Below are 245,818 nucleotides of genomic sequence, written 5' to 3' on the forward strand. Positions count from 1 at the left end.
GCATTCCTATGGAGCTGCTCATTAACCTAAGTACACAACAATAGAGGTGGGTTACACAAGGATCCACCATACCGCTATTGGCACTCGCCATAATGCATATATCTATTGTATACTGAGTGGGGATATTCTGGTTTCTTACTAAAAACCTTACTACAGATATTTTTGACGCTTATTAATAATTTAGTGACTTCAAATACTGTCTACAAATATTGAAGCAATTCTTTGTTCATGTGTTCACACCTGCATATTTAGTTTTATGCTTGTATGTATGTTACAGTGATTTGCACTTTTTAACCTTATGGCGCATTTTGCAGGTTGGTTGGTACAGTATACTTTAAGTTTTATAATCGATAGTTGTAATTAATTAAATTGGTATTAACTGTTTCATATTTCAAACCTTTTACCTAATTTATATGTACAGTTATATAACATTTACATTCAAAATTCATAATATGTACGCGATTTAACCTGAATGAATAAACTCCCAAATTAATCTGATGCAAGTAACGATTACACGCATAACAGTTGCCATAGCAACCGACCAGGATAGGCGTCGTAAAGGTCATAAGTGCAAGTAATGTTGATCTTATAAATGCCAGCAAACACGTGAATAATTATACACACAGCTGAAGTGACACATTGTTTAACTTCATAAACCAGTGATCGTTTGAGTTATTAGAACAAATCCCTATAAGTTATACTATTAATTAACTCAAAGAGGATTTTTAAATACAATTTGTATAATAGAATAATTAAATTTTGAATTATTAAAATACCATTTTGTACGCTAATAAAATTTGTAAGTTAATAAATATGAAAGATAGAGCCACTCCTAATGGCTACAAATCATAACCAAATATTTGGTTTATTGTTCCACATAGGTTTCAGAATAATACGCGATCTTAAAGCTTACGTATTGAGATGAGTTCTTGTTGGTATTTTTCAAGATGTTATAATGGAACTTTTGTTCTTAAGTCCTATAAAAATAAAAAACAAACATTTTATCAGTAGCTTATTTAACTGTATCTCAGGGGCAATTTGTTAATTTCAGGTAACCTTTCCAAAGTAACAGCGGCTGATTTAGAGCCTATCTTACCTCGGCGATCGTTTAAGAGATCAGAATAGTGTAAACCTGAGTGTCACAGTTTAGAATATAATGTTATATGGGGTATTAAAAAAAACATAGATTTCCCAAATTTAAACCTTGAAGCACTCCTAAGACTCCAACGAAGTTCTCGGAACCCGTTCCTCCATATAAATATGTTATGTTGATAATTGACATAGGCGGGCGGGTTTCTATGTACCAATTAACATTGAAAAGAAGAAAACTTCTTAAAAATTAAACCCGCAAGAATACATCACCAAAGAAAAGTAATGCCTATCACAATTTGTGAAAGACTAACATTTGCAACAATGACCTATAGTTTTCTTGAGAATAATTTCTATCACCAAATTTCAGACGGTTTACTTCCCTCTTGTATACTGTGGTTATGTTTCAAAAAGGAATCCTGAGATCTAGGTAGCGTTATAGCAAATTCTGTGGATATTGTAAAGTAAATATTATAAACGTTATATTCAGTTTTTTGTACAGAAAATTTGGCCATGAGCTGTTTTTTTGCTACACATTTAGGCACATTTAATGTCTGCTCCTGGGGATTTGGCTGAAAACATCAAGTTAATAATATATCTTTTGATCAGGTTTGCATTCAGAAGGTGATTGGCAAGTTAATTTTTAGTTATCATATTTTGAATAGTTACTGATTTTCATACACGGTTATGCAACTTATTACTTACTTATTTTCACTTTTTGAAACCTTATTGTCATTTTTACATTCACGATGAAAACCAATATAATTATTTTATTCCAATACACTTATAATATTTTTGTTCTGTCAATTTGTTACGATGTGACATATTTTTCCTCTAATGATCATATGTTTAGATTGTGACAAATTACAAAAGTATATGTTTATATTCAGAAAATATTATTTAAATTTAAATACACTTATTGAATATAGTGAGTGATAGCAAAATTATTTAAAATTCTGAAAATTCGTAGTTTTTGTTCTATCGTTAAAATTTTGAGTTTGCCATTAATCTAATTCAAGTGCATCCATCTACATGACTGGAAGATTTGACAAGGCTCACTCTAGAACCTATCGTTGTGCGAGTTTGTCATTTGTTTTGTTTCTATAAAGAAATAGAGCTTTTATTCAAGAAAATATTATTTATTTCTATGAAGAATAAATTATTTCTTTTACAGAAATTATTACAGAAACATTTTAAGTAACTCGAATGCTAAGGAACAGTGGAAAAATAATTAATAACATAACAGGTAACAGTAAAAAAAACAAACTTTTGATAACATTATTTTAGAAAATGGGGAAACTATAGAAGATCCAGAGATAGTTTGTGATGAATTTTTAAAATAATATTTTATTAATGCACATGCACGCTTATGTGAAGACACTACAAAGGATATCGACTTGTCTTTACATACCCAATATAGCTAATTCTTTTTTTGTATTACCTACTTCTGAAGACGAAATAATTAGTACTATAAATGGTTTAAAAAATAAAAATTCATGTGGAATCGACAATATATCAGTGAACCTCTTAAAGGTTATAGCACCCAGTGTAATACAGGCTCTGAATTATATATTCAATTTAAGTTTTGTTATTGGTAGGTTTCCAACTGTATTTAAAAATATGTTTAGTTGTAGCTATTCAAAAAGAAACCCAATGACGTAAATGTCGATAGCCTAAGACCAATTAGCTTGCTACCAGTATTGTCTAAAGTTCTAGAAAAACTTATGAAAAAAAAGGCTTGTACATTTTTTAAAATTCATATAACTTTTTTAGCCTAAATCAATATGGTTTTACGGAGGGGAAATCAACCGAAATCGCGCTAAACAAATTTTGTTGAAGTACTTTATAACAGTATTAATTCTAAAAAGAAAACTTTCTGCGGTTTTTATTGATTTAAAAAAAAAGCCTTCGACATGGTTGACCATGAATTATTGATTGCAAAAATGGAAAGGATTGGCGTCAGGGGGGAGTACATTGGCATGGTTTTAAAAGCTATTTAGTGGGTAGGTAGTGAACAGAAATGTAAGTTTAAAAATAATTATAAGTGCTAAAAGAACCATTTTGAAGGGTGTTCTCCTCAGGGCTCAGTATTGTCAGCGACGCTTTTCCTGATATTCATTAACGACCTCCTAGAAAAGAAAAGCGTTTTACAGGAAACATAACAGCTTTTGCCGACGACATTGCATTTTCTTACTCGCATAGCGATAAAATGTTTTATATTTGAATCAATTAAAAAGGATTTTAAAATGTTAAGTGAATGGTGTTATTGTAATAATAGTAAAATGTCTCAAAAACTAAGTATGTCAATTTTGATACTAATCCATTTGATTTTGATAGACTAATAATATATCATGACGTTTCTTGTCAAATTAATTTATGCAAATGTAATAAAATAATAGAAAAAGTAAAAATACTTCAAGTATTTGGGAATTTATTTTGGATGAAAATTTGTCATGGAAGAAACAAACATCAGAATTGAATATGAGTTTAAGGAAAGGTGTAAGAACTTTCTATATTTACGGAATCTTTGTGAAAGTGATTTATTAAAAGCATTATATTACGCACTTATACATTCACGATTACAATATGCAATTCACTGTTGGGGAGGGGCTTTTCAAAATTTAATGGGAAAATTAGCACAAACTCAAAAACACACGTCATTCGTATAATATTATTTAAAAAGAGAAGAGAACCGTCACTGCCTTTGTTTAGAGAGCTTAAAGTATTGCCACTCAAACATCTATTTGTATTTAAGGTTTTAAAAATATTTTTTCAAAGGAGTGGGCAATTCGGAAATGAACAACGTTATGATCATCATTATGGAACTAGAAACAACAGACCACATGGGATCTTTTTCGCACACCCAGAGTAAACAGAGCATGTTTTGAAAAATCTTTCGTATTTTTGGGTCCAAAGTGTTATAAACCGGTTACCTCTCGCCATTAAAAGTAATAATAGTACAAAAAAATTTTTCATTGGAAATAAAATTATGGTTGTTAGCATTATATAATATATATGACTTTTTGAAGGTGCAAAGGTAGATGAGCTATTGTTTTGTTAATTATAAGAATGTACTAAAGTAGGATTGTTAACGTAAGTTGAAGGAAATGTTTAGTTTTTGCGTTATCATAGTATCCATAGATAAGAGAAACGAAGTGCAGTGATAAGGTTTTTTGTTTATTCTTGTATTTATTGAGAGTGTTTGAATACCCGTCACAGGAGCCACACACACTGTCATGACATTGACAAGCAACTGTATTTATAGTAAATTTTTGTTTTGCAGCTGCTATCATAACTTGTAAGATGGCAGCATTTCCTTATAAGTTTTTTGTTTGTTATTTGTGAAAATTGTTGGAAATAAACTATTCTATTCTATTCTTTTATTTTTATAAAAAAATTATAGTACATGGAACCTTTCTTTCAAGCACTAATTTAAAATGAAATAATGGGAAATTAGTTTTGTTTATACATAATACACTCTTATGTATATGTTTTATCTCAATTAAACGTGAGCAATAATTCATGTTTACTTAATAATCCGAAATAAATAGTATGAAGTTATAAACACTCTAATAGTGCTTGAAAGTTTTACAAGTGTTGAAGATAAACTGTCGAAGTAGTCATGCTTTATTGACTCGAGCTGTCTTAGGCAGCTTAGATGTTTGTGGCTTCGGAGCAACTTCAGGAGCAAGTTGGAGTGGAGTTCTGCTCGTGTACAAAGCCATTAGTTAGTTTGCTTTGTCAATATTTAATCCAATCTTAGACGTGTATATTAAAATAAAATTCAAAAATTCTGCAAAATATTTTAAAACTATCAATTTGAAATTTTAACCAGAATTTATACAGATATTATGTTACTTTGAGTGAAAATGTCAATGGTAGATAGACAAGAAACCAGGACTTATGATTTATGAGTAATAAATTATTATTAATCAAATAAAATTTATACTGAAATATATAAATTATCGGCACTTTGAAACAAGGATCATTTGTAAATAATATAAGAGCAAACAAACTGAATGACCCAATGGTTGCTCAGTCTCATACTTTCAAATAGAGTAAGGTTTAAGTAATTAAGAATTTGATTTTACAAAGTTATCTAATCAACATTGTGTCTTTTTTATTCGAATGAAAAGATTCTCGCCCAAGTCTTAGTTTAAAGATGAGAGAATAATAATAAAAATAGGGATCAGTTTCTCCCTTGAATAACGGAACTATTAGAAACTCAAAGTTCATAGTTTAGTGAAATTACCATTACCTTTTTGGCGTATTAGCCATAAGATAAAGGTCAATTTTGTGGGAGTTAATTTGAGACACCAGATGCCTTTACCCTATAAAATAGCGTTTTCTTTCATGAAGTTGTTTCCTTGATTTTTGAATGTTCCAACACTCACAAAAAATAGTATAGTTCTGTAGTTTTGGTCTATGGCAAATTTTGGCCTTTCGAACTCCTAGAATCTTGGGACTTGGAACTCTTGCTCTTTTAAACTCTGGATCCTCTACATCTGTTTGAACAACCGAGAGTCTTCTGTTTTTATAAGCTTCCAGCCTCCACGTTTTTTCGTTATTTGTCTGAAAGCTCCCAAGAGGCTTCGGTAATCTCGGAAATTTGCAGTTTAATAAGATCACTGAGTCAAGCAACGACGAGCATGGCTGCTCGCGAAATATATGACTTGTCACGATCCTATTTTCTCCTAATCTCCAATATGATAACTTCTGAAAAACTAAAAAATCAGGCAATGCTGATCACATGAACATGAAAACATTCTTCCCGCTTCTAGATAGCTTAGCGTATCTGGCATTCTCAGAGATGATTTAATACTCCATAGTACTAGTTACTCCATAGTTTTAATTACTGTTTTTTCCGTCTTCTAAAAGTTTTTATTTTCTAATCCCTTCAATAGGTCCCACTGTTATATTAAATCTAATAGTCTTATTTACCTTTTTGTACCATAGTGAATTATTATGATTATATTAAAAAATTATTTATTAGGTTACATTATGAGGTATTTGATTTTATGCTGTAGTAGGTTTAGTATATTTATTTTAAGGTAAAATAATAGTAAAAGTGTAATTTATAATTGTCTATTTAAATATTATATATATATATATATATATATATATATATATATATATATATCTTTGTACCTCACTAAAATTTAATATATTTTTAATTAATTCTGGTTTTACTGGTAAAAATTTCCAAAAATTGCTTATAATGCTATTACACCTACTGTAAAACACATTTTATTGCGTGCTCTCTTTTTGATTACGTTACATTATACAACTAAAAATTTGGTTTCAGTTTTTATTATTGATTTTAGCAACTATAAGTATTATCCATTTTAATTAGAAACAAGCTTATCGTTAAATAATGGCATCACTCCTTAAAAATATTTTATTTGCAATTTTATTTTGAACGTCATATATTAGATAGGAACAAAGAAACACATTTTACTAACAGTATACAAAACATCAGTAAAGTAAGAGGAATCACGATAGTAAGATAATGTCAGGATAGTGAAGCATGAAGCTGCTATAAGAGCTGTTACAGCTGCTATTGTTACAGTTTCTAGCTCCCGGCGCGATCGTGTCCAGGGTTTTTGTTATATACACACTCAACTACAATAATGTCAAGCCGATACCTACTAGCCGATATGGTTTTCCCTCATAAAATACTATAAATACGAAACTATGCAATATAACGTTATTTCAACTCCTATTTCAGATTAGATTAAGAGTATTTAACCCTTGAAACCACTAAACACATGCGACAATGTGATAATTATGTGAATCGTATCGACAAAATTGGTATACGAGTAATTATTGAAATACAATGCTACTATTCTATTTCAGTTACATTTACTAATAACGCTCACACATTATTGGACCTGCTAATTATTAACCTCTTTATTTTATTATTAAATTTCAGTAAGTTCAATGGTGTTTTACTTAATCAATTACTTAACATGTATCCAATTTGATATATTACCCTAACTGTGTCTACTACCATTAGTGTGTCTCACTCACTATATAATGTAAAGAAAAGATTTAAACAAAAGAATGAAAGTGTTGTAATACATGACATATTTTTCAGTAAAATAAAGTTATTTAATATAAAACATATGTGATTACTTTTACTGTTTTAATTGTTTTCAAATCGGTTAAGAAATTTACTGCTTTATTTTTTTGTATTTAATTTAATACGGAAAATCTATTTAGCAAGAAGATTAAGTCCATAAAATATGATGATTTCGGTGTGACAGAATATTAAACCATAAATAATTTTATTATTTGTAAGATAGAAAATTACTAGTAAATGTTTCCTTCAGTAACGTGTATTCACTTACCTTGCTTTTTCGTGGGAACAGAAATTCCCATTGAAGAGATTGAGTAAATACCCATAAATAAAAAAAAACGAAACTATGTTATATTGCGCAAATAATAAAAACATGATGTAACAGTGTCATATTCATAAAATATGGCAATAAAAATACAACTTTAAAAACCAAAAGCACAATTCCAATCTAACTAAATAAAATAAAATGTATTAAAAATATTAATATGAAACATTTTTTTTTATTTTAGTGATGTTTCAGCTTGAGTAGTCTTTGCTACTAAGTATTTTATTGACAGCGGCCTTTGCATAGTATGACGTCATGGACAGAACATAAAACATAGCAGTGTACATACTCGCATTGGTACATCCGTGATATTTTTATGACCTGAGACAGGTGTTTTCCTACACTGGAATGTTTTAACGAATTTTGAATGTCTGTTTGTTTATTAGGGTTGTTTCTTTGGGGTGCTGCTAGGGAGTGCTCTAAGTTTTCAGGTTAGTAAATACCTAACTATTTTACTAGAGTTAAAGTGTTAATAAACTAAACAGATCTGTACGTCACGTGACCTATACATAATGAAATTGAACTCTTGAAACACTGCTTTCTAGACTTTCGAACACTACTACAATTCACCATCTATGGCGCTGACTAGAGTGAATTAGCCTTTTACCTTGATCAATTTGTGGTGTCACAAATAATATTTCATTCCGTATTCAGTACAGTTTGTTGATTTTTTGGCTGAGCGTAAGCGAAGCCTATCACTCTTGGGGCTGAAAATATTTCATTTCTATTTGTCTGTCATGAAATCTGAACGAAATAACCTACAAACTTAAAATTTTGCATAAAGCTTGATTGATATATAAACAACATTGAGTCGATGATGTTGCATGACAATAACATGCCACGATTTTGTTACTACGATTACAACACAGAATACATGAATTTGTAAACAATCTGAGTACAATCATATTACATTTCAACATGAGATAGTAACACATGTAGCTACAGACATGAAATATGCATGAATGCTACCTCAGCGAAGCCTGTTACTTGACACGTGGTGCGGCGTACTCCTACCTTGTAGGACTACTGCATAACATTTGTTACTACGATCACAACACAGAATACATGAATTTGTAAACAATCTGAGTACAATCATATTACATTTCAACATGAGATAGTAACACATGTAGCTACAGACATGAAATATGCATGAATGCTACCTCAGCGAAGCCTGTTACTTGACACGTGGTGCGGCGTACTCCTACCTTGTAGGACTACTGCATAACATTTGTTACTACGATCACAACACAGAATACATCAATTTGTAAACAATCTGAGTACAATCATATTACATTTCAACATGAGATAGTAACACATGTAGCTACAGACATGAAATATGCATGAATGCTACCTCAGCGAAGCCTGTTACTTGACACGTGGTGCGGCGTACCCCTACCTTGTAGGACTACTGCATAACATTTGTTACTACGATCACAACACAGAATACATGAATTTGTAAACAATCTGAGTACAATCATATTACATTTCAACATGAGATAGTAACACATGTAGCTACAGACATGAAATATGCATGAATGCTACCTCAGCGAAGCCTGTTACTTGACACGTGGTGCGGCGTACTCCTACCTTGTAGGACTACTGCATAACATTTGTTACTACGATCACAACACAGAATACATGAATTTGTAAACAATCTGAGTACAATCATATTACATTTCAACATGAGATAGTAACACATGTAGCTACAGACATGAAATATGCATGAATGCTACCTCAGCGAAGCCTGTTACTTGACACGTGGTGCGGCGTACTCCTGCCTTGTAGGACTACTGCATAACATTTGTTACTACGATCACAACACAGAATACATGAATTTGTAAACAATCTGAGTACAATCATATTACATTTCAACATGAGATAGTAACACATGTAGCTACAGACATGAAATATGCATGAATGCTACCTCAGCGAAGCCTGTTACTTGACACGTGGTGCGGCGTACTCCTACCTTGTAGGACTACTGCATAACATTTGTTACTACGATCACAACACAGAATACATGAATTTGTAAACAATCTGAGTACAATCATATTACATTTCAACATGAGATAGTAACACATGTAGCTACAGACATGAAATATGCATGAATGCTACCTCAGCGAAGCCTGTTACTTGACACGTGGTGCGGCGTACTCCTACCTTGTAGGACTACTGCATAACATTTGTTACTACGATCACAACACAGAATACATGAATTTGTAAACAATCTGAGTACAATCATATTACATTTCAACATGAGATAGTAACACATGTAGCTACAGACATGAAATATGCATGAATGCTACCTCAGCGAAGCCTGTTACTTGACACGTGGTGCGGCGTACTCCTACCTTGTAGGACTACTGCATAACATTTGTTACTACGATCACAACACAGAATACATGAATTTGTAAACAATCTGAGTACAATCATATTACATTTCAACATGAGATAGTAACACATGTAGCTACAGACATGAAATATGCATGAATGCTACCTCAGCGAAGCCTGTTACTTGACACGTGGTGCGGCGTACCCCTACCTTGTAGGACTACTGAATAATAACATTTGGAATCTAACTTTCCGACATCTTTTATGGAGATTTCCATCATCCTCTTATATGTCTTTAAGCGCGTCTCCTAGTTATATTCGTGGTATTAATAGTGTTACTTTGCACTGTTCAACATTTAAAAGTATGTAACTTTTGACTATAGAGAAAGAATCTAGATGCCATGATGGGAATTCCATTACAGAAAAATGACCATACGAATTTGTATTCAACAAAAATAATATATCGTATATCAATTCAGATATAAATTATTAATACGTAATGGTTTCTAATACATTCTATGATTATACATATGACATATACACATAATTGTATTGCTATATACTTATGCAACTTGAGTTTTAGGAACAGTCTTAGTATTATTACGTACTATAATATTTAATATTGTTTGTTTAAATATTTTGGCTACACTATGGTACTTTCATAAATCATTGTATGTTCAGCCTGTGGCTGATTGTCTCTAATTGTTTTTATTGATACCGGTTTAGCCTGTAGATTAGTTTTGACACTGTAAATGTGTTGTATTTTATAATTAAACTAAATGTACAGACACATTCAATTGTGTATTTGTGATACGTACTTATATGAAGAAACATTGTTTGTACCATTAATATCCCACCCTAGCAATGTTAAGCGGAGAAAGCATAAATTGGTAGGCAGGAAAAGTAAACTTTATCTAGTATAATATATAATATCCTTTAAACTGATGATATTTGTATTAGCAAGAAAGTTCCAGTCCCAACAATGAAAGTTCTTACATCGTCAGTTCACAGTCCTGTACTTGACAGAAGTCATTTATCAGTTTGTATCAAATATCAACTTAGCCACATTTTGTTGTATTTAAAGAATACACGTGTTTTTTAAAGTATTTTTCACTCATCGCGTCTTGTTTTAGTTTTGATTTAGATTTGAACTTTTAATGAAAACTTTCTAATAAAATATGAAAAAGGAACTTATAACGACTGAATGGTTCACAACTACAGTTTTGGTCGCAGGGAGTTTGTAAGCTCGCTGAAGATCCTAAAGGTTTTTACGGAGTACTTTGTACCATGTATAGTATTAATATGCAGATAAGAATATTAAAGGTTTTCGTAAATATACTTTTAACTCCACATGTTAACAAATATTAATTATGCAGTGTATGATCAGTATTGTAATAAAATTTAAGAAAATTGCTTATCTAAAATTAAGGATTTTTACACATCCAATCTTAGTTGACTTTTGACAGAAGTAGATTACTCAGAACTATGTATGCGAATATATGTGTGAGTTAAAAGTATGGATACATTCTGTTTAGTTTTTTATAGATAAATATGGAGAGATCGAAGTTAGGACACCTTTCTAGGAAAGAAAGTGAAATTTTAGTCACTATTACAACTTTGCTCATTTCCTCAAAAGGGATATTGGGGGCCGCTCAAAATGTTTAGTTTCTAGTGGGAGAATAGAAAAATGGTGGCTATTAAAAATCTTTTCGATTGCTTTGGGACAGACATCTAGGAAAAAAAGAAAAAAACAGAAGAAATGCAATAGGTAATGTGTGACCACAGAAACTTTCGCCTGAAAAAGTCACTCGATTTGATTAATATACTATGAGATAAGTAGAGTAAGAAGTTAATACACAGTTGTACTGTTACGTTAGGCAAGTTTAGAGAGATTTAGAAGCAGAATAAGAATTATGAAACGAATGAGAGGATGTCATAAAACGTGCAGCTACGTCATTGTATTAAATATACTTAATTATTATGTGATCTGATGCTTTTACAATAAAACATCTTGTATAAATTTATAATAAAAACAGGTTTTAATGTTTTTAACAGTCATACAAATAAAATATGCCTGTCAGTTTAAAACATGTTTAACTGTATAGACGTTATAATGCTATTGAAAAAGAAAAAGATAACTCGTTTATACATAATATTATTGTTACTTGTTCTACTTCTGAATTAAAAACAAACACATATGTCCAACCGTGCGTTAAACAAAGCGAGATATTTACATAGATAGAGAACATTGTTATTTGCATTGAAGCCTTTAGTGCAACAAGTATTACTGGGACATTTATATGTTCAACAGTGTATTTATTCGTTATAAAACTGATCCTCCTTTACTTTTAATTGTTTTTTACACAATCAACAATACTAGTGAAAGTTATTAATTGTGTATTTAATTTATTAATCATCTGAGTTGTTCTTCACAACATGAGTTAAGAGGAAATTTAAAATGAACAGTTAATATGGATTGATGTATGAAGGAATTACAATAACCAGATTATAAATTGATCAGGAGTAGGAAGGTCATAGAACTGCAAGTTTTAGCTTTAAATATGTACGTTAGTTAATGTCAAAGTAATGACAAACTGGGATGTCCAGGACGTGGCCATGAGGAAGAAAGCGCTGAGGATGGAGGCTGCCGTATTTGTAGTATATGGACGGGATAACATATACACACAACAAACACCCCTTACACTTGTACAGTTTGTAAGAAACGAATGAAAACTAAAAATTGTCCTCCGTTTAGTACAGAATAAATTGATTTATTGAACTGCAATTTCTTCAATAGAAACATTGTTATGGAGATTATGAGCTCGTGGAAATTATTAAGGTAAACATATAATGATCACTTTATTTAATAATAAAAATATTGTTTAAATAAATTCTTTGGAGCTTTAAGCATTTGTGTAATAGTTTTAAATAATTTAGCAAACAAAACCTAACCTAACCTAACAAAATCTGTAGTTCTCTCCATGCTGAACGAAAGCATTTGCGGGAGAAGCGATTAATATCCATTGTTATTAAAATCAAAATTTAATATAGACATAACACCCTATTTGTGAAAATAATTTTTATAGAACCATCTATGTTATATTTTAATTTGTTTATCATCAGAGACTTGTAACAAATATATTTAAATAGTTTTATATACTTTACGCACATAATACATATTGATATTTTATTTTAAAGTATCCTACGCGACATAAATTAATATATCCTGAACAGATGTCCTCTAACAGAAAGGTTGTTTTCTATGGCTCACTTGCTTCTTTGTACAGGTTCTTTATAAAAGAAGTCTGGACAAAGCAAGCAGTTGGTGTAAAGATGAACGCAACATTTCTGCTACGTTACGTTTGAGGCTTTGAAGTGTAATTTACGATCATTTTACTCTCCAATATTTGTTTGGCACCTTTGGGAGGATTATTGGCTCCTGGAATGTATTTTAACTTTTGAACAACAGTTTTTTCTTTGAAAGTATTCTTACTCAAATAGAAGTTTGACATATAATGCTTGTATACGGTACTATTAGTAGAAACATATGTATTGTGTTCAAGACTATGTCAAGTAGCGTGTTAGTTATAAATAAATTAAATATTATGTTTGAATAGTGATTTTAACGATAGCCACCAATACATGTATTTATTTTAAATCGCAATACAAATATTTAACTTTGACTTTATATTTAAAGCTGCGGGCAAAATCCACAATTTATTAACGTTGAAATAAATAATTAAACGATAAATTAAAATTAGTAATAAAAAATGTTATATTTTTATATTTGTGTTAAACGAATTAATCACTTGTAAACTTAATTTTCAAACGATCAGCATTAATGTTATTGAATACAAATGATTTCAAGCAGTTGGTTGAGACACATCATAGTAACATTGGTGCTACATTGTAAGGTACAATGATAACGGATCCATTGATTTTATCTTATTATAACAAAGGATTTTACAATATATCACAAGTTTTCTGCAGTACCGTTTATGATTAATAGAAGGGAACGCTAACCTTATTTTCGATCAGTTCAAGCTGGAACCACAACATTATCCATCAGAAACTCCTGAAGGCAGTCATAGTGCCAACTACATAATACCTACGCTCATGCATTATTCGACTTTACTTTATCTAATAGTTTAAAAATATTTTAATTTAGAGGCAATATACTGTTAAAGTATAGATTTTCCTATAACGTTTTTATACTATAATATATAAGAAGATAAATTCATTCATCAATTATCATTATTTATTTTCAGGATATCATTAAAGCTGAAAAAATATTATGTATTATTATCATAGTATGATAATAATACAAACCGTTAAAAAATCCTTCTTAAAGTAGTGTTTCTTGTAAGCGTGTTGTTATGTATCACTCATTGTAAGCATTTTAATGGCACTTCGTGTTCTTGTAATTGTTGTCCAAGCGTATTTTACTTTGATTTACGAGTACGCGTAACTTGCGTGTCCTCATCTGCGTTATTTGAAAGCGTCTCCTCGCGTTTTGTACATCTTAAAAGAATGGTAAAATAGTTGTTTTAACTATAGTCTCCTCGAGACCATGAAAGACCTCTTCAAATTCATCGCCATTGATAGATCATATCAAACGTTTGTTGGTATACCAAGCATTTTAATAAATCGACAATTTTGCTGCAATTCGCTGAAAATATCTACATTTTCTTTAAATTTATTAGTTTTCTTCTAATTTATTAAGATGTAATGAATGATTAACAGCTATTCTATTAAGAATTTTACCAATTTTTTTAACAGTTTCACAAGCATCTTTAAATGTATTTAAATCTTGCTTAATTTTTGTAAATTTTTCATTAAAATTTGACCAAAATTGTTTACAGTACCACAAGCATCATCTTTAAATGCAATAAAATCTTAATTTAATTTTGTAACTTTTCTTTAATTTCACCAACATTTTTGACTGTATCACAAGCATAATCTTTAAACGTATTGAAATCTTGATTTTATTTGTTTCAGTGGTTTTTAATCTGATAATTTTGTTACAAATATTAGTGAAAATTCTGCCTACTGTATAGGATTTAGTGAAAAAACATAACAAAATATTATGATTTTAATGAAGGATTTTATACTCTCGATCAAATTAAAAGCTATCTTAAAAATTACGTGAAAACATTTAAATAATCAGATAAATAGAGACTTAAGAGTAAGTTTAATGAAAATGACCTCCAAATGCAAACAGTCTTTATTTAGAGTCTTTTAAATTATTTTGTCCAGGGCAGCTTGTGGTCTAGTCTGTCAGTCAATTAGTTAATCTCTATATGATTCAGTTAGCGTAAAATATGTATAGAAAAGGCTTACTGATTTTTAGCTATTTGTGTATTTAATTATCACCATGATCATTCTGTCACTGATCGATTTAACAATCACATAACCTATTTGACATGTCTATAAACAGATATTAACTGCAAGGTTTACCACAATTTCAATAAATGTAATTTCTATTCATACCAAGAGAACCGAAAGTAATATATGGCATTGGTGTCGAGCCAAGGAGCTATTTCACCCATGTGAGAAAAACTGTTTATCAGTTTTAGTGTGGTAGAAATTAACGAAGGTAAGATCTCTCCTAATGTCCATTACTGAACTCTGGGATAAGGGGTGTCATGTTACCATTCAGATATTGATCTGTAATCACTCCCCAGCTTGAGGCTAAGAACGTCCTGGCTCAGTGCAAATGGACAAGACACCCTGGTTATTGAGATATATTCCTATCATCATAGTTTATCACAGGTGTGTTTGGTCAAATACTACAGTAACACATTAGGACAGACAATATGACTTTCAAAACGTATGACAACTTGCAATTATTTAGCAAGTATTATTTGATAATCCGGTCTTTTCAAAATTTATAGCCATTATTTATTCATTTAATTGCTAGGAAATCACTCTCCTTCAATGTTTAATCTTCAAAATCCCTCAACTAGACCATTTTTTTGCTTTTCTTTTTATCTGTTTCTTTCCGTTTATAGTACAAAAATAGAGGCAATGCTAGTATGTAATATACATAAAAATTTGATATAAATCATAATGTATATTATTATAAACTATAATCAAGATATTATTTTCTGTAAGGCATGATGACAGTGGTAATGTCATGGTAGAAGCTGTAATGTGGTAGCTACATCGTACCATCATTATAATTTCACATTATCATCAGAAACCCTGTGTACAATAGCAAACCGGGCATATATTTAAATAAATCGTTTAACATCAGCTCCTTCAACAGCTTAGATGGTAGCTACATCGCATCATCATTATAATTACATATCCTCCTCAGAAATACTGTGTACAATAGCAAACCAGGTATATATTTCAATAAATCGTTTAACATCAGCTCCTTCAACAGCTTAGATGGTAGCTACATCGCATCATCATTATAATTACATATCCTCCTCAGAAATACTGTGTACAATAGCAAACCAGGTATATATATTTCAATAAATCGTTTAACATCAGCTCCTTCGACAGATCAGTTGGTATATCGGTGTAGTGTGGAGTGAAAGATGCGGTGGACAATCCATCGCAAGTTCGATTACGGCTCGATGGATTTACTTTTTACAAATTGTACAGTTATAACTATGTAGCTCCGCTACAGTGACAGATTTCAGGGATATTTGTTATCCATTTAAACAGACTTACTTATGATACCCATGTTATACAGTGACGTAATATGTGTGTATTTACGGCTAATAACCACATCAAATACTTGTGTAATATCAGACCAAACATTTAGCCAGCTCACAGGGCTTAGTTTACAATTAGAAAGTTAGCTGGTACTGCCAAACTTATGACCAGACAACCTTGTGTTTGGTGTGGGGAACCAGGGCAGCGTTGATGTTCTACTGATTACAACATTTGTGTTATCTACCCTAATATAATTTTCCAACCAAATTTGTACCAAATGCATCAAACAGGTAACGAATTACAAGGAGCATACTTGTACTGAATACCACATAAAATGCAGATGTGCCATTTATATTCGATTAAAAAATAAGAATAAATTAGTTGGTGCGGAAGTTTTGTAGGACTATTTAATTTAATATTATAATAACAATCCTTTAAAATTACTTCTCTTGTGACGTAAAAAGATTTGTCTAGCCTAATCCATATTTCTAGTATTAAAGGCTGTAGTATACAAAGTTAAATCAGATATTATGCATGTATAATATACCAGGTATGAATATTTGTATTAATATACGCCAAAAAATTTTTTAACCACACGCTTACATTTGTAGGCCTGATGATCTGTACCTTATTATTTATTAATACCTTCATAATTAATTAATTATGAAAATTATAAACTGTTTGATAGTTATCAGGAAAAGTATAATGTATTGTTTATATAATTTTATAAAATTTTATATAAATTGTAGTTTTAAATAATCTCATTCACATTTTATATAGTTTTCAACATTATAAAGTAATTTTAGATGTATGTTTATAATTTTTACAAAGTAAAAAGGGACTCAGTAACAATTTCAAAATTAGGATTTATATTAAAAGATTTCTTTAGTATATTAAAGTGTATTTATACAATAGGAATGAGGGGAAATAAACTAGCAGGCTGTCCTACGAACGAAGCAAAACCCATCCTGAGTTTAGGGAGGGATAATTGAACCACAAAACATAAACTTAAGCAGTCTAACACAGGCACCCGATATTGAATATTTACGACAGCAGATCACTTAGCTTATAAGAGAGTTTCTTTATAATTACATCAGATAATATGTTACACTTTCATGTCTTCTATATTGGAAATTGTTTGTACATTTTGAAAATCAGAAATTCACATACACACACACATTTATTTATAATAACATATATTAAATAATAATATATATTTTGATTAATAATATATATTTATTATATGTTTATATTATTACTGGATGACTCTATGTGACTTAAGTGTTAGTTATACATTTTAGACTTGTTTGTTTCGGAAAGATATTTCTCCTCACGTAGGCTACTGCCATCCCAAAATGTTCATTATGCGGTGAGACCTGTTTATAGAAACTAAAACAAGGAGAACAGATGAACTTTTGGCGAAAAGTTTAACAACAAATTCAGATCTCAGAAACAGTCTTTATTTACACTTGTGCTAGATGCGTCTACCTGTTGTATACTTTTAGAAGTATACAACATTCAGATCACTGTATACTTCGAATAAGATGTACTGTATACCAAACACTTTCTTAATACTTATAACGCAATTCTCTCCCATGACTAATTTACAGTAGCCAGAGCTATTATTACTAACATAAAATTAAAATAGTTCTCTCAATCCTGATCGTGAGCGCTCTCCTTACCCCGTTATCGTTGTTAATAGAGTTGGTTTTTTTCTGAGAAATCCATTCGCTGTTCATAATATATATCGAAGTTCGCTATCATATCGCTGTTTGCTGCTCCCATCCAACAACAAGCCAAGCTGGCGGCGAACAAAAAAACGTCTCTCCAGATATTACTTATCAGTAAAATATCAAAATTCTAGAGTCTGAATTTTCTTTTTTTTTAAACAAGAAGTAACGTGAATGCGGTTAACATCCTGGAAAAGGTCCATAATCTTTGATATGATGTGAACGGTCTGTGCTATCATGTTGCTTTTGACCCCTCACAACACGATAAGCGTGATCGCTTTTATTATACATCTTATATGTGTATGTCAATCTGAAATAAACAACTAACAAGTTTTAAGTTAAGATGTATTGATATTTTTTTTTCAAAATTACGTGGATATTCTGCAAAGGATCCAAATTATACAAATTATTATTATTGTATTAAATACGAGTAAATATTGAAAGTATCTTAAACTATATAATCAAGATTCAATACATGTATCCATACTAGACTAGTATAAAATCAATGTTTAGCATATATTGGCGTTCATTAGTGAGGGAGGAGCAAAACGGACTGATATAAACCTGCCGGGTACACACTGCAACCTGTGTTTCTCTCGTGCTATATTTATTAGGTAAAATATCTTAAATAAAATACTCATATAGATATTGTGTGTCATAATAATATTATATTATATGTAGTCTATGTCTCAATTTAATAATAAAGTAATTACGTATCGAGTTATTTGAACAAGTAAATAATCAAATGTGTACGAGTAAGTGATATTTCATTGAATTAATTAGCATTAAATTCCATATAATAAGATTTAAATTGAGTGTTTGCAGGATTTATACACAGTAAAATTAATAGTATATTTTCTTTAAAAAAACAATAAATGTTAATAGTGAGTGAGAGGTGTGGGTTATAACAAAGGGAACTCAATAGAACTTTAATTTAAATGTTAATTATATTGCTTGTTAACTAGGCTGACCCTAGTTTGGTTTACTTTAGAGACGTGACGGAGGAAACAACAACAAGGTATAACGTTCAAAATTACCAATCAATCATGTGTTACTGTGTACAAAATTATCGTGTTTTTTTTTTCATAAAACACTACCACCATTATAGAGTAAGACTGTAGTTCGAGTCTCACGTTAATATTGTCTGACATATGTGTTCTCCGAGGCTACATACATTGTTTGTAGGTGCTCACTACCCTATGTTTTATGGGTTATAATAGATAGATGTTATCAATACCAGCACCTTCCCCATTCTACCTTTACTCTCGTATTTGTTTCTGTTTTTACTACCGGCAATTTACTAAAACACCTAACTTTACGTCAATAATACAGTTTACTTGTAATTAGATTTTTTTTTTTTTTATTTTAATATGTGTGATAACAAAAAAATAATTTAAAAATTTTATGATAATAACAATGCTTTAGCGTATTAATTGCATTATTTTAAAGTAAGAAAAAATGTCAAAACAAATATATAATTCAGTAACACAGATAAATAAGAAATCCATTAATCAAACATGATAACGGAGTAAACAGTTGGTAAGTAAACGGTAGCCAAAAGTAAGGTGGGTCAGCCAGTATCAATATCAGTTGTCAGATCCTGGTATGGACCAGCTCTTCAGTTGTATACCAACAGTAGAAGTAATTTGCACTGTATACAATTGATGGCTCTCTCAGATGGGACATGATTGCGGGCCCGCATTAGCGCACGTACAACTAACAATCCTATATGTTGTTTGCCACTGTTAGTGATACTGTGACATTATTAAAACATGTTATCATAGTATGAGTATAATTAATGTACGCAGTAATTCTTTCAAATTGGTTACGATACTTGAAGTTATTAAAATCCAAAACTATTTGAAGGCTACATATTTATGTAACGTAATTGGCAGGTGGTAACCAATTACATTATGTGTAACCTACCCATTACAATATAGAAAATCCAAAAAGTTTTGGAACTGTAGCAGTCATATATTTAAAATCCAGATATCTACCACGATTCTATACAAATTAAAATAAGGCCATAAACGTCTTTAAAGATTTAGCGATGTTCCTTATAGCTTAAAATTAAAATGACCACCAGTGTAACATTTCGAATACTTTAGAGAGTCCAAAACTGATAGGGACAACTCAGAAGAGAATAGAATTATATTACATTTTTTGTTACATAAAATAGAGCTTATGATATTGGATAATTTACTTGAAATAATATAATTTAATTTAAAAATTTATTTAATGAGTTCAAATCATTTGCATTATCACGAAAATCCTGAAACAAACAAATAAGTTTATGAGGTTATATGTTTATTTCGAATTTGGTAAGCACAATTGGTAGATAATTTCATGCGATATAAGATTCTCATGGCCAGTGGATAAACTGATTACCGCCGTAAAAGGAATGTTTGCAAACTGTGATTATTTTAAACCGTTATTTTCTTTTTTTCCTTTTAGCTAGCTATGGGGTTTTCTAAAAATTAAATTAGTAAACGATATTTTGTACATGAAATGGTCTGTAATCTATAACTCAATAATAGCACACATGCCAGTAACGCTAGGGGCTCTGCTACAAGTACATTGTTTTGTTCACTGCCTTATCCAACAAAGTTAGGCCAGACCATTGTATTCACGCACATATATTCCCAAGCTGCCGTCCTGCAGAAGTCAGTACATTTCTGTTTCTCTTTGTTTCACTCACTAAAGTTAGGCAGACCATTGTATTTGTATCACACTCATAAATTCCCAAGCCCCAAAGTTCTGCTCAAGTCAGTGAATTTTTGTTTGCTCTTTGAAACTGACAAGAGAAAGGACTACTTCATTCTCGTCTGTGTTATAAAATTAAACACTGTGTGTGCCAATTAGACGTCATCTTATTTAATACTTTTATTAAATTCGAACAAGAAAACAAAATGCACAATATCAGATAAATGTCAAATAAAATAGATAATAACATTGACAACGTATACGAATGTACTAAATAACTCAATTTTGACAGCAATACCTAGAGCAGACGTTGAGTTGTTTTAAATGAGAGCAAAATTTATGTGTGATTCTGACGAAAGATGTATTTTTTATTTAACATAGTAATTTTAGCATTTGCTACAGAGGCAATTTAAAAATTTATTTATTAAATAGTGATGGGAGAAATTATATGCAAAAATATTTAAAATTAAATCAGTGATGTCAAAATGTAGGTAAATTAAATTATGTAAATTCTGGGATCTGTGGATGTAGGATGATACACTAATACAGCAGGTGTTACAGGTAGTCTACTTTGTAAACGGGTTTATAATGAGAGTTGACTGTTGTTCTTTCTGAGTTTTTTCATTGGATAATTGGAGGCCAATCAAAGGCGTTAGTTTTAATTCACTGGTTTAGTGGAAGGGGGTGGTATAAAAAAACTACTTAGGCGTGCTTCTAGCGTCTTTTGAGTTTCTTTTGTGGTTATTTGTTATTTACTGTTTTCGGATTTAATTTTCCTGAACCAGTCTGTGCGGGATATTATGTAATCGAATTATGTAATCTTTTTTGTATCGAATAACGACTTTCAAATGGGGGATTTGTTGTCGGCTGATGATAGCTATCTTTTATAGGGATATTATATCAATTTTAATATTTAAGGAATATAAAGTAAAAACGTTTAAATTTAACTAATAATTAAAGCACATTTTCTAGAGCGTACATGTCGTTGCAAGTATAGTTTACAGTAAAGTCTTCCATTTCAATATTAATTAAAGTCATTGGTAATAACCGTTTAGTATTCAACAATCAGTAGTCGAATTACGACTTTCAAATGGGGGATTTGTTGTCGGCTAATGATAGCTATCTTTTATAGGGATATTACATCAATTTTAATATTTAAGGGAATATAAAGTAAAAACGTTTAAATTTAACTAATAATTAAAGCACATTTTTCTAGAGCGTACATGTCGTTGCAAGTATAGTTTACAGTAAAGTCTTCCATTTCAATATTAATTAAAAGTCATTGGTAATAACCGTTTAGTATTCAACAGTCAGAATAATTTTGTATTCATCAAGATATTCTGACTGATATAGATATATACAATATAAGATATACAATAAGATATACAATAAATATATAATATTTAATATAATTTATATTTAGTAAATAAATACTTTTGGTAAAACATAGTTAAATTACAGTTTGAACTTTGAATCTGCACCAACAGTAACAGTAATATCAGTGGTACAAAGAATATTTCAGGAAGTATTTAGTTCAGTTTTATTTAGCGTCGTTTATAACAAAGAAAAATAAATTATTTTGAATTAAATTATAAATTTTTCTGTTCAGAGTTTTACAGTTCAATTTTACTTTTGAAACAAGTAGTTAACTTTAATTTTATTTATGTTATTTGAAAAGAGAAAACCTTTTCTTGAGAAAATTCGTACCAGAATTTATAATTTTTTAATAGAATTTACTGAACTGCTAATTAATAAATAACTTTTAAAATCACTCTAGAACGTATTCTCCCGTCTATCTACTTTAACATATGATTAATTAACTTTTAAACACGATCATTAAGTGCAGTTAAACCAATCAAAAAATATGTAAAGGAATTCTGTGATACTTGCAGATTCCTCCACAGTAACGTAACATTCAACTTGGAAATTAAAATTGCAACCGAGAAGATTGAAACTAAGATTTCGTACTCAAACATTAATACTGCCAAGATCACGTCATTTATAATTTTATTAAAGTTTTGGACCTGTTTAATAAAGTAGAATACTACTTTAAATAATTATACTTATAACTCTGTGTAATAAAATCGGTGGACAATAACATTTATATGTTACATATACATTTCACAAGTATCAATGTAGTCTATAATCAATATAGTCTCCCCCTAGAGGCTCAACAATAGTGAACACTATTATCTACTAGTCTAGATGTTTAAAGTAAACAAACTGTAACACGGTAGTGTTTTTGAAACATTTTACCCCTCCTTCGCTATTAATATTATTAAAAACATCTAATGGCACATATAGATAATTTATTTATTGTTGTATTATTTACCATCTACAAATTGCACTAATTGTACATTCTTTGTAATCTATTTGTGTGTCAGATTTATTTTTCATATTGTCCTACAATATAAAATTTTAATGTTTTGAATACTTTGTACGATTCTTTCATGAATCAAATACTATAAGAACTGGCACATGTTTTTCACCGTTCTTTACATATTCTTCTCTTTGTATATTATTGACACGAACACAACATACACATTGAAATATGTAAATGTAATTTTTTCCTATACAATTAATACGAATAACAAACAAAAGGTGCAGGCAGTAGAGTAGTAATTGATAAATTAAAGAGGCCGGTACTAGAACAAGCAGTGAACCCTGTTCAAAGAGTTAAGAATGCTTTGGCAGGAATTCTAGAGCTCGATGAGTAACTGAGGAGTACACCTCATAACTTTGGATGCTTAATGGATTACAAAAGTTAAACTTTACTTTAAGTAAACGGTGTTAATAACTCTGTCGTTCTCTATTCTTATAAACTCAGATTAACGAAATGTACAGTGATTTTAAGTGGCTAAACTCAGGGAGCTAAAATTTCAAATTATAAACTCAAATTCTATTAATAGTAAATTGCAATATAACAATAAAGTACAACAGACGCTGCAAGACTTTTTTCAGCACAAACAGAGAAATTTGATTAGTCATTCTTATAACTTTTCACCTTTATTACAATCATTCTTCAATTATGTTTTCTGTTTATTAAATATAAAACACCTATAACACTTTTATTGTTTATTCCTTATACTATTTATACTTCAAGTTTAGAGATTTCATCTTCAGGTACTCGATTAAGGTAAGTAAAATAAAAATGAAATAAATTATTGAACTAAATTAATATGTGTTATGATTACCTTGTTGGCTAATTTGTTTGTACTTATTTATGTGTGATTAGTATATTTACTGCTTAAAAGTCTTCACATAAATCAGGATTGATTTTGGTGGCATTACATGACTTTTCTTGCATATGTGTAAAATTTCAAGATTTTCTTAGATATTTTTGTGTGTATGGCCAGCATAATTTTAATTTGATGGTGTTTTCAATGCGTTTATATGTTTATTAAATCTAATTGTGAACGATCAGCCGGATTGACCAATATAGTGGGTTTGACATTCGTTGCATTTAAATTAGTATACTCCACTATTGTTACATTTTGAATTTTTATTTTGGTTTCTCCAATTACGTTTTGTGTTATAAGGGCGATGTTATTAGAAGTTACGAATATTAATTTATATCCTTGTTTCAATAATTATTTTCTAATTTGCAGCAATGTTTACCGAGATGGTCTGATTGAATGCATGTTATATATATTTCTACTTATTGCCTGCTTTTTGTAGGTTTTCAATAATATATCGTTTGCCAATAAAAATAAATTAAGCTGTATAGTAATCTTCTGTACACAACAAAACACAAACGCATAACATGAGGTTTATAACCAATAAACTTTATGGCTGCAATTAACAACATTGCGATCCCAATCTGATGGCGCAATACTGGGGTCAGGCATTGAATTCGATGGTATGGCGGAGCGTTTGATTGTACCTCTTGTATAGAGAAGGTAATGGTACTTTTATGGACAAATAATCGTGTATCTAAAATGAATCTCGCAATTAACCTTATCCTTTGTGATAGTAAACTAACAACCACTAAATATTACTTTCTTCTGGAACTTCACTATATTGTATGAAGGGTTTGGCTATGAACAATTTCCATTGAAGAGTTTAGATGACATTTCTGTGTAGGCAATTATAAAGCAGAGTGTGTGCAAAAGACAGCTGGGACAGAATTAGTGAACACAATTAATTTTTGTACCAATCTTATTTGTGTGTAGGGTTTATCAACCCTTACACCCCAAGGTCTGGTGGTAGATATACGCTGGCTGGACCCTAGGAGAGCAAGAGTTAAAACGATATTCATCATAAACAATGCAGAAGTATGCCACACTACGTGTCACGTAACAGGCTTCGCTGAGGTTACATACAACATTTCAAGTTTGTATAGCCACATGTGTTATTATGTCACAGGTTAAAAAGTCAGATTTACTGATTTTAATTTTATAAATATTTTTTAAGTCTCAGATCTTGGCTATGCTCGCTTGTCACTTTGGCTGTTATTACTATCTGATAGGACTTCGCCGGGATTTGAACCCGTGATCTCTCAATTAGTAAGCCGTGACTATATCCACTATTCTTCGGAGGAGAACAACAAATATTCTTTACAACTTTATATATTGGCAAAATTTTTTCTTTACCCTCATGTTTAACCATAAGACCAATTTAAACATATTAACGCTCAGCCAAATCTCAAAGAGTAGCATGTATTACCATCGAACTCGCCTTCGCTTATAAAGAAATGAAGCTTCATACAAAATTTAAAGTCTAATGTTAAGTTCATTCTCGAGATATAGTGCGGATAGACAGACAAACATTTATTTTTAAAGTCCCTGGAGTTATAGGCTTCACTAACACTCGCAACAAAAGTCTAATTTAGCCTTTTTGTTTAAAAACATACATTTTTATACTTTCTTATTTGAAAAATCATGATGCTTGATTGTACAGGGTAACCAATAAGATTTAACTTCTTACTTTCTGTTTAACTCTCAATCAAGTGACGTATTTTTTAGTATATACTTTAACAGACACTTTACCAGTAAAAGAAAATACATCAGGTTGATTATAGTTCCCTGACATCACCATTAGGTTAGACCTAATTGACAAAACGGGTTTTGCTGTAACTATTGTAGGTTCAACTGAGAGTTAACCAGTCAAACGTAAACCATTCTGGAGAAAGGCTGAGCTTAGATGATATGTTTATTTGACAGAAATTATTTATGATCATGTTTTTTTCTTCATTAACATTAATATGTTATGAAAATTTAATTATTTTTGTATATCTACCTCATTTGTATGTGTAGCAAAAATTAAACGTAAATCGTTATGTTAAGCAAACAGTAATATCGTGCCAATAGAAGTTTTTCATATCAATTAATGCATTAGTGCATTAGGATAACTAAATACTTGAAAGTGTTATGTTTTGCAGATATATTATTTAAAACTATAAAATATTGTTTGTTCTTTTAAAAGAAGTCTGCGTCAGAAACATCCTACCCATTATCGTGGCTGTCAGAGAGGCTGACATTTCATGTGCCGCAGTGACTGTGTGCAGTTTTGTTGTGACTTCCATATATTTTTAAATAACAACTTAGTTACTACGTAGTTACCTTTGAATTCTAATCACACAAAACAGATATATTTTCAAAGTTTTCTATCAACTGTGTTCAATTGAAGGCAACATTAAAAATTATTAATGCGTTTCAAATCAGGAAATTCCATATGGCAATAACACATTAAATATACCTTACTTTGACTAACCTGCAAGGTATATTTTATCTTATACTATCTGGAAAATATTAGATATTGGAATCAACCACATCGAAAAATTTACCATAAAGAACAATACATTTCAATAGTAATTTTTGTGATCATTATCACAAACTTCATTACCTCCAAATATTCATGTGGGTCTAAAATCAAATCAGCTTTATAAAATGCTTTAGCACTTGTGATTATGTAACATGCCTATATATTTCTGTCTCCACAGGTAGATGACGTTTCTATCGACATGAAGTTTTTGGTTTGTGAGAACTTTCGGCCTCTGGGAATCTGTCCTTTGAAAAGCTCACAATACGTAGAAATTTGTGGATTCTGGGATTTTTGTCCTATAGAGTTCTTTATAATTTTTCGTCATCTGACAATTTCTGACCTCTAATAATAGCTTGTGGCTTATAATAACTTCTAGCCCCGGATTCTCTGATCTCTGAAAGGTCTTGGTCTGCAGCAACTTCCTACCTCTATGAGCCTTACGTCACACTAGAAGCATCTTTCCAACCTGTGGAAAGTATTACACTATGAATGATGTTCTTTCTATGGAGATTATTGGCTTTTGTCAACTCTGACCGTATGAAAGTCGCCGACCTTTGAAGATCAGTACGGAAGTCTTTGCCTTCAATAATTTTCTGGAGTCTGGAATAATAACTCCAATCTTGTAGAGGCATCCGTCTCCTAGGTGTTCCAGCTTCTTCAGGCTGCCGGAGATTATGATAGTTTACCAATAAACTGCAAGAAATACAATGAGGATCCATGCAAATATTTTTTAAATTTATATGCAAATAAAAAAGTAGGCAAGTTGAATTATATTGGCCGCTAAAAGGTTTGTTAATGTGATTATCAGTTCATACAAAGAAGAGAAACTCGTACTTTTATTGGAGACAAAAGGGTAAATACAAATCTCTTGGATAATGTTACACTAAACTAGTAAAACTTGATATGTAGTTAGAAATAATCTTTAGCAGTAGTATTAATATATACATATATAATCACATTACCAAGCGCTTATTAGTTTTTATGGCAAGGGGTGTAATTTACCTTTACTAATTAATTAAATATAAAAATTCATTGATCTCTTCGTCCTGTACATACCAAAAAAGAACAGTTAAACAAGCTAGAGAAATAAATAGATAACTCTTGTCGCACCATCTATAAAGTTTTCGACTTTATTTCATTTCATTACTTTATGAATAGTCCATTTTCTTTTAATTCGAATGTTAAAAACCAATATTGTGTGTTTTTATCTTGTTTTTATTTCTTGTTTTCACTATTATAAGCACTGTAATATATATATATGGTAAGAGATTTGTACTTGAAAATTTACAGAGGATTACTAGTTTATGTAAAGAGTTGTAAACTATGACACTTTCCTTCAATTACTGTTGGAACTAAAATATGCCTTTGATCGGAATCTCGTCTTTCCTAAGCGCTGAATTCTTTAATAAGTTTGATGTTAAAACGGGAACGGATCAGTTGATTTGAAGAATCATGAGTAAACTTCTGCTAGAGAACTTTGTGAATTAAACATAAATGACAAGAACTAATAGTAAATTTCTTGGGTTAAGATGAAATAATCTGGGAGACTCAGTTGTTTAGGTCTGTTCCGTTTTAAAGTCATCGAAACCCGGTTACCTGGAAAAATCATGAACCATTGGATTAGTCATATTGACATTGGCAAAACTGAATTCTCATTTCTCTTAAAACTCAACTATGCGGTACAGAAATCTAATTGGAAACATAATTTCTAATCGATTGCAAACAAAACAATTCTTCGTTTTTAGGCCCACCTACTATTATTTTGATTTTTTATGAATATTTTAGAACTGTAAAGTTTTTAAATTTCTAGTGTTTAAAATACATAATCATGCCATTAAAGATCACACAAATCTACCTTCCTTCCAACAAAATTCCAAGAGAAAAAATAAATAGTTGAACCAACAGTTTGAACTATGAACATAGACAAACTGAGAAGAATTAAATGAACTTATTGGAAAGACAGCGCACGAGAACGAATACTCTTACAGGGGCAATAATGTTCAATGTCAGTAGACGGACTGGAACCAATAAAGGGGATATAACAACAAAACACTCGATGTAAGAGCCATCCACTTTTAGTGCCGCTATCAAACTGGAGACTTAATTGTTCGGCCATTTACTACAAGATACGTTGTGACTTGTGACGTACGGCACGTCCAGGCATAATAACTTTATATTTAGTGATTATAGTTGTTTTAATACTGTTCGTATTAGAATTGGTAACTTAGGTCGTAATGTACTCATTATGTAGTGTTACATGTAATTGTGTAACATTCACCTGGCGTAATATACTTCCATGAGAGCTGTCATCCATCTTTATCGAAATAAAATTTTTAAACAACAGAACACAAATGTCGCCTATAACTTATTAATAAGAATACTTGAAGGAAAGGAATAGTTTGTTCTAATTCCTATCTATTCGGAAGTGACATTAAGATATCTTCAAAACTTGTACTAAATGTAATAGATTTAATTCCTTTTATACTGAAACATTTTGGTATTTCTAATGTCAAATCAGAGTTGAGTCAAAATGCATTACGACACTATCCGACCAGATTCTGTAAGCGAAGTTCGTTGTTTGAGATGAAACCGTTTGAACTTTGATTTGATTATATTGTTTATTATTGGTGTTCATGATGTTCCATATAGTTTTGGAAACATTTTTTGGGGAAATAATTGAATAGAAATAACGTATTCCTTCGTAGCTCGCATCATTCTTCTCTAAACTTTCAATAAATTTCAACTTTTCTCTGGAAATCGAATTTCCTTTAGTCATCCGCTTATTTTTTACCTTACTTGGTTGACAAACCTTAAATGTTTAGCTAGGGCTGCACATGTTAACATAATTGTTTACAGTTTCCTTGCATATTTTAGTATTGTTCTATTATTTTCAATGGTTCAGGGAAGATACGCTTTTCTTTGGAGAGTAAATCATAAAGGAGATAATTATATTTCTGGCCTTACTTTTCTTTTTTTTTTGCTCTCTTTCAATTTTTATTCTCTTATTGACATCCTATTGGCCATAATGGTCAGAGATGGCTGTATTGATCTCAGACACTGCCATGTTTACAAGGTAGGAGATTATGTAGCCATTTACCGACAGTATTGTTGGTGTTACACGTGTTGGTGTTTTCACGAAAAACTCAAGGTCAAATGACCTCAGCAAATGGACTACTCTTTAAGTTGAAGAATTATTATTATTTAATGCATCGGTGTTACTATATACATACAATATCACCATTTTTAACTGAATAATTTTCACGACATCTTTTATTGGTGTATAATACAGTCTTTGCCATTTTTGAAACTTGTAAAATGAATTACATTATGGTATTACACAACTCAGAATGTTCATATTTTGTTCAAACTTATAAACACACGCACAATATAAAAAGGAATAAATGCAGTAATAAATTAATTAATGTATACAAACTTCTAAAATAAAATATAATTTTGTATTTAAGAACTAAGTTCGAATTATGTAAACTTATAAACACTATTTACATTACAAATAGTAATAAATTAATTAATGTATGATACTAATATTTAAATGAATGCTATAGATTTTTCATTAATAAACTAACATGTTAGGTATAATTTCAATTACTTACGTAAAATAAATAAATAAGATATACCTTTTTGAAGAGTTTGATGATTATAATTAATTATGCAGTACTCTATTTAGATTGTAACCAAATGTTTAAAAGCCGTTCCAAGAGATAAAACTCTAGATTGCATCAAAAGTCGAGTTTAACAGTGTGTCCAGGCCCGCCAACCAAATATAAAAGTAAATATTTTGTACAGAGGACTTATTTGAAGAAGCAGTTCCACTGAAACAAAAAAGATTTAATGGTACAATACAAACATCAGAATGAGAAAATTGTAACTACATACTAATAATAATTTGCATTTTCATGGGAAGACTATTTTATATTAAAACGAAAAAAACTTCTATAACTCTCTTGTAGGAATATTTCAAGAATCGTATTTAAAAAATTTTAAAATAACCATTAAATTAAATTATTAAGACGATATAGTGAAGGAAAGACAAGTATATAAAACCGATTTAGTAAGAAAGAAAGGAAGTATAACATTAAATATGCATATTATTTAAAACAGAGATTAAAAAGGCATATAAGTAAATATTCAATTTTCGAACATAAATGAATATAAAATAGATCTGTTTGTTTTTTAACTTCAATATGTATAACTTTTAATTTTCCCCAACATTTATAAAATAACCTTAATAACCCTGCTTTACCAGGAATTCTTAACTAAGAGATAAGAAACTCATTTACTTGCGTCACTTTTGTATGTTTTTTTATTGTGAAAGAAATGGTTTGGGTTGGTCTAACGATAAAACAATGGCCTGTAACTCGCACACAAAGCCCGTAGAAGTCGAGTCTTAATTAGATCCGAGACAGGTCGTTTAACACTATACAAACGTTAAATCAGTTTTAATTTATTAAAAAACAGTAATTATATTTTTCTCCTAGGGGTCGCTATGCAATTTTCCAACACAACTATTATGAAATCCCCGGGTTAACTTCATCCAATTGTAATCCTAACCATTGTTCTTTCAGGTATTTCTGAATGAGTTCTCTTTATTAAATATGTTTCTTCAGGCATGGCCTTGTTATAATAAAAACAGAGTTTATAGGTAGAAATATAATAACATGCAAACTATCAACTTCCAAGCTACACCAAACGTTGCCGAAATGCGCTAATTCATTTCAGGCATGTTTCTCGTTTTATAGGAGCTCTCATCTAATTGATCCGGTGCTTTCTCCAGTCTTTACCTGAAGACCCTAGAGTCAAATTCAATCATAGGTGTCCCCAAGTAACCAGACCAAAGTACAGGGAGATGGGTCTAACAGTCTCTGCAAATGGCTCGACTCGAATTGAGGGCATTTCCAGTCAACAAAACACGAGATACTGTTACTGAAGATCTCTCATGTTTAACTTGTTCTAGCGGACCATTTTGTGGGAAACGTCATGTAGGCACTTTCTGCTAACAAAAACCAGGCTCCTTGCTTGGCAAAGAAGCAAACATTTAAATAAAGGAAAGAATTCTACCGGGTGTTGGCTTCCCAAGAGCAATCTGATTGATGAGAAGTAGCTCCCAGAGACTAAAATCAACTTATGAAAATGAAGAGGATTTGTCCGTTCTTCGTTATTCAATTTCTTTAAATTTTGGAAGAATTGTTTGTGAAATCTCCATAAAAGGTCAAATAGCTTGAAAAAGTACCAAATAGATGAAATACGTCTTGTCGCAGATAAAATCCCAAAAAAGACCATATGGACCTTTTAAGGCTATAGCTTCTATGCCACGCAGGAGATACGTAGAGAATATTCTAGACGCGCCTATGTCACCCAGTCCCACACAGAAGTAAGAGAGAAGGAGAAGAGTAGTTTTGATGTGTTCCTTTTTTTCATCATATTAAAGGTTTTTTTGATGCTATTAACAAAAATAACTTTAATAGATTCATCTCCAGGTATAAAATTCAATCTTTCAAGATTAATACATGATTATTTATACGATACATTTCTCAGAAATGCTGCATTATGCATTCAAACTTTCTCAATGTACGATATATATAAAATGATCCAAAGTTTTTAACAAAATACCACCCAGGATTTTATAAAATTAACAACATATTTCGAGTAGCATACAGTTTATTGGACAGATCTGCTTCAACTAAAAACATTTTCAAATACATTCCAAAAATAAGATTTAGAAAACCACCAGTTTTGAAAGATATTTTATTCCATCCAAAATTGCCTAAGCACAAAGACCAAGAAAACGTGACAGTTGGGTCACATCCTTGCAATAAACCCAGGTGTTTAGTTTGCAACATGTGCTCTACTTCAAAATCATTTACAAGTATTTCTAAACAAAAATCATACAGTATATTTGAAGACTTAACATGTAAATCAAAAAATATTGTTTACCAAATTCATTGCAAGTTATGCCTAAAGATTATATTGGCTCAACAATAAATTCTCTTAGAACAAGGATGACAGGGCACAGATATGCATATAAACATAAAAAGACAGAGCAACCTGTAGTGGCACATGGATTAATACATAATTTAAATTTTGACGAAACATATTCAGTGAAACCAACTAGAAAAATATCATAAAATTTAAGTACAAACAGTCTTAGAAACCATGGAACAAGCCCATCAACTCGTCACTAAATCAAAATTTCCAAGTGGATTAAATTTAAGGTGACTTATTCAACAAAGTGAATTTATAAAACTAAATCATATGTTTATACCATTCTACATAATTCATTCTTAATTTTCATTTTCTGTGTTGATGTTTTATGTTTATTCTGTTCTTATAGTCCTACTTATATTTTTGTGATTTCCTGAAGACGGCTTAAGCCGAAATATAGAAACTGTTTAATACATTTGAAGATTTCTTATTGAAGATTTATATATATATATATATATACATACACACACACACACACACACACACACACACACACACACACACACACACACACACACTCACACTCACTCACACACACACACACACACACACACACACACACACACACACTCACTCACACACACACACACACACACACACACACACACACACACACACACACACACACACACACACACACACACACACACACACACACACACACACACATATATATATATATATATATATATATATATCAGTGGGTTCTACATATACAAATGTGCTATGAATAAAACAAAGCGGGACGTACTGGAATAAATGATGTTACTTGAACAAGCTTGTACTCGTATAAAAACCGTTGTAATTTAAACAGTACAAACTTTCTAAGAACATTACGCTAAGAATTATATCATGGCTTCTTACAGTCTTGAAGTAATAAATCTGGTAATAGGATGACTTCTACCGATGCAAGAATCAGCTAGGAAGTGTTTCTTTACTCTTTGGGTTGTTACCATAGATATTTATGATCAGCAGTATAAAGTAATAAACTATTTTCATTGTTAGATAACGAGTACAACCATTTATATTTCGAAGATGTTTTTGGTAATTAGTTTTTAAAATAAAACGTATTTACAGTTGTTCTTTGTAAACCGTATTATTATGATTTGGGTTCATATGTACTTAACCGATTGTTTCAAACAGTCTATATGTAATTTAAATTAATCAGATAGTTTATGTAATTGGTTTAAATTAGTGATTTTAAAATGGTTTTGTAAATATGAAGGGGTAATTTGTAATAATTTACAGTAGTAAAGTAATTTGAAAAATTACAACAATATTGTAATCTCGGCGTTTTACTACAATATATATCTTGAAGGTTTTATACCAAAATTATATTACAGATTTATTTATTGGCTGTATAAACAGACAGAAAATACTAAGCGTCCTGAGGTTTATAAATTAAATGAACCAATAGATTTCTATATAACCTATAATACAGGGGCTTATTTTGAAACATTCTAATATGGAGCAGCTTGCATGATCTAACTAGGCAATGCGCCGCTCCATAGCTTAGTGTTGACATAAAGCTATATAGAACTTTTGACATAGTTACAATTCACTACTGCAGCTTAATCGCAATATCTGTAGTGTTTTGAACCCAGAACTAGCGACAGGAAACAGGTTAACCACACAGCTGAAATGGTTGTATTTCGGCCACCTCACTCACACAATCAATGATACTGTGGTACAGCGGTTCCCAACCGCTTACTCAACATTGTCCAACGTCCAACTGGTAATTAGTAGCGGAGTGCAATATTTTGTAACTGTTTTTGTTACAAATAATTTACTAGAAAAATTGGTTTATCTCATACTAATTATTTATTTAAAATTATAATTATTACCTGTTAAATTTATCCGAGGTAAATATTACTATTCCAATTTACTGTAGATATGACAAACAGCTGCTTATCGTTTGCTTCGGTCGAATTCTGCAATTCAATACAGTGTGTGGAACAATAAAAACTTGAAAATATAATATTTTTGTAGACGAGCAAGAACAATAATCTACTCAGTTTAATAATAACATTCACATTACTTTGCAACTTATTTTTCAAATTTGTCAGTACTGTTAAAAACATAGATGACATTTTCAACCGTACGTTTGACGTCTAGAAAATTTTGAATATATCAGTCGATAACTTTAATAATCACTTAGTGACTTAGTGACAAACATTAATTGATTTAATTTATTGTAACAAAAGATATTTTCCATTATTATACTATATAGTGAATAAAAAACAAACTTTTGTAACACTTTTGTAATGTTTAGTGAGTAATATTTTTTTATCTAATCTATTTAGAAAAATGTATTATAGTGAAATAATTTATCTTCGAATAATGTATAAAAGTAATTTATATGACTATTAGAAGTGTAAATTATATTTATAAAGGTTTTTAATTCTTTTCAAAAGAATGACCTTAATTTGGTAGTATAAATTATATTTATAAAGGTTTTTAATTCTTTTCAAAAGAATGACCTTAATTTGGTAGTAACAATATAAATGTGTAAGAAGTCATTTCTAACCAATCCTGTAAGAGCAGAGCCTAATTAATTAGTGTTAAAGCACCGGAGAAACTGTGAGTAAAACCGGAAATTACGAAAGTTAATGAGATAATTAAATCATCCTCGACATCATTTCATATTGTATTCAGATCTAATATTGTCTAATATAAATTGAACTTTTAATTTCAAAATTTGTAGATTCTAATTTCGTGTCTTTCAGGGTAACTTTATTTTATTAAAACAGGTATACTTGCACCAAATAGCAGAGATAACAATATTACAAGGCAGGAATATGCCACACCACGTGTCCCGTTATTGCGACTTGCGTTAAATTTTATGCAAAATTTCAAGTCCACAACTCATTTAATTCTTGAGATATCATCCAAAGTTATAAACTATGTTAACGCTCAGCCAAATCGCCAAGCCACACCAGCATCATGATCAAACTCGATTTTGTTATGTATAAATGAAACTACATGCAAAGGTTACAGTTCATATCTTAGTTAATTTTCGTGATATCCTGCGAGAAGGAGGATTCAATAACTATCAACCATATACCACGAGAAAGAGATGTTACCAGAAAATAAAGACAGAGAAGCGTAAAAAATTTGAGATTTTCGAATACTGGTCTGCACGACCCTCTCTTTTGACGTTTTGTAATTATTCTAACTGCTTTTTTCTGCAGGATCAACATTCTATGAAAATTTATGTTTGTACAACCTTCCCACAAGATCACTCCGTACGAGAGATTAGGGTAGAGTATTCTATAATACGCAGTCATCGGTAACTGAATTGGGCAGTATTTGGAAAGCTGTCTCAAAACATAAATGCTTGCAGACAGTTTTGAACAGACATTGTGGACGTGAGAATTCCATTTCAACCCTCTATTAAGGCTATATCCCAAGGAATTTAGCCGAATGGATATGCTCGACTTCAGTTTGATCCAACATGACTGTTGGATTACGATTTGAGTCTGTATTTCGTAAACAACATTTGATGAAAGTTGACTTTGATGCTTTTGTTTTGAGATTGAGCTCTTTGAAGTGCTGGAATGCATTTTTGAGCTCTGTGAATGTCACAATTTCCAGTTCTGTGATTGATTTTGAGAGGAAACAGGGAGACGTATACACGCGTATTGGACAATATTTCCTTAATTAAGCGATGAGCCAGCGTCATTGACATACAACAAGAAGAGAAGCGGACCGAGTATGGAACCTTAAGGGACTCCACATCTCAGGGACTCCTCCCCCGATTGCATGTTTGGAAATTTTGACGAATTTTTCTATTACTAGGCACTCCCTGTATCCCGTAATATTCCAGATTTTGAGTCAAGGTATAATAATTAACGCAGTCAACAGCTTTCGATAAGTCTAGAAACACACTTGGTGTGTCTCTTTGATCTTCAAGTTCATCTTCTATGAAGTCAACTAGACGCACGACTACGTCTAATGTTGACTTCCTACTTCGGAATACTAACTGGTTTATTGATAGCAGATGGATGTAGAATGTATGTAATAATGGGTGGATGTATTATACACTTATACAAGGATACTCTGATGCCGTCACCAGACCACCAGACCGCAAAAATTTTCAACTAAGACCATACACTTGTTTTTGCGTATATTTAAACTACTTATACTTTACATCCTTCAATTAAATATATATCAAATTATTATTCATTTCTTAGTAAACTAAGATTAAAATATCCATTATATGTATTTTCAACTTTCACATTATCTCTATTTTGGTAGCAGTTTTATAAAACATACAGTGAAATGTTTGTCCATTGTGTACAAATTATACATATTCATCAAAAGTCCATTGCCCTGAAACTGAATCTCATCATCCGATGGTTATACACAGACGCAGAATTACAAGTTGCTCGAGCATTAATCTTCGTTACTCAATGACGGGAGGGTTGGTTTATACAATGACTGTATTATATCGAACTATCCAGCAGTCCACACATACTTTTCAGTTTAGTGATCGATAGTTTCAATATTTGTAGTAAGGGTCAGTAATAAACTGCCAGTGTGGTAAAATTTATAAATATAAATCAAGCACAAATATACATGTTATATTACGCACTATTTTTAAGCGTGTTGAACAAGTTATCTTGTGGCAGGGCCATCAATTTAAAAAACATTCGTGGTACGTAATACATACATACTACAAATATTCAATGAGAAAGAATTTTTAAAACCGGCCATTACACATTGTTGCTTTTGTACTTACTGTATCTCTAGACTGTATTGTATGAATGTGATAATTTTTCAAAATTGGCTAACAGACACCACTCTAGTACTGGGTCAACGAAAAGAATAGAACCGATTTTAATTTCTAATTTTAAAAGTATTAATGAAGCTATTTCAGCGAAACTAACGTCATAATACAGAAAACCTGTGTCAGTTTTCTAGAAAGACATGGGTAAATACTGGCCATATAAGACGACAGGGGTGGACGGACGACACGAAAGAAAATGTACCATATGGTAAGTAAAAGCATATTTTTATTCACCATATGAACCCGTCTTGAAATGGTAAAATGTGTTTTAAATTACAGGGTTAAACTTTTATATTAGTATTCCCTTTATTCTAACTCTCTTTTATGAAAGGTACTGTGCTGCATTTAGATTTTAACGCTATGTCTAAATCGAAACCACCAAAACTATTTAAAAACCCTTGTACAGTCCTGAGTTCCGGACATATTTTGAATGGTAACATTATAACTAACACATAACTGTGACAATAGAGAGTTTGATGTGAATATTATATTGTAAGATAGCAGTTATAAAAAGTGCGGATGTCTAATTTTACCAATAAGCTATTGTCGCCGATAAGCCGGTGGTGCGGTGACCAGTCTCTTGAGGCTGTCACAGCGTTCGTTTAAACTGACAACACCGCCTCCCCACCGCGCCCAGTCCTATTCTGCTGTAAATCAGACTATACAGGAGATATTTTCCTTTGCTGCCGAACCAACCCTGCAGTGTTTACAAATATAATCTGTATTGATAAATATAACTTTCATGAAAAGTGTGTTTTCAATTTTAAATAGTATTTACTTAACGTATTAGCTACCATTAAATTAATTCTGCTTTATGCCATGTGCTCTAGCGAACATTCGGTTTATTATTTTTTTACTCTTGTTGAGTGCAAGTAACCCCTTTAGCAGTTACTACATATCAATAGAATATAGATAGCGACAATAGTTTTTGTTTTAATCAAAAATATTTTATTGATATAAGTGAGCGGTCACACATTAAAAAATAAAACAGACCACAGAACTCTAAGTACAAAACTGTTACAGTAAAGAACCCTTGAGAAACTTGAATTTATATACAATTAATATAGAAAATCAATAACCAAAAGAAACCTGTTATAACAGCATTACCAAGAAAAAATAATGTAAACAAACTTACCTCTCGGGATGTCCGTCCTAGAAGTATAACTTGCAGCATTACTTTTCAAACTTGCCACTTCCAGGTTTCTCACCAAGATTGAAATCGAACTTTAGATTACATCGTGCAGGCGACAAATCTGGCGGTCAGAATTAATCTAACTTTCTCAGTTTGTGATCACGTGACCTACACGCCAGTTTTATATAATGTTACTTGTTCTCCTTCAGTTTCATTCCAGTGGAGTTGCGTTACAGTTTGTATTCGTACTCCCGAAGCGACTGTCGTCGACAGTTTTGATTACTTCTCTATTAAACTAAAAGATCATAAAAAATTGTAATAATTTTAAAAATTCACTGTGTTGAACGAGCTATATTTCTGTTATGAAAATCTCTTACATTTGTTTACTTCATTATATATACTAACCATAAAATATAATATTATAATTTTTATTAATAAATTTGATTTTAAAGCACAATATATAATTATGAGAAAAGCATATATTTTTTCAGGACAATATTATTTCCTTTATAGCAGGTCGTATATATACAGCTAATAAAAATAAAAATGGAAACCAGACACTGCGCATAACTCAACACGTACCTTGGAATAAAAAACCCTAATTTTGAACTGAAATGAAAAATGTTGATTAGGGGTTTTTTCAAAGTTACCGAAAATACTGTATATAAATAGTAAAACATAATTTCCATTCTTATGATTTCATTGAAGTACATTATAATCTCAAAACTTATTAGAGTAGTTGTTTGTAATAAATAAATTGAGCTCGTAATACCATTGAACTAACATAAATTATTTAGTAAAATATATGTTTATATAAAATTTAACGGGAACACTTTACCTATTCATAGTAAACGCACGATCTCAGTTACTCTACCTGTTGGTGAAAATATGGTGTGAACACTTTAATTAAAACCGGATTCACATTCGTTATTACAGAATGTCAATTTCAATTCACATTCGATGGAAGAGTTCTTTGTTTTGTTTACGAGATCAAAGGCTTTTAATCCGTCAGTAGTCTCTGAATTAGATTAAAATTATTAATTTTACTGAATTAGATAGATATTTCACCACAGATTATTAATTGTTATTTCATTTAAATACATCATTAGCATCTAAGCTTAGTTATGCAATCTCAAAAACCGAATGTGTAGTATCTGTTTTATTTGGCTAATAAACATAAATTCTAGATAAAACGAATATAATTCAGGTTGTGTAAAATGTAAAAATGAAGTAAGTGTGTATGTTTTTGAATCTACACAATAGCACAGGAAATCACGTTCGAACCCAATACGCGCTTATTTACGTATTTACCATGAGAAGACTGATTTATGCACCCCACTTGATCGTTCTTCCAAAATTAAATTTGAATTTTAATGTAGTCCTAGGCTTGGGACTATCAATCCGCAAACCAAGGTGGTACAAACTACTTAAATATTAATAAATATTTTTGAATAAGCTTTCTAAAAATAACAGGATTGTCGAATACAACTTTTTGGTTTATGTAATAATTCTATGATTGGAGAACCCTCACTTCAAAAAACGTATGTATTAATACGCAACATATAATTGCTTCAAACACTTAATGAAATAAAAACACTGACCCAGTATAGTTTATTGATTTCTGTACTTACTGTATTACTGGAGATGTGTTGTATAGTATGTATAGTTTTTCACAAGTAATCAACAGACACTTGCCTAGTAAGCCAATAATCCGGTGCCTCAGAGATAAAAGGCCACAGTTATTGCGACTGACAAGAGCTTTGTGCACTGTAGAAATGGGTTAAAACCTCGTAAAAGGGAGTCAAATAAATGTGACTATAAAACATTTATGCATTACGCAACGATGCTGCTAACTCTCTATAGCGTCACTAAGGGATATTATTTCCCTTCACTGCAAAATCAACCCTGCATTGTTTTTTTTTCTTTTTTGGAAAGAAATGTTAAAGATTATTAACTTAATAACTATGTTTCACTAGGTGTCTCAAGATTCCCTGACAGGTGTCTCTGACATTGGCGGGAGGGGGACAAAAAATTAATACCGTTACATCACAATAAAAAAGAACTTTAGTAGGTATATTTCCGGCACAAATAAACAAGAGATAGAGATGCCCCTACACGGATTCACGTTTTCGAAATACGCCAGGAGTGTCAGAGACTCCGCCGCACAGTGGTTCGTTGAGTGAAAAAACCCCCTAATCAACATTTTTCATTTCAGTTCAAAATTATGTTTTTTTTTATTCCAAGATACGTGTTGAGTTATGCGCAGTGTCTGGTTTCCATTTTTATTTTTATTAGCTGTATATATGACCTGCTATAAAGGAAATAATATTGTCCTGAAAAATATATGCTTTTCTCATAATTATATATTGTGCTTTAAAATCAAATTTATTAATAAAAATTATAATATTATATTTTATGGTTAGTATATATAATGAAGTAAACAAATTTAAGAAATGTTCATAACAGAAATATAGCTCGTTCAACACAGTGAATTTTTAAAATTATTACAATTTTTTATGATTTTTTAGTTTAATAGAGAAGGAATCAAAACTGTCGACGACAGTCGCTTCGGGACTACAATTTTCATAAATTATACATATTGAAAATACTAGCCTATAAATTTTAGCGCCATATCCCGCCATATGCGTCCAAAGTTCGCTCGAGAAACGGGCCCCCCATAAAAGAGTTAGTATGATAACAATACAACTTAATGGTCTGGCTTCATTGTTTTGCTATTAATCTTATCTTAACTAATCTTATCTTAACTTCCACGCATGATTTAGACCTTCTGGACAGTCCGTGCGAGATATTCAGGTAGAACGTATCATATTTTGTTATTCGACATAATAAGTTTATATTGAAGATTAAAAATATCAGTGTTTGTTATTACATAAGCAGATTTATACGAGCTTTTTACTTAATAAGTGAGTACACGTTAGAACAAAGTTTAAAGTGAGAGATGTCCTGAGCTAAATACAGTTCAGATATGTGATGAAATAAAAAATAGATTTCATTCTAATTTTGTAAGAAAAAGAAGGAAGTTCATCATAAGAAAGAGCATTTTTGGAGAAGCTATAGTGCCTTTGTTAAAGATACATTTGTGGTACATTTCGAAACAGGGTCGGCACGTGAATCTTGTGAGCCTAAATATGGTGGCAGGCCTACTAAACACTTTGTTGATTGTGGAAAAAGAGCCAATCCAACAAATTAATATAATAATTGCTTATAGTGCAGTGTGCGAAAAATCTGTTTGTATGTATTACATTTCTTACTTATTCTCAATGCATTACTTAGTAGTTACCTGTATAACCTAAAATAGTTAACATATTGGTTTATTTAAAGCATTATAGAGTTATAATAATTAAAGCACTTATTGTTATTGTGTGGTTTCTTTGTTACTAAATAAGTTTAGAGCAATTTAGATATAATTATTTGTTTTAATAACTGTCTGTTGTTTTCATTTTTTACCATTTTAAGATAGTTTGTAAATATATTGAATTTATATTATATACGTGTAATTATAGATATATATATATATATATATATATATATATATTTACCTCCGGATATATATATATATATATATATATATACATAATTATCTCCGGAGTGTTAGAAAGTAGAATGTGATAGAAACAAACGTGAATATAGTGTACTGTTTTTCAACACAGTATATATTCACACACAGTACACTACATTCACGTTTTTTTCTATCACATTCTACTTTCTAACACTCCGGAGATAATTGATAGTTATTCCTTCGTGAGCCTCTTGGGCGCATTATGAAGGTATGTACCATATTTCCTGCCTCTATCTTTCGTGGGTTACGCTAGGTGTTGATGAGTTATTCACTACAATTAATTTATATGGATGGATCTCGATAAACTAATTAGGTTATAAAGAATCAAATTCAGCCCGTTAAAATTAATTTTCTGTCTAAGATATTTCCAGTATTAATGTGGAGTTTGCCTTGTGTTCCGATCAAGAAAATGTATCAACGAAAACCAATTTAGATCATTGGATAGGACCGATAGGATTATTAATTGGTCCAATCTAAATTTAAAATTAGTAGGTAATAACTTCGTCTATGCAATCTGCATTACACTACTTATCAAGCACTTTACAATAATAACTTTCTAAAATAAATTTTTTATCCCCAACCATCAGTTTGGTTTCCGCCAGAAGCACTTTACCATTGAGCAGATTCATCGTGTGGTCAATGTAGTGAAGGAAGATCTGGAAGCAAAAAGATACTGCTCGGCTGTTTTTCTTGATATCAGTCAGGCTTTTGATAAAGTTTGGCATAAGGGTCTCCTCTATAAATTAAAACTAATTGTTCCTCATTCTTTCTTTAATGTCATCAAATCCTATTTGTCAAACAGGTTTTTTCTAGACAAATTTCAAGACGAATACTCCGACCTCCACAAAATTGAGGCGGGCGTTCTACAAGGCAGTGTATTGGGTCCCATCTTCTACACCCTCTTCACATCTGACATACCTGTACGAGCCTATGTCACCATGGCCACCTTTGCTGATAATACCGCTATACTAGCCTCTCATGAAGTCCCAGGAACTGCATCCCAACGACTACAATCTGAGCTGGATGACTTGTCGGAGTGGCTTGTGAGATGGAGGGTTAATGAAGGTTAATGAAACCAAGTCCACTCATGTAACTTTCACCACAAGGCCTGCTAACTGCCCACCTGTATCTCTTAATAATGTCCTCCTCCCCCAATCTGAAGAAGTGAAATATCTGGGTATGCATCTAGACCGAAGACTAACTTGGCGTTCTCATATCTGGCACAAAAGATTATTTTTAAACTCAAAATTCAAAAAGATATCCTGGCTTTTAAACAAGAGGTCGAAATTATCATTAAGAAATAAGTTGTTAGTATACAAGGTGATTTTGAAACCTGTTTGGACTTATGGTATACAGCTTTGGGGTACAGCCAGTAACTCCAACATCGAAATTCTCCAACGTTTTCAGTCTAAAGTCCTTCAGAACATCCTGGAAGCTCCGTGGTATATAACTAATCAATTAATACATCAAGACACCAAAATTTCCATAGTAAAAGAGGAAATAACTCGCTACAGCAAGAAGTACCAAGACAAGCTGTATTCTCATCCGAACTAGCTTGCGATGAACCTGTTGGATAATAGTGCGTCAGTTACACGTCTGAAGAGACACTCAATCCTGGACTTACCTCTTAGGTTCTAATTTCAAACTTTCTTGTTTATTTGTGTTAGCTCTATCGCTGGATAGAGTCTAACTCGTGTTAATTTATTATTTTATCTAATTTACTTATTGTCCTAAGAATGTCTGAACAGATTGTAAATAAAATTGTCAAAAAAAAAGATGTAAACAAAATTAATGTTTCTGTCTCTTTGATGAATTTCAGCTGAAAGTATTAACAGCTGTTAAGTATCAGTTCACTTTGTATTACGTGTCGTAACGCAGTCTGCCGGATGTAATGTGAAACATTCCAAAATCAACAACTACTTAGAAATAAAAAATTAACTACCAAAAAAACACATTTTCCAGTGGATCAAATTATTAATCTAAACCATTCTCGAATCCCCTTCAACACTCACACACAATTTCATCAACATCGGTCCAGTCGTTTAGGAGGAGTTCAGTCACATACACACGAACACAAGAAATATATACAGGGTGTCCCAAAATTGCAGGACCAAACTTACCACAAGATTAAAAAAAAATATTTTTTTACAACTTATGTTCATGTTTATAATATTTATGCCAAGTTTCAACAAAATCGGTAAACCCGTATTAAAAATAAAATTAATTGCATGTAAAAAACCAAAATGGCCGATCTAAGGTAAACAAAGCAAGATAGGACTATACATTATATAACAATTTTCGTTCAGTTTGACCTCCTGAACAATTTGGTGAAGTTTGGTCCTGTAATTTTGGGGCACCCTGTATATAAAGATTATAATGCCAACGCTTTGTGTGGTTAATATAGTATAAAGATAACCTGTACAATGGTGACAGATTTTGGCTAGTTGATTCGTTTACAGTGTGATATTTTTACTTGTTAAAATAAATGAGTATGTATAAAAAATGAAAGAAAAATATGGTTTTACTTATAAATTGTAATTAATAAAGTAAATAACTTATGTACTAATAATTTGCGTTGTGTGCAACTGAGATGATATTGATTGTGAAACAATTAATATACACAATGGCATTAATGTATGATATCACATATCATATCATATATCAAAACTTGTACACTACATAACACAGGGTCCGTGTTAATTCATACACGAGATATTCCCTTGTCTGATACGCTTTGCTAACGATCATCCATATCCCACAGATGGATATAAACTATAATCGAACTAGATCTTGTCAGTGTAGAAAAGAAGACTCATACAAAAGTTAAAGACCACAAGTCATCGTTGTTATCGTGATCGTGAAAGAGAGAAAGACATACAGTCAGACAGACAGACAAAGGACAATTTTGCTGTCACACTGAGTGGTGGCCAAATGTGCCACATTTAAAATCTATAGCTCAAAGGTCTCGAAATAACTTGCGGAAGATTAGGATTGCTAACGCTCAACCAACTTCCTTGAATGCACTATGATATAAAATTGATGTTTCATACATAACAATTAAGATCCATGCAAAATATAAAGCCTATACATTAATTAGCTTTCCGTATGCTGAGAAAACAGATGAACAAACTGAAGACAAATTTTCTCACCCACCAGAATAGTAGGTTTCGCTAAAGCTCAGGTAATTAAATTATCTCATATAACATGCAGATAGAACGATTGTTTCTCTTCATTTAGATCCCTTCTTATCCTAACTTGCAACAATGTAAATACACACTTCTACAGCTTATAATAATTTGTAGGAAAAAACAGAGTATAGTAAAGTTTATAAAGACTACAATTTTGAAAACCTTCAAATAAGGAACTACAAGTTATAAAATATAACCACGTCCGTAATCAAAAGAGGAGTGGTGAAACCGTTAAAGTAATCAGTCTACGGGTATGTGTATTGCTCTTTCTGCGAATCTTTATCAATATAAAACAGCAGTAACATGTGATTGAGGTGAGCGCAGTCAGCTCGTTTACAAATGATTTTTCCAGGAATGTATTCCATCAGATTCAGAAAACAGTTCCAGAGAAGAGATTTTTCAAATTATTGGTTTGATTCCATAGCGTATTGTTTACACGTACTTGTACACACTCATTGTAACCCCGTTTTAAACAGTTTTTCGAAGAGTAAATTATCAAATTTGTAATGTAAAACCTATGCACCATTATATTCTATCATTGCACTGTAATGGTCCAGGCATCACTCTGGATTTTAAAGTACCTCAGGACCCCATCCCCATCACAGGTAGTGAAAGATAAGATAGTCGCCAGGCTGCAGGTCACCTTCCACATCGTCAAAATGTTTAATTTAGGGATTTGTGCAAATGGTTTCCTGAGTTGTATGCCACCAAAGTTCTGAAATATTTATAACATTATACAACATTTAATTTGAAGTGGTTATTAAAAAGATATGCGCTATAAATTATTTTAATAGGCCATTCATAGCATACAAATCGAAATCAGCCTACATAATACAAAACTAAGTCGCATATTCACTGCCCAAAGCGGCTGGAATTCACCCGCAATTACTTGCACAAGATTTACAAAACCAATGAATTTCTGCCTATAGTATGAATAGGTTTATTTGCCTGTAAAAACTAAATTGTTACTACAAAGATAGACAACAACAAAGATAATATAACATTTTCAGGTCTTCATGTCTCATTCAGTACCATTGTTTTGTTGGTTTATTTTAAAATTTTCTAGGTTAGCTTTATAGTAGTAAACAATTTCAAGAATATAGATAGATTGGAGGGTGAGACTCTGTTTTGAATAATATTAGGTCTACACTACTATCTAGGGCCCAGTTGAGACATACCACTAACTATTCGTTTTTTTAATTTTAAAAACTTTATATTAGTCAACCGTATCACTCCAAAGCACCACAACATATCTCAGATGCGAATATACATAAGCATAAAATATAGCTTTTAATGTAACTTGACGTATAGAAATGACAAGAACTTTCAGCGTAAAGCATGAAGAACCCTGCTACATGCTCCTTCCAGTTAAAGCTATTGCCTACTAAGAGTCACAAAAAATTTGAGAAAGGAGGAACAATAGTGATTTCGTCAAGTTGAAGGTCTAGCTGCGAACTTTACCTGTTAAAGACTTTATTTTTATTTAATATCATTTGAGTGAAACCACAGGCTAACGTCATTTAAAGATGTTTCCAGCGTATCACTTAAACTTGCAAAATCATTGGTTGATGCAGTAATTGTTGTGTCATCGGCGTAAAGATGAGGATTTAACCCAACATAGTGTGTAGAGTGAAAATAAAGGATGACATCTAAAGGTCGCTAGTTCAAATCTATCTGGAAGGAATTACTTTTTAAAATTTTAGTAATGTAACTCATTACTTTTCCTAATTAATTAGAAATATCAAACCAGAACATATTCAAAACACGTTGCTTTGTCTAGAAAAATACTAATTCGAAAAATAAATTAAAATAATTTTAATCATTAAAGGAAAGATAATATACGGTTTTTCATGTATTATACATTTCTAATTCATTTATAAAACACGCTAAAGTAATTAAACATTGATAACCTCAACACTACAACGTTTTTGTCATACGAACAAGATATTGTTTGCTGAGCGGTAGTGAAGCCTATCACTCGAAGAACTGAGCACATTATTTTAATTCTGCCTGTCTGCACTATATCTCGAGGACCAACTTACCTATAGACTTAAAAATGTGCATAAATCTTCATTTCTATATAAGCAAAATCGTGTTCGATGGTAGTGCATGTCCTTTCATGGATTTGGATGAACGTTAGCGAACATTCTTTACATTGGCCTTATGGATAGACAGGATGCAACGAGATACAATAAATACATTGAGGTACAAAGAATACATTTCTAAAAAAAAACTTAGTGCAACAACATTAAGTTTAAGTAATGCAGTTGTTTGTCTTCAGTGTTTATTTAATCTCTAATCTTTTCTATATCAACACATACAGTATATGCTATTAGTGTATATTAGTTCTTTAGTAACGACAGAAATTTTATTTTACTCAAACTAGTTACAAAATGATAAAAACAAATGTTTGCCAGACAATAAAATAACGCTAAACCAACACTCATAAGAAAGCTGTTGGTAGTGTAATCTTCTGCTTTATTCATTGCATTTAGTTCTTGTTCTGTTATGGCAAATGAAGAAATCTCTTAACAAAGAAACTCCACTTTGTGTCTCAAACCTTGATGTTTTACAATGCACATTCTGTGTGATTGTTTTCCTTCAATTTGCTTCCACCTATATAGTGAAGAATAAAGTATTTATGGGTGTATTTAAATTTGAAGTTTGATATATGAAAAGGATAAAACAGAATACATTATTGTATTCTTCATTGGCATATTACAATATTTCAAACATACCCATAATTTATAAAAAAAAAAGTTATTTTTAGATTGCTATCAAGGTCGTACAACTATGTAAATTATAAGAGACTGTGAACAGCAGTTAAAATTTCTGAGAAATTATATAGTTTAGAAGAAAGAATCCCAACATTGATTTAAAAGGACGATTGCAAGGATAGTTTTTTTAAACAGGTAAGAAATTACACTTTTTGGTCACAAATAGAGTAATGGTTTTTCGTAGAGCTTTAATTTATGTTTAGGTATCATGCAGCTGTTTATGTTTCTACAAATAAGTTATAATCGTGAAAAGAGAAAAGGTATTTCCATTAATAACATAAAAATAAACGTAACAATAATATAACAATAACAAAAAAAGAAATCAACGTGCAATTTAACAAATTTGATAACAAATAATATTCATCTATTTAAATGGTTGAAAAATAATAAAATCACAATTACGAGTAATTATATAATACACATTAAAACAAAAATTATAAAAAGCTAAAATGTGTAACAAAAATTAAATCGTGTAATTATTTATTTACTGTTTGTCCTTTAATAAACAATTAGTAGCACTGCTGTTGCAACTTTGAGTTTGGGTTCTGTAAAACATTTCCTGCGGCAGACCCGTTAGTGCGCTACTACAGTAACGTGTACTCAAGATCACACAGTGTGTATAGAGATGTGCAGTGTGGTAGGTGTGTGTGTGTGTGTGTGTGTGTGTGTGTGTGTGTGTGTGTGTGTGTGTGTGTGTGTGTGTGTGTGTTTTAAGATAATTACTTGAAATTTGATAAAAATATGAGTTTGAACGTTGTAATTTTTTAATACTTGTTTTTTTATATACGAGTAAATATTTTCGACCACCGGAATTTTTTAATATTTAACCTAATCACACCATTGTTTTTAATATTCCTTTTATTCATCACAACCTATGTGTAGAGATTGATATCTACAGCTTTACTATTTGTGGAGATAATAAATTTTGTATACAAAATTAAAATGGTGGCTAGCAGCTAACCGATTAGGTGTAATTAGGTGTACTATCAGCCACATAACTTTGTGGCACCCTTGAATACCCTGTGCATATAACTCACTTAATTTCCTTGGGCTCTCTTTGGCTAAAGGATATTACTTTTTTATACAAATACTTTTGAGTGAAAATTAGTTTGAAGTCGCAATATAATGAAGAAAACGAAAACTAAGAGATCTGATATAATATCATCTAAACCTGTTATTTTGGCGTTACCCATATTCAAAAAATCATTCAAATACGCTTTATCCTTAGTGCGTCCATCCTAGAACTTTTAGCATTACTTTTCCAAACTTTCCACTTCCAGGTTTCTTGCCAAGATTGAAATCGAACTTTAGATTACATCGTGCAGGCGACAAATCTGGCGGTGAGGATTAATCTAACTTTCTTACTTTGTGATCACGTGACTTACACGCCAGTTTTATACCTTGTTGATAGTTTACTCTGAGTTTGGCGTATGTATGTAGAACTATTCCATTGGAATTACATTATAGTTTATAAAATCATGCTTTTAGTAATTATCAAACAAAAATAAAATATGTTTTGTATCCAAACAAACATTTTTTAAGATAAACATTTCAAAGTGGGGAAAATAAATAGATTTCCTATGAAACGCCTCTTAATCAGTAAAAAAATTATTCAGTCTCGTATATACAACTTATCAGACTTTTTAATCTATTCAGAATAATAGAAATGATCTCATTAAATCTACCGGGAGGTAACAATATCAGGTAAATATTTCAATTAAATCAGAATCCATATTTCTTATTACCAAATAACAATTTCAATACAAATTCGGTGATGGCGTTTGTGTTCGAGTTCAAAAGCAATTAGTCCTGCACTAGTCTATAAATTAGGTTATTAATATTAATAAGTATTTAGTCATATAAATTTTCCGAATATTTTATTTAGTGTTGGTAAACATAACCATAAAGAGATATACATAAGTATAAAACGCCTAAGAATATTTTTAATAGGTTTAGTTATATCGATAAAATTAGTATTTGTTATATATTTAAACTTAAACTATCCATCAGATTTTTGTCTTGTAGAATATTATTTAAGATTTTTTGTATTTAATTCCTTTATTATACATATAAATATAAAATTTGATGCTACATTTAAGAAGATATTAAGGGATAATTATGTTTACGTTTTGCAGTAACCTTTCTCCACTCTGTTACAGTATACTTAAATAATTGATTAGCTCATTTGATATAATTTGTAAAAATTGGTATCTTGCCTTTCCTAAATTGTACCATCTGCAGGTAGAATTTGGAAGTGACGGTGGGGACTCCGCACCTTTAAAATATTTTTATTTATTACTTTTCTTATATGTTTTTTATGTAATCTAGTAAACAGGACCAGTTATATATATTTTTTTACTTTTTCATTGCCATCAAACGTGTTTTTTCAATTAAATGTAAATTTAAAACAATGTTATTCTGTAAAAACTAATCCATCAATTTTGATAGTTTTGGTCTCATATGAAAGGTTTTTAGGTACTTAAGATGCGTATTTTCACTTGTGTTGCTATAAAGAACGTAGTCAAGTTATTAATTTTGTTTAACAAAACATTTATTTTAACCATAAACACAATCTAAACCAAACAGACAACACTGCAGAAAAAAATGACAGTTATGCTATTGACATTTTTTTATACAGGCGGCTCATAGATTTCTAATCACAAAACAAAATTTATAAACTAAATAGAATTTAGATTTGGATAACAGACTGGAAACAAGTAGCATAGCTGTTGAGAATAGAATGAACGTATAACTATCTCGTCCGCACGATATGAAGTATGGAACGGTTTAGAAAAAATCAAATAACACACCTACAAAATTACGTACGTACGATACTTGATTTTTCTCTCGCTCCAAGGCTATCTCGAATTCATTGCAACGGTTCCGCGCCTAGAACGGTTTGACGACATGTCATCTAGGACTATATTTATTGAACAATATTCCAACTCTTCTTATCTAGCAGCTCTTGTATAACCTCGTTCGGCTCTGTAGGGTTGTATCTGTCGGTTAATATGAATATATTTATTGAACAATTAATAGTCCATTTCTGTTCATCTAGCAGCATCTTCTAATATAATTTCAATGGTCTTTAGATCTCCTCCTACGTTGAGATGAACAAATGGACTTGGAGTTGCACAAAATTACTTTATTTTATTAATATTTATTGTTTAGTATAATGTTATTTATATATAGGTATAAAAGCCTGAATTTTAAGAATGTTTTATTGATTGGAGATTCAATCATACGACATGCAGGTAAAAGTACTCAACAAAAAGGGGGTCATGTCGAGTGTTGTCCTGGGGCTAAAATTAATGATATCAAGCAGAACTTGTTGAAGCTAGTTAACAGGCAGTTCTCTGTTATTTATTTACATGTAGGCACAAACAATCTTATACGAGGCTACAAGGGGGGGCCTGGCTACAATGGCGGCCATGGTAAACGTCAAGCACTTCACAGCATGGCGGATTTGCTGTACACTGTAAGGACTCAGTTTCCAAATTCCAAAGTTTTTGTAAACAGTGTACTGACTAGAACTGACATTTCATACAAGGCCCTTTTTCACTTTAATGAACAAATTGAGCTGATGTGTGGTAACTTTGGAGTCACTTATGTGGAGGCTAACTGCTCTGTAGGGAGGCGTGACCTGGCCCGAGACGGACGACACCTCAATAGGAGAGGTATAACTCATCTAGCTACGCTTTTTGAGTCTGTTTTCATTGCGGCATTGCAGCGGTCTGAGGGTTTTGAAAAGGTGTTGACCCCTTGCACAGATTTTTTATGAGTGGTCCCCCCGGGGACTCTGCAGTGGCAAATCTTGGACACCTGGATAGCCCACCTGATACTGTAAAGATTCTTCATCAAAATGTTCAGGGTATAAATAACAAGATTGATAATTTTCAACTTTTTATTGACGCCGAAAATGTAGATATAATTTGTTTATCTGAACACCACCTGAGAGATTTTGAGTTTGAGGTTTTGTCACTGCATGGTTACACTGGTGTTACAGCTTTCTGTAAGAAAATTTATCAAAAGGGAGGTGTTTGCATTTTTAGTAAAACCTCAATAAAACACAATGTTTTAGATGTCTCCCGATTTTGTCAGGAGGGTAGGTGTGAGCTTGCGGCAGCGATTTTTCAATTTAGACAGTTTCCTCTTCTTGTTGTTACCGCTTATAAGCCGAAACCTTTTTCAGCGTCAGTGCAAGAACATGAGATGTTTTATGAATGTTTATCCGATTGCCTCCAAAAAATTATAAATCCAGAAGTTAGAACTGTTGTTGTGGGTGATTTCAATGTTAATCTCTCTGTTGCTGACATGAGAGTAGATAGTCTTCTATCCATGATGGCATCTCACGATTTAAGCAATAAAGTAAATTCATTTACGAGGGAATTTAAAAACTCCCGGTCCCTAATTGATCACGTATATACTGATCTTTCTGAAGACATTTTCAGTTGCTCTGTCGTGATAAATGCACTGTCCGATCACCATGCACAAATCTCACATGTCAGGTATTTATCTAGTCCTGATTGCCCTAAGTTTATGCTTAAGCGATCATTTGTAGAAGATAATGTTCGTATTTTTAGACATCTTCTGGGTGGGGAAACATGGTATGATGTTTACGCAGCTAGAACAATGGATGATAAGATGAGCTTGTTTATGTCCTCTATAGAGTTTTATTTCATTCAGGCTTTTCCTGAGAAAAGGGTTCGGATTCGTGGGCGTTCTCCAAATGCCAAAGTGTCTTTAACCCAGGAGCAAATTGAGCTACGTGATTTGGTTGCGCATTGGTATTATAAAACTAAAGACCTGAGTTCTTCTGATGAGAGAAGAAAACAATACCTTTCTTTGAAGAGGCAATATAGGGCTAGTGTGAGGGAAGCTAAGTCATCTAAAGTTAAACATTTACTGCAGACTTCCTCAAATAAAGTTAAGACTGTGTGGGACATAGTGAACGAGCATAGAGGTAAGGCAAGAGTTTTGGCAGATATCCCTCGAACCATCAAGGATAGTAAAGGAGTCATTATTAGGGATCCGAAGGACGTTTCTAACTTGTTCAATGATTTCTTCATTAATGTGTCGAATGCAAGTTCATCTTCCATATCGTTGTCTCTTCTTCAACAACAATCATGTGCAGGGGTGTCTTCATTTTTCTTTTCACCTGTTTCTGAAGTGGAAGTATCTGACATCATCAGATCTATAAAAGCAAAGGCTTCTTCTGGCTTCGACAATATATCATCGAAGCTTCTTAAATCATGTACGGAGTATTTTGTTAGGCCACTTGCTCATTTGATAAATTTTTCGTTTGAAAATGGCCTGTTTCCTGACATTTTAAAGTTGTCTATAGTGAAGCCGTTACATAAAAGGGGACTTGATAATTTCAGGCCTATTTCGATTGGATCGACATTTTCTAAGGTGTTTGAGAAGGCAGTTTTGATAAGGTTAACGGCTTTCCTGGAGAGTAATAAAGTTATGTTTGACAAACAGTTTGGCTTTGTCAAGGGAGGCTCAACTGTGAAGGCAATGTTTGCTCTCTTGGATAAAGTTGTTAAAGCTCTTGATGAAGGACAGTTTTCTACTGGTATCTTTTTTGATTTGAGAAAAGCATTTGACATGGTTTCGCATGAACTTCTTTTGCAAAAGCTTGACAGAGTGGGTGTGCGTGGCTTGGCAAATCAATGGCTGTCATCTTTCTTGAGTCAGCGTAGACAAGTTGTGGAAATTCCATACGTTGACGTAAATACTAGGAAAAGATGCTTTTCTGACGAGCAGATTGTCAAGACGGGTGTGCCACAGGGCTCCATACTTGGACCCTTCCTCTTTATTTTGTATGTGAATGACCTCAGCAGTTGTGTTTCGAGGGGCTTGTTGTGTTTGTTTGCTGACGACACATCACTTGTAATTGATGAGTCTTGTCGTTTCAATATGGAGATAAATACGTTTGTTCAGTGTAATTCAATAGTCCAGTGGTTTCAGAGTAATGGTTTGGCCGTGAATACTGATAAAACTACATTGCTAGATTTTTCAATTTCATCAAGACGCAATGACTCTTTGAGTGTTTGGGTTGGCGATACAGAGGTTTGTTCTGAGCAAATTGTCAAGTTTTTAGGCCTAATTGTCGATAGGAATCTTAGCTTCTCCTTTCATGTAAATCATGTCGCACGTAAAGTCTGTGCTGGTATTTTTGTTCTTCGTAGACTTTCATCTTTCACGGGCACCGATGTGCTTCTAACTTCATATTTTGCATTAGTTTATCCCTACCTTTCATACGCTGTTGAAATTTGGGGTTTTGAAAATTGCAGAACAAACCATGTCTTTCTTTTGCAGAAGAAAGCGGTGAGAGCTATTGCTGGCATCCGTCAATCAGAATCCTGCAAATCACACTTTAAGAACTTCAATCTGCTTACTTTTCCAAGTATATATATATTTACCACACATTGGTCTTTTTTAAGCAAAACCAGGGCATTTTCGAGTCACTAATTCCGCAGTCCGGACACTGTCTCAGGAATAGCAACAAATTAAATATTCCCCCCCATGCAACCTCTTTTTTCAAACATCACTGTTTTTATAATGCCGTAATTTTTTATAATTCTCTTCCTGTGGACCTAAAGAATGTAAATGATATAATGGTCTTTAAGAGAACACTGAAGGCTTTTTTAATAGAAAAATGTTTCTACACCCTCAGTGAATTTATTGGAAATAAATAGTCTGTATGATGTAAAATTAATTAGTTTTAATAATTTATTAATTATAATATATAAATATTAATAATTGATTAATAATAATTTTATAGATACAAAACTGTACATGTGTTTTTTTTTTTTTTTAATATTTATGACGCAATCCAATGCATGTTACATGTCTGATGGAAATAAAGGATATTTGATTTGATTTGATTTGATTTGATAGATATGATATATATATATATATATATATATATATATATATATATATATATATATATATATATATCCAGTTTTAGTCATAACATAATGTAAGTCACAGCGAGAAATGCATAGTTCTTCTGTGCTTATTATCTAATTATAAACACGTTTCACTAATATTTGGAGTTTTACAATCAGTTTGGGTTATGAATAATATTGTAGAGAGTCCTACAAGTAATAAACGTACGTTTTATTTCTCTTTTATTTCAGTTTCAATTTTTTATTCTTAGATTCAATTTTTTATTCAATAATTTTATATTATTGGAACAGAAAATGAGTATTGCGTTAGTAAAAAGTAAAGTATTTTTTGAACACAGTGGAGTGATCTTCGACCAAAAAGAGACAAAAATGCGATGAGCTGATCTTTGCAATCAGCTGTATGTGCATAGCCAGCTAGTGGTTCTCATTGGAGCTATACATAAAACTACTTATTTAACACAAATTTCGGTTGTAACAAAAAGTAAACCGGTTAATTTAAAACTATATTCGGAATAAGGTATCAAAAATTATACATTTACCGCATATTTTAATTGTTTTAATTTTGTTTGATAAGTCTTGTAATTTTGTACTTTGCATTTTATTTACTTAATGCATAATTCCACGATTTATCCTCACTGTTGGATGTATTAATCCAAAAAAACTTATACTGCTATGAAGCAAAAATACTTGATTTATTACTTTTTCAAAAGCTCTACTTTTTGTTTTCTGCTTTTATTTATGATAGCCACTTTATATAAAACTTCTTTCAGATTGTGAACTACCTTCTCCTCATGAATAACTAAATTACACAGTTCCAAAACAATGAGTTGCCAAGTACCATTGACTCTGTAGTTATTGGGTCATACATTGATATGTACTTCACCTCACTCTAGTTCATGTCATCATCAGCCTAGTCTGTACTGTACATTGTGGGAACTATGAATGTAAACTCACTGTTATTTTGATTACACACATATCTTTGTAGCAACGTACGCGTGAGTGTTTGTGTTGGAAAGTATATATCCTTATTAATACGCATACATATTGATATATTGTACGGAATCTCGTGTACCATAAATGTAGATGAGGCATGTAAAAACTGTTGTTTACTCTTTTCACAAAATATGTTTACTTCTTTACTCACTCAATGCTTACATTCCGTTCTAATAATATAATATGTGGATGTTGTGTAACCGGTAAAAATATGAAGTAATTGAAAATAAATAAAGCTTTATTTTTAACTAAACCTTTAATGTACACAGCAAATATTAATTAAACTATGTAAGTAATAATCACAAATTAAATAAATAAAAATAAGTAACGACTATTGTAACAAAATAACGTTGAATATCACTCCTATTTCTAAGAATATAATCATTTTTGGAGGTTTAAATAACAGAGTAATACAAAGCTTTGGTCGAAGATCACGTAATTTTTTGAACGCAACAGCCCCCTCGGACAACTTTGGGCGGGAAACGTCGCGCGGCCCCTCGGCAGATCACAGTGTCATTGTCTCTGGAGCTTCTCTCTCGCGCGTAATCTCTAACCCCTAGACTGGGCTCTTCTGGAGGTGTGAGGCCTGTGTTCCCTCGGCCGAGCACAGTGTCATATTAATTAACCTCAATATGATTCAGTGAGTGTAAAATAGGTGTAGAAGAGGACTAATGATTCTAGCTATTTGTGTATTTAAAATGATCCTCAGAATTATCCTTTCACTGTTCTATTTAACAATCACATCATCTATTTAATAATTTGTAGATAATTTTATATATCTATAAACAGATCTTAACTGCTAGGTTTACCAAAATTTCATTAAATTTAATTTATATTCATACCAAGAAAATCGAAAGTACTGTATGACTTGGTGTCGAGCTAAAGAGCTATGTAACTGCTGGTAAAAACATCTATCGGACTTAGTGCGGTGAAAATGAACGAAATAAGGGTGAAGCAAGATTTCTCCTAATGTCCATTACTGAACTCAGGGATAATGGGGGTCATATTACCATTCAGATATTGATCTATAATCACTCCCCAGCTTGAGGCTAAGAACATTCTGGCTCAGTGCAAAGGGACAAGACACACCTTTATTGAGATATATATTGCTATCATCATAGCTGATTATACATGTGTTCGGGATAAATACACATTTATTGTTTGGACTTTGTAAACGTACGATAACTTACAATCATTTAGTCTAGTATTATTTGATGATCCAATCTTCTCTACATTTGTAGCCGTTCTATTTATTCGTTTCATTACTAGGAAACCACGCTCCTTCAGCTTTTAATCTTCACAAACCCTCAGCTCCACCTTTTCCTTCACGTTTTTAATACAAAAATAGAGGCAAATTATATTAAACGTAATACACTCCAGTGCTTAAAACTATTGTGGATTCACTAAACAGACATAGTATAAATATGTAACTAATTATAGTTTAAATTTTTAGATCAAAAGCGCAGACATGCAAAAGCGCAGACATGCAGAACATTTCAAATCGTCTAAGGTCACAATGCTTTTATTAATAGTGCAAAAGAGGTAAATACTTAGTTATTAAGTTTTACATTAAATCAAGGAAGTATTCTGAACATTTCTTAAAAAAGAGAAAAGTATAATAATAAAAAGTGTATCCCTAAGGATTTTGGTATTGTTACTATTTATTTAGATATAATTTTGTTCTGAAGTCTCTGCAGTATGATATTTAGTCTGAACCATATTTACCTAGTAATCTAAACAATTGATAGTTATATGTATATGATAATCTAATCATATAACCAATAGTTATATGATGTAAACTTTGTAGTAACAATATCAAAATAGTGAACACAATATCTTTAAAATTTTAGTAGTTAAGTCACAATCACTTATATGGTACATATTACTTGATCACAGTTAACATGAACGTTCTACAAGTGAATTGCAATATAAAGTTAGTTTTTAGGGCCTATCTGACCTAATGAGGTGGAGTCCAGGGGCCGAAACCGTTTCTTACACAACTACTCAGGACGCCTTATGTATTTATTGTGTATGTATTTTAATTGGTATGACTGCATACACATATTCTGAAAAAAGCTACATTATGTTCGATAATATAACACAACAAAAATAATAGTCTGAACCTCTGTCTTCAGGTATGCTGGTTCACGCCGAGTGAAGGAACACGGCAGCAAGTTTGACATATTTGCACTGTTTAAACTACGTTTCAGTTATCCTGAGTTTCAGTTAAACATCCATCGATTGAAGATGGATCCCCACACTTTCTATATGCAAATACTACGTAGGTCTAAGAGCCATAATTTATATATCAACTGTGAAAAATATACTTTCGGTTGAATTTAAGAAACAATGTGAGTAATTTAAATACTATGCAATATAATTGCTTGGCTTGCTTACTATTTACAAGCTGTATGTCATCAACCCTACAAAGGACATCAATATGGTACATATTTATACCATCAACCAATCACGTTATTGCATCACACAACATCAGTCGATATTGGATCAATCTCATATGACATTACATCTCTACAAGATGATGATGGCCGAGATTGCTGGAGCTAGCAGTTATAAATGAACCGAGACGTTTACCTCAATCACTTGATACTGCTGACTGTTTTGACATATCCAGGGTAAGGCATCACACAACAGTAGTCGATAGAGAAGCAATCTCATATGACATTACATCTCTACAAGATGCTGATGGCCGAGATTGCTGGAGCTAGCAGTTATAAATGAACCGAGACGTTTACCTCAATCACTTGATACTGCTGACTGTTTTGACATATCCAGAGTAAGGCATCACACAACAGTAGTCGATAGAGAAGCAGTCTTATATGACATTACATCTCTACAAGATGCTGATGGCCGAGATTGCTGGAGCTAGCAGTTATAAATGAACCGAGACGTTTACCTCAATCACTTGATACTGCTGACTGTTTTGACATATCCAGAGTAAGGCATCACACAACAGTAGTCGATAGAGAAGCAGTCTTATATGACATTACATCTCTACAAGATGCTGATGGCCGAGATTGCTGGAGCTAGCAGTTATAAATGAACCGAGACGTTTACCTCAATCACTTGATACTGCTGACTGTTTTGACATATCCAGAGTAAGGCATCACACAACAGTAGTCGATAGAGAAGCAGTCTTATATGACATTACATCTCTACAAGATGCTGATGGCCGAGATTGCTGGAGCTAGCAGTTATAAATGAACCGAGACGTTTACCTCAATCACTTGATACTGCTGACTGTTTTGACATATCCAGGGTAAGGCATCACACAACAGTAGTCGATAGAGAAGCAGTCTTATATGACATTACATCTCTACAAGATGCTGATGGCCGAGATTGCTGGAGCTAGCAGTTATAAATGAACCGAGACGTTTACCTCAATCACTTGATACTGCTGACTGTTTTTGACATATCCAGGGTAAGGCATCACACAACAGTAGTCGATAGAGAAGCAATCTTATATGACATTACATCTCTACAAGATGCTGATGGCCGAGATTGCTGGAGCTAGCAGTTATAAATGAACCGAGACGTTTACCTCAATCACTTGATACTGCTGACTGTTTTGACATATCCAGGGTAAGGCATCACACAACAGTAGTCGATAGAGAAGCAGTCTTATATGACATTACATCTCTACAAGATGCTGATGGCCGAGATTGCTGGAGCAAGCAGTTATAAATGAACCGAGACGTTTACCTCAATCACTTGATACTGCTGACTGTTTTGACATATCCAGGGTAAGGCATCACACAACAGTAGTCGATAGAGAAGCAGTCTTATATGACATTACATCTCTACAAGATGCTGATGGCCGAGATTGCTGGAGCTAGCAGTTATAAATGAACCGAGACGTTTACCTCAATCACTTGATACTGCTGACTGTTTTGACATATCCAGGGTAAGGCATCACACAACAGTAGTCGATATTGGATCAGTCTTATATGACATTACATCTCTACAAGATGCTGATGGCCGATATTGTTGGAGCAAGCAGTTATAAATGAACCGAGACGTTTACCTCAATCACTTGATACTGCTGACTGTTTTGACATATCCAGAGTAAGGCATCACACAACAGTAGTCGATAGAGAAGCAGTCTTATATGACATTACATCTCTACAAGATGCTGAGGGCAGATATCGTTGGAGCAAGCAGTTATAAATGAACCGAGACGTTTACCTCAATCACTTGATACTGCTGACTGTTTTGACATACCCAGAGTAAGGCATTATATCAGATGCTCACATGTTCTTTTCTTTATCTTATACGCTGATTTTCCATCATATTCAAACATTTTTGAAAGACTACAAATTATAATTATTCATTCTGTTTATTTATTTGATTTCCATCTCAGGTCATATTAATGGAATATATGACATTTCAATTAGCCACTGTTAGTTCTAGGCTACATTCTCGGATCTCTATATTCTAATCTCATAAAATCTAATCTCATAAAAGCAGGAAAGCTTTTGTACTTAAAAACTATTTGTGACTTTAAAAATTATAAATTCGTATTATTATAAATTAAAATCAAGAATTGTGTACAAAATACATAACTGTAGATACAGAACTAAATATTTTTATATTAAAGAATAAAATAAGCAATTTGGATATTGAATGATATTATAATAATTCTGAATAGTTAACGTAAAATAAATTAATACCTACTCACAGAAAGAGACTTTTATTACACAATAGAAATAAATCCATACATCGCAATTATTAAGAGATATCATTTAATACATTTGAAATAAAACCGTATTTATCGTTACAATTAATTTTCTTCCTAATTTCGGTGTAATTAAAAAAGAGGAGAAAGAGCCTACGTGGGCTATAACGGCGTAGACTCGAGTTAAAAATATTAGGTTTAGGATTTTGATCTTTAACAACACACAGTGTTAGTATGTGGATTAATTTTATAACTTTTAATTTAAAGCGGTAATCTGAAGTAGAATAAATTCTGAATAAAATTTTAACAATTAGTAATATTATAGTGAACATAAACAAAGCAAATAAAATGCATAAGTAAAAGATTTGCAAAAACGGGATGATTACTTAGTGAAAGTGATTTTCTATCTTTAGAAAATACAAAAGACACTAAGCAAAAGTAGTAATTTTACTATGGCGTAACAAACAGTAGTAAACACATGTTTTGCTTAGTGTATTATTTATTATTCCCCCAGTTTTATTGTATGGTTTCATGTGTTTATCTCCACAGAAATGTTTACAAACTTATATCAAATATAACCAACTTTCGTGGTTGGATAGTCTACAAGAATATTGAATCTTCCTTCATTAACGACTCTCTTCATTAATTGTCATTCCCGTTAATATTATTACGTATTATGATGTAATTATAATATACAATTTTATACGTGAATAACAATATTAAAGAAACGAATATGGCGAGTTATATCGAAGTTTGAACTACTGTACAATAACTTTCTATTTATAATACACGTAGCTAACGGCTCTGCTGCGGTTCTATACTCAGTAGTGAGTAGTGTAATATATGGCAGAAGCGCTCTACGACAGCAGCCGCAATCAACATGTTAAAGCGACACAAAACACTTAACTATTCGAGCTGATATCTAGGTATAATTATAATAAAACAATTACGGTACAAAGACCGACACTATTATTTGTATTAATATTAATTGTACAAACACTTTAATAAAATAACAAAAATGTATTTATTTATATTTACACTGGTAAAACGCCTTAAGTATAATAAGTAATCTCAAATAAAGTCAATTAACCATTTAACCATTAGTATTTTAAAGTTGCAGATAAGGTATGATTATAGTGGTAATGTCACGGTGAAAGTCAAAGCAGCGCAATGGTAGCAGCAAACGCTACCTGACAAAGCCGTGAAAACAAGTTTCGTATTTTAAACAGAATCAGGACTTCCAGTTCCTTCGATAGCTCAGTTGGTAGAGCGGTGGACTGTAGAGTGAAAGTCAAGGTTGACATCCATAGGTCGCTGGTTCAAATCCGGCTCGAAGGATTTACTTTTTGCCAAATTTAAATTAAGCATAGCCTATTTTTCTTCGACTAAAATATTTGTATAGCTTCAATAATTTCAACCGGTTCCTAACATTTTTAAAGTTCAACATTTAACAAGATGGTGGCTGTAACAGTCATTTTGTGTCAGGAGATGACTACCATGTGGTTGGTACTTATTAACACACATTATCTATAATTTAGGTTATTTCAATAAAGCACTGATCGACAGAATTGCTAGTTGTGATGGAATTGAAAATTAAACTGTAACAAAAGACAAAAATCAACATGAATAATTTTTTGCATAGTCTATACATTTCTGGGCTCATTTTTGAAATTTAAAAATGTCAAACCAACTGTAAATCAACAGTCGCAACTATAAGAAATATCGTTATGTAGCAAAATTGAAAGAACAATAAACTTCATGTGTGGCTATCATTTTTGTGAATATCATCATTATTTCAGATAAGTTGGAAGTTTTAATTTTTAAAAACAGTTTTTTTTTTGTCAGTTTTAAGGCTGCCACTATAATGAACATCCCAAGCTCTCTAAATAGTTATAAGTACGTACACTAGTAATATGTAACTATATACTCGTATCATGTTATCGATGCATGTTGGAATGTGTTTTTTTCTCTGTAAGAGGTTATCAAATTTATAAATGCAAAAAACACATATTTTTAGATTAGGCCTATATAAACAATTTATTTTAATTATATGAAGAAACACAATACTCAAATCAAATCAAATTTATTTATTTCAAAATTTTACAAACAAGCATGGTACACGTAATATGAATGAAATTAGTCCCACATGGGCCACTGAGGCTTGTGCGTGGTGACGAGTCTGTTACTAGATGCTGTGCACAGCGTTATGATAGTTATTGTGTTAGTTAGTGTATTATGATAGTTATCATTAATAATAATAATAATAAAAAAGTATTTTATATATATTTTTTTTTTATTACTAAAATACAAAACACAACACAAATACACAAACACAAAACAAACAAACAAATACTAAAATTGTATTCAATATATATCGCTTATTATCTTGTTTGTACCTGGTATGTTTTTTTCAATCAATTACAATCACTTAATCAATCAATTAATGATAATTAGTCATCATATTTACTTCTATCGCTGCTATGTTATCCTTATACTTTACAAGCCCTTTTAAGGCCGCCATCTTAATAACACCTTTCCACATACAGAAACACAACAATGTACAAATGGGGTTTGTAAATTATCTGAGAAATATAAACATCTGTTCTGTTTTATTTTACCATTATTTTAATATATACATTTATGGCATTTAAATATCATTTTTTTCATGTCAGGAGTAATTTCATAATTTTCCAAGCATTGACTGACTGAGCGTGGTGAAACGTATAGAAGGACAAACCAAGAGTCTGAAGAGTAATTTAAATAATTTAATTTAAATTAAATACTTTTTTAGGTGGAGTTAGGGCTGTTTAGTCTTGTCTTCCACTCAACCTCAAAATAAAAAATAAAGTAATAATGGTTGCTGCTCTGTGCTAATTATACAATACTATTTATCAGTTTGATATAAAATCAACATAATACTGAAAATATAGTTTCCTGTCCAAGGAACCTAAAATACGTTTTCTATATATTCAACAACTGTTTCAGAAATCCCCAAACCTGATAGCATCCATTCCCGGTCGTAACTGATGGTTTATGTCAGCAACAAAAATCGCGATAATCCTTGATGTCAGCGATGTAAAACGTAAGATCTTAGAAAATAATCGACTATAATTACAAATGAAAATAATATCCCATCAAAGATAACATTGATTCTGCAGATCTAATATTGCATCTTCCAGAAAAATTTTAAGAAATAAACTGGCGTTGATATTGAAAAAACTGTAACTTCTCCAAGAATGAGGATTAAGAACTATCGTCACTATATGTCATCATTATTTTTAAAATCATTTTGCATTCAAACATAAACAATAATTTGAATAAAGTGTTTGCTGGCATTTAAAAGTTATGAGAGAGCTAGGAAATTATTAAAATATAATTTTATAATCTATAAAGTTTAAAAACGTTTACCGCAGATTATTCACAATATATAATAATAAACTATTTAATAGTCTCGTATATTATATTACTATCTAATCGAGACCAGTAATATTGACAAAGTTAACCTTAGACTTGTGGTTGATGCCACTGTGTTAATACTGTAAAACAATTGTTGTCCGAAAGATAATCACATTGTACAATTACGGCCAACGGATTAACCGAAATTATTCAATTGCAGCGGTCAGCAGTGTAATTGTAATTATTTATAATTACTGTATCCTTTCCAATAACTCTGTGTTCAACTTTTTAATAAACTGCTATTATTTTCATTTAAGAATTTATTCTTAAAATCAGGTTGTGATAGTTTACACTCGTCTATAGAATTTCTTGGTTTAAAAAAATGTTTGAAACACTATTGAAAATTTACATTTTTTGTTTGCGTATAAGTCGTATAACAAAAATAGTAGAGTACATTAAGTACTAAAAAGGTAAGTGACCAATTTCATATTTTTGTTGTTGATTATCGGAAAGAAAACTTGAAATCACAGCGCTTCATCAAGGATGTAAAAGGCCTTCTCAAAGAGATAGAGTCTTAATCTCCTCTTGAAAATTGACGGGCTTTGGGAATTTTTTTATTAGTGATAAATTGTTAAATAAAATAAGTGATTTTCTAGAAGTAACAAAGTAAGAGTTTTAAGGAATTATAAGATCTTTATTTCTGGTTGAATAAGAGGGATTGAGAGTATTAATTTTCTTTTTAATATGTAATTTAACGAATGATAAATTATTTAAGATGGGAATGTCAAGACTATGTGTTCGAAAGTGCTCCCTACAAACCATCTCTAGGCTCTAGTCTCCAGACAATTCTGAGAGCCCTCTTCTGAAGAACAAACACTCTCGCCATATTAGACTGGATGGTGAAACCCAAAAAAATAATTCCATACGTCATGAAGGACTGAAAAATACCGTCATACGCAAGTTTGAGAGCCTCTCTGGAACCAATAGAAATTGGACACCTCAGTGCATAAATTTAGAACTTAAGTTTTTACATAGAATATCTATTTGAAGATCCCATTTGAGATTACTTTGAATATTAGGGCCAAGAAATTGAACAATAGAGGACTTTTCAAGGCTATTGTTCGCAATTTCGCTATGTGAATCATAACCTGACTTTACAGACGTACAGAATTTAACCGTTTGTGTTTTGAAAATATTACGAAATAATTTTGTTTGACCCATTCGAACAATAAAGAAAAATATCAATATATGGCTTGAGTTATTGCAGAAAAATGATGAAAAAAAAATGAAATGAAAATTCCTTTATTTAAACAGGCAAAGTTAGGGCCTCATGGCCCTATCTTACACTTAACCTGTCTGATCAATAATTATTAACAAATATTAACCAAATTAATATTAACACTAATCTACCTTACTAAATACATTAAATTAAACATTAATCTAAACACAAAAAAAATTATAAATATGATACTTCTAAATAAAAATATAATTATACAATCATAACACAATCAGAAGAGGTTTTGCTGAAAAAAGTAGGCTTGTGTCATCGGCAAACAATATGATGGAAGGATCACTGGAGAAATCCGACATCCGTATGAAAACTGGTAAATCATGTACGAAGAGAAGAAACAATATTGACCCAGTATTGAACCCTGAGGAATACCTGTTTTCACACGGAGAAAGTCAGATTTGAATACTGCAATATTTTGGGAAATTTTGACATAGGTACTGTAATCGATTAGAAAGTATAAAGAAAACCATTCAAATGCTACATCTCTGATGACTTACCGGTGTAACTTATTCAGAAGCATTTAGTGTTCAACGACATCAAAATCGTGGCTAATGTCACAGAAGAGACCGAGTGAGTGCGCAACACTTTTAAAAGAACAGTGGATTTGCTTCAGCAGTTTTGAAATGGCTGAGTATGTACTTAGGCCAGGCCTGAAGCCGAACTGAGAGGGAAAGAATATATGGTATTTTGAGAGAAATGTTTGTAGTCTTTGGAGTACAATACTCTCAAAGGTCTTCGAAAGAATAGGTGTTATCAAAATGGGTCTAAACAGGAACTTCCATCCTCTCGACTTTTCCCTTTGAACACATGAATAGTTTTTGGTACCTTAAAGTCTTGAGGGAAAACGCAAAATACTAAAGTACATTAAATACATAGGAGAGAATATATGACAATTCAACATGAAATTCCTTAACAAATGAGGATTCCTTAAGAAATGCCATGAATTTTTAGCAAAACTATTTTTTTGGTCCTGTTTGTTTTATTGACCTCTTCAGAGCTGATGGGGAAAAAAGAATGATGTTTCGTTAATATGAACATTGCAATGTTGGGGTTACTTGAAGTAACGGTTTATAGAGAGTTACCAGTGAGTGTCTCAACAATGTTGACAAACTGTTCATTAAACTGAGTAGCCACTCTGCCAGGAGTAACGAGCTGACCACCCCTGTGTTTGAGAGACTATTCGGGCTGCACACGAGGAACACCCGACTGCCTGCAGCCAACAACCAGGTCCCAAGTCGCTCTCATGGGGTTAGAGCTATCATGTATTCTGTCCTCCGCCTGCTTTACTTTGGTTGATTTTACAAGTTCAGCGTAATCAGATGTTAACTTTTTGTAGTATTCTTTGAAATTAAATCTTTGTAAAACAAATGCGTTATTTATTACAAAAATCTTTGACTTCCTGTGTTAACTATTTTGGTTTTTTCATAGTAGGCATTGATTAAGTAACAAACTTAAAAGAGTTTGGAAAATGAAAGACGAATCTATTTTACGAATTGTTCAAAAGCTGTGTTAAGCGTTGATGCTTTATAGACGCTGTCCCAGCTCTCTTCACTCAAAAAATGTCTAAATTCTAATTTGCTTCGTTTCGAAAAACTGTGTCTAGTAATTTTACGTTTAATTGTTTTTTTATTATATGAATTATTGCCTAGTTTTACCGTCAAAAGCCGGCCTTTGTGATCTGATAAATACGTGTCAAGACAGCAGTTTGGTACAGTAAGGAAGATAAGTTAGTAAATACGTTGTCAACGCAATATCCACTGCCACATCTTCTCCGTGTAAATTCGTGAATTGTGAAATTAAAACTGGAAATTAAGTTAAGTGATGTTTTCAGCACATTCACATTAAATTCTCCAACAACAACTACATTGCAGCACGGAAAAACTGCTGAGATCACGGTAAAATCTGTCCTGCAATGTCAAGAAAATTGTCAATATCGCAATCTGGGGATCGGTACAAACATAAAATCGTCAATTAAATCCGTCGTTATCCGGGCAAGGATATTGCAGATATCTCTAATGTCCATCCAGACTGCGCTGTACATAAAATTATTATTTTATCAATATTTAAATTATTTATTTTCTAGTCATTTTAGTTAACACTGTTTCAATCTTATCTTAGGTGTTAACATATAACACGTCAATGTATGTTAGATACATTACGCTAACCTACATTTAGAATCAGTCGAAAGCAGTTAAAATCTAGATGTGCATTTTGTGGATTTTAAATGCGTCCGACTATAGGGCATAGAGTAAACTAGTAAAAGTTAAGAAATCCCTCTGGCTTAAAAACTTGTAATGTCAATCTTTTTCTGTTTTGCTAAATCGCTGCCTTTGGATACTATCCATAAAACTTCAAAGTACGATTTTCTAAATATGTTTGTGAAGCTTGCTAAAGCACATACATAGCACATACACATATTACCAAAATACACATATATATGAGCGCGCGCGCGCGCGCGCGCGCGCGTGTGTGTGTGTGTGGTGTTGTGTGTGTGTGTGTGTGTGTGTGTGTGTGTGTGTGTGTGTGTGTGTGTGTGTGTGTTCCGTAACTAACTGAATCAATCCCTAGGGAATTGCTTGAGCTGTTAAGAAAAAAAGATAGTTTTACAAGATTCATTTTACAGCTTTAGTGCCAAAGATGGTGAGAAAAATATCAGATATGACAAAAATTACCTGAGCTCTGCCCCACTGGCCTTTAAAGTTGAAGAAATCTTCATAAGAAAAGCATTGGTGAATAAACATTCTGAATTTTAGTCATGTGTTCAAAGTAAACTTTGCATCACTACGGATGATTTTATTAATAATCTGTTTTAAATATACTATTTGATGTAAATATTTGATATATTAAAATTCATTAATGCTAGTGTTCTGTTTTAATTGGAAAGTATAGACCGCGAGTTTGTGTGAGAGTATTCAATAACAATGTTCAGTACATGAAACTGTGATAAAGGACAATTTACAAATGTTTCGTATATTATTGTTTATTGATTTGAGTGTTCTTTTTAACTGAAAGCGTTGAAATTTATCGTGATAGTGGAAGACCGTAAGTTCGTGGAAGAGTATTTCGGAACAGTGCACAGCAGAGATCATGAAATAATTTACAACAGAAGTGAACAGGATGATGAACACCACCGCAGTTTTAGGCGTTCTTTTTGATCAATGCAAACTGTGTCATTCAAAAAGGCCTAGAGCCTCGATCGAAGCTGCATGTATTGTAGTGCGTGCACTTCATTTTCCTGGTGAGTCATTGAGAGGGCACTTTAACTCATGTTGCACAGTGAACTGGTAAAGCTATTTCAGCCCAAAACAAACAGTCAATTGACAATAATTAAAATTGAACGGCAGATATTTTATTGAGAACATCCGAAAATAAAAGTGGTGTGATGTGTTCTTCATTTTCAGAAACGGAAAGGTTAAGCATACCACTGCAATATTTCAACGTAATAACACCATCTGGAATGCCACCACTCAATCTGAAAATAAAACTTGAAGCTACAGAAATGTTAATCAAAAATATGAATTACTGTACTGCAACTGTTAAATGGTTACTACATTTATATAAGATTGACTGTGAAACGCTATGTTTTAAAAATGCATTACACTTGTAAATAATTATTGGAAAAAAACAAAGGCCAAGCAGTATTTTTTCCAAAGAATAAAATTAATAACAACTGACAAAAACATGCCCTTTTCCTTCGTAAAAACACAATTTCGATTAAGACTAACCTTTGCAATGACGAAATAAATCTCAAGGTCTATCCTTTGAAAAATTTGCATCTCGAAAATCCAGTATTCAGTCATAGACAATTATATGAAGCTTTTAGTAGAGCAAGATCCCCTCAAAACGTAAAGATACAAATAGAAAACCAAATCACATGACAGAAAAAAAAGAATGGCGACAAAAATCACTGTTTACCAAGAAGTACTATTTTGATACTAACAAGTATTAATATTAAATTAACAAAAATAATATATTTAAAATTGTGTTTATATTCAAATCATTTTACGACAGTAAAAATCAGCAACTGCTGCTTCGAGGCACTAGTTCGTTTTTAATTCGTCGCCAATTTTTTTTTCATATTTTGTTTACTATTCAAGCCGTTAAGGTACTCTATTTGGAAAATGTCTGATCTTTATAGATTTTTAATCAGTCTCAAACAACAGAAACGTGCTTCTTTCTCACTGCTGACTAGTCAGAACGTCCTGTTAGTCATCTAGCGTACCGTCGAGTTGCGTGCACGTCGGTCGCGTCGTTTCCATTCAGCCTACACAGAGCTCAATGCAACTCTGACAACGTCACGTAGTGAGACGTGCGTCATCGGTTTTCGGTACTGATTTGAAGGCGAAAGCAGTATAAATCCAGGAATTGCCACTATTTTAAAATGAATATAAATTAATTACATATACTAAATAGAAACCTATATTTAAATTTAATTAAGATTTACCTGTATATAATATGACCTTGAGTGTTGTCCATTAAAATCAATATTAAAATAGTTTTAGCTCTCACTTCTGATAGCAGAACAAATGGATATCTTCACTTAGCCACCCGAAGATAGTGAATGTTTTACTATGAAAGACAAGCGCCTGCTACATCCCATTGACTGCTTCCATCGTCGTTCAGTCGGAACTTTTTTTTGTAGACCAAACTTGATGTGAGTCTCAACATCAAAGTCCATATGTTGTGGAATACGAGTCCACGTGGCATCTAAAATTGACTATAAAGTGCTGCTCATACGATAAACTCGTTTATAATCAACTATTTAATACCACAACCATCTTGTTGTTCCAAACTAAAAAGTAAAATAAATTGTATTTCGCACAAGTGCTTGAGTTAATCTGTTTCTCCGAAGTGTACAGACGCGAACATCGAGTAAAACAATGTTATTTGCCTTGCAAAACATTTCATCAGGCTTGAGAAATGGAGTGGAGGAGTCTTTGTTGAGGGATTTTCTCTTTCGACATACCAACAGCTTAATTTGGTGAACAAAGCTAAAGATTACATCGTATTATTGTTAGCTTAGCGTAAATTGCGCTTTTGTATAAGAATTGTTTTTGTCACTTCGCTGCAAGTTGTTAAGCTGCAAGTCATTGGAGATATAAATACCGGTACATTGTTTACTGTTAATTTAATGTTTCTCATTTTGTTATGTATAGACAAACTCAAGGACCTTTTTTTATTATTTTTTTAATTGTGTACATTTATTTCTATGTTTCAGACTTATATTCAAGTTTTAGAGTTCACTCACCTAAAACATATATTTTTGAACTTAGTTCCTTCCACGTCTGAGCTAGTTGTTAGGCAAAGCTATAAACAAAAAATTTCGTTTTTCTATTAGTAAGTACTGCTCTTGTATAGAAAGGACAGAGTATTACAGACATATTTTCATCAAATACAAAGTTTAACGATTGGTAGCAAATTTATGTACAGTATCTGAGATGCTGCTATTGCTACAATTACAGATTTTTTATATTTGTACAAAACAAACAGGTTCACACGTTTACAATTATTTTAAACAAGGAATGAAACTTACGTAAAAATATACTACACAAATTTCAGGCATTCAATTACAACGTTCTTAGTTCACATATTATTGTTTTTATAATTTACATCCGATCCAAAAATATTCTATTAATAATAATAACTAATAAGCCTACAGTATGATAACCAGACCTAAAATATTATGTTACCATAATGGGATTTCATTCAATAAAAATCAAAACTCACTTATTTACTTCCTTCCACACAATGCTTACCATTCCACATCAACTAAGCAACACAAAATAGTCGACAATTCTGTAAATATTTCGTATAAATAATACTCAAAATCACGGGTTCTGCTTGTTTCAATATTTTTTTAAATGAATACAGTTAAGTGGGTCATTGCAAACATAACTGTTATCACATTTCGTAAGTAACAAATTAACTAGCCACAAAAAACTACAAGAACAGTTTGACTCTTCAAACTATATAAATCAGTAATTTTTATGTTTTTAAAAAATTTTTTAAGAAGGATATTGTAAACCGGAGACTTCTACAAGTTATATACTATTTTAGTAACATCGAATCATACCAATAAAAGCAACATGTATAAATAACTCTCAGCGAACAATGAACAAGCCTTTTAAACACCTCTATTCTCAGCTCCTTCGATAGCTCAGTTGGTAGAGCGGTGGACTGTAGAGTGAAAGCTAAGGTAGACATCCATAGGTCGCTGGTTCAAATCCGGCTCGAAGGAATTACTTTTTGTTACTCTTGGCATCTTTTAAAAATATGTAAGTGCATACTTCCATCCAAAAATATTTTATAGTTGGTATTTTGTAACAATTTAATTTGACACTGTTCAGGCCCAATATTTTTATTTTAATTAAACAGCACCATGGAACATTACTGCGTTTATTTTTTATTTAACATATAATGCTAACTAAATTAAAATTACACTTGCATATAAAATATATGCAGATCAAGTAACACTAATAGAATTACAGAACCTGATTGTTGCGGTGTTTCATACAGTTAATTAAGTTTTAATAATGCCGAAAGTAACGTAGTGAAAAACTTGTAGTTTCAAAATTATTTGTGTACAGGATAAAGATAAAACAAAAAAGAATAATAATAACTAATAATGATAATAGCTATAATTTTAAAACTCGTGGCTAATCGAGCTACTCGGAAGTCACTCATTGGAAGATCTGGGAAGTTTGGATATGATTTCAGAGTACTTTATACTGTGTTTAAAATACAATACTGGATATATGTCTGTGTTTTGGACATTTTGATATAAATGCAATAAAATGCACTATTCTGACTTCTGCCCCCTTTGAAACATGCCTACTACATATGTGCTAGTCATTATAAGGGTGTTCATAAAAACACCGAAGTTTACTTTATTATATTTTAATTTCACCTAAAAGGTCTATACTTTTAAAACTAAAAAATACACTACTATTAAAATATTTGTATAAAAATAAAAGTTAACAGTAAATAACAAATAAAGTAACGTATCAATGTTTTCTACTTTAGGAAGTTTTTATTAAGTTTCCTTACATTGATTTCCTCTTACTTTTAACCATTACAACCGCACTATTAAGTCTTTTGCTTTTACTTTTTTGGACAAAAATGAACGTTCTACTGAACAGTATTCGGCCCTTTCTTCATACACATGAAAAATGCCTCTAAGAGAGTCAACTAAAATTACTAAAGAGTCATAAAATATAACTACTTTCTCTAGGGATGTGTCCACATTTGCGAAGTTTGACTAACAAGAACGTAGAAATGGAATTTATGGGAATACACAAATGCCAGACATACATGCGACCACAGACTAGAATTCTCAAGATCGTGTCATAATGTCAGTAGACTTGAGAACATTTTCGATTGGCAGAATTGATAAATTCTGGTTAAGAAACAACGCTCCAACTTTGAACAAAAATTAATGAGATATTAAATTAAATATTTCCTCATAACACGGGTTGGAAACTGCTGTCACTTATGTTTTAAACACAACGAACGTTTTAATCTCATCTTTACTCATTGCTGAAATCACATTCAAATAATAATATATGGCATAAACCGTTGTTTCGTTATGAAGGAGACAGAGCTAACCGATTACACTTTAAATAACAAAAAGTCATTTTCATACAATAACATAATTATCTAAAGCTAACAACAATGTCTACTTTCTTGGTAAAGTCTTTGTGATAATATAATCCGTCGCTTTGTTCGTTTATTTAGCCATTGTTGATGTTGAAGAGAAATCTGCCAACAAAGACTCTTCGCCTGTTCCAATTATGGGGTGGTTGTGCTATGCCTTGAATTACAGATTCTACCATCACCTTTTTGATATTCTAAGTTCCACACTGAATTATTTCATAAGCTTTAATATCAATGACACATTACCGTTTCTATATTTATACCTATTGTGTAAGTTGCGTGGTAAGAAGGTTGAGTAATTGTGTTCTTTTATAATATAATTGTAATTTGCATATACTTCTGTTCTTACAGATGAACTATGTGTTATTCAGTAAATGAATATAGAAATGGGTGTGAAGGGAGCAGAGGCCTTATTTTACCCTAATATCTATATTGTATTACTAGCTGGTACCCGCGACTTCGCACGCAATTTTCAAAATCGAGGTCCTTTTACTACTTAATAAAAGCGCTAATAATGTGATATGATGGAAACCTATGGAATTTTTCAAACGTAAGTAGTCATACATCAGGTACATATTATTTAGTAATTATGGCTAAGAGTATCAGAGGACCTGACTTTTATATCATGTTTTGCACGTGTAAGAACGTCGCCATAGCGTAGTCTGTCTTGTTGTTGTCCCGATCAAGAACATACAAATAGACAGGTCTCGGAAACTTGCTCGGTCAAAAAGCGTTTACTTCGTCAATGGCGCAATCTGGAGTACAAGCTAGATATTAAATGTATTTTATATCTTCATTACATTACTGATCAAGCACTGCATAATTGATAATTTGTAACATTTGAATGTAAACATATGTTCAGCCAATATATCGAACTTTGGCTGAAAATGTTAAATTTGGTGTATTGGAATATAAATACTAATTTGTTTTCGGCATTCCAATTTTTTTTTCAATCTTTCTCTTCATATAAACGTTTCTAAGATTTTAATGAAGATTTTACAAAAAAAAATAGCGGAATCGGTTCATCCATTCAAGATATGATCTTTTAACAACACATTTTGCGATTTTTTTTAAGATAATATCTTGTCCAACAAATAGAGACCAACATTTGTATGTGTTTTGACATAAATAATGAAGTTATATAATAATTCAGAAGCTATTTTGCAAACCAGAATAAAGATTTGTTCAGCATTAGGTTCACATGTATACGAAAATAACGACCTACTTATTCCAGTGCTTGTTTCCCTCGAGGGGCTGGTAAATTGTATTTATGTCTGTCTGTCTGTCTGGTCGCACGATGTCTCGAGAACGGACTAACCTGTAGACTTTAAATTTGCATGAATCTTCATTTCTGTATAGGCGACATCGAGTTCGATTGTGGTGCATGTTATTGGGATTTGGTTGAGCGATAGCGAAAGTTTTCAAATGTGTCTTATAGATAACCATGATGCTTCGATAAAATCTCAGAATAAATTACTTGGAAGAAATTGAGGGCAATTTATTACATGACCTTTAACACATGACACAGTAACATCTGTAGACTAACTATATGCAAGATATCTCGAGAATATATCATCTGAAATCTGAAGATTCAAAATTTTAGATAAAACATCATTTTTACATAGACCAGTAAAAATTCTATGATGGTGCATACCACGGGATTTGGCTGAACGTTATTGAAACCTACCACTCAGTAGGCTGACACAGGTTCTCTTTTGTCTGTCGGGGAATGTAAAACGATTCCAGACGTGTCTTTCCAGATTAAAACAAATACATGACCATGTCGGCATCCATTAATGCATCTTCAATCTGATATTTCAATGGCACAGCCTCACATTAAATCTACTATTGTCATAAAATATGATTCATTTCAACAATTTTATACTTATATCGTAAATTACGGCGAAACCATTAGCGATACAACCATGTCAATCATATAAAACTATAGGTTATTTTTAATTTCCTCAAATAACATTTCAACAAATGTAATAAATACCGTAGCGATTTCAATAAATTCTCTTTGAACTTTGAAGTGTTTCCTTTTGCAAAATTAATTAAATAATGTTTAGTTACACAGTTTTTAGAAGACTAAGTGGTTGTTCTCTTGAGGGCTGCTTTCAAATTAGGGAGTAGTTATGAAGGTGCCGAGGTAATTAACTCGACATTAGTGCAGGCGGCTCGGTGGTTATAATTAATTGGCTGCCTGCAAACCGTGACAAGTTTGCTAACCTCACAGGACATCTGGTTAACAGCCTGACAGTAAAAATCAAACTCCATTACATTTATATTTTATTGTAAATCAGCATAATATTGTTACTTATTACTTATTTTAAATTTCCGTAATGTTCATATTCAACACTATCAAAAACATAAATATAGTTGTACAAATTCTACTTCATACTTACAATTGAACATAAATTAGCTATTAATTGAATAATGACTATTAAATGTTTTACCTTGTGAACTATAAGCTACGTTTCGTAAGTTTGCTCCCATTATCATATTATGAATGTTTCTCTTTTTAAAGTTAAGTCATCACAAAACAGAAGCCCGGACATTCGAACAATCCCTCTGAGGAAGCTGCGATCGGGAGAGAGTAGCTTGGAAGATTATAAACAGTTGCAGACAATCTATGAACCCTCATAACAAAGAGGTGTGTAGTCTAAATTTCGGAGGTAAGGTGGTGCATGACGCTATAATTATGCTTCTATCCTGAATAAGACGACTCAAACCCTCCGTGGTAAAACTGCTTCTCCAATTATATCGTCAATTTTAAAGTTTTGTCAATATAAGTTTTATTTAAGACCTGTTTGAAGATTATAATCCCAAGGATCATCAAATCTCTGAACAACAGATGTTATGAAAGAGCTATAGTTCATTGTCTCGTGATCTGTAGTCAATGAACTCTATATGGAACTGACCTCTATACTAACATTACTTAGTAATGTATCAATGCGTTAATGCCCAGGATATTTTTTTCTGGCTACAAATTAGTAAAACAACCACTTTACCAAAAATGCCTCCAAGAAAAACTATTCCGAAACGTGTATTCCCACCACCTAGATCATCGAAGTATTTTCTGAAAATCACTCGTATTTAGGCACTCTAAAACGTCTTAATAACAATTTACCTCTTCCTTAATTCAGATCCAAACGCAATGCTTCAACTGCAGAGGCTTTAACTCTGAGAAAACTTCTGCCCTCACCAAATTCCAGTGAAAACAATAGACTCGATATGTGATTTTGTAATTGAAATTGTTGATGTACAAGATCATATTTGATTAAAATATTCTGCTCAATAAACTTAACAAATATAGAATTCACCGTATAACACTCAACAAAATTTCATTCTTCACAGATAACACTTAGTCGCAGCAATTATGATATTCTTACATAGAACTTGTTACAACTTCTACCCGATTTTATGAACCTTTCACAGTAAATGAACACCCTAATACAAAAGCTCAACGCATAGAATTTCTGCACAGTTTTCGTGAGTCCAAATAGATGTCTGTATAAAGTAGGATTTTTGAAAAAAGTGTCTATAAACTTGATTAATTCAGCCATAATTGTACTGAGAGGTCTCTACTTATTTGCCTCCTCATTTGTATGAGCTTAGAATTAGATTCGTTATTGTTTTGGGGAGCTTCTACAACGCCATGTTCTTCCAAATAAATTATTTCTTCTCCAAATGAGAACGACATTTTCTGGAGATATGATCGGCAAGAGCTCTAGAGAGTTCTTCCAATCAAGTGATACGTTCTACACATAACGTAGCTTTAGTGGGATTGGTTGATTCAATACGAATGTTGAGTTCAGCTTCATTTCACCTTCCGCTCAGTCCAGCGTCTGAAATCTGACGGTGTCACGGACTTGACTCCTGGAATCTGGAATCAATGTCGGTCTGAAGTTTTTAAGAGCATACATTATAACTTTAGTGTTATACAGTAGTACGTAACTAATTCATTATACATCACTGTAAAATAGTTTTGTCAATCTAATGTTCAAACGTTTATGCTTTATTCGTATTCCGAAATAGAAACTTTACTGGTATAAGTTAGTATTGTTACGAGAATGAGGAAGAATGTTCCAGATAGACAGGTCAACCTGCAATACAAGGAAATGGCCGAACCATCAAGAACCCTGACGATAACCAAAGGGATACTACGTTGCAAAGATACCAAGGGAGCACCGTTGGAAAGAGAGACGGGTTGAGTCAATGTCTTTCGTCCGGCCGGCGCCAGGTGGGTGAGCACTTTGATCCTTCTCCACTCGTCTAGTAGGTCCAGGAAATTTTCATGTTCTGGAAGCGACAATTACTTTATAAGTAGCTGTAGTGATGCAAAGCTAGCGGAGTTTTAGAACTAAATTTGTGAAGTGGCAGCATTAGTGGTACCATCGTGATCTTTACCGATGGATTTGTGTCAATAACTATTGACTGTATCTGTGTTTAATCGTATCGTGTGTAATTAGATAGTCAATTTAGCTAATAGTGGATTGTAATAGAATAAAGTAGTGACAGTTACTGAATTTTGTAAACAAATAGTTTATTCTAAAGCCAGACTAGTGTTTAATAGATATTATATTTAGATTTATTTGTAAGAGTAATAAATATTTAGTCGATTCAATATTCGCCGAGTATTTCATTCAAACAAACCCTAATCAGTGTTACATTAAATAAATAGAACTATTTTAGGTTTTTAGTTTTAGAGCAGAATAAACGATCAGTATTATTAATTTTGTGGCATGAATGTCACCCAGTAAAAATGATTTGAGTACCTAAATAGATTGTTAGTTTTTGTTACGTACTATATGAATACAATCATTAGTCTTTTTAATTCTGAGAAAAATGTGTGAGATTTTTGTGTCTTGAATTTTGATAGTTGAGTTACATAAATTAATACAAGTTATATTTCTCTGGAAAACGTAGGAAAATAGCATTGTTGCCTACAGGGACATATTTTTTATTACGTTCAATAAATTATTTAACATGTTTCTACAAACTGGATTTAATCGTCTTTAGACGCATCATGTTGGCCTTAAGCAGATTATTTAGAGAAGCAGATGACACAATGAGACTTCATCTTCACCTAGATTTCACAACTTTTTTTAGTCTAGGTATCTCTGATGTTGAAACAATGCTGGAGTGTTTTAAGCGTCTTCGTTCTAGGTCACCGGGTATTTTTATCCTTTCAGAGGAACATGACTCCAGATTTAAGGAGTCAAGTCTGAACAGTGTCAGATTTGAGATGCTGGATGTAAGAAGAAGGTGAGCTAAACTAAACATTCGCATTGAATTAGCCCTTCCCACTATAGCTGCTTTATGTGTAGCCGTTGTTATTCGTCAACACACAAGGGTATTTCTTAACTACTTGAGTAAACAAGTTTCCATCTATTTATCTACGCCATCACCACGCAAGGAATACTCATTCATTAAATGATACTACACTTAACAGCAATTGACAGCCACTTACTCAACAATTGGCCAATAAATGGAAGGTAAACGGTATAAGGCGTGTCGTATTTCCTAACCAAGTGCTTGTCTGTAGCTATGTGTTCACCAAATCACGTCAAACACGGCGTTGCCCATATGAAAATGAAGTTGCATGCAAAATGTCAAGTCTATAGCCTTAAATACCTTTGTTCTGAGGTATCCAGCCGAAAACAGGCACATAGTCAGGCAGATATACAGGAGAGCCCTAACTAATAGCTAAGCAAATATATTAAAGCACGCAAGGTAGAAATACGCCACACCGCCTGTCGCGTAAGAAGCTTTGCTGAGGTTGTATGCAAAATTTTAAGTGTATAGCTCTTTTCATTGTTAAGATATCCTGCACACAGACGGAAAGGGCGACAGTTGTACAAAACATATTTTTACAGCACCCAGAAGACTAAAGAGAAATTGTGCCAGCCTATTGAGTGATGGCTTCGTTGACGCTCATCCAAATCCTATTGAATAACGTACACTATTTTTGATCGCAATTTTGCCTGTACAGAAATGAAGCGCCATGCAAAATTTCAAGTCTATAGTCAGTTTCTTCTCAAAATATATTGAGGAGAGACAGATAATATATCAATAAATGGGTAATATGTCATTAATGGAAATTTAACATCAACGTTCAGCCGCATAACCGATTTAAATTTACTAACTAACCCCTCACTAGCTAAAATGAACTCGAATGTTTCAAAGGTTTACTAATTATCATGGACGATTGCCAAGTTCCAATTTACAACGACGATTGTCAACTAAGTGCTTTGAGATTGCTTGCGTGTTTTAAACCACTAAGATTCCACTGCAGCCCGATTTATGGGCCAACCAAACGCTCTATTTGTTTGTTTCCTCTCCTGTTTTTCTCAACCCTAACGAATCATATAACCATAAGAGCAATAAATTTCGTGTTTCTCTTGTCTTAGCACACTATATACTTCTCTGTGTTCATTTTTTCGTCAGGCTTAGGTGTCAGAAATTACACGTTAGGTATTGTTAAGTATTATTGCATTAAATAACTTGTTTTTTATTGCCTAATATGAAAAGGCTACTTTTATTGAATAATAATTATGTATATATTTTTTGGGCAATTTATACTCTATATTTTAATTTGTTTACTAAACTGTATATACTACATTAATCCTATATCTCTTTCTGCGGCCTAGTGCCTACAATACCATTCCTTACTGGATTAAAATATTCACGTACAGTGACAGACCAATGAACCATTGTTTCCCGAATCAGCTGTTTACTGTACACTGACCAACCAATCACAACGGTTGACTTATCAATTGCCCACCTTGCAAGCGTAGGCACGCTTGCTCGTTATACTCTCGATCCCGCCTGGGGCACTTATGTACTCTCTAGCCACTGCTTACCATACTTACTCTCTCCCCCATGTGTTACTCTCTCATTTAAATATTAGTTTATTCTATTTGTTGTACATTTACATTAACATTAAAGTCAGTGCTCTGGATTGGCAATCTCTACCAGAACGTCTCTGTTCCCGGACACCCGCGTCTACCGTGCTCTACAGGACTGGCCACAGTGTTATGAACTATTCGTTTGCGGTCGTATTGTGCGTGAGTGAATCCGTGAAGGACATCTTCCGTCTTCACGCCTGCCTACAAGACAGCAGCCTATTTCCAACACTTACTGATCACAACCTGGCCCTCAACAACAGCAGACTACGGTTAGGTACCTCTCATGAAAATAAAGGTAACTGTTTATTTTATACACTTTATTTGAATATGCACTGTTCATAAACTCATTATGTGTAACCTAGTGAACTCTTGTTAAAATCAGTGTGTTCGGCGTCTTCACTGCCTAGTGTGAAGTGGTCCTTCTTAGTCGAGCCCCTAAAATATTATTTCACGGTTCTATATATTTCACGGTCCATTGGTGAATATCAGTGCAATCTCAACTCTTATAAGCTCTATACAGTGCATATTTCAAAGCGTGGTTTCAGGTTCTTTCACGATTGCAAAGTGAATATCACGTGCATATCGATTTTCCAGTCCCCACTCCGATCATATCAGCTGTGATCATATCAGCTGTGACGTCGTCATCATATCAGCTGTGGTGCTCTGTCGACTGCATTGTTTTGTTGACAAACAAGCTTTCAGACTATCACAGCACAGGTGAACTGATTACTGTGTTTAATGGTTACCGCTTCTCAATACTTGTTGGTTATCAGCCCTACTTGTAATACTCATTATTCTAAGCAGGTTAAATATAAACAATCTTGGTTATTTACACTTTACCTTGAGCAGGACTTGCACCCTTATTGCAAAATTAAATGTTTATTTTGTCAACACTATATTCTAGTCTCAGCTTAAAAAGAAAAAAAGGCTACTTACTGCTCACAATTGTTTATTATAATTTCTATTTGAACATTGCTCACGCGTATGTATGCATGGTTTATGGTTACTGTCACAACACTACCATACTTTACCACTGACAGTTTACATGTAGTACGTGCGCATAATGTTTCCAGAGCCTCTTCTACATTATAGCTGAATTTAGCTCAACAGTAACCTTAATTGTTGTTTATTATTTAATAAAAACTTGTCTTGTTTACGTTTTGCCATAATAACAGTGTATTTTATTTTCTCAAAACAAAACTATACTATAGGCCTTTACGAGCCTAGTCTACTTATTGCATTATTATTGAGTTTTTACCTCAAAAAACTAAACAATTGGTACCTGAAGATGAAATCAATGATTTCGAAATGTACATAGTAACAAAAATAAAAGTTTACAAAAAGTGTTAAAAGGTTTATTTATATTGTATCATAAATATTTTTAAGTTGTGTTTCATTGTATTATATTGTTTAGATACTTCTTATTTCTTGGGGAAAATACTTCAGAGGAAAATAATTTAGTTTCTATTTTTATCACTGTCTCAGTTCAAGAGGACAATATTTTGTTTACTTTTCACCTTTGAAGTATTACTGAAATTGATTAATTTTCTACAAACACTTTCAACATGGCGATGTCTCTTAAAGTGGCCAATGCAAAGCGAGAACACCTCTTTTCTCAGATACAAAGTATCTATGATTTAACTAAGAAGACTTCCGATCCAAATATACTTCAGCAGTTGCTTGTCAGAGCTAAATCTATTCAGAAACTTAGACAGGAATTTTCAGCAATATTAGACTTGTGCCACGAGTTGGAATTAAAAGTGGATGCCGACTATACACCTAACTATTCCGCATTAGCGAGCGTGGACGAGTTAGTTGATTACGTTTCTGCTAACGTGGTTATGATTGAGACCAAGAGACAAGCTAAAGCTAATAAAAGCGAAACTATTCCGCCTGCCTCCCCTCAAGTCAACGTCCGGCTACCGAAATTGGAATTAAAAACTTTTGACGGAGCTGCCTTGGACTTCTGTACGTTCATCAACGTTTATGAACAAGCCGTACACAACAATGCGCACTTAAGCGATGTAATGAAATTTCAATATCTCTTGAGCGTGCTTTCAGGCGAACCACTCGCTCTGATAAAGTCGCTAAATATAACTGAGCAAAATTATGCAATCGCTTATCAGCTGCTGAAGGATCGCTACCATAATACTAGGCGTCTACTCACACTACATTTAAATCAAATACTAGACCTTCCTGTCATCTCCAGCACATCTGTGAAGAATATCCGTGCTTTCCTTAATCTTTTTCACGAACATACGCAATCACTTAAAGCGTTAAACAATGACATCACTAGTAACAACCCACTTCTCTCAGCCTTGTTATTACGCAAGATTGATAATCGGATGGTCACACGCCTAGAACAGTTTCGAAAAAAGGAAGAGCTTCATACTTTGCCCTCGGTTGAACAAATAATTGAGTTTCTCAACCTGGAATGCAGCCACATTGAGGACAGTAGTCTACATGACAATATTGTGGACCCCAAGAACGCTTCAAGTTCTTATTTTGGGTCAAAACCCAGATTTGATAAACCCAAACCGTCTCTTAAAAACGTGAGCTTGTTAGCGGCTTCCTCTCCACCCTCCTCGGCCTATAAACAAGGCCCATCATGTTTTTATTGCCATCAGAGCGGTCATAAAATTTATGGCTGTCCCAGCTTCGGCCAAAAGACACCTCAAGAACGGCACGGGATTATTAAACAGCACAACCGCTGTTCTTCTTGTTTGGGGACGCACAGATTAAGTGAATGTCAGTCTAAATTCACGTGTCGAACATGTCGTGGTCGTCATCATACCTTGCTACACTTCACTGATCGGCCAACACGGTCCAGTGTTAGTACATCGGACCGCGTTCGTCCCGTTGTGGAGAACGGCCGTGACGGCGGCCGGCCTGCACAGAGCAGTGCAACACCTACACCTGCTGTCCGCCCCTCGCCTGCGACCACAGCGCTCTCACCTCCTAGCCCGGCCGAACACACCACACTACACGCTCATGGCACACTGCATCAAGACCTCGCCCCTAGTACCACGGTTCTTCTGGGTACTTCTCTTGTCAAGCTCACCGCCTCTAACGGACAAGCTTATGTCTTTCGTGCCTTAATTGATTCAGGAAGCATGCTAAATTTTATTAGCGAGAAAGCCTCCCAACTGTTGGGTACACAGCGCCGTCCGGCCACTATTAATGTCGCCGGCCTTTCTCAAACCTCTGCTCACACACGCGGATTTTTAACTCTGGGCGTGGAAACTCTTGCTGGCCACCCAGTTGCCGCCCCGCACTCGTTCCACATATTGCCACAAATCACTGTAGATCTCCCACGAGTGCAAATATCTCAGGAGGTCATGAATAAGGTTAAAAATATTACACTGGCTGATCCAACCTTCCACCTCCCTGGTGGCATTGACGTGCTTATTGGTGGAGCGCTATTTCCACATATTCTTACTCACGAGACCTACTCTCTTGGTCTCAATTTACCTCACGCCCTGGGCACCTGTTTTGGTTTCGTGCTGATGGGGACGGCTCCCTGCACACCACTGACGCAGTCTGTCTCTACTATGGCTGTCTCTCTTCTCTCGACTGCTGAGGTGGACCTCCACGCCTCTCTGCAGCGTTTCTGGACACAAGAGGAACTGCCTGCTCCCAGTAAAAGGTCTGCAGAGGAAACTCAATGCGATGAATATTTTTCTACCACGCACTCCAGGGACCGTGAGGGTCGATATATGGTCCGCCTCCCTTTCAAGAACACCAGTACTCATCTGGGAAATTCCAAAGTTCATGCTGAAAGTAGACTCTATTCACTCGAGCGCAAGCTCCACGCTCCCACTAATGTGGAGTATTATAATTTATATTCTGATTTTATACATGAATATCTCTCTCTAGGCCATATGCAGGGCTGCCCTACTCCTGACTTAAGCACTCCCCACTACTATCTGCCACACCACGGTGTTTTTAAGGCACAAAGTAGCACCACCAAACTACGCGTCGTTTTTGACGCCAGTGCCAAAACCAGTTCCGGACTCTCTCTCAACGACACTCTGTTGACCGGACCTAAGCTGCAAAATAATATATGTGACATTCTTCTGCGCTTCCGCCTTCAGAACGTAGTGTTCTCTTGTGACATCAGACAGATGTACCGCCAAATCAAGGTGCATCCTGACGATCAACATTTCCAACTGATCTTATGGCGTGATCACCCTACCGACTTGATGTCCACGTTCAAGCTCACGACGGTTACCTACGGCCTGAACTGTTCACCCTACTTGGCCATCAAAACGCTACATCAATTGGCAGAAGACGAAGGTCACCGCTACCCCCATGCTGCTGAGATTCTCAAGCACCAGAGCTACGTCGACGACCTGATCTGCGGAGCTGAGACTGAAGAACTCGCCGCTGAACTTCAAGATCAACTCATCAAACTCCTTCGGCTCGGTGGCTTTGAGCTCCGGAAGTGGGTCTCGAACTCTCCGAGACTTCTGCAACACCTTCCTGAAGATCATCGGGAAATCCCAGTTTTTCTGCAACCCTCTCAGGAGCCTCATTTCTCTATTTTGGGCCTAAAATGGACCCCTCTGACTGACACTTTTACGTTTAATTTTAATTTTTCTTGTGAAAACCCCACTAAGCGTAAAGTGTTAAGTCTCATTTCTCAAGTCTATGACCCCTGTGGTTTTTTGGCGCCTTGTATAATGCTCGCAAAAAATATCATGCAACTCGTATGGATTTCTGGCATAGATTGGGATGATCCGCTCCCTCCAGAAATATACCAAAAATGGCACGCCTTTTTATTTGAACTTAAGCACGTTGCTACTATTACAATTCCTCGTGCTATCCCCTACTCTGCTGCTACTCACTGGGACTTGCACGGTTTCTCTGACGCCTCAGAACTAGGCTATGCTGCTGTAGTCTACATCCGCTCTACCTCCAATGACACGGTGCACGTAAGCCAAGTTATGGCTAAAACTCGCGTCGCTCCTCTCAAAAGAGTGACGCTGCCCCGACTGGAGCTATGCGCAGCTCATCTCCTGGCCCAACTTGTGAAATATTGTGTTACTCAATTAGCTCCCACCCGCAAGTTTGGTTCTATTGTTTGCTGGTGCGACTCTACTGTGACCCTCGCGTGGATCAAAACACCTTCTTATCGCCTCAAAACCTATGTGGCTAATCGTGTGGCGCAAACTCAAGAGCTTGTGGCTGTGGAGTGCTGGCGCTACATACCCAGTGCTTCCAATCCTGCTGACTGCGCCTCCCGTGGAATCCTTCCCTCTCAATTGGTGGATCATCCCCTTTGGTGGCATGGACCCGACTGGTTGCGTCTCCCCTCCTCGGCCTGGCCAGATCCTGATTCCAGCCTGGACTCGGTCTCTCTGGAGGAGCTAGGGGAGCTGAAGCATTCCACTCCTGTCATTGCCTTGGCCACAGCACCGCCTACGTGGGACCTCCTCATCCAGTACTCTTCCTGGAGGAAATTGTTGCACGTGATGGCCTACGTCTTCCGTTTTATCCACAACTGTCGTTCACCAAACCGCCACTTCGGACCTCTCTCCAAGACAGAACGGGACTCCGCCCAGCTGCGAATTTTCAAGACCGTGCAAGAGGAAGCTTTCACTGAAGATCTAGCTCTACTGCGGGACCGAAAGACGTGTTCTACCAGACTTCAACGCCTCGCCCCATTCCAGGGTCCGGATGGACTTCTCCGCGTCGGCGGCAGACTGCGCCACGCTGACCTCCCGCCGAACGTGTCTCACCCGTGCATCCTGCCCAAGAAGCACCCTGTCGTGGACCTCCTCATTGACCATGTCCATGTCAAACATCTCCACGCTGGCGCGCAGCTTACTCTCTCTCTGCTCTCCCAGCAAGTCTGGATCCTCTCTGCACGCAGCGTGGTAAGATCTCGCATTTTTAGATGCCTCACATGTTTTAAGAATCGGCCTAAAAATAACGCCCCTCTCATGGGCGACCTCCCCAAAGCTCGCATTACTCCAGCCCGAGCTTTTCTCTCCACCGGCATGGACTATGGTGGCCCCTTTTCGCTCAAGGTCCATAATTTACGCTCTGTCCGCATTATTAAGGCCTATATTTGTATTTTTGTTTGTATGGTTACGAAGGCCGTTCACATTGAGGTGGTGACGGACCTGTCCACCGAAGCTTTCCTTGGTGCTCTCACTCGCTTCGTTTCTCGTCGTGGCCTGTGCACAGACCTTTATAGTGACTGTGGCACAAACTTCGTAGGTGCTAAAAATGCCCTACACAAAATCCTCACGGCCGACCAGCGCAAAGTCCAAGACTTTGCTGCTGACCGTTCAATTCGATTCCACTTCAACCCTCCTGCTGCTCCCCATCAAGGTGGAATTTGGGAAAGTGCCATCAAGAGTGCTAAACACCATCTAAAACGTGTCATGGGACTCCACATACTAACTTTGTCTCAATTCATGACGCTCACAAGTCAGGTTGAAGCGATGCTCAACTCTCGCCCGCTCACCGCTCTTTCCAGTGATCCCAACGACCTTCTCCCACTGACGCCTGGACACTTCTTGATCGGCTCTCCTCTGGTTTCCGTGCCTGAAGAGAACTTGATGGACATACCCACGAACCGCCTTTCTCACTGGCATCTGGTTCAAGCGCTGCACCAACGTATCTGGAAGCGTTGGCAACGAGAATATCTCCAGACTCTTCAGCAGCGTCTCAAGTGGAGCACTCCTTCCCGCAACCTCCAACCTGGAGACCTCGTCCTGGTGCATCAGGATACTCCCGCTCTCTCTTGGCCCCTTGCACGGGTCACTGATGTCACTCCAGGACAAGATGGTACAGTTCGAGTGGTACATCTCAAGACCTCAAGTGGAACTCTCACTCGTCCAGCAGTGAAGGTGTTTCTCTTACCTCACCTCTACAATTAATTAACTGTCTCTCTACCACCGCCTATAAACTTTGTAATTTGAGCCTATATTGCTCTTTCTCTCATTGAATCCCAAGGTGATTCAAGGCGGCCGGTATGTTAAGTATTATTGCATTAAATAACTTGTTTTTTATTGCCTAATATGAAAAGGCTACTTTTATTGAATAATAATTATGTATATATTTTTTGGGCAATTTATACTCTATATTTTAATTTGTTTACTAAACTGTATATACTACATTAATCCTATATCTCTTTCTGCGGCCTAGTGCCTACAATACCATTCCTTACTGGATTAAAATATTCACGTACAGTGACAGACCAATGAACCATTGTTTCCCGAATCAGCTGTTTACTGTACACTGACCAACCAATCACAACGGTTGACTTATCAATTGCCCACCTTGCAAGCGTAGGCACGCTTGCTCGTTATACTCTCGATCCCGCCTGGGGCACTTATGTACTCTCTAGCCACTGCTTACCATACTTACTCTCTCCCCCATGTGTTACTCTCTCATTTAAATATTAGTTTATTCTATTTGTTGTACATTTACATTAACATTAAAGTCAGTGCTCTGGATTGGCAATCTCTACCAGAACGTCTCTGTTCCCGGACACCCGCGTCTACCGTGCTCTACAGGACTGGCCACAGTGTTATGAACTATTCGTTTGCGGTCGTATTGTGCGTGAGTGAATCCGTGAAGGACATCTTCCGTCTTCACGCCTGCCTACAAGACAGCAGCCTATTTCCAACACTTACTGATCACAACCTGGCCCTCAACAACAGCAGACTACGGTTAGGTACCTCTCATGAAAATAAAGGTAACTGTTTATTTTATACACTTTATTTGAATATGCACTGTTCATAAACTCATTATGTGTAACCTAGTGAACTCTTGTTAAAATCAGTGTGTTCGGCGTCTTCACTGCCTAGTGTGAAGTGGTCCTTCTTAGTCGAGCCCCTAAAATATTATTTCACGGTTCTATAACCAAATTTCATTCTTTTCAGGTATGATGATAGAAATCAAAACATTTAGATACCGGTACTAAGGTATTCAAAAGCTTATATTAGATTGTATGGAGTCCTTTATATTTTTCAGCTACTCAACTCGAGTACAGCTTTGACCGTTACCACTGCTTTTGCTATAAAAGCAATTTTACTTCTTAATCTCCACTCAATTAAACTCGTACTGTATTTAGAAGTCATTTTTTAATATTCTGTGCTTTTCCCCTCGAGTGAAAAATGGACTTTCTATACAACTACTGCATGTCAATTTACTTTATTTCGTTCAAGGTCCTTGAAAAAATGGAGTTAGTGGAAAAATGCTTACGAAATATTTATTCAATTTTATATGTCTAATGTACTAAAGATTAATAGATCACGCAATTTCAGAATAATAAACTAACAATTTTTAGCAACGTGTTTTAAGTGGTCTTTAAAACTTGTTACTTTTATTGATTTGATACGTAAATTATATTTAGTTACAGTAAATTATACAACATTTTTAATTACTTGCCATTAAAGTAATTTGTAGTAAATTATAATTACATTTTTTGTTTGTAAGTTTTTAATTTCCATTATTTTAAGTGTATTATATATGCATATTTTGCTTGCCATTTCTTCTTTTAATTATTTGAAAGATTAAATGTTATTTTGTTTTTTGTTTTAATGCTAAAATAGACTATATTGGAACTTTACCATTTCGTTAGGAAACCCAGCACTAGCAGATATTTTGACATTGCTGTCTGTATTTCGATTACATACCAGATTCAATGGATGACACTTGCCTATAGTCCCTGATATACCACTAGGCCGACACCGCGGACTGAGGAATGTATCACTTTGTACTGCGCGGTGATAAAGTGGTTCTCCCACAGCAATACCGCAATACCGCCCTGGACAGTATGGCAGTTTGCGCGATCAAACGAGCAGGCACTAATTTTAGTAAATTAACAAAACCTGTTGAATTATTTATGAAATATTAACCTGTGTTAAATATTAAATGAAATTACTTAAACAACGTAACCAATGCTGAATATTTGAATCGCTCGGTCAAGAATAGAAGTTAAGATAATATTTTAATAACCTTTGTCATATAATTCTAAAATTACATACTCAAAAACAGTATACTTATACCTATATTATCATAAGTTTCCGAGTTATGATTTTTTTAAAGGTTACAGTTGCGTTCAAATTCGCCAAAAGTCCGTACTTCTTTTCGATGTTATCGACATAAAACTGGAGGCTTGTGTTTCAACGCAGAACTAAATTACCTAAATTTTAATGTAACTCACATTATTGTAGCTCTACTGGCTAGGTTATCATTAATTTTCAAATTTTCAAACTAGGTTATCGTTTATTGTCTAAACTTTTTGACTAAAGAGGAATTATTCAAATACATTAAAATGTGTGTAAATCTGTATACGTATAGATTGCCGAGAGTAGTAGTGTTGAATGTTATGTTCTTAGTGAATTTGACTTTGAAGAGTGGTACAAGGTACCTATTAAAATGTTTTAGCTTGGTTGCATCATCATCAAAATAATGTTTCACACAAAATTCGTTAGTTCTATGTGCCAAATTAAATAAGTTTTTCGGTTATACGGCTGTAAGTAACACAAAAAACGTTTAAAATCATATACAACCCTATTACTTTTATCGAATTAATTATAATGCGTTAGGTTTTTAACTCTAAAGGGCTCTATGTAAGACACTTTATTATATTTGTTCTTATAGACTGTTAATGTTAAATTTTTTTATCACCAAATAACTACTGCTTAATAAATAAAGAGCTCTTGAAACTATAGGACGATTAAACAAAAGCTGTGCACAGAATAGGACATATGAAATTTAAAGCTTAATATTTGAATAGCGATATAAATGGAGGAAATACTCTGGATGAAATATCCTCTCGAAACCTTAGGATGAAGGCATTCAATCAAGCAATCGGCCAGGATTTTTATTATTATTGCCTAAATCATACTTAATTATTTGAAAGCACATAGAATAAAAAAACTATAGAGTTCCAGAGTGAAACAACAATCTTCAACAGCACTGTTTTGGCAGCTTTATTAGTGAAGGGTAATTTACAACACTTTACATTTCATATACACAACGAAGCTGTAGTAGGATGGGTTTTGTTTAATGAGAATTTTAGTTTCATTTCATCTTCCGCTTAGTGCAGCGTCTGTAAAGAAAACTCGGTTGCTCCTCCATCCTTGGGATCGTGTCTGGAACATCAAAATGCACTCAGTTTGGTACCTCATGAGACAATTTACATTGCATGATTGGCAAATACGTTCTTTGGCTTACGTCTTCACATTAAGGTGGTACAAAATGTGTTTTAGAGGAAACAATCGGCTTTGTCTTATTTAATTGGAGTGCATCTCTGCCCAAAATTGATAAAATAAATGAAACTATGTTGAAGTTAGAATTAGATAACATTGATTTATTAAATATGCGTATAGAGAACTCAGATATGGCCTTTAACTTTATACTAAAAAATCTGTAAATATAATACCTGGTCTGCCTAGAAGAAGTATTAATAAATATTCTTGACATTATATTACGCCAATATCAGGGTTTTATTTTAAACAACGGTGATCAAACATATTTATTTTAGGATTTTTCCATCATGGGTAGGTCTAGCCTAAACTTAATTATGCTGAGGTAGGCTTTAGTTATTGTAGTTTCTATTACAGACTAAGCTATTTACAGAGATTTTACCTAGTGTAATGCACAACACAAATGCGCTTTTAAACCCTTAATATTTCCAAAGTATTTGAAATTCAAATATCCTTTGCGTTTACTTAAAGTATGTCTTATCAACTGTGACAGATAATTGTTTTTTTATTTTTCATCAATTAATTTCCAGTTGTATTGTAGTACGTACTATCAGTAACGCTCCATCTAAATGTGTTTTTATGAAGGTAGAGAACTTTTGACACATAAAGCAAAGCTTCAGGGATTACTTAATACCCTTTCATGGATAAAATTATTTTCTAGAAGAATGGGCAGCTAAATATTAAGCCCAAAGAGCAGTGTGAATTTTTTTGTGGGAATTCCTGAACATTCAAGGAGGATATGTGAAGGTTACGAATAAACGAAGTTCTGGTGACATTCATTGTGTTTGAGGCTATTATTTTAAGTGCTGGAAAGGTGTTACGCCAAAAGACCAATGTTGAACACTTAAGTTTTTCGTTTTTTCTTGTTAAGTGTATACTATTTTAATAATTTATGATAAAATACAAAAAATGTTGGTTTCTCTGAAATTACGAATATATAAACATGCATATTAAGCATATCTTTAAAATGAGACATCTGTCACATTCTATGACCAAAATAAAGGTAGTAAAAGTGTTTAAGATTTAACATTGTTCTTATAGGGCTACAATAAAGATGGCCACCAGTACAGGCGGCTTCTAAGATGTTGTTTAGTTACTATATTTATTTCTCCATTTTGTCAAGAGTGATTCTTATTATTTAATTTCCTTGTCTTATATTTCGTTGTTCTATCTCATTTTACAGTTCACAATTGTCTTTGATTTTTAATCAATCTAAGCTATTTCTATTTGCTCAAAAGGCGTAGTAACCGTTGTAATAAGTAAATACTATTATAGTAATACGCCCCTAACCATTATAGCGAATCATTGATTTCAGTATGAATAGTGAAAATATAATTATATCAGAAAATCTATCAATAGAGAGTGCAAACTTACGAAATGTAATACAAATTTTGAATTTTAAAGTTAGTCTGGTGTGTGCTGCACTTTTTATAGTAATTATTCTTTACTGGTCCATAAAACAAACCAGAACCTTAATGTCAGAAAAAGTTCAACAGTCAACTCGGCTCGGCACTCAGGAATGTTCGTTGTCAAATTAGTGCCTATGCCTCGGGGGATATGTATAATTTTGTATAGTTTTGTGGCTTACAATAATTGATTTCTAATTACTTATTTTTGAAATTGTGTAAGATAAGTGCTAAATAAAATTACGTAATTTCTTTATACAACAGCTCAATAATAGTAGAAAATGCAGTGATGTGGATGTGAGCAAACCAGGTTATGTGATGTGAGAAAAACATCAACGCAATATTAACTTTCTTTTAATATTAAATGTCATATTTATATTATAAAAATATAATATTTTGTTTAGAAAGTTATGTAGTATTTTTTTCTGAAATGGCTTAATTATTTAATTGATTTAAACCTGCAAAGTAGCCCATAAGCTACTGTCAAATTTTATTCTTGTAGCTTATGAAATTTTACTCAACTCAGAAAGAGAATAGGATCAGTGTAAGAGCTTTGTTTTTTAATCCTGAATAGCTTAAACATATTGCATGTGAGATGATCTTGATCTATTTCTTGAAATAAATATGCACCCAATCCGAAGACGTAAAAAGCGTCCTAACTATGGAGTGAGAACAGTTGAATTGAGTAGAGGTAAAAATGGTTTTGGTTTTACAATATCTGGACAGCAGCCATGTATTTTGAGTTGTATTGTAGCTGGAAGCCCAGCTGAAAACGCTGGTCTAAGAGCAGGTGATTATTTAGTAGCAGTTGAAGGGCAAAGTGTAAGTAAAGTTCCACATGATGATGTAGTTCGCCTAATTGGAGCTTCCACTGGAGTATTAAAACTACAAATTGCAGAAAATTACTACTCTGATAGTTCAGATGATGACGTAGTCGTGACAGCTAGACAAAAACCAAAGTATCCACACAAACCAAGAAACAACGCTCATAATGCACGGTCTGCTGCTGTCACGCAACAAAGTAGAGCAGCTAAGGTTGTCCGGGACTTGCGTACTGGAGCAATGTTTGAAGAGCAAGTTGTAGTACCTGTGGAATCAAAAGCACCAATTTCTCCACTTAGAAGCATCAAGTTGCTACCAGATTTGAATTTGCATCAGTGGAAACCTCCTTGTCACTTGTCTGCACCATTAGCCAGAATTATCTTACCCAGCACCTCAAATGATCTTGCCAATCAACGAGAACCAGTTGCTGAAGAACCAATATACCAAGCAATTATTGGTTATTTGGGAACAATTGAGATGCCCAGGAAACTGCCCCCGGGATCAAGACTTCAGGTAAGAGAGTACTGTGAACAAAAGGTTGTAAGAAATGCCACTGTTTTATACTTGTTTAATCCCTTAGTTTCGCAGTAATTGTCGATTTACACAATTAACCTTATCTTGCAATAAAAATATACATTTTCATCGTTATTTTAAAATTATTCAGTTTTATGGATATGCTGTGAAAATGAAAGTGTAGCTTAGATGTATCTTACTGGAAATCAATATATACTTATTGACGTTAGAATGCTTGTGGTCTGAGCTTGAATTTAAGTAGGCTACTACCTCGAAGAACGTTTTTTATTTCTGCCAGAAGGTTTGGATGGTGCCGAAGGCACATTTGTCAAAATAAGTGGCTACCATGACAAATGAATAATTGACACTCATAATTATTGAATCATCAATATTATGAGTAATAAACCTTCCATATTACTACCGAATCTATATTACGCTATAGTTATTACAAATTAGAGTATAGTTGGCCTGTTTTTATTTCTTAAAAGTAATAATTTAATGATGAATAAAAACTATCTAGGCTATGCATATTTATAAATGTAACAAACAAAACAGTGTAAAATTTAGCTACTTTTTTATTATTTTGAAAGATTAACCTGTCCGACAACTTGTGGCATAAATAATACATGTACATCGCCATTGTACTTGCGGCTATTAGAGATGGGCAGTTTATATTTAAGGTGTTCAGTAATAGGGTTATTCAGTGGTAACCTATTATCAGGATAAAGTATTACCAACAACACCCTGTTATTTCAGTAATACCTTGGCTGAATGATTTGGGGTTCTCATAATGTTTTTTTTAGTATTTGGTTACTCAGTAATTGTAACACCCAAGACAATTTCTTGTAAGCAATTAGGGTAGGAATGGAAATATTAGGCTATGGAATGTATTTATCCAATATAAGTAGGATAGATTACGTTATCATACATATGTTACTAGTAGTACCTAAGTTAAAGATAACCTTTACTGAGTTTGAATTTGGGTACTATCTCGAGGAATGTTTTTCTGTCTTCGTCAGAAGAAAGATGACACCGAAAACCCCTTTGAAGCCCAGGGACATTTCTGATCGGTACTTTTTAAACCTCAGATCATGTCCCAGATCATCCTATTTCTTCTGTCAGATCATGTTGAACTATCTGGGATGTGATCTGAGGTCGGAAAAATAGAAAGCAAAAAACATCTCTCAAGATAGACTAGTACCTAAATTCAAGCTCACATCATGTGAGCACTCATAAATGTTGACTTTAAATTTGTATGTTTATAAAACGTTTGTATTTATAGCCTAATAACAAATAGTAGATAGGGACGTATTGGCCAATATCGGTTCTTTTCGTGCAGAACAAGACGTCGTATAATTTTCATAATAAATCAAATAAAGACTGTTATTTCTAATAATGTAGTTTTTTTGGTCCTGGTTGATAAAAACTATTAAAAAATAGTGGCCTCCAGATAATGCTAATATACCCAATAGTTATATTGTATAGTGAAAATTTGAAATAACCGGTTTATAGTTTTATTAATCCATCAGTCTAAATATTGTAGTGAGTTATTTAAATTCATGAATACTATGTCTAAATAGATTACACATGTAGATTTAGACTCAGTTTACTTGAGAAATGCCAGTTCTTTAACAGATGATGCTAATTACTGAGAGTAGATCAGCTTGTAACAGGTCACTAGTACATAGTAACTCAACACGTTATTTTGGTAATAGATTTTTTATAAATAAAACTATTTCCCACATCTAGCGGTCATTACTCAAATACTATATACACGACTTAACTTTGTTTCAATTAATTTGGAACAATAATGCCCAACCGATGTTATGTTATAGGCTTTTAGGATTGTATTAACAGTATTGTTATTCTGTAAAATAAAATAGCTGAAAATTAATTATGAATATCTATAGGTTAAATGTCTTTATATTCAATAGTTTAGATATTTCTAATTGATAGATATTGTGGTAGCCGCTTATTATACTGCAACCCTATACTTTTCTATGATTAGTATCTAAAAATCAAGCTCAGATTATTACCACCCTAATCTCTTTTCAGATTGGATGACATAAAAATTGGTGTAGTATGTTGATAATAATTAACACCTTATCCTTCCGTTCTAAGTCAAAATTTCCTTTATTTCGTTAATTTTATATTAGAACCAACACTTCAAATTATTGTAAACCAAACATTGTCTGGCAAGTGTTACAAAACAAAATCCTCTGAAATTTAGGTTTCTAGCCTATTAGAGGTACTGATGACGATCACTGCAGCGACAGTTTATCATTCTTAACAACTGGTGACCGCCGCTGCAGCGACAGTCAAACATCACCACGAAAGAGTTACTTTATAAAGTAACTATAATGGTTTTCAACGAAAATAATGGTTACATTTGATAGCAGATATATAAATGTATCGATTAATATGAAGTTCTGTACTTTTCTATCTCTAATACAAGTCGGAAAGAAGAATACCATGTCTAATTTTCATTCTTGTCATTCCTTTGCTTTTGTTTACGTATTGGTTACTTTGTTTGTTTATGTTTCTTGTATGTAATATTATTTGAAATTATTATTTACTAGTGATATAAACTTGTTTTGAAAAGTATTTCTCTTTCATGGAGTGATGTAATGAAACATATAATTAGCGTTTATTTCAAAATAACCCAGTTTTGTAATCTATGTTTAGTAGGCCTAGATTAGGAGTGTCTAGTGTATTTTTTGGCAAGTTTTATTTATTTTATATGTTGAAATATACCAACATTATAAGAATTCGAAATGGAACTATTTCTATCAATCTAGTGATATAAGACAGTGGTTAGAAAGTGAACCAGTAGACCATGACAGTGGTGGTGAATCTGATTAGGTCTAGTGTATGATCCCAGTGCCCCAACCTAAACTAGGTTTGTGATTGTAAATTTTTGTAAAAACATTTTTATAACAATCAGGGATATGTACTCACAAGACAGAATGTTTTTAGTGGATAAATAAAATGTTATTAATTCAAATGAGAAAAAAATTTGTGTCTATTTAGATATAAAGTTTGACATATAAGAAAATTTATGCTTTGTGGATTCATAAATATGATGAGTTATGCTACATAATTTTGTACTTGTACTTTTTATTGATAAATTATATGTTATTGCTAATTCTTGATGTGATGTAATACTGTTTCATGTAAGGAATAACTATTATTGTTGTAATATAGTATGTTACCAGGGTAATGTCAATTTTCAGTAAAAATGTTCTGTTGCAAGTTTTATCAATATAGAAATAACAATTAAAAATTATTAAATAGGTCCACCTAACTGTATGCTTTCTGAAACTAAAGAAATGTATAGATAAATTTTATATTTTGGAATTTTGATTTAGAACAAATATACCAACTCATTAATTATCCACCTCCTAAGACAAAAAAATATTACTTAAAAGTTTCAAATTTTCAAAAAAAAAATTAGGTACTTATAAGAGTATGCATAGTAAGAAATACAGATTTTAATTAAAAAAGTGATATATGACAATTATAATCAAATAACTTTTAGTATTTCTTATACTTTTTTTAAAATACTCTTGCGAAACCCGGAAAAGTGGCCTGCCAATTATAGAGGTAGTTTAGTTTGCAGTTTTTGGTTTAAATTTATTCATTTTATAAAAGCCTATATTTCAATATTAAAATATATTAAAGGAGAAACAGTATAAAATACTTTGTTTAAAGTTTGTTTTTGACAATGGAAGGATTGTGAAAGAAACAGGATTTTTCTGGACATTTGGCATTGTTCATTGTATCACTGAGTAATACAATACAATCAGTAGTGTTACAAATAGTGTCATAAAATAGTAGAAAATTACCGACCAAGGCCAATAAACTTGAGTTAGTAGATCTTGAGTATAATTTAACTAAGACTGCACAGAACAGCTCCATGGTAGTAGTCTGCTATTTTGACTGACACGTCTGGCACAGGTTATGAGTACGATGTTTACAGCACAACAGAAGGCACAGTGTGTTCTTTGATACGGCAGGATTGAAATTGATTGTTAGTTTGCAGCGTCGGTTTCAAGTTAGGTATCGAGGTCAAAATTCTCCAGATGATAAAGCAATTTGTCGCTGGTTTAACCAGAAGTGTGACACAGGAAGTGTCTTGAAAGGACATTCAACTGGCATTTTTGTACACATGTTCTACGAATCTCAATGTTTTATGAATAATATCATGGACTGTCGATTTGATCATGTTTAACTGAAGACTTCATCGGGCAATCGATTTTTTTTTTTCTGATGCAAGATTGTTGGATTTGTTCGATTTTGCCATCACTTGTTTTTGGCTAGCCAATTAACTGTAAAACTCAGATACAATGCAATGTGTGCCCTGGCTTTCCGATCTCTGTTCTTTGTGTAATCCAATTTCCTTGGTTCAGTCTATAAATTAGCCTAGATATAAATTTGTATACACGTAGTCAGCATCATATTTTTCATCAGTGGACCCACTGTTCCCTGAATGGTTCTCTTTTTCCTTAAAATAATTGCACATTGTGTCCTGGTGCATTGCTTTGTTATTCCATTTGCTATGGTCATGTGCTTGCTGTGCTCGCTTGTTTCCTGGAATTGTAGTCATGGAGCAAACTATTTATTTACCATTTTAGTTTCCATTCATTCTTTTTATTCCTTCAGTTATTGTAAATATGCTGTTCCACAATAAATCATAATAATAATAATAATAATAATGATATTTATTGCCATTGATGAAACCAACTGAAATAGACAAAGTGTAAACACAAAGGTACTCACCACTGCATTACAAGCTAGATTAAGACCTGATTATAACATTCATCTTACAATTCTTCATGTAAACTTAATGCTCACAGGTGCCTATAAAAATATTCATCAATTGAATAAAAAGGTTTCTTACCTATTCAATTATATATCATTTTCATTTAAAACTGTGGAGCTTTCTAGCTTTGCAAAACAAGCAAATTCCAGAAGTTTATTGAAAAATTTCATACAGTAAATTTTAGAAAACATCTTTTTATGACTATCGATGTTGAGGTATGATGATCAAATTTTTATGTATTATATTATATTATAATCGTGTATCTAAAATTCATGAAAATGAATTTTTGTGTGAATTAGTATTGTGTAAATATATAAGTTAATGAGTATTAATAAATTCAAATTTGCAAATTTTGGTTTACAGTGCTCAATTGGATCTTCTTCTGACATAGTTCAGATTTTTTTAAATAGTAATATCTTATTTCTTTCAATAAAATGTCTCCAAAGACACCGTACTGTTTGTAAGATTAGAATAACAGCTAATATGTGTTCCTGCTAATACAAAATTCTGTGAACTGCTAACATGTTAATTTGATCAGCTGTATAAATGTTAAAAATAATTTCAACAATTATGGGTTTTATATTAGAATAAAAGCTGTCTATAGTTCCTCGTGATCGTGATTCTTTTGATCCTGTGATATAAACAGGATTTTTCCGGATATTTGGCATCATTCAGTGATACAAAAAAATCATGTTTGGAAAAATCCTGTTTATTTCACAGTCCACACACACACACATGTCCATTGTCACACACCCAAACAAAAAGATTAAATTCCCTTGATATATTAAATTCAGCTATTTTTTCAAGTTATTTTTGAACTTAGGACGTTAACTTTTTATTGTTATATTTATTAGTGAGTAAAGTTAGTTTATAAAAATAAAATGAGCTTAAATCCACTTCATTTATTTTTAGATTGTCCGAGGCTGTATAAAGCGACTGAGACTTGAGAAACGAAGTCACACAGCAGTGCTAATGTCAGTGTTCAACCAAAGTCTGAAGCTTACTAATAGCTCAGGGCAGACATTGGCAGTGTACCCTGCAGATCGAGTAACATTTTGTGGTGCGAGTTCTGACGAGGACCGAAGACACTTCGGCATAGTGACTACTTCGGCAGACGAAGATCCTTCCAACTCGTGTCATGTGTTTGCAGTTGACCCTCGACCTCATGCAGAACATCTACAGAGAGCTCAGACTTTTAAAGTGGAGTGTAATCTGGAACCATCGACTGGATACTGCAGAGAATTCCCCCAGAATTGTGACCCTATAATTACTCCTATTAAAGTGTTTTACGAGTCAGGAATGAGACAAAACGATATCGATGAGCCTGTGATGGCTAATTCCCCTCAGCCCAGTAATGATAGCACTACAACAACGAGTAACAGTGATTCAGGAATAGGTTTTCGTGACGATTGTGGCAACCAGTCAGACCGGATTTTAGTGGTAGACGTGCAAAACCAAAGGCTTCACATACAACAGATAGATGAATCGGATCAACCTACCCACAGAGTAAGTACGGTTCAGTGTACTCAAAGACTAACAGTGCGGGCCATGCCTGACCCCGTTGTGGCGAGTAGTAATCGTAGTCAATCTCCACTAAGTACTAGCTCGGACAGTCCGGGAGCGATGAATGAGAATATGAGTGTAAGCAGTGGTGCAACAAAAAGTCCCGATGTGACTATGTTACCATTTGATGGGAACAAAAACTCCTCTGTTACAGAAAAAACAAATATGGTGTTTAATGGAATGGAAGTGAATGGTAATCGATCAGCTGATGACATGAGTTTAGGAAGTGCTCGTAGTCAAGATGCTTTATTAATGTCCTATAAACTCAGTCCCAAAGTGTTCAATGTCCCCAACATGCAACCCCCACCCACATCTCATAGTCTTGAGGATTTGAAAGTTACCGAACAAAGTCGGGAAACAAATTCTGTCAGCTTGAAACTTAGTCAGTTTGGAAGCCTTCAAGAACTAAGAAGTTTTGTATCAGACTGTTTTGAAAGCTCTGCTGCAGTTCAGAATACGGTGAGTACTCTTCTTATTCCTGACTATATTAGTTGTAAAGTAATAGTAACTAGTTAACTGATCAAAAGTAACATAGTTTTTATAATTAGACCCAAATTAGATTGTGTTGAAAAATATTCCAGCCTAACGTAAAAGAGATATTTTTATTTCAAACGAATTTTATAAAATTTGAATTTCACTCGTAAATATTTAAAATCTCAATTTATTTAAGAAACGTGCTTGGAGCTTAGTTACAACTTTAATGTGAATTTAAAAAAAATTAAATGTAGTCTCGAAGATAAATGTTTAAAATTTATGACCTTGTTTCTCTACGAATCTGTAATATAGTTACGCTTTTCATTATATTTAGATCACTGCTATCACATCACAGCTAATGTTTCTGTTGTGTGTTATCTGTGACGCAAACGCTGTAGATTTAACATGTATTTCCAGGTCAGAAGTTATCACAGTAGTAAAGAAAAGAATGTTGGTCACTCCAAACAAACAGAATCTTTGTGTTAGGGCCAAACATTTTACTATTAGTGGTCATAGGCCAACTTATTTTTGGTTTGGAAAAGGAGACTTTTTTCTTGGTTACGGAAAACATTTTATGAAGTTGTAAGAATAATTTGAAGATTAGTAAAAACTCCCTTTTTGATAGAGAATTTTTAATTATTTATCTTTTAACACTACAATAAAATCACAGAATTTTTAGCAATTGAACCTTATTACAATTTAGAGCTCATTAAGCATAGAAACAACAACTCATATTTCAGTCAGTACTGGGTACTAGACGTATTTGTGATATGTCATATTTCATTAAGTGAATCACGTTCATTCAATTCAAGGTTTGATGCTTTAACACTTTGGCTCTTGCTTAGCCCAGTGTATAAGTTTGGGAATGTCACCACACATTGTTTCTGTTGTTATCTTTTGTCTTGTGCACTATAGATATGTTTTTGCATAGAACATCCTTTTGTTCAGCCTACAGGCTGATTTCAGGAGGGTTTTTTTATTTCTCGTCTAGTTATTGGTTGTCATACTTAAAATTTTTCCCTATGTATTGCTAACACAAATATTTGGTTTAGTATGATTAAGTGTCATTTTCTTATCTTATAACTGAGTCAGTACATTTAAAAATGTTCCTACAAAGAGTTAAAGGCTTTTTTAAAAAATGTAAAGGGCTTATTATTATTAACAAACCAAAGTTATAAATTTTGTTTAGTTACAAATTAATTAAGGTACCTACCTATACTTTAAAAGTGTCGAAACTTCCATATAAAACAAAATATACCTGAAATTTTGTGTAATTGATCATTTCTATTCCAGTATTATTAAAAATGCCCTGTGTTTTATTAATGTGTTATACATATATATGCAAGGTTAATAAAATATCCTTATACACATATTCTACATAAATGGCATTGAAAGTATAGTACACACATTCTACTAGCATTGAAAGTGTTCAACAGTAACATACTGTATACATACTATATTGGAATCGTATATCCTATATTTCTTTCCACTTTTTTTAAAATATGTCTGAAACAATTTTAATGGCCTACAGTCTCAATTGCAGCAAATATGAAGTAGATATTTTGTGAAGGAAAATTGCAAATGGTGATAATGCCAGCGAAGTAGCAGCTATGTAACTGGATCTAACTAGATTGCTCATGCAATAAATATTCGGCTCAATTGCACTCATGGTCAACTTGTCGACCATGCAAGCAAACTGTATCTACCTCTTTACAGTGTTTTTTAACGTTGCACCAAACTTCAAACAGTGATTCCATTCATAAAACGTGTTCTGAAATGCCCGGTATTCCATCTATCGCTCTGTGTCTTTTTACATTTTAAATTTCATAACTCAAACATTTGGAGTTACAGCAATGTTAGTTTGTATAGTTATTTCTCTTAATAATACTGAAATGGGGACTGTTTAAAAAATTTTGCATTAAATTATACAAAAAAACTAAGTAGCAATAAGAAACATACAAAATATATAAAACATATGCCATAAAACAGACAGACTGTAGTTATCCCACCTCAACAAGGTAACAATGAAAATTCTGAAACCTTCTTTGTGTCCCTGTATTAGTCCACTTGATCAGCATTCACAACCTATACAAATAGCATGCTGTTATAACCAAAACTGGCACACTAAAACCATATATGTAAATCTTTCTTTTTTTCAAGACTTCTTAGGCATAGTACTCTATGGCATGTTCCAGCTTAAAATTCATTCGCAACCTCATAGAAGAGAGATCATATCTTCAGTTTCAGAACTTTTGTTTCTTTTTTGTTCCAAGATATTTGAAAATTTACTAAACAACTTCGGACACACTTCAAGCCCACACACATTCTTTCCCATTGAAAATACATATATCTATTCATTGACTACCACCACAAACTGTCAATCAGAATTAATTTAAATCTGAAGACATTATTGTTTTCTAAGTGTTCTTCCATAAGTTATTCTATCAGGAGAAAACACAACCAATAGAGTGTCTTTATTTAATTCATTTGTCCCAATGTTTCTTATATTGGGGTAGTAGGGAACTGCCAGAAAGTTTCTGGTAGCTTGTGGAGTCCTCTGAGTCTTGGATTTATATAGGTTAAAACGCTTTAACTTTTTCAATTTAAAGTAGACCCAAAAGTCTTGTCTTTTAATGTTCATTGATCCCTAACAAAATACCATTTATCAATAAATCTGTCAGATTATATAATTTGTTTCAATTATGTTAATAAATTTCTTGAAAAAAACAAAGCCAAACGGCACATACTTTCTCCAAAATGGTTCAGTTTGTAGCTAAAAGTAAGTTTTTATTTTGAAATTATGTTTTATTGGAATAAAAAAAATTTCATTTTACTTAGTTGCAGATCAATTTGTTCTCAATCATAGTTTAAATTTGTATGTTACCTAAACCCAAAATTAGATTTTTGTGAAGGCGTTCCTGTATTTGGTTTGTTTACTGTATAATTGTAGCTAGGAATGGTGAAAATAAGGTAAAATTATAAGAATAATTGTTTGAATATTTGACAAATTTACATAAAACCTGCGAATGTTAAGAGAATGTCTGGTTGGAGTAAAAGGAAACTATTAATCAGAATGTTTTTGAAAACCTTATTTCATATAAAAGATGCAAAACCAAATTTTGAATTTAATTGTTAAACACGTGTTTGTACAAATACTACATATAACTTTTCTAGAAATAGATTTTATCTTAAGTGTACATGAATCAGTAAAAGTACATAAAATGAAGTGAATCAGTAAACAGACGTTTACATAGAACTGGTAGAAAGAGGCGAGGAGTGACGGGCGTGTCTTAATTGACCCCGGGTCAACCTTCGCAACTAGCTCTGGCTGATTAACTGGGCTGTTCAGATACTGTTATGAGTGTGTTGGGATATGTGGTTTGTGGTATAGGACTTCAGTACCTTCAGGTGAGGGATTTGTAGCTCAGTTTGTGTATTATATCGTATTTGTTCTAAAAAAAAGTGGTTGCAGTGGAGGAATTTTTAAATTCTATTTTTGATTGAAATAATGTTGAGAGTGATTACTTTTTTTTTGGTGGAAGTGTTTATTCAAGTCAAAGGTGCGGTGTTGTATATATTTACATTTTATCATGAGAACACAAGTGAAATAAATATATTTTAAATTTCTTTATGTTATATTTAAACACCTGATAAAAATAAATCTAATAAAGAAAATATAGTAGCTGTTACTTATAGCTTAATTTGATAAGCGATATTGTATTATAAAAGAAAAATAAATAAGTAGAAGGATTTGGGACATTTGCCATTGTTGTATGTTACAAGAAGTATGACATTACTTATCAAGGATTGAATTTTAATGGATTGCTTAAGCACACATTTTAATCCTCGTCATGTAGTGTTAAGCTTTTTGTTACATAGAACAATAGCAAATGTCCAAAATTCAATTATGCTTTCAAACCTTCCTTTGTTAATAGCAAACTTTAAACTAAAAAACAAGTGTGTGTAATAATGTATTGTAAATTTCATCTTTTTCCAAAAGTAATAATTCATTACTATATTTCTTACACTTTGTTTATGTTGTGTAATTGTTTAAAAATCAGGGTGACCGATATAAAAAAAACCAATCTTTATCTTGATTGTATAGAAAAGTCTGCAACAAGTGTATAAACATGTGAATACAACAATTTTCAATCTCAAACTTTCTTATTCACTGGGATAGCAATAGATTTCCTTGATCAAAGTTGGAATTGAATAACTTTTACACATGTTTGCCTTTTCTGAATTCACATAGATGTTTTTTTTTATTTGCATACAAGGCAGTGGCATTGTCAGAGTGTTAGCTGACATGTTACAAAGTGTATAGTATCATGTAACTCTTGTACTTGTCACAAGACCTTCAGTAGTTAGAGCTATCATTCTCGACCATTCCGTGTAGTGGCGTAGTTTATTTGCATCATTCACAGACTCTGTATAATTTGTCAACTTTTTCTATAATTTGTAACAAACAGTAATTAAAATCTATTAAATTGAAACAAATTTTGAACTATGTAGAAAAATATAAGTAAATAACCATTTCCCAAATTATCCAGCATTGGAACTTAAAATCATAGTTGAATTAGTATACCAGGAAGTTTTGCTCATAATGTCAGTCATCGCTTTTTAACTTTCTTTATGTAGATGAGTTTTTATGTATGGTTAATTTATAGCTGGTATAACCTAATGTGTCCATGTATTATGAGAACAAAAATAAATTAAGAGAAATAAAACTTGGAGGGGCCATTAAACTCAGAACAAATAATTTAATACATGGCTTAAATCACTTCATAAATAACTCTTTAATATTGATCAATAGTAATGCTATTTCTTAATAATTAATCATTGTATTTTGGAATCTATTATATTGAATTTGTACTTCTATTTTTCAAGAAAGTTTGTTAAATTTTCTACATAAAATGCTTAACTATTTTGTGGATTGTATTTCTTTATATTTGTAGGATGTTTAGTAATAATCATTTTTTTTCTCCATATACCTAGTAGGCTTTCGATAAGAGGGAGCCAATTAATGTTCAATTTCTGCATAAATATATATTATATAATAAGTTCAAGAAAAACTATTTCCTAAAAGAATTTATCCATAAAAGTATATGCCATATTCTTGTCTATTCCATTGCTCCATGTGCATATATGGTTAAATTTTGAAGAAACTCTTATGTCAATTTTGCTTAATACATTTTGGAAACTATTTACCACCAATGCAATTAGTATATTCTGAAGTTTTTTTTACAAAAATCTTATCCTTTAAAAAAACCTTTTTACTCAAGACAAAAACCACTGTTAAACCCATTGAAGAAGTATTTTTTGAACCCTCTGTGAGTACTGGTAACAACAGTTAAACTGGACAAAAATACACTTTAAGTTAATGCTTTCTAAAGCAAAATCTATGAAAAATAGAGCATTAATTTTTTACACAGTAAAATTACAGTAAAATTTTTAATGAATATATACCATATTTGTAATACAATTATTAGTTTAAAAAATTGTTAATTTTGTACATATTATAGCTATATAAATTTTTAAATGTTTGAAAACCAACTGTTTCTTATTTCTTAATTACTCTATAACTAGCATTGACACAGCCTACTTTACCTAAGATATGACTGGTTTTCACATAAATGAAAACATTCGTGCATACATTTCAAATAATGTTTTTTATATGATTTTGCTAGAAATTGACTCGAAATTGAAATTGTTTTTATTGCTGTACACAGAATTACATTACAGTTAATTAAACATACTGTACAATTGGAAAATCCAAATAACCTTCATCGTGACTTTCAAGCTCTTGGCAAACTGTTTTTGAAAACGGGGATAAACTCTTCCACACTTCCATCGTTATCACCGATATCAGAATTGCATTCGTAGTCACTGTCCAATTACAAAGCATGTTTAACAGAATCTCGCATGTTTTACACTTCATCTCAATCTCACAACTAAACAAAAACAAACAACATGAACACACCTAACCTCATACATAGCAGCTGACAAACGAAAACAATAACGAAACTTTTCAATAAACAGGTGATAAATGCAGTGCTGCCAGTAACAAAACGAAATGAAATGTAAAGGGACCAGTTAACACCACAAAGATATCTGTCAGATATTATCAAAAATAGAACGACCCTTAACAATAAACGGTGGATAAACATAGACCACCTAATCAGCGCTTGTCTCTGCGTTCAGTGTAGTACCGTTCGGCATGTGACCAGGACTTGTGTCTTCCCCAAAGGGCTAAGAGCTTCAATATTTTACTCACAGTCTGTTAGGTTGCTATCGACATCGTCATGAAATCTTTTGTTAGATGTTATAAAAAGGTAAATTTGATTAAAATTTAATACAAATTATTGTAACGTACCACGTAGGTCTGAATGTTTCACGTGCATTTTAAATAACTAAAGGAATAAATTTTAAGTATTACGACATACATTTTCAATATCTTTAGGTAAGCAATATGTCCATAGACCAAATAAAAAAAAATAATAACCAAATAATCTTTTATAGGTTATTAGAATTGTTTTAGAACCTGACTTTATTACATAACGCAACAAAATGCATATTAATTAAATTTTCCAAGATACAATATTTATTCAGATAGAGTAAAGTACAAATTCATAAATATATTCATGTTATAGTAAAACTAAAATACTGTATTTACTGACACGTCTGTTTTTTTTTTTTTTTCAATTATCTTTGTGAGGAATAATATCTAGGAATAGAACTATGAGACTGGCAAAATAGTGTGCCAGTAAAGATGTTGCATTTCTGATCGCATTCCGAGGTGGGGTGGGTTGCCTACAGTCATAATGCCGGTAAAAATGGTTGCAGACCTTACAAGTGTATTTTCAGCCTTAGTTGGAAAAACGGTGATGTTGGTGATCATGTTGTATTCCCAAATCAGGTATGAAGTCGGTAAAAATAAAATTGGCAGCAAAATCGGTATGTCTCCCAATAAAACTGATGCCATAAAGGTGGGTTGTAGGTGATGCTGCCAGATTTCAAATTCTTCCTGAATCGCGTGCCCACAAGAATAATAATCACATGAGAAAGGTAACATTTGGATGTTTACTGCCCAGCAGGGTTGCCGATACCAGAGACGGCCTCTATCTTGATACATAATTATCACCAAAATCATAGTGGTCGCATGTAACGTGATATGATAAACGTGGATGTCTGAACTGAGAATGGTTCTTTGCGATTTTGACCCAATATTTCAACTGGTTCAAGGAATCACAACTAGAATTCTCCGAATAAGCCATATGAACTATAATAGGTTGGTTAAAATGATCTTCAGGGCTGTGTAGAATCGGGTAATCTTCCACAGTTTTGGAAAATAATGAATTTTAAAAGGGTCAGTATTGTTAGTACCATCGTTCATTCTATCATTATTTCCTTTTTCTGTTTATACTCGTAGTCGTACTGATTTTCTATGGGGATTTCGATAATATTGCTAGCATTGCAACGAAATCGATAGCCGAATTTCCAGAAAGCCAGCCGGAAATTCGGCTCTTGGTTTTCCAATAAATTTGATGTAACCAAGATGCATATAACGTTAAAATTCCGATCTTACCTTCAGATTAGCTCGTAATGATTGCCAATATATCTTTTATCTAACCTGTCTGATTGTTCATGACGCTGCTGGTGAGACAAATGTGGCTTTAAGTAATGACTAAATTGTGGATTTTCATGGTGAAAGCTATTTAAGTATTCCTAGAAGCTATTCCAACAGTTGATTTCGGAATTAATGTCCCGCTCCATTAATTTGTATCGAACCTATTCTACAATGAAGCAATGGTATTTGCTAAAGTAAAGATATTGAATACCAGAAACAGTCGTATAATAAATACAACCATTATTTATAGAGCGTATAATTTATATTTTATGAAGTAACATCTAATTTGAGAATGATCGTCGGTTATTTTCACTTATTGTAGTCGAACTTTATATTTTATAATTTCTATATGTTCACAATTTTGTAACTTTTTGATCATACCTATACATTAATGCCGGGATTAGTATTGTTGGAGCTAACACGCAGTAAAAAGGCCATAAGTACGTGCCATAGCTATCAGTTAGATCGCTTAAAATTGAACTGTATATACGGTTTCGACTTTCACATGAAGTGACGAAATTCAAGTGAATCCGCGGATTGTTGTCGGCGCGGCGGCCTTCTCCTCGGTGCGAGAACTAACCTTGGCGAGCGAGGGTGAATCAGTGGCCGGATATCGCCCGGATGTGGCCAGCACTGTGTGCCTGTTGAAGCGTAGGCTACGTGCTCCAGTCTGTGGATGAACTGGTATGTGATGGGACTGCTGCCACTGCGGCTGCTCGCGACAGATCTGCGATTGGATGACGTTTCAAACATTGCGCAGGTGGGTGGTAGGTTGGTTTTCTTTACCAGCAAGCAGTATGTTTTACTTTTGAAAATCGAACCCAGTTTTATTTGACATATTTTTTATGATGTATTCGGCTGCAGCTAGATTCATTATCTAGGCTTAGATCTATAATATCTCTATTTCTATCTTTATTACCAGCATCACGTTGAAACTTATTAGGAGGTTCATTTTGTTAATGTTAATATTCAATGTACTTCATAACGTTTGAATGCTTGTTTGAAAGATCGATCGAAGGCACGTTGTATTTAATAACCAAGTATATACATGTATTAATACCGTGGGCTCCAAACGTATTACATTCCAAATAGAATGCGTTTGATATAGTACAGTTTGCTACATTTAAAATCGTTAACTGAGATAAACTAGCCTGTTTATTTTTAAAGCCAATAGCTCTTTGCTATTTTGTAGTCACCATTATAATGAAGTTTAAATTTGCATAACAAGAGCCACCAAAGAAGTTCTTTGAGTAATAGCTAATCGCAGAGTAGCACATAGTTGCCACATCGAACAGCTGGTGACTACTATCAAAACATTTAATTGGACACAATACCCATGTACCTTTATAGCGTTTACATTATATGTTTACATAATATTTTATAATAAAAGAAGTTATAGTTCGAAGGCCGGCTGACCAGTTCTAAGTTCGTTATCTTTTATAGCGATAAGACACTTCATGGGTTTGCTGATAAAGCCGTAAAACCGATTCTTATTGGTGATTATTAATTTTAAATAATTTATGCAATCGTTTTAGTGTTAAACAACTGTATTGAACAAAGTTTAAGAATGTTGGGCACATATCAGATATTGACCCATTTAGGAATCGATAAGATTATAATCTAAATAATTAGTGGGCTGTCTGCTATTACTTAAAAAAACACACATACAAATAACAATTTTTATTATTATCTCTGATACGTGTTTTTAATCATTAGACCTATCCTTAAAAATAGTTTATAACATGTTTTTGTTTATAGTACATAAATGTATATTGAGCAATTAAAATCATTCCAGGGACATTCTTTTTGTATTGACTCTTTATAATAACTAGAGTTTGATGTCTTTATGAAGGTGTGGACTGTATGAAAGAAGTCATACTCTTTGTTAATGCTAGTTACGTATTTATTCCTATTAGTCGTACACATGCATGTACTCAGAAATCATCCGTTACTCAGTATTAATTCTATATGGTTGATATATCGTGTGTTTGCAATTACCAGGGACGGTTTGCAAAATATTTATTGATTACATTCAATAGCTAGCTGTTAAAAGTGAAAAACGCTATATTTTATTGTCGAATTGCCAAATATAAGACTGTTGTTTGGCCACTTATACTTGAACACTTCGGCCTTATTGGCTGACCTTTAGCGAAGCCTATCACGTGTTGATGGAAAAATCTCATTTTTGTCTTCCTATATGACTGCCCGCACGATATCTCGAAAACGAACTGACCTAAGACTTAAAATTGTGCCTGAAGCTTCATTTTAATATAGGGAAAGCGAGTGCAATGATTTCAATGATAGTGCAATGTCACTCCGTGGTATTTAGCTGAGCGTTAGCGAATATTTTTACATTGTTTTTATGGGTAAGCATGGTGATAACGAGAAAATAGGGGAATAAATAAATTTGTAAACAATCTCATAATAGATTCAAACGTAACACTGTTAGTCTTGTAGTCTAACTATCCTAACACATAGGCCTACACCATTATTTTATAGTGACTTGGTGTCTAGACATTTCTTTATTTAACACAGATGTGTAACCCGATTTAATGAAAAATCTTAATGTATCATGTGGTCAGATATATTGAGAAAGATTTCATTTGTACACTTAAAATGTTTCATGAATCCTTTTCAGAAACCGTTCAATGGTGTGTCATTTTTGGTCAACGTTTTTTATGATTGTCTGTTATTTGCCTGCCCGCAGCACATCTCTAGAATAAAGTTAGTTTAACATTTTACTTGCAACGTGGTGTGACGTACTCCTACCTTTTATTTTAGTTGGTATTGACTATGTCTCAAAGATAGGAACAACTTAGCAACACCGCATGATGCTTATTGGCTAGTTGAAGAACACGTCACTGCCAGGCTCCTCGCTCAATGGCCTTCTTTGATGGCGCTTTCTGTACTTAGTTAATTAATTTTATGGCATACTTACCTCGAAATCTATAATATTATCGAATAATACCATAGCGGAAACTACATAACAGTTTAATCAATAAGAGTTTTTTTTATTGAAATGCCACTTTTTACTTTAATCGCGGTCCATTTCTCATGGAACTTTTAAATTTTAATTTGCATTTTTGTCGTAATGATCTTATTATAATAATTGCTGCACTCATTTTAGATTACTTTTCCTTCGGTTTGAAGGTTTTTTACAATTTTGATCAAGAACACGTATACTTAAGTTTTAATTTCGTCATCGATTCGGGTGTTCATGGAACCTTTTTTTTACAAAGACAGAAGTGCGGAAAAACCTTTGTTTACACGACATTAGTTCATCAATCAAAAGTGTATTGGAGATGTGAGAGGAAACTGGCAAGTCGGATTGACAGTGTTAGTGTTCATCATCACTCTACATTTTAGTCAGTTTGTTGGAGCTACTGAAAGTGGCCGAAATATAAAAATGTTTACAGTGGATACACGCCAATTTTGAAAATGTCGAATTAAACTATTCGAAAATGTAGTGGAGCGTTGCCTTGGTTATTCGAGAACTTTCTATTTCGAACACTTTTAGCACACTGTAGGCTACACCGCGTTGGCACCTAGTCATATCCGCAATTTTGTTAATCGCTTAAATTTTATGGTAATAATTTATTGCGTTCAACAATGTTTTCTCCAAACCTCAACTATAATGCCCTTGTGTATTTTACACGTCGATATAGTCAGTTAATTTACATTAAATCATATGTATTTAAAGTATCATGTATTAAATCATAATATATTTGAGGTATATTTAGAGAGTTCCAAAATATTAAATCGTACACCAAGTCCTCAATATGATCACGTTGCTAACAGTAATAGTGATTTGGAGAGTCCGTTGACCGTGCGGTCTATAACACGTCGAATTAGAGAATGCGCGGGTTCAAAGCCTGTCTTTGACCGTAGCACTTTTTATCAGTATTCTCGGTCTATTCTCGGATCAAAAAGTGTAAATATCCAAGTTTGAACTTTAAGCAAGATAGGGCGGTGTTTACCTCTGCATTCAGGCGGTAGCAGGCGCCGGCAGCTGCAAATTAAAAATTGATTGCACTGTTAAATATATATTAAAAATTATTAATTAATTACAAATCGTCTCTATTTTTGTACACGCACGCTTAAGATAATGTCCTTACAAGCCCAATAACGAGGCCAACGTTACAGTTGGGTTGAAAAGCCCCCAAACCGGTAGGTTACCTTTTTCTTACCTACATAAAACGAATTTATTGTATGTAAATAATTTGTGTTATATCTATAAACACGAAAATTAAAAAACAAAATACATAACTCCCGTTATTGTAGCTCTATGAATCAGTGTGTGTGGTTAACGATTGAAACTGGGGTATCTATACTTTTTTATCCAAAAATAGTGCTGTACTGACTGTCTCTTATTCTGTTTAATACAATCTTCGCATAACATAAAAGCCTACGGAGATCGTTCATAATAAGACTAAGAAGGGGAATGCTTTTTATATAGACTAGAATGTTTGATCTGTAAGGTACGTACCAATCGGGTTCAAGCAACAATAAAAATTCTACGTGCGAGAGGCGTACTTAGGCGGCAATGTGTGGTACCATATTTTAAGTTAAGTGTCCACTTGTAACGAGTTATTTCTATATTATTCGTAACCATGTCTATAATCGTAGTAACTCTTATTATAACCAAAATTTATTATATATATATATATATATATATATATATATAAACTACGATTTCAAGTATCATATAGCTTTCAAAGTATCGCTTGGGGATTCTTTGCGGTCTATGGTTGACTGTTAGATAACGAATACAATATTTTTTATGGTACGGGACCTCCCTCCCCCCTCTCAGAACACGACGCTAGGTATCCGAAATGCAGGTATCCCATATCAATCCTCACTTTGCGTTTTAACATTAGGCGTGATCCTCCGTATTCGGGTTTAAAGTTTCGAAAACTGCTATTGAAGGAATTTGTATCAGTGAGTTATAAAATATATTGGGTGTTGTTGATTTGTGCTGACGCTATTGTTGCGTTTTTATTATCAATAACAGGGTTCTTAATTTTGTAGTTTGAAATTGTTCAAGCAAAATATATAACTTTACAAATTAACCTGAAGTTGGGATGCACACTCTATGATGTTTATTTTCGTAGCTCGCAGTGAGCGTTTGTAATGTAAGGATGTTTTGACACCGTGTATATTGTGTATTATATTTTAACGTAGGAATAAATTGAAATTCTCCTGTAGCAAAAGCGAAACTGTAGCTCGGGTTTCATGCGTGGTACGGAGGAATTTTGTTGTGTCTGAAGAAAAGTTGTTGCTGTGCACAATTGTGTGCCCATGTGCGCAGTTATCAGTCCATTAATCGTGTTTATTGGGTTCAGTATTCGCCGTAACAATACTGGGCAACCAGCTGCAGTAACGTCCTAATGAACACCGTCACGGACATGTCTGATTGTTGTTCGGTGAATGTCATTAGAAACGTTTCCCACTCGGTGAAAACACTTGTACGATCTGTGGTGGATTTACCAACAGGTCCGCTATGCCTGGGCCTCAGGCCCAAAGGGGCCGTGAAGTAGAGAATCAAATTATTAGATTATTTGATCAATAAGGTCTGAATAAAATCTAATGCTAAGTATAATTTCTGTGCTATCTGGCATGAATTGGTGATCCTATGGAATGTTTATCAAATAAAGTAAGAAAATACAATAAATGTGTAGTAAAGAAAATGTAACTCGTGTTGAATGTTTTGCTACGCTATAAAGAATTTCTCTTCGTTGGGTTACTCATATTATCTTTTAAAGTTCTTATATTCAATGAAAATATCTTTCTTAAGAATTAAAAATGTATTGTTTTTGACATCTTTGGGTGGAACAATTCTCATAAAACTCATGAACAAGTTTTAGGGAAAGAGGCCAATTCTTTTCGGGTCTAAAAGGGCAAGAAAGTGAAATCTGACTCTGCGTATAATAGTGCCCATGAATATTGTAGTGGCCGGCGCGCCGTACTCGTTTCACCGATTTAAATAAAGATTATAGCCCTGCAGCCGTGTCTGTTTTCACTTGTAACGTCGTGTACGTAACATCGACATACGACATTAAACTTTAACGTGAATGATCTACCTAGAAAGTGTGTCTGTAAGCCCTGGTTTTCTAATAGTTGATTTTCTTACAAAAAATACTTCCTCCCATCAGACTACTATCCTAACTCTTCCATTGAACTGGAGGAAGATGATGTATGTACTCGTAACAACCGATGTAGATGAACGGCTAGTACTAGACAGCATAAATGTTCTCCCAGTAAGTCTGAATACGTTTTGTAGCTACGGTAAATCTTTAAAAAAAATATAGCGCAAGTGCCACACTGTGGTCTATTTCTTATTCAAACTGGTTTTCCTCGTTGCATCATTGAAATTTGTGTTTGTGAATATGAGAAAGGCAAGTAAAATACATTCTACACATAATTTAGCTATGGTGGGAAGGGTTAACTCAATGTGAATGCTGAGTTTAGCTCCAGTTTACCCATAGTTTAGCTCTGGATCTGAAGCTGACACAGTCTTGTGCACCTGATAAGACAATCGAAACACCCCCTCATCTGGATTACACTGTATTTTGTAATATCTGTGTCTCTGATGTCGAACGATGTAAATAGTTTATTTTGAGCTTCATCGCCGGCTTTATTTTGATTTCTTCAGATGAACATGACTCCAGATTCCATGAGTCACGTCTGTGGCAGCAGTTACCAATTAAATGTAATGCAGTTAACAATAAAATAATGTTATTGTAACTGACCTTAGGTAAGATGCTTGCCTGAAACTAGTAGTAGCTGCAAATCTTAAAGTTTATATTATCAGACTTGACGTTGAATAAAATCAAAACTCATGGAGTTTAACGCGCGATAAAATGTGCACTTCTAGCTGTTTTCCGCGGTTTTACGTGGAATTGTTTAAATCGAACTCGGTAGTTTACTTCGTTAAAGCACTTATAATGTAACATACGACATTTTTCAAACACATTTAGGCATTTTCAAACATACCAAGTACAAGTTATTATTTCAGAGTTCATGGTTAAGATCACAGGTTAACGAACTGACTTATATCAGGACTTGCGCGTAAAGGAGCACTTTTATTTCGAATGAATAATATTATTTATTTAAAATTTTAAAATGTAATATTTTTATAGGTTTGTGGGCATGAGGTTTTTGTGGAATATTACATAGAATAAATAACGCCTGCAATTTTGTTAAATCACTTTACTGCTACTTTGTATTATCAATAACAAATACGTGCTCAGTTGAGTTCAAAGTATTGTTTAGAAGAAAAAGCTCTATCAGGTTCACTGCGATAGCCGGGGGGCTTGCGGCATGAAGTATCATGACGTCATCGGGGTCAACTATAGACGTTGACGTATCCAGTCATGAGGCTGAGACACATGCGACCTTACTAGACAGTTGTGCATGTTTCACATTCTCTAGTGATGTGCACACAATGAAATCCTTCTGGCTAGTGATTGGTGAACAGTTCAGGAGGAGACCACGTGTAAGGTAGCACGGTTTAGTAAATACAGTAGTAGCTGTCAGAGTCAAGGATGTGCACACAATGAAATCCTTCTGGCTAGTGATTGGTGAACAGTTCAGGAGGAGACCACGTGTAAGGTAGCACGGTTTAGTAAATACAGTAGTAGCTGTCAGAGTCAAGGATGTGCACACAATGAAATCCTTCTGGCTAGTGATTGGTGAACAGTTCAGGAGGAGACCACGTGTAAGGTAGCACGGTTTAGTAAATACAGTAGTAGCTGTCAGAGTCAAGGATGTGCACACAATGAAATCCTTCTGGCTAGTGATAGGTGAACAGTTCAGGAGGAGACCACGTGTAAGGTAGCACGGTTTAGTAAATACAGTAGTAGCTGTCAGAGTCAAGGATGTGCACACAATGAAATCCTTCTGGCTAGTGATAGGTGAACAGTTCAGGAGGAGACCACGTGTAAGGTAGCACGGTTTAGTAAATACAGTAGTAGCTGTCAGAGTCAAGGATGTGCACACAATGAAATCCTTCTGGCTAGTGATTGGTGAACAGTTCAGGAGGAGACCACGTGTAAGGTAGCACGGTTTAGTAAATACAGTAGTAGCTGTCAGAGTCAAGGATGTGCACACAATGAAATCCTTCTGGCTAGTGATAGGTGAACAGTTCAGGAGGAGACCACGTGTAAGGTAGCACGGTTTAGTAAATACAGTAGTAGCTGTCAGAGTCAAGGATGTGCACACAATGAAATCCTTCTGGCTAGTGATTGGTGAACAGTTCAGGAGGAGACCACGTGTAAGGTAGCACGGTTTAGTAAATACAGTAGTAGCTGTCAGAGTCAAGGATGTGCACACAATGAAATCCTTCTGGCTAGTGATTGGTGAACAGTTCAGGAGGAGACCACGTGTAAGGTAGCACGGTTTAGTAAATACAGTAGTAGCTGTCAGAGTCAAGGATGTGCACACAATGAAATCCTTCTGGCTAGTGATTGGTGAACAGTTCAGGAGGAGACCACGTGTAAGGTAGCACGGTTTAGTAAATACAGTAGTAGCTGTCAGAGTCAAGGATGTGCACACAATGAAATCCTTCTGGCTAGTGATTGGTGAACAGTTCAGGAGGAGACCACGTGTAAGGTAGCACGGTTTAGTAAATACAGTAGTAGCTGTCAGAGTCAAGGATGTGCACACAATGAAATCCTTCTGGCTAGTGATTGGTGAACAGTTCAGGAGGAGACCACGTGTAAGGTAGCACGGTTTAGTAAATACAGTAGTAGCTGTCAGAGTCAAGGATGTGCACACAATGAAATCCTTCTGGCTAGTGATTGGTGAACAGTTCAGGAGGAGACCACGTGTAAGGTAGCACGGTTTAGTAAATACAGTAGTAGCTGTCAGAGTCAAGGATGTGCACACAATGAAATCCTTCTGGCTAGTGATTGGTGAACAGTTCAGGAGGAGACCACGTGTAAGGTAGCACGGTTTAGTAAATACAGTAGTAGCTGTCAGAGTCAAGGATGTGCGGGGGTTTATGTTGATAACATGCCATTCACAGTGTACTCAGATTACTTGTGTCTCTTTACTAATCGTGTTCTTCAATACAGAGAGTACAGATTGCCGAGCGGTCTAAGACTTTGGATTTGAGCTAGAGATACCGCGGGCTCAAATTCCATCTGTGACCGTTGTACTTCTTATCAGTATCATCGACCTTTACTGTATCGACGTATTCTCTTCGATAAGATACTCGCACAGACCAGTTGCCAATGAGGACGGGCAGAATAAAGGGTAAAAGGGGATCGGCCTCTCGTGTATAAAAAACATTTGTCACATAGAAACACAGGTCGACCTGTATTTATGGAAGCGTGGTGACACGTACGAGTGAGTATCACAGGTGATCCCATCCCTAACCTGAGGGTTGCCAGTGTGACCCTCGGTACATGCGCGCCACTGCATACATACGTGAGGCATGGTTGTAAAACATTTCAAACTATTTTATAGGTTAATCTTAATATGATTTAATAAATACAGTTCTTAAACTAATCCATTTATTAATACGAGCAATTGATACAGTCAAACATCAATATCATAGTCGTATATCGGTGGCGTTGTAGCCTGCATGTGCAAGCTAACTCTACAGTAGTATGTTTATTTTAGATTGCACCAGTGACGAATAAACCGTCTAATACATTGAAAACAGTGTTTTAAACGGTGTTTTAAAACTACCTTAATGAACAAGGCTTTGAATGTTTTGCATATAAGGTTATTTGAAATTGGTAGTTTCCTTTAATAATTTTACTGTATTTAAGGTAAAAACAAATGGGTGGCACACTCTTCTCCTAATAGTAGAAGCAGAATATAAGTGACAAAATTAGATACATTTTGACTAATGTCGTTTTTTTTTTTTTTTCATTTACGTATGCACATATTTTTTTGATAGGAGTAAAAATCAATACTACTTATATCATCAGATACATCGCAGACCGCAAATACACGCTTGTAAATCTAAGTTGGATTCCAAAACCCACATATGTGTTTATTTTCTTCGTCAGTGCAACAACATAGACTCAAACTGTGGCACAGTAAATAAATTAGAGCGGACGTGAATTTAATAGGTCGTATCTGACTCTTTTAGACCGCAGTAACTTTTTGTACGTAAGTTATACATTTTCTTCACTTGAAAAATCTTAGACAGAAATTAAATCGAAAGAGACGAAAGTATACGCTCTTTAATCGAAGTTGGTTTTTGTTTGTATATACTTTCTTGATTGGGGCACAAGTCAAATTCAACTATCAACTTGAAATACCTTAGATAAAAAATTAATCTAAACAGACGGAAGTTGACACTTTGAGTCAACATTAGGTTTTCGAGGTTTACAGAGCAATAATGTATTGCCCATAGCATGACGGTGTTTTGTAACCAAAGTTATATATGCTACTAGCAGTTACTCGCGGCTTCACACGCAATTTTCAAAATCTAAGACCATAGCTTTCTTAGTGAAAGCATTTATGATGTAATATGATGGAGCCCTACAGTTTTTTAAACACAAGTAGACATATTATTTCAGTATCCATAGAGATTCAGAACGTAAATAAAATTTTCTATTTTAGGGTTTGTTGTATGGATAAATATATACATATAAACCTCGAAAACCTAATGTGGACAAAAAGTGTCAACTTCCGTCTGTTTAGATTAATTTTTTATCTAAGGTATTCCGAGTGCCATATAATTGTCTTATATTTATAAATAATAATATTTGTGAATTGTTGTTACATACAAGTACCTTATAGGAACCACAACTATGGACATCTGAAACATTCACGAATTTTGGGCGATCAATTATAGACATAAAGTGGTTGGGCTGGAGTGAGCTTAGTGTTATTAACGCCCTCTCTCTCTCATTTACAGGAAATGTCTCCAACATTACTAAGATAATAAGAAGACATTTTCATCTCAGAATCAATCTCTGTCTTGTTTTGTACGTTATATGTATGTTAATAATATTTATTTAAGTAGGAGAATATCCAGCACAATCTGCAGATACTTAACTGAAACCTATATCTGAATGTGGAGGGATCTCCAACCTTAACAACATTGATTCGATTATTAATAGTTGATACCATTTTGTTACTTTTTATATTTAATAAAGTACCAAAGTTAGCATGTCAAATAAATCTTTCTTGGATAATGATGTGATTCGATTATTCCATCTTGAAAGATATTGATACAGTTTTAGCTAACAGTCTCAATCAATCTAGCCTACGCTACGTTTGAAGAAATTAGTGCCAATTTTACGATACAATTTAATTGCAGAGATTAAATTTGAAATTTAAGTAAGAAGTGCGCGATTGAAGTCATGGTAGAGAGGCTGATTGGATTAGTTCCAAGAAGAAATTTGGCGTGTAATGAGAAATCTGAAATGAGGTCAACTATTCAGAGAATTACTACTACATCATTCTGAATGACGTAACAGTGATTAGTTTTCGTAAGTTTTGAAATTAATTGGCAAGTTATTATTAATTGGAGCTAGCATTGTATTGCTTGATTTGCTTGGTCAAGTTAATGTTTTCAAGAATACGTGAGTGATTTGAATTAGTTGTACCAATCACGCGGAAATTGAGACTCTAAACTTTTATGTCTGATTAGACGCATTAAGTAGCCAATAAATTATCCATACGTTTCAATCACACTATTTTTATATAAATTAAATATAGCATTAATTCGTCATTGAGATATTGATCAAATCAAACAAGTTACTACAGATTATACTTTTTTCGTATTGTTTACTGTTACATGAAAAGAAGTTATCGCGCAACTGCGTTGCCACGTCATAAAGCAGTGCGTTGATTCAAAGACGTGGTGATGGAATAAAAAGTTTCTTTTTCTCCCTTAAATGTAACGCTTTAACAGTATTGAAATAGAGGTCAGTTTCAGATTAATAATTGGATTTGAATTTTATTAACATTATTTTAGTTACCTTAAGAATAATTCACACTTTTTGTTGTATAGATCCGATTGAGCATGTAATGAGGATAGCCATCGAGGATCTGACCATCGCAGTTAATATGTTTATATATAAAGTAAATAAGGCAATGTTACGGCTCAGTATGAATTGTTATTGTGTTGTTCGGGTTTAAGAGGAATTATCAGTGGATTTAAATTAAAGGATGTTGGCATATACTTTCGTTTAAAAAATGTTTGTTCGTCGAACAAATTATACATAAATAGACTATAAAGGTGTATCATAGTTGTTTTATCATTATATTAAAACTGTATGTATAAAAGCAACAGCAAGCCTCTAATTCATGAAATTAGTAAATGTTCAGCCTGAATGTTTTTTGTACGATGTATCTAAGATGGTGTGTCGATATCGCGAGATGCATATTGGACCTTGAAACAACTCCCCGACCCATCACCCGAGTGGGCTGCGGCTGCGTCTGCGGCGATACGATACCTAGTACCACGATACAATGGGGGTATCGGAAGCATGTTATGTAAACCCACTGTTTATTTGTCGAACTAATGAGCCAGATTGACGCAAGCAAGATGCTGCAGGCAGAGGCCGGTGTCGTGGTGGGAGTCTCGGTATCAGTGTGTGAACGATGGCCACACGAGGAGGTAGCGCGCCACAGTGCCAGTGTGCCCCCGTCGTCAGCTGCTTCAGCCCCCTGAGGTCGCGCCATCGCCGCCGCCACAACACCTTCGTGAGTATCCGGGGTGTGGACCTATAGTTTCCCATGGAAACATTAAAATGGCATATAGACTGTGTAACCGTCTTGACTAGACTGGCGATCAATTGCATACTCTTTCGGTCCTGTGTGGCTCACGTAAAATGGGGGATGAAGGGTGAATTTGAAAATGTTCTATAATATCGATCATCATTTCGTATACAATAAACAATTACACTACAACGTCTTGAAAGTTAAAGTGTTAAGGAAAGAGGCGGTAAACATTAACGACATCGTCCATCAAGTTTATATGTTTTCCTTACATAGAGTAACAAAATCATTAAAATTTAACGTTTCAGATTTTTTCCAAACATTTTATTAAATACGTAGTACGTTAAATCATGTGAAACGTACTACACACTAGTTTTTAATTTTGTATGTCAGTAATTGACAAATTAAAGGCTAGTGGTTAATTAAGTTGGATTTATTTATGTACTGCCTTGCACATCGTACGAAAAATAATTGTTATCTTTTTTTACAACTTAACTATAACAATTTTATTTTAAGCTATACATTTAACATGTTAAGCAACTGAAATTACATGAACAATACCAAAATTACCGATAAAGTGTAATAATAGTCAGTCTAGTTATTTTCTAGAATGACAAAGTCCAATACGAGAAAAAAGTGGCCATAAAACAATTTAAGTGCAATATATCTCAATGTATGCCAACCTTTTATTATTATACCCGATTGATTAACTATTTTGGTGTTCTGGCTTTATCGACCAAACACGGCTCTCCATTAAGGCCATTATTCAGTACAAAAATGTAATTAATTGTGAAGCAAAGTTTTAATGCTTGGATATCAAATGTAACCAATATTGTAAATAGAAATTGGTTGAGTATAAAATTATATATATTAGGCCTAATCATTTTATTTCAGAGAGTGACAAATTATGTAATGATTGAAAACATGGAAATTACACTTTTTTAACATTAAATATGATTTTTTAAAGTGGTATATCTTTTAATATCTTTATTTTAATAAAAAACATACTTAAGGAACTTAAATTTATATCAATAATAACATGTTATTTTAGAAAAGTTCAAATATTGAAATATTAACGATTATATCTAGTTATCATGTATCATAGAATTCAGAGCTTTTATAAAAATGATTTCGTCCTTTTTTATATATCATGTTTCAAGATAACAGCCGTTCAAACGTTCAAAAGTTGTAGATAACTTCCTTAATTTCTAACAGATTCAAACTACAGGGTGTATATTATGACTGGAAACACCCAAATATATCCTTTAATAATTTAAATATAAATTTGAAACCTCTTACAATCGTGATAGAGATTGGGCATCTACTTTTTGGAACAATGTTTTGTTATGTCACACCAACGGGGGACGTCCTGCCGAGGGTATCGTGAATATTCTTAATGGAAGCCTATACCTTGTGATACATAATTTTAAAGGTAATAGCTTACTGAATTGAATGCCACAAACCGCATCTCAAAGGAATTATTCTATCAGAAAATAGAGCATTTTTAGTATTGAAAATTTACTGATGTTCAACAATGTAATTTTAACATGGTTCTTGCCACAAAATGTGTTACACTAATTTTTTAGCATTTTTTAAATGTTCAATTAAAATAAAATAAACAATTTATTTTTAAGCTGGTTTCATTAGTACAAATTTACCAGTTTTTATTACAATGAATAAAACTTATGAGTCACTTTCTCTGATTACTTATGAATCTGTACTTGGTGTTTTCCAGTCAGCAGGAAGGTTTAAAGAGACAAAGGTCACTAGCCTATGAGAAACATTATTGTGTTATTAATCATCTGGTCTACAGGTTTCAGTTTGTTGAGCATGGAGCTTTTACTAGACAGGTCTAAGCTTGGGAATTACAAATGGACAAAGGTAATATCATTCCTGTCGAGTTAATCAGTGTCTCTGAAGCATTGCTGTCAACAAGTTATCTAATTACAGTAGTTCAGTTTTTATTTGGCATTTTAATGGAATTGTCTGAAAGAGAACGAATTACTCTGTTGATGATGCGAGGATATGGCGATCGTCAAAGATCTTATCGGGAAGTTTGTAATTTGTTTAAAGACACTTTCCCAGAAAGGAATCCCATAAGTGTTTCAACAATATCAAAAACTATTGAGCGTTTTGAAATGACAGGGAGTGTACGTAATCGGCCAAAGTCGGGTAGGATACAATCTGCAACAGATGAAGAACATGCACTAGATGTTTTGCAAACATTTATTGAAGACCCACATACATCGCTCAGAAAAGCTGCACAGCAACATGATATGCACCCTATGTCTGTGAGTAAGATTTTGAAAATTAATAAATACAAACCATTTAAAGTTCATTTAGTCCAACAGTTAAGTGAGGATGATTACGACAGAAGAGTTGAGTTTTCTGAACTTGTGATGCGCAAATGTGATGACAATAGAGATTTTCTGACCAACATACTATTTTCTGATGAGGCAACTTTTTTCCTAAATGGCAATGTTAACAGGCACAATTGCCGTTACTGGGCTAGTGAAAACCCACATTGGATTACTGAGTCCCATTCACAGCAACCACAAAAACTGAACGTATGGTGTGGAATTTTAGGTAACAAAATTGTTGGACCCTTTTTCATCAATGGAAATTTAAATGCCGAACTTTACTACAATATGCTCCAAAATGAAATAATCCCAGCTATTCAAATTGCATCAGGAGAATACTTTGATAATGTATGGTTTCAGCAGGATGGTGCTCCACCCCATTATGGGAGACAGGTAAGAGAGTATTTGGATTTAAGGTTTCCTCATAAATGGATTGGCCGAAGAGGAGAAATCGAATGGCCTCCAAGATCTCCGGATTTGTCACCAATCGATTATTTCCTATGGGGTCATTTAAAATCCAATGTTTATAGAAGAAAGCCTCATAATTTGGAAGACCTAAGAAACAGGATTATAGAGGAGATTGCTTTGATAACTGAAGAAATGTTAGGCAACTCTGTCGAATCATTTTACACAAGATTGGCTCATTGTCAAACCGTAGAAGGAACACAGTTCGAACAATTGCTTTGACACCAAATGCAGGTAAAACGTTTGTTGTAAGACTTTTCTAACAGCATACATTATTTTTTATTTGTAATAAGAAATCAATAACATAAGTATTTCCATAATTGTACTGTAATAAAAACTGGCAAATTTGTGCTAATAGAACCAGCTTAAAAATAAATTGTTTATTTTATTTTAATTGAACATTTAAAAAATGCTAAAAAATTAGTGTAACACATTTTGTGGCAAGAACCATGTTAAAATTACATTGTTGAACATCAGTAAATTTTTCAATACTAAAAATGCTCTATTTTCTGATAGAATAATTCCTTTGAGATGCGGTTTGTGGCATTCAATTCAGTAAGCTATTACCTTTAAAATTATGTATCACAAGGTATAGGCTTCCATTAAGAATATTCACGATACCCTCGGCAGGACGTCCCCCGTTGGTGTGACATAACAAAACATTGTTCCAAAAAGTAGATGCCCAATCTCTATCACGATTGTAAGAGGTTTCAAATTTATATTTAAATTATTAAAGGATATATTTGGGTGTTTCCAGACATAATATACACCCTGTATACTTGATACAGAAATCCCATTTACATACTGTTTCAAACTTTTAACTAATCCAATCTTAATCGGTAAAAAGTTTTAAGATGTCGGCCGTTCGTATGTATGCAAATATTTTATCTCGATTATGTCCCAAATGAACCTACGTTAATAACTAATTCATTTTACGTTCGATATAACAGCCACACATTAAATCTATCTTTCTTCCGTATAGCTTGAGAGGAAATAGTTTTTCATTTTAAACCTTTGTAATAAATATTAATAATTATATGTATTGGTTTAGTCTGTGAAATGCCATTCTGTGTTTTAAAACATTTTTGCATTTTGTTCCTAAGAACAGAATTTGATAAGTGAAACCCTGCAAAACTATATTTGTTTCTTATCTGAACGTAAGAAAATCCAAAGGGTTTTGTAGCGAAGAATTACTAAAATCCTTTATTATATTACAATTTAGTAGTTTTAATTTAGGCTGTTAAAAATACTACGAGGAAGGAAATGCCGGTACAAAAAATATGAAGACAAAAATAGAATCACAAGTAAATATTTTTGAATTATATCAGAGAACCCCACTACGACAGATGTAAAGAGTCGTGGCAAAGTATGCCTCTAGTAGTGATCTAAACCCTTACTACATTTTCTCCTTTTTTATCGAGATTTCTAATCCGAATCTATGTTACCACATTAGTTCAGGTTAGGCTGTGACGATTTATTTACTATCGACAAAATCGGGACTCGAATCCAGGTCTGGCGTGTTTATCTTAGACGCAAGCCACTCTTCAATAAGTACGAGCTCAAGGAGTTGTCTAAACTTAAAAGCGTATTCTCTGTTTGGTCACAGTCAGAGCACAAGTTTACGATTCAGTCGTTAGCTTTACGAGATAATTAAGGTTATGTAACATTGACGATAGATTACCAGTACTTGTAAAATTACCAAACGTAGACGATTACAGTAAGTCGTAAAGTCTATTGTCACTAGGCAGTATAGTCGGTAAAGGGAACATTCAGGTTCTCATATTCTCACATGATCCACGTTAGCCCGACCTAGATCACTATATTCTAGCATTCTCTCTCTATTCATTTACTTTATTTGTATTGTTGACAATGTATTCGAGATAATGTGCTACGTTGCCTAGCCAGTTCCCAGAAGTGTCCTATTACTGTTGCTGATAAACACAAACGGATGTCCGCTGGGCGGACGGCGCCGCCGTCGCTGACTGGGCGTCACGTCTGGACAGACGGTCATCGGACGCGATCATCACAGACTTCGCTGCAGTCGTGGGGTTAGAGGTCAGACTGTTCAAGTGAAGTACAGCAGTATTTGGATATTGTGAAATCGACGCTTTGTCCGGTGACCTAGTTACAAATTGGTGTAGATTGGACTCACATTGACTGAATGGAATGTAGACGAGTCTTCTTTAATACCGGTACCTTACAAATTGAAACACGTGTTTCTGATTAAAAACTAATAAATAACTAAAAAGAAAATTTAAACATTTAACTTATTGTGCAGTTCACGTTGCTTATTTGTTCTGTTTTCTGGGTTGCACTGGACGCTGGCGTATGATCGGTTACCTTGAGATATTTCACCACAAATCCTCCAATTTCAATATTTCATATTACACTTTCAAGACACGTATTTGTAAGTTTGCCGATGTGCCGGACCGATGCAACAACACTACCTAGTCATCACGCGTTTCTCTTCGGGCTGTGGGTTGAAAAAATGTGACATGCAAATAAAGAAAAAAAACTGATATAATTCGAGATTCATGTCGAGACCCAGTGTTCGAAAGAGATGAATGGCGCTAGAGAAGCAAAACGGACAGAACTAATTCTAATTCTGACTTTTCAAAATCGATTAGCCTCTAAACAAACTTAGAAAGATTGTGGGACTTGTCCTCGAAGTATTGGGAGTTCTAACTCGGTTAGAAATGTTTCGATGTGTAATACCGTTCATTTCCTTCCATTACAGAACAAAAAGTAAAACGCATGTATTGAAATTATAGAGCCACAAATAACTGGTTTCAAAATGTTGGATAATTTAAACTGTTGCATATTGGAAAATAAAACCTGCTGGGTAGTACTGTAGTAGAACGCCAGTAAAAAAATTTTAAAACAACAAAAAATATGTTCAAATAGTGGCCTTTTAGCTTTACAAGGGTATGTGAAAGTAAATAAAACAAAGCATTAAAAATAAATACTTGTAAGTTTTATAGTGATTGTCGTAAACAACTACGTTTTATGAAATCCCTTAGTAAATATTGTTTAATCGTAAAGTTAAAACCTTTAAGAGGGTGTCGGCAATTGTGTCGGCGGATGCCGGAATTGAGGAGCAGCACTCATATTTACGTGTTGTGGGAACGGAGCGGAAGGATTCCATCCATTGACAACGGACCGCTCGGCTAGACCGGGCTCAGACCGCATGCTCGGCATGCCTGCACTGCTGATTTACATACTAAACACCGCCTCGCGACCCGCTATTATCAATCTTATCACCGCGCCCTCTCTTCTCTGTCCGCGGGCGCGGGATCGTGTAAACGCTCTTGTAAACGGCCACGCTCAACGGCCGTTTTTACAATTTATGTCACTCGCCAAACGAATTATCTCGTTATCGGCAGTTAGTGATCACATTCCCTCACACTTTTTTGTTTCCTCGTGTAAAAGTTGCCGGTAATCCCGAGATGCTAATTCGATGATCGTACGCGAAAGTTCGTCGGAAGGATATATCCAATTCCTGGTGCCAAGTCCCCTTCGATCTAGTGTCAAGCAATCTGAGATGCATTAACATAACGCATTGTGCTGTATAACTTTGTTGTAATTATCAATTCTTGTATTATTACAGTACTTGTTCTAGTGAATATCCCCAATTTCTGTAGTCCAGAATGCATGCCTAGTTAGTAATGATCCATCAGATTCAGTTCTCCATTTTATTCAGTGCTTTGATCGCCGTTGTTGTTTCCCCAATAACCACAGTCATGAAAGATTTGGCTTGTGATCTGGAGATGTACATTAATATGGAGTAATCTAGTCTTCTTATGATGAGCCTACACTGGAGAACATGTAGATGAAGTCCATTGGAAATTCCAGTCGGTGACTGGTTTCCCAGTGCACCGGATACGTTTATGTGAAAGACTATACAGTATTATATAGACTAAATGTAAGACCTTTAGCAATGGAAACCCATGGTAGATCTCGTTATTGCAGCATTGAATAATCAAAGACAGTAAATTTTCTTGAAAGAAACTCCAACTAAGTTTAAAGTCGTGGCGATAAAAGACGTGGACGTGGCCATTTATCAAAGAACCGAAAGTAGAGATTATTGACAATTCATACATTGTGGTCATCTAGTTCATATCAGTTGACCGAGCGCTTATCAGTTGACCCGCTTATCTGAGTGTCACCACAGTCTCCAGCTAACGTAATTATCCTCTCAGCGCACAAAATGTTGTGTAGTTCAGTATAAAATAAACATGCTACTATCACTAGGTATATTTAAAGTAATTAATTATGACAAAAACTTACCTAACATATAGGTAATTTATTCTCGCAAAAGAGTGTCAAGTCAGCGAGAAAAATTGTATTTATCTTGTCATAGAATCCATAACTCGCAAATAAATTCAAAAATTTTTAATTTTACAAATGTTTAAGAGGAGTCGGAATCTCTTTTATTATTTTTTAGATACCCTTTCCAATATCTAACAAAATATTCCTGTCCCTTAAAGTAGAAGATATCCATTTTAATCTTATAGTAATTACCTCAATTATGAGTATTTTTTATCATTGTGTTATCACTGCCAGACCTTACTTAATATAACATGTGTGTAATAGTTTTCTTTAATATATTTATAATCGGCGTTTTCTTCGTTTTCCGCTAGATAACGCACAATTACAATGTTTCAAGTGGAACTTATTTTAGCACGAATGTCTTTTCCTAATCAATGGTACGAGGTTAAAACATGTTTGTGATATTTTTCAAACAAATTTATAAAGAAACAGTATCTACTTAAAATAAGAGTGCGTAGAAATATGCAACTTAGATTCTAGATAAAGTAGGTACATTATTAGTGAAAATCTGTAATGATTGGAAAACGGGTGAAAAGCTACAAAAATCAGTGAAATTTCATATTATCTTAACCTATACAGATCCTTGGTTGTGCAGGATAAAAGTAGCTTGGGCCAGGTTACATTGTTTCGAGATTCTTAGACATATTTGGTGCAGCAGTAAGCATCTTGTGTAAAGCTCAGTAATGTTGTCTTGGAGGTAATTTGTTGAAAACCTTAGAAGGTGCGAGTACTCGGATCACATATTTCATTATCATCGTTGACCTTGATATATTTACACCATACCATGTCTGGCCCTTTTGGGTGTAGGCCATGAGCTGGTTTGTTCGTAGTTCGACTAGGCGAAAGTACTCCGCCCACACGGCCTTTTCACTTCTTCTAGGCTACCTACATCATTCTAAGTATGGCTTCACTGTAGTACTTTTGTATATTATTTATATCCGCACCAGTGACGCGCCCATGTCCACCAATCGTTTTGCCGTCCAATGACTTTGTTTTTACCGTATGCCTGTTGTATTCCTAAGGCGGAGACCCCATACACTTTTGTACGTAGCCCACACACTCGGTTTCTCAATGATGTAGTTTGGACCAAGTGGGCTGGCTTCATGTGTTACTATGGTCGGATAAGCGACACTATCACCATCGCCAAATAAATATTTGTTTGAAATCCCTAACGCGTTTTGGTCACATGTGTTGTTATCGCGTGTGCCTCCATTTTCTCCAACGATCGTTGGCCAAACAACTACCATCATGATCATTTAAAATGTCTTGCTTTACTGATACAAAATTTAAAAAATATCTTATAATCAATAATTTTAAGTAAGTTGGGACTAATAACAGTTAATCCATTGTAAGGAGATATCCACTCGTAGCTATCAGTATGCATAAAAACAACTCATATATCTCAAATTATTATGTTTCACTACAGTTTCTTCTACAGCCTTTTCATTAACTCTAGACATTCGCTTTTTCTTTAGTAGCTGTCATTGGAACATAGTTGTACATTTTAAACGTGAAAGGTTGGTGCATGCATATTCATGACAGCGCAAAAACCTAGTTAGCAGCCTCCTCGTTTGTACAACGAAAAGCGTACGATCATGCGAACATCTACTTCATATGTTTCCCTATGTATTGATTTATTGTTTCTTTTTTAACTGACATAGTTGCAAATAAAACTTCACATTAACTTAGGCTTAATGCGTTAATATGAAATCCCTTTAGTGAATTGTGTTTTCACTTCGCGTAAGCCGATGTTTTATCTTTCAATGTTTTCATGCTAATCAGGCTATTTGTAATCAGTGTGTAAGTCTTTCTTTGTACTGTTCATAAATATAACACAAACTAGTTTCTGTCTCGCTTTCACTGGAGCTATTAGCGGAGGGAGTTGGGTCTAGGCTTGAGAGATTTGGTTCATCAAGATTATCTCAATTTGAATTCTGGGTAATTCTGGGCAATTACTGAGTCAACTTCAATGTCTTTTATATTGTAGTATGACGATCAGGCAGTCCTCTGAAAGTAAGAAACACGAAAATTGAGTGTCAGAAAGCCATCGTTATTGTTGGCGAATAATAACGTTCACACGTTAAACCCGGGTGTTGCTTTGCCAACACAACAAAGTAAAACTTGGCTTGAACACAGTTTTCTAGTGTTGCCACAGTGCAGCGCCCCTACCGGTTTAAATCTGTTACGCACTTTCACCTAATTTTTCATAACTTTTAAATTTTTCCTCAGATTAATTGAAACCATGAATACAAAACTTACATAATCAAAAGTCGATATTTTTATCAGTTTAATGTTCGATTCCTCTTCATAAAAGTCTCATCTCTTTTTAACAGCACATGCAAAAACTGTTAATGTTGCTTCGATTAGGTAATTAGATTACATCTACGAAATAGCAAATATACATTGAGTTATATACTGTATATACTGTAGAAGTGAACCCGATTGCTGAGATCCAGGCGTCATTTTACTTCAGTTTTCTGTCTCAGAGCAGAACGTCTAGAGAGAGCTTCAGTGTGATGGTGCGGTTGTTGCGGTCATTATAAATAGCATCTCTTCCTGTTAATAAATACTAAACTCAACAAATTTATAAAGCATTTACTCATTTCTGTTTGATTTTGTTCTATGGACCTTAAACTTAATTCTATACGTTACATCTTTTAGAAAGTGAGGTTAGTGTATTATTCGTTATCAGACCTAGAAATGGTCTGTTTGTCTACGAGGGATATTTTTCCTTCGTTGCCATTAATGCGAGGCAGCACCGACCCCGCGGTAGAGTTGACGTAGGCCGTACTGATGTTCGGAGTGCCAACACGATACTATGATTCGATATGTTCAAAGTTCGGCTAAAAGTTCACACTATAAAATCGCAAATTCTTTCTAATTTTGTTCAAACAATCATGACTTTTTCTGGTTTTTATTTCTAGTTCAGTACGTTGTTGAAACATCATAACACATTTAAGTATCTGGGACACAACGTAATTTAACCATTCATTTAAATATTATTATTACCTGTAACCCGCGGCTTTGCATTCAATTTTGAAAATCAAAGTTCTTATACTACGTATTAAAGGCACTTAAAATATACACGTATATGTAAGACATACATATACGTATATCATATATACATATATCAGTAAATATTATTTAAGTGCTCGTAGTTATAAATATCGGAGTTGAACTTGCCTCTCTTAAATCGTGTTTTTCACTTGTAGGAGGATTGTTTTTGTTCAAATTGCTTATATTTCCAACATTACAGTTAAGTATGTACTGTTACCCCGATAAAGAAAATACAAATACACAGATCTCGGAAACCTACTTTGGTCAAAAATCGTTTACTTCTAGCCCTTGTCATAAATTTCCTGTCTGCGATATTTTCAGTACCATAGTAGAGTTAGCCTTGTTGTCCCGACTAAGTAAACTCGTATATACATACGTAGGACTGAGAAGTCTACTTCAGTTGAAAGGTGTCTATTTCCGGACGTTTAAATTCATTTACGGTGCTACAGTTTAGCTTGCCTTGTTGTCCCGACTATGTAAACTCGTATATACATACGTAGGACTGAGAAGTCTACTTCAGTTGAAAGTTGTCTATTTCCGGACGTTTAAATTCATTTACGGTGCTACAGTTTAGCTTGCCTTGTTGCCCCGATGAAAAACTATATATGACCTATATATACTAAATACTATATAAACTATATATACTTATGTAGCTGTAGGAAATCTAATTTGGTCATAAAGCGTCTACTTCCTGTTTTTGTAATCTGCTTTAGGTCTAAAATATTTCCAGTTCCATATTTGAACTTGCCTTATGTCCTGATGAAGAAAATATACATACATAACGTTACTGTACATAGACATAAATCTATACATATATAGACTGAGAAGCGTATTACGGTCTCGGGGGAAATCCTACTTATTTCCTATCTACCTTAAGTTCATGCTACATTGTAAAATAATTCTGTATAAGGTGTTACATTATGGAAGTCTTGATGTTTTTCAGACTGTAATCTGAGAAAGAATTGATCGTTGAGGCATGTTAATGTCCATTTCTTTTTTTTCCCAAAAGCTACTACCAAACTGCTATATCACAGTGTCAAGGATGTCCACCAATTCGGAGCACGTTATGTGAAAACATTCACTGTTTTGTTCACTAAAGTTGGTTTTATAACAGTGTTAAAAAAAGTATTTACAATGCAATAAATGTTTTAAATTCGTCACTGTCGTAATCTGGAGTACAATTTAAATATTAACTGTGTATTTTCTATCTGTATTACACTACTTATCAAGCACTAATATTGTATGAAATTTAAAAGTAAACAGAGGTTTTAATAAATTTGTGCTTTAGCTGAAAGTCAACCCACAAACTTTCTCCCATCCATTATGCAAAACCACAAAATATATCTGGAAAGTTTTTGTCCATTCCAACGAAATCGGGTTTTTTCAGTTGTCCCCTTTCTCTCGAATAACTTTGAAGCATTATTAGAAACAACTATGAATAGTAATTCCGGCTCAATCGGAATTAGTAGGTAGATTTTGTGACAGCTGAAATATTATTAATCTATTCTCATGGGATATGCATGTACTCAATATCTAGAAAACCGTTCAATATAAAAATTATTTTAAAAAGGTTATGAATTGTTATAAATATCCCAAAATACTGTTTTTTTCTACAGCTTCATAAATGACAGAGTTGTGATTTTTTTTGAGCGGAATGGGATACCAAGCTTTCCAACGAACTTGTCGAAATATTTCAATTTGAATACTCTTTCAAGTTGTTTGAGCCATTTTTGGGACAGTTATCGTTTACAAAAGACGCATTGTATAGCATATATATTTATAAACTTTCGAAAAGGGATGTGTTTGAGCTCTGCGGGTCATGTCCGAAGAAATTATGCAGATATTCCTGCTACCTCGAGGACGGTTAGGCCGATACGGCTAACCGTCCTCGAGTGTACAAAAATAATAAATAGGCTGATTGTATATACAGTGTATAACGGTGTGGGCGTATCCACAAGCTGGGCCTACATTTGAAATTTCTAAAATAATGATACCATCCCTTTGGGTGTCTTTCATGGTATAAATAGAATGATGAATTGAAATGGAAATGTTATACATTTCAAACGAGACTTTCTGTGGAGATGCGTTTTGTGCTGTTTTCTTAAGTATCTCATAAACTATAAGATTTTAAAATTTTAAACAAAACTGCCGTTACACATTTTGCCGTATATGCAAAACAATAAATTAAAAATGTATATAAAATTGATATAGACATTTTTATATGCTACGCCTATTTGACTCGAAAGGTTTATTTTAATTCTTAGTTAAATTCTTTTATTTTCAGTAAAATAAGGAAGTAACATTTGCCCAACCAATGCTTCAACTGTCTCAATATCAGTACATTTGAGTACATAGTGTACTCATCGTTAGTACTCTGTACACCTTTCGTTTGAGTTCCTTTCATTAAAATCAGCCTGCAAAACTCTATGATTTTCCTGTTTGGAATGTATACATAAAAAGTATAAACAGATCTGTGAAGACTCCGGTTAGCTATTTAATATGATTATGAACGATTTTGTTGTACTCTCATCAAAGAAGGATGCAAATCGGACCAAGTAAGGAGAAGCGAGAGGACGTTAGCGATTCCCTGTCCCGTGTAATGTGATAGCCTGCACAACTGGTGCTAGCCACTTTCTCTCTCAAGGGCCACCCCGCCTCTCTCGCTTTCCGTTAACTGGTTAGTCGAAATTAGCGTTCGGACGTTCATTCCTCCTGTTTTTGGAAGTATAATTTTATTATGCGAGTTTGCAGCATTGATGCGTGACCAATCTTGATTACTCTGTTACAATGCGCACGGTATTGCTATTAATACTAACTATTCTAACCACCTCATAAACGTAGTAGAGGCAGCGTTAGTATGTAGCCTAAAGAAAGCTGTTAGCGGGTCGAGAAGTTCAAGAGAGTAACTGGAATGTCATGGAAATTTGATGGAACAGGACTGATTCAGAAGGGATACGGAAGTGGTGACTTAGGTTTTGTATTAAAAGGCATGAAGTCACCGAAGAGGTCCAGGATAGGTAAAACAATTACATCTGTAGGGCTGATAAAAGACATTAATTAATTGTAAGTTTAAACCAGTTGATTATCAAAAATGTCGCTTATCTAAAGGAATCCGTTTCAACCGATATGATTTACTGCATTCCTCAAGTTAGAACTATATTCCAAAAAATATAAGGTCCTTCACACTATTTTCGTTACCACTCGGATACAGGTGAGATGCATGGTTCTTTTGGCACATCTCTAGATGATTTAAAATCCTGAGTCCAAACTTCCTTCACTCCTCTTGGAGTAATCAGGAAGTGTTAACGTCTCAATGCAGTTTATCCCTCTTTCGAATGTGAATCGTCTAAATGCATGTAATAAAAATGTCCAGTGACTTGGTCACAGTTAGTATAAAGTGCTTTGCGAACCCCGTCAGGTGGCGCCAGCAGTAACTAACTGCCTCCGACCCCTAACTCTCTAGTTACGGTTCTGCGTCAGCTGTTCGTTTCACACGCTCCAGTGCAACAAATTCTCTCACAGAAGACACAAGTACGGAAGTTACACAAGCGGACCTTTCTCTCGGTTTGGTACTGTGTGCAGCGTGCTCCAGATTGTCTTGTAGGCTCAGTAAACCGTTACCTCTATGAATTAATATCGGTAAATGCGAGTTTTGATCGTGATTACACTTCTTAGAATCGTTATTTCGTAACTATAGTTATAATCGAATAATTCCTGCTCATCATTTAAAGTAGTTTCTAATGATAGCTGATGTCGGCTCTTCAACAGTTATTTTCGTTTCTAGTCAATTGAAATGATTAATTAAGACTAGCAAGGCTGTTTTCGTGACACTTCATCACGAAAGTTAATTCAATACGCAATGCATGATTCAATTTATTACGTTCAGAGTTGAAATGTTTTGTTCCGTCGTTATGTAAAGATGAATTGATAAGATAATCGTGGTTCAGATATTACGAAATCGCCGTAAAATTGATGTATACGATTCACGTTGTACTGCACTTTTTATAGCAACCATACAGCATACTAATTTATCACTACATAAGCTCCATTCCAGTGACTGTTGTGAGAAACAGTTCCCTCTATAAATGCAGCATATTCAAAGAGATCAACCATTCCCTGGAATTCCTGAAACATTCTTATGCCAGGCAGTTATCAGCAGAAGCAAGTAAGACGAAATTTCACAATTCTTGGACTTTTGAGAAGTTACTCGTAAGTTTTAAGTGAAGTAAAATTGTTACGGGTTTACTAGTTACATTTGGCCACAATCAAACAAATTCTAGCATGAGTACGTGAACTGAGGGGAGGCAAAAGAAAACAATTCTTCAATGTTCGTAGTAGGTAATTTACTTAGCCGTGAGTTTTATTAGACAGTAACCAAATCATGTTCATGTAACCTTGCCCTACATCGATATTTCTCCTCTATGAACGGTCATTGTTATACTTAATTCCCGAAATGTAATTTCAAATCATCGACTTACAAAATTGTAATACATAGAATATATTACCCTATTATCGACAATAATCGTGCCACTTAGTTCTACATTGTGAAAGTTGCAATGATAGTAAAGTAAATACCAAATCATCCGCATCAAATGAGTAAATGTACCAGAGTATGTCGCTCACAGATAGAGGCACCTTTCTGTACAAAACAATATTACAATATCGTTCTGTTTTATATCTCACACTCCTAGACCGAATATGCGCGGGTGATTTTTAGAATGGGTGTGACGCCCTGTAATTGTCTAATCCGAATTTTACTAGAGTTTATCGTAGAATATCAGTTAATTTGGAGCTGACTCTATTGTATTAGGCTAAATAACAACGCCGACCATTCACTCTCTCAACGACGGAGAAACATTAGCTGTCGGTGCAACTCAAGGCTGTCGACAGCATCTGCTCTGAGGCAAGAACGCAGCTGGCTGGCCCAGAGCAACAACAGACAGCTAGCTACTGATGCAATTAGACATGTCGCACAGTACTCACAGTTGTTGCTAAACAATCAACTCCAAAATTGGACGTTGCTTCTTGAGTATAACTGTAACGACAGAATGTCTCTTTTCATCCATCTCACACTCTGCATTCTTTTTTAACGTACTACACGAATTTGGCATATGTATTGTTCTTGTTTATTAAATTGCCGAAGAGACTAATTCCGGAGTACGGTGGTCTTAGTTTTGTCTCTTATCGGAACGTCTTACAGCAAACAGAAATAGTATTACTTTCCTAGCCTTAGTTCTGTTGACAGTATTGTTGAGAGTGTATCAATAGGGTAAGCTTTGCTTGTTTTTATCAAACCGTTTTATGTAGTGGCGATTGTACATTATTTTCATTGTATATCATTTGTTTTTATTCATATTTTTGTAAGCCCTATATTTAGTTAATCCTCCTTCACAATTTCCGAAAAGTCTGTTAAATTGATATTTTAGCTTATATAAAATAAACTGATAGAGTAGTTAAAACTCCAAAAAGTTCTTTGACGTAAATATTTTACTTGTCTATTTATTTTACCAACAAACACGCCCGTTTCGTGACCGTTCACGCTAAAAGGGATTATCTTACACTAACCGTGTTTGAACTCTTACACTTAACGAACTGTTTGTTGCTCTCGTTACTTTTAATTTCTTCATATTGAATTTTAAGATACCTGCCTCATTTCAATGTAAAACTGTGTAAATACAGAATATACTTACCCTAATGAATAAACTCATAAATCGAGTTTTGTCAGGGGCTACTGCTTCTCTTTGGTTGCTTTTGCATCGAATTACTTACTTTATTATCGGAAATGTTATGCAGTTTTACGTACCATACGGTCCAGGATCGAGATCACTCAGGATTGGACCTGGCATTTGGCTAAAGGAGGGACTTCGGATTGACGGTGGATGTGTGCCGCGATACTCGCCTATCCCTCTCTCTCGGGAAAGTTGTGGAGAAACCCGCCCGGCCCTGGTCATCAGCGTTGTGCCGTGAGAAGAGAGAAGACAGTCGATACCGCGTGTGTGGGCGTCGTGTTGGAAGCCGCGGGAAATAGTGGAGGAATCAAGACTCGTCCCTGGAGAGCACCGGTCTATTGGAGATCCCTACAAGAGTTTTATTTTGAGTGCAGTGTTTTAAATAGAACTGAAGCCGTGATTGGTTATGATATTGCAAGTACATTGTAAATTAATTTGAATGTGTTATTACAATTTAAAGTTACACACCCAGTAACAGGCTCAAATTTCAAACAAATCAGTGGGCCATACTTTTGTTAAAGGTTTTTGATTTTTTACCATCATTGACACAATATTAAACTAAAATATAAAATGTTTGAACTGTTGTTCATCCAATTATTTCTTCATTATTAGTATTTAAGATGGAACATATTTACTCTGTCTTGTTTTATGCCAGGTAAAAATAATGTTTTTTAATTTTTGATTCCAAAAATAAAATGGTAATCTTTCTTCATTTATGTTACATTTGTTCAATTTGCCATAACTAACTGCTAAATAATTCATGCCTATAATTATGAAATTTGCTTAATCTGTCCATCTTGCTGTTGTTGGAGTTATCTTTTAAAACCACTATCTCTCAAAGATTATGTGTGTATACACATTTTGTCTAGGCTAAAATAAACTTGCTTGTTTTACACAGTTGCACAATCTCACATAATGACAGCAATATCACAGCAGAAAATATACAACATAAGGCATGACACAAGATAATATTGTTTGAACAGTGAGGTGAAGTGTGCACACCAGTTTGACAGTGCAACCAGCTAAGTGTATAGTATCATACAGACAGTACACAGGTCTCGGACATGTAGTGGGGAGATGGATACACTTCGGCTGAGGCAAGATTTGTTATCCCTCCTTGTCTGGAGGATCCGAAACGAGTTTGGCTTCCATGTATGTTACAATATCTTACTTAATGTTGAAATTTCTCAATGTTTGGTACATAATTCAGTGGAACAACAGTAATACATAACCAAGGGGTTCAGTAAAATTGATTCCAACTAATTCGAGATGTAAACGTTAGGTTGATTTTTAAAAACTTTATGGTCATAGCCCTTTAACACCTTCACTGCGGCTCTGTATTGAGTACCCTTAACCATCTAGCTATAATTCATGTAGTTAACACCTTCATTGTGACTCTTTACTTAGTTATCTTGAGTACCCTTAACATACACACTATCGCGTCTCATGTAGTCATTTTATAATATGCCTCTCTTGAAGGCTGGAAAGGGGAAAATTTGTGCGTATTCCTTAAGGAATTGTAGTTATTTAAAAAAGGGTTTCAAGATAATTCCACAAAATTTGTATTTTTAAAGAATTTTTACTATTGAGATAAAGATATGATTATTCAAGTTTACTAATTTATGTTGTAAATAGATGTTGTTTTCAGAATGTTGCATTAAACTATAAATGTTGTGTAAAAAATTATGGACTAAACATATTTATTTAAAAAAAACATTCACATACACCTGGTGAATCATTTATTATTAGAAACTACTGTTGTTTATATTGAATTAATGTTTATTAATACTAATAAAAAATATGCAATCTGAAAGAATAAGAATGTGAAATTCAAAGTAAGCAAAGAATTCAGAACACCCTTTGTTTGCTGCTGAGTATTTGTAGTGGTCCTTCCATGCCTCTAGGTTCCCCTGTAGGTTTGCCCTCCCTAAGACTTTCTCCCACCCATGGTTTTACTTATACTTTGCTCTGATTTCAGCATGAAGACCCAGACCAGGGAGTATCTTGTTGGGCATCTTCATTCGAGAAGCTGCTTGAAGATCCTGATGGCTTACAAACATTTGCTGTAAGTTCATACTCAATTTATTATTATTCTCTCTGGCACAAATTATTAAGTTTTTTTCTTTTTTAATACTTTACACTTCAGGTATTAAGCACTAGCAGGATTGGCCAGGATCTAATCTCCAGTTTTTTTACATTTGTCCAAAGTTCTCCACCGTTGGTTCAGTTACTAAACCAAACCAAAACATTTCATGAAGCGCAGTTTCATTTTCTTGAAGCTTCCTCAGTCATCCTTTTCTTCTCATCTACATATCATCCTGATGCTGAGCGTAGGTAGTTATCATAATCTAATACCCTAAGATGTGTTAAATATCTCTACCATTCTCAAATTTCCAATCTAAATTTTGTCGTGAAAACAATCCCAACATTTAAGGTTGTAAATTCATTATAAGTTGGCTAACTACACACAACATAGCTATGGTGAGAGAAGTTGATTCAGTGATCAAACAGTGAGAAAAACTATCATTTCATATTTTTAACCATTTTGGTACCGCACATTGCAACCTCTACCAAAACTATCACAGCTGTTGATCAATTTCTTTCTTAAAGTGAATTTTTCTATCATTTTGAGAAAACCCACCTGGGTTTGAGTGTTTGTACAATGCAAATTAGCCCTCGGCTCCTGTGGACTATTTATGTGTCGCAAACAAATACAGATACTGCAACCAGTTTTTTTCCCCCCGTTTTAATGATTGGATGTATCTTACATAGACCCATTTTAAGTTTGATGATATGCTGTGAATGTGATTTAATGTTCATTTTATAATTTTAATGCATTAAGTTTTTATTATTAATCACATAAAAAGAGTGCTTTTACTTTGAAGCTTATTTATTAGTTCTCTTAGTTATAATTATTTGAATATATAACTACTACATTAACTCTGAAATCTGCAAATTAGTTATATTAATGAATGATTTCAAAATCTGTCAATGCAATAAATTTAGATAAATACAGCAGAGTTCATGTAGTGGCATATGTTCTGCAAGTTCCCTAGCAGTGTGTACTTGTGGACTTGGCCGTATAAAACTAACCAATTTGTTCTATATTACTCTAGTTATTTTTATGTAACCAACTTCAAATGGTTAATGCTGGCTCTAGATCCACCAATAGTTTAATAATAATAATGGTCTGTAATGTCCACAGGAGTTTCTAAAGAAAGAGTTCAGTCATGAGAACATCTACTTCTGGGTGGCATGTGAGCGCTATCGTTGGCTGGAGGGAGAGGACGCACGGCGTGAAGCTGCACACCAAATCTTTGAAAAGCACCTGGCAGTCGGTGCTTCCGAACCTGTCAATGTAGATTCCCAAGCACGGCAGGTGTCAGCGGATGAGCTTAATCAAGCGCAGCCCACACTGTTTCTCCAGGTAAGGGTGGACTTAGTGTACATTTAATATGTAGCATTCAGCTCTTAAAGCAGGAACACCTGTGTAAGACTAAAATATTCCTCAGTTATTCTCGATTTAAATAATTAAACATCCTAAAAGCTACACAATAACTTTTTTAAATACTTAATCGAAAATTTGGCACATTGCTTTGAAAACTCAAAGTATTGATTGACCACATACATATTCTGGGAATAGACAAGAAATCGTATGTTCTTATTTCATGCTGCAAACCAGTCAATAGTCTACCATATTGCATTAATCGTACTGTTGCAGTCAGTCAAGTACATGCATCCAACTAAAGTAAAGATTTTTCTCTATTTGTAACTTTTGTCTGAGGTGAAAATCTATACTGTATTATACAATTGTAAAAGTAAACCTAGATTTTTTTTTAAATATTTAATGGAATTATTGATAGAAAGAATCCAGCCATCACGCAAAGCTGATATTTCACATTTATTTTTGCAATTACTGGACGAATGTATCACTGAAGAATATGTGTACAAGTGAAAATATGTAGTACTAGTCTTCTTTATTTTCGTACGAGACATCATTGCAAGTCTGGGTTGTAGCAAATGAACTTTTGTTTAATACACTTAGGCCTGAGATATATTGTTTAAATTTCACAGGAGTATAGAGAATCTGTTTCTTGTGGTAACACATTACTAAAATTATTAATTGAGATCTCTTTACATTATTAATAAATAATAAAGGTAAATGGGCAGACTTGCAATGATATATGTCTCATACTATAGTGAGATTAACACTTTGTGTCTGGACCTTTAATACATGTCTTCCTGTGACTTTTTTCATAGTTTAAAAAATCAGTGTTATTTCAGCAAGTATATAAATATATCTTTCTTATAGGCATAGATTGGCTTTAAAAATGTATACATAATAAAGTGTAATTTTAAAATAAAATTATCTAGAAAATAACTGAGCTAAACAACAGAAATAAAATAACGAGGCCCATCCTATACTAGGGCTCAGAGTACAAAGTGCTAAATCTATTCACATATTTTTCTACGTGTCTGGATATAAACACTTTTAAGGCAGTATTTTATCTGATCCTAACAACATATGTTGAAGTTTATCATGCTCTGTTGCACAATAAGCTATCAGGATGTAAGCCTCTAAAGTAGACTTTCCTTTTAAACTTTAAATAGTTAAGGTTCTTGAGTAGTGAGATTGTGGTGTGATGACAGGCCCAGAAGCAGATATTTAACCTGATGAAGTTTGACAGCTACCCTCGGTTTATCAAGTCAGAACTGTACAAAGAGTGTTTACTGCGAGAGATTTCGGGGGAGGCACTGCCCCTTCAAGGCAAGCTGGACTCTGGGTTGCAACTCCACCAGAACACTCCTCTGCACCAAACACACTCTAAGGTTAGTAAATATAGAAATAAATTTAGTAATGGTATTCTCTAAACATGACATATCATTAATTTTCCAACCAAAGTTTTGTGTTGATAAGGATTTTTATACTCTATTGTTAAACTTGACTGTCATAAAGCATTAGGAAATAAATTATTTTTGTATAAAGTAAGGATATATTTATATATAAAATTTCAATAAACATTGAATCGCAAAAAGTACTTACTCCGCCGGGAGTCGAACCCGGTATATATATATATATATATACTAGCAGTTGCCCGCTACTTCGCACGCAATTTCCTGTTGAAAACAAGTACACTCTATTCACGTATTCTTTTTCTATCAAATTCTAAACATTCCTGAGATAATTGATAGTCGTTCCTTCATGGGCCTCTTGGGCGCATTATGAAGGTATGTACCATATTTCCTGCCTCTTATCTTTCATGGTTTTTGTTAGGTGTTGATAAGTTATTCAGTACAATTAATCTATATGGATGAATCTCGATAAACTAATTAGGCTATAAAGAATCAAATTCGGTCTGTTAAAATTAATTTTCTGTCCAAGATATTTCCAGTATTATTGTGGAGTTTGCCCTGTGCTCCAATCAACGAAAACCAATTTCTGTCATTAAGCGTCTTCTTTCGACTCTTCATTTAACTTCGATCTAACCAAATTCGATTACCTTATTTGCAAACATTCACCGCTTTGTACAATGAGGTGGTTTTTATAACAGTGTTTAATAGTAATTTCATTGCATTAGATAGTTTATTGATCATTGGTGCAATCTAAATTTAAAATTAGGCAATAACTTCTTCTATGCAATCTGCATTACACTACTGATCAAGCACTTTACAATAATAATTTTCTAAATTTTAAATTTACGAATGTTTCTGAGTCTTTGATGAACTTCAGTTGAAAGTATTAACAGTAAAGTATCAGTTCACTTTGTATTATGTGTCGTAGCGCAGTCTGCCGGATCGAAGGCAAAACATTTTAAAATCAATAACAATTTATAAATAAAAAGTTAATTAAATAAACAATTAAAATTGGACAGAGTTGTAAATCTAAACTATTCTTGAATCCCCTTCAACACACATAAAAAATTTTGTCAAAATCGGTCCAGTCGTTTGGTAGGAGTACAGTGACATACACACGCACACAAGAAATATATATATATATATATATATATATATATATATATATATGAACCATTGCACCCAAATATACTTGTGAAAAAGTTTTATTTATATCTTAGACCCAATGGCACAATGTAGCGGGTTATCGCAAGATAACTGAATCAAGCAAAGTCGAGCATGGCTGCTGCTTGGATGGGCTTACTTTGCTCTATTTTAGACCATCCCTCGTAGAGAAAAGAAATGCTTTTGAAATTCTTATCTGTTATTAACCTTTACACAATGCATGTTAAAAACAATTTTCCTTCTTCATAGAATCCAAGACACTTGGGCGCATTTTTGGGGTAAACAGTCTAATGGGCAAAATACTAATTTTCGTATTGGTTGCAAAGAATTTAATATCAGTTTTCTGTTATTACAAGAATTGCTTCAATAATTCAGTTTGATATAGTTCATTAAGCCTCATGTGTGGAACCTCTTCTTATTTAGTATTATTTGTACAGTTGAAGAAGAGCCGAAGCGACGCAGAGGAGCGGCGCCGTAAATCCCTGTTGCCATGGTCGAGGAAGGCCCGCTGTAAGTCACGTGACCGATCGGATGCCGAATCAGTGAGCAGCAGCCGCTCTTCTTTGGCATCATGGGATCTGGCGCTCGGTCCTGCGCTGTGCCGTGTAGTGCTCCCTGGCGGTGCTACTGCTGTGGTGCAGATCTGCCCTCCTCAGACTGTCGGCCAGTTGGTGGTCAGACTGCTGGACAAGCGCGGCCTGCGATACCCCAACTTTCAAGTCTTTATTGGCCATTCCAGCAAGGTCAGCAGTATTCATTGTGTTCAGAGAAAAATATATGTTCGGAAATTACAATTTAATGATCTTAATAAATTAAATAATTAATAAATCTAACAGATGTATTTTTGAGACAAATAAAAAGAAAATATTTATATTAACAGTAGAAAATCTAAATCAGTCTGGTTTACACTAGACTGTAAAAACAACAATAGAATTTATCACTTTTAAGGTTAAGAAATTGAAGTGATTGTGTGGGACATTTTGAATTAACTTAACTGATTCACCAATATTTTGAAAACATGTAATAAAATAAAAGCTTAATGGAAGCCAGAAGAAAGTTACTCACTTACACACTTCTCACCAAGTCTACCACTATAATAGCTTTGTTCAAAATTGTGAACGTCTTGTTTTTGTTTTATGTATGTTATTTTTATCAAACCTTAGCTTGCCAAGGATCAGTATAAATTCAAAATTCTCACTTGAACACTTGAATAGGATCATTTAGGATCATCACTGTTCACTTATTTTCTCCTTTTACAAACATTTAATATCAACATTTTTAAACACCAACATCTTGCACTACAAGTTCTCTATCAATAATAGACATATCTATAACTTCCATATTTCTCTCCCTAGACTGTCCCACTGGATGAGGATGCTGCAGTACTCGGAGGCCAGGAGGTGAGAGTGGAAGACAGGGTAGTGTTCAGGTTGGACCTGCCCAATCGTAAGACTGTGGCTGTCAAGTCAAAACAAGGCAAGACTCTTGCCCAGGTCCTCAGGCCTATCCTGCACAAGTACGGTTACCGGCTCGAGATGGTCACTTTGTGTCTGGTGAGTCATCCCACTGTTGATGAACATGAGAAAATAATTAACGGAAAGGGTACAATTTGTACTGACAGCTTTTATATATTTCAAAATTTGAAAAAAATAAATGAAAATATTTTTGTTAACAACTTGCTCTGTGATTGGTCAACAGATGAGTGAGAACGAGGTGGTGGAGCCTACCGCACCTGTCACGGCAGTGGACAACCAGAGGCTTCAAGTCTTGACACGCAGTACCCCCACGGAGTGCTCACACTTAGGTGCGTCTCCTATGCACTACTGACTGCTTGATTTCTTCTCTCTCTGTATCTGTGTGTCTCTCTCTCTCTCTCTCTCTATCTGTCTTCTCTACTCTTTATTTTTATCTCAGCTTCAAAGAATTGAAACTTTCACAGTGTCTACCAAACTTATAAAAGTCACAGATGTATGGAAATATGGACTATCTAGGGAATTTTGTGTAAATGCAGTCAAGGCTGGGAGTGATTGACCTACAATAAGGGTTGGATGCTGTATGGTAACTGGTAACTGGCAATCCCATTATCTTGTACATTGAATGGTTTTGAAGTCAACCTAATATATATATATATATATATATATATATATATATATATATCATACTCAAACTCTTGTCAAAAAACAAACTGCCATAAATTATTCAATACAGTTCAGTTCAAAGTAGGATGGGTCAATATATTGTCCTTTTTTATAATGTTTTTTGACAATTATTGATTATAAGTAATGGAGAAAATTTTAACTAAATTTGGAGAACCTTGTTTCCTGTTTTACCACTAAATGATGTGAGTATTTGTTCTGCTTCTATTGAGTATATGGTGATGTTTTATGTCTGGAACAGGATATAGGAAAGATTGGTAGCAGTTGGTTCACTTTAGAGTGCATGCTGTAGTTTATGTAAAGTTTGACTGCCCTGATTGTATTGCAAAGTATGATGTGGTTTATCGTGGCATGAATGTAGTTTATTTTTACACAAAATCAGCATTAATCATTTAATATACTTTTAGTTTTGGTGAGTAAGCCAAAGATAATTAAAGTTGTCAGTTTATCAAGGCTAAGTGTTTTAAAAACTATGACGACTTAGAAAGTTTGCTATTTTGTAATGACAAGGGATTTGATTCCATGTAAAATGGCGATATAATATCAGCGCTGTATCTCTGTGCACCTTCAAAATGTTTCATACTGAAAAAAATACCTATATTGATATAAGACATCTGTATTTACATAGTTTGTAAATTATTGTAAATAATGACTGAAAATATTTATTTGAAATTTTAATAAGTATGTAGGAATCGGAGTAGCAAATATAAAAAATAGAAATACTACAAAAATGGATATTTTTTTAGATTCTAGCCAGAATAGTTTATTAATTCTTATTGCATTGGTTTATACAAAGCATAAAAGTACTGTCAAAGAAAAAATACCTATTATTATAAATTTCACTTTTAAAACTTGTTCAAGGTTTAACCATGAAAATCTAGGAGTTAGGTATCCTTGTTACTAGATAAGGCGTTATTAAAGACTGTAGGTTTTGTAAATTTAGTTTTGATTTGATTATATTGTCAATTAATTTTATTAATGCTTTGTTAAATCACTGCACTGTTTCTGCATGGTCTTATAATATTGTAAAAGCAGTATTTTATTGTTTCATGCTTGTTTGTTGTATTGTTAGTAATCACTTAGATTTATATTTTCGCTCTAATTGCATTGTCAGAATAAATCTTTTTACTTTCTTCTAATTGAGTAGCTTATTTCATTCTTCCTTTTCACTTTCTGGTGTGGTGCTTTAGGTTGACATTAAATGCATGATTATTAAATATTAAAATTTTTCCTATGACATTTAGTAGTACTAACATTTAATACTGAATTACAGCAATGATTTAACACAAAGACCATTAAAACTGACTTGTGAAGATATTGTAATGTAAAAGAAATGTTTTAAAGTAGGCAATTGTAGAAAACATTTGAATAATTTAATTTATGTATAACTTCAATGTTTCATTTGTATTAATGATAGTACTGGAGTTAATTAATTTCAAACCTATCCCTTAGTTATAAATAGAATCATAAGAATAAATGTCCAACACCTTGTAATAATGAATCACCCTCCAAATTTATACAATGACTATTCCTTTATCAATATTAGTCTTGAAGTTATTTACACTCACAGTATTAATTAAACTCGTGTAACTACTGACAATTTTAAAACAATCTCATTGACAGATGTAAAATTTATCATCTATTAGATAAGTGCTTTGAGAATAATTTCTTACTATATATGAACTTCAGATTTCTTTTGCACAAATAATTCTTACGCTACTTAATTTTTCCATTATGTCAATTCTACAGTACGCTAGTTAACAAATAACAAGATAGGAGTGTGTGTCACAACTCGTGTTGTGTAACACACGAGACTTCTCTGAGGTTGCAAACCAAAGTTCAAGTTTGTAGCTCATTTCATTCTCGAGTTTTCCTGTGAACATTTCCCCCGTCTGACAAAAGATAAATTGTGTCAGTCTAATAAGTGATAAGCTTTAATGACACTCAGCCAAATTCCATGGTTGGACATGAACATCATAGAACTCATTGTTGTCCATGTAAAAATAAAATTTAATCAAAAATGCGGTGTCTACAGATGAAATACTTCTCAAGACTTCTTGCTACACGATACATTCTCATTTTTCTCTATAAGGTTAGATTTCATAACAGGGTGTTTAAATAATAAAAGAGCTAGGGAGTGTACTACAATACAAAAGTATGCTGAAATCAAATCTTGTCACTGACTTTTAACATTGAATCCACGCTATTATTTTTTTTCTTTAACTCTGAATAAACGTGACATGTCGAAATCAAATATGCAGCTGATTGAACAACTGTCGACAATACTAGATCTCAGCCAACTGCACCGTGTGACAGCCCTGGCGATGTAGTAGTGTTTGGAGGAGCATTGGACTGTTCACACTAGATACCAGTTGTCACAGTCTATCGCCGAACATCTGGCACACCAATCTTTCTCGAAATATGGCTGTCAGTGGATTCGGCTAGAAAGGAGTCCATTGATGTGTTGATACCTCAATAACGTAAAAGGTCTAGCGCACACGGAGCGACTGTTCTACAACTATAGTTGGACACCAGTTGTGTCTTTAGTGGAGAGTTTAATTTAAACATGTTTGTTTTTAAGACCTTGGCTTGACCGTTTGCGCTTATCATGTCAGACTCAGACGAAGAAGACGTTGTTAAATACTATCAATACCGAGGACGGTGAAGGGTACAGAGAGAGCATTAAGCAACACCCTTATTTAAGCAACAATGTGAAATCTAGGCTATTTGTAGCAGCGTAGCAGCTAGAGAGATGTGTCAGTTGGATAGGAAGTTTCAATCTTTTTACAGAATGACAAAAGACTCCTTTTTGGAACTCACAAGACTGGTTGGTCCTTCCTTGGAGAAGCTGGACACAACCATGGGGGAATGTGTTCCAGCACAGGAAAGATTAATGATCACTCTGAGATAAGTTTAACAAGTCAACCGTATTGTCATTTTATAATTACATTAGCATACATAGGTAATAAGATGATCAATAGATGGTAACCATATCTACTGAGTAAAAGTGTTTACATATTAGTGTTGTGAAGGCTATCAGAAAAGGTTTTATAAAAATCTGCAGTTTGCATTTGATCAATGGACATGTGAGTAATGTTCATTTGTGACTCTCTTGAATCGGACATCGTTGTAGAGGTGAGTATTGACCGTGTTAGTCCTGATGACCGTGGCTGTTGATGGTGTTCCGAGAGTTAAAAAGCTTGATTTTCAAATCACTCGGTTCTTCCAAATCTGGTATCAAGCTGAGCAGGAACATCTTAATCCCCTGTTGTCTATCAATCTGCTGATTGCTGGTATTTGCTTAGGCATTTGATAGTAATTTAGCCTCTTTGACTCTGAAGTATTCAGCTACTGTTTATATTTGTACAGAACTTTATTCTTCTCCACTGCTCCAACGAGCTTAATGTTGAGTTTTTGATCACTCATGTTTAAATAGACACTATGCTGCCGTCAAAACACCACGTGATCCCATGCAGCTGAAGTCTGCAATGCAACTGGAACCGTGGGTCCATGGTTGCATGTGACTGGTTTTAGATTGTCAAAAATCAGTCGCGTTGTGTGCGCGTCTCCCACTTTAATACATTGTTGAGGTTACCAAATAGTTGCACGCTAAACTGGTTTGCAACTGTAGTTGCAGAACAGTCGCTCCATGTGCGCTGGGCCTAAGCATTACTTTTTGTACAGTATGATATTAATATTTTATCTTTTTTATTTACATATTTCAGTGATATCTGTGCACTTCTAAATCAAAACGTTTTTTAAATCAAATTATTTTTATAGTAATAATACTTATAAATAGATTTTCTCACCAGAGCTAGTAGTTTTGAATGGCAAGAGAAAAGTGCATTTAATAATGATTTAATTATTTTGGTGCTTTCACACAGAGTGGCCAATTTCAATCTCTAGCACCAAAACATGCCATGAGTACATGCAGTGGCCCAGGACTCGGCAATTGGCGTCTGTTGCCAGTTCTCGCACCTCAACTCAGCTTGAATACAGTGTGTTTCGTTTCAGTTCTGATGTTATTAACACTGTTTTACTGCTAAAAATGTGCAAATGTTATAACAGAACAGGTTTTTAATAGAAGTAGAGTATAGACCTGTTTTGTGAACTCAAGGAACAAGTTAATATATCACACTTGTTTCTTGAATGATCTTTCAGACATATATTAGTAATTTCTGCCACCTGAGTTGTATCAATGTCTCAAAATGTGTACCCCGCCCACAATACCATCTTTTTCTATTTTTATTCATAATGTTGCTTATAAAAATAATCAACCATGACATTTTTTTCTTTTTACCGTAAAAACCGTGAAAGAGCTATGAATTTGGTCATATTTGAGTGGAAATCCTGTAGTAATGTCTTGGTGCTACCATTTCCATCTTTGACATATCACATAACAAATTTTAATTTTACTCTTTTTCTCATACATTTAGTAAAATGAAGTATTGATGTACTGCCCTCGGTAATAATATCCTCCTCTCTCTGTAAAATGGTATTTTACCACTTGTGTAAAAGAATATGTACAAAAATGCTAAAACATGAAACAAATATCTCTTAATGCATAATTTCCAGGTGCCAAATGAAATTGGCTTTGTTTTTCCTTATTACCACAAAGATCCCATTCTAGATTTTGTAATACATTTATTCATTTTGATTAAGTTAATCAACTTCACTTTAACATAGTGAAATAAAATTAATTTGAGGATGTTTGATCACCAAAATAAATTTTTTTTCTTATCAAACTCTATTTTTGTTAGCTCCATACTCAAAATCAAGATTATTAAATGTCATTGCAGATGGCTTCATTAAGGGTGGTGTTAGATTTGAATGCCTTCTGCTCATTTTAAATAATGTGTAGTACATATTTTGGCCGTATTAATTTGGTAATTGTCTAAACAATCCAGATACCTATTTTATCTGTTGCAGCTGCAGTATATATTTTGTTGAAAACCGTTACACTGGAGAGAGCTATTGTAAACCCAATGTTATTTTATGTCTTTTTTTATACCCAGGAAGTGAGTGAATTATCTGCATTGGATTGTTTGCACAGCACAAAAGTGAATTAGGTAACAAGACTGTTAGTCATGTCCCTGAAGTACAGTTGCAGCCCAAATACCGATTATATTATATTTCAACAATCAATTAATGTAGAAATTTTATATGACACTTTCATACAATATAATAATATTCTTTATTTTCATATTTCTTAAAAATAGAGATAACGTCAATACATTATTGATAAGTAAAAGATTAAAACATTCATAGAAACGTCTATTAGCTGTTGAAGATGGTGTTATAATCTTCAAAGGCTATAAACAGTTTTCTTCACCATCCACTTGAACATTTTCCACTTCAAAACCACACAATATATACAATATACCCATGAGAGGCGGTTATCAGGTGTAACACCCAATTTTGTTTCAGATGTATTGAAGACCAAATCATTGTTTAGCCAATATTACTGAGTTGTAATAGAGCTATTACAGAGCATGCCGTAACCTTTTGTATATTTTGCCAAACTAACTATTAATGAACAAGTTATTGGTTATGGGTTTTCATTTTTTAATCTGCCTCTTGTCATCCAAATTTCACTGAGTGACTTTTTTTTATATATAGCCTAATGATGGACTCAACGTACCTGAAACTTAAAACGTTTTAGTTAAGATAATTAGGATTACACTGTCATAGCTAAAGTACTTAAACTACTTCTATATCAAGTATTTCAACGCTGCAGGATGGCGCATGGGCGAGTGTCACAGCAAGGTCAAGTCCACTCCTACCCTGGACGAGATCACAAATAGAGTGTTCGAGGAGCTGCTGCAGGGCAAATCAGACAATCTAACACAGGCTTCAGACCAGGGCTCAGTGAGGGTGAGTTGATGAAGGCCTACTTGTGCTATAAATCAAGATCAGTTTAATAAAATTTTAGGCACATAGCGCAGAGATTTCCGTTATCTATTTTATTAACATTCTTTAAATACAGAAATTGAATTGCATTTCCCTTAAACTTTTGTTATGTACTCATCCTCAAAGAAACATCATTTTTGTTGTTCCATTGTTCCATAATGTTTACTAAATGTGTTATTTATCTTTTGACTATTATAGTGCCTTTAAATGTGAATGAAAACTACAATTTTTCCGAGCCATCCATGTCTGTTTATAGTGAATGATCATGTTTTGAAAATGTTGAAAGCTTAAGTGTGAGGCAAAAGAAAATGTTTATTCAACACTCTTCACTTGTCACTACAGGAACCTGGTAATACATGCTTGCTGTCCCAGCTGATACCCAATAGCCATTTGAATGATATATTGAGTAGGTAGTGTTTAGTTTAATGTGTTTACTGTGGGCGAGTCACGAGATGACTCCTGGCCCAATACACAGTCCACCTGTGTATTTTAGTAGTATCACCTTTTTTTTGTAGGCACTTAAGTCAGTAATTATGTCTGCAACATTAGTGCACACGATTATAGTTAAAGTCAAGAAAGGTGATTAGCGCCTTGAATTTGCCAGTTTGAAAAGAAACTAGGGATCATCTCGTGACTCGCCTACAGTACTGGGAATTATCACGTTATGTTGTCTCCTGAATATATGTGAACAAAGACAAAGTAGACAAAAAAGATGGGTATTTGGAGGACCTTATTTAGATGATTTAGTAGACAGTCATCAAATATGCATCTTGTAAATGAAGCAATTTAATGGCATATACAGTATACAAGTTACACAGCAAAACCACATAGCACTTAGTATAATAGACTTTCTTTGATCACTCAAGTGTAATATGTTTGCAACAACTGCATCTCTATTACAACTACATATTACATGTTCTAGCAACATATCACTAACTAAACATATACTAGATCTGTTATTAGGCAGTATCTATACTTTGTATGCTCTTATTTTTTATACATTTCAATATTTGAAGGATTTTGATCACCTAAACAACAGGACCAAACAAAGCGTAGAGCAGCTTAAGGAAAGGTTAAATATTTTGTTAATTATTTATTAATTTAAAACAAACACTCCAATAATATAGGTTTTTAAAAATAAAAACCTATATTATTGGAGTGTTTGTTTTAAATTAATATCTAATTTCTAATAAGAAAGAGCTTCTAGAATGTATTTTGTTAATGTTATATGCTTGGTTGTAGGAAAAAATAGTACTTACCTGCTCATTAAAAGGAATAAATTATCTTTTTAATTTGTCTCTCCCTAACATAAATTGTTCTGAACTGCTCCCATCTTTATGTGTTTTGAACCAGTCTCTTCAAACAAAAATTACTCAGTATTAATGTGAGTATGTACTATGTACACATCTTTATAAATAGTGAATCTATGTCTATTTTAAGGATTATTCGCTGTTCTTAAAATGAATAATGTTTCAAACCAGATATATTATGTACTCACTAATGATAGTGTTTTTGTTATAGTCTGATGACTGGGGTTCAGAACACTCATCTGGAATTCTAGGCCGTTTTATTCGGAGGGACTCCGCATTCCTGGAGAAACATAGAGTGAGTGAAAAGTATAATTAACCCTGTAATTGATAAACAGTTTACAAGTGGCATTTATTCTGATTCCAATGTTTATGTTGTAATTTATTCTAATTAAGAGGTATTCTATTATCTTGGATTTGGCTGTAGTCAGCTGGAAATAATAAGTACGAGGCATATCCAGAAAGTACTGAGGCTCTCATGGCCAGAGGGATTTTTTTCGTCATGTTTGTTACACTGCCATGTAGCCTGATTCTTTCCCTCCACAACAAGACCAGTTGCGAGGACAGTACGTTGAGACTGTCAATGCGAAATACTCAGCGTCATCCATTATCTCATTTGAAAAGAAAAAGATTCCAAATGATGGAGTGGACAAATTTATCTTCAAGGAGTTTGTAACGTCTTAAAAACTCTTGCATGGCCTCCACTCAACTCAACTTGTGTTGGTCTGTCAGCTGTTTTAGGATCCACGTCGCGGATAGTTTCCTCTATCCGAGGTTTTCTGTTATGTCATTGCAGATATTTGGAAAATTACTTAACCCTGGAACTGGCAAACGCCCGATATCGGGCGTTTTAAGTCTCATCCTAGATGGCAGCGCCCGATATCGGGCGTTTTAACATGTCTTTTATTTCTCAATATTACGTACTTAAAACACGATCAAAGAGTATCGGTATTGATACCAATCGAAAGAGGAAGGTTCAATTTATGTAAATAATACACTAATAAATAATTTTATCGTTTCGTTACACGTCCATGCGTTTTATAATCTCTGAACTGTTTGTTTACATTCTACCGCGTACTGCGCCAGCTGCACGCGCAGCGATGAGTCAACTGGTTCATTCGGCTATTGTTATGTCGTCAGCTACGTGGTGTTCTGTATGGATTATTGTTTGCTTGAGTTCGTTGTAATGATGGTTGTGTATATGACTCAGTAATAGTAAGTTTTTTGTGCGTGTTTACGTAATGGATCGTAATTTCCGCGATCGTTCAAGTGACATTCGAGAACTAGTTGAACATGAAATAAGCAACGATGAGGATTCAGATTTAGACATTCAATTAGAACATAGTAATGACGATTCTTCTCTGTTTGACTTCTCTTCAGAAAGTGATGAAGAGTATGTTCCTGATCTACAAGAAATTGCCGAGAATTCCGACTCTGACACAGATGAAGTGGTAAACCAAAATGAACAATCTGACCTGTTAGGCCTACCTACAGCAGACAATGTTGCTGGTCCTAGTACATCTGTACCAAGACCTAGGCTTACTGCTGGAAATCAACAATCTAATAACCTCAATTGGAATATAATTACTCCACCAGAAAATGTAAAAAATATTGAATTAAAAGTGAGAGCTTCTACACTTGGAATAAAAAACTGTCCACCCAGAAATGCTTCTCCTTTGCACTATTTTTTTGTTTTTTACCAGATCTGTGTGGGAAATGATTGTCAGGCACATAAACATTTATGCTCATGAACAAATTAACAAAAAACAAAGATCTGGTCGTTGGAGGAGATACAGTAGGTTACAGAACTGGCTTGACGTGAGTGTATCTGAAATAAAAAGTTATAGCTATGATTATAAATATGGGCTTGAGCTTTCGAAACAACATTGTTGATTATTGGGACACAGACCCATACCAGTACACTAGATTTTACTCTGACATGATGTCTCTCAGAAAATTCCAGCTCATTTGGTCAATGTTCCACCTAAATTCAGGACCAGCTGCTGAAAAAAACACTCCAGGCTATGACCCTTGGCACAAAGTGCGGCCATTTTATGATGCAATGAATGTAGCCTTCCACAAGCATTTTATTCCGGACCAACAAATTTGCATAGATAGGGATGAAAAATCGTTGCACATTTATCCAATATATGCCAAATAAGAGACATTCCCGTTTTGGAATAAAGAAGTTTGAAGTTTGCGATAGCAAGACATCTTATGTTCTTCATGTTGAGTTGTACGATGGCAAAGATTTTTTATCAGATGGTGACTCTCCTTTCACTCAGAAAGTTATTTTAGAATTACTAAACAAATCTCAACTTCTGGACAAGGGATACCATCTTTTCACAGACAATTGGTACACTAAAATACCTTTGGCCCAAAAATTATTAGAGAAGGAGACATATCTAACTGGAACTATAAATAAAAGGTCTAAGGGCTTACCGCCAACTTTGACCACAAAAAAGTTACAGCCCAGAGAAAGCATCTATGTTCGAAGTGGTGAGATGCTTCTTGTTGGATTCTGTGAGAAGAAAACAAGAAAACCCGTGTACTGTCTAACTACCGGTTGCCATGCAGAAGACAAAATTGTACGAAGCCGTAGTGGTAAGGAAGGTCTTAAACCAGTTCTTATTGATAAATATAATCGGTACATGGGGGGCGTAGACAACAAAGATAAATAAATAAAAATGCCTTTTTATTGGAGCGTTTCTCAGTTACATTACTGTTTTACAGAATTACTCAAGTTACTACACAAACATTCTAACGACTAAACTTAACAGAGCTAATCATATAATGGAATATTTACATTTAAAACACATCACTTGTTATGCTAGTTCCTATGTACAAAATCTTTCTTTAACCCTTTTCTTAAATTTAACTATATTTACAAGACCTTTTAGGCCATCAGGAAGGTCATTGTACACCTTTGGCCCGAAATAAGAGAAACTCTTCCTTCCGAGTTCTAAATTTACTCTTGGAAGATGAAGATTTCCTCCATGTCGAGAGGCCCTTTGTGACACTTGATCCCGATACAGTAGTCTTTCCCTGGGGTACTGAGGTTCCTCAATGGTAAGGATCTTGTGGACCATACATGAGGACAGTACTCTACAAACTGTGTCCATAGGCATTATGTTCGCAGCTTCTCGTTGGGGTGATACGTGTTTGAATTTGCGGAGTGAGAACACGAAGCACACAGCCGAGTTTTGAACTCGTTGAATTCTGGCAATATCACCCTTTGAAATGCTGTTCCCATACGCCGGATAGCAGTAGTAGAATACAGAGAGCACCAAGGACAACACGATCTGCAATTTAGCAGACTCGGGAAGCGATAATCTAAATCTGTAGAGACCCCTTAGTCGCCCTAAGGCGCGTTGAGTAGCATGCGTGACATGGTCGGAGAATGAGAGTTCGCTGTCAAGTACGACACCGAGTGTTTTCACCTGGTCGCAGACTTGCAAACTCGCACCCCCGAGCACAACACCCACACCTCTCTCCCTCAGTGTCTCTACCAGATCACGTGGTGCTATATGCAAAACACTACACTTGTCTACGTTCAGTTTCAAACCATTTGCAGTCGACCAAGAGAATATTTCCTCCAGGTCAGCATTGATTCAAAACAGAGCGTCCTCAGCGGAGGAAACGTCATAAGACAAATGCAGCTGGTGATAAGTGTATTTATCACGCAACTTGTGACCGTCCAACAAAAAAATTTTGGAAAAAGATTTTTTACAATCTAACTGACATGGCTTTGTTTGACGCATATGTTTTGTATCAAAATAACACTGACAAGCCCATGAGTAGGCGAAACTTTATGTGTAGTATTGTAAAAAGCTTGATAGAAGAACAAAACACATTGCCTCTGACAGACCTCACTCCAGGCCCTGCTGGTGATTCTGCTCACTCCCTTGCTAAGCTACCCAATGAAAACAACAGACTATGTGTAGTGTGCTAGGAAGCAAATATAAGGAAGAAATCAACTTATTGGTGCCCAGGCTGCAACAGTGGCATCCATCAGAACTGTTACCACAAATTAGAGCACTTCTGGAGGCCAGACAAGCGAGGTGCTAAAAGGAAGACCCATGATGAAGATAACGGCTGAAGAATTTTTGTACTTCATAAATTATGATACTTGTGTAAATAATTTTTTGTAAATAGTTTTTTTGTGCTTCAGTAAAGTTTGCTTGTTATCCAATATTGAAAGATAAAATTAATATGAACTAAAAGTTACAAGATTGTACAATTCCAAGTGAGATTTGAAGTTCTTACTTTTTTTGGTAAGTAGCACTTTTGAATGTCAGTGTATGATTTTTGTATCGTTTACCACATGTAAAAATAGTATACCTTATAAACTAGGTTTTGTTTTGTTTTTACTCAGAATTAAATGCTCTTTCTTTTCTATATTTTGGATTTTGGATATCACTAACAAGAGCAATTTTACAAGTCAAAAACTTTGAACTAACTTTTCTTCTATTAATTCAAACAAACTCTCCAATAATGTAGTTTTTATTTTTGTGAGGCCTCATAAACAACGAACCTGGACCTTTTCAAAATTCACCGTTACTTTATTTGATTTAACTAAATATAAACTTTATTTTTATATATACATATAACATACTGTGCTGTCATAGAATATTACCTCTTTGTATTTTTAATGACATATGTTTTTATTTAGTACAAAATTGTTTATGTTCCTATTGTTATTATTACTTTTATTCAGTTGTGTGAGTCTGAAGATGTACTCATTGAGTATGAAAGGCCTCACAAAAATAAAAACTACATTATTGGAGAGTTTGTTTGAATTAATAGATAATTTCCAATAAGAGAAGAGCTTCAAGAATCTAACTTTTCTTTTTTATAATTTTTTTTTTCATGAAGAGGTAGTGTAAGGATAATTTTTTTTATTTTTTATTATTTTATGTGAAAAATGTTCCTTGAACGATGCTGAATAAAAAAACATATAATATGACATAGGTACTTTATAGTAAACATGTAATAATAAAATAAATATAAGGCAATGTACGTAGTACTAAAAACACTCCGCCACTGAGAGAAATATGACCGCCAGTTCCAGGGTTAAATATCGCAAAAAATTCATCCACAGTCAATCTGCAATCGTTATGGAGCACATTTTCAACTTTTTCCAAAATTTTGTCAGTCACAATTCAATGTCTTCTGCTCCTCTTATTATCCTGCACAGACATACAACCATTTTTAACACATTTGTACAATTCACAGCTTAATTACCATATGCAGTTTTTACCTCATTATAAACTTCAATCGAAATTTTCCCCTTCCAAACAAGATAACGGATTACATTGCGTATTTCGTGGGAGATGGAATTGACATTTTTTATTAAATGTATTGTTGCATTGATTGTTCTCAATGCACTGACCTCGAACTCGTCTCATTACGCACAGGAGGAATCAGGCTACACGGCAATGTAGCAAACATGTTGAAAAAATCCCTTTAGCTGTAAGAGAATTAGTACACTTACTTTCTGGGTACACCTCGTACTTTGTTTGTAGTTAAAAGTAATATTTGCTTTTAATTTTATGCACGTTAACTGATTGCTTTATATATTTTGGACAGTGGTTTATTATTTTATGCATTCATCATAGACATTACATCAATTTTGTGTACAGGAGGGAAGACACAAAACTAAAAAAGGTGCCAAATATGGTAATGTCACTGAGGAATCAAGAACCAAGCCCACCTTGAGCAAGCTGCCTCCACTGATAGCAAAGTGGAAGCCCACTGTCAAACTGGATGGCAGATCTGAGAGCGATGGTAAGTTGTTCGGCCCTGTTCTTGATCAATACTGATGGATATCCATAACATTTTTATATCAGTTGTATCTCCCACTCTGTGTAGGGAGTTGATACACATATATTTTATAGATTAATTTAATTTAATATCATATGTACATGGTGATACACCATTTAATTATATTACATATTGCATACTTTAAAAGGGTAGGTGATGTCAACACATTTTGGTGACTAGAGTAGGCAAATAATTTTTTTTTAATTCATGGTAGTATCAGATCTGTGGCAATAGTTTATATGTTTCGGTTTTAGATTCATGGCTGGTTATGTAGGTTTACGAAACAAAATCAGGAGCCTGATCTTATCTGTAATATGTATGTGAATTTTATACAAACAAAATTTGGATACAAACAAAATTTGGCTATATTAAATTATACATTAAAATTTTCAATAAATATTCACTATTGATCTAGACTATGATACAATAGTTTCCAGGCCCATGTGTTAGCTAAATGGTGATAAGAAAATTCTCTGCACAATATTCTACTGTTGAATTGGCTATTTCAAAGTTGTACTTTCTATCTATTTTTGGCTTTTATACATAGTATTCACAACCTTGTCTTAGTAGGTTATGGTCTTTCCCAATTGCAATCCTTGCTAAAAGTAACCTTTTTACCACATATTTTGTACAAAATAATTTATACTTAATCTTTACATGTTCTGCCTCCTGGATTAATGATTGACTGTAAATAAACAGTTTACGTAATTCTACCATTATCACTCCTATGTTTTTTAAATTACTGATGACTAATTTTGAGACCACTGTCCTATTACTAAATCAAATGTGTACAAAAATGAACACATAGTCAAAGTTAAAATGGTTCAACAACATAAACAAACACATGCAAATGGAAATACTCAACACATTAAAGATAAATATGAATAATTTCAATTTGTGTATGTCCAGCAAAATATAAGAACAGTTTCAATGTGGGTATGTATTATTTACATAGTCTCAACAAAATCAAATAAATTTTACATTTATTTACATAAAAATTCTCAACTTTTTTAAAAACAAACAACAGCTCTCCTCATGTAGATCATTGGAAAGCTTATTGTAATATATTACACTTTTATATTCACCAAGCACACTGTGATCTTGTGTTTCAGTGCTGTACGAAGGACTGAAGAGGGCCCAGAGGAGCAGGTTAGAGGACCAGCGAGGCACTGAGATAAACTTTGAACTGCCAGACTTTTTGAAGGTAAATATATTCAAACTTCAAATATATTCAGACTTCGTGTAGTTAATATATTATTTTACATAACCATCCACAATTTTGTTTTATCAACTTTAGTACTAACTCTTTGGACAAGAGACTAAAATATTCTCATTATATAATATTCCAAGTGTTGTCTCACGTAAATCCAACCAAGTACTATAGGTTAGAAATCTTGTTTTACTTTGATTGTGTTGTAACAATCTAAACTGAATGGTTTGGGTATATTAAGCCTATTATGTAATGGTAAACATTTATTATAAGAAAGATATGTCATTACTTTTTGTGTAATATTTTGATAAAATAAGTCAATATTGTCTGGTTATTCTTGCAAGGAAGTCTTGGAAACATTACAGATTTTAGTGAGAGTTCTCGGAATTGACAAAAAATGGATTATGACATTGTCACAGAAATTTTCTGTTTTATGGCTGGTCCAAAAATTGATCAATGTGATTCGACAATAGAATTTTAGAATACTTGACGTGCCATTAATTATCGGCTGATCATCAGTATACAAATTACCCATTACAAAAACGTTTATGTCATATTTTGTGTTTGAAAAATCATAAATTGACCATTTTATTAAAGAAGTCTGTTTTTTAAGTAATATTTTGCTTGCAGTTAGTATTAGATTTACGTTTGTAGTTTACTTCGTATCTTCTCAGACAACAGCTGATCAGCAGTATGCGAGTTACCTACCTCTAAAACTTGTTTATTGTTGTACCTTGTGTATGAAAACCCATAGAGAGATATCCTAATCAACAAATTATCCCACTTTTTTAAATATTTTGCTTGCGGTTCTGTATATATGACATGCATCGCCGTGAGTATGCTGTGTATATTCACGGATTGCAGCTGATTGGCATTATACTGATCACTAAAATATTATGTTGTTGTACTTTGTGTATAAAAAAGCATAGATAGATGAACAAATTGTAATTTTTGTGTCAATAATATATTTCTTTCAGTTCATTTTTTTGCCAGGTAAAATTATCTTGACTTTTTACAAGTATTAAAATTGCTTTGGCTACTGTATTATACTAAACACACACATAACAAGGTAATATTATTGTTGTAAAAAGAGTTTCTTCAATCTATGCATATGTTTCCCAGTTTAATAAGTTAAATCTGTCAAAAAATACTGCTTTGTAAAAATTTTGCATTCGTACATTACTTTTGTAATGGTTGTCAAAACAGGTCACTGTTTTTTGCTTCAGAGGTCACTGTAAGTCACCAAAAGTCACCCTCAGCAGTAGACACCCTCTCTTGTAATTGTCTAAATTTTAGATTTCTTCAAGTATTAAGAAAATGCAAGACAAATTCTTTGTAGACCTTGTGGAACTTTCTGGATTGGGTTGTAAATTTCCAAATATACATGTACTGCACATACAGTCTATCACTCTTTTTGAATTTGACTGATCAACTTGTAAATTTGTCCAAGTAAATATTAGCTTGTACTAACTTTTAAACTTAATATTGTACTTTGATCAGTATTTGTGGCTATATTTTGACACTCACATTATTTATAAATAAAACTAACTTTTAAAAACCCGTTGATTTTATCAGTAATATGATATGGAACATTATTTATTTTGTATGAAAAAGTCAGGAAATTTCTTCAGCCACTTTGCTAGATACCCTGTGCTTTGGTTTCAGTGTCAAAATGAATGTCACACACTCATATCTAGGATTTGAGCAGGATAGGATATTCTTAAGGAAAAGACTTATTTTTTATAATTGAGAAAAAACAAAATTGTTAATTTAGTGATGGGTGGTTTTATAAATGTAATAAGAGGTTCGGGATCCATTTTCTTAAAATATCTAGTGAAAAACTGTTGGTAGATGAGTACGAGATTGGGGAATTCCCTATAAAGATAGATAAAAATGAGGTGGATCTTATCCCAGATAAATTCACAAAGCTGATGAGACAATCATGAATTAACGAGATTTGCCAACCAGCTCATTTGTTACATTTAAAAACACTAGTGCGGGAGAGAGAGGTTATTTAACAATTTTATAATGACACTTCCAGTTATATATCTTCAATAATCAGACTGGTTATACCTCAATAATCTAGTCCTGTACATATCTGATTATCGAGAGTACTGTATATCAACAATATATCATTGACCTGTCTTTTTAGACAACATTTCATGGCTAGTTTTGAAAGGACTTAAAATTGAATACATTTTGAACAAAACCTTTTTTGGCAGGACAAGGAGAATGCTCCTCAGACTGGGAAGAAAGTACGGAAGACCACTGCTAAATTCTACCAGACAGCAGACCTGTCCCAAGGGTCCAGCCAGGAGAGTTTGAGGTTCGTGGATCAAAGTTTCTCTACTGACGGGATTGTGCCTACTACCGAGGCTGCTGAGGAGTACTTCCTGGGGACGGAGAGCACCCAGACGCCCCCTCCCTTGCCCCCTAAGCCCAAGCACCTTCCTCCAGCGACCTCGTGGCCTCCTCAGATCCGACCAGGAAGGACCAGACGTGCTGTTTACCTTGACCAGCCCAGCAGCAGCTTTGTCTGACCACTGTCAAACATAATAGCCTGTATAAATTGTATACTGTGTAATATAGGGTTGCTTTTAGGGAAGCATTGTTAGGTTCAGTAAAAATGTAGATTGCTTGGGAGTATACTTGACTTTAGATAAGTTTCGAGTTAAATACTCAACAAGTAAATTCTGTTTTCCTTGGAACCAGAGCATATGTGGTTTGTGGGTTACTTTTTATTAATCCTCTCTTGACCCTGTTACCACAATGCGCAGTTGGCACATCAATTGTGCAATTGGACTGAATTGATTTGGCCGCTGAGCACATTTTTTTACTTTAACAACTCTAGTAGACAAGAACTGTTAGATGTCAAAAATTGTTGTGAAACGTAATAAACTCTATAATGTACTGGTATTTATTGTCTAATAAACTAGTAAATTAAATGAATTTTAATTTGTCATAAAATTACTTAACTTACAAATATAAAATGAAGCAACAATATACATTTTCATACAGTGTATGGCTTGCACATAAAAAAAAGTCTATTCCTGTTGACACTGATGACATTGGTTTTGATGAAAGGCATATCATAGTGCAACAACAGTGAACAAAGACAAGGTTAATGTGAATATATTATTTCATGAGAAATTAAAAAAAAACTTTTACTAGCAACACAAAGCAGATTAAGCCATTTGTTTGAGAGAGGGTTAGCGAAAGAGGCCAAGAGAGTATCTTAGCATCATTACCATTGTAAAAGTTAAAAAATGGAATGAGCTTAAGTAATATGATGGGTTTTTTTATATCAATATTACGTCATGCCCAGTTGTTTTGGCACTAAGAGAAAGCAGAAATTACTTCGAAATTGCCACTATTGCATATATATTAGTTTTACATTCAGTGTAAATATGGTTCAAAACCATGTTCAAGTTCAACAAATACAGTCATGTCTTAAGTGATAATTACAGTATAAACAATGAAAAGAATTCAAGAGTTAATATGTTAGTTGTTTATCATTCCAAGATATAAATTTATTTTTATATGAAAAAACGAATGTTTTATATACATATTTACAAAAATTATTTAATTCTATATCTGTTATAAACTTGAACTATTTGTTTAGTGTACAATTTAATGATCCATAGATATTGTCAAGGAAGTCTTATTCTATATTAGAAGCTAGTATGTTGTATTTATTTTGTATTATTTATGTATAACTAACATAATTGTTAGTTTCAAAGACTCAATGTTTGTAAGTAATTATATCTATACATTTTTGTTCAAAAACAGCAGCATAAATTATGTGATATTATGTAACAAGTGGCCTTATGTGATTACGTGTTCAATTTGCCATAACCTTAACATCAAAAGCTAAAGTAGCGTATTGTTGACTGAATATTGTAGAGTCCTAACAATTTGATAGAAGTATCAAGATTTGCTTGTAATTCAAATGAACTCTCAATTTATGTGTTCATTGTGGCAGTTTAAGAGTTTCCACAATTTTTGCAGCCTTTTTGTTAAAACTTATACAATGTAAAAGTGATTAACGATTAAATATGCTAATTTTAGGCGAGTATCAGTGTAGAGAAATTGAATGCATTTTACCTTTTCTATTTAGTTAGAATGGAAGCTATTAATATTTAACTATCTTGATTTTAAATACAAACTTGCCAAAAGAAGATCTTTAATTCACACTACATTTGTACGGAACAAATACTAGGAACTGTTTAATATAAACACACTGTTGTAGTTAACTAGTCAATTCTCTTTCAAACTGATAAACCAAAGGATCATCACTTCATCCCATAAGCTAATATAAAAAAATAAAACAAAGTTTGAGCATAATATGATTTTGGTACATTTGCTTTTATTGTGTATTACAATGTTTCTTCAAAGATTGGAATCCGTTCTCTTCATCAGGTGTCAAAAAACCTTAGATATTCACAAACATTTTAAAAACTAATAAATATTTTTAAATTTTACAGCAGACATACATGGTATAATAACATGGTTGGTGCTTGCTCCAATGACCCCTTATTGAATGAATTATCGTTTTAAATCAAACATTACTAAAGATGAATGGCCTCAATAAAGCAATCATACCATAGCTCAAATGTTTAAATGTTAAACAAAAACTAGAAATTCTATTAAAATATTTAAAAATATTTAATTTCCATCAGATTATTATTTGTGTTCAATTACTAATTACAATAAAAAACACACCTTTTTCTACTTGACTTAATTATTTAAGGAGTTAACACTGAAAGATATTTACTGATTGCTTTCGTCTATATTTCCTTATTTCTTCTGTAGTGTATTAAATTTAAAAAAATGTAGATTACATTTTCATTCCCCCATTAAGATTCTGAAATTATTTATATATCAGTTTGAACAATATCATTTTATCTACAGTTTCAACTACAAATGATTAAACAGAATTTCTGTAATTAGCTAACCGCTAGTCTAGCTTTTAAAAAGAGTTCTGGCCAGTTGCATTACTAGACATTTTATACTATTAGATCAATATGAAAACTTTTGGATCTTTGTACCTATGAAACACAATGTTTTGCACAAATAAAGAAAAAACTAGACTGTTTGTTGTTGCCATTAACTTTAGTAGCTAATTTGTGTGTGTATATTTTTGTGTTATTTCCATATAAGTCTGCAGCAGTTCAAATCATATTTATACATACCGTAACATTTTGCTATGTAAATAAAATATTTGGATATTTTAATATATTTTATAAAATTTTGATGTTGTTTACTTCCATCCTTACCTTTTTACTACAGCTATTCTATGCATAGTTGTTTCAATCACATCAATATGATGATTTAAGCACTAGATTATTTGGGTTTACAAACAAGCATATCAATGTATGATGTGTGTTCAAAAAGTATCGTGAATATCTATTTTTTCCAATCTTCGAAGCACTTCAAAAAATCATTTTTTTGTATCTTGTTCAGCTCCTCCTTCGATGCCGTCTCTATCTCGTCAATCGTGGCGTAGCGTCGTCCTTTCATGGGCCTCTTCAGTTTCAGGAACAAGAAAAAGTCACAGGGGGCCAGATCTGGGGAATACGGTGGCTGCGGTATCATTAGTGTGTTGTTTTTGGCCAAGAAGTCGTGTACAAGCAGCGATGTGTGAGTGGGGACGTTATCGTGGTGCAAAAGCCAATTTTTATTTTTCCACAAATTTGTGCGTTTCTGGCGGATTTCTTCGCACAAATTGCGCATAACTTGCAGGTAATATTCCTTATTCACCGTTCTACCTTGTGGCAAGAACTCATGATGCACCACACCCCTGAAATCGAAGAAAACTGTAAGCAAAACTTTCACATTCGACCGAACTTGGCGTGCTTTTTTCGGTCTTGGTTCGTGTGGCAGCTTCCATTGAGATGATTGAGCTTTGGTTTCCACGTCATAACCATAAACCCACGATTCGTCACCAGTTATGACCCTCTGGAGCAAATTCGGGTCGTCGCGGACAGATTCCAACATCTCATTATCAATGTTCATGCGATGCTGTTTTTGATCGAAATTGAGCAATTTTGGTACGAATTTTGCGGCGACCCACCTCATGCCCAAATTATCGATTAAAATCGAATGGCACGAGGCAATCGATATGCCTAGGTCTTCGGCAATTTCTCTAACAGTGATTCGACGATTGGCCAATACCACTTTCTTCATTTCATCAATTTTTTCGTCTGTTGTTGAAGTGCTTGGGCGTCCGGCACGCTCTTCGTCGTTCACATCTTCTCGGCCTTCTGAAAACATTTTGTACCACCGATAAACGTTTTTTTTTTTTTTTTTTTTTTTTTTTCTTAGGACAAGAAGCTTATAAATTGCACTTAGTCCTGTAAGAACGTTTGCGCTGCTTCCGGAGTGATAGGATATTCAGGATGGGTAAGGTTAGGGAGTAGGGGCCGCCTCCTATCGAGATCCATGAGGAAGAATTAGGGCACTACATCTCAAAGTCATCCCGGAAGAAGGGGAGGTCAGCTCTGAACCAGCCTCTCCAGTCAAAGTAGGCAGGGGGTGGCACACCCTTGTTGAGGTTAACAAGAACCTCTGAGGTAAGGGAACAAACCCCACCAACTCCAACAGTCATCTTCCACATCTTCCTAGACTAGACCTATCGAATTGCCCATGAACCCCAGAATCTCAAAATTTGCGGTTAGTGATGTGCCGCTACTGGACATCCATAAGGTTGCCCAGATTGAAGTGGCACATCGGTTTTTACTGTGCCCAGTGGTGGGTTATCGATAAACGTTGCTTTTGTCCAAAGTAGCTTCTCCGTATGCCACAGTCAACATTCAGAATGCATCCGCGCACTTAATTTCATTTTTCACACAAAATTTGATACAGGTTCTTTGTTCTATTTTTTTGAATAGGTAAAAATCGAAGACGAACCAAAACACGTGCAAGAAAAGCAGCTGTCAACAATTAACTGAACATTCAAAATGGCCGAAATTGTCAACATAAGTGAGAGACATATGTACCAACATAACGCCACAAAAAAATCGAAATTCGAATATACGTAACCCGTGAAAATTCAAAATTCACGATACTTTTTGAACACACCTCGTATGCTGTCAATATTTATGGTAACCATACGTCCCGAATTCCTGAGCTGAGTCCCGGCGTCCTGGAATTGTCTTAGAATGTCCCGAATTTCAGGATATATTAAATGAAAGCCTACTCTAACATAGGCTGAGGAGTGATAATAATGGCAATACACAATTACGCACGCACCACGCCAGTTGACCATTCATGCATATTCTGACAGAAGAGCAGAAACCATTCTAGTTTGACCGATGCGATTGCTAGAAAACTTAGGAATCGCATCTAACTGCATCACCCCACATCAAGTCGTGGGTATAGCGTAATCGACTAGTGGTTGTGCCGTACGTAACATTTTTACCTTGTAGCCTTTCTAGTGATTGCTTAAAATGAGTGGCAGTGATAAAAAATGGACACAGTGCAAATGTGTGTTCATTGAAAGTTTTCATAATGGGTATCCTTCATTTGCTAAATGTAATAACCCACATTCAGTATTGTGTACACAATCTAACAGTGAAATCAGTATTGCCTCTGAAGGCAAGTCTGACATAAAACATCACCTGAAATCTAAAAATATTTAAAGGCTGTTTCTGCTATTGCTGCATACACATCAATGAACAACATTTTTATTAATGGCGATTCTCAGAAAAATGAACTTCTTGCTAAGGAAGCAGTAACAGCCTATCACATGATTAAATATAACCATAGCTTCAAGTCTCTGGATTGTACATCAAAGCTCATGTCATGCTTGTTAGAGCCAAAACTTTCATTTGCAAGGGCAAAATATTAGGGTAAGGTGAAAATGTTTAGCTCTTGAAGCTCAAAGACAAATATGAAGAGTTAGCCGAAACACCCTTGTCTTTCAGTAATGTTAATTAATCCAATAATGGTTCTGATAAACTACTGCCAATCGTAGTAAAATATTTCCATGTAATATTAAACTCTTAGAGTTAACTTTACCTGGATGGACCATCAGTGAGTAATTAACTGACTGTATTTTTGACTCTAAACAAACATTAACTTGTGGAGAAAGTAGTTGGTTTGTCAGCAGATAATATATTTACAAATGTTGGTGGTGCTAAGAGAAAAGTAACTAAAAATCTATTTAAAAAATTATCTATAAGCTGCAACAAAACCTTTATTGATATGAGCTGCGTTGCTCAGGTTATGGTCTGTATCAACCAATCATCTGATACTTTGCCATTCAAAACAGTTTATTTAAAATTAAAACTTTCAATGAAATGGTGATATTAAATGAGCAAAGATGGCTGACTCTCTTCAAGGACTTGACAAAGCAAGAGATAACAATTAAAAACATCAAAAAAATGTGTGAGTTTGTTTTATCTCTTCCAGGCACTAATGCATATGTTGAAAGAGCATTTCCTTTAATTAACAACTTTTGGCTTTCAGAAAAAACTTTGATGTCCAATGTCTGTGTCAAAGCACCTAATAATTAATTATTCAAATAATAATTTGAGAAAATAAAGAAAACACACTACTAAACAAGTTGTCTTCTTCCAACAAGTACAAATAAAAGGTTTCTTACATAATTGTACATATTATTAAGAAATATATTTCAATTGATTTTTATTTGTATTTATTAATTAATTGAATTCCTATTATATTTTGGGAGTGGTATTTAAACCATCTGGAGACCAGCGGCAATGACGTGTCTGTATACAATCTCATCATCTGAACTTACACTTCCATCTTGTCCCCAGTCGGTTAATTTCGTTGTCCAATTTTTATGTAAACATGTCCTGGATTGCATGTCAGAAAAATATGGCCACCGTATCAAAATGTCACAAAATGAGCTATTGTTATCACACCCTTATATTGACATTTAAATCAAGTCTACTGAATATCTCAATACCACCAACCCAAAATTTCCAATTTAGAATACATTTTTGTATTACCTATATCAGATGCCTTTTACTTAACATAACCTGTCAACAGCAAGAATTAGCTTACTCCTAGCACTCTCTCATAGAATGGATGAAGTAAGTACAGAAAGCTATAATAGTAAATATCCCATTATACAGGTGTAAGTAAGTAGTTATAGCCTAGTTACTTACAGTGGATAAGGTTCATCTTAGACCAATTTTATTGGAGAATAATTTCGATGGGGCCCAGGCTGGCAACTTGCACTTTGCTGTTTTTCCCTTTGGCACTGCTTTACACTGCATGTAAACCTTAATCTCAGTACTCTATTTATGTGAGGAACTACCGTAACTAATTGTTTTATTTCTGTGAGGTTAGTAAAATAGGACGGTAATATATTTCAGAACATTCATGCAGAATTCCGCATGATATAGAGGAATCTTGGTTAGTTTCCTTGATTGTTTGATTTGACTAAATTTTACTTTTTGAGAAGGAATAAATGTAAAAGTACAGAATTTAGTTCCTTATGATCAAATGAACCTAAAGTGAATATAAAATTTGCATGTAAGAACGGTTCGGTTAGTTTAATGAGTTTGGTACATTTGTTCATCTCCCATCTTTGTTACTCCTCACAATACACAATTCAGTTTTGAACCTGTTCTTAAGGAGGAGGAACTCCACAAGAGACAAATTAAGGGGAAATGCCCCAGTGCTTTATATTAGTCTGTAAATGAGTCGATTAACCGGCCAAGTTTTACACTGGTAGTAATTAACCCTTTCACAATTTTTATTTGTTACAAAATAATATTGACATTCAAGAATGTTATTTTCAAAATAGTAGCGATGTTCTTGACCGTCATTCACCTATGACGTGCTTGTCCTAGACTGTGGAAGAAAGTAGCCAGATGTTCTATATCTATAAAATCTGAGTGCTGTTTCCCGCATGTTGTCAGCTGCGTCATAAGCCTTTTCCCAAGACTGTTTCCCATGTAAATCACTGTCAACAGAAATTGATGCTAAATACACTATCCTCAGTCACATTCTGCAACTGTGCTGTAAACATTCACTTCGTATTGTTTCATCTTGTTTCTGAACTAGTGTAGTTTATTGTTTTCTAACTAATTTCAATCCTCTATTGTTTAGTTTTTTTATTCATCAAAACTCAGTTTAGTTTTTTTAGTAATTAAAAGAAATGTAAGACTAATTTCCATGTGAACATAAAAAGAATATTTCTTACTATTTTGGGTGTGTTTGGATTCAACATCCTACATTTATTATAAATTAAGTAATGACATTCCAGAATATCAATATTCTCCAAAGGGCTAAGGATTGTAAAAGACAAAAGATTGTAGAAGCTATTAAAACAATATATTTACAAATACAACAAACTATTCTAAGCAGTTGCGAGGGCCGGCATCTCGCTGGGAGGCAGTTCCTTTGTCTTCTGCAGACTACTATCGGAGGTTGGAGATTGTGGTTGTTTCTCGTCCTCCTCCACTAATCTAAAGGTCTTGGGTGCAGGTTCCTTGGCTGGCATCCAGTCGGGGATAATCTTGGCATGCACCCTCCAGTTGCCATAACGGTTGGCCAGATGTTTCTCGAACACAATGTATTCTAATACATCTTTGGCAAGTATCTCACTGCCATATATTAGCCGCCCAAATCGGTCATACACAGCCAGCATCTACGCACACACAGAGACAGCCGTCATTATCACGGTAACAAAAAATCATGTATTACAAAATGTCCTAAATTTTTACTTTAAATGCCTGTAATTTCATGTGAAGTGATCAAAAAGTGTTTCTAGTTTTTCTGTATTCAGGGAAGTTATCTTAAGAGCTTACCGTATCGAACATAAAAAATATTTGTCAAATCCAATTGATTGCACAATATTAAAATTGATCACTGACAAGTCTATCTCTCCAGAAATATTTGTGACCTAAATAAAATCTGGAGTTAACAATAAAGTTAGATAATGGTACAAGAAGATCTGGCAAGGCCAGCTTTACTCCTTTGACATCTAGAATTCTTTCAAGATGAACTTTTTTATCACACTTTTTCTTTTCTGTATACAATTCTTATGACTCATATAATTTGAGATATTTATCATTTTTATTTATTTATCAAACTATTATGGTTAATCTGGACCAAGATTGATATAATTCCAATCAGGACTGACAGACTGACCGACCTTCTCTCATTCTTATCATACAATTTATTTTATATGTGTGGTGTTCAGAATTTTGCAACATTATTTAAAAATAAATAAGTGGTAAGATATGTCACTCTAAAAACAATATAATTTGTTAACATATATTATACACAAATAACACTATTTTCTACCTTAATTTTCAAAATGGGTAATGATTCTATTTCTTTGTTTTAAAAAGGAAGATAAACTACTTTACTTTTATAAAACTGTTAGTATGATATGAGTTGAAAAAATCTCTGTGCAGCCTTTTCACTCAATCTAAGGTTGACTCAGTTGCTACAAGGATTCTACTAAAGGGCTCATAATGTTCTGTTGGGCAGCCCATATCAGTAAATAAAATATAAGATGACTACTAAATTCTGGTGGATACATTGGTTCAGTTAAATACTTCAGTATAAATAGTTAAATTTTAGTGGTCATATCCAGCATCAAAGTCAAAGTCAAATCATTTATTGCCACAAACAATACAAGGATTGCACAGGCAGAGGTCAAATTAAAGTAAAATTATCTAAATTACTAAATTTAACATTACATACAGAACCAAAACATAACATACTAAAACTAGTCTTTCTTCTCAAGTAAGTAATCCTGGACACTGTAATATTCCTTTTGAATTAAAAATTCTTTCAATTGGCTTTTGAATTTGTTGGGCTCCTTAACATTCTTTAGATACTGTGGTAGAGAATTAAACAATGATATGCAGGAGGAATATGTTTTATTTCTGAAAAAAGTGGTGCTATGGCGAGGTAGGGTTATGTTATTGTTGTGACGGAGTTGGTATCTATGAGTATGTGTAATATGAGAAGTAAATAAACCAAAATTCTTGATTAGAAATGTCAGGCTGTTGAGGATGTATATTGATGGAAAAGTGAGTATGCCTTTCTCTCGAAATAGCGATCTGCATGACTGATTTCCGGCCAAGTGAAAAACTATCCGAACAGCTCTCTTCTGCAACCTGAAAACATACTGCGTCTTGGTGCTTTCATGGCCCCAAATTGGTACTGCATAAGATAAATAAGGGTAAAAACAACCATGATAAGCCAACAAGAGGATGTCAGCACTTTTGAAACAGGCAAGTCGAGACAATAAAAAAATACTGCTACTTAGTTTACCTGTAACTTTCTCAATATGGTTTGAGAAGTTCAGATTACGGTCAAAAACAACACCAAGATAATTAACAGTGGCTGACGGACTAAACTCGGTATCCCCTATGATAATATTCAAACATTCATTATCCAACTGGTTTCTGATTGCAAAATCAACTAGCTTGGTCTTTGCTGTATTAATACATAAAGAGTTTTCCTCCAGCCACTGAAATAATGAGCTCCCGTCTATGAAAATTTGATTCTCCAGCTGTGGTTTACTCTTACTGGAGACTACGAGGGATGTGTCATCAGCAAATAAGTACAAGTGAGAGTCCGAAATACACCCGGCTATGTCATTTACAAAGAGGAGAAAAAATACAGGACCTAGGACCGATCCCTGGGGCACCCCGGTTCTGACAATTAGTTCTTGAGAAAGTTTTTTTTTTAGCAGTCCGTCAGCATCCATATAGGGAATCTCAACCATCTGTTTTCGACCAGTCACATAAGAATGTATCCATTCAAACACATTGCCTCTCAGCCCAAGATACTCCAGTTTCCCCAAAAGCAAAGTATGATCTACCACATCGAAGGCTTTAGATAGGTCTAAAAAGAGCCCATGCACATGTTCCTTGTTATCTAGAGCCTTTGTTACGTCTGATATAAGACTAAACATTGCGTTTGTTGTAGACAGACCCTCTCTAAAGCCATACTGATGTGCATAAAGAATATTGTTTGAAATCAGAAAAGAAGATAACCTTGCAAGAAAGAGCTTCTCGAATACCTTTGAAAACGTGGATAAAATAGCTATAGGACGAAAATTCTATCTGAGAACATCTATCATCTATATGAGGAAATTATATGGTGCTCAATATTATTACCAGGACCTGCTTCCCACAAATCTTATTTTAATTCTCAATTTGCCCCATTATAATCATGTTATCATATCCTTTAATCTGTTTATGTAACTTATTGACAATGTAAAAAAGTTACTATCAAATTTTAAAATTTTAAACTGTTTGGACATTCCACTTGTTAGTTGAAGAAAATTTATAGACAAAATTTGTAACTCAACCCTCTCTCCTACGAACCAGTTTTACATTACTGTGATTCATACCTGCTGTGTATGGAATCGGACAGTCATCTGGCAGAAAAGGTTCTCCTTGGAGATGACGTCAAGTGTGCGAGCCTGGACTAACCTGAGGGGTTCCAGCAGTCCAAGCATCTTCCAATGGATAGTCTTGTCCATGGCATTGTGGAGCATTTCCTTGAGAAAGCAAGAAGATATTAGAAAAACCTTCTTTGGACAGTTAATATACGGAGTGCCCTTTTTAACTCAATGGCCTCATTTTAACCAATGCTACCTCAAAGAAAATTTAATTTATAGGAAAGTTTAAATGGAAGAAAACCTACTTCTCAATGACCAATAAAAGTATAAATTTAATTTTTCAATAAAATAAAATCAAAATATTTATTGCTCAAAGAATATACATACATAGAACACAGTCATTAAATAGTTTGTATTATATAATACCAATATAGTAGCAGTGGTATATGTTATTAATACCTAAAATATAAATTGCTAGCATAAAAATAGACACTCAAAAATAAATATAATTATAAATATTGTAAGAAAACCTAAGGTTGTTATTATTTTTATGGTTATTTGAAATCAAAATTTTGTATAATACGTTTCCAATAAAAAGGGATAATTAGCTGATACAGCAGTTATTCTAACAATGTTTTTGGATTTTGTACATTTTTATAACAATCAAATTTATTATAGTTTTATTTATTTTTATTTATATATAAATAGTAATATTTTGTTATATATTCATTAAACACACTTACAAAAACATAAAAGTGGGTGGAACTATTTTTTTACAAAGACGAAAACAATATGTTATTCTAAAATTACTTCACTGTCATAGAACAATAAAAAACCAGTACCTTGATAAGCAACTTTTCACTTTCCAATGGTATATGAATCATGTCGATAATTGATTATTTACGTATTATAACAAATGAGATTAAGCGGGTGGTCTAAATCAACGGATATCCAGTGATTGGCGTTTAAGGAACAAAAATAAACAATGGATATCCGTTGAATAGCAGTCAGAGGGTTGATAGATTCAGAAATAAGTAATGCTTATGGTCTAAAATATTCTATGGTTTAGTTGCTAAATTTATATATTTTGTATTTGCTTCTTTTGTGTCTTTGTTTTTCAGAAAATACTAAAAGTTAGTGTATAATATGTATACAAAAGAAATAACAAATAATAATATTTTGTGACAATTTTGTTGGCTTATATCAACAATAACACATGTACAGTGAAACATAGATAGTACGAACATTTTAATTCAAAATCTTGGACAGTATGATAGTTTTTTTAAGACATTATAAGTCCCTTGACATTATACGTCATGTTAAAATAGGATGGTTGATTCCTTTTTTGTTTTGGATCATTTGAAATTTATATGTCCATCATACATAATATGTGAGCAAGAATTTTAAGAGTAACGAGACAAAATAACAATACATCATCTAATACTGTAGTAAACTAAATATGGTTTTCACATCTGCACGAGTCACTGTATTTTGTAGTGACTGAGTAAGTCTATTCTCCAGCACACCACCTGCTCTGCCTTGTTGATTCCATGAATTTAGCTACGTGAGCAATCTGTACATCTCATCTATCCTCAAACACTCCAACCAATAACTTTCACCTCTTCACAATGCCGGACAGAGCCATCATTATCACGATGAATCTGTTAAAATTAATATTTGTGATTTGTTCAATGATTTCCTTATTCCATAAGATGTTACGTTTTTATTTTTTTTTTTTTTTTCAATATACAAGAGTGCTTTAAATGTATAGTATAAAAAGAACCTGCACACTTCACAAATTTGGTGATGAAATTTCTATTTTTTTACTTTTTTCCAGCAAAAAGCTTATTACTGAATTCATCTCACAACTTGTGGAATTTTCTACTGCAAAATCACTATGAGCAAACAAGAAACAGCACTGTCTGGATTCTGCCACACCTTGATGAGTACTGAGTGTGTGGCAACCTCTCAGATCAAGATAGCCATAGTCACATCTGCTACAATATCAGATTAAAAATGTTAGTTATTTTCTGGACAGCCCTCATACATACAATGATTTCAAAATTAGCTGCAAAGTAAACATAGAAGTTAACATTGTACAAACCAAACAAAACATTATAAAGAAAGTTTACAAGTTTTGTTTCTTACAAACACTGACGTAACTTAGTCAAATCTTCTGCCTAGAATTTAATCTAATAAGGTTGCTTATGTCTAATGTTAACCAACTTCAATTAATTCAATGCCGAAACATTAATATTCATACAATAATGTAAAAAGTTTCAACATTAACCAGTTTCTATTTACCGGATAAGCTTTTTCAGTCACATGCAGCAGCAACTCTTCTTTATCTTTGCGTACACTGAAACAGAAATTTCAAATTATGTCTTAAAACCGATTTTAGTTTTTTAAATTTGAAGAAGTGCATCTTTTTGTGATCCACATTACAGTACTTGGTACTATTTCTTCATGAGATAGATTGTTCACGAATTTTTATAAAAACAAAATGACTGCACATTTGACAAAACTTATATAAGTTTATAAAATTATAATAAATGTGTTTACACAAAAAAACAAGATCATTAACTGGGGATATTTCACACTACACATAAACAAGACTATTAACTCAAGATACTTTATACGCCTTTCTTTATTCTCAAAGATAATAATTGAAAGACTAAGTGAGTTGATACATGTAACCGGCTGTATGAAAAACAATACACAAATGGCAAATGATATTTTGTCACTCTCACAACTGATGTAACCTTCATTTCAACTCATGTTATCAGTTTATTACATATTAATTAATAGTTTTAATAACATTTTTTAAAGGAATAACAATTTTGTAAATTTGTATCTACTAGGCTCTTTGAACAATCCATGACAAAGTAGATACTTCTATTTCTTGAGCATTTACCTCAAGTCAATGTTTCATAATAAAATTACTAATTTATTCAAATTAATCATAAAATGTATGGATATCATGTATCATCAAAGAAGACAGAACAATAGATATACCAAAAAACACATTTTACAGCTAAATTCTCACGTATAACATCCAGAAATGTAAAACATTAATATCTAGCAACAATTATCATACCTTATGTCTTGCAGTAAACATTTGATACTTTTCATTTCCACAAAAACTTCAAATTTATTAGATATAGGCTACCTAAAATTAAGTATTCATACAATAATTTAAACAAAAATCACTCTAGCATAAAAACAGTTGAAAGAATGTACATCCTAAATTGTAAGTACTGTACTATAAAACAAAATAAATGTTTGTGACTCACTGATATTGCATACATATTAACACGTTTGCTGCGGGCGGTAACTCTGGTTACCGCTGCTACGCTGTGAGCGGGCAGTAACTGTGGTTACCACAGAGCCTGTGTTCTGAAATAAGGTCAGTGTGCGGCACTCAAGCTATCACAACGATGTATTTCTCGCTCCTCAGGAGGAACTTTTCCCGCATTTTTATGCACATCGTTTTCACATTAGACTTTTTCATTATTTTTAATGATTTTTAAAGTTTTTATAGTAGTAAGTGGTTGTGCAACACAATGCATCTTCCCCCGGGACCAAGTGGTGTACAACAACCAAGTTCAAAGCGTACAACAGAGCCCAGTATTGAGTTCAAACGACGAGGATGACAACATGGACGATGTGGAGTACCAGATGGACTCGGAAGTTGAGGATCCTGATTACGAGACCAACTCACGCCAATGGAGCGCTCACCACTGGATTGGAATACATTTTTATAAACTTGTGTACTACAATATTTATTGTATCATTTCAAGTAAAAATTTAAATATATTTTGTTATAATTACTCACCACATATTTGTAAATAATAACTGAATTTGAGTGAGTTAGCGGAGATTTATATAAACTTTTTCACGCTTTTATAAACTTTTACATTCACTTTGGTTTTTACATTTACGTACAGTGGAGTCCCGCTAATCCGAACACGTGTAATCCGAACGTCGGTTAATCCGAACAGGTCCAGGAGGAATTATTTATAACGATAAATGAACAGTTATAGGAACTAATTACATACAAAATGAAAATGGGTGCATCATTTCGTACATAAACAAAGAACACTTTAATTAAATAGACATACAGTACTTTATTAAGACAAATTGTGTACGGTACAGTACATAAGTAATGAAATTAAATACAGTACCAAATTAAGACTTATAGGTTAAGTATGGGTTAAATTACTGTATTAAGAAGTGAAATCAAACAAAAATTGGACGTACAGTACTGATATTATTATTGAGTACAATATTAAATGTTAAAAGACATAAATTCAGTTATTCTCTTCTGTCGCATTGAAGGGAGTCTATTGGATGACGCGTAGTTTCGTACAACTATTGAACGCGTGGGAACGTACAATATCCAGTACGCTCACATTGCTTAACAATAGAACTCTCACACTAAATACGGTAAATGTGCTTAGTATTCGCAAACACGTTTATTTGTCAAGAAATACAATGCAACAGTCAGAAAACATGTTTTAATGAACAATATTGATAATTCTATAACAAAATAGACCCATCTCAAGTTTAAAAACCGTATTTTTCTGTAATTCTGGCTAATCCGAACAATCACATAATCCGAATAGGGCTCGGTCCCAATTAGGTCGGATTAACGGGACTCTACTGTATAACTATTGTTTATATGTGTCTAAAACGAATAAAATACAATTTACTTAGCTACAATGTATTCATTTGGAATATTCTCACTGCCATAAAAGGGCGTTCCCCAGTGCGAGTGGTAACTAGAGTTACCAGCTGGCAAGGAAGCCTGTCCTCAGGAGCTAGCAGTAACCACAGTTACTGCATTCCCAAAATGGTAGAGAGTGATAACTTTTGTGATTTATAAGTAATTATCATATATTTCTATCATATTTCATCCAAAAGTAAGGTAAAATATATTTAAAAAATTTCAGCATATAGGGAACTCTAGGGATTTTTAGCAGCGAACGTGTTAAAGAAAACCTGGCTAATAAATTACAACTGTTTCACAGCTACCATTGAACAAACTTTTTAAAGTTTTTGTTTGGATGAAACTTGTACAATAGTACTTACTTCATCAAGGCATTGTGAGCTTTCATGTAGACATCTTGTGCCATAACAAGGAAATCATCCACTTCAAAATCATCATCAAATTTTCGTAGTTTTCTAATTGCCAGCATAGACTTACTCTTTTTCCCAACAAAATCCAACTTCTGCTTTGCTCCCTGAAACACATTATACAGTTTATTGCCTTTTTCTAGAAAACGAACAAATGTAAAATATTTATTAAGGAATATAAAAAGATATAAGGGCCATGCTGAGAACGATATATCACTAAAAGAATATAAAGGCCTTACACTGATGTATGTATATGTATAAGTTGTGAATTCTTTATGACTTACATTATCCTTCAACAACTTTATTTTGTCATTACAGTATTATAATTCTGTCTTTTCATTTCCTTTTTTGCTCACCATGTAAGGACTAGAATTAGTTAATCTACATTGGCTTAGTGTACTATCACCACTCATCATAAAACCTGTTTTTGGCACTCCTGGGGAAGGTGTTGTATCACCTTTTTGCATTGTTCATTCCTATTTATTGATTTTCTATATTTAATTACACTCTTTGTTATTTTAGTATACAAAAATAGTAAAACAAATGCAATAACAATAAGTTATCTCCCAAACCAATGTGAATTAAGTTATAAGGCACATTTAGCTTTGTCTGACAGTGACAGGAATGTTGGCGGCCCACCAGTTTGTGATCCTGAATTTGATAACATACAATAGTCAGTATATTGGTGAAGTTGTAGATAATTGTGACTAACACTTTTATTATTTTTCTATATTTTTGAATAATATTATTAATAACTGTGATAAGGAAAGCACTTTTGTAAGCTTTATTGTGGGCTTTAATAATAATAATAATTATTATTATTATTTAGTGTCTGAATAAAAACAAACTTTATCAAGAGATGATAATATTTTTTCTTCGAAGTTTCCCCAGATGGCTCAGGACTTTTCCAAATCCTAGATCAACAAATCAAACATATTCTGCACTATCACAAAATTAAATGATGAATATTCTTGAGTTGAATGTTAGCACTGTTTATAGATTCTGCATCTTTGTTAATATGATATTCATTATTGAGTACTGATCCGCTCCCACCTGACTGCTGCCATGGAAGCTCCTGAGGACTTGGGCCCTTGTCAGAATGGATTCAGAAAGGGGCGATCAACAATCGACATTATCAGTGAAGTGCAAAAGGTTGTAGTAACAGTTGAAAGCCACAACCACTTCTCCCATTGAGTGGTACTTCTTGTTACGCTTAATGTCAAAAATGCTTTTAACTTGGTGAGGTGGATCGATATGTTGGATGCAATGTAGAAGAGGCGAAGTTCACCAATATAACCTAAGAAACAGCACCCAGTACAATCTTCTAGCACACCGAACGACTCAGTTTGAGAAGAAACCAACATACATGAGAACCAAACTTCACAACCTCCTACCTCCAGATCTGAGAAGCAAGAATGAAAGAGAGCTACCACCTGCATTACACAAATGGCTTATCGAACGTCCATTTTATTCGATGGAAGAATTTTATCAACAGATTTTTGACTTTTAATGTATTTAAAAGTTATTTTCTTGTTACTGTTATTATTGTAATTTGACTTAAATACTATTCTCAAAGAATATGTAAATTAAAGAATTTTGATTGATTGATTGATTGATGCACTGCAAAAAGTGGATGTAACCTCTGGCACAGCGCAACATAGGACTCAATACTCTGCCCGGATCTCTGGAATGTCACTTACGACAGTCTTCTGTGATCCGAGATATCTGAGGAGACCATTCTTGTTGGGTATGCCGATGGCATTGCTGTACACGTTGTGCTGGGCCAGCTGAAGTTAAATCAAGTAATATGTGTTGTTAACGCTTGGATTACATTTTGTACATGGAACTGCCATTCACTCACTCACACAGACACAATTTCTCTCATTCACTCATAACACGCCATTCACTCATGTCAGTCGTTTTTTATACACTTAATATCAGAACTAGAGGCGTGATCATGTTAGTTTTGAATTGCACCACAGCGGCTCATTATAAACTCATCAACTGAGTAGAACACCTTGATACCAAGCTGTGTCTTAACCGAGCTTTGAATTGTTTGGGATCATTCAATTGTTTTATTCCTTCGGGGAGTCTATTGATCAACTTGATACCAACTTAAGACGGCAAACATTCAAATGTTGTAGTTCTGTGTTGTTGTACGTGGAAGTTGTCTCTTCCTCTAGTCCCGTATTGGTGAACATTCTGCCTTGGACCAAGTCACACTTTAATGGGCAGTACAGGGCCACCTCAAGGATATAGAGGGAGGGCAAAGTTAGTAATCCAAGTTCCTTAAAGCATCCTTACAAGAAATTCTAATGTACAATTTCGAAAAGATTCGGACAGCTTTCTTTTGATTTCTAAATACAACTAACTTTGAAATATAACAGCTGCCCCACAACTTCAAGCCTTATGTCAGATGGGGGTATACAAAGCCAAATTAGGCCACTCTTTGTATATCCACAGAGCAGAATTTGCCAAGGTTCTTGTTGCCGGAGACAGAAGACAAAAGTTGAGTGCGTTGGATTTGAAACTGTTCACCCTCGGGTTTAATTATGAAAAACAGTAAATATATGAATTCAGTGTTAAAAATGAATTGATTTCTAATTAGTCTTTTTTGGCTCTAATGCAGAGAGTTGTATCATCAGCATATTAAAATATTTGTTCATGTTAGGATCGATGAGTTCAAACTGTTGACATACAAAAGGAACAGGACTTGTCCAAGGATAAATCCCTGTGGGACACTGTAGGTCATTCGAACCTTCCCTGAGAGGACATTTGCAATCTGCAGAACTGGCTTTTATTCCTGAGAAGAGAGCCATTCGTGTGGCAGACCTCGAACACTACATGGCGTTAACTGGTACAGCAATGTTTCAAAGAGTACTCAATCAAATACTTTGGATCAGTCAAGAAATATACTTAGCACATGTTCTCTCCTTTCCAGGCCATCGACAACTGTATCAATTAGATTGTAGATTTGATTTACTAAAACCAAATTGTTCAGAACGAAGGATTTCAAACGATCGAGGAATTATTCTTAGCAGACTAATGGCCAATGTCAGGGGACCATGTGTATCAGACAGCATTTGTTGATGGCTTCAGTCTAGTCTGTACTACTAAACGGAGCTGAAGTGTGGGCTTAACAAAGAGGTTTATCGGATGCAGGTAGCTCGAGTGCAGTGTCAGGTTACGCTTTGAGTGTGTTCTGCCTACCACACAGTGTCCGAACCTGTTGTCCTGGTGATTGTTGGAGTCATCCCTGTCAAACTCTTGGCAGGGGAGGTGAAGGCTATTTACCTGAGACAAAGCGATACCAGCAAGTACGCTGCCAGATCAGAAGAGCGTTCACAAAGGTACCACCAGTGGCTATGGGAGGAAAAGACCCAGAGTAGTTGGATTGCAAGACTAAACAAGTCCAACCACGGGTTGAAAGGCGGCACGATGTGGTGGACTATTACTTTATCCAGTTCCTCACAGGTAACAACTACTTCAGGTCAGTACTTGTATCGAATGTGCAAAGCCAACTGGCTTTGTAAGAAACAAAGAGTTATCTGGTGAACTCAGCAAATTGTATTGCCCAGGCATTCTTGACGATGCAGAACACACTTTCATCCGCTGCCCATATTCCTAAAGCTTTCGTCTGCAGGCAAATTTTTCACTTGGTACATTCTGGGTAGGCATAGTGTGTGGAAAGATGATGGAGGGTGAGGGCAACTTGGATTGCATTTCACAATGTGTCTTGGGTGTCCTCTGACTAAAGAAGACTAATCTAGAGCAAGAAGAGAACTATATCAAATGATCACATAGCTTAAAATAAAGAAAGCCCGAGGGGTGTAAGCCAAATTTAGGCCTAGCCTGAAGTAATGTGAATAAACAACCTCAGGTTAAATCCCTAAAGGGCAGAGGAAGTTTTTTAGCAGGTAACCTGTGGATTCCATCCCACCGCTTAGAGGAGTCACACACTACTGGCTGGACACCTGTGTGTATAAAGCTTTTTCCAAAAAAAAAAAGTAAAAAGTAATTTTAATATATTTCATTTTTTGATTGATGAGCTATGAATTTTCTCTATTTTATTCTCATACTGTTTAAAATAATTATTCTATAAAACTGTTATTTCTTAACTTAGTGGTAGAATTTCCCAATAACATGAAGTGATTCTTACCTCTTTTGTTATGAAAGATACTTTTCCATCACCCTCAGGAGGTACGTAAGGCTCAAAGATATCACCAGTTGTACTTAAATAGAGTGGTCTCTCAACTGAAGGGTTTGATGGCTGTACACCCTTCTCCTTCATTTTAGATCTCATTTCTTCTTTGGATAGTTCGTTGTATGACCTCATAGTCTCCTCATAGTCAGGAAGATTCACCTTGATTACCTACAATATTTAATAAGAATTAAAGTGACCTAACAAATTTTAAATCTTGAAAATTTAAGGTTGTACTGGTAAACAATGAAAACACAATGCACACTCTAATATTAATGATGTTTGGTTAGAAGATCATACTCCTAACCTTATTTGATAATGAACTGACTATTTATTAATTGTGTGATGAAATAGAGAATGGCATCAATACATAGGCTACTACTTACAACTAACACTATTACAATTAATTGTTATGTATATTACATTATTATTAATCTAATTTAGAATTCAGCCATAGTGGTCTGATATACTGTTCAAGAGAATAAAGTCCTTTTTCTTCTTATATTTGTTTGGTTCATTCTAATATATATTGTGTGCATGTGTATCTGGATTTGTATGTAACATAGGACAGCACTATAATACTTTATTCCAGAATATGTGCTTTGTGATGTATTTGTAGCCTATGATTACAACACCCCCTGTTAATTACTGCTTCTATAATAATTAGAATATTTTAACAGTTTCAAAAAGGTATTGTCCATTCACTGTTAGTATTCCTATTGGTATAAATGTTACTTTAATGGATTCTGGTCAATAGCAGTGTTTTATTATTTGTTACACACTGATTTCAAAGTTAATAATATCAAACTAAATTGATTTTAAAATCTTCTCACAATTTAACTTTGCCATTCTACAAAAAGCATACAGACCAAAAAAACACTTATTTTATCATCTAAAAGATTAACATGTCACGTAAAATTAAATTATATTTAATTATCATCTAGCCATTCCTTTTGTATTTCCTGATACTCAAAATATAATAACAAGTAGGCCTATTAAAGTGGTACATAAAATAATTATTTTATGCTTCTGAAATTTGTATTACAAATACTAAACATTTTTGGCTGAGCATTTGGCGGAATCTCTCCCGTCAATTTACGACAAAAGCAGATTTCTGTGTTTGTATGTGTCTGTCCTATAAACATGATATATAATATTATTCCTTAAATATAAGGAAATGTGACCGGTGGCATTGGAGGACTGTCATATGATAACAGATTATTATGTCTATTGACAATAAAGTAAACAGACTTCACCCTTCTCCCTTGGAAAAGAGACAATCTAATCAACATTTTCTACATTCTAACATTTTAACACAAAACATTATTGGTAAATTACTGTAGAAGTTACTTTCGACAGTTGCATTATAATTCACTTCTGCCTATGAGCTCTGGTTTCACATAAATTATTGTTAATCACGAGTAAACTGTGGCTATGGTGATTGTGTGTGGTGTGAGTAAATAAAATTTGTACTTGAAGGGTTAGTGATGAGTATTCAATGGATCTCACTGACACCTTTTTATTATGTTTGGAAAAAGCCAGATATTACTAATTATTTATTCAGTTATCCAATCTAAATGAAGTCAAATAACAGCTTTTATCATTGCAAAATACAGATTTTAGTGGTTTTATATATAGTGTGTTCATCTTAATGTGCAAACATTGGTATTTCAAAACAACTAGATCTATAGAAAAGTTTAAATGGTAGACTTCACCTAGTTTTTCGTGTTTGTTAACATATATGAATTCTGAATTCCTAATTTTTCTGCCATTTTCCAATGTGGTGACCGATTTAGAAATATTTTATAATACACTAAATTTCTTGAAATTTTTAATAAAAAATAATTTTTTTATCTTTTTTATTCTACACGATATTAAAATCTTTTCAAGCGACTTTTAACAATAACTTTACACTCTATTGTGTTTTTGTCACTATGGTTTAAATTTCCAGAAATAAATATTGATTAAACTGACATACAGGAATACTAGTATTTATATTTCTGTAAGACACATGAAGCCATGACCATCGACCCTGACTTTTGGCTGTTTCCAAAATTAAATACCCACTCAAATGAATCATTTCAAACAGTTGAAGAGATCAAACTGAAATCGACGGCAGAGCTAAAGGATATTTCGAAGACAGACTTTACAACTTATTTATTGAAGCAAGAGGATGGTTGGAACAAGTATGCATCATGTCCAATACAGAATACATTCAGGGGAATAAAGTTTGGTTACAATCGGTAACCTAGATTTTCAGTAAAATCAAAATATCAGATACTTTTCGGCTATCATCATATCATCAGAGAGTTAATATTTTATTGAATGTAACTTGTTTGTAGTTAATGTTACATGTTACCAGTGTTGTCAAAAATGAATTTGCCTCATATTTTTATGGCAAATTGATTCTGCTCTTTTGATACTTATTTCTTACTAATTTATGTATTATACTATTAAAATACACATGACTATGTAATAATTTAAAAATACAATTAATAATTGGAAATTTATTGATTACTTACTTTTTGAGCACGGAGTTTCCTATATTTCTGATTCCAGTGTTTGGCCATACTTAGAGGCGTAGTGCATATTGGTCTATGTAACACATTGCTTATAGGTAATATCTGAAACAAAACCGTATACAGTGAGTTTTTAAATGTTTTGAGACTTCAGTATAAAAGGACAATTACTGTAATTATCATGTGTACATTTTGAAGTTTAAATGTAACTTCTTGCTTATTGGTTGATAATAGTACTTAACTGTTTGAAATGTGTACTCCTTACAGGAAAATTTTGTAAAAATCAGTGTTCATTTAACCACTGGAATGCCCATATTGTAACTCTATACTGGCAAGAACAGTTTGATATATTTGCAGGAGTTACTTGAACTGTTATAAATATCAATGTTTTATACAAAAGTACCCTTATTATATACTGTAATTTTTTTTGAAATTATGCAGAATTTTAATAAACAACTGAAAAAATATTAGCACTAATACAAAAAAAATACCTTCCAAACCTAATGGTTGCTTTGAAAAATGTTAGTGTAATAAGTAAGTTACATAAACTTAAGTTCCCCTAACCAAAATATTATTCAACATCAAAACAGACAAAACATTCAAAATTGATCATCTAATAATAAAGTATAAAACACTATGTCGAAGAATACATGAGATGCATATGAATATTATATAAAATACTGCTTTCCATACAAGCTTTCCAACTGTTGTTTTATCATAGTTATCAAAAATTGTGTTCTAAAACACAATTGCATTATACATGCAAATTATCTTATTAGAAAATATAATTTTAAAAAAATTGAAAATAATTCAAATTTGGTAAAAAATGTGTTATACTCTTACTGGTATTTTTTGAAGACAGTAGCTTCATGTTATCAATATAAAATGCTTCAGTTTTGACTAACAAGCAAAGAGCCAATTTCTGAGAGTATAAAAAACAAAGAAAATTAAATCTCAGGAAATTGGCAGGAATATTTTTTGACAGTAAGTTCTATATACAAACTAATGGAGTGGAAATGGAGTCACTATGTAGTCACCTGTAGTAGCAAGCTTATATAAATGGAAAACTATGAGAAGATTGCCCTGGCTGGAAGAAACACAGAAGAAGTTGAAGTTATGAGTTCGGTATGTATATGATATATGGGGAGTTTAGCCTCAACTTAACGGCGGCTTAGATCAATTCTTATTACGTATACCATACATCCTAACTTTAAGATTACCTCAAATATTGAAAACACCATTGAGTTTATCATTTTTGAGTATAATGACAACTACAAAGCAAGTTCTAGTTTGTTTTTTCATAATGAAAGGATTGTGAGGGAAACAGGATTTTTCCAGACATTTGCCATCATTTAGTGATACAAAAATTCAGTAACAATATATTTCGAGATCTGCAATCCGATTTATTCTTCAGGTAAATAACTACTAACACATAATTACAAACTAGGTTAAAATAAACAAATCATACAGGGCATTGTGACATGCTTAAGCCAGGAAACACAACCACCAGGTCGTGTGTCAACTTCGCTAACTCTAAAACATGCACTTAATAAAAAACTAAACACAAAAATAATTACTATTTTAAATATTTATACTATCGAATACGACACTTGAACAATAGATATTCATAATTACTCAATGCCAGCTTTCTTTATTTAGACTAGTGACATCATTACCAGCTATTGCTAGTAACATCATTAGCAGCTGTTGTTATTCCGTTTATGTAGGAGAAGGTTAGTGACAAGGACAAGAACAATGGCAATGAATATGCAAATATTGGCTCAAAATGTTTTTATAAACAAAGAAATCTTTAAAAACTGGTATCAGAAGTTAGTGTATTGCCGATCATCATTTTGCAGAATATATGTATCGACGAGAATTATGATTATTGGTGGTGATCCATTTGAGAATTTTTGAAATGCTATCAAACATGTGTACCCTGTGAAGTAATAGTTAGTACTATGCAGTTCAAGAGTTCTTTAAATACAATTTAGTTATTTTATACGATTTACAAAACAAATGAATTTATTTCAATATAAAAGTATAGCTTCTCTATATTAAAATTTTTAAAGCCTAAAACATAATTCAATTCGACATCATTGTTCAATACGTATTCAAAGTAAAAACGTGTTTGGAAATAAATTCAAAATTAAAATTATGTGTTTTATTATTGACGAATGGCAGCAAGAACAGTGACGTACATATTTTCTTTGGTTCACAAGTAGTCGTGTTTATCCTTAAAAATAAATAAGGTAAATAGGCCTAAATGTTATTGTTTTTTTTGTAATTATATATTATATTTTAATTTGTACATCAATATATTGATGTATAAATCTTATTTTCAACCAATTTTATTATATGGAGCAGAGACGTGGACGTGGACTAAAAATGATTTAAGCACATTGCAAGCTGCAGAAATGAGATTTAAGAGGGATAAAGAAGACTACAAGAAGAGATAGAATAAGGAACGAAGTAACAAGAGAAAGATTGAAGGTAGTTTCACTGCAAGAGACAATGGAAAGAAGAAGAATACAGTGGATGGGGCATGTGAAGAGGATGGGAGATAATAGAATGTCTAGAATAGCACTGGAGAAGGAGGAAAGAGGAAGAAGACCAAGAGGAAGACCGAGAGGAAGATGGGAGGACCAAGTGTGGAAAGACATAGAGAGAAGGGGACTACAGAAAATACAGGTGGAGGAAGAGGAGACCTGGAATGACAGACAAAAGTGGAGGAGGCTGTGTACGACGACCCGTGATAACGGAAACGTCGGATGATGATGATGATTTTAATTTATAAATTATATTAATATTTATACATTAATTTTTTTAATACTGAAAACTAGCCAGACCATGTTGTTCTTTGAAATATCTATTACGTAATTTGGTCTGACATTTTGAATATCGATGATTCCATATTGATTCATCTGATTGTATTGGTGGCCGCTTATTATACTGCATCTTAAAATCATTGCTGTTTTGTCATAAAATAATTATGTGTACAAAAATATATACTTAACACATTATACAAAATTGCATATACAAGTTTTTAAATTGTAATATAAAACGTTCAGGTAATATTCTTAAACATTTTGTTTTATTGCACTAATAGAATTAAAATTTAGGTATACGCTTTATAAACTTTACATATAAATTTAGAACAAATAAAGGCAAACTAAACAAAACAAAAATTATAACTATATATTGTACAAGCAGATTTATGATCATTTCAATACATGTGCACAAATTGTTGAATTTCACAACAGCGATTTTCATTCTTAGGGCGAATCATCAGGATAGTAACATTTAGTTAGACAGTCAGATGATTTTACGTTTAGCAGTCATTGCATGTAAAATTGTATAAACCTGTGGTAGTAAAAAGGTTTATTAAGTAATCTACATGTAACATAAAGATAGCTGGAATAAAGAAAAGAGGTCATTACACAAGAAATTACAAGGACAGGTACAATACAACATAGATTATTAAGGTAACAGAAAAATTTATGAAAGTCACGTTTCGAATTGTGCCACATAGTGATCAGCCAAAATGAAGATCATCAACAACTAATCTACCGTCATTACATTCAAGGAACAACCAATAAAATAGGGGAATGGTAAAAAAATACAGTATCAAGACTGTTTTCAAGCCAGCTCATATAGTTTCGAGATCAGTAATAAACACATTCCACTGTGTAGACCAGGAGACTATGAAATTCAATGTAGTTGTGGCTCAGTCTACAGTTGAAAGTCAAAAAATACCTAGCCTACCTGTCCTATGTAGATAAAACTAAAATTTTTTAAACCAGATTGTACCTAACAAAACTGTTGTTTAACAGCTATTTTTTGTTTGTACCTTAAACTATATTTTTTAGTCTTTCATATAAATATTCTGTTATTCTTAATATGTTGTCCACTAAGTTATTTTCACTACCTTTGTGTCATCATCTCGTAAACATAGTCAATCATCTATTTGTGTAACGGATATTTACATGGTAATAAACAGAAATAAAGCAGTAAACTACTCCAGGACGGGTGACGTACACCAACAAATGATACCTGTCTGTACTATCCAACTAAAGCGAACTCACTAAGGTGCAAACACTCATGACAGAGGACCAAGTTAGTGTTGACATCTAGGCCTAGTAGATACCAGAACTACTTGCGCCACATGCAGTGTCGTAGAAACGCTTCTTGCATAGTATTAAGGAACATAACAGAATAAACAAAGAATGATATAACAATGCATTGTCAGTAGCACACGTTTATGCAATAGCTATGAACATAATATTAAGTCAAGAATCGTGAACAGGGGATAAATCTCATAACCTATAATACAAATTATAAAATGAAAAGAAAAAGTTGTTTGGTTATATTTATGTTAGCCTCTTCACATTATTCAAAATGAAAACTAAATTAATTTGTTGAGTACTTTCAAAATAGGCCTACAACCAATTTGCACTTACCTTACAAATCTGAAGTGTTAATAATTTACTTGAGGTGAGACAGGCAGACGTTGCCATTATTTCTTTCCTTTGACAGGATATTGGAACTTGTTTCAATAGCGTTAATTTTTATATTATTATATTTTATATTATTATGCTCAATAAATTAATCCTATTATTCAACTATTCATAATCATATATATTCATAAGAACCCGACCCAACATCTAACTGACTTAACCTCAAAAACAAATCGGTAAATAACGATATTATTGTTTTACTTTTTTCTTATTTGGCAAGTGGCCGGCGGAAAATACTATCCGTAAAATTCTCAAAGTACACTGCTTGTTGGCAGGTTGATGTTAATTTATTGAACAAATGGTAATGTTATAATATACTTATAACGTTAAACAAAAACCCCATGGATATTTTAATGTCCAATAACAATTTGTTTATGTTCGTAAATATTACAATATTAATTTTACTCAGCAAATCAATTAAAGCGTTTAAAACTGTTGGGAAATATATATGTTATTTTTTTTTATTTTTAACGTTCTAATAACACATTCTAATCCTAATCATATTATAAATCGAAAGTGCTTTTGTTTGTTTATTTTACTTTCTCTCTGAAACTATTCAACCATTGTACTAAAATTTTTCATCGACATCTTAAGGTGTTTGATGTGAATGTAGGTCTATTATTAATTTGAAAATCCCTCAGGCTATGCGAGACAGATTTAAGCAAAGGCAATGTAGGCACGCGCCTAAGGGTCTGCACCACAAATTACAATTACGAAGTCGAAATAATGTCACTGTTCAATAATGTATTGTATTATCATAGATAGCACGTTTCACATACATACTTGACACAAGATTGTGAATATACAGGGCTAGTGTACGGTGTCATTGGGAGCAGAGCACAGAGGTTGGCGTGCGTTTAAGGTATTACTCACCGGTGCGAGGAGCGGGCAGCGAGTGCCGCACCTGCGTGAGTGCGAGCAATGGTTCATGGTGGTATTTGCGCTCGTTTTAGAAGAAAACCGTTTAGCAGCATGGATAACTTGCGCTGTGCATTCATTGAATTTATTACTACAAGCTGAATCCGGTTGTTGTCTTAATGCTGTAAGCTTTTTCGATTTCTTGGCAGAGATTTTGATTTCATTATCTCAACTAACAGATACCAGACTGTAACCAAGTACTAGAAACGAACAGAAACTGAAAAAAGGTTCTTGTACCAAAAAGGACGACAACACGATGGTCATGTCGAGATGATGCTACCAAAGATCTTTGAGAGGATGTCAAGAAATAAAGCAGGCACTCGTGAAAATTTCAGAAGATATAGAGGATTCAGGGATGTCGAGGGTAGCTGAGTTTAGTTCGGAAAATGAACAAGTTGGAGTCATGGCTGGATGCCATTTTTAGGACTATATTATGGGTGAAATAAACAAAACTAGTGAATCTTTACTAAACCCTAGAATCGACGTGAACAAAGCCACATTGTTGAAATCCTTGAGAAGCCTGATTCAAGGTAAACGGGAAAGTTTCGAGGAGTATGAGCAGAAAACTATCAAATTAACTGACTGTTTAGAATATTAAATTGAAGTCGAATTAAAATGTTAACAGAAAACAAATGTACATTTAGCTCCTATTGACTGTGTACAAGATCCGGAAATTGACCTAACCCCATCTGATATATTCTGGTCCTAACCCCAAAGCTGCCTTACAGTCGTAGATGAACAGCTTAAAGGTTCGTTAACGATTCAAGCATATACGACCTTATCTATATGAGGTTATGGTTCCTTATAACATATTTTGGACATTCTCTCTAATGACATGGTGTTAGCAACAAGCAAAACGTTAGTAGACAGCTACAACGAACACCTAGACGAAGAATTGGGCAACGAAGTTTTACAATTCAAGAATTTTTCCAACCAGTTTCAAAATAAATATGAGAAAAGTGAAATGCACATTAGTAAAGAAAGGTAGATGTATCAACTTATGTTAGAAACCAATGTAAAAGATTTCTTCCATAATGTATAAGTGGAGTTAAGAAAGTCCTTTGCCTCGATGTTGACTATTTGATCAGCAGAAAGATCATTCTCTAAGCTGACCTCTCCGGACCTCTATGTCAGAAGACAGGCTAAACGTTTTGGCCTTGCTTAGTATAGAACACGAGATTCAGAGATAAGTCAACCATGAGGATATTATAAACGGATTCATTGCGGAGAAACTTAGACTGAAACCAATAGCAAGAGAAACTAAGTGAACATGCAGTACATTCAATTTATGGCTGAAGATTTATTCATAAAAACGTAATATTGACTTGTACTTTTCTTGCTGACACGAATGTACATTAAACTGTTAAAGTTATGTTTACTTTTGCGGCTTATCTTTATCTAAAATAACCTAAGTTAATAACGATATTAAAGTTATCTAATGTCTTAAATTTTCTCATTCATATGATTACAAGCATTATTTTATAACTGACGAAGCATTATATTTTCAGTCCAAGCAATATAGAGTAATTAGCGCAAATTACCTTAGAACCACAATTTTGTACCTATCGTTTCAATTGTTTCCGAAGGAAGGTGCCTAGAAACTTCCTTTCTTTAGGGGGTATTCCATATCCTCCAAACGAAGAGCCCAAGGCCTGCACCACAGGTGGAGCCTAGGGACCTCTATTTTCAAAATCAGGCCCTGGGGCTACGCTCCACTGATCTCTAAAGTACCGAAAAATACCATTTTGGTTTCTAAAGTTAGGAAATATTAATTGAAAGAGCCTGTTAATAATGTAATCAACTGTGCAGTCATTTTTGCGAGCTTTTTGTTATTCAAACATTAGAATTTTAGCACACACTTTTCGCATGTTAAAATTGTTATGTAAAATTTGCCTCACACATTCTTTATCAATGCCTATAGTTTCACCAATTACGTGAATACTTAATGGACGGTCAGACCAAATCAAATTACAGATTTGTTCAACATTTACATCCGTGTTTGATATTGAAGGGTGGCCAGGCCGCGAATCATCTTTCACACCTGTCATCTTTAAAATGCTTAAACCATTCAAAAAAAGTGCTTGCGATAAACATTCACTGCCATACACTTCTTTCGGTAAATTATAAGTTTCAATAGCAGTTTTTCCAAGTTTAAAGAGAAATTTCACAATGGTTTGTTGCTCTACTATGAAACTAACAATTTTATCCGGCAAAAAAACTATAACGCGAACGTAGGCTCTGACTTAACGGTGCGGGCGTACATAAGCGAGAAGCTACATATTAAACAGCTGCTGATTAATGGCATGTCTATTTGATCAGCAGTAGCGTCAGTCTCATTATTCAATAGCCACGCCTGGTAAAAAGCAATAGGCATTGAGTACTCATTTAATATGTGGCCTCATTCATATACTACTTTTAAGAAGGTATAGCCTTAATAGGGTTGATGTAAAGTTTATCCAAAATAAGAGTAGAAGTCTTATTCAAGATAATCAAGCAAATAACAGAGTAATAATATATTTATTTATTTAAAACAATGAAGATAATTTAATCTTAATTATGAACAAATTTAAATACTGCACTCAGACATCTTAAAAAGACAATTGTTCTTTAGTGAGTAAGCAATCAGGAGACGAGAACCTTAATGTCTGTTGAGAACAGAGATAGAGGTGTAGAGCAAAGCACCAAACACAAGCTTGGACAAGATTTTACACCAAAATAACAGTGCAACAAGTTAATGCAGTGTTTTTGTCTATGCCTTTTAACTTTTGCAATTGAATGTGGATACCAAGGCCATCTTCCTAATGAGTAGTAATATAAGTCAAAATAAAAAGTGAATTGTTTACCAGCTCCAGCCCGCTCATAATGGATATCTTATTTATATATCTTGTCTCAATTTTAAACATTTGAATCTTTCTTTTATAAAGGAATGCTCTTATAGTTGACGGACCTTTACAAAAGAAATAAATACAATTTTGAAATACTTAATTTTCACCACTATTTTTGTGCAACTGTATCGTTTTCCCATAAATTACTTTTTATAAAATGTACTAATAATATACAGGAAGTCCCAAACATTATTTTGAATTTATCTGTTTAGAAAGTCTCGATATACGCAAATTCGCGGCATTTTAGGTATTTACATTTTTTATTTTTAATAATTCTATTTTTAAATAATATCACAACTTCTGGTAGATCGTAAAATGCAATAATAATAATTAATTAATGCAGAATTATAAACCCAAAAATATTTGCTTTTAATAATGGCTTTACAAATTTTATAGTATCCAATTATGATGTTAGAGGAAATAGTTACTTAGCACTTTGTAGACACGTGCAAATATACACTAGACTGTATCTGTTGCGGACAGTTACAGATTTATTCGTCAACATTCTTCACAACTTTTGGAAAAGAGGGGGTACCCCCCAAAAAACGGCAATTTCGCTGTAATTTCATTATTTATCAATATTTTTACGTCAAATTTTGATCACATCGTCAGTTCTTGATGTTGAAGGCCGTCCTGAATGGAGTTGGTCTTCAATTGACATTCCTCCATTTTTAAAATGAGTTAACCACTTGTCAAGTTCTACTTAGGCAGCTTCCAGGCAGTATTGAGCATTACATTAGTCTCTGCGGATTTCCCTAATTTCAGATACTAGGGTAATTTCAAGAGGGGGTTGCTCTTGAAAATCCGCCATCACGTTTTTTGCCGAAATTAAGGGGGCAATGTACCCAAAAAATTAAGTTTTTGAAAAAAAAAAAATATTACATATTTTTGTTCCCAAACCATTTGGAAACAAGTATTAAGCTTTGGTTTTGCATTTTCAATGTCAAAAGTGTGTCTTTTAGATTAAAATTCATTACCAGCAGAGCTGATTTTTCTCCTCCAGGCGTCTACTTGGAAGCAAAACGCTTCATATTCATAATATATCATATATAAATTCATTACTAATGTGCTTTATTTCTGTATTTAGTTTACTAGTTTAGTTTCAACGTTTTAGCACCATTTTCCAACTTTATTTTTTTATACTGTATGTACCTATTGAATCAAACAGTTGGCCAGCAGCTGTCACTGATCAGCTATTAGTTGTACCTTACTTTGTGACTGATTTACTGTTCATGTTGTGTTTTGTGGTTTAGTTTAGTACTTTTGTGTTAGTCATGAAGCAATCAACTAAAAAACAGTATTCAAGAAGTAAAGTTGGTAAGAAAAACAAAGCTGCATTGGCAGGAGCGAAATGTGAACAAATCAAAATGAAAAAATTTAAAAAAGGTGTTACCTATGGGGCTGGCCTCTTTTAACTGCAAAAGATGCAAGTAAAATGTAAAATACCAAAGACAAAGCAGTTTATGTAAATAGTCTTACTTTTTCATTATAAATAAACATCTGAAGTTTTTTTTGTGATTTACCATAAGTTTGATTTTAGTGTGTTTTCCATAACTTTTTTATTCTTTGAGCTAGAGAGCTAAACTTTTGTACATATGATCTTCAATATATTTTGCACGAATTGTAGCAGGGAAATCAAATTATTTTTAACCGTACTCCTAATATAGTTTTTTGCATTCATCGAAAAATTATAATTTTGTCAAAACATTTTAATTATATGTGAGTTATTTATTTTTTACAACAAATCAAAACCATTTATTAGCTTTAAAAAATGTTTAAATAATTGAAATAGGTGCAATACAAAAGGAGTTATGCTGTAAAACAAGGATATAAGTTTTTTTATTTTTTACCCCTTTCAACGAAGGGGTGGGGGTGGGGAGCTAATAACACATTTTCTTTTTAGTTTTGTACTAAGGTACACTTTTATCAATAAAAAGATTTTTTATAAACAAATATTTAAAAAAAATTTTTGGGTACATTGCCCCCTTAAAAAAGCTGTTTCACTAAAACATTTCTCACAGACAGCCAATCCACTCACAGTGACACCTGTGCATACTGACTTAGGAGGCATGACCTTGATGTATGGCTGGACAAACAATGGTTTCCCCCCACTCTCGCTCCTCACCACAGCCCAATTCCCATTAGTTTTGGGCCCCCCCCTCGTATACCGGCAAAATCACAGCAAAGCCATACCAATACTTTTGTTATGTAAAACTGTTAATACTGTTTAAATCAAGAAGCAATATAGAAAAATACAAATAAAAACTCTCTATAAAATCAAAACATGAATTGAATGATTATTTTTAAGGACAATTTATTTTGTATGTTTGCAACACTGCAGATTTATATATCAAAATTTATAAAAAAAAGTGTTCCAAAAAGTGTTAAAATCTTCATTTAAAATAACATAATATTAAAACATATATATTTATTCAAAATTACATCTATATTTTCGTATATGTTCTGCATATTTGAAAGACAGTTTAGAGTAGTTATAGAATATAATAAATAATCTGACACATTGCGTTTCTTATGGTATATGATTTCTGCAAAATTATTCCTACCAAAAGTTTACTTGTTATCAGAGAAATTAGTGCATATTCCTTCTTTGGATGAAGTTTAGGTCATTTTGTGTAGTTTGGGTTATCAACAAAATACTCTATAAGGATGCAACTTTTTTACTGTTTATTATGTAAGTAGAAACAAGTATAACTTAACAAGTTTTAAAAAGTAAGTATCTGTAATACTGAGTATGAATATTCTTATATATTAGTACAAAATATTGGAAATCTGCACTCGCATAAAATTTATCTTTCATATTTGGCAAATAACTTTTACCAGCTGTAACAAATCAAATCAAGATAGGTAATTTATGGTTATTTGATTTATTATGTATAAAATGATACTAAGTACAATGACATATGTCAACTTGTTGAGTAACAGAATAATACATATTTGAAAAGCCGATCTAGTCATCCCTCTGCACTTTTTATTAAACCCGCAGGCCGATCTCATTGGACCCTCGGCACATTTGGAAATACCTACGGGCTGATCTCATCAGCTCTTGGCACTCAAAGGGTTAAATTATAGTACAATATAACAGGAAATAAAGAAATGTTGAAAGCATGTTTAAATAAAACACAAGGATAAATGCAATTTATTCCAATGTAATACTGATTACAATATGGTCATAAATATTAAACAAAGTATAAATAATATAAAATAACTTAAACACTCTCAGTAGGGCTTTGGAATTCGCTCAATGCTTTGATGGGGTTCTGAACCTTCTTTTGGGAGCCTTTACGCACTTTAGCTCTGACTTCTTCAGGTTTTTCAGGCCGCACAAGGGGTTTCTTTTCTGGGGCCTTCATCTTCCACACAACAATAGGGGACTGAAACAATCACAACGTTAAGTGTAATTGTGTTCTTTACAATTATGTTAATACAGCTGTGAATAATTCTAACCTATTTGGATGATACATACTGGTTAAAGTTATAGTAACCACAATTAAAGCACACATTGGTTCAGAACTAGTCTCTTTTATAGATTCAAAAATTACTCAATACATTACATTTTTTATAATATATACATTTTAAACAGCAACTTTTAAGGAATCTTTTCATAATAATGATTTAAATTTAACCTTTTATTTTTTTTACCTATAGAATAAAATTCTCCCATATGTATATTTAATCACCAATCAAATTAGCAATAAACAATTGTGGAATCGATGTAGGAAAACAAACACACAGCAAAAGAACTTCTTTATGTTATGGAAAAAATTGTGAAAAGAATTAAACAAGAGTATCTGTAATACTGAACCCTTAAATTTTCCAAAAGTTTTCATTGATTTCTTTCACCAAGAACCTTAAACCATAAGATTACTAATTTATTTCTTCATCAAGAATTTTAGTGCATCCTTCATGATACAAACACTACCATTCTCTAACTGCATTACCACCTATGTACTTTCCATACACAGAAAACTATTAACAATGAATCTCTATAGAATACCCTGTTCAATTATATAATAGGGCTTGAAATGCATAAAATGGTGAAAAAACTTTAAAAGAATCACTTCTAGACATAGCTACAATTAAACGAAGATAGCTACATAGTGGCATCATGTTTCTAACCTCCACAGTCGATAACCAGATAGTAAAGAAACACATTTTCTCAATATTCCCCCGTATATTCATTCACATTCTTTTCAAATCCTTCAAAAAAGGTTTAAGAAATATCTTGGAAACAGTTGGTAAAACATGAGTGTATCAAGTTCAGACACAGAATGTTAACTCACCACTACTTGGCCTGCAGGTCTGGGATATTTGGTGCTGGCTACGTAAGAGGATTTCACAGTCAACACAACAGCATTCATGAGGTTCTTAGCTGCCTGGATCAATGATGTTGCACTATCCAACTGCAATTGAAAATACAGATTTTATTATTTTGTGCTTTGTTGAAATAAAGAACACCAATTTAATTTCATAAAACAGTTTCAGGTTATTAAAGGTGAATTCAAGGTACCATATTTTAATCACAATTTTCATATAAAAATTTTCAGGTACTAATTAAACACTAAAACTCTGAGATATTAGTTTTTATGTTAATTGCTAAAATTTCAGTCATTGACTTGGGTCTAAACAAAACCGAATACTGGATTGCAAAATTAAAGACAGTTCCATTTGTTGTGATTATTTTTTTACCTGAAGAACCTGAGTAAATTTCAAGATTTAGGAAAGTACTTTATGGTCTATACTTGTAGGACTTGAGGTAATCGAATACACTTGAAGATCTGCTGCTTACTACCTACCCCACTGACGATGAGCTCTCCACTGATGTTCTGCACATCAGCCTTGACCTTGGAGGTGATGTTGAGCTGATGGCAGTAGAGTGCAATGCGCTGCAAGTATGCCAACAGATCCTTTTTGGTGCTGGATTCTGGACATTGGTCTGCAATCTGCCTCGTCAATTTGTCTAGTTTTGTACCGGCCTCGGAGATCTTCTTGGCGGCATTGATAACATCCATCGTTGTCTTCAGAGGTCCTCGGCCCCTGTGACATACCGTCAATTCATCAGCAAGTTGTCTACTACCTGTCATCTGACACTGAAGTTCCTATTACTCAAAGTCGTAATACTCTTGATGAGGATAGCATTACGCATTAAATAGCAAACTAATATCACTGACTTTAGGTTTTTTACAATACTGCCAGTAATACAAAACTAAGCCCTAATTAAATGTTTAAAAACCTTGAAGGCACACTTATGAATTTTGAAAAATGTTTCTTTACAGTTAATTATATTATATGTTATCTAAGAGTATGCAAATCAACTGACAATACCTAACAATTTCCAATTTTCATTAGATTTTATGTAATAAATCTATAAGAACATGAAAAATTTAACAGATTTAAGTACTTTATTAGTCTAAAAGCACAATAATTGAACAGTCAAATTTAATGTAATCAAATTCAATTATTCCAATATTCAGTTATATTTATGGTAAAATATATTCTCTCATCACTATAGTATTTGTATTAATAATCACAGCACAAAGGACTATACTAAAAAAAACTGTACAGCACTGAAAATGTTTGTACAAGAGATATCTAAAAATACAAATTTAAAACTGTGGTGTAATAAACTTTATAATTGCTTTTTAGTTACAATAAATGCAACTCTTATTCACACATTTAAATAAAACAAAATGTAACTATTCAGTGTTAGTTACTTTTAATATTTAAAACATTTCTCATTATTATCAATTTTGTTACTACACATACTTCTTCTGAAGTTCCTATTGTCAGAATAAAACTTGCTGTACTAACTAAGTCTGAAAGTAACTAAAGTAAACACTGGGTTTGAGACAAGATAAGATAATTTGTGATTTGTAATATTATGTAGTGAAACTCAATTTAAGTTACAACACCACAATCCCAACCATAAAATTGAAGTTTGACACCAGAAAAAAGTAAATTAATTACTAAAAAATGTAAATACTGACTCCACAATTAAATACACTAACTAAGCCTATTCAAAATTTTACTAAAAATAATAGTTAATTTTGTTTGGAGCTTGAAACATATGAATTTGAAATTTGTTTTGATCTGAGTTTTGCCATTAATCTGTGAATTTATTCCTACTACTAATTATGAAAGATTTTAGTACCTGGTGAAGTCTGTCATCTCCATCATGATCATGCACATGTGTTTGGCGAGTACGATGATGTCATTTCCGGTATCGTCCCACTTGGCCACCTCACGATCGAACTTGAGCTTCTCACTTCGGAAGAATTCCACCTGTTGGGCGATCTTCTGCTTATCCTCTTCTGTCATCTTACGCATTGCTTCCTGTAATAACAATCACAAACATTTTAAGTGATGAATGAGAGATCCTATATTCTTATGATTCAGTACTAGTTATTGTGTACACTCACCTGATAACCATGGATATAATTTATTAACTTATGGTGTTGTAGGGTTCGTGTGAAAAACGTAAGCCTTGTGTATTGTGGAAGACATTTACTAACAATGGGCTGTTTATAATTGGCTACATTTTCTGTCTGTGTACCATAAACAACTTATAATAAAAAATAAAACTACAAAATTAAATGTTCTCACCACTAAAAGGATCGATTATTTATTCTTGCAACATTCATCACCTTATTTATGACAAGATAAACAATAACATACTTGAAATAACAACTTCTTGTGATGTGATAACTTCATGACTACATGAGACAGAAACAACAAATTAGAACATTCAGTAAAGTGATCGTAAACAAAACTTAAGTTCTGATGAACTCTAATAAATAAAAGTATACATGGCTAACACATTAGGCTCCAAAACAACATTACTTCATTTTTATGTGTGAAAAATGCTAATGTAAAACTTAACAGCACAATCAGATACACTATTATTTATGACAGAAGTGTACAAAAAACCTCAACTCACCCTAGCAGTAGTAATGCCACTGATGTCTGGGTATTCATCCACTCCATGGCCTTCTGTATGTGCACTTGCTGGAAGAAAACATTTTAATAAAAAATATTGACATAATTTTTGTAATTTTTAATTCAATTTAGTTATTGGAAAATGTAAATAAAAAACTGTCTGCTGAACTTTACTTGCACACAATCTATTCCCTAAAAATCTCTAATAACTAAAGCTCCCTAAATTTATTTATAGGTTTATTCATTTACATGTTTTTAACTTATTACACTTATTGTTCTACATTTTAAATGCAGATTTACCTTATCTTATTCACTTTTGTTGACTATAGATGTATTTTATTTGTCCCGAAAAATTGGCTGATTAGTCAAGCATTTTATAGTGCAGCTGAATTTGAAAATGGGAATTTCTATTCTATAAAATTGTAATCCAAGATATTATGTAAATATGTGTTTTTTACTTGAATCTTTGTATTTATTTGTGTGTTTAATTTATTTATAGGTTTTATTCATTTATATGTTTTTAACTTATTACACTTATTGTTATACATTTTAAATGTAGATTTACCATATCTTATTCACTTTTGTTGACTACAAATCTATTCTATTTGACCTATATAATTTGACATGTAACCTTTAATATCTAAGATTACACTAAGGCTGTGTACATTTGACTATGTCTATTGCAACTACTGTTGATTAATGACAATAAACATATTTCATTTCATTTCATTTCATTTCCCAAAAATACGAGGGCTATCCAGAAAGTAGATTATGTTTCGCTCTGTAGCCACAGGACTATTGCGGATATTTTGATGTCAGAACATTTTCCCTCTCAGTGGCTATCCAAACTTTCTAGTTAGATATTAGTATCTCTCCTTGTCGTTTTAAAATATATGATGCAATTGAAAATTGTTTGTGTTGTGAAGTACAGATGGTAATACGGGTTTTGTTGGTTAAGCATAATAAACCAATTGACATTTATTGCCAACTCTGTGAAGTTTATGGAAACGATGTGATTACTGAAGTGGTGGAGTGCGTCAGTGGTACATTAGGTTTAAAAATGACCGAACTAATGTGCAAGACGATGAACAAACTGGAGGGCCAAGCATTGTGGCCAATTAAATTGTCTCTAAAGTTAATGGGAAGATTAATGAAAACCACTGATTCACAATAAAAGAACTCTCACTTAGTTTTCCTCAAATTTCAGGGAGTTTGTTACACTAAATTTTTACGCAGAAGTTAGGTTACCATAAAGTTTTTGCAAGATGGGTACCAAAAATATTAACAGAAACCCATAAATATATATTTTTCATATTTTTGGATACTAATGAAAAAAGATTGTGAGTCTATGCTCGATCGAATCATTACAGGAGCAAGATTTGGGTAAAACATGTGAATTGTAAAACCAAATTACAGTCTATGGAGTGGGGGCACACACATTCCCCAAATAAAACCAAGAAAATGCATGCACATTGTCGGCATAGAAGATTATGGCAACTGTTTTTTGCGGCAGGAAAGGAGTTCTTCTTGTTGATTTCTTAGAATGTGGCACAACCATAAATTCTGTGAGGCATTGTAAAACCTTGCAAAAGTTAAGAAGAGCAATACAAAACAAGCGCAGAGGAAAGTTAACTTTAAATTTGTTTTTACACAACAACACACAACCACACACGCCATATCGGACTCAAGAAGTTCTGGATGCTTTTATGTGAGGGGTGTTTCCACATCATCCGCTTTACAATCCGGACACTGCACCCAGCAACTACCGCCTGTTTTCAGCAATGAAGACTGCTGGAATTCACTGATATGATAAGTGCCTAAATTTTTATGGTGACTATATTGAAAAATAATATTGTAGTGTCACTTTCAAATGTATATAAAACAATATTTTTCTTGTCTTTGTATTTTGTTTGTATCAAAACGTAATCTACTTTTTGGATAGTCCTCGTAGCATTTTGATATAATACTAATACTTATTCACCACTCACTATTCTTTAGGTTGCTTGGTCACTAAATACATCTTCTATTTTTTGTAAAAATACATTAATTTTATCGTCTTGATACTGAATATAAACTTAAAAAGTTTGTATTGGTTCTTACCAATAATAATGTCATTTTACACAAAGCATTGACAAAGTCATATGTACGTCTAAAAGACAGAGTCAAAAGAATGCTATAACGCACAATGTATCTTAAAGTGTAGACTTAGGAAACATTTTAGGTAGCTAAATAAAATATAATTCAATTGTAACATTGGATTTTTTATGAAATATGTACTTAAGTATGCGCATTGGAGAGATATTAAAATTTAGAAACTAAGGAAAACATTTCCCCATTTCATTAAGTTCAACCACAAATAACTGGCCTTAATTTTTAACTGTTATATTTAAATAATCCTATTCCTACCATTATTAATTTTTTCTTCTTAACGGATAAGCTGTCATGTAACATAAATATTTTTCTTATTGAACAGCTTTAATTATACTAATATATTTAACTAATTATAAAAAGTATACAATGTGAGTGAAAGCATATGGGTTGTATTCATGAGATAAAGAGAAAAATCATAAAATTAGTCATTTGCTAACAGATATGGTAAAAATCTCTTATGGATGGAGCTTATGTTGGTAATTTATTGCTTACATAAGTATTGGTTTCTGTAGTTCAAGAGAAAACTTCTTACCCAAAGGTTGTGGCCAAGATTGTTCTTAGCCTTGGTAAATGTTCTCAAAAAAGAATAAAAATTGTTAAACTAATAAAAACCACAACCAAACCATGTGCATTCTCTCTAGTGAGCAAAAAGTGCAGTCTAGTAGAGCAGTGCTCTCATTCAGCGAGTGCAAAGCAAATAAATAACAGGTGAGCAGGATTTTATGTTAAATTGTATTATATATATATATATATATATATATATAAAAATATGAATTTTATTATATATGTTTTTATACGTCACTGATAAGAACATTGCATTATATTTAGACTGTAAATACAAGCTGGAAGAAAATTTGACTGTATGTATAAAAAACCTGCTCATCCCCGACTACCAAAAAGGTGCAAAATAAAACCTACGAAGAGTAATATTGTCCTCTACTTACGTAAACGTCTCTCTAGCATCATTGCAACACAAAATAACTTAAAAATTAAAACATTGTTCAAAATGCAATATTAAATCAAGTTCAAAAACTAAAAGTATTTTAAGTTTTGAATGGTCACTTAATGAAGGAAAAATATACACAATAGTATATAAGATGTCAGAAGCTATAAAACTCTGTTTAAATCTGCATTATAACCCAAATTTTATCCTTGAAAGTTCTTACAGTATCTTTAGATTCTGATTATTTCTTATCTTCGAGTATTTATTCATATATTTGCTAATAAACCTAAGAATTATTTAAAACCGTTCTAATTTTACCTCAACACTAATTTCTGTAACAAAGCACCATACAGTATAATTTTTGTACAAACAGGAATTTGTTTTACAATTTTAAGTCCATAACCAACTCCCACTCTTTCAGAGACTACCTTTAAGGTTTTTGTACACACAAAATTGTGCCAAAATTGTTCTTTGTTTATTTTTAAATATTTAAAAGTTAGTTGAGGATGGAGAATACGTCTTTCACAATTTAGTTTACTTCTAGTTTAGTATGTTAATTTAAATTTCCCTTTACAAATAATTCTTTAAAACTAATTGTGTTAAGAGTTTAAAAATAAAGTAGTATATTTAATTGAACCATTGTCAAGAATGCCACTCATATTCTCAGGTATCCTCCATTCTCTAACAAATAAGCTGATGGCTAAATAATAAGCTGGTAAGAATAGATCAACACCATTCACAAGGTAACAACATCATTAGGCATTAACGGAATTTTAGCAATTTTTATATCTTATTGTTTGAATGTCCAAGTTTTCATAATGAGAACATCGAGATGTTATTCAAATTTTTAGGATTAATTTTTAAAAAGTCCTGGTGCAAACTGAACAATGAACTTTTAAATGAACTGTTCTTAACGCATTTTGAACAACAGAAGTAATAATAAAACAAAAATCTTACATCTGCTTCTGTTGTCGATGGTCATGTTGTCTTCACCTGGTTCGAACTCTGTGTCTGTGTCCAACTCCTCGGAGCTCTGGAAATACAACGGCAGGCACATGACAACAACAACAATAAGCAAAAACACAAAAACAACTACAGCGCTTACATTTGCTGCGGGTCTCGACAGTGTAGTGCTCGTCAAGCTCTATATCTTCTGGATCCAGTTCTTCATCAGTCTGCTCAAAACACCGTCACAATAATTACAATGCAAACAGTTTGAAATTGTAATCATTATAATCAAGGGTGCATAAAATCTCAAAAGTGTTATTGTTTTACGACTGCAGGTGAAAATGACTGCCTTTTTACTGCGGTAATTAACAATAATGTAATTATCACTCTTTGAATAATTGATACCTTTTAATTTAAATCAAAGTAGTGCAGTTAGTGATTGCATATATAGTAGCTCTTCAATTAAACAAGGAGAACAAATTAAAAGTCCTTTGACATAAAAATCAAACTATAAGCTCATAAAAACAAATGAACTATCAAATTTTTCTTTTCAGGTTGGTATTTTCCGTACATTTTTGCAACTTAAAGTAAGATACTAAAAACATTATAAAATTTATAATTTTCACATGTTATTTTAAGCAACTTGTTTGAAGCTAAACCTGCAAAACACGGTTTTACTCCCATTAATACTTACTTAAAAGCCAAGTCTGTTAAATAATGCCATAAAATTAATAGATTTATTGGAAATCATGAGAATCAAAGTTATAACTATATATGTGTAAATAAAATTTTACAATATACTACTATACTTTACAATACAATAATGTAGACTAAATAAATAAATTTGGATGATAATTTTCTCACTCTGTTCATCAGAACGGCCCTTCGTATTTCCCTTACACCATCATACACAAGTCGAGACGCATCGATAAACTCGTTCTCATCCACGTCCTTAGGTGGGTTGGATGATATTGCGTCCACAGCCACCTCCACACGTTGAGCAAAGTTGGGCATCACTGTACAAACATAAGTGGTAATCTGTTATATGCTGTTAAATGTATTACAGTTCAGCATGTTTTGAGGCTGAGTGATAGAGAGGGCTAAAACAGCCCCAACTCCATCTAAGACATGTTTTATTTAATTTCATGTTGGCAAGATAAAACATATATTAGTTTAATTAATTATACCCATGCGTAGAAAATTAATTAATGAAAAATCAACTCATCAAAACAATAAGTAATATATTTTCAGGATGACACATTCAAAGAAGCATACATATAAATTGGTGGTACCTTGTTCTCTAAGAACATTTATGGCCTCCAAGACACGCTTTGTGTACATCCCAGGTTCATAGTTGTCCATTTCTGCGGTGACAACATTCGCTACACGAGCTGAGCGGCCCCTGATAGCTCCAGCTGTACGGTCCAGTGTGTCTCCATCCCCCTCCTGCAGTGCTAGCACACATTTGTTCACATCCTCCAAGATATGGTTCTCTGAAACACAATATCACTGATAGTCTAGTTGACAAAAAAATACTCTGCCACAAGACTTTCCTATGTTTTGTTGTATTTCTGAGATGGAACACACATGTACTCACGTACATGCGTGTGAGGAAATAATGTTATATACGTATTGTTTGTAAGGGATTACTAAAATCAAGTAATCTAGTAAAATAAAGTACAGCCATAATGGAGAAGAGCTCATAGACAGACAAAACAAACTGTAACCATAAAATTAGAAGGAAATGGATAAAATACAATCGTACCAAAAGTTTATAACTATATTGATAGAAAACAATTTGACATAGCTTAAATGAAATATGCATACACATTCTAGTTATAAATATGGAACCCTCTGATATGGTTGAAACATTTTAATGCAACACTGAAGACAGCTCCTACTAGTCAAGAGTTTCCTTGCTTCTCTCTATGTCCATATTAAGAGCTGGCTGTAGTAAAAATGATTGGAGTTTCCCCCCATAAGAACTATGTTACACCTTATCCAGTTATACACTCTTCATTTGTATTACAGAGTTATGGGAGATGCCTCATTTTGAAGATATAATTAATATGCATCCAAACCCTTTTTAGCTTTTTTGTAAAGAGTATATTTAAACCAACTTAAAACAAAGTTTGACATTTTTTCCTGGACAGGCCATACAAATATTGAAACACTAAAACATTGTTGGATGCATATTGATCTTTAAAGTGAGACATCTCCCATAATTCTCCAACTAAAAATAATGGTGTGAACTGCATGAGATTATGGGGGTGTGTTATTGTGGGGAAAAACTAAAAATCATTTTCCTGCAGCCAGCTCCTAAGCAAAGAAATATCTTTAAAATTATCTTTCATAAGCAAATGCAATAGCTGATAACTCATTAATGTTAATTTGTTAGTAGTGTTGTTAATACACTTTATGATTACTTTTATATTTTAATTATGTTATATTCATATTGTATGGTATATTATGATTTTTAATACTTAGATTATGTTTGACCACAAATACTACAGATAAATAAGAATAAACTGTTTACTGCATTGCGGGCAGTTCTTTTGCTCAAAACCTCTAGCTTTGTTACTCCACTCACCAGAAACTGCAAGGAAGTCATCAATGGTAGTGATATCATCAACAGCTTCGGTGAGGACGCGAACCTGGTTTTCCCAAGCATCACGGAACACATCCATGTTTTCTTGGACCACCTTAACACGGGGTCGTGCTGCCAGTATCCGTGCAGCATTGATCACCTGCGGACACAGTGCATCAATCTGGCCAGCAGCGTAGCGGACCATCTTCACCCCATCATCGTTGTTTGACATGCTACAAGCCAGGTTCGCCACCTGTCACAAAACATTTGTTTTCTAATTTTCATAACTATTAATTATAGTTATAAATGAATATCAGGGTTGTAAAATTGTGTAGTATTTTTAAATATAACTTAAATTGATAATTTATACATCAAATCAAAGAGCAACTCAAACAGTTTTGTTTGTTATCACCTGAGTGCATGCAGATGAAATGTATCCATTAGAAAGCTAGTAGCAAAATGGAGACTCGTGAAATAAGGCAGTTTGTAAAGACCGAATCTGTGGTAAATGTGCAACGTGTGTTCCATATAAAGTTCGTTCGAGATCCTCCAGCTAGTAATAACATCTGTAGATGGTATCATCAGTTTTAAAATACTGGCTGCCTTTCCAAAGGGAAGAGAACGGGACGACCAACGGTTAGTGAAGAGTGAGTGAGAGAAACTTTCACGCGTAGCCTACAAACATCAGTTCAGAAGGCTAGTCATCAATTAGCAATTCCAATGATGAATGTTTGGAAAGTATTACAGAAATGCTTACAACTATGTCCTTTTCTGTTGCAGTTATTACAGAGCCTATGGTTTACATGCCGATTTTGCAAATGAAATGTTGTTGCACGACAATGAAGATTTTCTGTATCTGTTGTTTTCAGTGATGAATTAATATTTCACCTCAGTGATTATGAGGACACTCACAATGTTCGTATCTAGAATTCAGAAAACCCTAAAGAGATACAACAATTGCAGTGAGACTTCCCTAAATTGAATGTTTTGTGTGACATATCTTGGTGTACATTTTATGGACCTTTCTTTTTTTGGACAAGGAACTGTAACTGGTATTTCTTATCTTGATGCTCTAGAACTATGGCTACTTCCTCAATTGGAAGAAGATGAACAACAGAACTTCATTTGGTAGCAAGATGGTGCAACACCTCACTGATTTAACTCAGTACGCGATAGGTTGAAATCACTGGACTGGCTGCAAGGGCCTAATGACAGAGCTTGATTTGCATCGCCTCCACGTTCACCCGGCCTGGCGCCACGAGGAAATAATTCAACTTTGATGGAAGGAGGCAATGTCTGATGACGATGATAACCTACCTATCTATTCACCAACCTCTTTTTCTTTGACAGATGAGATACAACAATCTCCATATATATCTACTTAGAAATCAGATAAGAAAGAAAATATAGGACTTTAACCCTTTGAGGACCAAGCGTGCGATTTTTGGACATTAGGAACTTGTGCTAAAAGGACCAAGCGGTCGATTTCTGGACGGTCGTAATTTATGCAAAAAGTACCAAGCGGTCGATTTCTGGACGTCAAAGTTTTTATGATACTTTGAAATAAAATATTGTAACCACAGCTGAGATTCTTATTTCCTTTTAAAGTTGACTTCATACTTTATGTAAAAACACGTTTAACTCAATTGAAAACATCATTGAAATCAACTACAAAGCTTTTATAATAACGCTATCAACTGACTGCTGCTCGGTTCGTCGTTCCGCTTCACAGCGCTAGCGGAATGCGGACCGACGAAACAACGCGACGTGACTTTGCTGTTTGTTTACATCATTTGCTAGTCGGCTTTGTGTTCGTGCTGCACGTGTACTAAATTTCTATTCAAGTGTTGTGTTATTTATATTTATTTACATATGATTTTGTGAAACTATTTAGTTCTTTTTTATCACAATGGATTACGATAACTTGAGAACAAGTGAACTTGATCGTGAGCTGGACGCAGAGCTTGATTCAGACGAATCAACTAACCAATTTGATGATGACTCAGATGATGACCCAACGTTTGATCCGAATCAGGCATCAACATCAAGGGTATTTTCAAATCAAGGTAGGCCTAGTCCTGTATTTGACTCAGATAGCGACAGTGATCACTATGATGTGCCTCGACAACCAAAGCGGCCTAAACAACAACCTAGATCTATGCCGGTACCTTTACCTACACCTAGGCAGAGAGCTGTATTTAGCAATGAATCTGATGATGATGTAGGTCCAGAACCTGTAATAAATAGTTCAGATGAAAATGACAATAGTGGCCAAAACCCAGACATTTGGGAAAAAGTCAGTGAGAATGATGGCAATGCCACACCTTTTGTTCACAACTTTTCGTATCTTGAACAGCCTGGTCCAAGGCATTGTAATTTTGATCCCAGCACCACAAAACCAATCAAATACTTTGAGCTATTTTTTACTACCTCCCTATTGTCCATGTTTGTTACTGAAACTAACAGGTATGCAACACAAAGTATAAGGGCAAGAGGGAATAACATTTCAGTAGATTGAAATCTTGGTCCCCAGTGACACTAACAGAAATCAAATCTTTCATTCCTGTTATACTAAATATGGGTTTAGTGCGAAAACCAACAATCAAGTCATACTGGTCTGAAACAGGCTCTCAAATAACACCTTGGTTTGGTAAAATGTTTCCACGGTCACGGTTTGAGTCAATCCTCTCATTTTTTCACATGGTAGATAACAGTAAATTACCAAAAAGTACTGAACCTGGTTATGATGGTGCTCAAAAATTTCAACCCTTACAGAACCACTGTAATAGGCTCTTTCATTATTATTATTGTGGGCACCAGCAACTTTCTATTGACGAAAGCCTTATCGGCACCAAAAACCAGACATTGTTGATACAATATTTGCCAAATAAACACCACCACCGCTGGGGCATAAAAATGTGGGTTTTGTGTGATACTATTTCTAAATATTGCCTTAGCTTTTTTTGTTATAAAGGTGCAAGGTCACAAGAGGATAAAGATGAGATAAAGCTAAATGGATTAGCCTATTCAGTAATTTCAAAGCTTCTGGTAGCCTGTAATTACTTTTACAAAGGATACCATGTTTTCTGTGACTATTGTTTTTCAAGTCTACCCCTGGTGAAGATGTTATATTCCAAAAGTACCTTCTTGACTGGAACCATTCGTAAAAATAGGAAGGGTCTACCTACTGAAATAAAAGATAAAATAGAACCAGGACAATCAGTTTACTGCAAAAAGGAAAATACAGTCATTTTGTCATATCGTTAAAAGAAAACACAAAAACACCCTGTTATTTTAGTATCATCTAAACCAGAAATAAAACAAGTTGAAGTCACAACTAAGAGGCGTGGAAGGGAAACTACAGACAAAAAAACCATCAATAATTCAGGACTACAACCACTACATGGGTGGTATAGATCATTTCGACATGATGTTGTACACATACTTGGATGAAAGGCGGACCATAAAGTACTGGAAAAAGGTTGCCTTCAACTTTTTTGCAAGAATGACTCTAAATGCTTATGTTATATATAAGGAAAATTCTCTGAACAGCCTAGTAAAGCCAATGTCAAGATATCAATTTATAGTGAGCATTATTGACAGTATAAGTAATGAATGGTTTGCTGCAAAACAAGTTGCTCCTGGTGGTGGTGGTGCGGATGATAGGGGACTGAGAGGCCTTGAAAGATTACCTGACAACAAAGTAAAGACTTGTTGGGTCTGCACAAAAAAGGGCCAAGATTATGCAAAATCAAGAAAAAAATCCAGATTGGTATGCAGTTCATGTCAAGAGGGCTGCCATTCTGTGTGCTTTGGAAAACATATCTGCAAATAAGTTCCGAGTGAATATTGTGTACATAGTGTAAATATTCCAACTATATTTTTTTTATTATTAGGATTAAGACCATCTATGTCATGTACTGATCTGCAGTGACTTAGAATGCAATGTAAGTAGTTTTCAGTTCCATGTACTAATGTCTTCCTTGCATGTTTTAGAATTTGCTATATTTTGAGCTGTTATTGGTAAATATATTGTATATTTCTTTTATTCATAAATATAGGATTATGATTTTTTTTTTGTCCATGTTCTAAATAACATATGGAAATAAAAAAACATGTTTTCCAAAGGTAAAATGTTTACAGTTTTTTCTGTAAAAAAAATTGAAAATGATTTTAACACTTTTTTTGGTTATATATGAGATTTGAACACGTAAGATTAATACTTATATAACATGCATATTCAATAATTGTATTTTATTTAAGTGGGATACATATTTCTAAACATTTTGACACATATTTCACAACAGTATCTCTTATAAGAGTTAAGTTATGAATTTTTTCCTAAATTTCTGTAAAACTAGTAAAAATCACATTGTGAAGTTTTGGCAACATTTGGTATATATGCATGTGAACATTTTAGAAAATGTAAATTTTTGGGTTGGTCCTCAAAGGGTTAATATCTAAACAGTACTTAATTTATTTTTTGTAATATAAAAAAATATTAAGTAGTCTTTTTCATTAATCCTTAACCCTTAAAGCGCTAATGTAAATTACTGTCAAACGCTAAGACATAAAAAAATATTTTTTTTAAAATTTCCCAATGCTAATTTTTGTTTCATATTCCTTGGTATTACCTTTATAAGAAAAAATAATAAACATGTAATATTACATATTTTTGAGAATTTTATTAATGACCAACACACACGTAGTTAACAGCTGAATGAAACGAACACGTCTGTAGGCGTATGCCGCATCACATGCCATACAAAAAATGGCGGCGATTGCTTTCAACCCGAGTAGATACCGTTACAACGTCCACCAACGGTGACAAAGCGTTTTGTCTAGTCCCGACAGTCGAAAGGAACATTGACCTGCTCTCTTACGGAAGTTTTAACAACTAATTCTTCGCCATTTCACAAGTAAAGCTTTTGCGTTTGTAGACGTTATCCGCGTTTAAAGCATCGGCAGTTCCGCGTCTATAGGCGTTAGCCGTGTTTAAAGCATCGGCAGTTCCGCGTCTATAGGCGTTAGCCACGTTGGAAGGGTTAATAATCCAATATATTCATACTCTGACAACTGACACACAAATATATGGCGTTACCACAACTCACCTGCAATTAACTTCTATGTCAAATTAAAAGACTTAAGAACCAAAGTTAAAATAATGTACCATATGTAGTCCTGTAATTCATTAACTGCATTTAAAAATAAAATAAATTAATAGAAATATCAAAATATTAGATTTAGGGTTTTACGTACCTCTACTAGTTTATTTGCGTGTTCAGTAAAAACCAAAGCATACTCTTCCACCTCCTTTTCATTTCCGGCTCGGGCGGCCTCAATCAAAACCAGTAGCGGGACGCTTGTCTCCAGAAAACTGGGTTGAGAATAGAGAAATCAATTTTTGTCAGTGATAAATCTTTAATAATTCACAAAGGAAAATCAAGAACAGACACAAGACACAGAGACAAACAAACATTTGTCATACAACCACATTTTCAGTTCATCTCTAAATGAAGAAGAGAATCCGAATATTGCTATAGCACTTTGGTGACACTTTAATTGTTTGTATTTTTATTTAACCCTTTGAGTGCCAAGGGCCGATTTAATCGGCCTAGCAACGTTTCCGCATAGTGCCAAGGGCCGATGTAATCGGCCCGATGGTATTGACGAAAATTGCCAAGGGCCGACTAGATCGGCCTTTCCAATATTGGTCATCCTGTTGCTAAATATTGACGTATAAAATCTTAAAACGTATCAAATTAAAGCCCAAGAAATGTACGACATAATTCACTTAGTGATAGTTTGTATTTATAGTATACAATATTTTTATGTAGCAGATATCTTGAAGCACCTGTTGTCACGCTGCAGCCGTTTTGTTTACGTTCAGTTGTTTTTGCTAGTTGTCTAGTGTGGCTGTGTTGACATTTTGGTTAATGTTTTAAAAGTTTCCTACTTTTATTACTTCAGTTCAATTTCATTATTGAATAAGGTATAGTTTGCCGAAATGAGTGAAAGGAACAGATCGCCCTTAAGCGAAAATAGGTCAGATTCTGTTATATACCCCCAACGCTTAAACTTTTTTCAATGAACTTAAAACGTTATAACACGATGTAGTTGAGTAACAGAACTAACATTATGCCCCCAACGCTAATTTAACTAAACTAACCTAAACTTAAATAATCATGTGATGCCGCACGGCCTGCCGTAATCGGGATTCTCGAGAAAGATAAGATAACAGCGACAACAATACCTGGAAATGCTTGTTGATTGATGGAATGTTAGTTCTGTTACTCAACTACATCGTTTTATAACGTTCTAAGTTCATTGAAAAAAGTTTAAGCGTTAGGGGCATATAACGGAATCTGACCGCGAAAATACATTAATTCATTCTAATAATAAAAACACTCATTCAGTTATTTCATCTGAAGGATTTATTATAATAGGCCTAATGAAATAAGGCCAAAGTAGTTAATTTAAGTCTGTTCATAATAAATAAATAACAGTTGTATAATCTACCTTGATTTAATTTCTTAAACTAGTAAAATATATTTTACATGAACAAGAGTAAGCGTGCATGTTGGGGCAGGTTTTCAGCATTTTGCAGCAATATATAAAAAACTCAAAACTCAGTTATATATATATATATATATATATATATATATATATATATATATATGTATTTTTATGAAACTTGGTACATGTATTCCAACTAACATGGGGAACATAAAATTGGCACATCAAACTCATAAAACAAAAATAAATAAATACTTTTTTGTATCTTAAACAAAAAAATGTGTTTTTTTTGTTTTGTAATTTTGTTTACACATATATAAATATATTTTTTAAATTTATGGTCAAAATAATATATATACCAATTTGTAGCCTGTATCTTGCCCTAAATAATAAAGCAAAAAGTGTCCCATTATGTTAATCTTTAAGGAAGGTGTTAATTTTTTAGTAAAATACTGCAGTAATATAAAAATAGTGCTTGGCACTGAGGGGAATGGCCTGTCACAAATGATTGGCACTGGGTGCATGACCCCCACCACGTCGCGTGGCACTCAAAGGGTTAATATATAATTATTTAATATATAAGTATAATTATTTTTCATTGTTACTACTCCAAACAAAAGAACCAAAACTTCCATTAACAATGTCAAAACATAATGGAATAATACAAAATTCACAGCATTAATTATTAGAACTAAAATATGTAGGATTCTACATAGTTGTGAGATTTAATTTAAAAAATCTTTAGTCTTAAAATTAAAACCTAATTAATTTTAATTAAAACAAGTGATGGTTCATGAGGAAACTAAAATGCATGAGTAGTTGTAATAATTTAGTTGATTGCTTATTTATTCTACTATATTTTGAAATTATAATGTTAATTAATGGAATAAACATTTAATGTCCATGTGTGGTAAAACACCCCAAATCAGGCTGGGATTAAATTTGAATAGATTTGATTTAATGATTAAATAAAAATCAAACTAACTATTCTGGTTTCAAAACACATGTAAGAAATATTTTAAAGTTTACTATCTACGAATTGTTCCATTATTTTCAAGATAAAAAAACTAAATTCTCCATTTTACACAATATTTCATTTTGTAAACTAGAGAAAGGTTCAATATTGAATCAAAACAAGGAACAAAGCTTAAACCGAATTGTATCATATGTTGTTTCCCACAATTCGTATAATTAATTAAAATTTTTAATACTTTAACTGACTGCATTATGATCCAAGAAATGTACACTATACAGTTAAAGCTCATTACACTAAACTAGAACTATGTAAGTAAAATATCTTGATGTTAAAACACACACAAATTGTGTGATCTATTGTACTAGAGTAATATTTGACAGATAACTATTACAGCCACTTTATAAACACACCTGTCAGAGACGTGATCCACGACAGCTTTGCGCAACTGGCGGCGCAAGTCACGAGTCTTACGGCACATGTGGTCAATAGCTCGCTCCAATCCTTCGCTTGTGTCCTTTACACTCATCTGTCACAAAAGAGTTCCGTTAGTTGAGTTCACTTAACTGAAGTGGTTGTTTGAAACAATAGTGTAAATAAGAGATGACATTATTCCATAATCTTGGAATGTTTGATTTGCGGTAATTTAAAATGTGTCCAGTGAAATACACATGTGAAATGCACACACACATACTTCCATTTATTTTTTAAAGGCGGGAATTACAATTAATTTAAGGAATAATCAAAGATATTTGTTTAAAACAAGAATTTCAAGCACTAATTAAACTTTACAACACTGAATTCATCTAGACAAATTCATCAGCATTAGAACCTATTAAAAGTTATACTAAGAAAGTCTTTAATATAAAAATTAATACGAAGTAAAAATGTTATTCCAGTTTAATCTAAATAATGTTTCAGTTATTAAATTTGTACCCCCAATTTTCATCTAAGGGCAAGGACAACATTTCTTGACTTTTCTTTTAACTAAAATACAATTATTACAACCAATACAATTCGAGGAGAATACCATACAAATAACTTATTGAAGTCAGATTGAATATTTTTACTAATCTGCAAATTCAATAGCAGAGTTATTATAGTCTATAATAATATATTTTTTGTTATTAAGAAAATGTATTAATTTAATACAAAAAGAGAGTATATGAGTCATATAAAAATTACTATAAGAGAGGCATGCATCTACAAATAGATTTTATAACAGAGGTCACATGCAAATTAACAATATCAATTTAACAGCTAACTGTTACAAAATAGTGTTTAACCAGAAACTTGCCAAGCTTTAATTTTCTACATATGTTATCCACATGAAGATGAACTGGCATAATGTTAATGTATTATCAACATTTAAATCAAATTAGAAGTATCATTTTAATTTGCAGAGATTTTTGTACCCTTTTTTATTCATATGGCTTTTTATCTGATGCTATCCACTAAATAGCAATAAGTACTGAAATATCACATGAGTTAGGCTACAGTTACTGCTCAACTCAAATTTACACATTTTGTTAAGTTGTACATAATTACTGTTTTGACTTTTCTAAAATGGATCATAATTTGACTTTGTGATATTCAAAAGTTGTTATCGAATAATAATAACAATACAATAACCGGGTTGCTAATAATCTTATGGTCTAAATATTTTTGAATTATAGCTTTCATTTTTTTATAAATATAACAGTTATAAAATTATGTTTTTTCACCTTAAGAGTTAAATATTTGGTATTGATTAGATTTGGAAATACAGGGTGATTCATGAAGTTCTCCCCCCACTTCTACAGCACATTTTACTAGTAAAAATAATGAAAAAATGTTATATAAACATAGGTCCGAAAACGCTTCGTTAGCGAGTTACAGCTAGCGAAAGATTTCGCCTGAATTCCTGGGTAAAGAGTAAAATAAAGCCATACTGAACTTTTGGAAAGGTTAATTAAGTAAGAAATATTGTGGATTCTTATGTATTTTTACCTGATAAAGCTAATAAAATAGGTTTCAGAACTGTACCTGTAGTAGTTTTTGAGGGATGCAGGGTTAAATGCAAAAAATTGGGGCACGAAACAATGTTTTTTTAAGTTTGATGTACAATAACTTTGTTAAATTGGTAATAAATACATAAAATCAACAAACATTAATTGTAGAGAATTTAATTATGAGAAAATTGATATAATCAAAGTCTAAAATAAAACAGAAATAAGTACCAAAAAATCGATTTTATTCAGTATAATACATTACTAGTTTTAAGCAAAATTAATCAGGTTGGGCCAACCGTACGCACCTTTTTATATAATAGATGTTCGAAAATGAGGCCATCATTATCAATACATTTTGCAGCACGTTTGTCTATTGCTTTTGTTGCATTTCTTAATTTTTCAGAACTTCCCTGTATCTCCACAGCCGAATCCATAATACGGGAATTTAATTCATCACGAGAATTCACTTTTGTCTTGTATACAATGTCTTTCATCCATCCCCAGATGCAATAATCCAGTGGAGATAGATCTGGTGATCTTGGTGGCCAAGGTTGAGGCCCTCCACGACCAATCCAGTGTCCAGGAAATTGATGATTTAAGTAAGCAGAAACGGCACGTGAAAAGTGGGGAGGTGCTCCGTCATGCTGGAATTACAAATTTTGTCTGAGATGTAAAGGAACATTCTCTAACAGCTGCGGCAACTCTTCTTGAAGTAAATTCAAATAGAACTCAGCATTTAGGCGTCCAGGTAATATGAAAGGTCCAATCAGCCGATTGTGCAAAAGGCCACACCAGACATTGACGCTAAATCGGTGTTGAAAGTTCTGTTCCACTACCTCATGTGGATTTTCTTCTGCCCATGAGTGTTCATTGTGCAAGTTATTGACACCATCCCGAGTGAATTGTGCCTCATCCGTAAACAAAATACACTTGTAGAGTTGATTATTAATATTCAAAAAGTTGCAAAACTCCAAGCGAAGCGGACTATCCCCTAGCTGTAGATGTTGAACCTTTTGTTTATGAAACAGATAAAATTTGTTTCGATTAAGTGACCTCCACACCGTTGACTGCGAAACTCCTATCCACCTAGAAATATGTCGTGTACTTACACCTGGACTGCGATGAACAGCATTAATAACAATATCATCATCAAGTTGGACAGCTCGTTCATAATTGGTTCTAGTACTGGGTAGTGATCCTGTTTCCCGAAGAGTACGAAAAGTTCCTGAAATTGTTTTGGTATCTGGAATCCTCCTATTAGGGTAACGTAGTTCATATTCTTCTACAGCAGCTCTAGCATTACCATTACAGTAACCCAAAATAAAAACCATCTCAGCGTATTCCTCTGATGTAAATAAGTAAGGCATTTTTTCGCTGAATAAACACAATCGAATTATAACTCACAGAAAAATTGCATTTAATAACACGATTCACAGAACCCGATCTCCTGCTGTAGCTTGCAAAACACTACTAATACACAGTTCTAACGTAACAGTACAGAATACCATTGTTGATCAGCTGTTATTCGTGCGTTACCAACTTAGAAATTAATAAAACAAAAAACTGCATTTCGATGATTAGTAAACAATAATGGGAAAATGTTTGCTTCATTTATTTTCGAACATTTGATGTAAATTTTTATTAAAAAAAAAAAAATACAACGTAATAAAACATGATATTTTTATTGACAAACAAATTTATTTAACAGTTAATCTTGTTTTCTCAATTTATCTCATCATTAAGGAACAAACATTTTGTTTTTGTTTTATTTTAACTAAATACCGTACGGTATTTCTTTACAGCTAGTAATGTATTATACTGAATAAAATCGATTTTTTGGTACTTATTTCTGTTTTGTTTTAGACTTTGATTATATCAATTTTCTCATAATTAAATTCTCTACAATTAATGTTTGTTGATTTTATGTATTTATTACCAATTAAACAAAGTTATTGTACATCAAACTTAAAAAAAAACATTGTTTCGTGCCCCAATTTTTTGCATTTAACCCTGCATCCCTCAAAAACTACTACAGGTACAGTTCTGAAACCTATTTTATTAGCTTTATCAGGCAAAAATACATAAGAATCCACGATATTTCTTACTTAATTAACCTTTCCAAAAGTTCAGTATGGCTTTATTTTACTCTTTACCCAGGAATTCAGGCGAAATCTTTCGCTAGCTGTAACTCGCTAACGAAGCGTTTTCGGACCTATGTTTATATAACATTTTTTCATTATTTTTACTAGTACAATGTGCTGTAGAAGTGGGGGGAGAACTTCATGAATCACCCTGTATTTTTAGAAGAAACCACTTTTGAGAAATAAATGTAACTTATATGAACCAAAACGTCAGGTATGACATTGCAGATAAGACCACCTTTTCAATTATTTCTATATTGAACAGTATATTGTCTTTATTATAATTATGTATAATAATGTGTTTTGTTTAATGATAAATTTCCAGTTACTATTTGTTTAAGGGGAGTTGAACGCAAAAATCTGCAAAAAAATGTTTTTTCGCTTTTATTTTTTATTTTATTATTTGATTCTTTCTGAACAATTTACTGCAATCCCTACATAAAAATGGCTTTCCGTTGAGCTTCTATGATTTTTCAAATATAAGACTACATAACAAATTTCGCATCAACTTTGCCCTCCGCCTCCTAACACCTGGTGCAAATACAGGTTAGCAGAAGTAAATAAAGAAGAAATTACCTACAATCACAAACATTCTCTACCTCAAGCTGTATTGACAGCAATAAAACCTACATACAGAGATTTGTCAAGATTAGATCTACTAAAAAAAATGTCTTCACGGTAAAACCCAGAACGTGAACATCTTTCAACAATGTAGTGTGGAACCGAATCCCAAAAAATGTGTTTGTTGGAAGAGAGACTCTTGTATTAGGTGTTCATGATGCTGTTCTAAAATTCAATGAAGGTAACATTGGAAGGATCAAGGTTTTAAAGGAGTTAGGAATAAAAGACTGTGGCAAATACACCGTAAGGACATTGAAGAGCCTCGATGAAGTCAGGATGAGGAAGGCAGATCTGAAAGCAGAGTCAATGACTAAGGAAGCAAGAATAAAGAAAAGGAGACAGTTATTAGGTGAGGAAGAGGAAATGGATGGTAGCTACTGTCCTGGAGGCTTCTAAAGGTAATATAAACTTATAATTATTTAGATTTTTTGTTTTCCGCTGTTTTTGAAAATTACCGGTTTTTAATATATATATGTACCTTTTTCTCAGAAACTATAAATGCTACACACATGAAAGGTTTACTGGTTATAAAGTAGCCTTTTAGAAGCATGTAGCTCTAGTTTTATCAAATTTCATCAATAAATAAATATTTAGAAAAATATTTTATCTTAAAATATAAAAATAAAAAATAACACAAATACAAAAATTTTTTTCTTTAGTTGTATCAATTATTTTACAAAGATTTTAGAGGTATAAATACAATATTATATCCTACACCTTGTGTAAAGATTTCAACTTCCTAACTGTTATGAGTTCTGAGAAAAAGGTACATAAAGTTACTTTATTTTAACATTGGGCCTTATGGACCGTTCAACTCCCCTTAAGTGTACACAAACATGTGCCAGTAGGCTAAAATGGTTGGGTTGAAGTAATTGACCATTAAAGGAAAAAATTAACTTTCTTAAAGTGGACAGCATTTATACATTTCAACAATCCAATAATAAAATCATCAATCTACAACTCTTATGTCTCATATCTTAAAAACCTAATATGTAATTGATATTTTCTAGGACAGAGAGAGTGTAAGTGCCAGATGCAGAGTGCTACAATGAGGAACAACATCTATAATCGTTACCCGTTTGCCACCCCGTTGAAGAGTCAATTGCTGCCATCAACAAACCAGAAACTTCAGTTACACTTTGCAATTAATATCTTCAACTGGTTACTGTATTAACCAAACTTAAGCCTCTTTATTTCATTACTTATAACTTAAGTTAAATATAGCAACATGAAAATTATAGTACACTGTTTTTTTTAACACTTTGAATGTTACCTATTATTATTATAACCACAATTAACTATCTCCGGATGAACCAAGGTTTCAAAGTGTTAAAAAGCAATAGAGTGATCTGATTTAAAATAAACTAAAAGGCACTAATCACTTTATGGTACACTGTCTACACTCATATTCTGTCAATAAGTAAATTATTGCACCAGTTGGTTTATTTTCGTCCTTCAAGACGCCCACTTAGACTGACCAAAAAATTATGAATTCACTGAAAATTTTCAACTTCAATACTTACATATATTTTTCATACTGTTTTGTGTGTAAATAAACAGAAAAGATACTGAAATATTAGAATAAATAGTTAACTTTCTTTATTTAAAAATCTTTTTTAATTAATTTTTTTAGAGAAAGATATTAAATTCTTTTATAAACTTATAATTGAAAAAAAGAAATATTAATTTATGTCACAATATATATGATTCATGGATTTCAGCAATGCAAGTATCTTTTTTATACCCTAACTAGTTTCTGAGTTATGAATTAAAAAAAAAAACTCTCAAAACGTTAGCAATCTATGGATGACCACATATTCCAGGACCAGCACTTAAAATATGTCTAAATAAGATAAAGTCTTAGTTCAGGGAAGTAAAGTTAATAATTAAAATAGAAACTGCAATTTAAATAGGCTCCTGAAAATAATAATACAATAACCATAAACAAGCCATTTTCAAATAAAGAACCATAAACACAATATGCTAAAAGAAAACTCCATATTCTAACCTTTCTGCTGCTGAATGTCAACTGTTTAACTGTTAGAAAGTATATGCATTATAGAATAATGCTGTGGCATCAGTATATCAGACCTGGTAAAAACTTGTAAATTGTCAGTGTTGATTGGTGTAAGGATATGTATTTAGGTAATATTTAATGTAGTACCCAATTGATATATCCGAATAACTATATAGCTGCATTCAGTATGTTTTGATTATCCGTAGTAAGGTATCGTTGTACAGCATAAGCTATAGATGTCAATATGTATATTTTACGTGCTGTAATTCTTTTTATGCTAGATAAAATAGAGAACAATAAATAAATTCTGCCTACTACAGGTTCCTGCTCTTTCTCCTAGAGATTATTATGCATGAAAAATGTTTTTTCTTCACATTTGCGAGTGCACACGATATGTGTCAGTAAAAGGAATTTTTATTTTATTGTAGAATTTCTTCATTTGTATGTTGAAGAACTTTTCTAAAAATATCTGGATAAAAAAACAACTAAAAACATTTTAATGGTGAATATGCTTGCCTCGCTGTAGGACTAGAACTATGTTTTATATGAACAACATTTCTTGCCGGGGTTTTTCCTGCTGATGCATTACATTCAGTTATCCAAAGAAACCCATTTTCAGAATCACAATGCTATCTTCCCCATCCATTTCACACATCAATTGATCTCTATCTTGTACATTTTGGTCTTGAACAGTTCTTGGAGGTCTGGTCCAAATTGGATTTTTCATGGTTCTACTTGAAGATAGCTATTCAGGTTGTTAAGAAACTTCTTTCTCTTATTGCCTCCAGAGTAACATTTTCCATCTGTAAAAGCCATCTTCATCAGGACGATACTCTGAGTCAGCGTGTCACACTCATACTCCTCTGAGTGATCTTAATACTCAACATGGCCCGCTTCTTGCAGACATTGTTCTTCGATGTCTGCTTCAGAGTGTTCACTTAGCACTGACAAAATTTCATCCTAAGTGTACAGGGAATACAGAAAGTCCAGGAACGGCATTTTATTTTTTGAACAATTGCAGAAAAGGCAACAAAATTTTATACATAAGTACTATACCTAACATTCCATTTTTAAGCAAATATTAATTTTTTCATCATATTGGGGACGGTCCACAAGGATTCAGAAGAAAATCTTAAATGTAATCATAAGTTGATAAGCACATTAAATTAAAGATCTTTATTAGTAGCGGACGATGCTGCAAACCCGATCTAAAACGGAAAAACTAGAAATGGCAGCAGTTCAAAGATAGCTTAAATTTACAATTAATTAATACTGGTATACAAGTTCCGGGACAGTAAATCCCGGTAAAAAATTTAAAATAGAGCCACAAAACTTGGGACGGCCCACAAGGAGTCAGAAGAAAACCTTAAATGTAGGTTGAAAACATAAATTCAACACCACTCCATCATTTTAACTTCCAAGCAGAAATAAACTAAATAGCATAAATTTTTAGTTTTCATAGAATACTAATATATAATTCATACTGATTAATGAAACAATGGTAAAAAATTATTTTGAAGTGAAAATGTGCTATATCTTAATGTGAAAATGTTTTGTACGCAAAATCTTTACATGATCTTTAACAGCTTTTTTGACAATCATTACAAAAGTAGTTAATGTACAAAAAGCAAAATATTCACAAAGCAATATTTTAGGGCATATTTCTCAATTTTTTTACATCAAAATTGGAAATTTTTCCACAATTTCTACAACAAAATCTTACCTTATTGTGTATGAAGTGTTCAGCAGCCCAAGCAATTTTAATACATAGCAATACTTATAATATTGTGTCTAGCAAAACACAGACAAATACTACTGAAAACAAAATATTATTGACAAAAGCACGATAATTTGTGGTTTTGGTAATCTATTTATGCTTTTTCATATGCAGAGTATAACAACAATACGATTTAGCAATCGGCTGCCGTCCGCATATATATGCAGCATACTCGCGGCGATGCATGTCATATAGACTACACAGAACTGCATGCAAAATATTTACAACTAGGATCATGTATTAATTATTAGGATATTATCTATCTACGGCTTTTCATACACAAAGGACGACAATAACACATTTTGGCGATCTGTACTTTGCGTACTACTGATCAGCTGCTGATCGCAAATATACAAAGCAGACTCGTGGCGATGCATGTCATATATACAGAACTGCAAGCAAAATATTTACAAAACAGATAATTTGTTAATTATTCGGATATTAATCTATCTAAGGGTTGTTGTACACCAAGTGCGATAACAACATGTTTTGGCAATTGGTAATTTGTGTAATGCCAGGAATACACGCAGCAGACTCATAGTGATGCTCGAACGTAAATATAGAAAACACAGCAATAGCAGTAAATAATAATTAAATTCAAGATAAACACTTGAAAACTTACCTACAAAATAATGTTTAGTATAGCATAAGAATAATAATTTAATAAACAGTTCTCCAGTCTTATAAATACACCACAAATTTATATTAAATGTTATGAAATAAGTATTAACATATATTGATAATTAGTATGACAATTACAAAAATAAGAACTTGACTTGATTTTTTTGTTACCATTGACTAAATTGAAGTAACATGACCATAAGAGTGGTAAGTTTTGTGGAAGTATTTATTTAATTTGCACTTTATAAATGACTAACAAACAATAACTAAACATGACTTACATTGGCCATGTACTCTGAGAGCAGGTCCTGGAGTGCCTGACGTACTGCATTACATTCTGCTACAATGCGCTCTCGCCGCTCATCTCGAGTGCAGCTGGAGTCTGCCATGAGTGCAGCACCGCTGATGATACTCTCCAGACGCTCCTCGAGTGAGGGCCGAGTGCGTACTTCGTTGTATGCCAGTGGATCCATCACCATCCTCTCCTATAATAGGTTGAAAAAGTGTTATTCTTTGAGAGATTCATAAAACAATTTTAACAGTTTTTGAAATAAAAAACGAGATCAGTAGAACATAAAAATAACAAATAATGATGGTTTAAAAGCAGTTTTCACAAATCACACTCTATCTCAAATTTCAAACACAAGTGGTACAGGGAAACATGACTGAGCTGTAGGGCGGGTGGGTGAACTGCTCCCAACCGAACCATTCAATTAATATTTGAGTATTTTTTAAATGTCTGTGAGCATTTTTGGTTATCCAGTAGGAATACAGCTTGTTATAACATATGTGTGGTATGTGGTTAGCAAAATTATTCAACAAAAATTGGTTCAAATTCATCTGAAAGGATTGTCATTGTGAACCGTCTATTCTCATTCCCTGATTCACAACAGAAGATATTTTGCATGAAGCTTCATTTATATTGCAGCAACACTGAGCAATGATGGTGCATGTCACTACTATCACATTGTGTTTCTTCGTAGTTATTTGTCCGTTCTTCATTGCACTGTCTAACCCATTTTGCACCACTAAATCACTCATTGCACTTTCACTCTATTTTCTATAATCTGACTACAGATTATGACTGCCATAACATTATTTACATTCAAAACCCAAATAAAATCTGCATCTTGTAAGAATTATGAAGATTCTTGTTGTTGAATTTGGAATGTTTAATATACCAAAACTGATTATTGAAGTGTGAAACAAAATATTAAATCAATACAGTTTCCACACCATGTTTAGCATATTTATACAATCTGAAAAGAAATTAAGAGCAGATTTTAGGCTGGATGTCAGCAGCCTTGGCATTATTTACATTCAAAACCGGAATAACAAACTGAATCTTGTTGTTGATTTGGAAATACATTAAATAACACAACTGATTCTATGAAGTATTAAACAAAGGATTAAGTCAATATAGATTCCATAACATGTTTAGCGGGTTGAAAAATTCTGGAAAAAAACTAGGAGCAGATTTGGAGGGACCAACATTCAATCAGATCAGTTTTGTTCACTGAGCTGGGACTGTCATTACACTTAGCAGGCAGGAAACAATTTGCAGCCAATTGACCAACCAACTATTACTATTACTTAAATCTGTTTGTGAATGTTATGTGCACAAGTGTAATTATCTAGATTTAATTTTTAATATTGTAGTTTTAATAAAGTAATTTCATTTAACAAATTTTTGTGTTGGGAATTTCAAAATGGCATAAGACTAAAGCCTACACTGAAAATCCATTAAAACTTTTACCAAATTGAGCACTACAAGGGTAAAATACATCACATCAGTATGTAGTCTACCCAAGAAGGTTATTCTTACAATGTGAACAGTTTATTAATGGTTTAAAAAACCTTTCAGTAAAAAGCTAGCATATGTTTCTGATTCATTTTATATAAATTTAGAATGACTCATGGCAGGAATTTATATTTATGATTAGCTGTTTATACCAAGTAAGTACAGATGTAATATTTCAGTTACAAGAACTGCAACATTGTGGTTCTACAAATAGTTTGAAACTTTTGTGTCCTGTTTATTCCATTTGTACAGCAGTCTGTTTTCCCATTTCAATTGTTGTTTCTAAAAATAGGTATGTATATTTCAAAGAGTGTGGCTAAAATGTTCATCGTACTCACATCAAAATCGTCAAGTGCAGCTGCTAGCTCACCGGGACCATCGTAGGGGTTCTGAGGCAGTCCAGGTCCCTTGCCCTGAGCCACGTCACTGATAGTGTTCACAGCCTCACACACCTGCTTGAATACATAGTCTCGATTGGCCTTGGCCGCTGCGAGCTCTGGATGCCGTATGTACACCTGTATCATAACATGTGTTTATATTGGATCATGTCTTTACAGGATGTTCGCTGCAGAACATACTCATACTTTGTAATATTTTTATGTTAATAACGAATTAAATAATAAGGAGAGACACCTTATATTGTTTTTAACAACATTCTTTGGGGAAAGTCACTTTATAATTTATGATCAAGGATAAACTATCTAAACTTATTGAATCTAAACAAACCAACTAGACCATAAACAGAGAGGCATTAAAAATACCAACTAGGCCACAAACAGAGAGGCTTTAAAAACAAATTATGAAAATTCATAATTTTGGCTGATTTAAAATTTAAGTATTGCCAAGAAAACCTTACTGTACACACCTTGCTTTAATAGTTATAAGCATGTATTTTGCTATTAGCTGATGTAAATAGATGAGAACATTAACATGTGTGAGACTTATGCCATACAGGTAACAAGCATATAAGTGAGAAATGCATCAATGCAGTAGGAAATCAGATACATCAATCAAGTACACTTCTTTTATTATTTGTTTTTAATTAATTTTATTTGAGAATGTTTGTTTCCTTCCGTTTCGGAAATACAAATATTTCTTAATTGTAAGCTATAACCTATCACTTTATCAGTGTTGTAAGTATACATTGTATTGATTGTACAAATTTAGTTAACTTAGTAAAAAAATTATTATGGGTACCTTGGAAGCAGTAAGCAGCATAGTGGAATGTTTCTTGAGGACAGCACGTGCGGCTGCCAGGTCATCTCTCAATTGTGGGTCTTTCAACTCCTGCTGTCGCTTTGCCGCCTGATTCATCAGCTCGCTGGCGTTGCGGCCAAACGCTTTGAAATGCTCCATCAGCTCCATTTGTGATGATGAATTCTTCACCTTGTCGAGGTCATCTTCCATCTGTCCACATAGGAACTTAAGTTTACCACACCTTTACTCATTTACATTAATTTTTACTTTGAACAAATTTGTATTAAAAAGATTTTTAATAACAGACCTTGTAAAAATCAAGTGTAACTTTCAGCCATATAGAGTTTACTCACTTATAATAGTAATAAAGTTTTTAGTACCATTTGAAAGAAAATATTCAATGAACAAAATTTAATAGGTGTTTTTCTGTGTGCAGTACAGTAAAAAAAGGTAAAAATTTGTTTCTTTTCAGAACTAAAGCCATACAGTGAAACGGTACATTTTTCTGTTAGAAATTAGTCTACTGGGAAATTTGATGCATCAGTAAAAAAACCAGTACCTCATCTGTAAAGATAAATATGTATCCTCTCTGCATTTAAGCAAAGAAATTTATCAATACTTCTTTTTGCATTCAAAGGTATTTGTTATTTTTTTTTTTTTTAAGACAGCTTAGTATATTTTGTTTTACACTATCCTACAACAAATTCCTATTTCCAAACCGATGGCTGAACACTGTTGGATTACCATATTTTCCTGTACCTATCAAAAGACAAAATGTTTTCTGCTCACATCTTGTGCAAGCGTACCTTTAAAGTGGTTGTGCTCCTTTATGCCTTGACAGATTCCATTGAAACAAGTACCATTGCAATTGCAATAAAAGTCTCCAAATAGGTGGTGTATAGTACATTTTTTATAACTATATTGTTTTTTTTGTTATTTGACTTAATTTTCAACAAATGCCATTAAAGAAAATAATATAACGATTTTTTTTATTTTCCTGTTACCTATTCAAACCTAAGTGCCAAATTTGGTTTCTTTAGATTTTCTAGTTTAAGAGATAATAATTTGTTAATAAAAAACACAAAATGGCGGCTAGCTGGTAAACAAAGTGGAAATTGGAAAAGTTATTCTTCATTTTTAGCTTAGAATTACACACAAAATTTGAAAATACAAGCCGGCCCACCCTTTTTGTTACACCCTTGTATTTTAATGTAAAATTTAATTAAATCATATGGTTAACCTTTACCAGATGGTTGTAAGTGAAGGGCTGAACAAATGAAAAATTTGTTTAACATAAGCAGGGACACCACTTCATGTTTGGAGGGAACAATATTTCTGTTTTTTAAGTTTACAATAATGTTTTTGTTTGTCAGTGGAAATAAAGAAGCGGTTGATAAGTGAATTTACTATCACCATACCATGTCAACATTCATCAATGTATGTTTGAGGGATGCTTTTTTTGGAGCTACTTAAGTGGGATCTAATTCAACATGGGTATTTTTAAGGCCTGCATAAAACTTGGAGTGTATATTTTGCACCTACCACTCTTAGTGATTTGAGCAGTAGATGCACGTCAACCATATCAGCTAAGATGAGCAATCGAGTAACAGCTGACAACAGGTTGCGAGCAGCTCGAACCATGTTGCCTCTCTTGAGCGAAGAGCATGGATCATCAGCAAATTCCCTGGCTGCAAAACTCATAGCTTCACCTGGAAACAAAGTATAAAATGAGTAAAAAACACAATCTTTATAGGAGTAGATTAATTTAAATTAAAATACTTAAATGTACAGGCTATTTGAGTGAAACACTTCAAAATTAATTGGAAATTGATATATTTCTTAAAGATATAATAGTCTAAAAGTGAGTAGAATATCAAAATTTTTTACTAAAACATATACATAATTTTTTACGGCTAATTTTTATATAAAATTGAAGTGAATAACACAAGTTTATAATGATGGAGGGTAGGTCTCAGATCATGAAACTAACCCACTCCATCAAAGGTGAAACATGCAAGACAAAATCTTCTCCACTACCTGTCTCTAAAGGTGTCCCTTAGTGGTGTGTGTTCGGGCCAGTTTTATTCATATTGTTTATTAACGATTTACAATCAACCCCTATGGCAAATGCTTCATACTATACTGTCATCTTATCGTCACATAAATCTGTGAACAATCCTGAAGTCAACTCTTTCATAGCAGTGAATGTAATCCTTGACTACTGCACCAACAATAACTTAGTCCTCAACGAAGAAAAGATGAAGCAGCTGATATTTGGAGCACAGAAAAATGAAGTTGCTGGTATACCTAATCTTGAAAGCACACCAAAAATGTGAAGTTATTGTGGATGTTGACATCTTCTGTAAAAATACTCAGCAGTTCATTGCATGCCAAGAGGAGAACTGTTGTTAGAGTGGTAGAGCAGAGACTTTAAGAGTTGCTTACCATGCCCTTTTTGAGAGCCGTATGACCTATAGAATCACTTTTATGGGGGGCTCATCCTGTGCCAACCTAGAAAGGGGTTTTGCTCCTCCAAAAGAGAGCAATAAGAACATTGGCTGGATTGAGAATATGCAATAGCTACAGTAAAAGCTTTTCAAGATATGGAAATGTTGACAGTGGTTTCTTGCTATGGCCTAGCAGTGATTTAATCTGCTTGTACAAATGGACTTCAAAGACTTGCCACTATTTACCAGCACAATACCAGATTTGCAAACAACTGCAAACTACAATCTTCCACTTCACTCCACAGCATTGTAAGCTAATAAACCAGCATACGCTGGCACCAAGTTTTCCAATCTTCTCCCAGATGAGTTAAAGAGTCGGAACAACCATGATATCAGACTCTATTTGAAAAATGTCTTGCTCAACGACCATTCTACACAGTGAATGCGTTTTTATCCTAGTGAAATATATTTAATTGTAATCATTTTCTCATAAAAATGTAATGCAATGAATACCTTTCAAATTTTAATGACTTTGAATAAAGTTATTCTCTCTCTAATGTACCGTAGTTTATAAGAAGACTTGATAATTTCAATTATTGAGAAAGTAACTGGTACGTCAGTTCCTTTTTTAATATTAATCAAATTAAAACTTACAATTCTTTGAATTAACAGATAAATTTGAACAGTACTTACCTGTTTTTTCGAACTTCTTCAACAGCTGAAAGCATTTCTTGTTTGATATCCGGGTTTTCATAAGCAATCATTTCACCTTTTTCAATAAAATTTTCAGTGGCTTTTTCAACAGCTGCGACGAGTACATGAGCCCTCTTGGAGCGACCTTTCTTCTTCTTAGATGGCCCTTTAGTATTAACTAAAGTGGTTACCTGAGGGAGTACATACAATGTTAAGAACTAAAAACATTCTTCCATACTAGTACTTTATTTAACTAAAATATTTGTGTGATAAATTGTAAGGTATTTAAACCCAAGATAAATTATTCATTTATAACCCAAAAATTATGATCTAATTCATTAATTAAAATTGAAATTATAAAGACTGTTTGGTTATATAAACTGAGTAATTTACAATTTAGATTTTAAACAGGAGTACTTAAATTTAAATGTTATTTTCCATTTTTTGAACTTCAATAAGATTATACAAGTAGTAATTAAAGTGAGAAAAGAAACTCAAATAATTCTTGTAATTCTTGTAGTTTTAAATAAAAATTTAAAATTAGGTTTGAACAATAATGATAATCCTAATCCTTATAATGCTATGTAAGAATATACCGCACTTTGATTTAAAACTAGTTATTATTCACATCAGAGAATGCAATTCCTACTAAGCAAAAGAGACTAAAACATCTCATTTTTACAACCTGGCTATAGTGAGACCTTGTTTTTTATCTTATAAGAACAATATAAACTAAAACACTTGTATACCCTAAATTTTGGTCATGTAATTATGTCCCATTTTAATGATAAGAACAATATACATCTAATGCTTTTTAATTTTTCTTGTTACAAGCTCATACTTTTCGATTAGTTCAATACAAAAAAGTTTGAGATTAATTTTGAAAAATTGAAATAATATTGAAAATTTGAAAAGCATTTTGATATATATTAAAACATATCTTTAAAATGAGACACTTCCCATAATTACATGCTCTAAAATAAGAGAGTTAAATTATTGAAATTGACATAGTTAATTATTAAGTGGCACAACACATTGTTCTTATGGGTCATACAAACAACGTTTTAATAAATATTGATGAGATAATTTATGCCATTAGAAGATATTATCTTTTGATCCATTTTAAAATAATTGGACACATTTTTTAAAGGATATTTAATGTATCAGGACCAAATAAAGTCGGGGTGTAAAAGTATTTTATAAGAACCAATGAAATGATTTCTATGCAATATTCTATGGTATTTTATTGAATAGCACCAAAGATTACAATAGAAAGTTTTAGACCAGTGGGGAGGAATTTTAAGTCAGAATCTATACTTTTTGTAGTGAGAGCATTTTATGACATAATATCATGCAACTCAATAATTTTGAAATGGATTAGGCATATTTGAGGTATATATCATATCCAGTGTTCACACAAAATGTCAACACAAATATTACATTGTTATTTTTGCATGACAGAAGTACAAGCATCCAAACTATCACATCTATAATATTTACTATTAGCGCCATTTCCAGAAAGGGCACATTAAGGCTGCGCTCTACCACTCTGGTGAACGCTGATGCAAGGGTTTTGAATCTGCCTCATTGTAGGCTCATTTTTTGAGCTATTACAAACATATTGATATCATTTAAGTAACTAAATATTTGTATACGTGCATTAGTTTTTGAAATTTCAATTTCGATTCAACTTAAGTTGCACATTAGGTGGAAAGTTTTTAAATGAAGTGTATTTTCAACGCTTCATAAAATAAAAACGTGAATTTTTATTAAAGAATTGAATACAGACATTCGTAGATTGGAATATAGTAAGCGTAAAACTGCAAACGGTTTATCAAAAAGTTCTGAAGTTAAGGTACAATAAGGCAGACATGAAAGGTCTGCAAACGCTATTCAACGCTCTGTCAGGTGGCGCGCGTGGCGGCTACAGCCGGAAACTGTAGGCAACTCTCCCACCACTACCTGCTGGATATTTCCCCTCACCCGCTTTCGCTATTTTATAACATGTGGCCTTTCTCCGTACGTACCTTCAATTTTGTTGATTTATAATATCTATTCATACATTAATAATCAAGTTCCTATCTTGCACAAATGAAAAATTGTAGTCAATATTTTGTTTATAATAACAATGTATTATGAACAAGTATGTATAAAGTATGAACTACAATATTTTTATTTATTCGTCATCCGTTCAGTGTGAAAGGATAGGATCGCATAGGATCACAGGCGCCACTGAGCTCACGGGCGGCGGTGTCAAAGGACCGCGACGCGCCGGGTCTTTCCTGCGTCCATGGACGAAACACTACTTACGCGCCGCCGTGGCGCGCCCATGCTATGAATGATCATGTCGTGTGGAAGCTCTCACATACATCTTCATATCACCGAAATAGTGTTGGCGAACTCTTTCCGTAACAATAAATTCGTAACGTGTAACACCTACCTCCACCTCCTGGGGAATAATAAATTGTTGATTAATGTCAATATTTTCAAAATATGAGTGACATACCTCATTATGAGGTATTTTGTTTAGTGCAATATTATAGTCTAACTATAATAGTTTTTATTTGACTTAATGTATGATTGCTTCATTTGATTGTTAAACAAATCTCATTACATGAGAAGCTATTACCCATTACAAAATAAAGGAATTTTTCAATCAAGATATTTAGACTAGGTCTGACTTTCACTTTTTGGACTTTTGCACCGCTCAATAGGGACATTTCTCCACTGTGTGACGGTGGCAATAGAGAGTAGGCTTATATTTTTCGATCACAAGTGGCAATGTATAATGCATCATTGCAATGCATAATTTTTTTTAAATTGTAAATTAATTCTGTTAAAAGTACGGAAAATATAATGTACTTTATATATTCTAAAGTATATAGAGTGTGTACCTGCGTATGTGAATGTGTGGGTATATGTGCTCGCATATGGGTGTATGCGTATATATGTATAACTCATATAATATATAATTGAACTCAAAAAAAATGAGAGATGTATATATTTGTTTCTAGGAATATACCCCTTGACAGTGACACTGATGATGACCGGTTAGCCGGAATTGTGCCTCTGCCTGATGAGTTAAAAGTGACTCACTCTTATTATTACCAAGTGTACCAATTGTATTAAATAGTAATTTTGGGGTAACTGGATTACCGGTGGAAGGAGTAGATCCAGAAGAATGATAAGGACTGGACAGTACATAGCATGTGGCGTGGGTAGTGGTTGAAGAGTGAAAGACCTACTAGCCCATCCCTGTTAAACATGAAGCTGTGCGCTCCAGCGCGTGTAATTCGGACGTCGCGCACCTGGCTCAGGTCCCCCACTCGGTAAATGTCGGAGGCGCTCGGTAAGTTCCGATCCCCTCCACAGCAACTACTCATTGCCCTCCCTACAACCGATTTTGCCAGCGCTCCAAGCGGATTTTTGAAACACCGTACAAACGATTTCTGGCCTGTGGTAGAGCACACCCTTAACTTGCTTTGAGCCACCTGGCCCACTATCCTTGTTTGTACAAGGATCCTCTCTCAAGGACAAATTAAATGGCTTGAATATTTCAATGGATCCATCTACAGTAAAAGATAGACACTACAATTCCCTTTGCACTTTGCAGTACATTATTTGATTGCAAAACGCTTATCATATCCCATTTTCTTGGAAATTCCAAAATCTATGAATTCATTAAATTTGTATAAACAGCAAGAGCCTAATTTGATTTTAATAAAGATTGAATCACAAAAAGTATATTTATAAGTATGTATAAACACTCTTCGAGAGACATAACGATGTGTAAAGATGTTAATTCAATTCACTGACTTCAACATATGGAAGCTTTTATTTTAATAAGTTACTGAACTGTACATAACTTAGCAAAACAATCTGATATCATGGAATAGTTTAAGGCTCTAATTAATGTATATAAAAATTTATATGAACAATGGCATTTTGATTCTATGAAACAACCACAACAAAGTCTTCAGAAGAACCATTAAAAAAAAATTGTATTGTCGTTTGAGGTTTCACATGAAGCCAGGGGAAAATATATTTATAATTTGGATATTTTTTCAACCTCCTAGAGGAATGATGTATATCAAAATTTTAAAGGCAAACTAAAAGTAAGTTAGCATAACTACATCTATATATCAATTCACTTAATGAATGAAGATTACAATTATTGAGTTTTAAAAAAGATGATAAGAAGTAGTCAGAGAACAAAAAGGATCATAGAATTGAATTTAAACCTTAAGTTGGTTAACTTAATTTGATATTAGGAATTCAGTAGTTTTCAATTGCAGAAATAAAATTAAGAATATTTACATTGCAATAATATTTTTAGGATTCATAATAATTATACATAATGAAGATTAAACACCTACCAGTGTTGATAGAAAGATTCAATAACCAAGATTTGTAGAGTAATATAAACAATTGTAATGTCTATAGATTGTTTGTTAAGTAAAATGAAAAAAGATTGAAATACTTGATAATAATAATGATGAAGTTATAGAAAATACAAAGACCAATACCACAATTTAGATTTTAAAACTTTATTCTCAAAAACTACTTTGAAGTATTTTAGCGAACAGGAAATTTGCTAGAGGGAGTATTTTATTTACTAAATTTATTTTCTACCAAGTAATATTATGAAATAAATGTTGAACTATAATTTAACATGTATTTGTAATATACATTTGGTTCTCCATATAAAATATCATATATACCGACTTATTAACTTGAATGTGCTTACCTGAAGAACTAATGGCTCCAAAGTTTTCTCTACAGACATGGTCCTGATTTCTAGGTTTTTTGGATCCCATTTAAGGGTGATGGGGCCGAAGTGTTCTGTCATTGTCCTCAGTACAAGATCTTACCTGTAAATTAGAAATTTATAATATAGGTGAACGTAAATATTACTGTTATGTACAATGGGTACTTATGCATTATACTGAAAATGCTTACTTTTGTTGATGATTTCAATTGCAAAAATGTAAAAAATTAATCACTTTCAACACAAATTGCATTTAAACTGTAATCGTAATAATTATTCTAAAATTAATATTTTTCTAAAAGAATTACTGTTCAATGTAGGAAACTAAATTAAACAGGTTAATAATATAAAGTTAACCCTTCCCGCGCTACGGCAATTTGGGACGCACCATACCCAAACGCTACATATACCTCAAAAAGTTTTTTTCCATAAAGTCAACGCTAATGTTGTATTTGAGTTTGTTACCATATAAAAAGACTTTTGGGAACGAAAAAAGTATAATTTTTTTAATACGTTTATTTAAATTATAAAACAATATAAATACACCAAATTTAACGAAATGTTGAACGAAATTTTACTATCGTGTATAATATTATATTATAGTATATTATATGTATAGTATGTATATTATACAATTAAAATAAAACATTAATGGGTATAAAAAGATATAAAATTAGCCATCACGGTGTTCAAGATAACGTCAACGTGTGGTACGTCTTGAAACACGTATCCGGGTGCAGGTTCGGCCGGGCGGTGCATGTCTCGCACACGTAAATGGTCTCCTTGCGTAAACCGTTGCGTGTACACACAACACATCTTCCCAATATGTCAAAAACCAATTTGACAACGTAAACACAACAGTTCCACTCGCAGTCCGCGAACGAACTAAACCGGCGAGTTAGTTCGTCAGTAGCGCTTGTGTCTGGCAAAACAGGCAGTGGCATGGGTAGTGCGCTGCCATTTTGCAGCTTGGAGAAAAACCGGGAGGTGGGGACAACTATTACTGTGCTTTTCTATTGAGGGATAAATACTCCATCAGTTGCGCACTCCACCGGCAAAACTGGGAACTAATTACTCCCAATAATAACCTCAATGTTTAAAAGCGAATATATTTGTCAACAGCGTTTTGAGCAAAGTAAATATTGGCGGTTATATTTGTCAACAGCGCGCGAAGGGTTAATAGAGACACCCACTAAACGACCTAAAACTATAGCACCTTTAAAATATTTCTCACTATGTACACTATTAAAAGCACAAATATTTGTGAGGAAAGGAAGGTAATGAAAAATTATTAATAATGATCCAAATTTAACTCAGTAGCTCCTTAATATGAACAAACTAGGGGATTGGGGAGAGTTCTGGATGGGACACTAATATGGTACGAGAAAGAGGGATATTCAGTTTTAATTTCGATTTATAATCATAAAACTTTAAAAAGCATTGACAAAGTTAGGTTGGACATTTGTTCCCCAGTCATGTATTATGATTGCATGAATACAAAAATGATTACAACAATATTTGTGAGTCTCTCCTTCTTCCTAAAAGTTATAGTATTAAAAATTAACTATTGTAAAATGTGTTTGAGTTTTTAAAGACAGACTTTGACTGACTTTCTTGCATGATATGAAAATTGAAATAATTTTGAAGGTAATTTCATGCTGAACATACTAGCTTTGACATTATTCTCATGTCTTTAAAAATGACTTCGTAATTAAATATTCCACAAACCATGTTTTTTTTTCATTAAATTTACAATAAATTGTCATGTTAAAAAAATGTGGCTGCCAAAAAAATATGAATTACAAACAATTTTCAAATGTATTTTTGTGATTATTTACCCATAGGGAATCCATGATAGCAAGATAATAAAAATGTGTTGTAATAAATCATATTTATACTAAGTAATTAATTTTGAAATGGACTGATCCAAAGGCTGCTGAAGCCAAATTGTAACAGGTATATGCACACCTAACATATCAAGACATGATTGCTGTGTGGTCTAAGGCACTACTCTCTGACGCGATAGTTAGCCTTGGAGTCGTAGGTTCGATTTCCACGCCTGATGTGTAGGGATTTTTGCAGTCTAGTGTCCACTTATGAGGGTCACTGGTCTGTGGTAAAGCTGGCAGGAGGGCCTTAAATTAATGGTAGTTGGCTTGGGTGGAAGGAAGATGATAGAATCAGTGTATTCTTGTATATATGTACCAGACTCAAAACACCTGTTTCACATTTTTTGTCTTCACTATTACAAAAAAAAAAACACTTGATTTGTGTTATTGTACGTTTTTCAAGGCATTTATTATCAATTACATACATAACAACTATAATCGTAGCTTTTAAAAGTAAAAAAAACCAAAAATAAAATGTAGGCCTAAACCAATAATTTGCAAGAACAACCATGCTGTTTCTTGTATCTCCTCATTAGTTACTGGAGAACCTATTTTTTGTTTGATATGTTTAAAGGAATATATGGTTTTATTTTGTTTGCTTTACCTTGAGTATTGTTTTTAATGATATTCCAAGCAGCCCTACATTTATTACTGCTGTTATTAATGTATCTAACATTATAAGAGAACCTATTATGGATTGTCTATATATTTTTTAATTTTGATCTTCTTTTGTAAGTTGTGGTTGCTTTATTCTTCTTCAAATTATACAAAAAAAAATATTTTGTATAATTTAATACATTATTCGTGTACCATTTTGTTGAGTTTTTATATTAACTATCTTCAAACATAAAAGGTACTTAAGGGCAGTCTAACTCGAATTTATTTAATTTTTTTCGATTTTTGTTTTTTTGTTGATTATTATTCTTTGAAAGTTTCTAAATCCAATGTAAAACACATAGTACTAATAAATTTATAACCCAACTTAAAAATATTTTTAAACAAGTACTGCACGATATCTCAGCGTGGATTTTGCCAGCTCTTATGACTTTTTGTCACAGGAACTTCTTATAATAACAAAATCCCTGCAGAATATGTTTATGCTTTATACAGCTGGCAACACTGTCTGTTTACTAACTTGTGTTTATTTTTGTGGTTATGCTTCTGCTTGTTGTCAGTTGTGTTGAAAGCGAATAATACAGTAATCTGAGTTACCTAGTTTGAGTTATTTTACATTTTGTGTTAGTGCACATTGTTTATTTGTGAATTGGTTTAGTGAATATTACTGTTTTATTTTGTATTAGTTATAGGTAACCAAAAGAAAAGTGGTTCCCGCTATTCGGCTTTCAAAGTCAGGAAGAATGTTTGTAAGCCTAAGCCTAGGTCTAGGCCTACAACAAATGTGTACTTAGTAATGAAACTTATGACCACTCACAGCACTTTCATCTTCCAGAAGCCATTATGCTAGAAATTAAGCCTATTTTCCAAGCCGTGTCAGATCCTGAGTTTCTAAAAAAGTGCTTGAAGGGAAAGTCCCAAAACCCCAACGAGTCGCTAAACAACGTCATATGGGCCCGTCTACCAAAGAGAACATTTGTAGCTATTGATACATTGAAATTCAGGGTTTATGAAGCTGTCTTCTCTTATAATGATGGTTATTTCTCCAAAGTGAAAATGATGAAAGAGTTAGGTCTTAGTGCTGGGGTAAACCTGGCGAAAGCCATGAAACGCCTCGATGAAGAGCGCATCCACAAGGCTAAAAAAGCTCTTTTGGAGTTTGAAAAAAAAAGTACGGCAATCAAGAACTTTGATTAAAAGGAAGATTGAGGACATTTCAGCAGGAGGAATACCCAGACTGGACATTACCTTCCTACAGTGCTGGACATTATTAAAATGTAAGTTAATACTCTTATTACGCTTTCTGTTAGTTTTTGACCGTTTCCCGTAAACTAAGTTTTTTTAACTAATATGTCGGATATTTCCACAACCGTAAGAGATATCATCACCAAAATGTATTTACAGCTTATCAAAACCTAAACCTAGTTCTTAACACAGGGATTTCAAAAAACTTTTAAATAGGCTGAATTAAAAAAAATTAAAAAATAACATAACATAAAAAGTAAAAAAAATCATAGTTAATATAAATTTTACTAAAAAGCCAAACCCCTTTGTTAAGAACTAGGCAAAGACTTGATCTTTGAAATATAAAAAAATTTACAAGTCTATCTCTAATACTTTTTGTGTTATGCGACATATCGTTAACATTGAGTTTAAATGGGAGTCGGACTGCCCTTAATGATATTCAGTAAAATCTCAAAAAAGTAGGAAAATTCTCTTCTATACTATTTTTGTTACGGCGATAAAACATGTTAACCTAATCAAACAAACCCAGATGATTACACAAATTTAGACAAAGCTGACTTTGGAAGCACCAATTCAGACATTGTTGCTTTGTTCATAGATGGTCTATTAAACTTGATTAACATTCTGAACAGTAACAATGATCCCATCATGGTCTAGAGAAGGGAAAATGTTGCATGTGATGTTGGAGAGGTGTAGACTGATAAATTAATTATCAAGACAATTTCTACCTCTTGCAGGTTTGTTAATTTTTACAGTAAAAATTTGTCTTAAAAGATATGTAAACATTAACAGTTTTAGTTTTATTGGTAATATAAAAATTTATATTTAAATCCCCACCAATAGTAATAGTGTAACTATACAACTGAGTAGTGAAATAATTCAAATATTCAAGAAAAATCATAAGATATCCTGCAGTATGTATAGTGATAGTTTTGTTTTTATACCCTACTGATATAATACTCATAGCATCTGTAGTTACAGTATTTACATAGTTTAACATAAAATAATTACATGATTTATACCATTCAAAATATACAATTTAGATATTTGTATTATTTATCATCAGGGTGACCAATATGAAAGGGTTGCCAGTATAAAAAATAGGCTGCAGTGCAATAAGCGGCCACCACGAAAATCGAACCAGCAAACCGATTTATCAGTTAGAAATATCTAAACTATCAAAGACAAAAAACATTCTAGTAGTTATTTACAATTAATTTTATTGCCATATTTTAACATATTAAAAGATAATATTATTTTAAATAATCCAAACAAAATAAAATCATTTGCATGGTATTTGTGTAATGGTCACAAGTGCAATGCGTTATCTGAATCACAAGCTGTCAGACATGTTAAGTGTATCGTTCATACACTAAAAAATAAACCAACACCGTACATACAACAAAAAAACCTGCAAACAGACGACGAATAATAAATAGTTTTATTATTATAACGTAATAGATATTTCAAAGAACATTATGGTTTTGCTTGTTTTTAATCTTAGAAATTACAGTAGAAATATTAATATAATTTACACATTAAAATGTAACATAATAATTACAACAATACCATTTAATTACCTTATGTATTTTCAAGGGTAAACATGACTGCTTGTAAAACAAAGAAGACACGTATGTCACTGTTCTTGTTGCCATTAGTCAATAACGAAATACATGATTTTAATTTTAAATATATTTCCAAACACGATTTTACTTTTAATTAATTTTGAGCGAACTGAATTAAGATTTTTGCTTTTAAAATCTCATTATGGTGAAGCTATACTTTTATATGTAAAATAAATGTATTTGTTTCAGATTGCATAAAATAACTAAACTATATTTAAACAATGTTTGAGCAGCGTAGTACTTACGATTACTTTAGCCAATCTGAAATGGCATTTTTGCAGGTACTGATGCCATCAAAAGTACATTCATTAATAATTAAAAGTCATAATTTGTTAGATTTAAACTAACATAGTACACAATTTTTCATTATATTCATAACCAAATTTAAAATGTTCACAAGTCTTCTCAAGATTGTTTTTGAATACGTTATGTTTTTTCTTAATTTCCATGTGATTTTCACCTTTAATTCTAGTTCTCAACTCGTCAATACAAACTAGGCAATTCGGATTTAAAGGAGCAAGGTCATTACCTTGTAACCATTTAAAACATTGCTAAGTGTTTATAAAACTACTAGCTGTTTCCCGCGGCTTCGCACGCTTTTCGTAAGTTTTGCCCGCGTATGAGCATTTCTGGTTGAAGTAAATTATATTTCCAACCCCGATGTAGATTTTACCTTGATGTCACGATCAAGAAAATATGTCAAAAATGTATTGTACATGCATAATGTATTTTATTACAAAGTGGTCTACCACTCAACCTTTAAGTTCAACCAAAAATTTAGTTTAGACAATTATACATCATAACTTAGCGCCTTCAAATAGTGTTTCACTGTTTAATATACGTATCTATCTCGTAATTGCAGGTTATAATGTGCAGGCGCTTTGAAAACTTTTCTTCATTTTATTCGTTTATATTCACGACATAAGCGAATAATTCAGATAATAACTATCCTATCTTCTAAGTTAGACTAAATTACGGATACATGTGAAATTTGATTGAAATTGGTTCAGTCGTTTTGGAGTTTATTGGCAACATACATCGTGACTCAAGATTTTTATATATATAAGATTTTGAGCCAATATTTGTATATTCATTGCCCTTGTGCCTGTCATCACTGGCCTTTTCCTACATAAACGAAATAGCCTAACAACAGCTGGTAATGACGTAACTAGAAACAGCTAGTAATAACGTCACTAGTGTATATAAAGAAAGCTAGCAATGATTATTTATGAATATCTGTAGGTCAAATGTCGTATTGGATAGTATAGATATTTAAAATTGATAACCATAATCCAATTCAGTTGGTGGCCGCTTATTACACTGTAGGTAGCCTAGGAGTTCTAAACGATTTTTAGTGCAAAACGTTAGATGCCTCTAACCTATATGAATACCAAAGTTTTGTTTTAAGGACAGATTACAACCACTTTTTGAAATCAGTTACACGTTGCTACCCAAAAAAGATCTTGGAAATTCTAAGCAAATATTGGATCAACATAAATTTGTTCCATATTTTAGTAGGCTTTAGACAACCAGGCAGTGGATAGAAAGTAAGAAACATGAAAATTAAGTATTAAGAAACCATCATTTACATTGAGAAGTGATTAAAAGGTTCATTGTCCAACTGCTTCTTATCTCAGTTCATTGTCCAACCTGAAGAGGGGTTGGAATATATAAGTTATGAAATCACAAATCAAATAAGATTTCCCATGCTTTTAAAATAACTAAGCAGGTATAAATTCTATACTTTGTGAATGACTGAATCATTAGTTTTCTTATATATGGTGCAAATATGAAACAAATGTTTATGAGTTCTGAAAATTGTCCATTCTCCAAAAGAATTTTAAATTAAATTTGACAAAACCTTTGTATTTTAAATATAAATTATTATTATAATTTTTACATTTTGTTTTATAACAACTAAAATTAAGTTTAAGATAGTATGACTCATACTTTAGAAAGAAGAAAGGGGTTCACTACAAAGCACTTCAAAGCTACCTAGGCTATGAAAATAATAATTATTCATGAAATTGACAATGTATCTTATCTATCAGTAGTTTTTTAGTACCCATAAATTGATTTTGCAGAATACAGTAAAACTATTAAAAAATAGCCTTAAAAATATAAATGAATGTGACAACTTACCTGGAAATGAAAATTTGACAGATCAACAGTTCACTGAAACTAGCCATAAAATATGACTCATATCAGTAGAAGGTAGGGCAGGGCAGAATATTGTACATCTGGAGACAGCGTATAGAATATCAAAGACTGCTAAAATATTAATATATTGTATTTATTAAGGGCAACAGTATTTTATTGTAAGAATATGTGTCAAAACAAGTTCCATTTAGAAACAAAATTTTAACATATATACAGAAGTATAAAGGAAAACAAAAAACCTTACACTAAATTAATTCAGATGATAATTTTTACCAAAAATCAGAAATTCTATAATTTTTACTGTATTAGTTCCAATCTGTTGTACGGATTTACATCAAAGAATATAAAAACGTTTTTTCATAAATGTACATATATATTACAAATACATTGTATAAGTAAAAAATAACGGGCAAAAAATGATGATGTATTCGACTATATAATAGCTATAATTATTATCCTTAACAAATCAAATTAAAAGGATGAAGATATCGTGGCTAACAACCAATAAACATGCATAGCCATTTTTATTAATTTCAAGTATTTATCAGTTAAAGTAAAAAACGTGTATATTAAGCGTTGTGCTGAGGACATGTATTATCTTATTCATATGGAGACCTAAAAAATAACAATCGAAAAACGTTGAGATATAGAGTGAAAAAAAGAACCGGATGTATCTGGTTTTTATTGATTGAGAGCGTTGCGATCGTAATAAGAAATATTTCAAATTCGATATTTATTGAACGCTTAGTACCTATTGTTTGATAAGCCGCCCATTAACAAAAGGAAGAAAGTTGTTTAATATGAGTAAATTGTAACATAAATACATATTTCGTTGTTTGATGTGTTCCAGATACAAAGGTCGATCATGATACTGTTCCATTTTTTTAACCGTAGACTTGGCCGCGGACTACTAATCCTGCTGAAAAATTCAGGTCTCGCTGTGTTATAAACTGTCCCAACGGAGTATGGAATACGGACTGCAAAAATTCAGTGACCTTTAACGCTTCCGTCTCGCGATTTTAAAAGTGAAGCCAATGTCGTACCAATTCTTAGATGCGTCAAATTTTAAAGCTCTTAATATTGGCAATCTATTGGTTTACATTTTTATAATGTAAGAAAATTTCGAAATATTTTGATTAGTGTTTACATTTACATTGCGTTTACAATGACCAAGAAAAAAGTAGTCAAGGAGGATTTTTTTTATTTTTGGCGTCAGACAAAAATTTCGTCAGCGAGAAAGTTGTGTGAAAATAGATGAATGTTTTTTTTGTAATTTAACATTTTTTATTGGAAGTTTACGTTTAGCCTGTAGTAGTTAGCATATGAAGTGATGAGTGAAATTTATGCCGGAACTGTAGTTGGCCGCATTGGCTCACTGATTACCGCATTAACTCAATAATTAATTTATTGCTGCAATATAAATAATACTTTACGGAAGAAAACCAAGTTAATGTAAACTAATTTATTAGTCTTAAAAATATTGTGGGTTTAATTGTTATTGGCAATTATATACTTTATCCGTAGCAAATAACTGTATTATTTACAACGGTGTTAACTCACTTGTATTCTATGTTTAACTAACTATTAAAATTGAGCCAATTACAACTTGATTTTAATATATTGTGTAATCAGAACAATACCATCTATAAAAATTAACAGTAATATTAATCAGATCAACCAATAACAAACTTTAGCGTAAATGGTAATGTAAATAAACAAAATATACGGTTTGCAGTTTGATGAAAATTAGAAGGTAAAAGAAATGAATATTTTCTATTACCTTTACATTTCTTAAAAGACATGAAATTATTTATTAGAGTGAAATAGTCACCACTTACAAAAAATATTTAAGTCATTGATTTTATGTGTGAAAATATATGTAGTTAAATCATAACTAAAAAAAACTTTAAACAGAATGAAAACCGTATGTTTTAATCCACATAACCTGTACATTTTTATTGTTTTAAATTGATGTAACCATTTCTAAATGGAATCGTACAGTAAAACTTTTTACATCCAGTTTTATTAAATTTTACCACAGGGTTTAAAACGTCTTTGTTATTATATTCATTATTCAGCATTTTTCCGAACTTTTTATTTGCTGTTGAATTTTTCAATAATTTAATGGCATAAAAATCGGAATCGGAATTTTACATCTAATACATCAACGTCTAGATAATTCATTATATCATTATAAAATATACCATAGGTTCTGTTGTAACGGTAATATAACGTTACTGACAGTCGATGAGAGATCACCGACCGTCTATTCCAATCTATCCGCTAGTCACAAGCGCGTGAACTTGAGCGGTACTTTTGCAAGAAAGCCTTTACAATCCTCCCGCACCGCCACCCTCAGCCGACCCGCTCTCCCAGCTCGAGTCCTACGGTTAAAAAAAATTGGACTGTACAAAGGTTTGCATTAAATCATACCTTCAACAGTAGCCTACTTCTGATTTATTTATTCCAACGGTACAACACAAATTTTACTATAATATGGCAAAAAAACGTAAATACCTATCAAGCATGCAAATCACTTATCTGCAAATAGATAGTTAATATAAAAAAAAACTATGGGGTTGCCTGTAAAGTCGGTTTTTACGGGGCGAATGATTTTACGTGACAACGTCCTTTTTCGCGGTAGATATTTATTGAATATGATATTATTAAATTGCACAATAGGGACAAGGAATTGAATGAAAAAAGAATTGCACAAATTTAACTATAGAAATATATTTTGTTACTAAAACATTGTACATAATTTGAAATTAATAAAATTTGTTATTGTAAATGGTTTAAAGTTAAATAAAACATTTACTAAAATTGGAATTTGAAATTCTTGCTAAACACAGTTTAAAATTCTAACTCGCGGCGTGTTTGGATTGGTCGGTTTAGTTCGTTTGTTTGGTCGCACTGTTATGACAGGATTAGAGGTTATAATTGTTATTTTAAATGTTTGACTAGATACGCGGCCTGTTTCTTCTCAATCGATCTGAATTACGTATTGATTGCAAGAGTGATTTAAACTAATAATGTATTAAACACTATCAAACATTTGTCAATAGTATGACATAACCTATATAAATCAGGTTTCTCAACTTTTGTGTCAATCTACAATTAATCAATCAACATAGTTTTCGATAATGAGAATATCAGGTGCTACAATTTTGTTACCTTTATTGTTGTAGTATGTTGTAAATTGGGACGAATCTAAGCACTCCACATTTTCACGAATAAAATTAGTTATCTGCTTTTATACCGTGCGGCGGGCGCACAGTATCTGCTTTATCCCGTGCGGATCCCGTTGGCGGCGGACCCCACTGGACGGGAATCGTAACGTTACCGGGCGTTACACTTTTTCATGAGTGACTCCGAGCCCGCAACTAATTTAAGGACGTTGTCCACGTCAAAATAACAACAACGGTATCTAGGCTAATACTATAATAACCAACTAGAAAACAATCATAACAAATAATAGGGATCTTTTGAACAAAAAATCAATTTGAAGGACTGACAATCAACACAGATAAGAGTAATTGTGTAACAATAATAAAGATTTTAAGAACTAACAATGACCATGATGATTGAAAATAAACATCGTAATAATAATAAAATATCTGAAAGAAAGCTAAACAATCTTCTATATAACTACAAATGAATTTCCGTTCTTTAGTCTCGCTTAAACTCGAGGAACGGCTGCCAGCTGAATGATTTTGGCTAATTTGGTCTTGAATTGTTGGAGGAAGGGTCCACGGAAGGTTTAAAAGGGTCAGAAACATTAAGAAGAGTTTGTCAGAATATTTAATAATCTCAGGAAATAATTATAATTTTACGACAACGCATTCCAATACTTAACTGACCCTAAACAGCTGTTGACACTTTCAGCTGAAGTTCACAAAAGTCACAGGAAATATTTTGTTTACTATTACAATTTTTATAAAATATTAAATAATTATTACAATGCTTGAATTCAGTAGTGTTTTATGCTGATTATAATACAAATTATTATCCAATTCTTATTTTAGATTGCACCATTGACCGAATAAACCAACTAATGCATTGAAAAATAATATTTAAACGGTGTTCCATAATACCCACTTTTAAGAAAGCTGCGAATGATTTTTTGCACGTAAGGTTGAAACTGGATGTACCCCTTAACAATTTTATGTAGTTAAAGGAAAAGCAAAGGTGATGGCACATTCTTTCCCTAATATCAGAAAGCTCCGAAATACAAGCGATGGGAAGTAGATGCATTATTACTAAAGTAATCTTATTAAAAAAATATGGTAGCGGTTCCATCATATTACACCATAATCTTTCATTAAGAAAGCTACGATTTTCGATTTAAAAGATTGCGTGGTGTGAAGCCGCGAGGTAAAATGCTAGAAAAAATATTTTCTTAAATTTATCGGCACGTGAAAAATCGGCAGGCACTTGAATCATCAACTTATATATGTTAGATTTTAATTGATATTATTTATTAAACCCGGCTTGCTAAATGATGTCTTCACCCTTTGCTCGCTAGGATCCTGACGGCGTGGCGGAGGGCCTCGGTGACTCGGACATAGTCTGGCACAGCCAGAATATTGCTGATGTTTGTTGCTCCCGATTTTCTTCTATCTCGTCTAAATATTTTAATTCTTCACAGTTTAAGTTCTGTAAAATGTTATTCCTTCTGAATGATCATGATGATGATAGCATTGTTGAGACGAAATTCGGTTTTGATAACAATTGTTGTTTCACTTGATTTATATTGTTCCCTTGGCCTGTTAATTCTTATTATGCGGCTCCAAATTGTGACGCACTTGATACAAAAGGTGAAAGTATCAGCGGTTATTGTCAAACATTGTCGCACCTTACAATTTTTTAGTGCAATGGGACAGGTAGTTGTTTTATTCTGCCGTTTCATCCACTTTTTGCAAAAGGGACAATGCATTGCTAAAAAAGTTCTTTTATATAAAACAAATAAATCAATCAATTTTAAAGGAAAGGACGATGACGTTACAAAACGAATTCAGCCAATTATAAAAAACAATGCGATCTGACAGAAATTTAATCACACCTTTTTAAATACACTTTATGTTTTTTTTATTAAATTATT

The 245,818-nt window shown here is 33.2% G+C and overlaps 3 protein-coding genes and 2 non-coding genes across 11 annotated transcripts; 3 read left to right on the top strand and 2 right to left on the bottom strand.

Annotated features, from left to right (window-relative positions):
- The first annotated feature begins 62,004 nt into the window (after positions 1 to 62,004).
- Positions 62,005 to 62,096, top strand: Trnay-gua. Its single transcript is given in 2 exon segments — positions 62,005 to 62,041; positions 62,061 to 62,096. It is a non-coding gene; the product is annotated as a tRNA-Tyr (tRNA).
- Positions 62,097 to 71,591: 9,495 nt separating this feature from the next.
- On the top strand, positions 71,592 to 71,683 carry Trnay-gua. The gene is given in 2 exon segments: positions 71,592 to 71,628; positions 71,648 to 71,683. It is a non-coding gene; the product is annotated as a tRNA-Tyr (tRNA).
- Positions 71,684 to 87,671: 15,988 nt separating this feature from the next.
- On the top strand, positions 87,672 to 163,771 carry LOC124352692 (regulator of G-protein signaling loco). 5 transcript variants are annotated; one of them, XM_046802287.1, is made up of 13 exons: positions 87,672 to 87,720; positions 98,717 to 99,826; positions 138,074 to 138,160; positions 139,301 to 139,522; positions 140,746 to 140,925; positions 142,551 to 142,856; positions 143,469 to 143,666; positions 143,812 to 143,917; positions 150,007 to 150,143; positions 151,701 to 151,784; positions 157,129 to 157,273; positions 158,422 to 158,513; positions 160,742 to 163,771. In XM_046802287.1, the coding sequence occupies exons 1-13, from the start codon at positions 87,709 to 87,711 to the stop codon at positions 161,057 to 161,059; spliced, it is 2,997 nt and encodes a 998-aa protein (XP_046658243.1). In that variant the 5' UTR covers positions 87,672 to 87,708; the 3' UTR covers positions 161,060 to 163,771. The 5 variants fall into 5 exon arrangements, with proteins under 5 accessions (XP_046658243.1, XP_046658242.1, XP_046658246.1 ...); XM_046802286.1 differs by lacking the exon at positions 87,672 to 87,720 and adding an exon at positions 91,751 to 92,982; XM_046802290.1 differs by lacking the exons at positions 87,672 to 87,720; positions 98,717 to 99,826 and adding an exon at positions 103,106 to 103,249.
- Positions 163,772 to 168,810: 5,039 nt separating this feature from the next.
- LOC124352693 (probable 39S ribosomal protein L45, mitochondrial) lies at positions 168,811 to 188,453 on the bottom strand. Its single transcript, XM_046802291.1, has 7 exons — positions 188,178 to 188,453; positions 183,721 to 183,822; positions 181,157 to 181,369; positions 176,953 to 177,104; positions 174,166 to 174,220; positions 171,871 to 172,020; positions 168,811 to 169,143 (listed from the first exon to the last, which is right to left on the bottom strand). The coding sequence occupies exons 1-7, from the start codon at positions 188,232 to 188,234 to the stop codon at positions 168,853 to 168,855; spliced, it is 1,020 nt and encodes a 339-aa protein (XP_046658247.1). The 5' UTR covers positions 188,235 to 188,453; the 3' UTR covers positions 168,811 to 168,852.
- A 6,712-nt stretch (positions 188,454 to 195,165) lies between these two features.
- Positions 195,166 to 240,824, bottom strand: LOC124352694 (catenin alpha). Of its 3 annotated transcripts, none has more exons than XM_046802292.1 (19): positions 240,700 to 240,824; positions 233,163 to 233,286; positions 228,420 to 228,606; positions 226,818 to 226,987; positions 225,276 to 225,485; positions 224,417 to 224,593; positions 222,559 to 222,762; positions 218,938 to 218,967; positions 213,523 to 213,638; positions 210,880 to 210,997; positions 205,624 to 205,873; positions 204,326 to 204,526; positions 203,898 to 204,049; positions 203,043 to 203,118; positions 198,993 to 199,060; positions 198,207 to 198,388; positions 196,852 to 197,092; positions 196,339 to 196,458; positions 195,166 to 195,429 (listed from the first exon to the last, which is right to left on the bottom strand). In XM_046802292.1, exons 2-19 carry the CDS (start codon positions 233,262 to 233,264, stop codon positions 195,265 to 195,267), a joined length of 2,769 nt encoding a protein of 922 aa, XP_046658248.1. In that variant the 5' UTR covers positions 233,265 to 233,286; positions 240,700 to 240,824; the 3' UTR covers positions 195,166 to 195,264. The 3 variants fall into 3 exon arrangements, with proteins under 3 accessions (XP_046658248.1, XP_046658249.1, XP_046658250.1); XM_046802293.1 differs by lacking the exon at positions 203,043 to 203,118 and adding an exon at positions 203,191 to 203,260; XM_046802294.1 differs by lacking the exon at positions 218,938 to 218,967.
- Between the last annotated feature and the right edge of the window lie 4,994 nt (positions 240,825 to 245,818).

This window comes from Homalodisca vitripennis, chromosome 1 (genome assembly GCF_021130785.1).
Source record: "Homalodisca vitripennis isolate AUS2020 chromosome 1, UT_GWSS_2.1, whole genome shotgun sequence".
Lineage (NCBI taxonomy): Eukaryota > Metazoa > Arthropoda > Insecta > Hemiptera > Cicadellidae > Homalodisca > Homalodisca vitripennis.

Bases quoted from the DNA above. Each gene is read 5' to 3' on its own strand.
- LOC124352692 (XM_046802286.1), top strand. From the start codon at position 92,272: ATGCACCCAATCCGAAGACGTAAAAAGCGTCCTAACTATGGAGTGAGA. The intron at 140,926-142,550 runs GTTAGTAAATAT...TTATTTGTACAG, and splicing joins TGCACCAAACACACTCTAAG to TTGAAGAAGAGCCGAAGCGA. The intron at 150,144-151,700 runs GTGAGTTGATGA...TTTTTGTTATAG, and splicing joins CAGACCAGGGCTCAGTGAGG to TCTGATGACTGGGGTTCAGA.
- LOC124352693 (XM_046802291.1), bottom strand. From the start codon at position 188,234: ATGGCAACGTCTGCCTGTCTCACCTCAAGTAAATTATTAACACTTCAG. The intron at 177,105-181,156 runs GTAAGAATCACT...AATGTGTTTCAG, and splicing joins TATCTTTCATAACAAAAGAG to GGAGCAAAGCAGAAGTTGGA. The intron at 172,021-174,165 runs GTAAATAGAAAC...TGCTTTCTCAAG, and splicing joins TGACTGAAAAAGCTTATCCG to GAAATGCTCCACAATGCCAT.
- LOC124352694 (XM_046802292.1), bottom strand. From the start codon at position 233,264: ATGACAGAACACTTCGGCCCCATCACCCTTAAATGGGATCCAAAAAAC. The intron at 197,093-198,206 runs GTACTAAAATCT...GGTATGTCACAG, and splicing joins GAGATGACAGACTTCACCAG to GGGCCGAGGACCTCTGAAGA. The intron at 196,459-196,851 runs GTAGGTAGTAAG...TTTCAATTGCAG, and splicing joins GAGAGCTCATCGTCAGTGGG to TTGGATAGTGCAACATCATT.